The 282,948-nt window shown below is 50.7% G+C and overlaps 3 protein-coding genes and 4 long non-coding RNA genes across 13 annotated transcripts in view; 3 read left to right on the forward strand and 4 right to left on the reverse strand.

The window, feature by feature from the left end:
• The window catches only part of LOC135290991 (serine/threonine-protein kinase PAK 1-like), a 6,052-nt gene extending 313 nt beyond the window's left edge, over nt 1-5,739 (reverse strand). The window contains exons 1-4 of one of the 2 annotated variants that reach the window (XM_064404989.1): nt 4,968-5,739; nt 4,044-4,143; nt 2,775-2,971; nt 1-249 (exon numbers count right to left, since the gene is read on the reverse strand). The exon at nt 1-249 is cut by the window's left edge and continues 313 nt beyond it. In XM_064404989.1, the coding sequence (XP_064261059.1) occupies nt 154-249; nt 2,775-2,971; nt 4,044-4,143; nt 4,968-5,120 (546 nt within the window). In that variant the 5' untranslated portion in view covers nt 5,121-5,739 and the 3' untranslated portion in view covers nt 1-153. Of the gene's footprint in view, nt 250-2,322; nt 2,488-2,774; nt 2,972-4,043; nt 4,144-4,967 lie in introns of those variants that run through there. The other variant, XM_064404988.1, reaches the window with a different exon arrangement.
• Nucleotides 5,740-6,619: 880 nt separating this feature from the next.
• LOC135291082 (uncharacterized) lies at nt 6,620-9,823 on the reverse strand. The gene is made up of 4 exons (XR_010353948.1): nt 9,727-9,823; nt 8,634-9,284; nt 6,964-7,027; nt 6,620-6,675 (listed from the first exon to the last, which is right to left on the reverse strand). It is a non-coding gene; the product is annotated as an uncharacterized LOC135291082 (long non-coding RNA).
• A 48,427-nt stretch (nt 9,824-58,250) lies between these two features.
• LOC135290638 (serine/threonine-protein kinase PAK 1-like) lies at nt 58,251-230,803 on the reverse strand. Its single transcript, XM_064404565.1, has 8 exons — nt 230,692-230,803; nt 229,022-229,085; nt 228,683-228,731; nt 227,807-227,919; nt 227,024-227,141; nt 155,488-155,587; nt 61,201-61,397; nt 58,251-58,484 (listed from the first exon to the last, which is right to left on the reverse strand). Exons 2-8 carry the CDS (start codon nt 229,078-229,080, stop codon nt 58,266-58,268), a joined length of 855 nt encoding a protein of 284 aa, XP_064260635.1. The 5' UTR covers nt 229,081-229,085; nt 230,692-230,803; the 3' UTR covers nt 58,251-58,265.
• Nucleotides 87,590-90,705, forward strand: LOC135291280 (uncharacterized). Its single transcript, XR_010354081.1, has 3 exons — nt 87,590-87,781; nt 89,100-89,237; nt 90,591-90,705. It is a non-coding gene; the product is annotated as an uncharacterized LOC135291280 (long non-coding RNA).
• On the forward strand, nt 167,792-180,691 carry LOC135291027 (uncharacterized protein DDB_G0290301-like). Of its 6 annotated transcripts, XR_010353900.1 has the most exons (7): nt 167,792-171,220; nt 171,860-171,994; nt 172,272-172,607; nt 172,893-173,024; nt 178,313-178,376; nt 179,071-179,119; nt 179,508-180,691. XR_010353900.1 is itself a non-coding variant. In XM_064405010.1 (6 exons), exons 1-6 carry the CDS (start codon nt 176,174-176,176, stop codon nt 179,583-179,585), a joined length of 993 nt encoding a protein of 330 aa, XP_064261080.1. In that variant the 5' UTR covers nt 175,415-176,173; the 3' UTR covers nt 179,586-180,691. The 6 variants fall into 6 exon arrangements, 4 of the variants coding, with proteins under 4 accessions (XP_064261080.1, XP_064261082.1, XP_064261081.1 ...); XM_064405010.1 differs by lacking the exons at nt 167,792-171,220; nt 171,860-171,994; nt 172,272-172,607; nt 172,893-173,024 and adding exons at nt 175,415-176,347; nt 176,625-176,960; nt 177,372-177,663; XM_064405012.1 differs by lacking the exons at nt 167,792-171,220; nt 171,860-171,994; nt 172,272-172,607; nt 172,893-173,024 and adding exons at nt 175,415-176,347; nt 176,625-176,960; nt 177,372-177,444.
• LOC135290529 (uncharacterized) lies at nt 191,982-195,953 on the forward strand. Its single transcript, XR_010353295.1, has 3 exons — nt 191,982-192,282; nt 193,602-193,739; nt 195,089-195,953. It is a non-coding gene; the product is annotated as an uncharacterized LOC135290529 (long non-coding RNA).
• Nucleotides 230,804-231,119: 316 nt separating the features above from the next.
• LOC135291346 (uncharacterized) lies at nt 231,120-232,517 on the reverse strand. Its single transcript, XR_010354148.1, has 3 exons — nt 232,389-232,517; nt 231,774-231,917; nt 231,120-231,330 (listed from the first exon to the last, which is right to left on the reverse strand). It is a non-coding gene; the product is annotated as an uncharacterized LOC135291346 (long non-coding RNA).
• Nucleotides 232,518-282,948: the final 50,431 nt, after the last annotated feature.

The raw sequence follows: 282,948 nt of genomic DNA on the forward strand, positions 1-282,948 counted from the left end.
ACCAAGAGTGGAGGTGAGGAGGAAGGGGGCTCATCTGATGCCCTTGGACTTCCGTGGAGGAGGAGCCCATCCCTCGCACCCTGTTTCACCTGCAGCCCCTTTGCATTTTACCTGCAGGAGCTCCTTGGCAGACCAGCGCTGCTCCTTGTCTGTCTACAGGCAGCAGCTCAGGAAGTCACACAGCCAAGGTGAAAACAGGTTGGGCTGCAGCAGCTTTGGTATCCCTCGTCTGGCTATCACGAGTCGAGGCTGGGGAAAAGGAAACACGAGGCTCCACCTGCTGCTTTCACATCTGTAACTGCTCTCCCAGATCCCACTGTTTAACCCCTGTTCTTCAGTGGCAGTTTCTGCCCTGGCAGAGACCCAGAGATGCCTTTCCTTCACCAACCAAACACCGAAACCCTGATGCAGCCACAGCTTTTCCAACATTCAGCAGATCTTGCCTTGGCAGCTGATTTCATTGACTGACCTACTCAGTGGGAACTACATCAACAAAAGCATGTTTTGTTTCTCTGAGGGTTCACACACACCTGACAGGCAATTTGGAAGGGGAAGTTTGCTCTATCTATACTATTTCCAAGGATTATTACATGAAAATAATCTCTGCAGTGCTTGTTGGTCCCTTAAGCACAGCTGCCATAAAACAAAAATCATCAAGTTTTTTTTTTCTCCTCTTTTAAAAAATGCAGAAGCAGAATCCATCTAAAATAGACAGCAATAACAATGGAAAGAGGCCTTGGAGTCTCCATGAAAGTGCCTGCCACCATAGTAAGAGCTCTGTGCTGGTGGCACTGAAACAGATGGTGACCAAAGAGACTTTGTGACTTTCTTGTTCAACCCAGAGGAAAATTTCCTTCACTTTTCCCACACCAGCAGAGGTCACAAAGAGGGTTTTATCCTGTCCCTCTGCAGCTGAGCTCAGCCACTGGACACGGTGGGGAGCTGGAGTCCTCACTGCCATTAGAACTGTGCAGCCCAGGGATGGCCCTGCTCCTGTGCTGCAGAAACACAGCACCGGCGCCGACTGCCCACGGTGGATCCCAGCCCAGGCTCCTGGCTGCAAGCTCACCAACTTGTTAAAGCACCAAGAAACAGCCAAGGGTTGGCATACAATTCCAACTGCAGTCGGAGCAAAACACATCCTAAACTTCTCCAGGCCACCCACAATGTACAGACGATTTGAAAGCCTGAAAGTTTTGAAGACCTGCAGGATTTGGAAAAGATACTACAGAATGGAGGAAAATTGATGTGCTTTGGTTAATAAAGAGAAAAGCAAGCAGAACTGCTTGGGCATTGCTTTGGTGTTTTTTTCCTCATTTCTTTTTTTTTCTTTTTCTCTTTCTCTTTCTCTTTCTCTTTCTCTTTCTCTTTCTCTTTCTCTTTCTCTTTCTCTTTCTCTTTCTCTTTCTCTTTCTCTTTCTCTTTCTCTTTCTCTTTCATTTTCTTTTTCTTTTTCTTTTTCTCTATTTCTCTTTCTTTTTCTATTTCTTTTTCTTTTTCTCTTTCTCTTTCTCTTTTTCTTATTCTCTTTCTTTTTCTCTTTCTTTTTCTTTCTTTTTCTTTTTCTCTTTCTCTTTCATTTTCTCTTCCTCTTTTTCTTTCTCTTTTTCTCTTTCTCTTTCTTTTTCTTTCTCTTTCTCTTTCTTTTTCTCTTTTTCATTTTCTTTTTCTCTTTCTCTTTTTCTCTTTCTCTTTCTTTTTCTTTTTCTTTTTCTCTTTCTCTTTCTCTTTCTCTTTCTCTTTCTCTTTCTCTTTCTCTTTCTCTTTCTCTTTCTCTTTCTCTTTCTCTTTCTCTTTCTCTTTCTTCTTCTCTTTCTTTTGCTTTTTCTTTTCTCTTTCTTTTTGTATTTCTCTTTCTTTTTCTATTTCATTTTCTTTTTCTCTTTCTTTTTCTTTTTCATTTTCTTTTTCTCTTTCTCTTTCTTTTTCTTTTTCATTTTCTTTTTCTCTTTCTCTTTCTTTTTTTTTCTTTGTTTTCCTTTTTCATTTTCTTTTTCTTTTTCTCTTTCTCTTTCTTTTTCTTTCTTTTCCTTTTTCTTTTTCTTTTTCTTTTTTGTTTTCGTTTTCGTTTTCTCTTTCTTTCTCTTTCTTTTTCTCCTTCTCTTTATTTTTCCTTTTCTTTTTCTCTTTCTCTTTCTTTTTCTCTTTCTCTTTCTCTTTCTCTTTCTCTTTCTCTTTCTCTTTCTCTTTCTCTTTCTCTTTCTCTTTCTCTTTCTCTTTCTCTTTCTCTTTCTCTTTCTCTTTCTCTTTCTCTTTCTCTTTCTCTTTCTCTTTCTCTTTCTCTTTCTCTTTCTCTTTCATTTTCTTTTATTTTTTCTCTTCCTTTTCCTTTTTTTCTTATCCATTTTCTCTTCCTTTTCAATTTCCAGTTTTCTTTTGCTATACAATTGAAACTAGGATGATTGAACCTCCATTTTGAAGGATATTTATCACACATCCAATCATTCCACTGAAAAATTTTTGTCCTTCAGAGACAGAGCTCCAACACTGTTCAAAAAGCAAATGAGAAATGCCAGGCATGCCTGGAGGCCTAAATGGCAGGTTTCTGAACTGGTTAGGTGTCTGAGCTGCTTAGGTTTCTGAACTGCCACTTCCCTTCTGACGGAAAGGGAAATCCAAATCTACAGCAGATGCTGATGTGCTGCAGGGACATTTTTAGGAGGGGATCTTGGTGGAAGTGGTGCCAGCAGATGGCAACGGGATTTTGTCCAGTGGCACACAGAACACGGGACAGGTGAGAAAGACAGAGGGATCAGTCAGTATTTGCTCCTTACCATGCCAGAAGTTTCTTTCCAGTAAGGAGCTTCTCCTTCCACCATTTCAATGCCCACGATTCCAAAAGACCATATGTCCACTTTGGGGCCATATGGTTGACCTGTCACCACTTCAGGCGCCATCCACCCAGAAGTGCTGGCCACGGAGCTCTGTCTACTCTGCTCAGGAGTGAGCTGAGCAAAGAGGCCAAAGTCAGCTGTGGAGAAAACAAAAAACCATCAAAGCCAGCTCCATTTAGGAAACTAAGCAAAAAAATTCCCCACTCTCAGTCTAAGAATGCACTGTGTCATTTGCTGGAAATCTGTCCCTGCTCTATTTCCTCAGGGCTTTAGCCAAGTGTTAGAAATATGGTTAGTAATTTGTGGAAATAAAAGATGTATGAAATATATATGTGTAAAATAAACGGCCGGTACACATCTTCCCCAGGATGGCGAAACCACGGCAGATGGGCAGAGTGGCGTCACCACATTTACATGCGAAATACAACCTGGGCTGCACAGGAGATGGGCATTCACAGAAGCATGCACCCAGTGACGCCCAAGCGATGATGGCCCGGACGAGGTACCTATCTGAGATGACCAAAGCCATCAACACCTTCCATCTGAATGCCAGATTCCAGGAATCAAGGAAACATATTATTCTATTCCCAGATGAAGGTTTTGTGCAGCCCGAACCGAAGAATGAAACCAACTTGAATATGCAGAACTTAGAAGGAGACAAAGAGACTCTGCCGCGGGCAAAATAAATCGTATAAGAACTGCTACCTTGGAGCAGCCAGTGTGGACGAGGAGAATTTGGTGCTAGCGAGACCAATCTCACGTCCATCCGGCTCACCTCCCGGGGGTGGTACGCTGTCCGATTGATTGGTGGCTGTCGGGAATGTATTACGGTCGCGAAATAAATTTTATTTTTAATTTTTTTATCAAAATTGGCCATTTTTCATTTTTCATTTATAACACAAGGAAATAAGGAATTGTCCATTTCAAAAAAACCTCATCATTTTTTTACACTACCTCCAGCAGTGGATTTTTTATCTGAAGCTTTAGACTTGTAGCTCCCTCCCTCTTGAAAGGACACACACAAGCCAATGCCACTGTTGACTGCTTGTGGTTCCTTGTCATACCTCTGTGCACATTGCAACCATGTCACCAGCTCACAGAGGGGTCCCTGCACTGTCACCAGCACCATTTCTGGGGAGCTGGCAGTCACTCCAAGCAGCCCCACACCCACATCCCTGGAATGCTGCACCTGACCAAGAATACACTGACCCAGCTTGACAGAGCCGTTGGTTCCGAGAAGGATGTTGCAGCTCTTCAGACCTCGGTGGATCATGTGGTTGGAGTGAAGAAAATCCAGTCCTTGCAGGCACTGAGAGAGAAAACAGAAACAGGAGAGCAAAACTAAGTGATGTGATTTCATTACAAAAGAAAGGAAACCGCTCTAAAAGATTCCCTTTCCCCAGGGGAATGGGGAGTAATGGCAGAAGACAGTGCCACTGAGAGGAAGAGCTTGTTGCAACACTTGCAGAGCAGGACCTTTCTAAAGAAAGGCATGTCAGCCTTTGAAAGAGCAACAGCACCTGCTGTTGTAGACTGTCCCCTGCAAACCAGCCAGGATGACTGCTGCTGCAGGGGATGTGCTCTCTCCAGACAAGGGTTTGCCAAGAAATAAAAAGCCCCTGCAGTGTGAAGTGGATCACTTTTGGGTGGGAGGCTACATGACAAAGGTTTTATTGCTGGCCTCAGCACAGACTTGGAAGTATCACATCAGTCACCTTCCTGCAGCAAACACTAATTTGTGTGACTACTATACTTTTCAGTTGAGGACTGTGAGAAATTAGTCTCTTTTTCTTAGCCATTAGTTTCAAATCCTGCCCCCAGCACCTTTGCTTTTACAGGCAAGAAATGCAGTGCAGACAGGCTTGAGGTAAAGGTTTAGAGAGGCAAGGTGGGGAACAGCAAATACAAATATGAGACAGAGCCAGCATACAACAGCAGGAGATAAGAGTACAGGAACACAATACAGTGAGTGTAGGGGCCCTGGCAGGCATTTCACTTGAGATGCTTTTGCTTGCCCATTGCATAGCAGCAACACACAAACAAAGCATTATGCATGAAATCACTCCCGTTCCAAGCCCCTGTTTCCCAGACAATCCTGCCCAAGCCCTCGGCAGCACAGATGGGATTGCTGACCTCCCGACTGACGGCTGCAATCTCTCTTTCAGACATGTGAGTCTCACTGATGACATCGCTCAGGGCACCTCCATCCATGTACTCCATAACCAGCCAGAGTTCATCACCCAGAAGGTAGCTGAAAGAAGGAAACAAGGGCATGGAGATAAACATGCATGGCAGCGTTGCTGTTTGGAAACAACAATGGTTGTTTCCAGGTGCCTTTGTGATGTGGACAGAATAAAAGGAATAGACATTCCCTCTCAGCTCTGCATTGTTTGCAATCTGTTCAGTCTCAAGAAGAAAGGCACAGCTGTGAAAAAGGAGATGGCTTAGATGGCCAGCAAGCAAAAAGTGCAGTTTAGTAAAAGCTCAGATAAAAAACCTGTCACACATGCTATTTCTGGAAATAAACACCTAGTCTTCCTGGCATGCACAGCAATGGAAAAGGGACAACAATCCAAGGGAAATCCTCTATAGATGGTTTATCAGAACTTAAAAGGTGCTGAAAAAAATTTGAAAAAATTAAGCCTCAAAAGAATGTGGAGGCAGTGAACATACAGGGTATTGAATTGGTAAAGTAGGGCTGACCCATGTTTTGAAAAATTTTCAAACTGTGTTTGCCAGGGTAGATTAATGCAGACAAAATGCACTCTCTTTCCATCCACTGGAGATAAGTAGAGCAATAATAATTAAACAATATTTAACAGCTCTATTTTCTGCCAGTGACCAAAGTGGGTTTTTAACTGTAAACAAAAGTAGTCTGTAAACAAATGTTGCAGGGATAAAACAACAACCACTCACCTCTTTAAACAATTCACAATGTTTAGGTGCTTATTAATTTTCATGACCATGAGTTCCTCAAAGGTTACTTTCCTTCTGATCAGTTCTTGAAGATTTATTTTTTTTATGGCCACCTAAAATGATGTTGAAAATCAGTAACAGTAAAAATTGGTTTTATGAGAACAACTTCTCACATGGAGTAAGTGATTTTGGATGACTCAGCCAAACTGCACCAAACTGCCTTGTGATTAGACTTGTTAATGGGAACAGACATTCCAACAGCCCACGTCTCTGCTGCCTTGGGGGCCAGTTACAGGACATGTGGGGCCACTGATGTTTTGCCTTGACCATTTGGTAACAATTATGTCTCAACCATCACCCACAAAGCTCTGACCACACTCTCTGCTACTTTGGATGGGATTCAGAAGAAGTAATCCAGGCCTTGATACTCTGTGGATACATCCTGGGCTATGGGCAGAGCTTAGGTTTTTAGGGACGCCTTGCAGATCTCTCCCTACGTGCAGCTCCCAAGTGCAGCACTGCAGGTGGCTAAGGAACTACCAGGAACTTTCAGATGTATTTGCTGGCAGCCAGAAATGAGAATTCAGGACTCTGAAGCTGTAGCCCCAAAGGGCAGTGAGGTGCTCTAAGGCACCACCTTTGTTTTAGCCATGGAGGGCGAGTGAGCGCGTCCTTCTCTGAAAGGAACCGCTGGCCTCCGTGCCTTCCTTCTGGCAGCTGAGAAGGACAAAGCCCCAAATGTATTTTGCAGGCTGGCACCAGTCTGTGCTTCTTGTGCCTTTTCAGCACAGCTCTATCCAAAGCTCCAGCCCCAGCTCACAGCAGAGGGGAAAGCCCTCGAGTGCAGCAGAGTCTGCGGCAGCTGTTGACATTTACCTCTCCTCCTGTGGCAGTGTCGAGTGCTTTACAAACATCTCCAAAAGTCCTAGAAACAAAACAGCAGCAAAGAAAGGAGAAGTCATTTAGATCTTGCAGTGAAAGCCAACCCACACAGGAGATCTCAGCTGTAAATGCCTAAGGCCTGCAGGATGCTGGAAACATGGAGACGTCTTTGACAATGCCTTCTGACCACATTTACAAATTCTGATCAGCACTGACAATCTAAGCCTAGTGTCTGAACACGTTGGTAGCTTGTCTGAATTCACACGATAGCTATTCCACCAGCAAAAAACCTGGTGCATAGTTTTGTAAAATCAACATTGCTTGGACTCACCCCCTGCCAATATATTCCAGATTAGTGTATTTCATCATGGGATTTTCCATCTTCACCATTCTCCCTGGGGGAAACAAAATGCAAAATGCTCACTTGAAAGCAGAGATCCTGCTTTCTAGGGGATACAAAATGTAGTCCCACTGCCTGGGGCTCTGAGCCCTCCCTTTGTGGACAGATGGCTAACAAGAACAGGAACAGGAACAACAACAAGAAAGCAGATGTTCTGCAGCACAAGTGGCTGGCACAGACACTGATTTTCTAGCATCCTTTGAAGAGAGAGACCTCTTGACAGTGGACACACAGGGAAGCACAGGGAGACAGATTCAGAGGAGACAGAGACCAGAAGAAAACAGATACCAAGGCAAGAAAGTTTGTCATCTACAAACATTAAGGAGACTTTGAACTAATAGTGCCTTTGTTTGCTTGAGAAAAAGCACTGTGAGGTTCAACAAAAGATTTCCTACTTGCTAAGATTAAATGCACCTTGACATCTAGAATCAATTCCTCTGAATAGATGCCAATTTCACAACAGGAGGAATATTGCAAGTGTTCTCATCTTTTCCACCTTGCAGCAGTTTACCAGAAGAATGCCTCTGTGTTTGTAAACCAGAGCAGCTCATGCTATAACCAATCCCGATGGGACTTTCAACATCAGCACCCTCACCCTTTATGAGCAGGCTGAGCTCAAAATCACCCTGGCCTGTGCCCCTGTGAAGAACCACACTGCTTCTCTTCACCCTGACAGCGCGGATCAGTCGCTCCCATTGCACTCCCCCTCTGGGCACTGCACACATCCCCATCTTCCCAACTCGGCACGGCGGGCACGGGCAGAGAGGACAGCAGTGCTCCTGAGGCGCCAGCGTGACACAGACAGCTGCCAGAGGAGATGCTGACCCTCTCCTGAGGCCAGGCCGTGCGATGCAGAAGCCGGCCCAGACGAGGGGCTGCTGCCCCAGGCAGCTCCGTGCTGCAGTGCTGGGCAGCAGCAGGACTCTCCCAGCTAAGGAAGGCTCCAGCCTCTGCAGTCCCACCAGCCCTCAGGGACAGGGCAGCTACCACAACAAGGCTGGCAAAGCCCAAGCAGGAGCACTGACAAGCAGTGGGAAGAAGCCACAGGCAGCCTGAGCCCTGTACAAGCTGTTGCCCCCATTCAGGACACAACAGGATGGGCTTTGAGATCAGACACAGCGAGGTGCAGATCAATGGCCTTCTTGTCCCAACAGGTGATGGTAGACCCAGAATCCACTGGGCTCTGCTCTCAGCCCCACCAGGTCTTATCTGAGAGCACAGCACTGGCAGCTGTTATGGACAAGAAGCAGATTAAATGCCTTGTGCTGCAGAATCACAAAGGACTTGATGTGTTTTCTGAGAGACTGATGTGAGGTGGGCTTCTGCCCATGGCTAGTCACTCAAGCAGTCACAGCCTTCTGCTGATGCAGGAACAATCCCTGCTTCTGCCTTCAGCCCAGAGGGAAGCCCAGTCTAAGCTGCCCTCAGAGGCAGCAGGAACAGCCAGGCGCTCTCTCGCTGCCTCAAAGCACTGCCAGCACTTCCCGTGGGCAGTCCTAAATGTCCTTGTGACACCAAACTGAGGAGGACCCTTTGGTACAGCTATGCTGACACGTGCACACAATACACTGTCGCTCAGACAAGAAAGACAGCAGACGTACTCCATTGCTGCAGGGAGTCATCCTCGATCCGCTGTTGCTGAGCGGCAGCTGGGTCAGCACAGGAGGTGAACCAAGTGCCCCAGCTCCACTTCTCCAGCTGGAGAGCAAAGGCTCCTTGGGATGCTGCTGCTGCTGCTGCTGCTGAAGCAGCTGCTTCAGTGAGAAGGCCACTGCAGATCTGAGACAAGAAATGAGTTTGTGTCAGGAAAGTGGCCGGCAGAGATTGCCCTGAGATCCCATTTCAAATGCAAGCCCTTAGGAAAGCTGCTGTCAGCCACATGCAGAGCTCTTCAACTAGATTGGTTTGGCTGTCCGCTTGTGAAACCAAATGGTCAAAACCAAAGGTTGGTTTAACTCGAGTTCATGGCCAGTTTCATGTTCTGAAGGATGACTGCAGCAATGACCGCTCTACATCCTCCCAAGGACTCCTTTCCCCCTCTTAGGCTGCAGGCACATTGCAGCTCCTCGTTCTAATGTTTTTACCTCCCGGTCTTGATTTGTCTTTTCCTGCACCATCCTGGGGATGTGCTTATCCTGCAGCATCTCTGGTTGGTTTGGTTCCTGGGCCTCACTCCAGTCTTGGGTCTCTTGGTCTCCTGTCATTTGCTGGAACTCTTCAAAGGCTTCCAGGTAGGATGTCAACACATGCACCTCAAGTCAAAGAGAACAAAGCAGTCAGAGACTACAGCTTGTCCCTGTCAGCCAGGAGTCATCCACTGTGAGGAAAGGGAAAGAACAGGACAGGAGCAGATTCACAAGGGATACAGATAGCCTGTGGCTTGTATTCAAATCTATCTGAGTGATCATGTACACCTGCAAAAACCCCAAGAAACAAGGGGACCTGGAAGAAGTCACCAGGACTTTTTTTGGATGACTTCTGAGCAAGATGTAAAAAGGACTAATCCCACTGTCCAAGTCAAGAGCTGAGATTCAGCAGACCAGGAAGTGTCCTTCAGAGCAGCTGTGATAGAGGCCTCAGCAGGGTGGCATTTAAGAGGCATCACCCCACCCCTCCCCTGCTGGGCAGAGGAAAGGCAAGAATGGCAGAAAGCACCAGTTTGGTGACTGCAGAGGCTATTGCTATTTCACTCACTTTCGCATCTAGAGTCATTTTCTCCTGAAGGAGGAGTTTAAATTTCTTTATGATGATTTCAAGAATTTCTTCTGGCCTCTTCTTCCTTGCCTTGTTCCTAGCCTCAGTTTCCTGCAGCTCTGCCAGCATCTGTTTGTAAAGGTTCTGTAGAGAACAAGAGAGAGGATGCCTCATGAGTGGAGTGGCTGCCACTATTTCTGGTTTTGTTGATCGCTCCTGTGCTGATGGAGATGAATCGCCTCTTGAATTCTTCTCATCTCATCTTTGTTCCTCCTCTTCAATACCGTGATGGCACTCTGAGCTTTGGGCAGCTCTGCTTGTGGTCTGCCTTGATGTTCTGTACATACAAATGCACAGCAAGTGAGAATCCTGAGCCAGAGCCTGCTCCCTCTATTCCTGCGCTTGGCACGTGGCCAAGGTGAGGTTTTGTGGGATGCTGCTGTATCCATGGGAGAGGGCTCGGCCCCCTCCTGCCCTGGCGCCTGGCGGGCTCCAGCCTCCCCCTGGCATTGGCACAGGGACACGGGTCCTGTGCCCTGGGCTCTGGTGCCACCTGCGGCTCTCTGCTGCTCTCCAGGCCTCTGGCGAAGCCCTGCTTTGTGTGGCACGCTGACTGAGGAGGACGGACCTGGAGGAGCTGCGGATGAAGTTCGCCCAGAGCCTGGTAAGGACAGCCCAGCAGCGCCAGCCGCAGGCTGGAGAAGCCCCCTGGCCCCGGTACTCGGCGTGGGGGGCTGGCAGCTGTGTCCCTGCCCAGCGCCGCACCCGGGGCCGCCAGCCTGCGCCCCGCACACCACTCCCTGCCCTGGGCCGTGCGGGGCGGCTCGGCCCCTGCCGGGCTCGGGCAGCGCCCGGCCGAGGGGCAGAGCCCGCGCCAGGCCTTTCCTCCCAGCGCTCCCCGCAGCTGTTTCAGGAGCAGAGCCCAGCGGCCGAGCACCTGCGCTGCGCCCTGCCGCGCCTGCAGAGCCCGCAGAGGTCCCTGCCAGAGACGGCTGTCAGCATCATGGGTGAGCCACGAGCCCGGCGTCCCTCCCCGCCTCCCGGCCCGGCTGCTGCCCCGGCAGCCGGAGCCGAGCCCTCCCCGGGGCGGCAGCGTGCGGCAGGGGCCCGGCCTGAGCCCTGCCCGGGGAGGAGGGCGTGCGGCCCCGGGGCTGGCAGCGCCCGTGTCGGGCAGCTTTGCCGCCTGGGGCTGCCACCTGTGCCTCTGTGTTGCCAGGGGTGGCCGGAGCGCTCATGACGGGGCAGAAGGAGGAGCTCCAGGTCCTCACTGAGGGTGAGTGAGGGCAGCCGCGGGCCAGCGGGGACCGCCGGGGGCAGCTGCACATGCCGGCCCCGCAGCTACAGTCCGTGCCCGGGCTGCCCAGGGCTCTGCTCCCTGTGCGGACCAGGGGCAGCGGGGGCAGAGCCCGGAGAGCTTTCAGGGGCACGTGGGGGATCCGTGGCCAGCACCTTCCGGCCCAAGCCCGTGTCTGCCGCTCCCTCCTGGCCATGGCAACAGCCGGCTGGGATGGCCCTGGCAGGAGGCTTTCCTTGCATTCCCTCAATCTGGCCTCTGGCCGTGACTCTGCTCCTCTCTCTTTCAGCTCTTCACGCCCTCAGGGGAGAGCCCATCCTGCACCAGCATAGGGATCCAGCTGACATTCCAAAGCACATCTTCGCCACTTCCTTTGTCAGCTGGATCGGATGGAGCGGCCTCCTTCAGCCATTTTCAGTTCCCCTTGGAGATGGAACCAGCTGCACGGCAGAAGGAACCAGCTGGAGCTCCAGGCACAGCTCTAGCTGCTGACAGCTGAGCCTGTGGAAAGCTCCAGTAGCTCCTGCCATCCCTCTCCCTGGTGCCATCTCCCTCCCTGCAGCCCTCAGGCCCTGCCCATCCCTGTTTTTTACCTCCCAGCTCACCCCTTCCCTTGGCTTTTGCTTAATAAAGACTTTGGCTTTTCCACGTTACCCGCGTCTCCATGGAGCTGAAGCAGCCCAAAACCTGAGCCCGGGGACACGCGGAACCCTGCTGCCCTTCTCTTCCCTGCTGCCTTCTGTGCACGGACAGAGAGGAAGAAGGGCAGCTCAGGCTGCAAAGCTCCCTATCCTGCTGCTCCAGTTGCACAGCGCCGTGGAGTTCAAGGTGGTGCTGAGCACGCTGAGGGGGACAGTGACCCTGGGTTTTAGAAGAGCCGGCTTGGGGTGTGCTCTGAAGCCAGCCGTCAGGGATTCCATGGCAGGCATCCAGCGAGGGCAAAGGAGCTTGCAATGCTGGAAGTCTTCACAGAAAGCTTCCTGAAAGCACAGCAATGCTCCAGCCCTACACAGGGACAGGAAGAGGGCGGAACCAGAGACCAGCGTGGCCTAGCAGTGAGCTCTGGCTGTGCCAAAAAGCAAATGAAGCTGCACCAGCAGCAGCAGCAGCGGAGTGGCAGAGGCTCAGAGGCGCGAGCGTCCCAGTGGCCGCAGCGCTGTCAGGCAGTGCCTGCAGGCTGCGTGTGGTTGCGGCGCCTCTGCTCTCCCCACAAGCCAGGAAGCGCTGCCCCTGCCTCAGAGCCAGTCAGAAAGGCAAGCAAGTGAGCCCAGGGGCAGGGGATCCTTGCCATCTCTCTGGGGCATGGCTGCAAAACAGCTGCTGCTTTGTGTTTGGGGTGCGCCTGTGTTTGGGCTGTGCTGAGCCCAGAGCCGGCCAGCTTGTGCTCTGCTCTGCCAGGAGCGTTCTGGGCAGGCAGGAGAAGTGCTGCGTGCACAGTGGGGAAGGGGCTGACCAGAGCCTCCTGCGGGAACAGGGCTCCGCTCCCTGGCTGGCAACAGCCTGCTTTTGCTGCCCTGAGCGCAGGCAGGAGTTCAGGCACATGAGGAGGCAGCGGGCAGCTCCTGTTTATAGGGGGCCCGGGGCTGCGTGCCAGAAAGGACCCATGGAAACATACTCGGGGGAAGAAAGAGGAGCTGGAGCTGGAGTGCCACGGCTGCAAGGAGCAGAAGGAATTCAGCCTTGCCAGAGTTTCTGAAGTGTGTGTTGGTGCTCCCCGGGAAATGTGCGCATTTGTGGGGTAGGAGACCATAAGCACAAGCTCTTTTTAAAATACAAACCTTGGAGCTCCCATGCAATTTCTTCTCCCCCAAAGCTGCATTCTGCTCCCTCCAGACCTGTGCATTAAGTGGATGAGTACACCTCTTACTGGGAAGTGTGAATGGAATGAGGAGTGGATTGTGCTGATGGAGGCACAGGCGTACATTCCTGTATGCTGCACTGATAAACTGGAATTCCTTGGTGAGCTGGGGATTGGGAATGGATGAATACAATTGCCTAATTGAGACTTTGGTTTTTAAAATCACTTTGAAAATACTTGTGAGTCCTTCCTTTTGCCTCCTCTGAGCCTTGGTGCTTTTAAATGGTAACCAGTTTTGACTCGATACAATCTCACTGGAATCAGTGGAGAATTTTAATTAAAAACTGTAAGTGTTTAAAACAGGATCCAAATGCTTAGAATTGGGAAAAGAAATCAGGCAACTTTGTGTAGATTTCAAATGAGTTTTCATTCCAGAAATGCACAAAACCTCTGAAACTGCAGGTGTTCTGCTGATGGGTTTATAAATGGCACCAGATGACCTTGGTGACCAACCTCAGGCAATGAAGAGCTCATTTTGAACAGTGAACAATGAAGGCAATAGCTGATCCAATCAGTAGTTCCTGAGCTCCCTGTGACCTAAGGCAGATTTGACTAAACCACCTATTCAAGAAATTATCTATTTAAATAAAAACCTCCTGGGTTTCTTTATTAAAAATTTATAGTTAATGAAAAATGTGACTTTTCAAGGTATGCTGTTTGCTTCTGTAAATTTTCTCCTGTACAAGAAAGCAAAAATCAAAAAGCTTTTACTTTTTCATCAGCAACAGACTGTTAAAGCACTATTTCCTATATCCTGGTAGATACATGGATATAAATTCTACGAGAAAATTTTAGAAATGCAATAGCAAATTTTTAGATCTAGTGAGTAGAAACTAAATAAATAATGTGCAAAGAAATTGCAGCACATTTATCACGGGACTGTGAGGCAGGTTAATCTATAATAGGAGAGATGGGTCTGCTGCCCAGTTCCAGTAAGGCCAAACCAGCCGGCCTCGCTTACAGTAACTGGTAAAAAGCAGGATATAAATGGTTAGGATTCATCAGGGTGATGGACGGCGGAGCTGTGCAGCAGCTCCTGGGACTGCAGCCTTATCTCTGCTGCATACGTTCTGTGCCTCAAAAATTATGCTCAATGTTAATACAACTTCCACAGGGAATAGAAATAGAATGCTATAACTAAGTAATAGCAACAATATTTATGAACTCATTTTCTTTCCAATGTGTCGTGGTAATAATGACCGTTTTTCTTTCATTTAATATTTAAAACCCACAAGAAAGTATGAGTAGAACTTGCACCTATTAAAAATGTCTTTGAGCTGTATCCAAATATAGTTTACCAGTGTTACTACACTGGTTCTTTTTTCTATTGAAAAGCTACAAATCTGAAACCTAGCAAGGTAACTTTGGAAATGTTTTATAGTGATTATAAAGTCCTAAATGGAGACGTGGTGATGGAGAGAGGGGGCCATGTGCACATTTCATATCAGTATCACAAATTCCTATGGTTTATCTGGTGAATACAGTACTGGTCCTAATGTACAACCCAACCCTAAAATGAAAACTAAATGACCCCACATTGTGAAAACTTTATGTTACAGGAAATGCAAACATATTTTTACTTCAGAAAGAGTGCTTTTACAGCATTTTTTCCCACAAAAAGAGTGAACAAAAATCTTCCTCTTCGGTGAGTCATTGTTATCTAATCCTTCCAGTATGGTTTTATCACCTTGTAGCTAGAGAAACAAACCAGGAAACTTCACTTTGCAAGCACAGTGATCTCTCAAACTTTGTATTTTCCCTCTACGTAGGAACCTTTTTGATATTTGAGAGCAAGAAAAGAGCAGCCAGCAGCTCAGACTTATTGAGAGCTAATGGATTCTGTTACGCCATAATGATTCATTACCAAATTGCAAAAATGTCTTCTTCAATGCAATATTCAAACACAGGGACTGAAATTCTCTAAAAAAAGGAATGAGGACATGACAGGAAGACCTGGTATGAAAAATGAAGGGGGTATTTATAGACATTTGACACTATAGCAGAAAATATGGGACTTTTCAAATCATTTGAGCCATAGAAAGTCAGATTTAGATATGTCAATATTAGGAGAATGCACAAATTGTTAGCAGTACGCAGGAAATCACAGGATCCACAATTAAAAGCGTGGAAAAAAATCTTAATAGAAAAATGTGCAAGAATGTGTAATTTGAACGGATCCATGAAGGTTGTTATGTTAACAGCTGCTATTAAGTACAGCTATGCTCAGGGCTAATTTTTGTTGTTGTTAGTGCTGAATATTGACATTCATTGTGCATGTTTTTCTGAAGTGTTGAAGGGAACCAAACCCCTGTTTTCCAAGGTACTGAACCAGCATGCAGAGCATTCCCAACCTGGCACAGATGTCAATAATTATATATATTTGAACAAAGATCCTAACCCCAAAGCTGAGGTAACTGCGTATTTCTAATTACTTGCAAGTGTTTCAGAGCTAGATTTCACCTTCTGTAGTGCTGGGTTGCACCTCTGAGCAGAGAGTTTGTTCATTCACTGCTGTCATCAGCCCTGAGTGGTGAAAGGTCTTGTGGAGGTTGAAGAGCTGAGTGCTCATCAAGAGCCCACGTTGTACCTCTTTGCTGGAGCAGGAGACTGTGTCAGGAAAATACCTAAATGTGTCACTTCAGTGGCACTGCTTGCAAACTTAACTGATAGGTGGACCAAAATAAGGAAAACTGAGATTCCCATGGAGAAAATAACTGGGAATATACAGTGAGGACTACAGAAAGAACACTAATTTGCAAGAACACCCTCCACAAAAGGACAACAGAGAGCTTCCATGGGAGATTTCTCCATCCCACATTTGATCAATTACTGCAAGGAGCAGCGTCACGTTGGCTCCTACCAAAACACAGAAATTAGCTTCCCTCTTGCTTGAAGTACTGGATAGCTTCTTTCTGCTTGTGGCTTAGGAAATCTTAGAAAATTTAGAAGAGGTTGAAGCCAAAAGCAGTGATTGCAAACCTACGAGTAAATAATAATTCTGAAAGTGAGCTTCCTTTAGAAACTTGCATTTCATTGTATGACTTGTTCCATCAAATGCTGACCTCACTGCAACAGAACTTGACTTTTGCTCTGCTCTGTGGCAGGATACACTGAAATTTTTTTCTTATTGTCAGTAATTAGTGAGAGAGTAGATATGTTGAAATCCCAGTTATCAAGCAGTTCTACTTTAATTTAAACCAGAAAAATCAGTTCAGTTATTTATCTGAATCTAACAGAGACAGTTGACTTCATATGTTGGATCTCAAACAAAGTTACAACAACTGAGAGAACGCATTCATGCAAACCAAGGGAGCAGTTATTGTGGTTTAATTGTCTTCAAGAGCAGCAATTATCATCTGAAATTCAAATGTGGTGCTTGCTTATGTTTTGGCCTTTTGGGGAAAGGCACATTTTAGCAGTCCCAGAAATAATTGTCTGGTTTTGATGCTGTACAAAGACTAAAGATTTTTCACTGATAATGTATTCCTGATCTTTGAATGCTGGACTTCAGCCTATAATTGTTGACTGATAATTGTTTTCAATCCCAACAGGTCAAAATGCTTATGTATATTTCAAGAGTAGCTGCAGCCAAAAAAAAAAAAAAGGCAAAAAAAAAGAAATTGCTTTTATCTTTGAATGAGTTGGTGTATTTTGCAAAGGAAGAACATTACACAGTAACTACTCATTTAAGAAGTAATTAACCTTCTTAAGCTATTTGCATTATTAATGTACTAGTTATCATAATGTCCTAATGCATCTGCATTTCCATTAATGTTTTCTTCACTAAACAAATAAAAGTGGATTGAGTAAAGAGATGACATTTGTTTAATTGTTCATCAGAATTCTCTTCTTCCCCTAATCCAAAGCCCTGATAGTTTGCTAATTAAAAACCCTTAAATGGATACCATTTTATGATAGGTTTTGAAAGTAATTATATCAAATGTCATAGCGTTATTTATTTAAAAGGCTTTTCAGGATAACTGTACAAGGGGAAAGATCTGGTTTCTTCCTTTTAAAGTGCTTAAAATATTCTGTTAAGTCCTTCTAATTTGTTTAGCTCTTTAACAAATGTCCTCAATCAAGTTTAATTTTAGAATCCTATAAAACGTTTCCTGTAAATGTAGTTTTGTAAAACTGTTTACTGCTACTGCTTCTTGCCTTTATGAAAAGGTCTCCTAAACCAGGATCAGCATAATTCTATGCTTGCTCAGAAAACCTTGGCATGGCTTGCAAATATTGGTGAGAAGATATGTTGCCACAAAAAAACCCCAAACATCAAGAAAAAAAACCCCTAAGCACATGACCTTAAAGAAGTCCATGTAATTAAATAAGTTTCTCTTTAATTAAAAGACACCAGGTAAACACAAAATTTCAGCTCTGTGCAAAACGTGTTTATACTTTGGTGAGGGAAGAAACTCAGTGTCTTAGGATGTATAATTGCCTTAACCTGGGTCTTCTGCAGGGTTGTGGTGTACGGAGGGAGAAAGAGGAGCCCGAGGCCCATGGAGCACGCAGACACAGCTGGGCTGCTGCTTCAACCCGTCATAGTTGAGAGGGTCAAAGCAACACACTGCATTTTCAGAAGGCTTCAAACCTATTGTTATTATAGCATGTATGCTTTTTATACATTCTTGCAAAACTCATCAAGTTTACACTTTACTCATTGGTCAGGAAAGACAAGCAAAGTGCTCATTGGAGTAGACAGCTGCAGGTTTCTCTTATTTATCCTTCCTTCTTTTTCGGTTTTTGTGTCCATGACCTTGGTGGAAAATTTTTTCAAGGGTAAGCATGGATCCTCTTATCAAACTTCTCTCTGGCTCACAGAAGTTGCTGTAAAACCTCTTCCTTACCAACACACCCGTGTGACAGCAGCAAGCAGGAGCCCTCATTTACCTGCCTTATTTCACAACAGCTTAATTTCTTGAGCAAGAAATTAGATACTCAATTATTACTAAAGAATTACTTGAAAAAAAAAAAAAACAGGAGAAAAAGAAGTAATTCAGAATTTTAACATTTTTTATTGATAGCCAAGAAGTCTTTTGCTTTGATTAGTTAAAACTAATGATTAACAGCTGTTGAAAAATAAAATGTGAAGAGTATTTTCAACAACACAGAAATGATCTTACTACAAAGATGGGTTAGTGATACACCCACCCTCCATTGGAGACACTGCTGGAGACTTCACCCAGATCTTCTGCCATCGCCTACCATTTAACTTCTTATGAATCCCTAGAGCTTCCACAGGGCATAAGCAAAGAGAATTCAGGTGTCTTTAATAATTCTGTAATGTCCTGCTCTGAATTTCCCCCTGGAAAAACTCAATTAACTCTAAACCACAGAAGCATGGGTTTGGTTTGGGTTTTTTTTTTTTTTTTTATTATTTGCAGGATTTTTTCTCTTTTTTTAATGGGCTTATACCATTGACAGAAATGTTTTATGCATGATCAGCCTTCTTCTTGGGACAATATAACATTTAATGAACCCTGGTCAATAAGTCTCACTTAAACAAAAATGCCAACAATTTTGGAGGGTTCCATCTTTAGATCATTGGGTGACTATTACAGTTCACTCCAGACCATTTCTTATTATTGCTTTTTCCCCAGAGTCTTGTCTCTAATCAATGTTTCCCAGATGGTTCCTCCAAGATTATATACTGAAATTGGAGTAGCTTTGCTGATTTATACCTGTTAAGTCATCCTCTCAGAATGATACACGTTATACCACACCTAATGGTGAAAGGTGGATGAAATAATCTATTTTTAAAAATATTTTGACTCCTTGCTTGCTTTGAAATTGAAATATTTACTTCTCAAATCAGTGCCTGTGAGCAGCACATTTAACATCATTTTTTCAGCACTCTGAATTTGTTCATTTCATATGCAACTATGAAATGCAGACAACTATAGGAAAGCCAACACAGAACTGAATGTATGTTTGTGGTTTGGGTTTTTTTTTATTAAGTATTTTAACATTGATGATAAGAAACAAGTCAGATAGAATCTAAATGTATCTGTCAAATTGCTCCAAGTATTTTAACTGTAGTAGGTGTGTGCATTAGAATATTTACCTTTTCAAGTTATGAATCTTTTGAGTTCTAGTTGTGATATTGCATAAAAAATTAACTTTTTTTTGTCATTATTCTCTATTCCTGCAAGTTTGGAGCAAATGTCACTCCCTGAAAGATTTGACCTAGAGGCTGATGCTCTAGTTGTCACGTTTGAATGTTGCCCTGTGGAGAAAAAGACAACAGATTTCTTCAATAACCTTAGCTACTCTTTGCCTCTCAGCTTTAAACAGTTACATATAAAAGTGTTGAAACCTTCAGCAAGGGAAAGATGCTCTTTCCAACTCTGTCTCACGTGAATCTGCTTGTCAACTGATATTAGAAATACGCCAGTACTAAAACACCATTGAAAAGTATAAGTTGAGCATGATGGTAGCAGTTGTGGGTATCAGTTTTAAATCTCTGTGGCCACGAATGAACAAATCACTTGGGGGAGCATGTCATTTGAACTCCTGCTAATTACTGCTTAACAGGTTCTGCAAAGATTGGTGATTGCTTCCCAGTTTTCCTTCTGAAACTTCTCCAGGTGCCTTTTAGTTTCACACCTTCACCTTTTTTTGAATCACACCTGAATCAAGTCTGTTATGCCCTTAGGACATCTGTTCTTGTAGTAATTTTTACCTTGGCTATAACTTTGCAATTATCATCTAAAACTGCCACTAAACTATCCTGCCTAAGTTGCAAACATCAAAAAGGTATTTTAAATTATATTGCTAAATTTACAGGCAGGCTTTAGTGTCTAGGGTTAAAAATTTATCCTAGTAGCCTGAAAGGATATTAAGTTCCTTAACTGGCCTCCATTTGGCCAGTTACTGGTGCATCGTCTTTTGTAGGTTAGCATTGAGATAATGTAGAGAAATAAGAGCACTTTACAACTTCCCCAGCAATTTGTGGAAGAAATCCTATTGCAGAAGATAAAGCAATGGCTGGGGTATTCTGAAGCCTGCTGATATCAAGGGACTAACCAAAAATCTTGCTGGGGGGTAACTCCTGTTTGTTAGAGGGCACAGAAGAATTAGGTGTTCAGAGTAAGATGGAATTAAGGATCACTTCTGCCAGAGCTCTGGATCCAGCCCCAAGCTCCCCGTGATCATTTGTCCAATTCTTTGCATGGCTCTGTAGTTTAGGTATCCACAGATAAATACAGAGATAGGAACTAAATCAGTGTATCTGAAACCATATTTCTGACTGCATAACTCTCCCAAACTATTGGATCTCAGGCTTGTTAGACTTCCACTGGAGAGAGCCAAAAGACTCACAGACTTTTTTGCCTCCCATGGTTTTGCTCTTCTTCCTTCAAGTCATACTGGCAACCTGTGATGGTTTTGAATTTTCTAATTCTTTCTCCAGTCACAACTACACCAAGTGTTTGGCCCTAAATAATTGATTTTGATTTTGGTGGCAGTTGTCATAAGAATGAAAGGCTGGGATATTGCATTAAAAAAGAGAAGTGAAGAACTGAGAGTGGCCTGAACTTTAAATGCACATCAATGTTATACAGTTCCTATGAAAACTATTCAGACCCTTCCAACAACATTCATAAATCCTGACATCTCAGCTTAACTACACCATAAATGAAACTGCTACTTAATCACACAATTTCCTCCCCCTGAAATCCAATCATTTTCAGATTTATAACTGGCAAAGTATCTGTGTAACTTCTGAAATATCACAAGTATTTGCACATAACCATTCTCTCAGAACTTACTAGAACTGAGATACAAGTTCAAATGAATTTCACAATAGCTTTAGATCAACATTTTTAATTCAGACCCTCATCTTCAGATATTCTGCCTTTCAGAATCTCTTACAACAATAGTAGGAGGGATAATGTAACTGCTGACTACCACTGCAGAATACAACCAAACCATCTGTATTTGGTTATTTCTTCCATGATGTACAGTACAAAAATCTCTGGGACCTGAGGCACCTGTTGATGATGGAAAAACTGATGTAGATTATTTTTTGAAGTAATTAAGTAGGAGGACACCCAGTCAGAACACAACATCTTTTCATTTTATGTTACCAGGCATGAAAAGAGAACTGTTTCAGAGGACTGAAGCTTTGATACTGAAGCAGTATCTAAGCAGTATCTATACCAGAGAGGCCCTGAAAGTTACACTAGAAGGGGCCTGACTAAATGTTGATACCATCCTGATTCTTTAGGGATGAGTGCAGTTGTCAGTAAAGAACTGTCTTTTACTTTCTGCGCCCAAAAGTTTTTTTCCTTTTTATGTACCTAGAGGAGAAAGGGTTATTGGAGACTCCTAACATGTTATTTCCCACTTTTCTTCCTAATTTTGGTCTGTATTAATCCATGTCAGAGCCTTCCATTTGCAAATGCAATTTACAAATCCAAATAAATTTCATCAAAGGTTAGGGTTAGGGTTAAGGACAAAGAGGAAACAGAAATTCAGTTGAATCTCTAGCTTCATGTGTACATGAAGATTCAAATGAAAAAACATTGCTTTAGGACCATTGCAATGTTGTTTAGTCAAATTGAGATAAATGATATGTGTGGTATTATCTATCAATCTAATATCATTTAATCTAATCCAATTTAGGAATAGATACAATACCAAAGAATGAAAAGGACATCTGCATTGATCCTGACTCTCTAGGAAGCATTGATTCAGAAAAGTACATAATTTTCTGTCATCATACTTGGGGATAAAGGTCTGAACGGTTCTATGTAAATCACTGTAGGTATATTACTTTATGAGTTGCAGTTGTTTGCTTAAAAACACATGGTGCTCTGAGAATTCCAGAAGGTGTAATGTGAACCTAATAAATTTATTTTCTTTGTACAGGTGAAGTAGGCCAGTTTATCTGAAAGGCACTCTGTATTCTGGAATGCCAGCTTCATGAGCGAGAACATCACATATTTGCTGTGGGGTTTGTCCTGCTGTACTGTTCAGTGACAGAGTTTTTTGGGCTTTGCTTGATAATGAGGGTAGAAAACTATAAAATAACAGTTCCTTTTCTATTTTTTTTTCTCCAGCAGGCCCATCTTTTTCAAGATCCCTGCTTCATGCATAGGAAGATTGGTAGACCTAACGTGTTACTCTTCCAGGACTTTACTGTATCCTTGTCCATAGCAAAAACCTTTTAACCTTCTCTGCCAGGAGCCATACCAAAGGAGAGAGGATGTAGAAAGGAAAAAGTATTCTCCAGAGTTTGAATCACTTCAGATTAATTGTTGGTTTTGGTTTTTTTGGCCATCCTCAGAGGTTTTATGAAGTCCCCAAGGAAAAAACCTCAACCATCTCCTCCCCAAACAACCATTATTCTGGTCTATGAATAATGTAATGTAATTTTAAAAAAATACCCCAAAGACAAACCACAGCACCTATCTTCTTGATATCTTCTGGACATGAGTTGCATTTGGGAATGTACTTTGTACTGGAATTAAAGTTGTCATCTTTGAAATGTTTGCAGATCTTTCAGCATTGAAGGATTGCTATGTGTTTGCATATAATGCATACGAGATTACCAGATAATGCAAAGCATTTCCAGATCTGGGCTAATGTCCCCGCACCCATCCTTCACCTTTCTTGACTTTCCTTCTGTGGAGAGTAAAAATAGATAGAGTGTACATAAAAGTATATAAAAAATACCCTGCTCAGATTTCCAGATGATTATTTGAATGGAAGGGAATATTAACTTTAAAATCTCACTTTTAAAATTAGATTATGACATGCTAAAGCCACTTCATTTGGTAGGTCTCAGTACCAGTCATCCTTTGAAGACGGCAGGGTTTGTAGTAGTGATCATGCTTCTGTGTGAAAAAAGATGGCCAAAACTACCTTCTTTTTTCACAATCCAGGCAGAGTGTATTTTAATAAATACAGACAATCTAAGCCTACTGGTTTCCTATTTTCTTTTAGACACGAGTTTCTGATCTGTCAGTTGTTTGTGACATTCAGCAGCACCCCAGAGCCAAGAATAGCACCAATGTTTCTCAGCAATGTTTCTGTTGTTTTATTGCTGCACCATAATTTGCTTCCATATGACAAGAAATACTTTTAGGTCAGATTCAAAGCTGAGTCAGAGTGATCTTGTGCAAATTTGTACCTGATTTATAAATCAACGTCTTAGCAAGTCCTGTCTGGAAAACTGTTTTGATGGACAGCATTCCATGGCAAGACAGATGGAAGCACATGCATCAGAAGATGAAAAATAAAGAGCTGACTGCCCTAACATCTTTCTTCTAAATGATCTTTTGCTCTCCACATTAGACCTTCTGCACATAAGCTGCTTGCAATTATAGCAAGGTTATCTGGAAATTTTGGTTCTTATAAGATAGTGATTTGTTACCACATTATCAACTTACATACATGTTTCAAGTGTGTTACATGTGTTTCTGGCACGGTGTAACACAGCTGCCCTCAGAACCTTTCTTTTGAAGAGCGTATCAGAATCAGCAGTGCTGAAAATCGCTCATCCTTGGCAGAGGGTGAGCATTGTACTTGTGTAAACAGCACAGGACAGGCTTGAACCATTCTGAACAGAGGAATGGGCTGAATGTTGGAGTCTGGACCATATCAGGAGTGAGGCATTAAGAGAGGGTGGGCAAACAAACTTTCTGCTTGTGTTTGGTTTGCACCAGCTCTTGGTCACGCTGGTTTTTCAACTAGAAAATATTTTCTGCTGAATCGTGACTCCTGCCACAATGTGTTAACTATCCAAACCTAGTAAGCAAATTCCACACTGAGAGGGACTAGAAATACATGTATACTCCTTGTATTAGAGAAATTACTTTCATCTATATTACAACACTCACCCTTCAGCCAAACCAGGCTGCCACATAAAGGAAGGAGGTCAAGGGCTTCTCCTTTTTGGGCTACTTTTTTCCTATTCTTTTTGCTTTCTTTTGCCCTGTTGCCTCATCACAAATCAATATGGAATGAGACTGGTTTGCCAGACAGCAAGCTGGGACCTGATGAAAATAAATTGAATAAATGTGGAAAGCAGAAAATGGAGTGAAATTTCTTACATGCAGAAATAATTCAACTGTGTTAACAGTGCTATTAGAACTCTTAAAAAAAAAAAAAAAAACCCAGCAGATGAAGAAGTCACTATGGCTTTCAGAATCCATTATGATACAGAGTTGGATATATAGAAACAAATAATGTAAAGAAAAAAACCTTTTCTTTGATTTCATTAAACAAATGTTAGTGGTGGAACATCAGTTACTGCATTCACCTACTACATGAAGAGAGCTGTCACATGCATGTGATATAGAAAACACCCACCCACTCAGCCTGAAATACCCACAGGCCCACTTTTGAGCAACTAGTGACATGTGCTCTCTATGCACGACCACTCTGCAGTCAGGTTTCTTGTGTGCCATCAGGATGCCTATTAAAGATGGAGATCATAGAAGGATTAAGGAGTCTGTCACATGCATTGTTTTCTGCTCTATTTCCTAGCCTGAGGAATTAGTCGGTGTAAACAGCTCAGGATCTCCACATTTTCCAGATGAGCCCGTGAAAAGAAAACAGTCATGAGAGCATCCAATATTAAACTTGGAAAGAAACGTGATTGAAGGCTGTCCTGACTTGCAAAATGATTGGTGCTGGTTTGCACTGTTGGAAACTCCTTGCTCTATGGAACCTCTTGTTTTCCTGACAATGAAGTCTGCCATTCATATCTATGCAGCCATTTGTAAAGAAAAAAATAATTTATGTTCAATAAAAAAAATTCATTTATTCATTATTTATAAGTCATCCTAATTTTACAGAACAATGAAAGTAAAATCAGAACAATATGCTTTTATTTACAATGAAATCTTTATAAATCCTTTCCCTGCTAAATTATATTTGATGGGATTTTTTAGCTGTTTCATGTGTACTTTCAGAATGCAGTCTGCTCAGAATGGTGAGTGACTTTCACCTAATTCAAGAAGCTATTCAACCACAGAGCATTGACAACTGCCTTTGTGAAAGCCAGTATGAATTGACTTGTGAAAGTCAATTAGAATTCAGGATTTGGTTAGAGATTCTTACACAACAGCCAGATACCTCGCCAGTCAGACTGTCTCAACGTGGATGTGTGTATAATTATTCTACCCACAATTTGTTTCTTTACCTTATCACAGAATGAGATCCCTACCAACTTGGGGACAAACTAAATCCGTTGTCTTTCATGAAGAGGGCTAACTTATTCAGCCCTCTGCTGCCATTTTTTAACAGCTTGCTGAGTTCCTGCTTGTAAATAACTGTATTACAATGTGCCATAAACCCATAGCAGCAGAAGTAGTGTCAACTCATCTCAGTACTTCTGTTTCCTTTCTTCCTAAGGAATGAAGGATTGATTCCTCCACCCCTCCTTGCAATCCCTTGACACTGGCTACAGCTTCTCCCTGTAACATCTTATGGGCACATAACAAGCATGAGACAGCTGGCACAGGTACCAGCACTGCAACAAAAAGTGCATAGGAATTTTTGTTGCTTGGCAAGGAAGTTACACAGTCAGTCATAATGTCGATTACACAAGAAAAAACAAAAAAAAAAAAAAACAGAGGAGAGATTCTAGATTTCTATAGATCACAAAAACAGGACACCAAAACAAACAAATGAACAAAAAAAAAAATACACTGTACCTTTTAGTTATAAAAACATAGGATAAAAAAGAAAAAAAAAAAAAAAACAAAACAACAAAAAAAACCCCACGAGAACTCCTATGCAGGATTCCTGCCTACTAAGCTTTGAGACATTATATTTACAGAGTAATCCGCCCTTCTTTTATTCTCTCAACTGCCCTGAGAGCCACTGCAGTGTTTCCCAACTCTCCATTTCACTGCTCCAAATTTCAAAGCAATATGGCAGAAGAAATAGCAGCAGGGCATCAAATCATCCCAGTTATTATTCTTCTCACCTTTGCTTTTCTGCTTTGGAAACTCAGAATAAGTGCATACCATCACTGCAACAAACCCGACCTAGCTGGAGAACCCTGCATGGATTGCTCATGTGACGGAGACCGGCAGCCCCAGCCGCAGGCTGGAGAAGCCCCCTGGCCCCGGTACTCGGCGTGGGGGGCTGGCAGCTGTGCCCCTGCCCAGCGCCGCACCCGGGGCCGCCAGCCTGCGCCCCGCACACCGCTCCCTGCCCTGGGCCGTGCGGGCCGGCTCGGCCGGTGCCCGGCTCAGGCAGTGCCCGGCCGAGGGGCAGAGCCCGCGCCGGGCCTTCCCTCCCAGCGCTCCCCGCAGCTGTTTCAGGAGCAGAGCCCAGCGGCCGAGCACCTGCGCTGCGCCCTGCCGCGCCTGCAGAGCCCGCAGAGGTCCCTGCGAGAGACGGCCGTCAGCATCATGGGTGAGCCACAAGCCCGGCGTCCCTCCCCGCCTCCCGGCCCGGCTGCTGCCCCGGCAGCCTGAGCCGAGCCCTCCCCGGGGCGGCAGCGTGCGGCAGGGGCCCGGCCTGAGCTCTGCCCGGGGAGGAGGGCGTGCGGCCCCGGGGCTGGCAGCGCCCGTGTCGGGCAGCTTTGCCGCCTGGGGCCGCCACCTGTGCCTCTGTCTTGCCAGGGGTGGCCGCAGCGCTCATGACGGGGCAGAAGGAGGAGCTCCAGGTCCTCGCTGAGGGTGAGTGAGGGCAGCCGCGGGCCAGCGGGGACCGCCGGGGGCAGCTGCACATGCCGGCCCCGGAGCTACAGTCCGTGCCCGGGCTGCCCAGGGCTCTGCTCCCTGTGCGGACCAGGGGCGGCGGGGGCAGAGCCCGGAGAGCTTTCAGGGGCACGTGGGGGATCCGTGGCCAGCACCTTCCGGCCCAAGCCCGTGGCTGCCGCTCCCTCCTGGCCATGGCAACAGCCGGCTGGGATGGCCCTGGCAGGAGGCTTTCCTTGCATTCCCTCAATCTGGCCTCTGGCCGTGACTCTGCTCCTCTCTCTTTCAGCTCTTCACGCCCTCAGGGGAGAGCCCATCCTGCACCAGCATAGGGATCCAGCTGACATTCCAAAGCAGATCTTCGCCACTTCCTTTGTCAGCTGGATCGGATGGAGTGGCCTCCTTCAGCCATTTTCAGTTCCCCTTGGCGATGGAACCAGCTGCACGGCAGAAGGAACCAGCTGGAGCTCCAGGCACAGCTCTAGCTGCTCACAGCTGAGCCTGTGGAAAGCTCCAGTAGCTCCTGCCATCCCTCTCCCTGGTGCCATCTCCCTCCCTGCAGCCCTCAGGCCCTGCCCATCCCCGTTTTTTACCTCCCAGCTCACCCCTTCCCTTGGCTTTTGCTTAATAAAGAGTTTGCCTTTTCCACGTTACCCGCGTCTCCATGGAGCTGAAGCAGCCCAAAACCTGAGTCCGGGGACACGCGGAACCCTGCTGCCCTTCTCTTCCCTGCTGCCTTCTGTGCACGGACAGAGAGGAAGAAGGGCAGCTCAGGCTGCAAAGCTCCCTATCCTGCTGCTCCAGTTGCACAGCGCCGTGGAGTTCAAGGTGGTGCTGAGCATGCTGAGGGGGACAGTGACCCTGGGTTTTAGAAGAGCCGGCTTGGGGTGTGCTCTGAAGCCAGCCGTCAGGGATTCCATGGCAGGCATCCAGCGAGGGCAAAGGAGCTTGCAATGCTGGAAGTCTTCACAGAAAGCTTCCTGAAAGCACAGCAATGCTCCAGCCCTACACAGGGACAGGAAGAGGGCAGAACCAGAGACCAGCGTGGCCTAGCAGTGAGCTCTGGCTGTGCCAAAAAGCAAATGATGCTGCACCAGCAGCAGCAGCAGCAGCAGAGTGGCAGAGGCTCAGAGGCGCGAGCGTCCCAGTGGCCACAGCGCTGTCAGGCAGTGCCTGCAGGCTGCGTGTGGTTGCGGCGCCTCTGCTCTCCCCACAAGCCAGGAAGCGCTGCCCCTGCCTCAGAGCCAGTCAGAAAGGCAAGCAAGTGAGCCCAGGGGCAGGGGATCCTTGCCATCTCTCTGGGGCATGGCTGCAAAACAGCTGCTGCTTTGTGTTTGGGGTGCGCCTGTGTTTGGGCTGTGCTGAGCCCAGAGCCGGCCAGCTTGTGCTCTGCTCTGCCAGGAGCGTTCTGGGCAGGCAGGAGAAGTGCTGAGTGCACAGTGGGGAAGGGGCTGACCAGAGCCTCCTGCGGGAACAGGGCTCCGCTCCCTGGCTGGCAACAGCCTGCTTTTGCTGCCCTGAGCGCAGGCAGGAGTTCAGGCACATGAGGAGGCAGCGGGCAGCTCCTGTTTATAGGGGGCCCGGGGCTGCGTGCCGGAAAGGACCCATGGAAACAGACTCGGGGGAAGAAAGAGGAGCTCCAGCTGGAGTGCCATGGCTGCAAGGAGCAGAACGAATTCAGCCTTGCCAGAGTTTCTGAAGTGTGTGTTGGTGCTCCCTGGGAAATGTGCGCATTTGTAGAAATGCCTTTGGAAGAGAGGGGTGTTGAGAGCTTTGTAACAAGCTAGCTCCAAGCTAAAGCTCACAGTGAGGTTAATTTGACCAAGATAGAAAATGTGGGAGTTGCTATCCCAATTAAACTGTGTCCTTGGCCCACGGATGAAGTAATGCACAGACACAGGTGGTGGAGCAAATAGCCTGGGAAAGTGGAATAGTTATACTAAAAACAGCACGTAGTTAGCTGATAGCTAGTTAGCCAATGGTGAGCTGGGATTTTGCACTATGCATGAGCTAATTAAAAGGTGTATAATAATCGGTGATTCGGGAATAAAGACGAGAGTTGTCGATCATCATATGGTGAGCAAGTCTTCCTTCTCCATCAAATGGCTGACCCCGACGTCGACCGTAAGACGACTACGGACGGACACGGCTGCCACGGATGGGGAAGTAGGAGCGGGTCTCTCTGAAGCAAGGGGGGGGACGGCAAACGAACCACTGCGTTCGCGGCCCTAGGAGCCATATAGGTGGTCCTAGCCTACGTGCTGCCGAAGTCTGTAAGCCTTGCAACAGCGCTGATTAGAAATGGAAAGGCAAGCAGCATATGATTTATTTATTTGCTTTTTTAAAAAGCAGCAGATTAAGGACATAGACTTGCAGAAAGAGCTCCCGCAGTTGTTAGCTTACGGGTGTGCACAAGGAGTTTCTCAAGTTCCTTGTGCACTACATGAGCTAACAGAGTGGCGTAAGTTCGGGACCAGGAGGGCGGTTACGCGCGCCGCGGGAGAGGCCGGGGCAGACGAGGCGGCGAAAACGCGTATGGTGGCGGCGGTGCCAGCGGTGCGGCGGCGCAGCGGGCTGAGCGCTGCGGCGGCGGCATGCTCGGTGCCGGCGGCGCTCCCAGCAGCGCGGCAGCGGAGCGGACCGAGTGCTGCGGCGGCGGCATGCTCGGTGCCGGCGGCGGTTACGCGCACCGCGGGTCCAGTGACGCGCACGGTGACAAAAACTCGCACGGCAGCTGTCCGTAGGGAAAGCGCACAGATCGCGAGGGGGGTCCCGGCCAGGGCCAAGCCGGCCAAAGCGAGACGCGGCAGCGATAAGCGCAGTGCCAGTGCTAGCGGCGGCAGACGCGCACCAGTAACGCAAAACCCGAAAGCTGGAACTAGGAGGGCTTTTTCACTTTTTGCAAGCGCACAAAAGCACCAGCGGTGTGGGACATGCTCCCGCTGGCTGCGGGTGCTGGCGCAGAGCCAGGGGGAACCAGCCCGAGCGGAGACCCAGGCGGAGCGGAGCCCAAAGGAGACCGGGGCTGCGCGGGTTCGGGCGAGGGCGTTCCTTTCCGCACCCCCGGGGTAGCGCAGACTGAGGCTGTGCCGGAGCAGGCGGAGACGGGCGCGAGCTGACATTCATCAAAGCACCGCCCTGTCACAGCTGCCTGGCAACCACAGCAGACAGCCGATCGCAACAATTCAAACAAGTGTCTGAGAAAAAACAGGGCAGGAATTTCCTTCAAGATCAGGATAGAAAACTTCTGAAACTTCACATAGTGCATCATACAGCAGATGTTATACAAGGCATTTCACCCAACTGTTCCACAGACTTTACAATTAGTTTACCAGTTTTTTTTGTAAATGTGTTTGCTTTTAAAAGTGATTGAGTATTTAGGTTTGATGGCTTTAAGTTTGATGACTTCATTGCCTTTCCCTTACCTGAGGCAGGAACAACCTTTTAGGGGGGGCAGAGTCTAAGTAAACTTCCTAGTTTCTGTTTGGACTACATGTGAGAAGATTTAAACTGTAATATTTCTGTATACTATGGGCTTTATAGTCTTTGCTCTCTTCTATTCATTAAGAGATGGCATTAGACAAATTGATGTAAATGTGCTAATTGTTTTTGTACTGTCCTTATTTTAAGTGAAATTATTTGTGTTTAAAATTATCTGTCATCTTTCTCAGTTTTGTTTTAAAATATTTATCCAAGATTCAAGGTTTTAAGAATTGTTGATGTTGAGTTTATAATCTTTGTTATTTTTAGTTTTTGTAAGTAATGCTGATAGATAGTGATTGTTGTTAATACCAGATGAATACTCTGGGAAGGTTGTCTTAACCCCTTCAAGCACTTCTTGTTAGGGAGTTTTCAGATTTTTGTGATGAAAATTGTTGTTGGTATATTGTAACATTTGCAGCCGACTTTCATGTGCTTTCCTTTCATGTGTTTTTCTGGTTTTTTTGTGTGATCACCTGCAAGACACGTGTCTCTTCAGGATCCTGTCTTTTTATTTCCTAACTATTTAGATGTTTCTGAAGGTTTTTATCCAAATTGCCAGTTTTGTGGTTCTTTTAATTATTATTACAGGAATACTCCAGCAGAGAATTCAAGAAGTTTGCTGTGTTGGGAAAATCTTTGTCTTGACAGAAACTTCAGAAGGATTCAATTATTTGCTAGTTTAATTAGTTTGTAACCCTAAGGTTTCTTGTTTATAACAGTTGTTTTTAAAAGCCCTGTTTAAAAAATGTGTTAAGTGACACTCACCAATTAGAGTTCGGGCTCTGGCCAAGTTCTAACTCTATTTGGATGGAGTGACTGACAATCAACCCAGATGTTTTCTGCATCAAAAAGTGTTCAAGTCCTTTTGACTCGGCAATTTGACCATCTATGACAGCTGAGCCATTTTCAAAAGTGATTTGGAGAAACATGAATCCGGACATGATTTCTCCAATTCTCTGTCATTTTAAGGTTTATCAGCTGTCGCAGACTCTGGGATAAGAGTTCAGTGTTATAGTGTTTAGTAATTTTCTGATCTTGTATGTGTTGTTGATTGTGTGTATTATCTAAATTAATTCCTAATTACTCTTATCTTAACATTTCTTTATGTAACATTACAAAATGAAACCAGGACCCATTTTTCACCTCCAGGATTTTGAGAAGATTCTTTAGTCCTGCAGGGATGTGGGATTAGTTTGTGTTTTAACAGGTGCCCTGTCTCAGCTTGAAAAGAAAACAGGGGAGCTCAAGGTATTGGAGTTGCTCTCTCCACCACTACGGCAACAGAGAACTGTGAGACTGAAAATTGAAATGATTGCATCCCTCATAAAGAAAGGACGTCTTAGAGCAATCCAAGTTACAGGAGCAGAGCCTTCCACAATACGACTGCCCATCAAAAAGGACACGCTTGACTGGTATTTGGTGAACTCTGGGGAGCTCCAGGAAGCCCTTTTAGGAGCTGGAGCTGTCTTGGAGACTGGGAAACTGCCTCCTAGTCCCCTCCAGTGGATGACAGAATGGGACTGGATAACAAAGCCCATTCGGAGTCTGTCACCATTAAGGGGGGCTATCACGGCCTTTACGGACGCTGGTAAAAAGTCCAGGAGAGCAGCCGTGACATGGAAACAGCAAGGACAGTGGCGACAACATTTGTTAGATGCAGATGCCAGGGACAGTCTACAGACATTGGAACTTTTAGCTGTAGTATAGGCAATGATGAATTTAAAAGGTCCTTTGAATATTGTGACTGACTCCCTTTATGTAGCAGGAGTAGCTGCCAGGGTACTATACTGGGGGAGGGGATATCTTTGTGTTTCCTCTCCAACAGGACCCTTATGGATCCCCGCGAAGTGGACTCGAGCTGTACCAGATGTTCAGGACCGTCGCGGCCTTGCCACCGGAGGACAAAGAGAAGGTGCACAACAAACTGACGCTGATATTGCGGCCCTATTTGCAGCGCCTTAAGCCCTACTCTAACGACGCGCGACGTACCTGCGTTCATCTTCCTGACGATTGGATAGAGTGGTGTCAGGACCTTACGGTAGAAGTAAAAGCTCCTCAATCACAGCCATGCCTGGACTGTGGGGACAATAAATGCGCTGCATGGATTGCGCTAGACTGTGGAGGCTGTAATAAGGTGTTTTGGTTGGAGCAATCGACCGTTCGGCAATACTGGTGCCCAAGCTGCCGATTCTCCTGGAACTTGCAGAACTCGTGGCAGCGAGCACTAAGGGATTTTACAGGGCTTGATTTGAGAGGATCGTTAGGCTTATATGAAGCCCCGGAGCAAATTATTTTGGCATATGTTACTTGGCAACTTAAGACCTTGTGTGAGCAAGCTGAAACAGGTAGTTGTAGCCACACTTTTACCTGGAGGGGCAGCGAATAAGGCCATGAATTTGGCCAAGCAATTAGGCTGCTGGGCTAAAGACGAACTGAACACCACCTCCCAGGTATTGGACATGCTGTTTTAAGATGTACAAAGTGTAAATCACGCAGTATTGCAAAATAGAGCAGCAATCGATTTCTTATTATTAGCTCAAAGCCATAGTTGTGAAGAGTTTGAGAGTATGTGTTGTATAAATTTATCAGATCATTCTGTATCAATATGCTATAAGAGATATTGTGTGATAGTATTGCTAATGCTTGTATTACCATGCTTGCTTAATTGCATACAAAGAATGGTGAGTCAGATGATGGAAAGGGCTTGGAAAACAACACTTCTGGCCCAAAAAGAAAACGGGGGAAATGTTGAGAGCTTTGTAACAAGCTAGCTCCAAGCTAAAGCTCACAGTGAGGTTAATTTGACCAAGATAGAAAAGGAGGGAGTTGCTATCCCAATTAAACTGTGTCCTTGGCCCACGGATGAAGTAATGCACAGACACTGGTGGTGGAGCAAATAGCCTGGGAAAGTGGAATAGTTATACTAAAAACAGCACGTAGTTAGCTGACAGCTAGTTAGCCAATGGTGAGCTGGGATTTTGCACCATGCATGAGCTAATTAAAAGGTGTATAATAATCGGTGATTCGGGAATAAAGACGAGACTTGTCGATCATCATATGGTGAGCAAGTCTTCCTTCTCCATCAGAGGGGCTTGCTTCTCAAGCAAAGTGCTTCCCCAGGAGCCCCCAGTGATGTAGGTGCAGCTGTCTGCCTCTGCCTCCCTGCTCTCCTTTCTGTCCCTGAGGCCCCTTGCACTTGGCAGTGGGGCGTGGGAAGGGAGAAGGCTGTCAAGAGCAGCTTTGGCACCTGCCTGGGCCTGCGGAGACCAAGCCAAGCACCTGTGGTAGGGTGTGTTCCCCCCTTTGAGCACAGGACAGAGGCGGATCACCTCTGCCCAGCAAGAACCCCAAATGTCTCTCAGAGAGCTGTGAATCCCAAGGCCTTTATTAATGCCATCTTCCCTAGCTGGTGTGTTTTAGCTCTTGGCAAGATGCGTTTGCTTCTTGCTTGCTGGAAGCCGCTCTGCTGCAGGGCCACACCGAGTTGGGCTGTGCGGGCCGGGCACAGACGTGGAGAGGCCTTCCCTGAGCACTTGGCCGGCCTTGGTGTGTCCAGGGCTGTGTTAGACACTCGGGGCAACGGATTCCTTCCAAGCAGGGGCGCCTTGCCTGGGGAGGGGGTGGCCCCGGGGCACGTGGCAGCGTCACCAAGGGCCCCTTGTGACACGGTGCAGCAGGGTCACCGTGCGGCGCAGTGGAACAGGGTGTGGCAGCAGCCCTTTGTGACACGCGCTGACATAGGTGCTGGCAGCGTCACGGCCACGCCAGAGTGCTCGGTGCACGCGACGGGACAGGACGTGACAGAGTGGTGCTGTGTGGATCCCCCGCACAGCCAGCTCGTTCATTGCCCACCCGGAGCTTTTCCGAAGCGCTACTCCTGCGGCTGGCCTCACGGCCAGACCTCGGGACACGTTGACTCGGAGTCTATCCGAGGCATCTCCCATCCCTGCGGCCGGTGCCCCTGTGGCCAGGCCGTGGGAGTTGGTGAACGCCATCGTTCACGAGGAGTCTCCTGTCATTGTGGCAGGAGCCCTCGAGAACACAGGGCAGGACTTGCTGTCCTGTCATCCTCCTGAGGCCTCCCTGTCGCAGGTGCCTGCAAGGCACGACTGCGGCACCGCTGACTCCGACCTTTGCCGAGGCATCTGTCCCTCCAGGTCGGGAAGCGGGATGGCGAGCAAAGTGCTCAGCCTATTCCGGAGGCTTCGGGGGAAGAAAAAGAACGGCCCTGCAGCTGCCCCAGCCCAGCAGCCTGCAGAGCCGGAGCAGTTGCAGCCGCTGCAGGACGGTGAGTGGCGCAGCTGGGCCGCAGCACTGGTGCCTGCAGCCAGCCTAGGCCCCATCCCGCCCCATCCCATCCCATCCCATCCCATCCCATCCCATCCCATCCCATCCCATCCCATCCCATCCCTATGGACATGCCCACGGACAGGATGGGACAGGGGCAGGGACTGCCCCCGCGATGGCAGTCGTGCTCCATCCCTCGGGCACGCAGGGGGCTGTCCCTGCCTGGGGAGCGCAGGGCTGGCCTGTGTTCTCCGGCCTCTCCCACAGCCCCTCAGCTCCGGCTGCTCTCCCTCTTTGCCAGATGCAGCCAAGGACCGGTCTCAAGAGCAGGAGCCCACCCGCGGCCGCTTCCGTAGAGCGGCGCAGGTACCTGCGGCCATCCCCACCTGGGCCGGGCCTGCTGGCCCTGCTCGGCCCAGCCCCGTCCTTGCAGCAGACCATGGAACGTCCCTCTCTTCCCGCCCTTCCTTCTGCTGCAGGCACTGCGGAGGTTCCTGCGTCTCCGGCGCAGAAAGACCAGCGCCACCGTGACCGGGGGCACGGCCCAGCCCGACTCCGTGCCCAGCCAGCTGCGGGCAGAGCCTGCTGCCAGCACTGCGCCCGATGAGCTGGCTGCAAGCTGTGAGCGGGCAGCGGCCGAGGGCAGGGCGGAGGCTGACATGGCCCTGACTGAGGGGATGGCCACCACAAACACCCTCAATCAGGCCATAGATGAGACGGACGCAGTGACTGCCCTGACTGTGAGTCCTGCACCCAGTCTGGAGTTTTGCCAGAAGGGTGTTTCTTCACCGCAGCAGGCAAGCAGCCTGGGGCCGGGGCTGAAGGCCTCCCAGGGTCACGTGGCCCCTCAAGCCATGTCTGCTGGTCCAGCTCAGCCTTTGGGGCCATCACAGTGGGGTGGGAAGGCAAGCACTTCCTGGGGGAAGGAAGCTGGGCAAGTTGCTGCCTAGGACAGCACACCAAGTCTCCCCCATGCCGTTCCCTCCAGGTGCTAGCCACGGTCAGGGCCATCCTGCAGAGACTGGCGTCCTGCGACACCGTGGACGCCGGGCTGCAAATGGCCATCGTGAGCCTGACAGAAGATCATTCCGCTCACGTGGTCATGAGCCTCCTGCACTGTGCCCCATTATGTGACAGGTACGGGGCACAAGTGCCTCCAGAGCTCGGTGCTCACCGGCCCGTAGGGCCCCTCGGGCACCTCTGTTTCCCAAGCCTGCTGCCATGCTCCCTCCCGGCCCCTCAGGGCACCGGGGCTCTGTCACCCGGCCCCACGCAGCTGCACGGGGCAGGGTGCTGACACACAGCTCTGGTCCCACAGAGCTGCCACACTGATGTGGAGGGCCATGGCCACCTCAGAAGTCGCTGTGGAGGAGGTCCTTCCGGCGCTGCTCTCCGTGCTAGAGCAGCAGCCACCGCACGGCCCGATCTTCTGCAGCGGGAATGAGGCCGCCTTTGCCCTGGCTGTGAGTTTCTGGAGCTGGCCTTTGCTGGCCCTCCAGGTCACCCTCTCCAGCAGCTCTCCATGCTCTCCCCATGCTGCAGCTCCCGGCCTGGGCTGAAAGCTGGGCTCAGGGCAGGCTCAGGGGCAGCAGGCCGGGTGCCCGCCCTGCCTCTCCCCTCGGCCCTGCCTCATGGGCACCTGGGCACTGAGCGCTGCCTCGGGGTGCTTTGTCTCTTGCAGGCAACTCTGGTGCTGCGGAGGATTGTCCCCACGTCCGAGTGGCACTACGGGATGCACATTTATTCTCCCCAGCTGCTCGTGGATCTGCTCTTAGAAATTTTCTCTACCACAGAGCAGATGCCAGAGGACGTTGAGACCCGCAGCTTCTGGAGAGTGTGCCGGGAGGAACACGGCCTTCCCAGCGACCCCAACAGGTGCCAGTCGCCCTGTCCTTCCCATGCCCCCTGTGGCCAGGGCCAGTGCTCCCAGCGTGACCTGGCCCTTGCTCGGCACACAGGTTTGCAATGCACACCATGAAGGCTCTGCTCTCCCGACTGGGCTTCCACAAGAAGCTGGTGGCTCTGGAGCACACACAGGTCTGGGACGCCCTGCTCTGTGCCAACACCCAGCACGAGGCAGCGGGCCTGCTGGCCAGGTGAGACCCCCTTCTCCCCTCCGCCACTGCCAGCATTTGTGCCCCGTGCCCGGAGTGCCCCACACAGTCCCCGTGGCCGTAAGCCAGAGGGCCTTGCCACCCAGGCACGGCCGAGCAGACTGCACAAGCCTGGCAGAGGAGGATGCCCAGGAGCAGCCGCCTGCCAAGGGGCCTGTGTCCCCTTGCAGAGTGCTGGGGAAAGATCAGACCTCTGTCAGTCACTCCTGGGAGAGGTTTGCCCGCCGGCTCAGGGCCTTGCTGCCTTTTTCCCCTGCCAGGGAGATGCGCCGTGGCTTGAGCCCCCTGTGTCCTCACATAGCCTCGCACCTGCTCAGCCTGCTCATCCGCAAGCAGCCACGCCGGGATCTGCCTGCCCTGGCCTTCTTTGTGGAGGTGAGCCTGACGGCCAGCGCTGCCTGCCTGAGCTGCCTCCCAGCTCTCGGGCCTCTGCTAGCCGCAGCCGCCTGGGACGCTGCCCGCGCCCGCTGCCGCTGCTGCAGGGGCCCGGCCCTGTGCGGCTCCGGGCTCCTGCCGGCCGGCTGCCCCGTCACTGCCCTGTGCCTTTCAGCTCCTGGACTGTCTGGACTTGAGCCGACACGGTCCCAGTGCCCTCTGGCTCCTATCCAGGCACCTGCCCAGCCAGTGCAGGGACAGGCTGCGCCTGCAGCTCAGAGGCCTCGTGCTGCTCAGCAAGGAGCCCTCGCTGGTGAGAAGGGGGCAGTGGCTGAAGCCGCGCTGGCAGCGTGGGGCGGGGGAACACACACCTTTGGCCTTGGCTGGGCTCTGCCAGCAGAGGCAGCTGCTCCCAGCTCTCCTGCCTCCCGCTTCAGCTGCCCCAGTGCCACCAGCAGCTGCTGCTGCTGCAGCCGTTCACGGCTTCACAGCACAGCCTCGTCTTGCACACAGGGCGCAGGAATACATGGCCTCTATCAACACCTGCTGGAGCAGCTGCGTGATCCCAATGCAGAGATGCTCTGGACCAGCCTCTCCGTGCTCACGCGTCTGCTGCAGGACAAAGATTTCAAGATACCCAGCATCACCAGCCTGAAGCTGGCTGAGCCCCAGATGCCACCCTTTGACAACGTAAGGCTCTGTGCCCCCAGCCAAGAGCACTGGCCCCTGCCTGGAAACTCTGTGCTCTCTGCAGTTTTGGGCCTTTGCTCCAATGGGTCGGGAGCATTTGGTGCTTAGGACTTTTCCTTTCCTTGCAGGACAAGAGCCAGCTGCAGCTGCTCTCCATTCAGCTCTTCAGCCAGGTGATGGAGCTGGGAGTGGAAGAGGGGGAAGAGGCTCTCACGAGAATCCTGAGCCAGAGCCTGCTCCCTCTATTCCTGTGCTTGGCACGTGGCCAAGGTGAGGTTTTGTGGGATGCTGCTGTATCCATGGGAGAGGGCTCGGCCCCCTCCTGCCCTGCCGCCTGGCGGGCTCCAGCCTCCCCCTGTCAATCTGACCTTCGACGCAAAATCTGCCGAACTGCGCCTGCAGGGTGGGAAGAACCAGCGTCCTTTGGCCACCCCCAGTTCCCACTGAAGATGGGAGCACCTGCAGAGCAGAGGGGACCAGCTGCAGCTCCAGGCCCAGCTCTTGCTGCTCACAGCTGAGCCTGTGGCAAGCTCCAGGAGCTCCTGCCTTCTTGCTCCCTGTTTGCAGCTCCCTCCCTCCAGCTCCCTGGCCCTGCCAATCCCCTGTTTTCCCTCCCAGTTCACCCCTTCACTTTGCCTTCCCTTAATAAACATTTTGGCGTTTTCACTTAAGCCATGGCTCTGTCTGTGGAGCTGAAGCAGCACAAATCCTGAGCCCGGGGACACGCAGGGCCCTGCTGCCGTTCTCTTCCACGCTGTCATCTGTGCACGGGCAGAGAGGAACAAGGGCAGCTCAGGCTGCAGAGGTCCCTGTCCTGCTGCTCCAGTTGCACAGCACCGTGGAGTTGAAGGTCGTGCTGAGCACGCTGAAGGGAACAAGGACCCTGGGTTTTAGAAGAGCCAGCTTGAGTATGCTCTTCCATGTCAAGCATCCACCGAGGGCAGAGGAGCTTGCGGTGTTGGAAGTTCTCACCAAGAGCTTGCTGAAAGCACAGCAATGCTCCATGCATACACAGGAACAGGAGGAGGGCAGAACTAGAGACCATGGTGGCCTAACAGTGAGCTCTGGCTGTGCCAAAAAGTAAATAAAGCAGCAGCAGCAGCAGCAGTGCAGTGGCTGTGACTCAGAGGCGCGAGCGTCCCAGTGGCCGCAGCGCTGTCAGGCAGTGCCTGCAGGCTGGGCGCACTTCTGGCAGCTCTGCTCTCCCCACAAGTGAGGAATCGCAGCCCGTGCCTCAGGCCCAGTCAGAAAGGCAACCAAGTGAGACCAGAGGCAGGGGATCCTTCCCATCTCTCTTGGGCATGGCTGCAAAGCAGCCGCTGCGTCTTCCTGTGCCCGTGTTTGGGGTGTGCTGAGCCCAGAGCCGGCCAGCTTGTGCTCTGCTCTGCCAGGAGCGTTCTGGGCAGGCAGGAGAAGTGCTGCGTGCACAGCGGAGCATCCTGCAAGGGGCTGACCAGAGCCTCCTGTGGGAACAGGGCTCCGCTCCCTGGCTGGCAACAGCCTGGTTTTGCTGCCGTGAGCGCAGGCAGGAGTTCAGGCACGTGCAGAGGCAGCGGGCAGCTCGTGTTTGTAGGGGCTGGGGCTGCGCGCCCAAAGCGACACGTGGGTGTGGGGAAGGAAGCGACACAGAGCTGGAGGAAGGAAGATGAGCTCCAGTTGGAGTGCCTGTGCTGCAAGGAGCACAAGGAATTTGGCCTTGCCAGGGTTTCTGAAGTGTGTGTTGGTGTTTCCCGGGAAATGCAGACATTTGGGGAAGTGCCTTTGGAGGAGAGGAGCTTGATTCTCAAGGAAACTGCTTGCCCAGGAGCCCTCAGTGACATAGGTGCAGCTGTCTCCCTTTGGCTCCCTGTGCTTTCAGTCCTTGAGGCCCCTTGCACTTGGCAGAGGGGCGTGCAAAGCGACAAATCCATGTAGTGATAGACATTATGTTTTCTTGATGCAGAGTGTGATTTTATAGACTCTCTCTTCTGGTGGAGATGCTCTTTTAATTCTAGTGTGTTGATTATGCCTGTTAATACATATTTTAACTTGCTCTGGCATTCTTCACAAAGAGTAGCTGTCCTTTAGTCTTTGATTTACCTCAGCAAATGTTCAGACAGAACTTCAGATATCTGAATTTAGCCCATTTCTCCTCTCACTTTCATTTCAGAGAATGTCATAAATACAGATCTACACACTAAAGTATCCAAGATTTCTGTGCAATAGAAAGATGAGTAAACAGTAGTAGAGCCCAAGCTACATTACCTTTAGCGATTACCAAAGGCACTAGGTATTTAGAAAAGTTTTCCTTCTTTCAGCAATATTATCAATAGATTGTTATAGATACATATTATAATATTCTAATTTTGGCTTTTTGCAAATATTAAAATGGATTTTATATGTGTTAAAGTAACTTTCTTATAAAGATATAGTTTTTATTTCAGTTCTTAATTAGGCTTAGACATAGTAGTGAAATAGCTGATAGAAGTATGCTTGTGTTCAAATGCCTACTTAAATGGGATAACATCCAATGAACATAGAAAGAAGACACCTGCTACAGATGTGCCCACTGTCAGCACTCACTGTCTGAAGATGGTGCGGACCAAGGTCCAAAAATTGGAGGTGGTAAGAATGGACTAAAACCACAGCCAAGGAATATGCATGCTCTAAGACACAGGAGGAGCCATGCAAAACAATTCTTGGAACATGTAAACTAAAGTTTACTATGCATAAGGGTCTATGAATATGCAGCAATCTTTGTGCAACACACAGCGTGGGCTTGGCTGAGTGCCCAGATGCATCCAGCCATAATAACCTTTGCGCTATGGTCCTTGTCTCCTGTTGTCCTTTATTAAACTTTATCAGTTTTCACATGTGTTTTTCACATGCATGGACATATTTCTGGCCTGTGTGTTCTTGCTTTGGGGCAGCAATATTGTGTTTGGTGAATTAATGAGATTTTTTCACTTAGCTGCTTGGAAGTTGTGGGAAAAGCCCTTTTGTTGATCTCAGACCTAAGACAAACAAAAGAACTGCAAAAAAAAAACAGAGATGCCAGCCCGAGGCTACCTGAGAATCCCGCCTGGGCTGCCAGGTTTCCAGAAGACACAAGACATGCCCCAGCTGCCAAAGCTGCAGAAGCTGCCAGGAGCTGGGAAAGGCTCCCAGCTGCCCTCCAGCCCTGCCAGTGCCGGGGCAGGGACTGCCCCACTGCACAAGGACACCAAAGGGGCCTGTCCAAAGCAGGGAGCTAAGTCACCTCAGCTGTTACTCAGGGGGTTCTAATGATCATCACTGTTCACTGCTTAGACCCGCCTGGCTCCCAGGCTGGGAATGACCCTTTTCAATGGCTGTGGGTGGATGTCACCCGGATCTGATGAAAGGAGAGCAGGGCAGCTGCGGCTGGCTCTCCGGGACGGACGCTCTGCGGAGTCTGTGGGAGTTGGCTCTTCCAAGCTGCTAAGGGAAAACTTTGATAAGCATCGGCTTTTGTAGCTGTGGTGGGGTTTGCTTTGCTCCTGGAGAAGGTGGAGAAGCTGTGGAAGAGCACGGGGCTCCCCTTACCTGAGAGGAAACGCGCTCTGATCCTGGCTCAGGCACGGGCTGTACAACCTGCAGCCAGTCCCGTGCTGGTGCGGCTGGAACAGCTGCGCTGCGCTGTGAGCTCAGGAGAATGGAGCTGTAGCTGCTGCCACCCTTGGCTGTGTTTGGAAGCAGAAGGTAGGAACATCAGTCTTCTGTTGTGTTTGACTTTATTGTTATTTAAGATTATAGTAAATACTGAGCATGAGCTGGGGTGCAGATTGTAATTGCTCATCTTTCCAAAGATCTATATAGATTAACCTGTGCCCTGTTTATTTTTCCTAACTCACCAATTTACTGCAGTGGTTTTAGAGTGCATTTTTATTGTTGTAATGTCTGAATGTGGTGGGAGAATATATATGATGTTAGGGTATTTTTGCTTTTGTTTTTTCTCTAATAAAACCACTATTTTCAGTTTGGTGAAGATGAAATCTGCTTCTGTCCTTGTATAGAGCTATGGGTTTGTTTACATGGCTTCTCCTTCCCTTTTCTGCCTGGCTTTCCCACCTGCAGTTTTCAGTATAAAAGTGAAGCCATAGGTGGAATAAATAGACTCCACAACCTGATGTAGTTATGAAGTGGGTCTGTATTGTCAGCACCCAGCACAAGCGAGATAGCTCTCCTGAAAACTTGTGCCCTGAGCCCTGGTCTGAGCCCAATCTTTTATTCACAAAGGTGCTCCATATAGATGATATTGCTCAACCTTTTCATGCATATCCAACCCCTGGCCCCGCCTGTTCTTGCCTGGCATGATAATTACATCCATGATTTCTTAAGTAAAAGGAAAAAAATCAACACTTAATTCTACAAGCTAAAATTTAAATGCTTAATTCATATTGCTAACTCAAGTGGACTCCAAAAATCTCTAATTCAAAAGCAACAAATATTTGAAAGGTTATACCCCAACATATAACTGTGATCCTCAATTAATACTCCCTTCTTCCACTTGCTTAAAATCTCTTTGTCCTGGGCACTCACTATGGCCTTTTCCTGGAACCTCTCTGGCTGTCTTGAATGCTTATGGAGTAAAAGATAATCCCTGATCTATTTTCAATTGTGCCCAGACAGAGACTGCTGGAAGGGAGGTAGGACTGGTACTGGGGACCTGGCAGCTTCTCCAGGAAGCAAAATTATTGAAATAATGGTAATGTGGACAAGGCATGCAAGTCCAGGTGGTGAGCTCAAATATGCAAGTACTTCCAGTTCCCCCTCAGCACTTGACAGCTAAGGGGTATGGTCTCTTCTTATTTCTGTTCTTAATCCTCAATCCTTGCCACACTCCTTCAACATCTTTTGCATTGTCATCTTCCCTGTTTTCTCCTTCCCTTCTTCTGTCTGTGACTTTCTGTACACGACAGACAATCTGTCACACACTGTCAGCTTGCTCAGTCACCCGAGCAGTGATAATGACGGTGTAGAAATTGTAGGTGCACAGCAGGCAAAGGTGTCATGCTTCTGTGTGCCCTCTGCAGGCAAAGCTGCTTCCCAAAGCTTCAGTCACACTTGGAACAAAGGCTTGTCCCCACTGCTTTGTTGTGGTTTATGCATTGATGGAGCAACACTTCTGTCTCAGCCCGCTTAAGCCACTGCAAAGCTGGAATTGTTGCTTTAGCAGCAGATGTGCGGGCAGGGTTCTTACAGCTCCATAGTAAGAACTCTGCAGTTCTTCTAGAACAGGTTTGTGATCTTGGTGCAATGAAAATGATGCCTTCAACTGCTGCAGTGCAAGTCATGCAGTCATGTAGATGTGTTTTCAGACACAGCTATTTCTATATATGCCTAGTGAGTGGACTCCTGGGGAGCAGGGACAAACGAGGAAGGAAAGTGGGCTCATAAAACATAAAACTGGGCTTCAAAATGAAGCCATGACTTCCCTTGATACAGAAGGACATAAACTTTATCTTGATTGGCCTGAAGGGAATAAACAAGTCTCTCAATGTCCTGATCTTTCACTAGTCTGAAATGATTTAGAAAAATTTGATTTTTGTTTTGTTTTTTTTTTTTTTTTTTTTTTGTTTTGTTTTGTTTTGTTTTGTTTTTGTTTTGTTTTGTTTTGTTTTGTTTTTTTTTTTTTTTTTTGTGGTGGAGGATGGGGTCTGCATTTCAAGCCTGTTCTCCCAGCAGTCAGGGACCTGCACAGCTGCTGTGGGTGGGGCAGGTGATTACTAACAGCATGGTGAGAAGTTGGCTTGTGCCTGGTTGAGGGCTTGAGGACTGTGGTGAGAGAAGGGCCAGGGAGTGGAGTGGAAAATACAATTTACACAGGCAGGTATAGGTGGATGTCTGGCGTGTAGGTGGGATTTAACTGGTTTAGGTACTGCATTTATGAAGAATTGAACATTTAACTCTGAGATAGGACTATTTAGTTGCTACTTTAAATGCTGCATTTACTAACACATAATGTAATTTCTGCTGCTGTGGCAGAACCTGCTGTCCCCATGTGCTCGGAACAGGCGTGGAGGGTCCCCAAGACATCCTCAGAATGGGCTTTGCCCTCACCTTGGCTTGTGCTGCTGCAGATTTTGGAGACAATTGTGCATAAGAACGGGCACTAGAACCAGACTTGGGGCTGGCATGCTCTGCATTTCCAGGATGGCTCATGGACAGGGTAAGGTGCTGTTGGTGCCCTCTGCATCAAGCTGTGATTCTGTGGACACTTCAGCAAGAGAGGTTTTTTCAGGGTGATTAAACCTTCATCCTTGCTGTGCTTCCTGTGACATTTGCATCTCTATTTTGTAAAACTTCAGAAATCTGAGTCATCTTTGGCCCTGTGAAATGTTATAAACATCAGCAAAAGCCATCATAGTTTGCATGTGAAAATACATATTTTTTGACATTTGGGAGTTGGAAATTCTGATAATTTAAAACCAATTTCTATTGCTGATGATACAGAAAGGGGGCAGGTTGGTGCCTTGGGGCCTATGTTTGCTACTGTTGCCTGAAAAATAACTTTTGCAGTAGCACCCTATGGCCCTGGGTGGCCAGAACGGAGGTCCAGGAGGCTTGACAGGTGTTTACTACTGAGTCTTTGACCTTTTAAGCCAAATAAAAGTTATAAATTCTTAGAACTATCTATTTATAAAAGAAAGTATAAAGGAGAGATGTTGTACACTGTGTGTGTCCCATCTTAAACATATGACATTATAAAAACACACTCTCCAAACATCCATTCTTTTGTATGACCAGGTAAATGCCAGGTAAAACTGATTTCTTTGTTCAGAAGTATCTCACCTACTGACAACAATTAGAATTGCTTACAGGGCCTCAGTTGCAAATGCAAAACATTCAAAACTCAAACTAACTGGTTACATTAGAAAGCACACTTTGCTTTTCTCAAGGGGCTGGTTGTGAGCTATTTGATGAGCTATTCATGAACATATCCTGGGGCTGTTTGCATCAAACACTGGGATTTTGTTAGCAGTAAAAGAGGGAAAGTGCACTATGTGTGGGAAAGTAATTCCTTCCCAAAATATGTGCTTGGAGGCTACTTGGGTCAAAAGACTTTATTTTTAATTCCATGGGCTGAAGAACTGCCCACCATCTGCTTTTTCAGAAAAAGAGGGTTGAGTCTTTGGCCCCTTGCAGAGCCTTAAATGAGCAAAGCTGAAGGGATTTGCCCCAAAAAGCAAGGAGTGTGTGAGGCTCATGGCCATAGCTGTCTGCAGAAGTGAGCATGGGCCAAGGGAAGGTCCTGCTGCCCAGAGCCAGCCCGAGGTGTCCCTGAGGATGTGTCACATCCTCTGCCTCCTCTGCCAGTGCTGCCAGAGAGCACAGCAGGAGGGATTGCAGGGATTTGTCAGCACGGGGAGGACGAGCATGAGCTCCTGCTGATATTTCCATCCAGGGCTGGCACTTTCAGGCCAGCAGTGACAGATTCTGCAGCTCTGGCTGCACAGTTGCTGTTGGCAGTGCTGTGACAGCCTCTGCCACCAAGCCAGAGTGTCTGCAGGGGCAGGATGGTGTAGAGATGCCTCTCAGAGAATGGAGAGAACACCTTCAAACAGCATCTGGCAGAGTTAATGAAGGGGTGGTAAATCCCTTTAAAGGGGACAGGTTATAGAAACCTCTCTCTGTGAATATAAGAGACTGTAGGAGTGAAGAGGGAATGGGAAAAGGGAAGGGAAAGGTAGAAAAAAGAGGCAAGGGAAAGAGAGAGGGAGAGGATAGAGTCCTTGGACATTCTGATTTTATCTAAAGGACGTTTTCTGACTACATAGATGTTTGCTACAATAGTGCTTTTCGACATGCTATGGCTTTCTAACTCATGATATTAACTGATCACAGTGTGTTTTAAAAGACATAAGAAAAAAATCAGTAAAAAGTTTTCCTTCAAGACCAAATATCTGCCAGAGTCTGAGTGCCATGGTTAATGGCTTTTGAACATTCACAGGAATGGTCAAAGCATTAAAGTAATTAAATAGGTCTCTCAGAATCCAGCATAAGTTGTACTGATGAGGAGATTAAATAGAGATTCCCATTGCACTGTGTGTTTTATAGAGGCTTAGTGACAGTATTTCACGCACACATAATAACATAAAGAATGACAGCTCATGCCTATTTGTCGTGGTAAGTATTTGCTGCTGCAACCACCTTTCTTCAAAGTAAAGATGTGTTCAAAGGCTTTTTTCCCCGATTTCTGTTGAAAACTGTTTCATATCAAATAAAGGATAAGTCCCATATGTCGTCTTTTCTTCTGTCAGAACCCAGGACATCCCTCTGGATGCCCTGGACGGCTCAAAATCCTGTCAGGGGCTTGGAGACCCTGGCAGGAAGCCAAAGACACTTGGGAATTCAATCTCAACCCATGGGAGCAAATTACCAACTTTACATGAAAAATTACAAGTCACAAAAGTTTAAGTAGCATAAAAGTAGTTGTCACAGGGTGAAAGGTGGAATTTTGAAGAATTTGACTATGGGGGTCTAGGGGCACAAGATGGAGGAATTTGGGCATTGTCCTGTTCTTCTCCCTTCTTCTTCCTAGCCTCCATCTTCTTGGTGATGGTGGCACTTTGGGATTGGTTTAGAGCAGAAAGTCACTGTCTAACACAGGTGATAGGTATTGGGACATAACTGTAAATATTGAATACGTAGTTTATAGTATAAAAGACAACACCAGCCCTGGGGGAGGGCAGTGTGCCTCAGACTGACGTACAGAACAGACCTCTGCAAGCCAGACAGAGAATGTTTTAGATAAGAAATAATAAACAGACTTGAGAACAAAACGGAAGACTTCTGACTCATTTTTTGACAGCTGAGTTCGGGAAAAGAGACTTTTTAGAACACCTCAGGATCATCTTGAGATTGTAGAAAATAAATGTCCACATGCACCAGGAAAACACCAGTAGCTCAGATTCAGTTTGTCTTTAAAGGACCAGGCTCTGAGCCTCCAGTAATGTCCTCAGCTAAAGCAGAGCGGCTGTGAACCTGATCCTCTCACTTCCCACAGCTTTGGTATTTGCGCCAAAGAAGAATCCAAGTCACTCTTTTACCGAGCCCAGCAAATGGCTCTGCCTAGCAAGGCTTTGGCAGCAGGGGCTGTGGAGGATGGCGAGGGGGTGAGGCAGGGGGGAATGGCCAGGCTGCTTCTGGGAAGCGACCAAAGCTTGCCCTTGCCTGCTGGAGCCAGTGCAGGTGGGATCTGGAGCCTAAAAGTATCTGCCTTGCAGTGGGCCTTGTTCCAGATGTTTTCCCAGCAGGTGGCTGGTGTGGGTGTAACATGCAGGCTGGGAAGGAAGCAAGATTTGCTTTTGCTTAAACCTTAGGCAGGGAAGCAGTACAAGTGGCTGGGTTTTGCCATATCTGGCACCTAAGTATTCAAACAAAGGTGAAGGCCATTAGTGTGGAAAAGAAATTTTCTTGGAGTTCCTTCCTTAAAGGAATGCCAGAGTAGTAGAGATGAACATTCTCCCTTCTTCAAGGGAGCTGGAAGAGAGACCTAGAAATTCTGCATGACGTGTTGACTACAGCAATGCTGGTGCACTGCCCCAGTGTGTGTGTCCCCATCAGCTGCCCTGAGAAACATCCCGTTTCTCCAAGTTTCAGGGAAGGAGTGTTGAGGTGAGAGACCAGCTCAGCAGGCCAAAGGAGGGAAAACATCAAGTGACATTATTGGGCACCAGACAATTGAGAAAGGGGGCAGGATGAATGCCGCCACTTCGAGAGAAAGCTTTGCACTTGGTTCTGCACAGAACGATTTGGAAGCTCTAGCTCCTCTCAGAGCCAGAGGAGAGGCAGTGGCAGGAGTCCTTGTGGTTCTGCAGTGCAGGAAATGTGGAATAGGCCCTTGGACAGAGCCAGCCTCCCGTGCTGTCGGAGCCCAGGACATCTCTCTGGATGCCCTGGATGTCTCAAAGCCCTTGCAGGAGCTCAGAGACCCTGGCAGGAAGGCAAAGACCGCTGGAAATTCAATCTTAATTCATGGAGCAAATTGCCAACCTTATATGAAGAATTACAGGTCACAAAATTTAAGTAGCAATCACAGGGTGAAGGGAAAAACTTTGGAGCACTGTACAGGGGGGTTTTGAACCTTGTACAGGGGGGTTTGGAATTCTGTATGGGGGGGTCAGGGGTTCCAAGATGGAAGGATTTGGGCATGCCCTGTCCTTCTTCTTTCTTCTCCCTGGCATCCATGTTCAGGATGATATTTGCTACATCTAATCAGACCATGCTTGTGCAACAGAAAAACAGGCGACGTGTGGAGGATTTTGTGGACAGTTAGCTAGCTGACAAAGGTCACACTGACATAATAGCGTTAGTTAAGGAAGAAGGAGACAGGTACAGGAGCCAGCAGTCAGTGTCTAAATAAGGCAAGGGCACTGTGCCCTTGGTGCAACGTCAGGATGGGGGAGAGGATCGGTAGTTAGAAATATGAAGGAAAGATGAGAACAGCTGCAACATAGTAGCCACAAGAATGCTAAGGTAGGCGTAGTTAGCTGATAAGTAACTAACCAATAATGACCTCGCCTTTTGCAATATGTACTGGCCTCATTAACACCAATATAAATGTGTGTGCCTATCAATAAAGTTCTGAGATTTGCTGATCACTCATATTGAGTGCCGCATTTCTTCTTCTGATCTCAACAATTTAGGCTGAAAAAGACTTCAGAGATCAGGATATTTTGCAGCTTATAATGGAACAGCTCATGGGATCAGGTTGTGGAGCTGATGCATTTCTCAAAAATAATTTTAATTAAGCTGTTTGAATTTTGAATCAAAAAATCTATTTGGAAAACTGAAGGAAATGCAGTTTTGGCTTCCTGAGTTTGGTGGGGGAATGTGTGGGCAGCAGTGTCTCTTGTGTCAATCAGTGCTCATTTAGCGTGTGAGTACAGGTGGGTCAGAACTTGCTTCCTCTGGCACCCAACACACAGAAAGCTCACAACACCCTTCTCCCCCAACAGCTCACTGATTTGAAGTTTACAGCTCCTCTCTTTGTAAATTTAATTTCAAAATTTAAATATCTTTAAATGTATTGGCCAATGTAATATAATTTCAGCAGTAGCCATGCATGAGTGTAAGAAAGAACTCCCAAAAGAACTCAGGGAAACTTTAAAGTTAGCCACAAAACTGAAAAATAAAAATTTCAAGCAATGCTTTCTACAAATTCTCTTGTTTTGCTTCTAGTAATTTAGAGACTCATTTGCTGTTTTCTAAAATATATGAGAAACTACACAAGTAAGGGCTTTGCAAAATGGAAGTTCTGCCAAAGCATAAACAGTTGTGTATTTATATCCCTGTGTGTCTGCAAAACTGGGGAGTAAGGATTATCATGCCTGTTTCAAGCAGACATAAAACTTACCCTGAGTTCTTAGTCAATATCTGGACCTCTGTATGTGTTGACAGTGGATATAAGAAGTGCTGATGATCATGCAGAGGAATAAAGTTTTTCTAAATTGGGGTTAGAAATGACTCCTTCCCACCCCCTTTCAGTGTTTGATATCAAAAAAGAATCTGGTAGAAGATCTCTTTGCTCATTCTGCCCCAACAAACCACAAGAAGAGAAGCTGTTTTTAACTAGATGACATATTTAGTAGTTGCCTTGCCAAAAATTGTTTTTCCTTTCAAACTGGAAATAGTTTTTTGTTCTGAAATAATGATCTTTATTATCTGCATCATTCTTTTTTTCTCTGAAGCTGGTCCCTTCTTCGTGGAAGTTTATTTTTGTAAGGCTTTTCCAGATTTAGGAACTGCATTTGATGACTGATAGGATTTTTTTTTCCTTTGCTTTCTGCCAGGTAGCAGCAGTTGTATACTTGGTAATTAACTTACTATGCTTTTGCTTAACCACTGTGCTTTGACTGTATTCTGGCTGAGGAGGGAAAATGCTGCATTTTTCTCCTGTTTGTTTTTTGTGTTCAGTCTACAAAAGCCAGTTTTACCAAGCCCTTGAAACAGCCAGAATATTTAAATAGAGCATCAAAGTAAAAGGAGGGTTGTAGAACTGCTGTCAATAATTCTTTTTTTTCCCCCCAGCTCTGTGTTCACTTTCTCTGAACATGGTCATTCTGGACAGTATTGTAAGAGCACAGAGGCAACAAAAAGCAGATGGTTACTATCGTTTCACTGAATGGAGCCAGTTTTACTTGGCTGAAGGTATTTTCTAATTCCTGTCCTCTTGCCTAACATTCATGAAAGGCCTTTCTGAATGCATTGAAGTCCTGACTGTTTTCATATAACATTTGATTTCTTTTAAAAGCACCAGGACCATCTCTGATGTTTTTAAGTATATCCTTATGCCCAGGGTTTTATTGCCACTGTGGTTGACTTACATCTGCGGAGAAGCACAACCACTTTCCTTATGCTTTGTCCAGAGAAGCTGTGGCTACCCCTGGATCCCTGGCAGTGTCCAAGGCCAGTTTGGATAGGGCTTGGAGCAACCTGGGACAGTGGAAGGTGTCCCTGCCATGACAGGGGTGGCACGGGATGGGCTTTAAGGTCCCCCTAAACCAGTCCCTGGTTCTGTAATTCAGTGACAAACAACACCTGTAACCATGGGCAGAGTTGGATACACTTGAACTTCAGCAAACAAAGCAGCAGCCACAGCTTCCTCGTGCTTTGCTATGGCAAATTAATTGGGATTGAGGAGGAAGTGATCAGATGACGTTTGCAGGAAGCTGCAATATGTCTGTGGTAATCTAGTAGATGGTGGTGAGGATGAACCTGTGCTATGATTAAATAGACACTTGAAAATGTGCAAGTTTGCTGCTATTTCATTAAATGAGCATCTGTTGCAACCTTGTTATTTTAAAGCTCATTACAGTGTTTAAATTTGATTTTTTATTTTTTTTTTTTTTTTTGCAAATTGCATAAAACAAACCTTCCTCCTTGTCCATATTGGCTTCTTATGTTGTGAGATTGTAATGTCTTTTGTGTGAAACTTGCTGTGTCCTGCCCCAATACTTTGTCAGGTCTGTGACAGCCGATTTGGTAGCTGTGAACAGCTGTGAACCCAACTGAAATTCCTGTCACTTGAGGGGCTCAGGAGGAAGAATACTCAGCAAAAGCCTCCCCTCCACCAGGATGAAGCACCTGCACAAACGTCAGCCAAGGAGAAATTGCAGGAGATGGCCTTTGCAGTATCTGACACATTTGCTTTTGCTTAGTGTTTAATATTGAAGCCTGAAATGGGTAGAAGAGGGGGCTGACAGCAGCATCCCCAGGTGGGTCTGTGCATTTTGGCAGAGTCAAGCTCCAGCAGCAGGGGGCTCCCAGAGCAGACAGCAAAGGAAAGGTGGCTTTGCTGCACATTCTCCAGCTGGAAGCAGAGGGAAGAAGGGAAGGGAGTCCCTGAATTTGGGAAGGCTTGTGGCTGGAAGGGACCCTGCCCGTGGTTCCATCCAGGGTTAAGATGCCATGAGGGAGAGGTGCCTGTGCCCCAGTGAAGGCACAAATGAGACCATAGGAGAACAAAACCAGATTTTATTTGACATGGATTTTATTGAACAAGAAATGGGAGTTAGGGAGCTAGAAATAGGAAAGAGGTCTTGGAGAGTGAGAGCTGAGAAGATGATCAGTTGGAAGTAGATACTTTTTAAAGTCCTCTCCTGCCTTCTGGGATTCTAGAAGACGTGCGGATGTATATATTTATTTAATATTCTTATTACTATTCCTTCTTCTTCTTTACCTTCTTTCTTCTTTCCCTTCTTCTTAAACGCTACCACTCTTCTTTCTTCTTCTTCTTCTTTATAATATTCTTCTTATTCTCATTCTAATTAATCTTATTCACTTCTTATGCTTACTATAATTCTTATGTTTTGATATTCTTATATTGATTACTATTTTTTCATCTTCATCTTCTTATTCCTATTCTCATTCTTATTATTCTTATTAAACATATTATTTTTATCTTGTTCTTGTGTCTTCCTCTTATCTACTACTACTACTTCTTCTTCATCTTCTTATTCCTATTTTATTTTTTTTTTACTATTACTATTTCTTAAACTCTTGAATTATTTCTTAAGTGGGAATAATGGTATGAGTCCAAGTCCTGCAGTCACATCCATGGAGCAACACCTCTCATCTGTGCCATTCTTCAGGGATACAATCCCAAAAGACCAGCATGGAGTCCTTTCGGGGTGAGAGGAAATGGCCGCTGATTTCTGGGGGAGGTTCCGATTCAATAGCAGAAGCAATTTTTCTCTGACAGAGGGGCATTGGAAGAAGCTGCCCAGGGAGGTGGAGGAGTCACTGTCTCTGAGGCGTTGAAGAGTTGTGCAGATGTGGCCCTTGGGGACGTGGTTTTGCGGCGATGGTGGTGCTGCCAGGGTGCCAGTGGCCCTGGGTGACCGTCAGGGTCTCTTCCCACCTTGATGACTCTGTGGGATTCACTGCTGAGCGTCCTGGCTCCAGTCGTGTCCCACGCGTGCTGTGTGGGGCTGGCCACTGTGGTGACTGTGGGTGTTGGGGAGATGCCCCCGGGCCGCTCCAGGGCTGCCGGGACAGCTGAGGCTGCGGGGCCATGTCCAGGGCTCCCTGGGCCCCGGGCCGGCCGCCATCTGCAGGCCCGGGCTGGGCAGGCGCGGGCGCTACTCCTGCGGCTGCGGCGCCAGGCAGCGGCAGCGGAACAGCGCCCGCAGCGCCCGCCTGAGGCGGCCGGACCGCTTGCTGAGGGCAGCCGGCTGCTGCCTGGGGGCCTGCACTCCCGGCTGGGGAGCTGAGGCCTTGAGAGGGCTGAGCGGGGCAGGCTCCGGGCCTCGGAGCCCTGCTGGCCCTCGGAGCCCCGCTGGCCCTCAGAGGCTTCGCTGTGCAGGGAGGGAAGCGAGGCGCACGGTGACTCCGGTGCCCGGCTCTCAACCCAGGCCTCCAGAGGGAGGGGCACTGGCAGCTCGTCTGCCTCAGAAGCTGACAGCCTTTGGGCACTGCCTTCTGCTTCGTACAGCTTGAGGACGCTGACTTCGTCCCAGTCGTCCTTGTAGTCCTCCCTCAGGAAGGGAGTGGTCCTGAAGCTAAAGTTGCTCGTGCTTTCATGGCTGTCCTGGGTGAGGTCTGCGCCACTGCTGTTGTCTTCCTCCATGGAAACGTCTTGGAGGGCTTTGAGCTCTGGCTCGCTACAGTCTTCCCACTCGGAAGAGCTGCTGACCTCTCCTTGGGACAGCTCTGGCTCTGCCTCACCTTGATATTCTTGGGAATGCTCAGTCTGGGGGTAGTATTCCCAGTCTTCATCATCCCCAGCTGAGGTCCAGTCCTCACTCTCTCTCTGAGCCAGCTGGTACAGCTCTTGCTGTGCCCTGTCTCCCCAGGCCGCCCTCACAGCCCCCTCCCACTGGTGCAACTCTTGGGGACTCCCAGCTCTGTGTGGCGACGCTGCCTTCACTGCCATTACTTGTACCAACTGGTACAATTCACAGCCTGTCGCTCCTTCCCAAAGGCGATACTCTCGAGCCCCAGTGTCTCCCCACTTGTCATCTGTGTCAGGTTTGTTCTCGTCTTCCATGATGACAAAGGGCTTCTCCTCCTCCTCAGTGCCTGACTGTGGCCAGGCTGAGGCACCCACTGCCCCCACCAGGTGCCCGCTGAGGGCCTGGTCTTGCCCCCAGCTGGGCAGGGGGCTGGGTGACGGGAAGCAGTTGAGGTTTGTCTTGTTCTCTTCCATCTCTGCAGTCCTGTAACACGGACAGATCCCGGGAGCCGCTTCCTTCTGCAAGAGTGGCTCTCACGGGACTGGGCACCCCAGGGCTCTGCACCCCTTATATACCCCCAGCTATGGTGGGGCCCTCTGATGTCACAAAGGTCTGTGGGCACCATCATGTCCTGCATCATCAAGGGCTCTCTGATGTCACAATGGTCTATGGGCACCGTCATGTCCTGCATCATCAAGGGCTCTCTGATGTCACAATGGTCTGTGGGCACCGTCATGTCCCGCATCATCAAGGGCCCTCTGATGTCACAATGGTCTGTGGGCACCGTCATGTCCCGCATCATCAAGGGCCCTCTGATGTCACAATGGTCTGTGGGCACCGTCATGTCCTGCATCATCAAGGGCTCTCTGATGTCACAATGGTCTGTGGGCACCGTCATGTCCCGCATCATCAAGGGCCCTCTGATGTCACAATGGTCTGTGGGCACCGTCATGTCCCGCATCATCAAGGGCCCTCTGATGTCACAATGGTCTGTGGGCACCGTCATGTCCCGCATCATCAAGGGCCCTCTGATGTCACAATGGTCTGTGGGCACCGTCATGTCCCGCATCATCAAGGGCCCTCTGATGTCACAATGGTCTGTGGGCACCGTCATGTCCCGCATCATCAAGGGTCCTCTGATGTCACAATGGTCTATGGGCACCGTCATGTCCTGCATCATCAAGGGCTCTCTGATGTCACAATGGTCTATGGGCACCGTCATGTCCTGCATCATCAAGGGCCCTCTGATGTCACAATGGTCTGTGGGCACCGTCATGTCCCGCATCATCAAGGGTCCTCTGATGTCACAATGGTCTGTGGGCACCGTCATGTTCCGCATCATCAAGGGCCCTCTGATGTCACAATGGTCTGTGGGCACTGTCATGTCCCACATCATCAAGGGCCCTGTGATGTCACAATGGTCTGTGGGCACCGTCATGTCCAGCATCATCAAGGGCCCTGTGTCACAAAGGGCCACACCCAGCGCCCCATCCGCAGCGGAGCCCACTGGAAACTGCATGGAGGAGCCCCCGGACTTGGGCACTTGTAGTCCTTGGTGTGCCCAGGCCCCTCCCGCAGTCCCACAGTGTGCCCACTGTGCCATGGTCCCACTTGACAGCCTGACGTGCCCCCTGCAGAGCCCTGGCTTTGGAGAGTGGGCTACCCTGGGCACCAGCCATTGGCCAGATGGAGACAGCCAGGGACTTGTGGGCAGTGGCTCCATGTGCAGCTGCAGGCTGGGGATGGGGGGTGTCCCTCAGGGCTCTGCCTTGGCCCTGGGGCTCTTTTGTGCCTTCCCCAATGGCACAGGCAGTGGATCAATCTCCCCCTCAGCACGTTTGCAGGGGATGGGGGAGCTGAGATGGGCAGGGGCACCATGGCAGGATATGGCCATGCACAGGAACCTGGACAAGTTTGAGAAGTGGGAGACAACCTCATCTGACAGCTTCATGAGGTCCCACAAGGCCAAGTGCCAGGTGCTGCACCTGGCCCGGAGCAATTCCTGAGTCCCGGATTCATCCGGGGCAGAAGAGACCTTCAGATGTGTCCGTTTGGTGCCGCCTCCCTGGCTGCTCCCAGCACCTCCAGAACCAGCACTTGGCTGGGTTTGGGCCTTTCCCATGCCTACTTCCCGCAGGGCTGGCCAGAGGGGAGCACCCCCAGCCTGTGCCTCTGCCCCCCAGCCCCTGTGGGCTGCTGTGGGTGGGAATGCTCCAGAGGGGAATGTCCTTGCAGCAGAAGTGCCAGAGAGAGCCCAGAGCCAAAGAGTCTCTCTCCTGTAGGCACTGCTTCTTCATTGCATTGAAATATTTCCAGTGCTGGAGTGGGCTAATGGGTGTTCCTCGTCCCACCCAAAAAGAAGCTGATGGTTGGCTATTATTTGAGAATTTCTCTCAAGTTGAGCCTGGCAGGGGGTTATTTACAGGGAGAAGCTGCTACAATAAATACCCTGATGCCTCCCCCAGGGTCTGTGTGTTTCAATACTCTTGGCCTTTGCAGATGTAATCATCACAGAACTGAGGTCATTTGATATTACAGAAAGGTTAAAAAACTATGCATGGGAAGGTCATAACGAAAATTTCTAACTAACAAAAACTGGTTTGCCCTGCAGCCTTGAACTCATGTGCTTATACCCTTCCCAAAAGAAAACCTATTCACTGAAGATGCATCATCATCCCAAAAACATGTTAAAATTAGGCTCGTGATTCCCTCAGGGAGCTAGGAGGTCATATTTTGCTGCAGCCAAAAGGTTATTAGAAAAAAGTACGAAAGTTTTTGGTGCTAGGTGGTGTTAGTTCTGGTTTGCATTTGTTCCAGTTAATTTCTTGGGTGTTGCTGTGAGTTGGAAAAGGGGCAGGGGTGAACACCAGAACAAAAGAGAAGTAGGAGAAGAGGAGAGGGGACAGAAAAGTAGGCTGTCAGGAGAGAATAGAAGTTGCCTAGCACCCAGCCAAAGGGGAAGGGGACAGGGATCACCCAAGGCTGTGAAAAGCAATCAAAAACAGCATTGTGTTGGTGTGTGTGTATGTTCAGCTCTCAGGAGACAGAGATACACAGCCGGCTCAGTTGAATCCTTATTTAAGAAGAAGGTTCTCGTTTGCTTTAATGACTTTGTCTCCACTTAATGGTAACTAAGAGTTTGTTTATTTCTAACACCTCTCTCCCAGCAGCTCAGAGCAGCATTGCACAGCGCTTGCTGTGCTCCAGAGAGCACAAAGCAGGCTGGCCTGGTGGCCCTGAATATTTCTGCAGAACACTCTGCATTTCACACCTTTGCTGTGGCTCAGGGCAGAACTGCAGGCCTGCAGGCGCTTCCTGGCAGAGCTGTGGGAGGCACTGGCTCCTGCAGATGGGAGCTGCCAAGCTGTCAGTGCCTCAGGCTGGCCTGGCTTGCCCTGGCAGAAGTGCCGTGCCTGAAGGACGCTGCCCTGTGCTCCAGCCTGCTGAGCAGCCCGGCTCCCTGCGCCGCTGCCCAGAGTGCTGCACACACTGCTGCCCTTTGCCAGGAGTCACAGGGCAGCCGGCACAAGAGTAGGAATCCTCAGCCAGGCCAGCGGCCCTGGGCTGCCCCTGGCCTTTCTCTGCTCCTGGGCAGACTCCAGACGGCCAATGCCTCCAGTCTGGGCTGTGCCCAGCACGGCTACGCTTCCCCTCAGGAGCAGCCAGCTGCCAGCTGGGCTCTGAGAGCAGAGGATTCGCCCGCTGCCAGGAAGAGGCACCCAGGGCCCGGCTGCTGCCTCCTGCAGCTCCAAGGGCCTCCTTCCAGCCAGTGGGTTACATTCCAAAAGCAGCATGGTCTGGAGAGCATAAATGAGGATGAGCATTCCCCAATTTGACACCATACCAAAGACACTGTATGGGTGACTTCCACCTTTAAGAAACAAAAGAAAATTTACAAGGAAATCAAGAGCTTATTCAGAGAGTGAGAAGGAAGGAAATTTCAGGGAGAGTTTTGGTTTCAGAAACTTTATTAATTTCTAATCCTACTCAGCAGGCCTATTAGACAATCATAACTGAAACCTAAGCCTAGTCCTAAACCCTAACCTGAACCTTAATCCTAGTCCTAACCCTCGTCCTAACTCTAGTCCTAACCCTAACCCTGACCCTGACCCTAACCCTAATCCCAACCCTAACCCTAACCCCAACTCTAGCCCTAACCCTAACCCTTGTCCGAACCTACAATCCTGCCCTGTGCCGGTTGAGAAGTAAATGGTCCTGATGTGATTTTCAGTTTCATTGGTCCTTCCTCTTCTTCACTGAAACAATCAGTGGCACCAGGCTGGACACAGGCTCAGCAAATCTTACAAATGGATGCTGCCCAAAGGAAAAAAGAAAATCAACAAAAATCAATGAACCATGAATTTCCGAGCTCAGTGCTTCACAGGATTTCTCTGGCTCCTAGAAAGATCCAGAAATATGGACCATCTGCACCTCCATCTTTATGTGCAGGACCTTGCCATCACAGGCAAACCTGGCCCAGACTCCCACTCATCCATTTAACCAGGTGTCTTCATCTTGCTGGGATTTTTGCCCTGCCAGTGCTCTAGAAATGGTGCTTTCAGTCCTTGGAGTTTCTTCTTTTCAGGAAACTCCAAAGCCTCACATTGGTCCCTCTCTTTGAACAACAGGCACTGTGCTGATTCCCACAGGGAGACAGAGCAGTGTCTACCTTTCCATGCCCTGCCCTGCCCCACCTGTGCTGGATGGCACCTTCCTTCCCAGCAGGGACAGCCCAGTGGCACTGGCTGCTGCACTTCCCTCTCTGCCACACGACCTGGCAGTAACCCTGGGGCAGTTCCTGTCTGCTTGAGCGTGCCAGGCAGCAGATGGGGCTGGGACAAGTCCCTCTCAGCTTTCCCTGTTTGCGTGCCAGAAACCTCCAAGGGTGGGGTGGGGGCACAACCAGGGCCCCTCAGAGGCTCACAGTGAGCCCCCCACAGCCCCTCCTGCCGACCGCCAAATCTCTGACCACTCAGCCAGCCTGGCTTCCTTGGGCTTCTGCACCACCTTTGCATGTCTCTGTACCCTGCATTGCTCTACTTCAATTCTTTTGCCATTGGATAAAATGGAGCACACCACCAAATTGCAAAACAGGGCAACAGAAGCAGTCAGAGGACAGAGCATGTCTCTTCTGAGGACAAGCTGAGACACCTGGAGTTATTCAGCCTAGAGGAGAACAGGCCCCAGGGAGACTTCATTGCTATGTTCCAGTATTTCAAAGGGGATTCTCAGGAAGTAGGGGGCACCTTTTTTAACAGTTGCAATAGGACATGAGATAATATTTATAATATATAATGGGGATTGAGTCAGATTAGGTCTAAGGAAGATCTTGTTTACTTGGAACATGATGCAACCCTGACACAGGTTGCCCTTAGAGATGGCAGGTGCCCCATCCCTGGGCAGGGATGGGGCAAACATTCCATGGTAGATGGGAAGGGGCTCTGAGCAACCTGATCTCTTTAAAGATGTCCCTGCGCATTGCAGGACACTTGCACCTGATGACCTTTACAGGGCCCTGCCAGCCCAGCCCAGTCTAGGACTCCTCGCCATTTTCATTTGAAGAGCACCAAAAGTGGAGGTGAGCAGGAAGGGGGCTCATCTGATGCCCTTGGACTTCCGTGGAGGAGGAGCCCATCCCTCGCACCCTGTTTCACCTGCAGCCCCTTTGCATTTTACCTGCAGGAGCTCCTTGGCAGACCAGCACTGCTCCTTGTCTGTCTGCAGGCAGCAGCTCAGGAAGTCACGCAGCCAAGGTGAAAACAGGTTGGGCTGCAGCAGCTTTGGTATCCCTCGTCTGGCTATCACGAGTCGAGGCTGGGGAAAAGGAAACACAAGGCTCCACCTGCTGCTTTCACATCTGTAACTGCTCTCCCAGATCCCACTGTTTAACCCCTGTTCTTCAGTGGCAGTTTCTGCCCTGGCAGAGACCCAGAGATGCCTTTCCTTCACCAACCAAACACCCAAACCCCGATGCAGCCACAGCTTTTCCAACATTCAGCACATCTTGCCTTGGCAGCTGATTTCATTGACTGACCTACTCAGTGGGAACTACATCAACAAAAGCATGTTTTGTTTCTCTGAGGGTTCACACACACCTGACAGGCAATTTGGAAGGGGAAGTTTGCTCTATCTATACTATTTCCAAGGATTATTACATGAAAATAATCTCTGCAGTGCTTGTTGGTCCCTTAAGCACAGCTGCCATAAAACAAAAATCATCAAGGTTTTTTTTTCTCCTCTTTTAAAAAATGCAGAAGCAGAATCCATCTAAAATAGACAGCAATAACAATGGAAAGAGGCCTTGGAGTCTCCATGAAAGTGCCTGCCACCATAGTAAGAGCTCTGTGCTAGTGGCACTGAAACAGATGGTGACCAAAGAGACTTTGTGACTTTCTTGTTCAACCCAGAGGAAAATTTCCTTCACTTTTCCCACACCACCAGAGGTCACAAGGAGGGTTTTATCCTGTCCCTCTGCAGCTGAGCTCAGCCACTGGACACGGTGGGGAGCTGGAGTCCTCACTGCCATTAGAACTGTGCAGCCCAGGGATGGCCCTGCTCCTGTGCTGCAGAAACACAGCACCGGCGCCGACTGCCCATGGTGGATCCCAGCCCAGGCTCCTGGCTGCAAGCTCACCAACTTGTTAAAGCACCAAGAAACAGCCAAGGGTTGGCATACAATTCCAACTGCAGTCGGAGCAAAACACATCCTAAACTTCTCCAGGCCACCCACAATGTACAGACGATTTGAAAGCCTGAAAGTTTTGAAGACCTGCAGGATTTGGAAAAGATACTACAGAATGGAGGAAAATTGATGTGCTTTGGTTAATAAAGAGAAAAGCAAGCAGAACTGCTTGGGCATTGCTTTGGTGTTTTTTTCTTCATTTCTTTTTTCTTTTTCTCTTTCTCTTTCTCTTTCTCTTTCTCTTTCTCTTTCATTTTCATTTTCTTTTTCTTTTTATTTTCCTTTTTCTTTTTCTCTATTTCTCTTTTTCTTTTTCATTTTCTCTTCTCTTTTTCTTTTTCTCTTTCTCTTTCTTTCTTTTTCTTTTTCTCTTTCTCTTTCTCTTTCTTTTTCATTTTCTTTTTCTCTTTCTCTTTTTTCTCTTTCTCTTTCTCTTTCTCTTTCTCTTTCTCTTACTTTTTCATTTTCATTTTCTTTTTCTTTTTCTTTTTCTCTTTCTTTTTCTTTTTCATTTTCTTTATCTCTTTCTCTTTCTTTTTCATTTTCTTTCTTTTTCATTTTCTTTTTCTCTTTCTCTTTCTTTTTCTTTTGCTTTTTCTTTTTCTCTTTCTTTTTCTTTTTCTATTTCTCTTTCTTTTTTTTCATTTTCTTTTCTCTTTCTCTTTCTTTTTCTCTTTCTCTTTTTCTCTTTTTCTTTCTCATTATCTCTTTCTCTTTCTCATTATCTCTTTCTCTTTCTCATTATCTCTTTCTTTCTTTTTCTTTTTCTTCCTTTTTCTTTTTCATTTTCTTTTTCTCTTTCTCTTTTTTTCTTTCTTTTCCTTTTTCATTTTCTTTTTCTCTCTTTTTTTTCTTTTTCTTTTTCTTTTTCTTTTGCTTTTTCTTTTTCTTTTTCTTTTTCTTTTTCTTTTGCTTTTTCTTTTTCTCTTTCTTTTTCTATTTCTTTTTCTTTTCCTCTTTCTTTTTCTCTTTCTCTTTCTCTTTCTCTTTCTCTTTTTCTCTTTCTTTTTCTCTTTCTTTTTCTTTTTCTCTTTCTCTTTCATTTTCTCTTCCTCTTTCTTTTTCTTTCTCTTTTTCTCTTTCTCTTTCTTTTTCTTTCTCTTTCTCTTTCTTTTTCTCTTTTTCATTTTCTTTTTCTCTTTCTCTTTCTTTTTCTCTTTCTTTTTCTTTTTCCTTTTCATTTTCTTTTTCTCTTTCTTTTTCTCTTTCTTTTTCTTTTTCCTTTTCATTTTCTTTTTCTCTTTCTTTTTCTCTTTCTTTTTCTTTTTCCTTTTCATTTTATTTTTCTCTTTCTCTTTCTTTTTCATTTTCTCTTTCTCTTTCTTTTCTCTTTCTTTTTCTTTTTCTCTTTCCCTTTCTTTTTCTTTCTTTTTCTTTTTCTTTTTCTTTTTCTTTTTCTTTTATTTTTTTCTTATCCATTTTCTCTTCCTTTTCAATTTCCAGTTTTCTTTTGCTATACAATTGAAACTAGGATGATTGAACCTCCATTTTGAAGGATATTTATCACACATCCAACCATTCCACTGAAAAATTTTTGTCCTTCAGAGACAGAGCTCCAACACTGTTCAAAAAGTAAATGAGAAATGCCAGGCATGCCTGGAGGCCTAAATGGCAGGTTTCTGAACTGGTTAGGTGTCTGATCTGCTTAGGTTTCTGAACTGCCACTTCCCTTCTGACGGAAAGGGAAATCCAAATCTACAGCAGATGCTGATGTGCTGCAGGGACATTTTTAGGAGGGGATCTTGGTGGAAGTGGTGCCAGCAGATGGCAACGGGATTTTGTCCAGTGGCACACAGAACATGGGACAGGTGAGAAAGACAGAGGGATCAGTCAGTATTTGCTCCTTACCATGCCAGAAGTTTCTTTCCAGTAAGGAGCTTCTCGTTCCACCATTTCAATGCCCATGATTCCAAAAGACCATATGTCCACTTTGGGGCCATATGGTTGACCTGTCACCACTTCAGGCGCCATCCACCCAGAAGTGCTGGCCACGGAGCTCTGTCTACTCTGCTCAGGAGTGAGCTGAGCAAAGAGGCCAAAGTCAGCTGTGGAGAAAACAAAAAACCATCAAAGCCAGCTCCATTTAGGAAACTAAGCAAAAAAATTCCCCGCTCTCAGTCTAAGAATGCACAGTGTCATCTGCTGGAAATCTGTCCCTGCTCTATTTCCTCAGGGCTTTAGCCAAGTGTTAGAAATATGGTTAGTAATTTGTGGAAATAAAAGATGTATGAAATATATATACGACCGGTACACATCTTCCCCAGGATGGCGAAACCACGGCAGATGGGCAGAGTGGTGTCACCACATTTACATGCGAAATACAACCTGGGCTGCACAGGAGATGGGCATTCACAGAAGCATGCACCCAGTGACGCCCAAGCGATGATGGCCCGGACGAGAATACCTATCTGAGATGACCAAAGCCATCAACACCTTCCATCTGAATGCCAGATTCCGGGAATCGAGGAAACGTATTATTCTATTCCCAGATGAAGGTTTTGTGCAGCCCGAACCGAAGAATGAAAACAACTTGAATATGCAGAACTTAGAAGGAGACGAAGAGACTCTGCCGCGGGCAAAATAAATCGTGTAAGAACTGCTATCTCGAAGCAGCCAGTGTGGACGAGGAGAATTTGGTGCTAGCAAGACCAATCTCACGTCCACCCGGCTCACCTCCCGGGGGTGGTACGCTGTCCGATTGATTGGTGGCTGTCGGGAATGTATTACGGTCGCGAAATAAATTTTATTTTTAATTTTTTTATCAAAATTGGCTATTTTTCATTTTTCATTTATAACACAAGGAAATAAGGAATTGTCCATTTCAAAAAAACCTCATCAATTTTTTACACTACCTCCATCAGTGGCCTTTTTATCTGAAGCTTTAGACTTGTAGCTCCCTCCCTCTTGAAAGGACACACAAGCCAATGCCACTGTTGACTGCTTGTGGTTCCACGTCATACCTCTGTGCACATTGCAACCATGTCACCAGCTCACAGAGGGGTCCCTGCACTGTCACCAGCACCATTTCTGGGGAGCTGGCAGTCACTCCAAGCAGCCCCACACCCACATCCCTGGAATGCTGCACCTCACCACACCTCACGCACAGCACACTCATCGCCTTGCAGCTTATCAAAAGCCAACAGACAGCTGGGCCAAAAGAGGCTGTACAAATGAAGAACTGCTCAAGAAAACTGCAGAACACTTCCACAAGCCAAACACACCTTTCCATGAGGGAAAATCAAAGGAACAAAGCCCTGGGACTGCCAGCACCACCACCTGTGCCCTTGGCCAATGCACTGCAGAAGCCCAGACATAGAGCTGCACTCAGCCAGGCAGCCAAAAGCGCACCCAGAGCCCCCAGCTCTTCGGTGCCTCAACATGACAGGCCAAAGGCCAATTGCCAGCTGGCACTGCCTGCACAAAATGACTACGTCCTGCAGGACTCCAGCACTCTGCCTCCTCGGCCAGCAACAGCAAGTGCTGGCTGCTCAGCAGCTTGCACCTCTGCCTTGCCCTAAAGACAGCACCACCCACAACTGGCACTTACTCTCTTGCAAGGAGCAGCCTGGGCTGTCAAAACAGAGGGCTGCTTCTGCTTCTCTCGCTCCCTTTGCTTCTCTTTGCCTTCTCCTCCGGGAGCAGAGGGAGCCAGGGGAGAGATGGCTGTTGCTTTTGTCACCTGTGGCAAGAGAGAAGCATGAGAGACAGGCCGTTATCTACCATTTCTAACCTCATTTCTCCTGGCATTTACAACTACATCTTGCAAGGAGAACTCGTCAACTGTGTTAGCAGTGGGATTCTCAGTCACTCCAACCCCATTAAAATTGGCCAATTCAACAGAACACTATATAGCTACAAATTTGATTTTCCTTCTTGTCTGCTATCACCAAGCAACCTTGTCTCTGCAAAACGGAGCGTTTATTTCTTGCAAGGTGTCTGCAGTGGATGTCCATCTTTCACTCACTTGCTTTTGTAGAGCCCAAGGGAGGCGGTTAAGTTTCTCTCTGATGATTTTCATTTCTTCCTCCAGCCTCCTCACCCTTTCCTTGTTCCTATCCTCAGATTCCTGCAGCTCCGCCTGCACATCTTCCTTGATGGTCTGTAACCAAGAATAAACACGCTGTTTCATGGGTGGAGTGGCTGCCACTCTTTCACTTACATGTTTTTGTTGATCGCTCCTGTGCTGATGGAGATGAATCTCCTCTTGAATTCTTCTCATGTCTTCCTTCTTCCTCCTCTCCACTGCCATGATGGCACTCTGAGCTTTGGGCAGCTCTGCTTGGGACTCTGCCTTGATGTTCTATACACACAAATGCAGAGCAAGTGACTGGGAGCTGCCATCAGGCTCAGCTTTTTCCTCTTGCAGCTTCAAAAGCACATTTATTCAGTCACTTCTTTCTGCTTCCCTACCCACCTCTGCTTCCACTGCAAACCTCCTGTCCCTGTGCTGATCTCTGCAGATTCCAAGGCTCTGTGCTTTCAGTGCCTGGTGGGACTCCTGGCCTCCTCAGGCCCATGAGCTCTGTTTTACACCCCTCTTCCTGCCTTTCCCTCTGGCACCTGGCCAGTCAGGCTTACCTGGCCATTCTGCTGTGGCTCTTCCACCTGCTGCCTGAGCTGCTCTTCCTGCTTTTGGGCTGGGAACAGCTCTCCCTGAGCCTGGCATGGTATCTCTGATAAAGCAGTCTGCTCCTGCTCTTTCTCTACAAGGACCTGCAGAGAAAGCAAGAGAAGATGGGTTTCGACTTACCATACGATATTTGAGGGCCAAGACTCAAAGGCTGATGGGCTCACACATTCCCAAAGCTCTGTGCTGCTGCTCTCCTGGGTCATTCCCTGCCCAAGGGGAGGCACAGATTCCAAAGTGAGCCTGGCACTACAATCAGGGGCCATCTGGCACTGAAGCTCCAACAGCCTGTCAGGCAGCTGACAGGGAAGGTGTGGCATTCCTCAAGGCTCTGATGAGGGCCTCCCTCTGCTCCTGCCATGTCCTCTTTGTCTTTCAGTAGTGACTGACACCCAGCCCTGTCCCACAGCTCCATCCTGGCTCTGCAGGTGGCTTCCTGGCTGAGCTCAGCCCTTGGGAGAGACACTTCTGCAGTTCACGTTCTCCTCAGGCCTGCACCAGCATTCCTGCCTTTCTGACATCTACACTCTTGTTAGAAATCCTGGTCATTCGGGAGATAAGAATATGTGCAAAGATCCTCTGACATCAGAGAACATTTATGGTTCTCTGAACCTCAGTATATGGAAGAGAACCAAGGTGTTTCTTCTCCTGTCTTTTGTCAGCTGAGAATTGTGACCAGCAGTAACAGAGACTCTCAGAAGACCCCATTAATGAATGCATTTACACACCCCTGGGGATGCCAGTGAAGGAAACCACGTTGTTAAAAATCGAACAAGGCCAATTTTCAGAAAGTGGTTGAAAAAGGCTCTCATTTATTAAAACAAGCCAGAGAGGACAGAGGACCTGAGATAAGCTCAGAATCCACACACAACAGCTCAAAATCTAGAACAACATGTTAAGCACACGTTGTGTTCTTCCGCAAACAAACCCCACACAAACAGGAATAAACCCCAAAGCACCCCGAAGAACTCAAAGCCCCCCTTTTCATAACAGTCCCTGGTCCAGGATTGGTGGGTTTTGGATCCGCGCACCGATTGGTGGAATTTGGGCGCTTTGATTGGTCCTTACTGATGTTCATTTTGGACCAATCATTTCCCCAGGGCGTCGAGTGATTGGTCAGTGCCCTGGTCCAATCACTTTCCACCTCCAGCCCCCACCAAGTCCTGGACACTTCCCTTCCCCCACAACGAACAAACCCCCCATTCTTCCCCAACTTTATTAAAATGAAACTCATACCAATGTGTCATGTAATGCCTGTATGAGCAAAGTCACCAAACACCACCGAACCATGGAAGTGTTCCACTTTCCTAGGACAGGCAGAAATTTAAACTGCGGACTTCAGGACAGAAGAGGCTGGAGGAGAAAAACAGCTCTGAGGGGAAAAAAACCCATGTCTGAAGGGGGAAACATCTCTGCCTGCTCAGAATCAGTTGACAGAACATGTCACTAATCCTCTCCTGAAAGGGATGCTTTAGGTGAGCTTTTCACCTCCAACATCATTGGACCAGATCCAGGAAGATTCAATTATGTAAATGTTACAAAGACAGACAGACAGGCAGACTGACAGATAGATAGATAGATACATCTACTATAATCTGTCTTTACTGTTCTCTCTGTTGCTACACACATCAGCACTTGGTAGCCAGTGCCCCCAGTCAGCAGCAATCCTGAGATTGCTGTCTTGTTGCTTCAATAAACCAGACTCTTGGGGAATCTGGAGTGTGTAGGTCCTTACAGAAAGTGATCTGGCCCAGAGCATTGCACTGGAAACCTCACTCTTTGTGCATCTGTGCTGGAGCAAGTTCTTCTCTTGGACTCACCCCCACTGACACTGCTAAAGTGGTTGTGATCAGAAATGCTGCCTACCCCCTCCCAGCTCCTCTGATCTCTGACCATCATAACATCACCCTAGGACATTCCACCCCTTATCCCCATATCGTCAACTTACTACCAAACCTCATGCATTTTATTCAAGTAAAAATTTCCATCTGCTTCCCCCAAAACATTACAAGCAATTCCCATTGTGCCCCTGTCATGTAACCACACCAGAGCACTCAATCCAGGCCCCAGACTACAGAGCTGCAGGATTCCTCACTTCCATTTTGCTGACTCAAAACTCCATCTTTCACTTGCTCGGACCCTTGACAATTACACGTTTTTTTCTGTTTCACATCTGTATGGTTTAATGTACAGACAATGGCAGTAACATCCAGCAAACAGTGATATTTGCATATGATTTTCACCCCACAATCAGATCTCCCTGAGGTACACATTGTGTTGTTCCATCTCTCTGCATTATCCACCATGTGCAACCTGGTCCCTGATCAAAGACAATCCCGCAAATGGGTTTGTTTACTTGAGGCAGAATTGATCCACACCGTCTTCCCTAACAAATCTCTGACACGTACCACTGGGACTTCATCTGTTATATCCAGGGACTCAGACTGGGCAGGACCTGCTCAGTTGTTGGAACCTCGGATATTAACTAACCAGGTGACCTTTGCTAAATGCTGCTCCCAGTTTTTGAAAGATCCCCCACCCAAGGCTTTCCACTGGGTTTTTATAGTCCATTGTACCTCTCCACTTTGCCTGCAGCTGGTGCAAGGTAGAGGATATGGTACACCCACTCAGTGCCATGTTCCCTAGCCCAGGTGTTAATAAGACTGTTCTTGAAATGAGTTCCATTGTCTGACTCAATCCTCTCAGGGGTACCATGCCTCCACAGGACCTGCTTTTCAAGGCCCAGGATGGTGTTACGGGCAGTAGCGTGAGACACAGTGTATTCTTCCAACCATCCCGTGGTGGCTTCTACCATTGTGAGCACTTGCCTTGGTGTGCCTGGGGCAGTGTGATGTGGTCAATCTGCCAGGCCTCCCCATACTTATACTTGGACCACCGCCCACCACACCACAGGGGCTTCACTCGCTTGCCCTGTTTGATGGCAGCACACGTCACACAGTCGTGGATAACCTGAGACATAACTGTCCATGGTTAAATCCACCCCTCGGTCTCGTGCCCACTTACAGGTGACATCTCTACCCTGATGGCCTGAGGCATCATGGGCCCATCAAGCTAGGAATAACTCTCCCTTGTGTTCCCAATCTAGGTCTGTCTTGGACACCCCTATCTTTGCAGCCTGGTCTACCTGCTCATTGTTTTTGTGCTCCTCATTAGCTCTACTCTTGGGGACATGGGCTGTCGGAACCCAGAGCATCTCTCTGGATGCCCTGGATGTCTCAAAGCCCTGGCAGGGGCTCGGAGACCCTGGCAGGAAGCCAAAGACACCTGAATGTGAGGAAATGAGAGAATTTCGGGCCTGAATGGTGAGGGGATGATATTCACTTGATAAAACTTGAATTATAATGCACTGTACAGGGGGGTTTTATATGTTGTACAGGGGGTTTGGAATTCTGTACATGGGTCGGGAGTCCCAAGATGGAGGAATTTGGGCGTGCCCTGTCCTTCTTCTTTCTTCTCCTTGGCATCTATGTTCAGGATGATGTTGGCATGTGTGGATTGCTTAATAGGGAAAGTGCACTTGCCAACAAGGGCGAAAAGTATTGGAAATTAAAGGTAAATATCTTATACAAAGTTTTTACTATAAAAGAGACAACCGCCCTGTGGGCGGGAGAGAGTGCCCTTGGCTGTCTTGCTGATCAGACCTCAGCTGGACAGACAGAAAAACTTTGTAGATAAGGAACAATAAACTCAACTGAAGACCAAAAGCAAGAGTCCAGACTCCTTCTTCGAGAGCACGGCCTGCCCAGAACCACCTTTTCCCGTGCTGGGGCAGAGACAACTGACAAGTGACCCCAGCAATGGGCATCTACCTGATGAACTTTCACAGGTAGCCTCCCTACCCTGGTAGCAATGTCTTTCCACTCTTCAGCAGCCCAAACTGGTTTTCCTCTATGCTGCCAGTTAGCCTCCTTCCACCTCTCCAGCCATCCTCATGGAGCATTGGCTACCATCCATGAATCACTGTAGAAGATAGAGCTTTGGCCACTTCTCTGTTTCTGCAATGTCCAGGGCCAGTTGAACAGCTTTAAGTTCAGCAAGTTGGCTTGATCGACCTTCTCCTTTAGTGGCCTCTGCGGCCTGTGGTGTGGGGCTCCATACAGCTGCTTTCCACTTCTGATTCATTCCTACGACGCGACAGGAACCGTCAGTGAAAAGAGCATAGTGTGTTTCCTCTGCTGGCAGTTGGTTGTATGGTGCAGCTTCTTAAGGCCGTGTCACTGGTTCTTTTTCTTCATCTGTGACACCAAAATTTTCACCTTTGGGCCAATTTGTACTTACTTCCAGCATGATTCAGTTTACCAATTTGGGCGCACTGTGTGATAAGAACAATCCACTTGCTCCATGTAGCACCGGTGGCATGGTGGGTGGATATAACCTTGCCTTTGAACATCCACCCCAGCACCGGTAGTTGGGGTGCCAGGAGGAGTTGTGCTTCGGTACCAATCACCTCTGAGGTGGCCTGGACTCTTTCATAGGCAGCCAAGATTTCTTTCTCTATTGGGGTGTAGTTTGCTTCAAACCTTGCTTCAACTCCAAAATCCTAGTGGTCAAGCCCGAGTCTCCCCAAGCACCTTCTGCCAAAGGCTCCAGAACAAGCCACGGTTCCCAGCTGCAGAATAGAATATGTTCTTCTCATCCCGTCCTGTCCTGGGCCAAGACTGGGCCAAGACTGGGCCAAGGACTACCACATGAGCGTTCTCCTGCTTAATCTGGGCAAAAGCTTGTTGCTGCTCAGGGCCCCAGTGGAAGTCATTCTTCTTGCAGGTTACCAGGTAAAGAGGGCTCACGATCTGACTGTACTCAGGAATGTGCATTCTCCAAAAGCCCATGACACCTAGGAAAGCTTGTGTTTCCCTCTTCTTGGTTGGTGGAGACATAGCTGTGATCTTGTTGATGACATCCATAGGAATCTGACACCATCCGCCTTGCCATTTTACGCCTAGGAACTGAATCTCACAAGCTGGTCCCTTAAATTTGATCTTTTGGTGGTAAAACCAGCTTCCAGAAGCATTTGGATGATTTTCTCTCCTTTCTCAAACACTTCTGCGGCTGTGTTCCCTCACACAATGATGCCATCAGTATACTGTAGGTGTTCTGGAGCCTCACTCTTTTTTAGTGCAGTCTGGATCAGTCCATGGCAGATGGTAGGCCTGTGCTTCCACCCCTGGGGCAGTCGCTTCCAGGTGTACTGCACTCCCCTCCATGTGAAGGCAAACTGAGGCCTGCATTCTGCTGCCAGAGGAATGGAGAAAAATGCATTGGCAATATCGATAGTGGCATACCACTTCGCTGCCTTGGGCTCAAGCTCGTACTGCAGCTCTAACATGTCTGGCACGGCAGTGTTCAGTGGTGGAGTCACTTCATTCAATGCACAGTAGTCCACCGTCAGTCTCCATCCTCCTTCAGATTTACGCACAGGCCAGATGGGGCTGTTGAAGGGCGAGTGGGTTTTGCTGACCACCCCTTGGCTCTCCAGCTCTCGAATCATTTTATGGATGGGAACCACAGCACCTCGAGTGGTTCTGTACTGTCGGTGATACACTGTTGAAGTGGCGCTTGGTACCTGTTGCTCTTTTCCCTTCAGAAGTCCTATTGCAGATGGATTCTCAGACAGTCAAGGCAGGGGGTTCAATTGCTGGATGCCCTGTGTCACTACAGCCACTATCCTGAATGCCCCCGAGTCCATTTGGGTCTTTGAAATACCCACTTTGCAGGTAATCTATGCCCAACATACATGGGGCCTCTGGGCCAGTCACAATAGTCACATTCTACCAGTCATTTCCAGTCAGGCTCACATCAGCTTCCACCAAAGTAAAATCCTGTGATTCCCCTGTCACGCCAGAAATGGAGACAGATTCTATCCCCACATGTCTTGATGGGATTAACGTGCACTGCGCACTAGTGTCAACCAAAGCTTTATATTCTTGTGGTTCAGATGTGCCAGGCCAATGGAATCCATACAGTCCAAAAATCACGTTTTTCTCTAGCCCCTACCTGGCTAGAGGAGGGCCCCTTTAAGCCTGGTTATCCTTCTTTCCTTGGGCATATATCTTGGAGGTTCCTTCAAGGGGATTGGACATGTCATCATCATCATACCTGGCAGTTCAGCTATGGGCAACTGGAGCTGCTTTCCTTTTGGTGGAACTTCCTCTTGGAGTCTTGCCTTCCTTCAATTCACACACCTGTTGGGCCAGAGCAGCAGTAGATTTTGCATCCCATCTCCTCATGTTTTCTCCACAATCACGCAGGAAGAACCACAGCTCAGCTCATGGGGTGTACCTTCTCTCCCTCCCTCATCTAGGGAACATCTGTATACCAGAACCTCTGATCTGTACTGCCCAGATTTGGAGAAGGTCTTCCTTAATCTCCTCCCTGAGTTTCTTACTATTCTTCTCTATCTTGCCCTCTAATTTCTGCAGATGTGTTTCCACTGCTGCGATTCTGGCATGTGTTGGACCCTGTACAGCATCTGCATATGCTCAGAGCTTCTTTGCCATATCAAGCACAGTCTCATCCCTGTCATCCCACTTCATTACTGCTAAAGCAGAAACATATTTGTGTGGCCCAAGTCGTACAAGTTTTCGCCACATCACAGATGTACATGGTACCTACCAGGTCTGGATTCCTAGTTGATATGTCATCTGAGAAGACAATCTCTGCCACTGTCTTTCTCTCAGGTGTTGGATCCCTTGTTCTATGGTCTTCCACTGGGTTTGCTACTTACAGAGATCATCTGCACACAGGTATCTTTGTGCTACACTGTCCAAGAAATGTGCCCAGAGGCTGTGAGGGTTAGCCGCCCTCATCATTCCTTGGTTAATGACAGGATCCTGTGACAGGGATCCCAAATGCCTCGCTTCAGTGCCATCCAGAATTGTAGCCTCGCCTGCAGCATCTCAAAAATGGCCTAACCAGCTAATTATGGATTCATCAGATCGTTGGGTGTAATCCTTCCTTAGGCCACAAAGGTCCTTCAGGGAAAAGGACTCAATATTGGCTTCTGATCTTGCGCCTGATTTTATGTCAGGAAGTGTTGAGGGTCCTTCTCCTGCATCATCATCATCACCATCCTCATCATCATCATCCACTGGTCGATCAGCCTTGTCTGTGCACTTTCCAGTTCTAGTGCTAGTAGCAGCAGCCATTGGTTGAGGCTTATTGTGTGGTTTAACTGCTGGCTTCGAGCCTGGGGTGTTGGCTGCAGCCTGAGTGACTGGGATAGCTGCTGATTTATCTCCCTGCTCCCCTTCCTCTGTCTGCTGCCCTAGAGCATCTAGCAGTGTGCGATCAGCATATGCCGGGGCCCAGCTCACTGCAATGATCCTACTGGTACAGGAAGGATTCCTTGGAGAGAAGTGGAAAGAACCTGTTTATTTAACAGGCAAAACACCCCCAGCACACAAATTGAACAATATCGGATGACAGCATTCTTTCACCGATCTGAGAAGGATGACAAATTCAGAGTCTCTCCTGGGAGTGGTCGCTCTGTTATCCTCCCCCCTCCATTTTCTCCACAGAATGAAAGAACACCACAGATTTCCACCCTGTCATCATCTCTCACATAATCAACTTTCAGTCCATCATCACCCCTCAAATAATCAACCCTCAAATCCATCAGGGAGAGAGGAGTCCCCCCTTGCACCATAGGCTTCCCCCAGAAACACAATTGAAACCTCTTGTGTTTCCGTGTCACTTGTGGCACTGTTCAGAGAACATCTGCCCTCGTGGTTTCTCCCCCGCCATGTCCAGTGCTCTCACCACTGCACGTGGGCCAGGACTGCTTTTAGGGTTCCCCATTTAAGGATGCCCCACCCAGTTCCAAAAAAGCAGCAGTCTCTCAACTTCAGGACACCAATCCCCCCCCAAATTTCACCCCCCGGGCCGAGGAGCCTCGTGAACAGAGATCTTCCTCTCCACGGAGACAGAGGGCATCCCACACCCTTCTCGGCCGTCTCTGTTCACGCCACTGCTTCACTCTTGACTCCAAGGTATTGCCTCCCCCTAAATACAGTCTCTGGGTCACAGGAAAAAACATGGGTCTGTCTATGGTCATACAAGAAAGAGTCCAGCTCAAGGCCACTCCATTATCTCTTCCCACTTAGGATTCTTCTCACCTCTTCCAAATTTCCTCACACTTGCCCATTTCGTCAGTCCATCATCTCTCTCTCCTCATTCTGATTCAGGAGGATCAGTATTTGTAAGGTTTCCATTATTCTACCAAGGGGTTAAAATCTTCGCTTCTGTCTGCCCAGAACTCCCACAGCTCCCGGGCACCTTGTCTCGCCACATCCCCCACTTCTGGCCGTCTGTGCTGCCAGCACAGTCTCTATCACTCTCTTCTGAGGGGGCTGCCCAACATCCCAGATCTCCTCCACCCCTGCACCTTGCAGGGCTCCTCCACCCTCCCTCCCCACAGGCCACATGGCCTCCCCCTGCCCCACCCAGACGCAGCTGGGCAGGCGAGAGGTCAGACTCCACTCACCGCCAGATCCAAATAAGGAAGTTCTCTGGGAATCTTCTGCTTTGAACCCCTGTGTGTTCTCAGAGGCGTATCCAAATCCTCAGTGGCCACCACAGGTGCAAATTTCAAATCTGGCCACTGATTAGTTTGACCACAACTTTTCCAGAAACACACTTCCTGGCCAAACCATGACGCCACTGCAGAGCAGCAGGGAGTGGGGCCGTGCCTCTGAGTGCCATCCTGCTCTAGTGTGGATCACAGTCACTCTGAAGGACATTTCCTGCTGTGCTGAATCTCAGCTGCTGCCCTGGACAGTGGGACTTGTCCTTTGGCCTTTTGGCCAGCAGTCATCCAAATTGATTCCTGCTGGCCTGTTCCTGCTCTCCCTGTTTCTTTACAGTGGAACATGGTGACCCAGATGGAGGATTGAATCCCTATCTGTGTCCCTTGAAAATCAGTTCTTTCCCTTTCTTCACAGTCAATGACTCTTGGCTGACAGGGCCAAGCTGTAGTCTCTGACTGCTTTGTTCTCTTTGACTTGAGGTGCAAGTGTCGACATCTCACCTGGCAGCCTGCAAAGACTTCCAGCAAACAATGGGCAATGAAGGGCCCCAAGGTTGGTGTGAGGCACAGGAACTGTCCCCACCAGAAGTGCGACAGGTTCAGCACATCATGGGCTCTGGCATTAAACCTGCTGCTGCAGCAGCATTACCTGGAGGAAGATATACTGTTGAATCTTGGAAGTCAAGTTCCAACGGTTCGTTCATCACCAGTTCTGACAGCAGCATGGCTGCTCCAAAACCAGAGATTGAGAAGGGGTACCTGGAGATTGTGGGTATGTCTGGTGTATTTCTTGTCTGAGGGACAGTGCACTCTGTGCAGGTGTCAGCAGAGCTGTACCAAATGCTCCTCCTGACTTTGGTGTCCCACTGGGGACATTCAGGACTCCCCAGAGGAAGTGCTGTGCTCCGAGGCAGCGAGAGAGCGCTCTGGGTGTTCCTGCTGCCTCTGAGGGCAGCTTGGACTGACTTGGCTTTGCCTGAGCTTCCCTCTCTGCTGAAGGCTGAAGCAGCGATTGTTCTTGAACCAGATGAAGTCTGTGAGCTAGCAAATCATCTGGACAAGTCCTGTGTGCCAGTGGCCAAACAGAACAGAATCTTTAGCTTCCTAGATTCTCCGTAGACTCCTGACTTCCAACTAGCCATCAGAGCAAATAAACCTCACACAAATTCACTGGTTTTGAAGTTTTGTTTTTTGGTTGAGGATTTTTTTTTTTTTTGGCGGGGGGTGGGGGAAGGTTTGTTGTTGTTTTATTTTGCTTATTTTTAGTGATTTTTTCAGTTTGGTTTGGTTTGGTGTTTTTTGCTATTGTGGTCATTATTATTGTTACCCAGCTGACCACAAAGGACTCAGAGCCCCAGACAGTGGGGCTGCCTTCTGTATCTCCTGGAAGCTGGCATCTCTGCTTTAAAGTGAGCATCTTGCATTTTGTTTCCCTCAGGGAGAATGGTGAATGTGGAAAATCCCGTAATGAAATACACAGAACTGGAACACATTGGCAGCGGGTGAGTCCAACTGCAGTTACTTCTGCACAGCCATGGGCCAGGAGTTTTTCTGGTGGAATGTCTATCCAGCATGAAGTCAGGCCAGATGGAAATATGTTCACACCCTGGGGATAGATTGTCCCATCTCCCAGTGCTGCTCAGAATTTGGGAGTGTGCTCAGAAGGCTTTGTCAGAGAGATCTCCATGCTGCCGAGGTCTTGCCTGCAACAAGGAACAGAACCTGGAAGATCTCCTTGTCTCTCAAGTGTGGGACAGCTCTGTATTAATTTCTTTAGCATTTTTGTATGTCTGAAAATCATACCGACACACTAATTAAGAAAGAAGAATCTTGCTTGCCTGAAAGAGCAACCTACTCGCTATGAAAGCTGTCAGGTAACAGTTCTCAGGAACATTTCTTCCAGATGGTTTGCGGAAGGAAATACTCTGTGGTCAGGAGAGGAACCACACAGTTTAGAAACTGAAACCCAAGATGAAAGAACAACCTCCCTTTAGGAGCTGAGGCAGTGAACCCCAGTGCTTCAGGAACAGGCCCAGTGCCCGTGCACTTGAGAGGAAAATGCATCATCTGCCTTCTGGCAGAGCCCTCCTGCATCCTGCAGGTTTTGGGCATTTACAGGAGACATCTGCTGTGTGGGCTGGCTTTCACTCCAAGAGCTAAACAGCTTCTCCTTTCTCTGCCTCTGTTTTGTTTCTAGGTCTTTTGGAGATGTGGTTAGAGCACTCAGCGATACCACAGGAGGAGAGGTAAAAGTCAACAGTCCTGTGTTTTTTTGTCTGTAATTTCATTGTTTTTATGAAAACATGCATTCTCATCTCCATAATTTTGTGTTTCTAATTATTCATACACCAAAGTACTTCTTTTTTAACTCTTAATTTATTGCAGTTGGTAATTTTTATGTAGTGTATTTTAAAATGTCACAAAACAACACCCTTTGGGTAATTTTCTGCATTCTTAAAAAAAACCCACAAGCCATTTTAGCTTCTGTCTCTCAAAGGTTGTTTCACACCTGTCTGTTTTAAATCAGGGCTACAATACTTTAATAGGATTGAGACAGGTCTATGAAATGCACACCAGTGATTCCTCTTGTGGAATGTCATGGACCTGTCATAAACCTCTTTTCTTTTTTTTTCCCCCCTGTCATCAGCACAATGTTTATTGCAAACTGAAACAAGATGAGCAAAGTAAAAACAATGTCATGGGCCTTTGGGAGCATCCTTGTTGATCTTTCTGCTTTTTCTGTTGAGCAAGGCTCTGATCCAGGCAAAGAGATTGCACTTAGTGACACAGAACCATTTGGCTGGAACTCTGCTGATTTCTAGTAACAGCTGGAGGCCTGGATCTCCACAGGATGCTTTGGCTGTCCCAGGCTTTGTTGGCTTTTGGCTGCAAATACCATTGCCCTTGCTTTCTCATCCAGAAGTACCATGGCTGTGCAAAAACTGCCAGTGGGCCATATTTCAAAGGCAACTTGGGCTGGAGTTTGTGAAGGAAGGAGATGCTTACCCAATTCCACACCACATTAAAAAATAATAAACGAGAACTTCCCATCCTTAACAAATAACTGACAATTCAGAAGTGGATACAGAGCTTTTTTACAGAATGAAAAATAGGGAATTTTCCAGTGGTGTTGTGATTTCTGGAGTTTTTATTCTGACTCACAGCTAGCACTGGAGAAAGTCATGTCCCTGGAAGTGTCATTGTCTTCTGCCTGCAACCATCAGAGGCATCAGACTGGAGACAGGCTCAGCTGATGTTAGCAACAGGAGCTGCCCCAAGGAGAAAAAATTGAATGAACTTGTACCTCTCAAACCCATCTCCCCACAGGCTCCAGCAGGATTCCTTTGGTTCTTATAAATACACCGAAATAGGGCTGAGAAGACCATCTGAATCTATGTGTTCATGCCCAAGACCTCGCTGATGCTGTTTGGGTTTTGTAATTTTTCTTTTCTATGTTTTCTGTATTCTTTGCACATATATTTGTAGCTCTATAGCCTATTCTATTAGTGAGTAGTTTTCCCAGTACTTCTCCATGGCCTTTCCCTAAGCAGAAAGACAAACTTCCAGAGCTCCAAGCACCAGGGAGTAGAAGGCCCCAGTGCTATCTTGGTTCTTCCTGGGACAGACCCCTCCAGGCAGCTGGTGGAGTCACCATCCCTGCAAGTGTTTAAGACAAGACTGGATGTGGCACCAGGTGCCGTGGTTTAGTTGAGCTGTTAGGGCATGGGTTGGACTCCATGATCTTGCAAGTGTCTTCCAGCCCAGTGATTCTGTGATTCTGTGACTGAGGGAGCTTTCCCTGGAGACCAGGAAAGGGCTCCGGGGGCCTTGGCCAAGGACGGGGATCAGGGCTCAGGGAAAAGCAGCAAAGGGCTCAAGGCGCAGGCGAGAGGGCAGAGCTGCCACAGCGTGGCCCAGCAAGAGCCTCATCTGCTCCTCCTCAGGCTGCGCCATCCGCGCTGCCGTTTGCGGCGCCGGCGGCTCCTCTCGCTGCGGGGCTCCAGCGCGTCCCGGGGGCCGGGCCCGTCCTCTTCGGGAAGCGCCGGAGCCTCGGAGGCGAGCGGCTGCTGCTGCGGCCGGGCGGGGAGAGCTGCGGCCGCGGCCCCGGGCACGGCGAGCTGCCGCTATGGCCGGCTCCTGCCGCGGCTCCTGCCCGGCGGGCACAGACACGGCCGAGGGCTGCCCGGGAGCTCCCTGCCGGTCCGCAGCGGGCCCGGCCGGGCTGCTGCTCTCCGCGGCCTCTGCCTGCCGCTGCCGGCCCCACCGCGCTCCCGCTGCCTCTGCCGCAGCCGGGCCCACACGGGAGGCGGCACATTCCGACCGGATCGCAAAAGCCCTGCCCGCAAACCCCCCGCCACGGCCTCGGCTCAGGCACAGGCTGCCGGCGTCCTCGCAGCTGCGAGCCGGGCCTGGCCGCTGCCGGCCTTGGGCAGAGCTCCCACCTGTGTCTCCATGGCCGCGGCTGCTTGGTGTTATGAATAGAAAGTTGTATTTTTTTTAAGTTTCAGAGTTAAAAAAAAACCAAGTCAAACCAGGTCAGACTTCTTTGGGTGTGCTGGCAAAGAAAAAGTCTTTAATCACCCGTTAATGGCCGGTAATTAACTATTGTTTCCCTGATGCTGGCTGCTTGCCAAGAAGACACCAAGAGAAACCCTCCAGGGTAAAGAGAATGGCCAGTGACACCAAAGCCAACGTGCAAATGAGAAACGCATTGCACCCTGGCTTTTTTACAGTTTTACAGTTTTTACAAGAAGAACCCCTAAAATCACAAGCCAAAAAGTGACTTAAGTAACGTCTAAGAATGGGAGCATAGTCCCATACCTGCTTGAACCTTTTTGCTTCTCACCCTAACCTGAAAAGATACTGATTAAGAAGACATCCCGGAGTGTTAAACAAACAAGTAAGGACTCCACAACTCTCCCGTGAGGACAGAGTCCCCAGCTCTGTCTGCAGACCAGTGGACAAAGCTGCATCATCCTCCTTCTCCGTGCCACGCCTGGGAGCAACGGCAGTGTGGGCGCAACCCGTCGATTTCTCCCCACCTGAGCTGATTCTTCTTAATAAAGGCATTAAAAAAGGAGAAAGATCTCCTGCCCATTTATTTCACTTGGCACAGCGGGCTGAGCACAGCCAGCGCCAGGAGCAGCTCTTCACGGGCCCGGGCTCCGGGCACTCCGAGCTGCAGGCAGCACAGAAAAGGGCTCTTTGTTTCACCTCTTCTTTCAGTGCTGCTAAGAATGTAGCCTGCAGCAAGCTGAGAACACCAGAGCACGGAGCCCTTTGCAGGCAGGGCTGCGTCTGCTGGAGGGGCAGAGGGAGCCCAGCAGGGATCAGACACAAACCAGCAAGGCACTGAGGAGCCCCTGTGGTGGCAGTGAGCAGCTCTGGGCTCCAGGCACTGCTGCTGGAATTTTCTATTGAGCCATCTCCAAGTTCTTCTCTTGTGCTCTGTATTTCTAAGTGTCTTCCCTCTTGGTTTTGGTTGTCTGCTGCACCCTCGTTTCTCCAAATTTTCCTACCCTGTCAGCAGCAACCCCCATCCAGAAATGGCTAAAAAAAATGAGCAAAACAGCTGGGAACAGCAACGTGTGGAACCCTATGGCTCAGAAATTCTTATATCAGGACTCTCTCTGTGCCTTATGCTTGTCAGCACCTCCTTCTCAGTGCAAAAACTAGTAATGAGTGGAGGTTTTTTCCTTAATAGCTCCTGAGAAGCAAATGATGTGCTTGGATTCTCATGAGTGGATCCATTAAGTTCATTGCTGGGAAACAGAAAGTAAGGCCACAGTAGCACATCAGCTGGGAGCTAGTCACTCCCTGCAAAGGGCTCGTGTATGATGTGGGAACACCACGTTCCAGGATGGGCAAGAAGGGTCAATTTGCTCAAGGTGCAGCTGCTGAGGTTTGGGTTCACGTGGAGCACAGTCAGGGGTGGTGAGCACTGGAAGATCCAGCTGCAGTCCCCATCCATGTCCCTTTCACTGATGGCTTGAGGGTGTCTCAGCCTGGATCCAGAGCGCCCTGGGGGGCTCCTGGGGCTGGCTTTGCACTCAGGATGAGGATGGCCAGGAGCCACTGAGGCCGGCAGTGGGGACCAAGGCTGGGGCTCGTGGCCTGGCAGTGTGGCTCTGGGGGCTGGGACATGCCAGGGCTTGGGTCACAGTGGGAGCTGTGAGCAGGGGCACGGCCAGCTTGGCAGCTGAGTGACATGGTTCTGCTGGCTGTGACATCACAGAGGAGAGGTCACGCTGACCTCTGTGTCAGGAGCAGCTCTGGGCAGTTGGATTCTGGCAGCCAGTGAGTGCACATGCAGGGAAAATGCTGGGCTGGATGGGAGCTGGGAAAGATGCCCTGGGGATTTAAAGCCAGAGTGAGAGCTGGGACCCTCAGGGCAGGGCACTGTCCCCAGGGCAGAGGGAGGTGGATCTTGGGGCTCTCAATGTGGCAGGTGCCCAGAGAGGCTCTGGGGACATTGCAGGTGTCACCAGCCCCCTGGTCCCTCCCAGCCAGACATGCTGAGCCCCCTTTCTCCCACCAGGCCATGTCTCCAACACTGGCCTTCATCCTGGCCCTGTTATTCACCCCCAGTGGGTTGAAAGCGGACATGAAAATCGATAAGGACGCGGTCAGGCGGATGCGGGAGCGCGAGGAATTTCTTCATCAGGAGATGACTCGACTCCTGCAGGAGGTGGATGGCAACAATTCCATCATGGAAAATCTGCTCCTTTCTGTACGACAGCTGCTGTGGCTGCCTTGGCTGACCATAGCTGGGCAGAAGGGGAATCCAGCAATTGAAAAGAATGGAGCTCAAAGGATGCAAGAGCGCGAGGAGTATCTGCTGCAGGAAATGATTCGGCTCCTGCAGGAGATTGATGGCAACAATTCCATCATGGAAAGCTTTTTCCTTTGTCTATGGCAGCTGCTGTGGTTGCCTCTGCTCCCTCTGGCCTTCTGGCTGGTCATGAGATGGAAGTGTGGCTCTGCCAGACACAGCACCCAGGAGGAATCCATCAGCAAGACGAATATTGTGAGGTTGATGTTCAGAAGCAAGGAGAAGGTGAGTGAGCATGACAAGGACAAGGGGGCAGACAGCAGTGGCAGCATTTTGGCTGTGCCCAAGCCATCACCAATGGGCACATCTGGGATAAGGCTGGAGGGGGCTGTGAGCAACCCGATCTCATTGGAATGTCCCTGCTCATTGCTGTGGGATCACACTGGGTAGTCCCTAAAGGTCACTGCCAAGCCCAGCTGTTCTGTGATTCTGCAGCAGGGCCTACCCAGCACGAAGGTGCTGCAGGAGCTGGTGGACGAGCTCCTCGGTGTGTGCCGAGTGCTCTCCCGGAGGAGCTTCATGCCGGAGCTGCACCCAGCTGCCGGGACGGACACCAGCCCTGCAGCCTGCAGCGTCCAGGACAGCAGCAGCACCTACCGCACGCTGGTCATCCTGCGGCCGCCCCCCGGCCACTCCTTCAGCCCGAAGAGCAGCAAGTGGCCGCCAGCCAGGCGCATCAGTGTGGCGCTGGAGTGCCTGTGCTCCGGGGAGCAGCTGCTGGGGCACACGTGCTTCCTGCACGCCGCTGGTGGCCAGCTGCCCACGGATCAGGAGTGGTACCTGCTGGACACCCTCTGCACGGGCTCCTACTTGGACCTGCAGAAAGTCACCCGCTGGGTGCAGATGTTGGTGCTGGCGGCCTGGCCGCTTCTGCCGCAGTCGCGCCACTGCCAGCTCACGGCGCTGCCCTCCGGCAAGTCCTGCAGCTTCCGGCTGAGCGGCGCGGCTGGCCTGCACTGCAGCATCGAGATGGCTCTGGCCGTGCAGCTCGGCAGCTCAGGGGCCCGCCTGAGCCTTGAGTAGGCAGCAGCCGGCTCTGCCAGCAGCACCGTGTGGGCCAGAGAGCTGCCACCTCTCAGACTCACTGCCGCGATGGCACTGCTGCTGAGGTGACAGCATTGCAGGCAAAAAGGAGTTGGGGAAGGTGAAGGGAACCATTCCTCATGGGACATTTTTTGTTTTCTCTTAGGATTCTTTAGTTCCTTATTATGAAATCTGAAAAATGTAGGCAGATCATAATACTTCTAAAACCTCCCAAGGCAAAGCTGGGAAGGTTAACATGATTTCAAATACGTAGAAGTTTATGTTGAGAAAAATTAGACATCCATAGGAGTTTTCCTACACCACTTGTTTGGGGTTTTTTTTTGCATTAAAAAAATAAAATATAGTTCTTTAACTCATATTTGGTCTCTCAACATGTCACTTGTGATGAGAATGCAGACAAGGCAGCACCATTAGTAAATTGTCAATAGAAGCAACTATGGTGGCAATTCAAAATTTCATTGGCTCTCGCCCAGCTCCATCTCAACTCTAGGAGGATTTCTATAAAAAGGAAAGAGAAAATTTGGCCCACTACATACCCATTATGAAAAGGAAGGAAAGCCTCTTGTATCTAAGCCAAAGGTGACAGAGCCTAAGTGAAAAACGATCATCACATCTCAATTTAAAACTGCTGGCAGCTGTCCTGCTCCCAGACTGGTTCTGCTGATCTTCAGCAGGGAAGTAGAGGTGTTCCTAGAAACAGCAAACAAGACAAACTTCCTGGGCAAAACCAAGGTGTGAAACTGCATCAACTCCGGGATCTTTTGGGCTCGGTCCTAACTTGTATTTTGTTAAATGCTCGCTGCACTGCTCTTGTTGCTTCCCCCAACTTAATGACTACTATTACACTAATTGCAAGCATAACTTAGCACCACCTGAGAACCTCCTCTTTTTCTTCCTTCTGGGTTAGAACAAAACAAATTTGAAGAGGAATAGTCCCTGAAAATTTGTTCCTCTACAACTTCAAGTTGATCCATACCAGTTCTGACTAAGAGACAGCAAGAGACGATAAACTCTTCCAGAAGCTCTTCCGTGGTCATGGCTGAGGGAGCTTTTCCTGCAGCCCTGGAAAGGGCTCCAGGGGCCCTTGGCTGAGGATGGGGATCAACGCTCAGGGAAAAGAACCAAAGGGCTCAAGGCAAAGGCTGACAGGGCAGAGTTGCCACAGCGTGGCACAGAAAGAGCCTCATCTTTTTTTTTTTTTTTTTTTTTTTTTTTTTTTCTGTGAGGGAATGAAACCAAAGAAATTGGTCTCAGCATGCCTTCTGGGATGGCAGAGATCCCCACACATCAAACTCTAAGTGACTCTTTGCCTTTACTAATTAGACAAATCTTGCATGTATCCCTCACTTAGGAACTGTCTGAAAACTGAGGCAAAGGCTTAGGGATGCCAGATGAGAGTAATGGCCTCATTGTAGTGACTGCATCTCTGTGCACTTTGCAAACTTGCAGAATTATTCCAGACAACTTAAAGAATGAAACAGATTTTGTCTCTCCCATCTGCTCTCACAAAATCCCTGGTGCTTCAGTTTGTTCAGTGTCTTTTTTTTGTGGTAAGGACAAGAGCATGCCTAATCAACAGCACATTACTATGGCATTTTTCCAACCGGCAAAAATATTCCTGTCTTCTGCTCACAGATTCTAAAGAAGAAAGAAAATCCAAAAAAATAGAGGTTTTCAGAGGTCTTAGGAGGAAAAACAAATTTGTGAGAGTACAAATCTGTCTTATCACATGAGGGGTTTTGCCAGTCCATCTGCTTGGAGAAAGATTCACTTTGGGAGGTAGTTTTCAAAAGTATTCCTTGGAATTGAGGGGCACAATGTCACAATGCATCCCCCTGTGATGTCACAGCCCACTGCTCTCTGACACCAGCCTCCAACCCTTGTGACAGCACAAAAGGCATTGAAACTCCTTGGAACCCCAAGATAAGCAGGGAGAGAAGGTGAGGTCACAATCCAGCAATGCCTGATGTCACCATCCACAGCTTGGTGACATCAGAGTCCTCTACCCTGTTGTCAGCGATGAGGTAATATTTTGCTGAACCCAAAAGGTTATTAGGTAAAACAATGAAAGTTGTTGGTTCTGTGTGTTGTTACTTCTGGGTTGGATTTGCTCCCGTTAATTTGTTGGGTGTTGCTGTGAGCTGGGAAAGCAGCCAGGTTAAAGACCTGACCAAAAAGGAAGTAGGATCAGAGGAATGCGGACAGAAAAGTAGGTGGTGAGGAGAGAATAGAAATTCCCAAGTACCCAGGCAATGGGAAAGGGGACAGGGATTGCCCCTGGCCAAGAAAGGGGATAAAATGTAGTCCTTTTTTGGAGGGTGTGTGTGTTTGGCTCTTGAGGGAAAGAAGGCATACCTGCAACTCAGGTGAATTGTTACTAATAAACAGATTTCTTTTGCCTCCACTTCTTTGTCTCTCCATTTAAGTGTATGTAAAAGTTCATTTCTAACACTGTGATGACACAGCAGGCCTTCCATCCGTGCAGGCCCATGTTGTCAGAGAACAAAGGAAATCCTGTTTCCTAGTTTCAATTTCTACATTTCCATGATGCTCTTCCTCAGCCACCTGCATCACATCTCCCTGGCCTTGTCTCTAATGCCTGCTCCTGACACCTTGCCATGGCTTCCTGGGAACAGTCCTGGTCTCTACTCACAGGGCCTCTGGTCTCTCTCCCTGGGAGAGGCCATCACATCCAGGCCTTCCAGGTCAGGCCCTGTACAAGGTTTTGTCCCTTTTGGTTTAAAGCTCAGAGTTTGTCCTCTCTGCAGCCCTGCTGGATCGAGGGTGATGGGCACAAGGACACTTTGCAGCTGTGTTTAGGGCTGTGGGGCTGTTCAGCCTTGCTTGCTCAGTAGAATGGGTCCTGTCCAGGGGGCTCCAAACCCAGGAAGGAATTCTCTCTGCCTTTTGTTTTGGCAGCAGTTCTTCCATCTGCACAATGACAAGGCCAGGCCTCCATGCTGGCAGCTGTCACCCCTGAGGTGACAAGGACAGCATGTAGGCACCTGAAGAAAGGGAATTTGCAAATACACAAATGGTGCCCCAGGGGTGCAGCTCAACTTTTCTCCTCCTGCCTGTGCTGAGTTGTCTTCCCCACCTGAATCCTGAAGCCTGGGAAGGGCACTGTGCCAGCAAGGTACAGTCGCACACTTCACTGCTGACCAAACAAGGGCCCCTTCCCATTGTTCAAGCTGCCGAACTGTGGGAAGAAAGGAAAATGTGTCTGAATCAGGGCAGCCAGGCTGCCAGCAGGGTCTTGTGGGCCTCCCTGTGCTGTTGTGGGACACCTCATGGGAACTGACCAAGTGAGGGACAGCTGGAAGCTCGGCTGGAGGAAAAGGTTGGGATTTTTCAAAGATTTGGATGCCCCAATTCAAGGCTGCTGCTGATCTCAAACTGGGAGGGTCTGTTGACTCTCTTGAGGGACAAGATGTTGCGGTGTAGAGGCTATGTGTCCCCGGCCCAGCGACAGAGAAAACAGGGGTGTGACAGATCCCCCTGGCAGACGCTGCAGAATTCCAGCTGCCAGCAGAGGTTTGGCACAGATGAACAAAGCAGCACGAGTCCTGGAGTCGGAACAGGCGTAGTTTTATTTGATGGTAAACTCCCCAAGTCCAAGGTCCCAAGACCCTGACCCAAGGGCAGGCAATAACATAAACAGGGATGGTCTTGGGGGAGAATACAATTGTTAACCAATGGAGAGAACTGAGGGTGGAACACAAGGTGGGCAAATACAATCTGTAAACCAATAGAGGATCTGAAGGGAGGGGAAAGGCTTAAGTAAACCAATGGGGTTTCAAAAGATAGAGAACTGACAAGGAAGGTTCTGGAGAAAAAGGCAGGCTTAGGGAAGGATTGGCATCTGAGGAGGGAAGGAGCAGGGAAGGTGTTGGGGGAAAAAGAGTAGGGACAAGAGGGATTGAGGATTTGGCAGGGAGTGGCCTGCAACAAACAAGAAGACAGTTAACCAAGCTGAATAACAATGAGGGAGTGAGTCTAAATTTAGCAACATAAGATACAAAATGGGGAACCTGTGCTACTCCAAAGGCGGGGAGAAAAACACGGAATAAAAAAACCACAAATCAAGCAATAAAATATACCAAATAAAGAAAATGAAAACACATCACAACAACAAGATGTGATGCAGAGAGACTGGAGCCTTGGATTTCCTGTGGGAAAATGTGCTGCACCCATGGCCCTGGGCCTACGGCTGTGCCCCACAGGACATGGGTGCCACCCGTGGTGGGGCACAAGGGGAAGGCTGAGGAAGCAGAGCCCAGAGACTCTGTGGGGGAAACAACAACAATTTCTTTTCTCTAAAATAAGGGGCTGAAGGAGCCTTGCTGGTGCTACTGGCAGGGGGGCCTCTGGCAGGGGTGGGGAGACTCCTCAGGGTCTGGGGCCTTTCTCTTTAGGGCCCGCCGGGGCCGCCCAGGTGAGCAGCGCCCGCCGTGGGTGGGAGCAGAGGGTCTGGGGCTGGTGCCCTGGACAGAGGGACCTGCCTCCTCCTGGGGCTGGTCCTGCTCTGGGGACACCGGCACAGCTGGGGGTGGCTTTGGCCCCTGGTGGGAGTGATCTCAGGAAGGAGCTGGAGTTGCTGTCCCTGCAGAGTGGGGTATGAGGGCCAGAGGAACCCTGTCATGACTCTGGAGAGCCCAGGACCCATCACCACGTGGGCCATGCTGTGCCATCATCCCCTCTTGCCTCTGGCTGTTGTCATCCCTGAGAGTCATCAGCCCAAGCAGTTCTTTCTTCACTTGGAACTAATTTCTCCTGGTTTGAGGCTTGGCTGGTGTGAGGCAAGGATGCTGCGTGCAACCACCACGTGGGTCTGCCTCAGGGGGCAGAGATCTCTCTTCAAACCTGTGCACATGGAGGATGTCCACTGACATACTTTGGTGCTTTACAGTCCACATGGAAAAAGATGGATGTTTGTTCATCAGGAATTTTTCTTTTTATTGGGAGGGATGTTTCTCCTTGCTTGAGAAAGTGCCTCTTAAAAGAGACAGCTATATTCCATTTTATTTGGAATTGGACTTCTACCAGTCTAAATATACAGGCAGCAGCTGGAATTTCAGAGTACCAAGATATTCTCCTTTTCCTGGGGAAACTAAGGCCACAGATACCCCAGGAGATGCATTTCATGCTTGATGAGGACTCTTGGCCAAGGTGCTGATTTCATCTGGAGTTCCTTGCACATCAGTGCCCCAGAACTCCCCCCATTAACTCACTGCCATGGTCACATTTCATTCCTTTTCCTCTTCTATCCCATGTACCCTGAAATGATGATAGAAAGGGAGGGGATGGTGTTGTGAATTCTTTAGACATGTGAGAGGTCATGGTCTTATTCCATGAATGTGCATTTACACACAACAAACACGAGAGGTTAAAAACTCACTTTGGTCAGTGTCAGAAAGTAGAGCCGTTAATTATTACTTATTAATATTTCTCTACTCATGTGCAGTGGATGAGAAGAGATGGCATCATGTTTGCATGAGTCTTCCCAGACACACATAGTTTGAAAATTATTCAAAAATATTCAAAACCTGGATCAGCTGTATCTTTCTGAGTCAATGCCCTCAAATTCACTGCTTCCACAGTTTTTTTTTAAACTGCACTTTTCGCTTGCAGGCCATCTAAGCCATCTCCTTTTTCACAGCTGTGCCTTTCTCCTTGAGACTGCACAGACTGCAAACAATGCACAGCCTAGAGGGAAGTTCTGTTCCTTTGATTCTGTCCTCATCAGAAAGGCACTTGGAAACAAGAAACCTGGAAGGAAAATATCAACGAAGCCATACATGTTTATCTCCACGCCCTTGTTTCCTTCTTTCAGCTACCTTCTGGGTGAGGAACTCTGGCTGGTTATGGAGCACATGGACAGAGGCACCCTGAGCGATGTCATCAGCAAGAGCTACCTGTCTGAAGAGGAGATTGCAGCCATCAGTCGGGAGGTCAGCAATCCCATCTGTGCTGCCGAGGGCTTGGGCAGGATTGTCTGGGAAACAGGGGCTCAGAACAGGAGAGGTTTTATGTGCCAAGCTTTGTTTCTGTGTTGCTGCTATGCTGTGGGCAAGTAGAAGCATCTCAAGTGAAATGGCTGCCAGTGCCCCTGCACTCACTGAACTCAGTTCTTGTACTCTTATCTCCTGCTGTTGTGTTCTCACTCTGCCTCTTGTATTTGCTCTTCTCCATCTTGCTTTCTAAACTTTTGCCTGTCTTCACTGCATTCCTTGCCTGTAAAAGCAAAGGTGCTGGTGGCAGGATTTGAAAGGAACAGCAAAGGAAAAGAGAGAGACTTGTTTCTCTCAGTCCTCAGCTAAAAAGGATAGGAGTGCAGCCAAAGCACTGTTTGCTTCTGAGCACATCCCCTGCAGCAGCAGTCATCCTGGCTGGTTTGCAGGGGACAGTCTACAACAGCAGGTGCTGTTGCTCTTTCAAAAGCTGACATGCCTTTTCTTAGAAAGGTTCTGCTCTGCAAGTGTTGCAGCAGCAAGCTCTTCCTCTCAGTGTCACTATGTTCTCCATTCCTCCCCATTCCCTCGAAGAGGGAATCTTTTTGATTCTTTGTGCCCTTTCTTATGTGATGAAATCACATCACTTAGTTTTTGCCATGTTGTTTCTGTTTCCTCTCTCAGTGCCTGCAAGGACTGGATTTTCTTCACTCCAACCATGTGATCCACCGAGATGTGAAGAGCAGCAACATCCTTCTCAGAACCGACGGCTCTGTCAAGCTGGGTCAGTGTATTCTTGGTCAGGTGCAACATTCCAGGGATGTGGGTGTGGGGCTGCTTGGAGTGACTGCCAGCTCCCCAGAAATGGTGCTGGTGACAGTGCAGGGACACCCGCTGTGAGCTGGTGACATGGCTGCAATGTGTACAGAGGCATGACAAGGAACAAGCAGCCAAGAGTGGTGTTTCTCTGTGTGTCCCTTCCAGGGGGAGGGAGCTACAGGTCTAAAGCTTCCAAAGAACAAAAGCCACTGCTGGAGGCAGTGTAAAAAACTGTGGGAATTTTTTAAGTCACAATGCCATATTTCCTTGGCTAAAGTCCTGAGAACACAGAGCAGGGACAGTTGTCCAGCAGAGTCAACAGCACATTCTCAAACTTCTACTGGGGAATTCTTTTGCTTGGTTTCCAAATTGCACAGAATTAAAATAAAAACAGTTATTTTGCTTTCTCCTCAGCCGATTTTGGCCTCTCTACTCAGCTCACCCCTGAGAAGAATACACGGAGCGTGTTAGCAGGGACTGCTTGGTGGATGGCACCTGAAGTGGTGACAGGTCAACCATATGGCCCCAAAGTGGACATATGGTCTTTTGGAATTGTGGGAATTGAAATGGTGGAACAAGAACCTCCTTACTGGAACCAGAGTCCTGCCTCGGTAAGGAGCAAATCCTCACTGATCCCGCTGTCTTTCTCACCTGTCCCATGTTCTGTGTGCCATTGGACAAAATCCCATTGCCATCTGCTAGGACTACTTCCAGCACAGTGCCTTCCTGAAAATGTCCCTGCAACACACCAGCATCTGCTGTAGTTTTGGTTGCATCAGTGGGGGAACTCAAGCCTTACCACATGCAAACAAACTCCATTCTCAGGCAACACTTGCCTTTGGGTTATAAGTGGATCCAGTTGTCTTGTCTGTGTAGATGGCCCCAGTAACAGGAAACAAGCATCTTAGAACTACTCTTATCCTTCCAGAAATGAAGGAAGAAAACCCAAACCAAACAGAGTTTCTAAAACTGTGGTTTTCAGAGAGGGACTGCATCCCCTGTGCAGTTTCTTCTTGCTGGGAAGCTTGCCTGAAACCTGGGCAGGAGGGTGTAGAGACCACAGTGTCTCTTCTGCTTCTTGTGCAGTGCTGCTGAAACACTCAGTGACCATGTTTCTCTCACAGTTCAAGCCACATTCTCCATGTCACCAAGCCAGCACCTGGTGATGTGGAGAGCCTGCCAAAACCTCCCAGTGTATCCTGGCACTTTCTGGGATGGGCCTACCATTAATGCATTGACTTGAGTAGCCAAAGGAGCAGAGAGTGACCATAGGGATGGCACCTCTCCTTCTTCTGACCATGAAAACTTTTCTTTTGCTGCATAAGGGAAGCTGAAATTTTCAGACTGCTGAGAGACAGAGCTGCAGGTGTTTCCTGTGTGCCCAAGCAGGCATTTTCATCCCAACACATTTCTGCAGGCATCTTAATGTGTCTGTGTGGAATATGAGATTGTAGGTGTTAGTTGCCTTACCTGGGGATTAACTGATGAATTTCTTTTCTTTCCTTCCAATTACCATTGTTTCAAGAACAGGAGAAAAAGCTTGATGGGTTTTGTTCTATGGCAGCTGTGCTTAAGGGACCAACAAGCACTGCAGTGATGCCTTTCATATACTAATCCTTGGAATTAGTATAGTAAAGTCCCTCTTCCAAAAAGCCTGTCAAGCTGGTGTGAATCCTCAGAGAAGCAAACGTGCTTTTGTTGATGTCGTTCCCACTGAGTAGGTCAATGAAACCAGCAGCCATGGCAAGATCTGAGGGATGTTGGAAAAGCTGTGGCTGCATCGGGGTTTGGGTTTTTTGTAGGTGAAGGAAAGTCATCTCTGGGTCTCTGCCAGGGCAGAAACTACCACTGAAGAACAGGATTTAAACAGTGGGATGTGGGAGAGCAGTTACAGATGGGGAAAGCAGCAGGTGTTTCCTTTTTCTCCAGGCTAAATTCATGATAGCCTCAATAGGGACCCCACAGCTGCTGCATCCCAAGCTCCTCTCGGCTTGGCTGCGTGACTTCCTGAGCTGCTGCCTGCAGACAGACGAGGAGCGGCGCTGGTCTGCCAAGGAGCTCCTGCAGGTAAAATGCAGAGGGGCTGCAGGTAAAACAGGGTGTGAGGGATGGGCTCCTCCTCCATGGAAGTCCAAGGCATCAGATGAGCCCCCTTCCTCCTCACCTCCACTCTTGGTGCTCTTCAAATGAAAAGGGTGAGGAGTCCTAGACTGGGCTGGGCTGGCAGGGCCCTGTAAAGGTCATCAGGTGCAAGTGTCCTGCAATGAGCAGGGACGTCTTTAAAGAGATCAGATTGCTCAGAGCCATTTTCCACCTGACGTGGAATGGTTCCAGGGACAGGTCACCTACAAGCTCTTGGGGACCCATGCCAGGGTGGCACCATGCCATGAGGAAACAATTTCTTCCTTCCACCTACTCTGACTTGATCCCCTGTGTGTTTAAAATTTTTCACCCACATCCTATTGTAACTTGTCCCATTCAAAAAGGTGTCCCCCAATTTCTTCAAAGCCAATCTGAACTTTTGGAAAGTGGCAATAAGTGGCTCTCTGGGGTCTGTTTTTCACACAACTGAATAACTCCACCTGTCTCCACATTTCCTGAGAGGACAGGTACTCTGTCCTCTGACTGTTTCTGCTGCCCTGTTTTGCAATTTGGTGGTGTGCTCCATTTTATCCAATGGCAAAAGAATTGAAGTAGAGCAATGCAGGGTACAGAGACATGAAAAGGTGGTGCAGGAACCCAAGGAAGCCAGGCTGGCTGAGTGGTCAGAGATTTGGCTGTGGGCAGGAGGGGCTGTGGGGGGCTCACTGTCAGCCTCTGAGGGGCCCTGGTTTGTGCCCCCACCCCACCCTTGGAGGTTTCTGGCACGCAAACAGGGAGAGCTGAGAGGGACTTGTCCCAGCCCCATCTGCTGCCTGGCACACTCAAGCAGACAGGAACTGCCCCAGGGTTACTGCCAGGTTGTGTGGCAGAGAGGGAAGTGCAGCAGCCAGTACCACTGGGCTGTCCCTGCTGGGAAGGAAGGTGCATCCAGCACAGGAGGGGCAGGGCAGGGCATGGAAAGGTAGACACTACTCTGTCTCCCTGTGGGAATCAGCCCAGTGCCTGTTGTTCAAAGAGAGGGACCAATGTGAGGCTTTGGAGTTTCCTGAAAAGAAGAAACTCCAAGGACTGAAAGCAGCATTTCTAGAGCACTCTCAGTGCAAAAATCCCAGCAAGATGAAAACACCTTGATAAAAGGATGAGTGGGATTCTGGGCCAGGTTTGCCTGTGATGGCAAGGTCTTGCACATGATGATTGAGGTGCAGATGGTCCATCTTTCTGGATCTTTCTAGGAGCCCTGTGAATCCTGTGAAGCACTGAGTTTGGAAAGTCATGGTTCATTTGACTTCCCTTGATTTTCTTTTTTCCTTTGTGCAGCATCCATTTATAACATCTGCTGAGCCTGCATCCAGCCTGGTGCCACTGCTTGTTGCAGTGAGGAAGAGGAAGGAGACAGGACAGCACCACTTAGTTATCAACCACCTTAGAGCAGGAATGTAGGTTAGGATAAGGTTTAGGCTTAGGCTTAGGTTTAGGCTTAGGCTTAGGCTTAGATTTAGGCTTAGTTTAGGCTTAGGTTTAGGCTTAGGCTTAGGTTTAGGCTTAGATTTAGGCTTAGATTTAGGTGTAAGTTTAGGCTTAGGTTTAGGCTTAGGCTTAGGTTTAGGCTTAGGCTTAGGCTTAGGGTTAGGCTTAGGACTAGGTTTAGTACTGCGGTTACGGTTAGAGTTACTGTTATGACTAGGTTTAGTTTTAGGTTTAGTGTTAGGGTTACAATAGTCTTAAGGGGTTAGGGTTAGGGTATGATTTTGTAATAGGTGTGCAGAGTAGGATTTGAAATTAATAAAACATTTCAAACCAAAATTCTCCTTGTAATTTCCTTCCTTCCTTCTTACTCTGTGAATAAGCTCATGATTTCCTTGTAAATCGTCTGTTGTTTCTTAAAGGTGGAAGTCACCCCTACAGTGTCTTTGGTATGGTGTCAAATTGGGGGATGCTCATCTTCATTTATCCTCTCCAGACTATGCTGCTTTTGGAATATGACCCACTTGTCTGGTTTTGGTCCTCTGTGGTACCTCTATTTGAGGTAGAAAGGGCAATGGCATTTGCATTAAAAAACAGTGGAAGAATGGGGCAGCCCAAATACTCTATGAGGATACAGGCTCTCTGCTGTGACTCAGGAGCATTCGAGTTCCTGCCACTTGGATTTGTATCCCTAAGTGCAATCTCTTTGGCGGAAGGAGAGCCTTGCTCAAGTGAGAAAGCAGAAGGATCAGAGCGGGGGCTCTGAAAGGTCTCCTCTGGTGCAGAGCTGGCAGCGGCTGTGAGGTGAGAGCGGGCCCGGCCTTGGCCGGGGTGCAGCCCCAGCAGAGGCCTGGCAGAGCCCGGAGCAGCCTGAGCCCGGGCAGAGGCAGGCTGGAAGGAGGCCCTTGGAGCTGCAGGAGGCAGCAGCCGGGCCCTGGGTGCCTCTTCCTGGCAGCGGGCGAATCCTCCGCTCTCAGAGCCCAGGTGGCAGCTGGCTGCTCCCGAGGGGAAGCGTAGCCGTGCTGGGCACAGCCCAGACTGGAGGCATTGGCCGTCTGGAGTCTGCCCAGGAGCAGAGGAAGGCCAGGGCAGCCCAGGGCCGCTGGCCTGGCTGAGGATTCCTACTCTTCTGCCGGCTGCCCTGTGACTCCTGGCAAAGGGCAGCAGTGTGTGCAGCACTCTGGGCAGCGGCGCAGGGAGCCGGGCTGCTGGGCAGGCTGGAGCACAGGGCAGCGTCCTTCAGGCACGGCACTTCTGCCAGGGCAACCCAGGCCAGCCTGAGGCACTGACAGCTTGGCAGCTCCCATCTGCAGGAGCCAGTGCCTCCCACAGCTCTGCCAGGAAGCGCCTGCAGGCCTGCAGTTCTGCCCTGAGCCACAGCAAAGGTGTGAAATGCAGAGTGCTTTGCAGAAATATTCAGGGCCACCAGGCCAGCCTGCTTTGTGCTCTCTGGAGCACAGCAAGCACTGTGCAATGCAGCTCTGAGCTGCTGGGAGAGAGGTGTTAGAAATAAACAAACTCTTAGTTGCCATTAATTGGAGACAAAGTCATTAAAGCAAACAAGAACCTTCTTCTTAGTAAGGATTCAACTGAGCCGGCTGTGTATCTCTGTCTCCTGAGAGCTGAACATACACACACACCAACACAATGCTGCTTTTGATTGCTTTTCACAGCCTCGGTTGATCCCTGTCCCCTTCCCCTTTGGCTGGGTGCTAGGCAACTTCTATTCTCTCCTGACAGCCTACTTTTCTGTCCCCTCTCCTCTTCTCCTACTTCTCTTTTATTCTGGTGTTCAACCCTGCCCCTTTTCCAGCTCACAGCAACACCCAAGAAATTAACTGGAACAAATGCAAACCAGAACTAACACCACCTAGCACCAACAGCTTTCATTCTTTTTTCTAATAACCTTTTGGCTGCAGCAAAATATGACCTCCTATCTCCCTGAGGGAATCACGAGCCTAATTTCAACATGTTTTTGGGATGATGATGCATCTTCAGTGATTAGGTTTTCTTTTGAGAAGGGTATAAGGACATGAGTTCAAGGCTGCAGGACAAACCAGTTTTTGTTAGTTAAAAATTTTCATTGTGACCATCCCATGCCTAGTTTTTAACCTTTCTGTAATCTCAAATGACCTCAGTTCTGTGATTATTACATCTGCATACTATCTGCAAAAACCCAACATTAAAAGCCATGGTCATATTTTGGTTGAAAATTAAGAAAACATGCAAATTAATATTTCAGTGATAGCAGTGGCTGACCTTTTAGGTTTAATCCTATTCGTGCTATTTTCAGAAACCTGCTCTTGACTTCAACAGGAGCTGGCATGAGTGCTTAACCATGAATAAATATGGAAGGTAGTTGTTAGTGATTTTCAGCATGAAAATGATTTTATAGACACTGTAAACAGAAGTGACAGGTGGCAAATAGCCAGAAAACTCTGCAGCTGAAACCTGCTAATGAAGCACTTTTGTGTCTATAGACCTAGCCTTCAAACACCTCTCAAAGATCTGTGGAGTTCATGGGAACCTCTAGGACCTTTATTTATAGTACCTTTATTTATAAAGGTGTAAATTTTAATTTAAAGCTGTGAAGAGAAAGGGAATGTTTAACCACGTGCAATGTCTTTAGACACTGCAATCAAGGTTTTCTTTTGCTCTACCATACTCCAATGTATTTGGGAAAATAATCTTTATGCAAACCTGTGTGTCAGTGTAGTTAATCACAGTGGTATTGTGTGGATGGATGTACATACAAAGTCTTGAGACAGAAAATGTAAGTTCAGACCTTGTTAATTCTTACTAATAGATTAGGAGTGCTTTGATTGATCTGATCTGGTGGGGTTCCAGTATCTCTTATTTTAAGGCAGTCTGTAAGATAGAACTCTCTACCTCACACATAAAGTAGGTGTTCTGTCAAACAAACAAAACAAAACAAAACAGCTTCAGACAATTCTAAGTTTTTTGAGAATTATAGCCCATGCCTTGTTTGTGTATAGTGACTGTTTAGTGAATTAGCACTCCCAAAAGGCAGATTTGGATGCAGCAGTGGGGAACAAAGTGACACAGACCCCCTCATGCATCCAAAGGAGATCCCTTTATTGTAAACATGGCACCCTTTTTATGCCTTTAATCTCAACATGACATAACTGAAACCAAACCGAGACCTAACAGAACTGAAGAGAAAGAAGGCACCCATTGGCTGGTGCTTCCAAATGTCAGAGATGAGCTTGCTGCCAAGCCCCGGGATTGACTGCCAGGGGCTTCCCCCAGTCAGATCTCTTAGGAAGCTGCAAGCATTTCAGCGGCCAGATGCCGAGGGGGTGTGGAGTTCAGACCAATGAGAATATGCAGACCGGGTCTTTCAAATGCTCTGTATGAGGGGTAGGCTGGGAAATAAACCCTCTCTGTGCCACACAAACCTCGGGGCTGAGTGATCTCTGTCTCCTGCACCCACAACCCCCAGATGAGACCTAACACGTGGTGAACCCCAAAGTGATAAGAACTCAGAAGCACAGAGCAAAGGAGACACACGGCGTTAGAGCTGGAAATCAGTGTACAACCGGATTACAAGCAGCGTAAGAGCTGGGAAATGGTGTGGGAACCAGATTACAAGAGCAACAGGCCCAAATTGGTGTTTGGAACTGGAGAAATACAGCCTGGGAGCTGGGAATGGTGACAGAGCTGATATGCTGAAAACCTGGGACTTTGCTAAGTAGCATAAAGTGCTGCGAGGTTTCTAGCCCTGTTTTTGTGGACTGGAATCACTTAGGAGACCATGGGAGCTTGGATGTCAGGATGAGAAAATTCTGTAATGAAGGTACTGATTTTCTTCCTTCAAAGAAGAGAAATAAACCACGATGAGCGAGCTCTACAAGCTTTATTCACATGGTGCGAAAACCATGAGCTGCACGTATCAAAAGGGGATGCTTTAGATTTGCCCTTTTGGGAGAGGGCTGGACAAAATATATTTGAGGCAGTCTCATTTGGCAATGATGCAGCCACCAGTATTATAAAACCATGGACACTTGTTCTGGACTTATTAAAGAACTGGATTATGAAAGGCAAAGGGGGAAGGGCAGCAGCGCAGCCGCCTCTTCCTTCCACCCTGTGTGTGAGCTGGCATTGCCGCGGGAGCCGGCAGGGCCCGGCTGCTGTGAAAACGTGCTCTGCTACTGGAACTGTGGCTGACCAATGTGGAGTGTGTGTGGGAACCAGCACAGCCCCAGGGAGTGGGGGAATCCCGGAAAACGGAGACCATCCGGGAGCTGCCCGAGCCAAGGACACCGATGTCGTCCAGAGGGCCGGTGGCGCCGATTGCACAATCCAGACACGTGGAGAGACGGCGGCCGCCACAGCCCCGGCAGCCGACCTGGGCGGGCACACCACGCCGCCCTGCCCTGGGGGAGCAGACCATGTGGGGAACGCTTCTGCTCCCCGCCGGGGACACCATGCCATGCAGCCGCTCCAAGCCCTCCGGGGTTACAGGGGAATTCCACAGCCATTACACCGTGGCCGCTGAGATCGCCCCCCACCATTCGCACCGGGGCCGCCGCAATTCCCATCACCATGGAAACCGAGTGGGCTGGCTCCAAAGTCACACCTCCCTGGAGCCCAGAGTGTCTGCATCGGGAGTGGCCCTGCCTCGAGCCTGCCTCCAAGGTCGGATCTGAGAAGAGCTGCAGATACCAAAACCAGAAGCAGAGTGTGGGAAAAGCCCCTGCAGGGGCCCAACCAACAAAATACAGTGGAAAGAAGCGTGTGAGGGTGTGTGGCCGTGTCAGCAATAGCAAGCAAGCCGTCCTGAAAAGATGCTGCTGGCCACATGCCACGGCCATTTCACAGCAGCTGAGAGAGGGCCACTTTCTCACCAAGTCCAACAGAAAGCCAACATTGCCCTACAAAGCTTTTCAAATCAAGGCTGTCATGTTTCAAAAACTCTAATAAACACACTGAAGGGTTATCACACAAAAGTTAGAAAAATGTACAACTGTTTGTAAAATATGCCTTAGAGTTCATAGTACAATACTCATTATGACTGTTTGCGATTGTTAGGACCAAAATCAATAGGCCTATGATTGGGAAAATGTGCTATTTCTTCTTCAGGCAATAACTGCTGTGCATCAAGGAAGCCTTAGTGTGTCTATTAATATGTGTTTTCCTAGTATTCCTACTAATTATTATTGCCTTGTTTCAAGAAGGATGGTTAAGCTCCAAGGGATATCCACTAAAATACTCATTAAAAAAAAAAAATCAATTTGTCATAACCAAATTACTGTTGCAAAGTTCTTTCACTGAAGTTCTACCACTTGTCATCATTTTGTCCTAGATTGCAAGGTAATGTGTGTATTCTATTTGCCATCTGTTAGAGGTGTGGCTCTGTTATCTTCTCTTAATTGGGCAGTTTTCTTTATCTCTTCCATGACCAATCCTCCCTCTGGGAACACATCTGTGTTAATGGGCCATTGAGTGCCACAGCATGACTGATAAAACTACATCATCCCACATTGTGAGAAGCTCTGCCCAGAGGGAGGAGCCAAGCATTCCTAACTGGATATCATCTGAGATTTTGGACACCAGGACAGCCTTTTCCACTGGATTCCCAGAGGAAGACCAGACCCATGTACACCACCACTGGATCTTCAGAGGATGACTACACCTTTCTCCAGGATCGCTGCTTCAACAGAACCACACCTGACACTCCAGGAGGACGGCAGCCACCATTCCAATTAAACTGCTACCAACCCCCTGACCAACAGGTGTCTGTTGGAGTGTTGGAGGACACAAGGCAGAGGATGGACTTTGGACCGGGTTAACATAAGAGATTTGATAACAGGATGCCTTGGCAAAAGCAAATGGAACTTTGAAAGTTAGACTTAGATTGCAAGAAGATTAAATCAAAGAGGTTTACCAGAAAAAGAAAATCCCATTAAACTCTGCAAGCAGGAGATGTTGTTATATGCATAAGTTTGTCTCTGTGATTTTAACCTAATCATTGTGGTACACATTACTAGTCTCCCTGAAGTAGTACATTATATAAAAGTGTTTGTATCGCAAAATAAAATTGGATTCTGATCACCGAGTCAGTCTTCCCCGTCTCTCTCAATTGCTGACAGGTGTTAGGTTGTATTCTGACTCTGGCAGTGTTGTTTTGTATTACTGCATTGTTTATTTGACTTTTATTTTCTTCCCTAATAAAGAACTGTTATTCCTGCTCCCGCATCTTTGCCTGAGAGGCCCCCTTAATTTCAAAACTACAACAATTTGTAAGGAGGGGTTTTACATTTTCCATTTCAGGGGAGGTTTCTGCCTTCCTCAGCAGACACCTGTCTTTTCAAACCAAGACACATTTTAAAAATTAAAAGTCATCTACTAAATCACTAACAAATTGTATAACTTTTAACAAGGGGAGAAGGGTGGATTGCTTGCACTGTTATTCATGTCTGAAGTTTTTGTACACTAGATATTAGTAAAAGTTTGTTTTTAAAGTATAAATACAAAAAACCTCCCACTACCGAGCTCATGAGCCTGATCAAGCCATGAACTTGGCTGGTAAAGAAAAAGATATTATTAAACCTAGATTCTCTTTTTCCATTGAGAGAAATGAAAAAAGCCTCATTCAGAAGAGGTTTTTTTCAAGTTCTCATCATGAAAAAAAGACCCAGGCAGAGCTCAAAACCCATGTTTTGTCCTTATTTTTATTTATTATACAAAGAAAAAGGGAGGAAAGGGGGTTGTTGTGGAGGTACGTCTTTGACTCTTAAGTAAATAATATAACAGTATAATAACCCTATGATATTCAGCTGCCTAAAATACACTTCAGTGGACACTGGAAACCACAGACAAGCATCCTGAAGTCTACCTACCTCATGGACAGTTCATATAAGAACTTGATTTGTTTACAATCTATTCCTTAAAATATTCGACCACATCCTCTTGTAACTGGTCCTGTTAAAAAAGCTGTTTCCCACTTTCCTCAAAGCCACCCTGAAGTTTTGGGAAGTGGAGCTAAAGTCTTCCTGGGGCCTGTTCTTCACAAAGCTGAATAACTCCATGTCCCTCCACATTTCCTGAGAGGAGAGCATTGCTGGCCAGGGGTCTGTGTCAATCCATGAACGGGACAGGAATGCTGAGGAACACGCCTCGAGCTGTTTGTTTTCCAGCTGTTTGGTTTCCACTCTCATTACATGGTTATGACAATGGGAAGATGCCAGCAGCTCACATCCCCGGCAGCACACAAAGAGTTTAATGTTACCTTACCTTAAAAAGGTAATTTTTTTTGACCAATCCCACAAAGCAAAAGCATATTGACAGTAGCTCTATCCAACCCCTAGAAGCACAGGTACCTTTATTTTTAAAACAATGCTTGCTTATTTGGAATACAATACCTGTTTGCAAGCCTTAAGGTAGAATGGACTGAGCTCCATTATTAAGCTTCGAAGTTCCTAATATCTCACTAGATATACTTTTCTGTAGCTTAGGGAATTATTCTAGCCAAGCGTTAATACAAAGACCATTGTTCTATTTGTCCTTATTTTTTACGTCTTATGTAATTTTGCTGCTGACTTATCTCGTGGCTGCTGTTTAGCGCTAATCACAGTTCTGATGTCTTTGAGCCTTGCCTTTTGCAGCTTTCCCAAAACCTTCTGATTTTAATGATTCCCACAATTTTCCCCCTTGGTTTGACTAAAAAACCCCTTCATACCTGTGTTTTTTATTAACTACCTTGTGTATCATAGCTTTACTATAGTATATCTGCTTATTACTTGCTTAAAACATCCTTTTTGCTCACATTAAGCCTTGCTATTTTACAACACAGCAATTTTAATGTTGTGAAAGTCCAGTCAGTTCAAAGGACATAAGTCATGTCTGATAGCAATTACGAGTCATTGTGAGAAGTCACACCTGTTCCAAGGTCTTAATTCAAAACCTTCCTCCATGTCTATACCTTCTGCCACCATCTCTGTGAGATTTCAAGAACTCTCTGTGAATCCATTTCCTACCTATGTCTCTTATATGCTAAACACTTTGATAGTTTTATGTCATTTGTGGCACACACTCAAGTATGCAAGGTATTACCAGAGTATCACTACCAAAACACCCAACACATACAGACTTATTTAACAAAGTTCCCTTTGTCAAGGTGCAAAGATCCATCCTTGGAACAAATCATCTAACCAGGACTCACCATCTTCTTTAATTGGAGATGTCAAATATATCAGCTTTTGTATACTTTTTTGGATGGATTCAGAATGATCAGAGAGGTTCGTGCAACACAATCCACAAATTCCTCACAACCACGTCCATGTGCCAGGAAAAAAAAAATCAACAGCTGCTCTATTTCAAAGGGTAGCATGCCCAACACTGTTATCATCTGTTAGCATATCACTGATTGCACTGGATGTGGCATTAGTTTGTTAAATTGTTAAACAATTAAAAACAACCAACATCAGTGTATCATTCAATTTTGCTCCATTCTTTTTGTGAGCTAATTTTTGGCAAAAGATCCTCCCACATCCTCCTCAATTTAAAAACTTTGCATTTGACCTTCAATAAAAATTTCACCTTTGAAAACCCAATACAGGAGATCTATTACATCACAAAACAAAAACCACAATTTTGTCAAAAGAGCTCTACAAAACCAACAATTGACACATTTATAAACAGCATAAAATCAGAGTTTGCAGGTCCCAGCAATGAACAAGAAACGTCAGGTGTGACCCGTGATCCCTCTGTTCAGCTCACGTCTGCGTACTTGCTTCTACAGTCTTGGACTCATCAGCACCTTCTGGGGTGTGATATGGTTTGATGTTTTTCACTGGGACCCACTTAATTCCTGCACCTGTAGAGACAGAAGCATACCCTTTGCCCCAAGTGGTTAATCAGAAAGGACCTTCAATTTGTCCTGTCCCAGGGTTTCTAATTAAAACAGGGGGATTTTCTTTTCATTTTGCCTGTGTGTTATTTGAAAAATGCCTAAAAATTGGTGGATCAGGTTCTGCAACAGAGCAGTTCAAGAAATTTAAAACATATAAAGCTTTGTTCAACCTCATCTGTGGTATGACCTCTACTCCCCCCCTCTGTTGATCAAGAATATGTTTTAATGTCTGATGTGTCCTCTCAACAATTGCTTGACGTATGGGAGAATGGTGACAAACAGTCCAATCTTTAAAAAAAGTAGCCAATTTTTGAGATATATATGCGGGACCATTGCCATTTTTTACTTCTTGGGGCACACCAAATGAAGCAAAAGCTTGTAAAATTGTTGACAAGCATGGTTACCTGTTTCACCTGTGTGAAGAGAAGCAAAAACTGCACCAGAGAATGTGTCTACTGAAACATGAGTATTTTAAACTTTACTAAAAGAAAGGTATTTAGTGATATCCATTTGCCACAACTGCAGGCTCTGCAAATACCATGGGTTGACCACTCCTGTAGAAACAGGAGGCTGCACAAGCTGGCAGTCAGGGCAAGTACTGATGATAGCTTTAGCCTGACTTTTAGAAATTTGAAACATTTGCACAAGTGCTTGCACATTTCAGTGAAAAAAGACATGACTCAGTTTTGCTTGTTCAAAAATGTTTGCAAAGTGTTTGAAATAACCATTCCCAGTTTGTCTGCTCTCACATTTTCTTCCACTAAAAATCCAGGAAGTGAAGAATGACCCCCAATGTGAGAAACAAAATATGGATTAGTTCTATATTGCAACGATGTATAAAGACAGGAAAGCCAACAATATAAAGTGTCATTACTAACATCCATTAGAACTGATCCTTCTAATCATTTAACCACATTAGCAACAGAATCTCTGATTAAATTAAAAGGTTGTGGGAAGAGCTGAAAAGCCTGAATCACAGCAGCAAGCTCAGCAATCTGAAGAGATCCTTCTGTTATTTGAAAATCTGATTCCCAGGTTTTAGATGTTTGGTTCAACCAAATTACAACTGATTTATGACTTTTCCCAGATCCATCAGGGAAGAGAGTTACTGCATTTAAAGGTTCCTCACTTAACATAGGTTCCTCTCTACAACTCAATTTTGCTTGCAATAATTTGTGAGCCACGTAAGGAACAGAACAAATACCTGGAAAATTTAACAATGCATATTGTAAATCATCAGAATTTTGCATTGCCCAATCAAGAGAATCTTTTTTTCAGTGGTAAATAGATAACTGCAAATTTTGACTTGCTAAACTGAACAGTCTTGTTCTGGCCTTAATGACAATTTGTGCTATCATCCCTAACACTGTAAAACTAGTCTTTGGAAACCTGTAGGGAAGAAAAACCCATTCTATTCTCAACAAAGAATATCTCTCAGAAGGGTCCCATTGAAAAATGAGACCATAAAGTCACATTTTTAATGTGACATTTTTAAAGAAAGAAGTGCAGGCTGAAGAGGTCCCATGTCTTCAGTCATTCCATTCATCTTCCTCAGGTCATGAAGCAACCTCCAGGAGCCCGATGTCTTCTTGTGGATGAGGAATATTGGTGAATTCCCGGGACTATTCATGGGTGTGATGTGATCTTGGACCTGTAATTGCTCCCTTACCAGTCTCTTAAGGATATTCAATTTTTTCTCTGTTAAAGGCCATTGATCAATCCTTATAGGATTATTGTGTGGCAGGGGGCCCTCAAACAGGGGGAATAATGTGCATTGACTCCATGATTGCAGAAGGCTGAGCAATTGCTTTATTGAGCTATACTATATTATAGTATAGTACAGGCTGAAGAATTGCTTTATTAAGCTATGCTATATTATATTACACTACTACATTATACTACTAGGAAAAACCCATCTCCATTGCCAGGCAGTCCAACACACTGGATCCAATTGGGCAAGGAATCCAACACCAGCACCAGAGTCCAATTAGGAAATTACCTTTTGGTAAACAACCTCCAGAACACATTCCACATGTGCACAACAACAGGTGCAGAGATTAAGAGAAGAATTGTTTTTTCTGAGCTTTCTCACAGCTTCTCAGGAAAATCCTGGCAGAGAATGATGTCCTTTTCTGTCCAGAGAATATGTGAATACCACAAGAGGATGATCGGATTTCCAGTTCAGGTTTAAAGTGGTAGGTTTTGATGTGGTTTCCATCACAGGTCAATTTTCAGTTTTGCTCCCTTCCCTGACGGTGAGAAGCTTCTGATCAACAAAAGGACACACTGTGGCTGTCCCTTCTTCAGGAGCTCTGCTTTAGACTGTGTTTTATTATTTTCTCTCATCACTCCTGTGTCTGATACAGAAGAAAAGGTAGTGTTGGCACAGTAACCAGCTGCCCCAGGAGCCCTGCCAAGAAAGGCGCAGGAGCAGAGCTCCAAGTTCTTGGCAGTAGGGTTATAAATAAAGTTAGCTTTTGTAGGCGGGGACATGAATTGTTACTTAATGCAATCAATTGTTACACTTAATTTAGGTAATAAGTTATAGAGTAATAAGTTACGGAATTAAATGTGCTGAAATAGGAATGCATGCCCAGTAGAGGAAGGGTGGTGAGATCTGGGTGAGGGAATTTGCTAGAAAACTGCCTCAGGAGATGATGACATTAATATGAAACATGATTGCAAGAGCAGGCAGCCAATGAAGCCTCGGAACTCTGGAATGATTGGCCAGAGATGCACCATCTTATGGAGCAGCCAACAACCAAGACAAGGAGCAAGCAACAGGTGGATTGAGAGTGCATCACTCCTGTGGCTTTAAGAGACTTTAAAAGCCCCGGGTGCTGAGCACCTGGGTCCTTCTGTCCAGCCCGTGTCCAAGGAAACACCCAGTGCAGCACGCAGCATTGTTAGCTTGGAACTCGGACTTGCCGCCCAGGTCCCAGGCTCACCCTGGGCTCTCCTCTGCACTTGTCTTGACTTTCAATAAACAGGCCCGAGCCTTTGGAAAGATCTTGGCTTCATTTTGCCAATTTCACTCAGGAGTGAGGCTCTTCAGACAGGGTGGCCAAACAAACTTTCTGCTTGTGTTGGGTTTTCACCAGCTATCGGTCATGCGTGCTTTTCAACTAGAAAATATTTTCTGTTGAATCATGACTCCTGTCACAAAGTGTTAACTATACAAATCTAGCACACAAATTCCACACTGAGAGGGGCTAGAAATTAAATTTATACTTCTTGTACTAGAACAATTACTTTCATCTATACTACAACACTTATCTTTCAGCCAAACGAGGCTGCTACATAAAGGAAGGAGGTCAAGGGCTTATCTTTTCTTGGCCACTTTTTTCCTATTCTTTTTGCATTGTTTTGCCCTGTGGCCTCATCACAAACCAATATGGAATGAGATTGGTTTGCTGGACAGCAAGCTGGCACCTGATGAAAATAAACTGAATAAATGTGGAAAATGGAAAATGGAGTGAAATTTCTTACATGGAGAAATAATTCAACTGTGTTAACTATGCTATTAGACCTCTTAAAAAAAAAAAAACCAACAAAAACCCAGCAGATGAAAAAATCACTATGACTTTTAGAATCCATTATGATACAGAGTTGGATATATAGAAACAAATAATGTAAAGAAAAAACCCTTTTCTTTGATTGCATTAAACAAATGTTAGTGGTGGAACATCAGTTACTGCATTCAGCTACTACATGAAGAGAGCTGTCACATGCATGTGATATAGAAAACACCCACCCACTCAGCCTGAAATAGCCACAGGCCCACTTTTGAGCAACTGGTGACATGTGCTCTGTATGCATGACCACTCTGCAGTCAGGTTTCTTGTGTGCCATCAGGATGCCTATTAAAGATGGATATCATAAAAGGATTAAGGGGGTCTGTGATCTGCATTGTTGTGTGCTGTATTTCCTAGCCCAAGGGATTAGTTGCTATAAACTGCTCAGGATCTCCACATTTTCCAGATGAGTCAGTGAAAAGAAAACAGTCATGAGAGCATCCAATATGAAACTCAGAAACATGACTCAAGGCTGTGCTGACCTGCAAAAGGAATGGTGCTGGTTGGCACTGTCAGAAACTCCTTGCTCTGTAGAATCTTTTGTTTTTCCTGACAATGAAGTCTGTCATTCCTGAGTAACAACAGGCTGACACTTCCACAGCAAAAACGTACCATCATAGCACCTAGTTTCATTTCCAGTCAATCACAGTCAATTTGCTTCTCACTAAGCCATTCAGAAAGCTTCCTTAAACACACATTTTCCATCTTATTGCAAAATACTTATTATAGTATTTGTTTAAATAATTTAACTTTGAAGACAGGAAGATTTAGAAGCGACCCTCACAGGTGATGTTCTTTAAGTTGCTTGCAGCTGGCTACTGCATAAAGCAAGCTGCTGAGCTGGGTGTCAAGTCCCGATATCCCTAAAGATTAGTAGATGATCTGGGTCCCAAGTGCAAAATAAGCATTCAAATGTCATGTATTATTCAAAGCATCAGATATTTCAAGTATGAAAAGACATAGTTAGCTGCTTCTCTAACAAAAAGAGTTTCCAATCTTATGAGCTGGAGATGATTTAAACAATTTAGAAGTGATTTAGAAATCACTTGGGGTGATTTAAACAGAACTCTCCACAGCTCTCCCACAGCTTTCCCAAATACAGAAATAGTATTTTATCTATGCAGCCATTTGTAAAGAAAAAAATAATTTATGTTCAATAAAAAAAATTCATTTATTCATTATTTATAAGTCATCCTAATTTTACAGAACAATGAAAGTAAAATCAGAACAATATGCTTTTATTTACAATGAAATCTTTATAAATCCTTTCCCTGCTAAATTATATTTGATGGGATTTTTTAGCTGTTTCATGTGTACTTTCAGAATGCAGTCTGCTCAGAATGGTGAGTGACTTTCACCTAATTCAATAAGCTGTTCAACCACAGAGCATTGACAACTGCCTTTGTGAAACCCAGTATGAATTGACTTGTGAAAGTCAATTAGAATTCAGTATTTGGTTAGAGATTCTTACACAACAGCCAGATACCTCGCCAGTCAGACTGTCTCAACGTGGATGTGTGTATAATTATTCTACCCACAATTTGTTTCTTTACCTTATCACAGAATGAGATCCCTACCAACTTGGGGACAAACTAAATCCGTTGTCTTTCATGAAGAGGGCTAACTTATTCAGCCCTCTGCTGCCATTTTTTAACAGCCTGCTGAGTTCCTGCTTGTAAATAACTGTATTACAATGTGCCATAAACCCATAGCAGCAGAAGTAGTGTAAACTCATCTCAGTACTTCTGTTTCCTTTCTTCCTAAGGAATGAAGGATTGATTCCTCCACCCCTCCTTGCAATCCCTTGACACTGGCTACAGCTTCTCCCTGTAACATCTTATGGGCACATAACAAGCATGAGACAGCTGGCACAGGTACCAGCACTGCAACAAAAAGTGCATAGGAATTTTTGTTGCCTGGCAAGGAAGTTACACAGTCAGTCATAATGTCGATTACACAAGAAAAAACAAAACAAAAAAAAAGCAGAGGAGAGATTCTAGATTTCTATAGATCACAAAAACAGGACACCAAAACAAACAAATGAAAAAAAAAAAAAAATACACTGTACCTTTTAGTTATAAAAACATAGGGTAAAAAAGAAAAAAACAAAAACCAAAACAACAAAAAAAAAAAAACCCCAAAAAAACCCCACGAGAACTCCTATGCAGGATTCCTGCCTAATAAGCTTTGAGACATTATATTTACAGAGAAGTCCGCCCTTCTTTTATTCTCTCAACTGCCCTGAGAGCCACTGCAGTGTTTCCCAACTCTCCATTTCACTGCTCCAACTTTTCAAAGCAATATGGCAGAAGAAATAGCAGCAGGGCATCAAATCATCCCAGTTATTATTCTTCTCACCTTTGCTTTTCTGTTTTGGAAACTGAGGATAAGTGCATAGCATCACTGCAACAAACCCGACCCAGCTGGAGAACCCTGCATGGATTGCTCATGTGACGGAGACCGGCAGCGCCAGCCGCAGGCTGGAGAAGCCCCCTGGCCCCGGTACTTGGCGTGGGGGGCTGGCAGCTGTGCCCCTGCCCAGCGCCGCACCCGGGGCCGCCAGCCTGCGCCCCGCACGCCGCTCCCTGCCCTGGGCCGTGCGGGCCGGCTGGGCCGGTGCCCGGCTCGGGCAGCGCCCGGCCGAGGGGCAGAGCCCGCGCCGGGCCTTCCCTGCCAGCGCTCCCCGCAGCTGTTTCAGGAGCAGAGCCCAGCGGCCGAGCACCTGCGCTGCGCCCTGCCGCGCCTGCAGAGCCCGCAGAGGTCCCTGCCAGAGACGGCCGTCAGCATCATGGGTGAGCCACGAGCCCGGCGTCCCTCCCCGCCTCCCGGCCCGGCTGCTGCCCCGGCAGCCGGAGCCGAGACCTGGCCGCTGCCGCCGCCCTCCCGCAGCCGAGCCCTCCCCGGGGCGGCAGCGTGCGGCAGGGACCCGGCCTGAGCCCTGCCCGGGGAGGAGGGCGTGCGGCCCCGGGGCTGGCAGCGCCCGTGTCGGGCAGCTGTGCCGCCTGGGGCCGCCACCTGTGCCTCTGTCTTGCCAGGGGTGGCTGGAGCGCTGATGACGGGGCAGAAGGAGGAGCTCCAGGTCCTCGCTGAGGGTGAGTGAGGGCAGCCGCGGGCCAGCGGGGACCGCCGGGGGCAGCTGCACATGCCGGCCCCGCAGCTACAGTCCGTGCCCGGGCTGCCCAGGGCTCTGCTCCCTGTGCGGACCAGGGGCGGCAGGGGGCAGAGCCCGGAGGGCTTTCAGGGGCACGTGGGGGATCCGTGGCCAGCACCTTCCGGCCCAAGCCCGTGTCTGCCGCTCCCTCCTGGCCATGGCAACAGCCGGCTGGGATGGCCCTGGCAGGAGGCTTTCCTTGCATTCCCTCAATCTGGCCTCTGGCCGTGACTCTGCTCCTCTCTCTTTCAGCTCTTCACGCCCTCAGGGGAGAGCCCATCCTGCACCAGCATAGGGATCCAGCTGACATTCCAAAGCAGATCTTCGCCACTTCCTTTGTCAGCTGGATCGGATGGAGCGGCTTCCTTCAGCCATTTTCAGTTCCCCTTGGAGATGGAACCAGCTGCACGGCAGAAGGAACCAGCTGGAGCTCCAGGCACAGCTCTAGCTGCTCACAGCTGAGCCTGGGGAAAGCTCCAGTAGCTCCTGCCATCCCTCTCCCTGCTGGCATCTCCCTCCCTGCAGCCCTCAGGCCCTGCCCATCCCCGTTTTTTACCTCCCAGCTCACCCCTTCCCTTCGGTTTTGCTTAATAAAGACTTTGGCTTTTCCACGTTACCCGCGTCTCCATGGAGCTGAAGCAGCCCAAAACCTGAGCCCGGGGACACGCAGAACCCTGCTGCCCTTCTCTTCCCTGCTGCCTTCTGTGCACGGACAGAGAGGAAGAAGGGCAGCTCAGGCTGCAAAGCTCCCTATCCTGCTGCTCCAGTTGCACAGCGCCGTGGAGTTCAAGGTGGTGCTGAGCACGCTGAGGGGGACAGTGACCCTGGGTTTTAGAAGAGCTGGCTTGGGGTGTGCTCTGAACCCAGCCGTGAGGGATTCCATGGCAGGCATCCAGCGAGGGCAAAGGAGCTTGCAATGCTGGAAGTCTTCACAGAAAGCTTCCTGAAAGCACAGCAATGCTCCAGCCCTACACAGGGACAGGAAGAGGGCAGAACCAGAGACCACCGTGGCCTAGCAGTGAGCTCTGGCTGTGCCAAAAAGCAAATGAAGCTGCACCAGCAGCGGCAGCAGCAGCGGAGTGGCAGAGGCTCAGAGGCGCGAGCGTCCCAGTGGCCGCAGCGCTGTCAGGCAGTGCCTGCACGCTGCGTGTGGTTGCGGCGCCTCTGCTCTCCCCACAAGCCAGGAAGCGCTGCCCCTGCCTCAGAGGCAGTCAGAAAGGCAAGCAAGTGAGCCCAGGGGCAGGGGATCCTTGCCATCTCTCTGGGGCATGGCTGCAAAACAGCTGCTGCTTTGTGTTTGGGGTGCGCCTGTGTTTGGGCTGTGCTGAGCCCAGAGCCGGCCAGCTTGTGCTCTGCTCTGCCAGGAGCGTTCTGGGCAGGCAGGAGAAGTGCTGCGTGCACAGTGGGCAAGGGGCTGACCAGAGCCTCCTGCGGGAACAGGGCTCTGCTCCCTGGCTGGCAACAGCCTGCTTTTGCTGCCCTGAGCGCAGGCAGGAGTTCAGGCACATGAGGAGGCAGCGGGCAGCTCCTGTTTATAGGGGGCCCAGGGCTGCGTGCCAGAAAGGACCCATGGAAACATACTCGGGAGAAGAAAGAGGAGCTCGAGCTGGAGTGCCATGGCTGCAAGGAGCAGAAGGAATTCAGCCTTGCCAGAGTTTCTGAAGTGTGTGTTGGTGCTCCCCGGGAAATGTGCACATTTGTGGAAATGCCTTTGGAAGAGTGGGGCTTGCTTCTCAAGCAAAGTGATTCCCCAGGAGCCCCCCCAATGATGTAGGTGCAGCTGTCTGCCTCTGCCTCTATGCTCTCCTTTCTGTCCCTGAGGCCCCTTGCACTTGGCAGTGGGGCATGGGAAGGGAGAAGGCTGTCAAGAGCAGCTTTGGCACCTGCCTGGGCCTGCGGAGACCAAGCCAAGCACCTGTGGTATGGTGTGTTCCCCCCTTTGAGCACAGGACAGAGGCGGATCACCTCTGCCCAGCAAGAACCCCAAATGTCTCTCAGAGAGCTGTGAATTCCAAGGCCTTTATTAATGCCATCTTCCCTAGCTGGTGTGTTTTAGCTCTTGGCAAGATGCGTTTGCTTCTTGCTTGCTGGAAGCCGCTCTGCTGCAGGGCCACACCGAGTTGGGCTGTGCGGGCCGGGCACAGACGTGGAGTGGCCTTCCCTGAGCACTTGGCCAGCCTTGGTGTGTCCAGGGCTGTGTTAGACACTCGGGGCAACGGATTCCTTCCAAGCAGGGGCGCCTTACCTGGGGAGGGGGTGGCCCGGGGCACGTGGCAGCGTCACCAAGGGCCCCTTGTGACACGGTACAGCCGGGTCACCGTGCGGCGCAGTGGAACAGGGTGTGGCAGCAGCCCTTTGTGACACGCGCTGACATAGGTGCTGGCAGCGTCACGGCCACGCCAGAGTGCTCGGTGCACGCGACGGGACAGGACGTGACAGAGTGGTGCTGTGTGGATCCCCTGCACAGCCAGCTCCTTCATTGCCCACCCGAAGCTTTTCCGAAGCGCTACTCCTGCGGCTGGCCTCACGGCCAGACCTCGGGACACGTTGACTCGGAGTCTTTCCGAGGCATCTCCCATCCCTGTGGCCGGTGCCCCTGTGGCCAGGCCGTGGGAGTTGGTGACCTCCATCCTTCACGAGGAGTCTCCTGTCATTGTGGCAGGAGCCCTCGAGAACACAGGGCAGGACTTGCTGTCCTGTCATCCTCCTGAGGCCTCCCTGTCGCAGGTGCCTGCAAGGCACGACTGCGGCACCGCTGACTCGGACCTCTGCCGAGGCATCTGTCCCTCCAGGTCGAGCAGCGGGATGGCGAGCAAAGTGCTCAGCCTGTTCAGGAGCCTTCGGGGGAAGAAAAAGAACGGCCCTGCAGCTGCCCCAGTGCAGCAGCCTGCAGAGCCGGAGCAGTTGCAGCCGCTGCAGGACGGTGAGTGGTGCAGCTGGGCCACAGGCCTGGTGCCTGCAGCCAGCCTAGGCCCCATCCCGCCCCATCCCATCCCATCCCATCCCATCCCATCCCATCCCATCCCATCCCATCCCATCCCATCCCATCCCATCCCATCCCTATGGACATGCCCACGGACAGGATGGGACAGGGGCAGGGACTGCCCCCCCGATGGCTGTCGTGCTCCGTCCCTCGGGCACGCAGGGGGCTGTCCCTGCCTGGGGAGCGCAGGGCTGGCCTGTGTTCTCCGGCCTCTCCCACAGCCCCTCAGCTCTGGCTGCTCTCCCTCTTTGCCAGATGCAGCCAAGGACGCCACACAAGAGCAGGAGACCACCCGCGGCCGCTTCCGTAGAGCGGCGCAGGTACCTGCGGCCATCCCCACCTGGGCCGGGCCTGCTGGCCCTGCTCGGCCCAGCCCCGTCCTTGCAGCAGACCATGCAACGTCCCTCTCTTCCCGCCCTTCCTTCTGCTGCAGGCACTGCGGAGGTTCCTGCGCCTTCGGCGCAGAAAGAACAGGGCCACCGTGACCGGAGGCACGGCCCAGCCCGACTCCGTGCCCAGCGAGCTGCGGGCAGAGCCTGCTGCCAGCACTGCGCCCGCTGAGCTCGCTGCAAGCTGTGAGCGGGCAGCGGCCGAGGGCCGGGCGGAGGCTGACATGGCCCTGACGGACGGGATGGCCACCTCAAACACCCACAATCAGGCCATCCCGGAGGCGGACGCTGTGACTGCCCTGACTGTGAGTCCTGCACCCAGTCTGGGGTTTTGCCAGAAGGGTGTTTCTTCACCACAGCAGGCAATCAGCCTGAGGCCGGGGCTGAAGGCCTCCCAGGATCACGTGGCCCCTCAAGCCATGTCTGCTGGTCCAGCTCAGCCTTTGGGGCCATCACAGTGGGGTGGGAAGGCAAGCACTTCCTGGGCGAAGCTGGGCAAGTTGCTGCCTTGGATAGCACACCAAGTCTCCCTCATGCCGTTCCCTCCAGGTGCTAGCCACGGTCAGGGCCATCCTGGAGAGACTGGCGTCCTGCGACACCGTGGACGCCGGGCTGCAAATGGCCATCGTGAGCCTGACCGAAGAACATCCCGCTCACGTGGTCATGAGCCTCCTGCACTGCGCCCCACTATGTGACAGGTACGGGGCACCACTGCCTCAAGAGCTCGGTGCTCACCGGCCCGTAGGGCCCCTCGGGCCTCTCTGTTTCCCAAGCCTGCTGCCATGCTCCCTCCCGGCCCCTCAGGGCACCGGGGCTCTGTCACCCGGCCCCACGCAGCTGCACGGGGCAGGGTGCTGACACACAGCTCTGCTCCCACAGAGCTGCCACACTGATGTGGAGGGCCATGGCCACCTCAGAAGTCGCCATGGAGGAGGTCCTTCCGGCGCTGCTCTCCGTGCTAGAGCAGCAGCCACCGCACGGCAGGATCTTCTGCAGCGGGAATGAGGCCGCCTTTGCCCTGGCTGTGAGTTTCTGGAGCTGGCCTTTGCTCGCCCTCCAGGTCACCCTCTCCAGCAGCTCTCCATGCTCTCCCCACGCTGCAGCTCCCGGCCTGGGCTGAAAGCTGGGCTCAGGGCAGGCTCAGGGACAGCAGGCCGGGTGCCCGCCCTGCCTCTCCCCTCGGGCCCTGCCTCATGGGCACCTCGGCACTGAGCTCTGCCTCGGGGTGCTTTGTCTCTTGCAGGCAACTCTGGTGCTGCGGAGGATTGTCCCCACGTCTGAGTGGCACTACGGGATGCACATTTATTCTCCCCAGCTGCTCGTGGATCTGCTCTTGCAAATGTTTTCCACCACAGAGCAGATGCCAGAGGACGTTGAGACCAGGAGCTTCTGGAGAGTGTGCCGGGAGGAACACGGCCTTCCCAGCGACCCCAACAGGTGCCAGTCGCCCTGTCCTTCCCATGCCCCCTGTGGCCAGGGCCAGTGCTCCCAGCGTGACCCGGCCTTTGCTCGGCACACAGGTTTGCAGCGCACACCATGAAGGCTCTGCTCTCCCGACTGGGCTTCGACAAGAAGCTGGTGGCTCTGGAGCACACACAGGTCTGGGACACCCTGCTCTGTGCCAACACCCAGCACGAGGCAGCGGGCCTGCTGGCCAGGTGAGACCCCCTTCTCCCCTCCGCCACTGCCAGCATTTGTGCCCCGTGCCCGGAGTGCCCCACGCAGTCCCTGTGGCCGTAAGCCAGAGGGCCTTGCCACCGAGGCACGGCCGAGCAGACTGCACAAGCCTGGCAGAGGAGGATGCCCAGGAGCAGCCGCTTCCCAAGGGGCCCGTGTCCCCTTGCAGAGTGCTGGGGAATGATCAGACCTCTGTCAGTCACTCCTGGGAGAGGTTTGCCTGCCGGCTCAGGGCCTTGGTGCCTTTTTCCCCTGCCAGGGAGATGCGCCGTGGCTTGAGCCCCCTGTGTCCCCACATGGCCTCGCACCTGCTCAGCCTGCTCATCCGCAAGCAGCCACGCCGGGATCTGCCTGCTCTGGCCTTCTTTGTGGAGGTGAGCCTGACGGCCAGCGCTGCCTGCCTGAGCTGCCTCCCAGCTCTGGGGCCTCTGCTAGCCGCAGCCGCCTGGGACGCTGCCCGCGCCCGCTGCCGCTGCTGCAGGGGCCCAGCACTGTGCGGCTCCGGGCTCCTGCCGGCCGGCTCCCCCGTCACTGCCCTGTGCCTTTCAGCTCCTGGACTGTCTGGACTTGAGCCGATACGGTCCCAGTGCCCTCTGGCTCCTATCCAGGCACCTGCCCAGCCAGTGCAGGGACAGGCTGCGCCTGCAGCTCAGAGGCCTCGTGCTGCTCAGCAAGGAGCCCTCGCTGGTGAGAAGGGGGCAGTGGCTGAAGCCGCGCTGGCAGCGTGGGGCGGGGGAACACACACCTTTGGCCTTGGCTGGCCTCTGCCAGCAGAGGCAGCTGCTCCCAGCTCTCCTGCCTCCCGCTTCAGCTGCCCCAGTGCCCCGAGCAGCTGCTGGTGCTGCAGCCGTTCACGGCTTCACAGCACAGCCCTGTCTTGCACACAGGGCAGAGGAATACGCGGCCTCTATCAACACCTGCTGGAGCAGCTGCGTGATCCCAATGCGGAGATGCTCTGGACCAGCCTCTCCGTGCTCACGCACGTGCTGCAGGACAAACACCTCAAGATACCCAGCATCACCGCCCTGAAGCTAGCTGAGCCCCTGCTGCCACACTTTGACAACGTAAGGCTCTGTGCCCCCTGCCCAGGGCACTGGCCCCTGCCTGGAAACTCTGTGCTCTCTGCAGTTTTCGGCCGTTGCCCCAGTGGGCCTGGAGCATTTGGTGCTTAGGACTTTTCCTTTCCTTCCAGGACAAGAGCCAGCTGCAGCTGCTCTCCATTCAGCTCTTCAGCCAGGTGATGGAGCTGGGAGTGGAAGAGGGGGAAGAGGCTCTCACGAGAATCCTGAGCCAGTGCCTGCTGCCTCTATTCCTGTGCTTGGCACGTGGCCAAGGTGAGGTTCTGTGGGATGCTGCCCCATCCATGGCAGGGGGCTGGGCCCCCTCCTGCCCTGGCGCCTGGCGGGCTCCAGCCTCCCCCTGGCCTTGGCACAGGGACACGGGTCCTGTGCCCTGGGCTCTGGTGCCACCTGCGGCTCTCTGCTGCTCTCCAGGACTCTGGCGAAGCCCTGCTTTGTGCGGCACGCTGCCCGAGGAGGACGGACCTGGAGGAGCTGCGGATGAAGTTCGCCCAGAGCCTGGTAAGGACAGCCCGGCAGCCCCAGCCGCAGGCTGGAGAAGCCCCCTGGCCCCAGTGCTCAGCGTGGGGGGCTGGCAGCTGTGCCCCTGCCGAGCCGCACCCGGGGCCGCCAGCCTGCGCCCCGCACACCACTCCCTGCCCTGGGACGTGCGGGCCGGCTCGGCCGGTACCGGGCTCGGGCAGCGCCCGGCCGAGGGGCAGAGCCCGCGCCGGGCCTTCCCTGCCAGCGCTCCCCGCAGCTGTTGCAGGACCTGAGCCCAGCGGCCGAGCACCTGCGCTGCGCCCTGCCGCGCCTGCAGAGCCCGCAGAGGTCCGTGCGAGAGACGGCCGTCAGCATCATTGGTGAGCCACAAGCCCGGCGTCCCTCCCCGCCTCCCGGCCCGGCTGCTGCCCCGGCAGCCGGAGCCGAGCCCTCCCCGGGGCGGCAGCGTGCGGCAGGGGCCCGGCCCGAGCCCTGCCCGGGGAGGAGGGCGTGCGGCCCCGGGGCTGGCAGCGCCCGTGTCGGGCAGCTGTGCCGCCCGGGGCCGCCACCTGTGCCTCTGTCTTGCCAGGGGTGGCCGGAGCGCTCATGACGGGGCAGAAGGAGGAGCTCCAGGTCCTCGCTGAGGGTGAGTGAGGGCAGCCGCGGGCCAGCGGGGACCGCCGGGGGCAGCTGCACATGCCGGCCCTGCAGCTACAGTCCGTGCCCGGGCTGCCGAGGGCTCTGCTCCCTGTGCGGACCAGGGGCGGCGGGGGCAGAGCCCGGAGAGCTTTCAGGGACACGTGGGGGATCCGTGGCCAGCACCCTCCGGCCCAAGCCCGTGGCTGCCTCTCCCTCCTGGCCATGGCAACAGCCGGCTGGGATGGCCCTGGCAGGAGGCTTTCCTTGCATTCCCTCAATCCGGCCTCTGGCCGTGGCTCTGTTCCTCTCTCTTCCAGCTCTTCAAGCCATCGGGGAAGATCAGAGCCCATCCTGCAGGAGCACACTGATGCAGCTGGCATTCAAAACCAGATCTCTGCGACTTCGTTTGTCAGCTGAATCAGATGGATCGGAGTCTGGCAATTTCCAGCTCCCACTGGAGATGGGAGCACCTGCAGAACAGAAGAGACCAGCTGGAGCTCCAGGCACAGCTCTAGCTGCTCACAGCTGAGCCTGTGGGAAGCTCCAGGAGCTCCTGCCATCCCTCTCCCTGCTGGCATCTCCCTCCCTGCAGCCCTCAGGCCCTGCTCATCCCCTTTTTTACCTACCAGCTCACCCCTTCCCTTCGCTTTCCTTTAATAAACAGTTTAGCTTTTGCACGTTACCCGCGTCTCCGTGGAGCTGAAGCGGCGCAAACCCTGAGCCCGGGGACACGCGGAACCCTGCTGCCCTTCTCTTCTGTGCTGCATTCTCTGCACGGACAGAGAGGAACAAGGCCAGCTCAGGCTGCAAAGCTCCCTGTCCTGCAGCAGCGGAGTGGCAGAGGCTCAGAGGCGTCCCAGTGGCCGCAGCGCTGTCAGGCAGTGCCTGCACGCTGCGTGCGGTTCCGGCGCCTCTGCTCTCCCCACAAGCCAGGAAGCGCTGCCCCTGCCTCAGAGCCAGTCAGAAAGGCAAGCAAGTGAGACCAGGGCCAGGGGATCCTTCCCATCTCTCTGGGGCATGGATGCAAAACAGCTGCTGCGTCTCCCTGCGCCTGTGTTTGGGGTGTGCTGAGCCCAGAGCCGGCCAGCTTGTGCTCTGCTCTGCCAGGAGCGTTCTGGGCGGGCAGGAGAAGTGCTGCGTGCACAGTGGGAAGGGGCTGACCAGAGCCTCCTGCGGGAACAGGGCTCCGCTCCCTGGCTGGCAACAGCCTGCTTTTGCTGCCCTGAGCGCAGGCAGGAGTTCAGGCATGTGAAGAGGCAGCGGGCAGCTCCTGTTTATAGGGGGCCCAGGGCTGCGTGCCAGAAAGGACCCATGGAAACAGACTCGGGGGAAGGAAGAGGAGCTCCAGCTGGAGTGCCATGGCTGCAAGGAGCAGAAGGAATTCAGCCTTGCCAGAGTTTCTTAAGTGTGTGTTGGTGCTCCCTGGGAAATGTGCGCATTTGGGGAAATGCCTTTGGAAGAGAGGGGCTTGCTTCTCAAGCAAAGTGCTTCCCCAGGAGCCCCCAGTGAGGTAGGTGCAGCTGTCTCCCTTTGCTTCCCTGCGCTCCTTTCTGTCCCTGAGGCCCCTTGCACTTGGCAGTGGGGCGTGGGAAGGGAGAAGGCTGTCAAGAGCAGCTTTGGCACCTGCCTGGGCCTGCGGAGACCAAGCCAAGCACCTGTGGTAGGGTGTGTTCCCCGCTTTGAGCACAGGACAGAGCCGGATCATCTCTGTCCAGCTGAGAACCCCAAATGTCTCTCAGAGAGCTGTGAATTCCAAGGCCTTTATTAATGCCATCTTCCCTAGCTGGTGTGTTTTAGCTCTTGGCAAGATGCGTTTGCTTCTTGCTTGCTGGAAGCCGCTCTGCTCCAGGGCCAGCACCGAGCTGGGCTGTGCGGGCCGGGCACAGACCTGGAGAGCACTTGGCCGGCCTTGGTGTGTCCAGGGCTGTGTTAGACACTCGGGGCAACGGATTCCTTCCAAGCAGGGGCGCCTTGCCTGGGGAGGGGGTGGCCCCGGGGCACGTGGCAGCGTCACCAAGGGCCCCTTGTGACACGGTGCAGCAGGGTCACCGTGCGGCGCAGTGGAACAGGGTGTGGCAGCAGCCCTTTGTGACACGCGCTGACATAGGTGCTGGCAGCGTCACGGCCACGCCAGAGTGCTCGATGCACGCGACGGGACAGGACGTGACAGAGTGGTGCTGTGTGGATCCCCCGCACAGCCAGCTCGTTCATTGCCCACCCGAAGCTTTTCCGAAGCGCTACTCCTGCGGCTGGCCTCACGGCCAGACCTCGGGACACGTTGACTCGGAGTCTTTCCGAGGCATCTCCCATCCCTGCGGCCGGTGCCCCTGTGGCCAGGCCGTGGGAGTTGGTGACCTCCATCCTTCACGAGGAGTCTCCTGTCATTGTGGCAGGAGCCCTCGAGAACACAGGGCAGGACTTGCTGTCCTGTCATCCTCCTGAGGCCTCCCTGTCGCAGGTGCCTGCAAGGCACGACTGCGGCACCGCTGACTCGGACATCTGCCGAGGCATCTGTCCCTCCAGGTCGGGCAGCGGGATGGCGAGCAAAGTGCTCAGCCTGTTCAGGAGCCTTCGGGGGAAGAAAAAGAACGGCCCTGCAGCTGCCCCAGTGCAGCAGCCTGCAGAGCCGGAGCAGTTGCAGCCGCTGCAGGACGGTGAGTGGTGCAGCTGGGCCACAGGCCTGGTGCCTGCAGCCAGCCTAGGCCCCATCCCGCCCCATCCCATCCCATCCCATCCCATCCCATCCCATCCCATCCCATCCCATCCCATCCCATCCCATCCCATCCCATCCCATCCCATCCCATCCCATCCCTATGGACATGCCCACGGACAGGATGGGACAGGGGCAGGGACTGCCCCCCCGATGGCAGTCGTGCTCCATCCCTCGGGCACGCAGGGGGCTGTCCCTGCCTGGGGAGCGCAGGGCTGGCCTGTGTTCTCCGGCCTCTCCCACAGCCCCTCAGCTCTGGCTGCTCTCCCTCTTTGCCAGATGCAGCCAAGGACGCCACTCAAGAGCAGGAGACCACCGGCGGCTGCTTCCGTAGAGCGGCGCAGGTACCTGCGGCCATCCCCACCTGGGCCGGGCCTGCTGGCCCTGCTCGGCCCAGCCCCGTCCTTGCAGCAGACCATGCAACGTCCCTCTCTTCCCGCCCTTCCTTCTGCTGCAGGCACTGCGGAGGTTCCTGCGCCTTCGGCGCAGAAAGAACAGGGCCACCGTGACCGGAGGCACGGCCCAGCCCGACTCCGTGCCCAGCCAGCTGCGGGCAGAGCCTGCTGCCAGCACTGCGCCCGCTGAGCTGGCTGCAAGCTGTGAGCGGGCAGCGGCCGAGGGCCGGGCGGAGGCTGACATGGCCCTGACGGAGGGGATGGCCACCTCAAACACCCGCAATCAGGCCATCCCGGAGGCGGACGCTGTGACTGCCCTGACTGTGAGTCCTGCACCCAGTCTGGGGTTTTGCCAGAAGGGTGTTTCTTCACCACAGCAGGCAATCAGCCTGGGGCCGGGGCTGAAGGCCTCCCAGGATCACGTGGCCCCTCAAGCCATGTCTGCTGGTCCAGCTCAGCCTTTGGGGCCATCACAGTGGGGTGGGAAGGCAAGCACTTCCTGGGCGAAGCTGGGCAAGTTGCTGCCTTGGATAGCACACCAAGTCTCCCTCATGCCGTTCCCTCCAGGTGCTAGCCACGGTCAGGGCCATCCTGGAGAGACTGGCGTCCTGCGACACCGTGGACGCCGGGCTGCAAATGGCCATCGTGAGCCTGACCGAAGAACATCCCGCTCACGTGGTCATGAGCCTCCTGCACTGCGCCCCACTATGTGACAGGTACGGGGCACCACTGCCTCAAGAGCTCGGTGCTCACCGGCCCGTAGGGCCCCTCGGGCCTCTCTGTTTCCCAAGCCTGCTGCCATGCTCCCTCCCGGCCCCTCAGGGCACCGGGGCTCTGTCACCCGGCCCCACGCAGCTGCACGGGGCAGGGTGCTGACACACAGCTCTGGTCCCACAGAGCTGCCACACTGATGTGGAGGGCCATGGCCACCTCAGAAGTCGCCATGGAGGAGGTCCTTCCGGCGCTGCTCTCCGTGCTAGAGCAGCAGCCACCGCACGGCCCGATCTTCTGCAGCGGGAATGAGGCCGCCTTTGCCCTGGCTGTGAGTTTCTGGAGCTGGCCTTTGCTCGCCCTCCAGGTCACCCTCTCCAGCAGCTCTCCATGCTCTCCCCACGCTGCAGCTCCCGGCCTGGGCTGAAAGCTGGGCTCAGGGCAGGCTCAGGGACAGCAGGCCGGGTGCCCGCCCTGCCTCTCCCCTCGGGCCCTGCCTCATGGGCACCTCGGCACTGAGCTCTGCCTCGGGGTGCTTTGTCTCTTGCAGGCAACTCTGGTGCTGCGGAGGATTGTCCCCACGTCTGAGTGGCACTACGGGATGCACATTTATTCTCCCCAGCTGCTCGTGGATCTGCTCTTGCAAATGTTTTCCACCACAGAGCAGATGCCAGAGGACGTTGAGACCAGGAGCTTCTGGAGAGTGTGCCGGGAGGAACACGGCCTTCCCAGCGACCCCAACAGGTGCCAGTCGCCCTGTCCTTCCCATGCCCCCTGTGGCCAGGGCCAGTGCTCCCAGCGTGACCCGGCCTTTGCTCGGCACACAGGTTTGCAGCGCACACCATGAAGGCTCTGCTCTCCCGACTGGGCTTCGACAAGAAGCTGGTGGCTCTGGAGCACACACAGGTCTGGGACGCCCTGCTCTGTGCCAACACCCAGCACGAGGCAGCGGGCCTGCTGGCCAGGTGAGACCCCCTTCTCCCCTCCGCCACTGCCAGCATTTGTGCCCCGTGCCCGGAGTGCCCCACACAGTCCCCGCGGCCGTAAGCCAGAGGGCCTTGCCACCGAGGCACGGCCGAGCAGACTGCACAAGCCTGGCAGAGGAGGATGCCCAGGAGCAGCCGCTTCCCAAGGGGCCCGTGTCCCCTTGCAGAGTGCTGGGGAATGATCAGACCTCTGTCACTCACTCCTGGGAGAGGTTTGCCTGCCGGCTCAGGGCCTTGGTGCCTTTTTCCCCTGCCAGGGAGATGCGCCGTGGCTTGAGCCCCCTGTGTCCCCACATGGCCTCGCACCTGCTCAGCCTGCTCATCCGCAAGCAGCCACGCCGGGATCTGCCTGCCCTGGCGTTCTTTGTGGAGGTGAGCCTGACGGCCAGCGCTGCCTGCCTGAGCTGCCTCCCAGCTCTGGGGCCTCTGCTAGCCGCAGCCGCCTGGGACGCTGCCCGCGCCCGCTGCCGCTGCTGCAGGGGCCCGGCCCTGTGCGGATCCGGGCTCCTGCCGGCCGGCTCCCCCGTCACTGCCCTGTGCCTTTCAGCTCCTGGACTGTCTGGACTTGAGCCGATACGGTCCCAGTGCCCTCTGGCTCCTATCCAGGCACCTGCCCAGCCAGTGCAGGGACAGGCTGCGCCTGCAGCTCAGAGGCCTCGTGCTGCTCAGCAAGGAGCCCTCGCTGGTGAGAAGGGGGCAGTGGCTGAAGCCGCGCTGGCAGCGTGGGGCGGGGGAACACACACCTTTGGCCTTGGCTGGCCTCTGCCAGCAGAGGCAGCTGCTCCCAGCTCTCCTGCCTCCCGCTTCAGCTGCCCCAGTGCCCCGAGCAGCTGCTGGTGCTGCAGCCGTTCACGGCTTCACAGCACAGCCCCGTCTTGCACACAGGGCAGAGGAATACGCGGCCTCTATCAACACCTGCTGGAGCAGCTGCGTGATCCCAATGCGGAGATGCTCTGGACCAGCCTCTCCGTGCTCACGCACGTGCTGCAGGACAAACACCTCAAGATACCCAGCATCACCGCCCTGAAGCTAGCTGAGCCCCTGCTGCCACACTTTGACAACGTAAGGCTCTGTGCCCCCTGCCCAGGGCACTGGCCCCTGCCTGGAAACTCTGTGCTCTCTGCAGTTTTCGGCCGTTGCCCCAGTGGGCCTGGAGCATTTGGTGCTTAGGACTTTTCCTTTCCTTCCAGGACAAGAGCCAGCTGCAGCTGCTCTCCATTCAGCTCTTCAGCCAGGTGATGGAGCTGGGAGTGGAAGAGGGGGAAGAGGCTCTCACGAGAATCCTGAGCCAGTGCCTGCTGCCTCTATTCCTGTGCTTGGCACGTGGCCAAGGTGAGGTTCTGTGGGATGCTGCCCCATCCATGGCAGGGGGCTGGGCCCCCTCCTGCCCTGGCGCCTGGCGGGCTCCAGCCTCCCCCTGGCCTTGGCACAGGGACACGGGTCCTGTGCCCTGGGCTCCAGTGCCACCTGCGGCTCTCTGCTGCTCTCCAGGACTCTCGCGAAGCCCTGCTTTGTGCGGCACGCTGCCCGAGGAGGACGGACCTGGAGGAGCTGCGGATGAAGTTCGCCCAGAGCCTGGTAAGGACAGCCCGGCAGCCCCAGCCGCAGGCTGGAGAAGCCCCCTGGCCCCAGTGCTCAGCGTGGGGGGCTGGCAGCTGTGCCCCTGCCGAGCCGCACCCGGGGCCGCCAGCCTGCGCCCCGCACACCACTCCCTGCCCTGGGACGTGCGGGCCGGCTCGGCCGGTACCGGGCTCGGGCAGCGCCCGGCCGAGGGGCAGAGCCCGCGCCGGGCCTTCCCTGCCAGCGCTCCCCGCAGCTGTTGCAGGACCTGAGCCCAGCGGCCGAGCACCTGCGCTGCGCCCTGCCACGCCTGCAGAGCCCGCAGAGCCCCCTGCGAGAGACGGCCGTCAGCATCATTGGTGAGCCACAAGCCCGGCGTCCCTCCCCGCCTCCCGGCCCGGCTGCTGCCCCGGCAGCCGGAGCCCAGCCCTCCCCGGGGCGGCAGCGTGCGGCAGGGGCCCGGCCCGAGCCCTGCCCGGGGAGGAGGGCGTGCGGCCCCGGGGCTGGCAGCGCCCGTGTCGGGCAGCTGTGCCGCCTGGGGCCGCCACCTGTGCCTCTGTCTTGCCAGGGGTGGCCGGAGCGCTCATGACGGGGCAGAAGGAGGAGCTCCAGGTCCTCGCTGAGGGTGAGTGAGGGCAGCCGCGGGCCAGCGGGGACCGCCGGGGGCAGCTGCACATGCCGGCCCTGCAGCTACAGTCCGTGCCCGGGCTGCCGAGGGCTCTGCTCCCTATGCGGACCAGGGGCGGCGGGGGCAGAGCCCGGAGAGCTTTCAGGGACACGTGGGGGATCCGTGGCCAGCACCCTCCGGCCCAAGCCCGTGGCTGCCTCTCCCTCCTGGCCATGGCAACAGCCGGCTGGGATGGCCCTGGCAGGAGGCTTTCCTTGCATTCCCTCAATCCGGCCTCTGGCCGTGGCTCTGTTCCTCTCTCTTCCAGCTCTTCAAGCCATCGGGGAAGATCAGAGCCCATCCTGCAGGAGCACACTGATGCAGCTGGCATTCAAAACCAGATCTCTGCGACTTCGTTTGTCAGCTGAATCAGATGGACCGGAGTCTGGCAATTTCCAGCTCCCACTGGAGATGGGAGCACCTGCAGAACAGAAGAGACCAGCTGGAGCTCCAGGCACAGCTCTAGCTGCTCACAGCTGAGCCTGTGGGAAGCTCCAGGAGCTCCTGCCATCCCTCTCCCTGCTGGCATCTCCCTCCCTGCAGCCCTCAGGCCCTGCTCATCCCCTTTTTTACCTACCAGCTCACCCCTTCCCTTCGCTTTCCTTTAATAAACAGTTTAGCTTTTGCACGTTACCCGCGTCTCCGTGGAGCTGAAGCGGCGCAAACCCTGAGCCCGGGGACACGCGGAACCCTGCTGCCCTTCTCTTCTGTGCTGCATTCTCTGCACGGACAGAGAGGAACAAGGCCAGCTCAGGCTGCAAAGCTCCCTGTCCTGCAGCAGCGGAGTGGCAGAGGCTCAGAGGCGTCCCAGTGGCCGCAGCGCTGTCAGGCAGTGCCTGCACGCTGCGTGCGGTTCCGGCGCCTCTGCTCTCCCCACAAGCCAGGAAGCGCTGCCCCTGCCTCAGAGCCAGTCAGAAACCCAACCAAGTGAGACCAGGGCCAGGGGATCCTTCCCATCTCTCTGGGGCATGGATGCAAAACAGCTGCTGCGTCTCCCTGCGCCTGTGTTTGGGGTGTGCTGAGCCCAGAGCCGGCCAGCTTGTGCTCTGCTCTGCCAGGAGCGTTCTGGGCAGGCAGGAGAAGTGCTGCGTGCACAGTGGGAAGGGGCTCACCAGAGCCTCCTGCGGGAACAGGGCTCCGCTCCCTGGCTGGCAACAGCCTGCTTTTGCTGCCCTGAGCGCAGGCAGGAGTTCAGGCATGTGAAGAGGCAGCGGGCAGCTCCTGTTTATAGGGGGCCCGGGGCTGCGTGCCAGAAAGGACCCATGGAAACAGACTCGGGGGAAGGAAGAGGAGCTCCAGCTGGAGTGCCATGGCTGCAAGGAGCAGAAGGAATTCAGCCTTGCCAGAGTTTCTTACGTGTGTGTTGGTGCTCCCTGGGAAATGTGCGCATTTGGGGAAATGCCTTTGGAAGAGAGGGGCTTGCTTCTCAAGCAAAGTGCTTCCCCAGGAGCCCCCAGTGAGGTAGGTGCAGCTGTCTCCCTTTGCTTCCCTGCGCTCCTTTCTGTCCCTGAGGCCCCTTGCACTTGGCAGTGGGGCGTGGGAAGGGAGAAGGCTGTCAAGAGCAGCTTTGGCACCTGCCTGGGCCTGCGGAGACCAAGCCAAGCACCTGTGGTAGGGTGTGTTCCCCGCTTTGAGCACAGGACAGAGCCGGATCATCTCTGTCCAGCTGAGAACCCCAAATGTCTCTCAGAGAGCTGTGAATTCCAAGGCCTTTATTAATGCCATCTTCCCTAGCTGGTGTGTTTTAGCTCTTGGCAAGATGCGTTTGCTTCTTGCTTGCTGGAAGCCGCTCTGCTCCAGGGCCAGCACCGAGCTGGGCTGTGCGGGCCGGGCACAGACCTGGAGAGCACTTGGCCGGCCTTGGTGTGTCCAGGGCTGTGTTAGACACTCGGGGCAACGGATTCCTTCCAAGCAGGGGCGCCTTGCCTGGGGAGGGGGTGGCCCTGGGGCACGTGGCAGCGTCACCAAGGGCCCCTTGTGACACGGTGCAGCAGGGTCACCGTGCGGCGCGGTGGAACAGGGTGTGGCAGCAGCCCTTTGTGACACGCGCTGACATAGGTGCTGGCAGCGTCACGGCCACGCCAGAGTGCTCGGTGCACGCGACGGGACAGGACGTGACAGAGTGGTGCTGTGTGGATCCCCCGCACAGCCAGCTCGTTCATTGCCCACCCGAAGCTTTTCCGAAGCGCTACTCCTGCGGCTGGCCTCACGGCCAGACCTCGGGACACGTTGACTCGGAGTCTTTCCGAGGCATCTCCCATCCCTGCGGCCGGTGCCCCTGTGGCCAGGCCGTGGGAGTTGGTGACCTCCATCCTTCACGAGGAGTCTCCTGTCATTGTGGCAGGAGCCCTCGAGAACACAGGGCAGGACTTGCTGTCCTGTCATCCTCCTGAGGCCTCCCTGTCGCAGGTGCCTGCAAGGCACGACTGCGGCACCGCTGACTCGGACCTTTGCCGAGGCATCTGTCCCTCGAGGTCGGGCAGCGGGATGGCGAGCAAAGTGCTCAGCCTGTTCAGGAGCCTTCGGGGGAAGAAAAAGAACGGCCCTGCAGCTGCCCCAGTGCAGCAGCCTGCAGAGCCGGAGCAGTTGCAGCCGCTGCAGGACGGTGAGTGGTGCAGCTGGGCCACAGGCCTGGTGCCTGCAGCCAGCCTAGGCCCCATCCCGCCCCATCCCGCCCCATCCCGCCCCATCCCGCCCCATCCCATCCCATCCCATCCCATCCCATCCCATCCCATCCCATCCCATCCCATCCCATCCCTATGGACATGCCCACGGACAGGATGGGACAGGGGCAGGGACTGCCCCCCCGATGGCAGTCGTGCTCCATCCCTCGGGCACGCAGGGGGCTGTCCCTGCCTGGGGAGTGCAGGGCTGGCCTGTGTTCTCCGGCCTCTCCCACAGCCCCTCAGCTCTGGCTGCTCTCCCTCTTTGCCAGATGCAGCCAAGGACGCCACTCAAGAGCAGGAGACCACCGGCGGCTGCTTCCGTAGAGCGGCGCAGGTACCTGCGGCCATCCCCACCTGGGCCGGGCCTGCTGGCCCTGCTCGGCCCAGCCCCGTCCTTGCAGCAGACCATGCAACGTCCCTCTCTTCCCGCCCTTCCTTCTGCTGCAGGCACTGCGGAGGTTCCTGCGTCTTCGGCGCAGAAAGAACAGGGCCACCGTGACCGGAGGCACGGCCCAGCCCGACTCCGTGCCCAGCCAGCTGCGGGCAGAGCCTGCTGCCAGCACTGCGCCCGCTGAGCTGGCTGCAAGCTGTGAGCGGGCAGCGGCCGAGGGCCGGGCGGAGGCTGACATGGCCCTGACGGAGGGGATGGCCACCTCAAACACCCGCAATCAGGCCATCCCGGAGGCGGACGCTGTGACTGCCCTGACTGTGAGTCCTGCACCCAGTCTGGGGTTTTGCCAGAAGGGTGTTTCTTCACCACAGCAGGCAATCAGCCTGGGGCCGGGGCTGAAGGCCTCCCAGGATCACGTGGCCCCTCAAGCCATGTCTGCTGGTCCAGCTCAGCCTTTGGGGCCATCACAGTGGGGTGGGAAGGCAAGCACTTCCTGGGCGAAGCTGGGCAAGTTGCTGCCTTGGATAGCACACCAAGTCTCCCTCATGCCGTTCCCTCCAGGTGCTAGCCACGGTCAGGGCCATCCTGGAGAGACTGGCGTCCTGCGACACCGTGGACGCCGGGCTGCAAATGGCCATCGTGAGCCTGACCGAAGAACATCCCGCTCACGTGGTCATGAGCCTCCTGCACTGCGCCCCACTATGTGACAGGTACGGGACACCACTGCCTCAAGAGCTCGGTGCTCACCGGCCCGTAGGGCCCCTCGGGCCTCTCTGTTTCCCAAGCCTGCTGCCATGCTCCCTCCCGGCCCCTCAGGGCACCGGGGCTCTGTCACCCGGCCCCACGCAGCTGCACGGGGCAGGGTGCTGACACACAGCTCTGCTCCCACAGAGCTGCCACACTGATGTGGAGGGCCATGGCCACCTCAGAAGTCGCCGTGGAGGAGGTCCTTCCGGCGCTGCTCTCCGTGCTAGAGCAGCAGCCACCGCACAGCAGGATCTTCTGCAGCGGGAATGAGGCCGCCTTTGCCCTGGCTGTGAGTTTCTGGAGCTGGCCTTTGCTCGCCCTCCAGGTCACCCTCTCCAGCAGCTCTCCATGCTCTCCCCACGCTGCAGCTCCCGGCCTGGGCTGAAAGCTGGGCTCAGGGCAGGCTCAGGGACAGCAGGCCGGGTGCCCGCCCTGCCTCTCCCCTCGGGCCCTGCCTCATGGGCACCTCGGCACTGAGCTCTGCCTCGGGGTGCTTTGTCTCTTGCAGGCAACTCTGGTGCTGCGGAGGATTGTCCCCACGTCTGAGTGGCACTACGGGATGCACATTTATTCTCCCCAGCTGCTGGTGGATCTGCTCTTGCAAATGTTTTCCACCACAGAGCAGATGCCAGAGGACGTTGAGACCAGGAGCTTCTGGAGAGTGTGCCGGGAGGAACACGGCCTTCCCAGCGACCCCAACAGGTGCCAGTCGCCCTGTCCTTCCCATGCCCCCTGTGGCCAGGGCCAGTGCTCCCAGCGTGACCCGGCCTTTGCTCGGCACACAGGTTTGCAGCGCACACCATGAAGGCTCTGCTCTCCCGACTGGGCTTCGACAAGAAGCTGGTGGCTCTGGAGCACACACAGGTCTGGGACGCCCTGCTCTGTGCCAACACCCAGCACGAGGCAGCGGGCCTGCTGGCCAGGTGAGACCCCCTTCTCCCCTCCGCCACCGCCAGCATTTGTGCCCCGTGCCAGGAGTGCCCCACGCAGTCCCTGTGGCCGTCAGCGAGAGGGCCTTGCCACCGAGGCACGGCCGAGCAGACTGCACAAGCCTGGCACAGGAGGATGCCCAGGAGCAGCCGCCTGCCAAGGGGCCCGTGTCCCCTTGCAGAGTGCTGGGGAAAGATCAGACCTCTGTCACTCACTCCTGGGAGAGGTTTGCCCGCCGGCTCAGGGCCTTGGTGCCTTTTTCCCCTGCCAGGGAGATGCGCCGTGGCTTGAGCCCCCTGTGTCCCCACATGGCCTCGCACCTGCTCAGCCTGCTCATCCGCAAGCAGCCACGCCGGGATCTGCCTGCCCTGGCCTTCTTTGTGGAGGTGAGCCTGACGGCCAGCGCTGCCTTCCTGAGCTGCCTCCCAGCACTGGGGCCTCTGCTAGCCGCAGCCGCCTGGCACGCTGCCCGCGCCCGCTGCCGCTGCTGCAGGGGCCCGGCCCTGTGCGGCTCCGGGCTCCTGCCGGCCGGCTCCCCCGTCACTGCCCTGTGCCTTTCAGCTCCTGGACTGTCTGGACTTGAGCCGACACGGTCCCAGTGCCCTCTGGCTCCTATCCAGGCACCTGCCCAGCCAGTGCAGGGACAGGCTGCGCCTGCAGCTCAGAGGCCTGGTGCTGCTCAGCAAGGAGCCCTCGCTGGTGAGAAGGGGGCAGTGGCTGAAGCCGCGCTGGCAGCGTGGGGCGGGGGAACACACACCTTTGGCCTTGGCTGGCCTCTGCCAGCAGAGGCAGCTGCTCCCAGCTCTCCTGCCTCCTGCTTCAGCTGCCCCAGTGCCACCAGCAGCTGCTGCTGCTGCAGCCGTTCACGGCTTCACAGCACAGCCTCGTCTTGCACACAGGGCGGAGGAATACACGGCCTCTATCAACACCTGCTGCAGCAGCTGCGTGATCCCAATGCAGAGATGCTCTGGACCAGCCTCTCCGTGCTTACGCGTCTGCTGCAGGACAAAAATTTCAAGATACCCAGCATCACCAGCCTGAAGCTGGCTGAGCCCCAGATGCCACACTTTGACAACGTAAGGCTCTGTGCCCCCAGCCAAGAGCACTGGCCCCTGCCTGGAAACTCTGTGCTCTCTGCATTTTTGGGCCTTTGCTTCAATGGGTCGGGAGCATTTGGTGCTTAGGACTTTTCCTTTCCTTGCAGGACAAGAGCCAGCTGCAGCTGCTCTCCATTCAGCTCTTCAGCCAGGTGATGGAGCTGGGAGTGGAAGAGGGGGAAGAGGCTCTCACAAGAATCCTGAGCCAGAGCCTGCTCCCTCTATTCCTGTGCTTGGCACGTGGCCAAGGTGAGGTTTTGTGGGATGCTGCTGTATCCATGGGAGAGGGCTGGGCCCCCTCCTGCCCTGGCGCCTGGCGGGCTCCAGCCTCCCCCTGTCAATCTGACCTTCGACGCAAGATCTGCCGAACTGCGCCTGCAGGATGGGAAGAACCAGCGTCCTTTGGCCACCCCCAGTTCCCACTGAAGATGGGAGCACCTGCAGAGCAGAGGGGACCAGCTGCAGCTCCAGGCCCAGCTCTTGCTGCTCACAGCTGAGCCTGTGGCAAGCTCCAGGAGCTCCTGCCTTCTTGCTCCCTGTTTGCAGCTCCCTCCCTCCAGCTCCCTGGCCCTGCCAATCCCCTGTTTTCCCTCTCAGTTCACCCCTTCACTTTGCCTTCCCTTAATAAACATTTTGGCGTTTTCACTTAAGCCATGGCTCTGTCTGTGGAGCTGAAGCAGCACAAATCCTGAGCCCGGGGACACGCAGGGCCCTGCTGCCGTTCTCTTCCACGCTGTCGTCTGTGCACGGGCAGAGAGGAACAAGGGCAGCTCAGGCTGCAGAGGTCCCTGTCCTGCTGCTCCAGTTGCACAGCACCGTGGAGTTGAAGGTGGTGCTGAGCACGCTGAGGGGGACAGTGACCCTGGGTTTTAGAAGAGCCGGCTTGGGGTGTGCTCTGAAGCCAGCCGTCAGGGATTCCATGGCAGGCATCCAGCGAGGGCAAAGGAGCTTGCAATGCTGGAAGTCTTCACAGAAAGCTTCCTGAAAGCACAGCAATGCTCCAGCCCTACACAGGGACAGGAAGAGGGCAGAACCAGAGACCAGCGTGGCCTAGCAGTGAGCTCTGGCTGTGCCAAAAAGCAAATGAAGCTGCACCAGCAGCAGCAGCAGCAGCAGCGGAGTGGCAGAGGCTCAGAGGCGCGAGCATTCCAGTGGAGGCAGCGCTGTCAGGCAGTGCCTGCAGGCTGCGTGTGGTTGCGGCGCCTCTGCTCTCCCCACAAGCCAGGAAGCGCTGCCCCTGCCTCAGAGCCAGTCAGAAAGGCAAGCAAGTGAGCCCAGGGGCAGGGGATCCTTGCCATCTCTCTGGGGCATGGCTGCAAAACAGCTGCTGCTTTGTGTTTGGGGTGCGCCTGTGTTTGGGCTGTGCTGAGCCCAGAGCCGGCCAGCTTGTGCTCTGCTCTGCCAGGAGCGTTCTGGGCAGGCAGGAGAAGTGCTGTGTGCACAGTGGGCAAGGGGCTGACCAGAGCCTCCTGCGGGAACAGGGCTCCGCTCCCTGGCTGGCAACAGCCTGCTTTTGCTGCCCTGAGCGCAGGCAGGAGTTCAGGCACATGAGGAGGCAGCGGGCAGCTCCTGTTTATAGGGGGCCCGGGGCTGCGTGCCAGAAAGGACCCATGGAAACAGACTCGGGGGAAGAAAGAGGAGCTGGAGCTGGAGTGCCATGGCTGCAAGGAGCAGAAGGAATTCAGCCTTGCCAGAGTTTCTGAAGTGTGTGTTGGTGCTCCCCGGGAAATGTGCGCATTTGTGGAAATGCCTTTGGAAGAGAGGGGCTTGCTTCTCAAGCAAAGTGCTTCCCCAGGAGCCCCCCCAGTGATGTAGGTGCAGCTGTCTGCCTCTGCCTCCCTGCTCTCCTTTCTGTCCCTGAGGCCCCTTGCACTTGGCAGTGGGGCGTGGGAAGGGAGAAGGCTGTCAAGAGCAGCTTTGGCACCAGCCTGGGCTTGCAGAGACCAAGCCAAGCACCTGTGGTAGGGTGTGTTCCCCCCTTTGAGCACAGCACAGAGGCGGATCACCTCTGCCCAGCAAGAACCCCAAATGTCTCTCAGAGAGCTGTGAATTCCAAGGCCTTTATTAATGCCATCTTCCCTAGCTGGTGTGTTTTAGCTCTTGGCAAGATGCGTTTGCTTCTTGCTTGCTGGAAGCCGCTCTGCTGCAGGGCCACACCGAGTTGGGCTGTGCGGGCCGGGCACAGACGTGGAGAGGCCTTCCCTGAGCACTTGGCCGGCCTTGGTGTGTCCAGGGCTGTGTTAGACACTCGGGGCAACGGATTCCTTCCAAGCAGGGGCGCCTTGCCTGGGGAGGGGGTGGCCCCGGGGCACGTGGCAGCGTCACCAAGGGCCCCTTGTGACACGGTGCAGCAGGGTCACCGTGCGGCGCAGTGGAACAGGGTGTGGCAGCAGCCCTTTGTGACACGCGCTGACATAGGTGCTGGCAGCGTCACGGACACGCCAGAGTGCTCGGTGCACGCGACGGGACAGGACGTGACAGAGTGGTGCTGTGTGGATCCCCCGCACAGCCAGCTCGTTCATTGCCCACCCGGAGCTTTCCCGACGCGCTACTCCTGCGGCTGGCCTCACAGCCAGAGCAAAGGACTCGTTGACTCGGAGTCTTTCCGAGGAATCTCCCATCCCTGCGGCCGGTGCCCCTGTGGCCAGGCCGTGGGAGTTGGTGTACGCCATCGTTCACGAGGAGTCTCCTGTCATTGTGGCAGGAGCCCTCGAGAACACAGGGCAGGACTTGCTGTCCTGTCATCCTCCTGAGGCCTCCCTGTCGCAGGTGCCTGCAAGGCACGACTGCGGCACCGCTGACTCCGACCTTTGCCGAGGCATCTGTCCCTCCAGGTCGGGCAGCGGGATGGCGAGCAAAGTGCTCAGCCTATTCCGGAGGCTTCGGGGGAAGAAAAAGAACGGCCCTGCAGCTGCCCCAGTGCACCAGCCTGCAGAGCCGGAGCAGTTGCAGCCACTGCAGGACGGTGAGTGGCGCAGCTGGGCCGCAGCACTGGTGCCTGCAGCCAGCCTAGGCCCCATCCTGCCCCATCCCATCCCATCCCATCCCATCCCATCCCATCCCATCCCATCCCATCCCATCCCATCCCATCCCATCCCATTCCATCCCATCCCATCCCTATGGACATGCCCACGGACAGGATGGGACAGGGGCAGGGACTGCCCCCCCGATGGCAGCTATGCCCCATCTCCCAGACGGGCAGGGGCCTTTCCCTGCCTGGGGAGTGCAGGGCTGGCCTGTGTTCTCCGGCCTCTCCCACAGCCCCTCAGCTCCGGCTGCTCTCCCTCTTTGCCAGATGCAGCCAAGGACCGGTCTCAAGAGCAGGAGCCCACCCGCGGCCGCTTCCGTAGAGCGGCGCAGGTACCTGCGGCCATCCCCACCTGGGCCGGGCCTGCTGGCCCTGCTCGGCCCAGCCCCGTCCTTGCAGCAGACCATGGAACATCCCTCTCTTCCCGCCCTTCCTTCTGCTGCAGGCACTGCGGAGGTTCCTGCGTCTCCGGCGCAGAAAGACCAGCGCCACCGTGACCGGGGACACGGCCCAGCCCGACTCCATACCCAGCCAGCTGCGGGCAGAGCCTGCTGCCAGCACTGCGCCCGCTGAGCTCGCTGCAAGCTGTGAGCAGGCAGTGGCCGAGGGCAGGGCGGAGGCTGACATGGCCCTGACTGAGGGGATGGCCACCACAAACACCCTCAATCAGGCCATCCAAGAGACGGACGCCGTGACTGCCCTGACTGTGAGTCCTGCACCCAGTCTGGAGTTTTGCCAGAAGGGTGTTTCTTCTCTGCAGCAGGCAAGCAGCCTGGGGCCGGGGCTGAAGGCCTCCCAGGATCACGTGGCCCCTCAAGCCATGTCCGCTGGTCCCGCTCAGCCTTTGGGACCATCACAGTGGGGTGGGAAGGCAAGCACTTCCTGGGGGAAGGAAGCTGGGCAAGTTGCTGCCTTGGACAGCACACCAAGTCTCCCTCATGCCGTTCCCTCCAGGTGCTAGCCACGGTCAGGGCCATCCTGGAGAGACTGGCGTCCTGCGACACCGTGGACGCCGGGCTGCAAATGGCCATCGTGAGCCTGACCGAAGAACATCCCGCTCACGTGGTCATGAGCCTCCTGCACTGCGCCCCACTATGTGACAGGTACGGGGCACAAGTGCCTCGAGAGCTCGGTGCTCACCGGCCCGTAGGGCCCCTCGGGCACCTCTGTTTCCCAAGCCTGCTGCCATGCTCCCTCCTGGCCCCTCAGGGCACCGGGGCTCTGTCACCTGGCCCCACGCAGCTGCACGGGGCAGGGTGCTGACACACAGCTCTGGTCCCACAGAGCTGCCACACTGATGTGGAGGGCCATGGCCACCTCAGAAGTTGCCATGGAGGAGGTCCTTCCGGCGCTGCTCTCCGTGCTAGAGCAGCAGCCACCACACGGCCCGATCTTCTGCAGCGGGAATGAGGCCGCCTTTGCCCTGGCTGTGAGTTTCTGGAGCTGGCCTTTGCTCGCCCTCCAGGTCACCCTCTCCAGCAGCTCTCCATGCTCTCCCCACGCTGCAGCTCCCGGCCTGGGCTGAAAGCTGGGCTCAGGGCAGGCTCAGGGACAGCAGGCCGGGTGCCCGCCCTGCCTCTCCCCTCGGGCCCTGCCTCATGGGCACCTCGGCACTGAGCTCTGCCTCGGGGTGCTTTGTCTCTTGCAGGCAACTCTGGTGCTGCGGAGGATTGTCCCCACGTCTGAGTGGCACTACGGGATGCACATTTATTCTCCCCAGCTGCTGGTGGATCTGCTCTTGCAAATGTTTTCCACCACAGAGCAGATGCCAGAGGACGTTGAGACCAGGAGCTTCTGGAGAGTGTGCCGGGAGGAACACGGCCTTCCCAGCGACCCCAACAGGTCCCAGTCGCCCTGTCCTTCCCATGCCCCCTGTGGCCAGGGCCAGTGCTCCCAGCGTGACCCGGCCTTTGCTCGGCACACAGGTTTGCAGCGCACACCATGAAGGCTCTGCTCTCCCGACTGGGCTTCGACAAGAAGCTGGTGGCTCTGGAGCACACACAGGTCTGGGACGCCCTGCTCTGTGCCAACACCCAGCACGAGGCAGCGGGCCTGCTGGCCAGGTGAGACCCCCTTCTCCCCTCCGCCACTGCCAGCATTTGTGGCCCGTGCCCGGAGTGCCCCACACAGTCCCCGCGGCCGTAAGCGAGAGGGCCTTGCCACCGAGGCACGGCCGAGCAGACTGCACAAGCCTGGCAGAGGAGGATGCCCAGGAGCAGCCGCTTCCCAAGGGGCCCGTGTCCCCTTGCAGAGTGCTGGGGAATGATCAGACCTCTGTCACTCACTCCTGGGAGAGGTTTGCCTGCCGGCTCAGGGCCTTGGTGCCTTTTTCCCCTGCCAGGGAGATGCGCCGTGGCTTGAGCCCCCTGTGTCCCCACATGGCCTCGCACCTGCTCAGCCTGCTCATCCGCAAGCAGCCACGCCGGGATCTGCCTGCCCTGGCCTTCTTTGTGGAGGTGAGCCTGACGGCCAGCGCTGCCTGCCTGAGCTGCCTCCCAGCACTGGGGCCTCTGCTAGCCGCAGCCGCCTGGCACGCTGCCCGCGCCCGCTGCCGCTGCTGCAGGGGCCCGGCACTGTGCGGCTCCGGGCTCCTGCCGGCCGGCTCCCCCGTCACTGCCCTGTGCCTTTCAGCTCCTGGACTGTCTGGACTTGAGCCGACACGGTCCCAGTGCCCTCTGGCTCCTATCCAGGCACCTGCCCAGCCAGTGCAGGGACAGGCTGCGCCTGCAGCTCAGAGGCCTCGTGCTGCTCAGCAAGGAGCCCTCGCTGGTGAGAAGGGGGCAGTGGCTGAAGCCGCGCTGGCAGCGTGGGGCGGGGGAACACACACCTTTGGCCTTGGCTGGCCTCTGCCAGCAGAGGCAGCTGCTCCCAGCTCTCCTGCCTCCCGCTTCAGCTGCCCCAGTGCCACCAGCAGCTGCTGCTGCTGCAGCCGTTCACGGCTTCACAGCACAGCCTCGTCTTGCACACAGGGCGGAGGAATACACGGCCTCTATCAACACCTGCTGCAGCAGCTGCGTGATCCCAATGCAGAGATGCTCTGGACCAGCCTCTCCGTGCTCACGCGTCTGCTGCAGGACAAAGATTTCAAGATACCCAGCATCACCAGCCTGAAGCTAGCTGAGCCCCTGCTGCCACACTTTGACAACGTAAGGCTCTGTGCCCCCAGCCAAGAGCACTGGCCCCTGCCTGGAAACTCTGTGCTCTCTGCAGTTTTGGGCCTTTGCTCCAATGGCTCGGGAGCATTTGGTGCTTAGGACTTTTCCTTTCCTTGCAGGACAAGAGCCAGCTGCAGCTGCTCTCCATTCAGCTCTTCAGCCAGGTGATGGAGCTGGGAGTGGAAGAGGGGGAAGAGGCTCTCACGAGAATCCTGAGCCAGAGCCTGCTCCCTCTATTCCTGTGCTTGGCACGTGGCCAAGGTGAGGTTTTGTGGGATGCTGCTGTATCCATGGGAGAGGGCTGGGCCCCCTCCTGCCCTGGCGCCTGGCGGGCTCCAGCCTCCCCCTGTCAATCTGACCTTCAACGCAAGATCTGCCGAACTGCGCCTGCAGGATGGGAAGAACCAGCGTCCTTTGGCCACCCCCAGTTCCCACTGAAGATGGGAGCACCTGCAGAGCAGAGGGGACCAGCTGCAGCTCCAGGCCCAGCTCTTGCTGCTCACAGCTGAGCCTCTGGCAAGCTCCAGGAGCTCCTGCCTTCTTGCTCCCTGTTTGCAGCTCCCTCCCTCCAGCCCCCTGGCCCTGCCAATCCCCTGTTTTCCCTCCCAGTTCACCCCTTCACTTTGCCTTCCCTTAATAAACATTTTGGCGTTTTCACTTAAGCCATGGCTCTGTCTGTGGAGCTGAAGCAGCACAAATCCTGAGCCCGGGGACACGCAGGGCCCTGCTGCCGTTCTCTTCCACGCTGTCGTCTGTGCATGGGCAGAGAGGAACAAGGGCAGCTCAGGCTGCAGAGGTCCCTGTCCTGCTGCTCCAGTTGCACAGCACCGTGGAGTTGAAGGTCGTGCTGAGCACGCTGAAGGGAACAAGGACCCTGGGATTTAGAAGAGCCAGCTTGAGTATGCTCTTCCATGTCGAGCATCCACCGAGGGCAGAGGAGCTTGCGGTGCTGGAAGTTCTCACCAAGAACTTGCTGAAAGCACAGCAATGCTCCATGCATACACAGGGAGAGGAAGAGGGCAGAACCAGAGAGCATGGTGGCCTAACAGTGAGCTCTGGGTGTGCCAAAAAGCAAATGAAGCAGCAGCAGCAGCAGGGCAGTGGCAGAGGCTCAGAGGCGCGAGCGTCCCAGTGGCCGCAGCGCTGTCAGGCAGTGCCTGCATGCTGGGTGCGCTTCTGGCAGCTCTGCTCTCCCCACAAGCGAGGAATCGCAGCCCCTGCCTCAGAGCCAGTCAGAAACCCAACCAAGTGAGACCAGGGGCAGGGGATCCTTCCCATCTCTCTTGGGCATGGCTGCAAAGCAGCCGCTGTGTCTTCCTGTGCCTGTGTTTGGGGAGTGCTGAGCCCAGAGCCGGCCAGCTTGTGCTCTGCTCTGCCAGGAGCGTTCTGGGCGGGCAGGAGAAGTGCTGCGTGCACAGCGGAGCATCCTGCAAGGGGCTGACCAGAGCCTCCTGTGGGAACAGGGCTCCGCTCCCTGGCTGGGAACAGCCTGGTTTTGCTGCCGTGAGCGCAGGCAGGAGTTCAGGCACGTGCAGAGGCAGCGGGCAGCTCGTGTTTGTAGGGGCCCGGGGCTGCGCGCCCAAAGCGACACGTGGGCGTGGGGAAGGAAGTGACACAGACCTGGGGGAAGGAAGATGAGCTCCAGTTGGAGTGCCTGTGCTGCAAGGAGCACAAGGAATTTGGCCTTGCCAGGGTTTCTGAAGTGTGTATTGGTGCTTCCCGGGAAATGCAGACATTTGGGGAAGTGCCTTTGGAGGAGAGGAGCTTGATTCTCAAGGAAACTGCTTCCCCAGGAGCCTTCAGTGACATAGGTGCAGCTGTCTCCCTTTGGCTCCCTGTGCTTTCAGTCCTTGAGGCCCCTTGCACTTGGCAGAGGGGCGTGCAAAGCGACAAATCCATGTAGTGATAGACATGTTTTCTTGATGCAGAGTGTGATTTTATAGACTCTCTCTTCTGGTGGAGATGCTCTTTTAATTCTAGTGTGTTGATTATGCCTATTAATACATATTTTAACTTGCTCTGGCATTCTTCACAAAGAGTAGCTGTCCTTTAGTCTTTGATTTACCTCAGCAAATGTTCAGACAGAACTTCAGATATCTGAATTTAGCCCATTTCTCCTCTCACTTTCATTTCAGAGAATGTCATAAATACAGATCTACACACTAAAGTATCCAAGATTTCTGTGCAATAGAAAGATGAGTAAACAGTAGTAGAGCCCAAGCTACATTACCTTTAGCGATTACCAAAGGCACTAGGTATTTAGAAAAGTTTTCCTTCTTTCAGCAATATTATCAATAGATTGTTATAGATACATATTATAATATTCTAATATTGGCTTTTTGCAAATATTAAAATGGATTTTATATGTGTTAAAGTAACTTTCTTATAAAGATATAGTTTTTATTTCAGTTCTTAATTAGGCTTAGACATAGTAGTGAAATAGCTGATAGAAGTATGCTTGTGTTCAAATGCCTACTTAAATGGGATAACATCCAATGAACATAGAAAGAAGACACCTGCTACAGATGTGCCCACTGTCAGCACTCACTGTCTGAAGATGGTGCGGACCAAGGTCCAAAAATTGGAGGTGGTAAGAATGGACTAAAACCACAGCCAAGGAATATGCATGCTCTAAGACACAGGAGGAGCCATGCCAAACAATTCTTGGAACATGTAAACTAAAGTTTGCTATGAATAAGGGTCTATGCATATGCAGCAATCTTTGTGCAACACACAGCGTGGGCTTGGCTGAGTGCCCAGATGCATCCAGCCATAATAACCTTTGCGCTATGGTCCTTGTCTCCTGTTGTCCTTTATTAAACTTTATCAGTTTTCACATGTGTTTTTCACATGCATGGACATATTTCTGGCCTGTGTGTTCTTGCTTTGGGGCAGCAATATTGTGTTTGGTGAATTAACGAGATTTTTTCACTTAGCTGCTTGGAAGTTGTGGGAAAAGCCCTTTTGTTGATCTCAGACCTAAGACAAACAAAAGAACTGCAAAAAAAATCAGAGATGCCAGCCTGAGGCTACCTGAGAATCCCGCCTGGGCTGCCAGGTTTCCAGAAGACACAAGACATGCCCCAGCTGCCAAAGCTGCAGAAGCTGCCAGGCGCTGGGAAAGGCTCCCAGCTGCCCTCCAGCCCTGCCAGTGCCGGGGCAGGGACTGCCCCACTGCGCAAGGACACCAAAGGGGCCTGTCCAAAGCAGGGAGCTAAGTCACCTCAGCTGTTACTCAGGGGGTTCTAATGATCATCACTGTTCACTGCTTAGACCCGCCTGGCTCCCAGGCTGGGAATGACCCTTTTCAATGGCTGTGGGTGGATGCCACCTGGATCTGATGAAAGGAGAGCAGGGCAGCTGCAGCTGGCTCTCCGGGACGGATGCTCTGCGGAGTCTGCGGGAGTTGGCTCTTCCAAGCTGCTAAGGGAAAACTTTGATAAGCATCGGCTTTTGTAGCTGTGGTGGGGTTTGCTTTGCTCCTGGAGAAGGTGGAGAAGCTGTGGAAGAGCACGGGGCTCCCCTTACCTGAGAGGAAACGCGCTCTGATCCTGGCTCAGGCACGGGCTGTACAACCTGCGGCCAGTCCTGTGCTGGTGCGGCTGGAACAGCTGTGCTGCGCTGTGAGCTCAGGAGAATGGAGCTGTAGCTGCTGCCACCCTTGGCTGTGTTTGGAAGCAGAAGGTAGGAACATCAGTCTTCTGTTGTGTTTGACTTTATTGTTATTTAAGATTATAGTAAATACTGAGCATGAGCTGGGGTGCAGATTGTAATTGCTCATCTTTCCAAAGATCTATATAGATTAACCTGTGCCCTGTTTATTTTTCCTAACTCACCAATTTACTGCAGTGGTTTTAGAGTGCATTTTTATTGTTGTAATGTCTGAATGTGGTGGGAGAATATATATGATGTTAGGGTATTTTTGCTTTTGTTTTTTCTTCTAATAAAACCACTCTTTTCAGCTTGGTGAAGATGAAATCTGCTTCTGTCCTTGTATAGAGCTATGGGTTTGTTTACATGGCTTCTCCTTCCCTTTTCTGCCTGGGCTTTCTCACCTGCAGTTTTCAGTAGAAAAGTGAAGCCATAGGTGGAATAAATAGACTCCACAACCTGATGTAGTTATGAAGTGGGTCTGTATTGTCAGCACCCGGAACAAGCGAGATAGCTCTCCTGAAAACTTGTGCCCTGAGCCCTGGTCTGAGCCCAATCTTTTATTCACAAAGGTGCTCCATATAGATGACATTGCTCAACCTTTTCATGCATATCCAACCCCTGGCCCCGCCTGTTCTTGCCTGGCATGATAATTACATCCATGATTTCTTAAGTAAAAGGAAAAAAATCAACACTTAATTCTACAAGCTAAAATTTAAATGCTTAATTCATATTGCTAACTCAAGTGAACTCCAAAAATCTCTATTTCAAAAGCAACAAACATTTGAAAGGTTATACCCCACCATATAACTGTGATCCTCAATTAATACTCCCTTCTTCCACTTGCTTAAAATCTCTTTGTCCTGGGCACTCACTATGGCCTTTTCCTGGAACCTCTCTGGCTGTCTTGAATGCTTATGGAGTAAAAGATAATCCCTGATCTATTTTCAACTCTGCCCAGACAGAGACTGCTGGAAGGGAGGTAGGACTGGTACTGGGGACCTGGCAGCTTCTCCAGGAAGAAAAATTATTGAAATAATGGTAATGTGGACAAGGCATGCAAGTCCAGGTGGTGAGCTCAAATATGCAAGTACTTGCAGTTTCCCCTCAGCACTTGAGAGCTAAGGGGTATGGTCTCTTCTTATTTCTGTCTCTTAATCCTCAATCCTTGCCACACTCCTTCAACATCTTTTGCATTGTCATCTTCCCTGTTTTCTCCCTCCCTTCTTCTGTCTGTGACTTTCTGTACACGACAGACAATCTGTCATACACTGTCAGCTTGCTCAGTCACCCGAGCAGTGATAATGATGGTGTAGAAATTGTAGGTGCACAGGAGGCAAAGGTGTCATGCTTCTGTGTGCCCTCTGCAGGCAAAGCTGCTTCCCAAAGCTTCAGTCACACTTGGAACAAAGGCTTGTCCCCACTGCTTTGTTGTGGTTTATGCATTGATGGAGCAACACTTCTGTCTCAGCCCGCTTAAGCCACTGCAAAGCTGGAATTGTTGCTTTAGCAGCAAATGTGCTGGCAGGGTTCTTACAGCTCCATAGTAAGAACTCTGCAGTTCTTCTAGAACAGGTTTGTGATCTTGGTGCAATGAAAATGATGCCTTCAACTGCTGCAGTGCAAGTCATGCAGTCATGTAGATGTGTTTTCAGACACAGGTATTTCTATATATGCCTAGTGAGTGGCCTCCTGGGGAGCAGGGACAAACAAAGAAGGAAAGTGGGCTCATAAAACATAAAACTGGGCTTCAAAATGAAGCCATGACTTCCCTTGATACAGAAGGACATAAACTTTATCTTGATTGGCCTGAAGGGAATAAACAAGTCTCTCAATGTCCTGATCTTTCACTAGTCTGAAATTATTTAGAAAAATTTGATTTTTGGTGTTTTTTTTTTGTTTTGTTTTGTTTTGTTTTGTTTTTGTTTTTGTTTTGTTTTGTTTTGTTTTGTTTTGTTTTTTTTTTGTGGTGGAGGATGGGGTCTGCATTTCAAGCCTGTTCTCCCAGCAGTCAGGGACCTGCACAGCTGCTGTGGGTGGGGCAGGTGATTACTAACAGCATGGTGAGAAGTTGGCTTGTGCCTGGTTGAGGGCTTGAGGACTGTGGTGAGAGAAGGGCCAGGGAGTGGAGTGGAAAATACTATTTACACAGGCAGGTATAGGTGGATGTCTGGGGTGTAGGTGGGATTTAACTGGTTTAGGTACTGCATTTATGAAGAATTGAACATTTAACTCTGAGATAGGACTATTTAGTTGCTACTTTAAATGCTGCATTTACTAACACATAATGTAATTTCTGCTGCTGTGGCAGAACCTGCTGTCCCCATGTGCTCGGAACAGGCGTGGAGGGTCCCCAAGGCATCCTCAGAATGGGCTTTGCCCTCACCTTGGCTTGTGCTGCTGCAGATTTTGGAGACAATTGTGCATAAGAACGGGCACTAGAACCAGACTTGGGGCTGGCATGCTCTGCATTTCCAGGATGGCTCATGGACAGGGTAAGGTGCTGTTGGTGCCCTCTGCATCAAGCTGTGATTCTATGGACACTTCAGCAAGAGAGGTTTTCTCACGGTGATTAAACCTTCATCCTTGCTGTGCTTCCTGTGACATTTGCATCTCTATTTTGTAAAACTTCAGAAATCTGAGTCATCTTTGGCCCTGTGAAATGTTATAAACATCAGCAAAAGCCATCATAGTTTGCATGTGAAAATACATACTATTTGACATTTGGGAGTTGGAAATTCTGATAATTTGAAACCAATTTCTATTGCTGATGATACAGAAAGGGGGCAGGTTGGTGCCTTGGGGCCTATGTTTGCTACTGTTGCCTGAAAAAAAATCTTTTGCAGTAGCACCCTATGGCCCTGGATGGCCAGAACGGAGGTCCAGGAGGCTTGACAGGTGTTTACTACTGAGTCTTTGACCTTTTAAGCCAAATAAAAGTTATAAATTCTTAGAACTATGTATTTATAAAAGAAAAGTATAAAGGAGAGATGTTGTACACTGTGTGTGTCCCACCTTAAACATATGACATTATAAAAACACACTCTCCAAACATCCATTCTTTTGTATGACCAGGTAAATGCCAGGTAAAACTGATTACTTTGTTCAGAAGTATCTCACCTACTGACAACAATTAGAATTGCTTACAGGGCCTCAGTTGCAAATGCAAAACATTGAAAACTCAAACTAACTGGTTACATTAGAAAGCACACTTTGCTTTTCTCAAGGGGCTGGTTGTGAGCTATTTGATGAGCTATTCATGAACATATCCTGGGGCTGTTTGCATCAAACACTGGGATTTTGTTAGCAGTAAAAGAGGGAAAGTGCACTATGTGTGGGAAAGTAATTCCTTCCCAAAATATGTGCTTGGAGGCTACTTGGGTCAAAAGAATTTATTTTTAATTCTGTGGGCTGAAGAACTGCCCACCATCTGCTTTTTCAGAAAAAGAGGGTTGAGTCTTTGGCCCCTTGCAGAGCCTTAAATGAGCAAAGCTGAAGGGATTTGCCCCAAAAAGCAAGGAGTGTGTGAGGCTCATGGCCATAGCTGTCTGCAGAAGTGAGCATGGGCCAAGGGAAGGTCCTGCTGCCCAGAGCCAGCCCGAGGTGTCCCTGAGGATGTGTCACATCCTCTGCCTCCTCTGGCAGTGCTGCTACAGAGCACAGCAGGAGGGATTGCAGGGATTTGTCAGCACGGGGAGGCAGAGCATGAGCTCCTGCTGATATTTCCATCCAGGGCTGGCACTTTCAGGCCAGCAGTGACAGATTCTGCAGCTCTGGCTGCACAGTTGCTGTTGGCAGTGCTGTGACAGCCTCTGCCACCAAGGCAGAGTGTCTGCAGGGGCAGGATGGTGTAGAGATGCCTCTCAGAGAACGGAGAGAACACCTTCAAACAGCATCTGGCAGAGTTAATGAAGGGGTGGTAAATCCCTTTAAAGGGGACAGGTTATAGAAACCTCTCTCTGTGAATATAAGAGACTGTAGGAGTGAAGAGGGAATGGGAAAAGGGAAGGGAAAGGTAGAAAAAAGAGGCAAGGGAAAGAGAGAGGGAGAGGATAGAGTCCTTGGACATTCTGATTTTATCTAAAGGACGTTTTCTGACTACATAGATGTTTGCTACAATAGTGCTTTTCGACATGCTATGGCTTTCTAACTCATGATATTAACTGATCACAGTGTGTTTTAAAAAACATAAGAAAAAAATCAGTAAAAAGTTTTCCTTCAAGACCAAATATCTGCCAGAGTCTGAGTGCCATGGTTAATGGCTTTTGAACATTCACAGGAATGGTTGAAGCATTAAAGTAATTAAATAGGTCTCTCGAATCCAGCATAAGTTGTACTGATGAGGAGATTAAATAGAGATTCCCATTGCACTGTGTGTTTTATAGAGGCGTAGTGACAGTATTTCACGCACACATAATAACATAAAGAAAGACAGCTCATGCCTATTTGTCCTGGTAAGTATTTGCTGCAGCAGCCACCTTTCTTCAAAGTAAAGATGTGTTCAAAGGCTTTTTTCCCCGATTTCTGTTGAAAACTGTTTCATATCAAATAAAGGATAAGTGCCATATGTAGTCTTTTCTTCTGTCAGAACCCAGGACATCCCTCTGGATGCCCTGGACGGCTCAAAATCCTGTCAGGAGCTTGGAGACCCTGGCAGGAAGCCAAAGACACTTGGGAATTCAATCTCAACCCATGGGAGCAAATTACCAACTTTACATGAAGAATTACAAGTCACAAAAGTTTAAGTAGCATAAAAGTAGTTGTCACAGGGTGAAAGGTGGAATTTTGAAGAATTTGACTATGGGGGTCTAGGGGCACAAGATGGAGGAATTTGGGCATTGTCCTGTTCTTCTCCCTTCTTCTTCCTAGCCTCCATCTTCTTGGTGATGGTGGCACCTTGGGATTGGTTTAGAGTAGAAAGTCACTGTCTAACACAGGTGATAGGTATTGGGACATAAGTGTAAATATTGAATACGTAGTTTATAGTATAAAAGACAACACCAGCCCTGGGGGAGGGCAGTGTGCCTCAGACTGACGTACAGAACAGACCTCTGCAAGCCAGACAGAGAATGTTTTAGATAAGAAATAGTAAACAGACTTGAGAACAAAACGGAAGACTTCTGACTCCTTTTTCGACAGCTGAGTTGGGGAAAAGAGACTTTTTAGAACACCTCAGGATCATCTTGAGATTGTAGAAAATAAATGTCCACATGCACCAGGAAAACACCAGTAGCTCAGATTCAGTTTGTCTTTAAAGGACCAGGCTCTGAGCCTCCAGTAATGTCCTTAGCTAAAGCAGAGCGGCTGTGAACCTGATCCTCTCACTTCTCACAGCTTTGGTATTTGCGCCAAAGAAGAATCCAAGTCACTCTTTTACCGAGCCCAGCAAATGGCTCTGCCTAGCAAGGCTTTGGTAGCAGGGGCTGTAGAGGATGGCAAGGGGGTGAGGCAGGGGGGAATGGCCAGGCTGCTTCTGGGAAGCGACCAAAGCTTGCCCTTGCCTGATGGAGCCAGTGCAGGTGGGATCTGGAGCCTAAAAGTATCTGCCTTGCAGTGGGCCTTGTTCCAGATGCTTCCCAGCAGGTTGCAGGCATGTGTGTGGAAGATGTTGGCTGGGAAGGAAGCAAGATTTGCTTTTGCTATAACCTTAGGCAGGGAAGCAGTACAAGTGGCTGGGTTTTGCCATATCTGGCACCCAAGTACTCAAACAAAGGTGAAGGCCATTAGCGTGGAAAAGAAATTTTCTTGGAGTTCCTTCCTTAAAGAAATGCCAGAGTAGTAGAGATGAACATTCTCCCTTCTTCAAGGGAGCTGGAAGAGAGACCTAGAAATTCTGCATGACCTGTTGACTACAGCAATGCTGGTGCACTGCCCCAGTGTGTGTGTCCCCATCAGCTCTCCTGAGAAACATCCCGTTTCTCCAAGTTTCAGGGAAGGAGTGTTGAGGTGAGAGACCAGCTCAGCAGGCCAAAGGAGGGAAAACATCAAGTGACATTATTGGGCACCAGACAATTGAGAAAGGGGGCAGGATGAATGCCGCCACTTGGACAGAAAGCTTTTCACTTGGTTCTGCAGAGAACGATTTGCAAGCTCTAGCTCCTCTCAGAGCCAGAGGAGAGGCAGCGGCAGGAGTCCTTGTGGTTCTGCAGTGCAGGAAATGTGGAATGGGCCCTTGGACAGAGCCAGCCTCCCATGCTGTCGGAACCCAGGACATCTCTCTGGATGCCCTGGATGTCTCAAAGCCCTTGCAGGAGCTCAGAGACCCTGGCAGGAAGGCAAAGACTGCTGGAAATTCAATCTTAATTCATGGAGCAAATTGCCAACCTTATATGAAGAATTACAAGTCACAAAATTTAAGTAGCAATCACAGGGTGAAGGGAAAAATTTTGGAGCACTGTACAGGGGGGTTTTGAATCTTGTACTGGGGAGTTTGGAATTCTGTATGTGGGGGTCAGGAGTTCCAAGATGGAAGGATTTGGGCATGCCCTGTCCTTCTTCTTTCTTCTCCCTGGCATCCATGTTCAGGATGATATTTGCTACATCTAATCAGACCATGCTTGTGCAACAGAAAAACAGGGGAAGTGTGGAGGATTTTGTGGACAGTTAGCTAGCTGACAAAGGTCACACTGACATAATAGCGTTAGTTAAGCAAGAAGGAGACAGGTACAGGAGCCAGCAGTCAGTGTCTAAATCAGGCAAGGACACTGTGCCCTTGGTACAACGTCAGGATGGGGGAGAGGATCGTTAGTTAGAAATATGAAGGAAAGATGAGAACAGCTGCAACATAGCAGCCACAAGAATGCTAAGGTAGGTGTAGTTAGCTGATAAGTAACTAACCAATAATGAGCTCGCCTTTTGCAATATGTATTGGCCTCATTAACACCAATATAAATGTGTGTGCCTATCAATAAAGTTTTGAGATTTGCTGATCACTCATATTGAGTGCCGCATTTCTTCTTCTGATCTCAACAATTTAGGCTGAAAAAGACTTCTGAGATCAGGATATTTTGCAGCTTATAATGGAACAGCTCATGGGATCAGGTTGTGAAGCTGATGCATTTCTCAAAAATAATTTTAATTAATCTGTTTGAATTTTGAATCAAAAAATCTATTTGGAAAACTGAAGGAAATGCAGTTTTGGCTTCCTGGGTTTGGTGGGGGAATGTGTGGGCAGCAGTGTCTCTTGTGTCAATCAGTGCTCATTTAGCGTGTGAGTACAGGTGGGTCAGAACTTGCTTCCTCTGGCACCAACACACAGAAAGCTCACAACACCCTTCTCCCCCAACAGCTCACTGATTTGAAGTTTACAGCTCCTCTCTTTTGAAATTTAATTTTAAAATTTAAATATCTTGAAATGTATTGGCCAATATAATATAATTTCAGCAGTAGCCATGCATGAGTGCAAGAAAGAACTCCCAAAAGAACTCAGGGAAACTTTAAAGTCAGCCACAAAACTGAAAAATAAAAATTTCAAGCAATGCTTACTACAAATTCTCTTGTTTTGCTACTAGTAATTTAGAGACTCATTTACTGTTTTCTAAAATATATGAGAAACTACACAAGTAAGGGCTTTGCAAAATGAAAGTTCTGCCAAAGCATAAATAGTTGTGTATTTATATCCCTGTGTGTCTGCAAAACTGGGGAGTCAGGATTATCATGCCTGTTTCAAGCAGGACATAAAACTTACCCTGAGTTCTTAGTCAATATCTGGACCTCTGTATGTGTTGACAGTGGATATAAGAAGTGCTGATGATCATGCAGAGGAATAAAGTTGTTCTAAATTGGGGTTAGAAATTACTCCTTCCCACCCCCTTTCAGTGTTTGATATCAAAAAAGAATCTGGTAGAAGATCTCTTTGCTCATTCTGCCCCAACAAACCACAAGAAGAGAAGCTGTTTTTAACTAGATGACATATTTAGTAGTTGCCTTGCCAAAAAATTTTTTTCCTTTCAAACTGGAAATAGTTTTTTGTTCTGAAATAATGATCTTTATTATCTGCATCATTCTTTTTTCCTCTGAAGCTGGTCCCTTCTTCGTGGAAGTTTATTTTTGTAAGGCTTTTCCAGGTTTAGGAACTGCATTTGATGACTGATAGGATGTTTTTTCCTTTGCTTTCTGACAGGTAGGAGCAGCTGTATACTTGGTAATTAACTTACTATGCTTTTGCTTAACCACTGTGCTTTGACTGTATGCTGGCTGAGGAGGGAAAATGCTGCATTTTTCTCCTGTTTGTTTTTTGTGTTCAGTCTACAAAAGCCAATTTTACCAAGCCCTTGAAACAGCCAGAATATTTAAATAGAGCATCAAAGTAAAAGGAGGGCTGTAGAACTGCTGTCAATAATTCTTTTTTCCTTCCCCCGCTCTGTGTTCACTTTCTCTGAACATGGTCATTCTGGACAGTATTGTAAGAGCACAGAGGCAACAAAAAGCAGATGGTTACTATCGTTTCACTGAATGGAGCCAGTTTTACTTGGCTGAAGGTATTTTCTAATTCCTGTCCTCTTGCCTAACATTCATGAAAGGCCTTTCTGAACGCATTGAAGTCCTGACTGTTTTCATATAACATTTGATTTCTTTTACCTATAAAAGCACCAGGACCATCTCTGATGTTTTTAAGTACATCCTTATGCCCAGGGTTTTATTGCCACTGTGGTTGACTTACATCTGTGGAGAAGCACAACCACTTTCCTTATGCTTTGTCCAGAGAAGCTGTGGCTACCCCTGGATCCCTGGCAGTGTCCAAGGGCAGTTTGGATGGGGCTTGGAGCAACCTGGGACAGTGGAAGGTGTCCCTGCCATGACAGGAGTGGCACGGGATGGGCTTTAAGGTCCCCCTAACCCAGTCCCTGGTTCTGTAATTCAGTGACAAACAACACCTGTAACCATGGGCAGAGTTGGATACACTTGAACTTCAGCAAACAAAGCAGCAGCCACAGCTTCCTCGTGCTTTGCTATGGCAAATTAATTGGAATTGAGGAGGAAGTGATTAGATGACGTTTGGAGGAAGCTGCAATGTCTGTGGAAATCTAGTGGATGGTGGTGAGGATGAACCTGTGTTAAATAGACACAAATGATTAAATAGACACTTGAAAATGTGCAAGTTTGCTGCTATTTCATTAAATGAGCATCTGTTGCAACTTTGTTATTTTAAAGCTCATTACAGTGTTTAAATTTGATTTTGGTTTTTTTTTTTTGTCCATATGTGTCTTCTTATGTTGTGAGATTGTAATGTCTTTTGTGTGAAACTTGCTGTGTCCTGCCCCAATACTTTGTCAGGTCTGTGACAGCCGATTTGGTAGCTGTGAACAGCTGTGAACCCAACTGAAATTCCTGTCACTTGAGGGGCTCAGGAGGAAGAATACTCAGCAACAGCCTCCCCTCCACCAGGATGAAGCACCTGCACAAACGTCAGCCAAGGAGAAATAGCAAGAGATGGCCTTTGCAGTATCTGACACATTTGCTTTTGCTTAGTGTTTAATATTGAAGCCTGAAATGGGTAGAAGAGGTTCTGCAGAGCATAGGGGCTGACAGCAGCATCCCCAGGTGGGTCTGTGCATTTTGGCAGAGTCAAGCTCCAGCAGCAGGGGGGCTCCCCGAGCAGACAGCAAAGGAAAGGTGGCTTTGCTGCACATTCTCCAGCTGGAAGCAGAGGGAAGAAGGGAAGGGAGTCCCTGGATTCTGGAAGGCTTGTGGCTGGAAAGGACCCTGCCCGTGGTTCCATCCAGGGTTAAGATGCCATGAGGGAGAGGTGCCCGTGCCCCAGTGAAGGCACAAATGAGACCACAGGAGAACAAAACCAGATTTTATTTGACATGGATTTTATTGAACAAGAAATGGGAGTTAGGGAGCTAGAAATAGGAAAGAGGTCTTGGAGAGCGAGAGCTGAGAAGATGATCAGTTGGAAGTAGATACTTTTTAAAGTCCTCTCCTGCCTTCTGGGATTCTAGAAGACGTGCGGATGTATATATTTATTTAATATTCTTATTACTATTCCTTCTTCTTCTTTACCTTCTTTCTTCTTTCCCTTCTTCTTAAACGCTACCACTCTTCTTTCTTCTTGTTCTTTATAATATTCTTCTTATTCTCATTCTAATTAATCTTATTCACTTCATATGCTTACTATAGTTCTTATGTTTTATCATTCTTATATTAATTACTATTTTTTTCATCTTCATCTTCTTATTCCTATTCTCGTTCTTATTATTCTTATTAAACTTATTATTTTTATCTTGTTCCTGTGTCTTCCTCTTATCTACTACTACTACTTCTTCTTCATCTTCTTATCCCTATTTTTTTTTTTTTTACTACTAATATTTATTAAACTCTTAAACTATTTCTTAAATGGGAATAATGGTGTGAGTCCAAGTCCTGCAGTCACATCCATGGAGCAACACCTCTCGTCTGTGCCATTCTTCAGGGATACAATCCCAAAAGACCAGCATGGAGTCCTTTCAGGGTGAGAGGAAATGGCCATTGATTTCCAGGGGAGGTTCCGATTCAATATCTGAAGCAATTTTTCTCTGACAGAGGGGCATTGGAAGAAGCTGCCCAGGGAGGCGGAGGAGTCACTGTCTCTGAGGCGTTGAAGAGTTGTGCAGATGTGGCCCTTGGGGACGTGGTTTTGCGGCGATGGTGGTGCTGCCACACTGCCAGTGGCCCTGGGTGAGCGTCAGGGTCTCTTCCCACCTTGATCACTCTGTGGGATTCACTGCTGAGCGCCCTGGCTCCAGTCGTGTCCCACGCGTGCTGTGTGGGGCTGGCCACTGTGGTGACTGTGGGTGTTGGGGAGATGCCCCCGGGCCGCTCCAGGGCTGCCGGGGCAGCTGAGGCTGCGGGGCCATGTCCAGGGCTCCCTGGGCCCCGGGCCGGCCGCCATCTGCAGCCCCGGGCTGGGCAGGCGCGGGCGCTACTCCTGCGGCTGCGGCGCCAGGCAGCGGCAGCGGAACAGCGCCCGCAGCGCCCGCAGCGCCCGCCTGAGGCGGCTGGGCCGCTTGCTGAGGGCAGCCGGCTGCTGCCTGGGGGCCTGCGCTCCCGGCTGGGGAGCTGAGGCCTCGAGAGGGCTGAGCGGGGCAGGCTCCGGGCTCTGCGGCCCTGCCTCGGAGCCCTGCTGGCCCTCGGAGGCTTCGCTGTGCAGGGAGGGAAGCGAGGCGCACGGTGACTCCGGTGCCTGGCTCTCAACCCAGGCCTCCAGAGGGAGGGGCGCTGGCAGCTCGTCTGCCTCAGAAGCTGACAGCCTTTGGGCGCTGCCTTCTGCTTCGTACGGCTCGAGGACGCTGACTTCATCCCAGTCGTCCTTGTAGTCCTCCCTCAGGAAGGGAGTGGGCCTGAATCTAAAGTTGCTCGTGCTTTCATGGCTGTCCTGGGTGAGGTCTGCGCCACTGCTGTTGTCTTCCTCCGTGGAAACGTCTTGGAGGGCTTTGAGCTCTGGCTCGCTACAGTCTTCCCACTCGGAAGAGCTGCTGACCTCTCCTTGGGACAGCTCTGGCTCTGCCTCACCTAGATATTCTTGGGAAAGCTCAGTCTGGGGGTAGTATTCCCAGTCTTCATCATCCCCAGCTGAGGTCCAGTCCTCACTCTCTCTCTGAGCCAGCTGGTACAGCTCTTGCTGTGCCCTATCTCCCCAGGCCGCCCTCACAGCCCCCTCCCACTGGTGCAACTCTTGGGGACTCCCAGCTCTGCGTGGCGACGCCGCCTTCACTGCCATTACTTGTACCAGCTGGTACAATTCACAGCCTGTCGCCCCTTCCCAAAGGCGATACTCTCGAGCCCCAGTGTCTCCCCACTTGTCATCTGTGTCAGGTTTGTTCTCGTCTTCCATGATGACAAAGGGCTTCTCCTCCTCCTCAGTGCCTGACTGTGGCCAGGCTGAGGCACCCACTGCCCCCACCAGGTGCCCGCTGAGGGCCTGGTCTTGCCCCCAGCTGGGCAGGGGGCTGGGTGATGGGAAGCAGTTGAGGATTGTCTTGTTCGCTTCCATCTCTGCAGTCCTGTAGCACGGACAGATCCCGGGAACCGCTTCCTTCTGCAAGAGTGGCTCTCACGGGAGTGGGCACCCCAGGGCTCTGCACCCCTTATATACCCCCAGCTATGGTGGGGCCCTCTGATGTCACAAAGGTCTGTGGGCACCGTCATGTTCCGCATCATCAAGGGCCCTCTGATGTCACAATGGTCTGTGGCACCGTCATGTCCTGCATCATCAAGGGCCCTCTGATGTCACAATGGTCTGTGGGCACCGTCATGTCCAGCATCATCAAGGGCCCTGTGTCACAAAGGGCCACACCCAGCGCCCCATCCGCAGCGGAGCCCACTGGAAACTGCATGGAGGAGCCCCCAGACTTGGGCACTTGTAGTCCTTGGTGTGCCCAGGCCCCTCCCGCAGTCTTACAGTGTGCCCACTGTGCCATGGTCCCACTTGACAGCCTGACGTGCCCCCTGCAGAGCCCTGGCTTTGGAGAGTGGGCTACTCTGGGCACCAGCCATTGGCCAGATGGAGACAGCCAGGGACTTGTGGGCAGTGGCTCCATGTGCAGCTGCAGGCTGGGGATGGGGGGTGTCCCTCAGGGCTCTGCCTTGGCCCTGGGGCTCTTTTGTGGCTTCCCCAATGGCACAGGCAGTGGATCAATCTCCCCCTCAGCACGTTTGCAGGGGATGGGGGAGCTGAGACGGGCAGGGGCACCATGGCAGGATATGGCCATGCACAGGAACCTGGACAAGCTTGAGAAGTGGGAGACAACCTCATCTGACAGCTTCATGAGGTCCCACAAGGCCAAGTGCCAGGTGCTGCACCTGGCCCGGAGCAATTCCTGAGTCCCGGATTCACCCGGGGCAGAAGAGACCTTCAGATGTGTCTGTTTGGTGCCGGCTCCCTGGCTGCTCCCAGCACCTCCAGAACCAGCACTTGGCTGGGTTTGGGCCTTTCCCATGCCTACTTCCCGCAGGGCTGGCCAGAGGGGAGCACCCCCAGCCTGTGCCTCTGCCCCCCAGCCCCTGTGGGCTGCTGTGGGTGGGAATGCTCCAGAGGGGAATGTCCTTGCAGCAGAAGTGCCAGAGAGAGCCCAGAGCCAAAGAGTCTCTCTCCTGTAGGCACTGCTTCTTCATTGCATTGAAATATTTCCAGTGCTGGAGTGGGCTAATGGGTGTTCCTCATCCCACCCAAAAAGAAGCTGATGGTTGGCTATTATTTGAGAATTTCTCTCAAGTTGAGCCTGGCAGGGGGTTATTTACAGAGAGAAGCTGCTACAATAAATACCCTGATGCCTCCCCCAGGGTCTGCGTGTTTCAACACTCTTGGCCTTTGCAGATGTAATCATCACAGAACTGAGGTCATTTGATATTACAGAAAGGTTAAAAAACTATGCATGGGAAAGTCATAACGAAAATTTCTAACTAACAAAAACTGGTTTGCCCTGCAGCCTTGAACTCATGTGCTTATACCCTTCCCAAAAGAAAACCTATTCACTGAAGATGCATCATCATCCCAAAAACATGTTGAAATTAGGCTCGTGATTCCCTCAGGGAGCTAGGAGGTCATATTTTGCTGCAGCCAAAAGGTTATTAGAAAAAAGAATGAAAGCTGTTGGTGCTAGGTGGTGTTAGTTCTGGTTTGCATTTGTTCCAGTTAATTTCTTGGGTGTTGCTGTGAGCTGGAAAAGGGCCAGGGTTGAACACCAGAATAAAAGAGAGGTAGGAGAAGAGGAGAGGGGACAGAAAAGTAGGCTGTCAGGAGAGAACATAAGTTGCCTAGCACCCAGCCAAAGGGGAAGGGGACAGGGATCACCCAAGGCTGTGAAAAGCAATCAAAAACAGCATTGTGTTGGTGTGTGTGTATGTTCAGCTCTCAGGAGACAGAGATACACAGCCGGCTCAGTTGAATCCTTATTTAAGAAGAAGGTTCTCGTTTCCTTTAATGACTTTGTCTCCATTTAATGGTAACTAAGAGTTTGTTTATTTCTAACACCTCTTTCCCAGCAGCTCAGAGCTGCATTGCACAGCGCTTGCTGTGCTCCAGAGAGCACAAAGCAGGCTGGCCTGGTGGCCCTGAATATTTCTGCAGAACACTCTGCATTTCACACCTTTGCTGTGGCTCAGGGCAGAACTGCAGGCCTGCAGGCGCTTCCTGGCAGAGCTGTGGGAGGCACTGGCTCCTGCAGATGGGAGCTGCCAAGCTGTCAGTGCCTCAGGCTGGCCTGGCTTGCCCTGGCAGAAGTGCCGTGCCTGAAGGACGCTGCCCTGTGCTCCAGCCTGCCCAGCAGCCCGGCTCCCTGCGCCGCTGCCCAGAGTGCTGCACACACTGCTGCCCTTTGCCAGGAGTCACAGGGCAGCCGGCACAAGAGTAGGAATCCTCAGCCAGGCCACCGGCCCTGGGCTGCCCCTGGCCTTTCTCTGCTCCTGGGCAGACTCCAGACGGCCAATGCCTCCAGTCTGGGCTGTGCCCAGCACGGCTCCGCTTCCCCTCGGGAGCAGCCAGCTGCCAGCTGGGCTCTGAGAGCGGAGGATTCGCCCGCTGCCAGGAAGAGGCACCCAGGGCCCGGCTGCTGCCTCCTGCAGCTCCAAGGGCCTCCTTCCAGCCAGTGGGTTACATTCCAAAAGCAGCATGGTCTGGAGAGCATAAATGAGGATGAGCATTCCCCAATTTGACACCATACCAAAGACACTGTATGGGTGACTTCCACCTTTAAGAAACAAAAGAAAATTTACAAGGAAATCAAGAGCTTATTCAGAGAGTGAGAAGGAAGGAAATTTCAGGGAGAGTTTTGGTTTCAGAAACTTTATTAATTTCTAATCCTACTCAGCAGGCCTATTAGACAATCATAACCGAAACCTAAGCCTAGTCCTAAACCCTAATCTGAACCTTAATCCTAGTCCTAACCCTCATCCTAACTCTAGTCCTAACCCTAACCCTGACCCTGACCCTAACCCTAACCCCAACCCTAACCCTAACCCCAACTCTAACCCTAACCCTAACCCTTGTCCGAACCTACAATCCTGCCCTGTGCCGGTTGAGAAGTAAATGGTCCTGATGTGATTTTCAGTTTCTTTGGTGCTTCCTCTTCTTCACTGAAACAATCAGTGGCACCAGGCTGGACACAGGCTCAGCAAATCTTACAAATGGATGCTGCCCAAAGGAAAAAAGAAAATCAACAAAAATCAATGAACCATGACTTTCTCAGCTCAGTGCTTCACAGGATTCCTCTGGCTCCTAGAAAGATCCAGAAAGATGGACCATCTGCACCTCCATCTTTATGTGCAGGACCTTGCCATCACAGGCAAACCTGGCCCAGAATCCCACTCATCCATTTAACCAGGTGTCTTCATCTTGCTGGGATTTTTGCCCTGCCAGTGCTCTAGAAATGGTGCTTTCAGTCCTTGGAGTTTCTTCTTTTCAGGAAACTCCAAAGCCTCACATTGGTCCCTCTCTTTGAACAACAGGCACTGTGCTGATTCCCACAGGGAGACAGAGCAGTGTCTACCTCTCCATGCCCTGCCCCTCCTGTGCTGGATGGCACCTTCCTTCCCAGCAGGGACAGCCCAGTGGCACTGGCTGCTGCACTTCCCTCTCTGCCACACAACCTGGCAGTAACCCTGGGCCAGTTCCTGTCTGCTTGAGCGTGCCAGGCAGCAGATGGGGCTGGGACAAGTCCCTCTCAGCTCTTCCTGTTTGCGTGCCAGAAGCCTCGAAGGGTGGGGTGGGGGCACAACCAGGGCCCCTCAGAGGCTCACAGTGAGCCCCCCACAGCCCCTCCTGCCCACAGCCAAATCTCTGACCACTCAGCCAGCCTGGCTTCCTTGGGTTCCTGCACCACCTTTTCATCTCTCTGTACCCTGCATTGCTCTACTTCAATTCTTTTGCCATTGGATAAAATGGAGCACTCCACCAAATTGCAAAACAGGGCAACAGAAGCAGTCAGAGGACAGAGCACGTCTCTTCTGAGGACAAGCTGAGACACCTGGAGTTATTCAGCCTAGAGGAGAACAGGCCCCAGGGAGACTTCATTGCTATGTTCCAGTATTTCAAAGGGGATTCTCAGGAAGTAGGGGGCACCTTTTTTAACAGTTGCAATAGGACATGAGATAATATTTATAATATATAATGGGGATTGAGTCAGATTAGGTCTAAGGAAGATCTTGTTTACTTGGAACATGATGCAACCCTGACACAGGTTGCCCTTAGAGATGGCAGGTGCCCCATCCCTGGGCAGGGATGGGGTAAACATTCCATGGTAGGTGGGAAGGGGCTCTGAGCAACCTGATCTCTTTAAAGATGTCCCTGCTCATTACAGGACACTTGCACCTGATGACCTTTACAGGGCCCTGCCAGCCCAGCCCAGTCTAGGACTCCTCACCATTGTCATTTGAAGAGCACCAAGAGTGGAGGTGAGCAGGAAGGGGGCTCATCTGATGCCTTGGACTTCCATGGAGGAGGAGCCCATCCCTCGCACCCTGTTTCACCTGCAGACCCTTTGCATTTTACCTGCAGGAGCTCCTTGGAAGACCAGCGCCGCTCCTCATCTGCCTGCAGGCAGCAGCTCAGGAAGTCACGCAGCCAAGCTGAGAGGAGCTTGGGATGCAGCAGCTGTGGGGTCCCTATTGAGGCTATCATGAATTTAGCCTGGAGAAAAAGGAAACATGAGGCTCCACCTGCTGCTTTCACATCTCTAACTGCTCTCCCAGATCTCATTGTTTAACCTCTGTTTTTCAGTGGCAGTTGCTGCCCTGGCAGAGACCCAGAGATGCCTTTCCTTCACCAACAAAAAATCCAATCCCCGATGCTGCCACAGCTTTTCCAATATCCCTCAGATCTTGCCATGACAGCTGATTTCATTGACTGACCTACTCAGTGGGAACTACATCAACAAAAGCACCTTTGCTTCTCTGAGGATTCACACCAGCTTGACAGGCTTTTTGGAAAAGGGACTTTGCTATACTAATTTCAAGGATTAGTACATGAAAGGCATCACTGCAGTGCTTGTTGGCCGCTTTAGCACAGCTGGCATAGAACAAAACTCATCAAGCTTTTTCTCCTGTTCTTGAAAACAATGGTAATTGGAAGGAAAGAAAGGAAATTCATCAGTTAATCCCCAGGTAAGGAAACTAACAATTACAATCTCATATTCCACACAGACACATTAAGATGCCTGCAGAAATGTGTTGGGATGAAAATGCCTGCTTGGGCACACAGGAAACACCTGCAGCTCTGTGTCTCAGCAGTCGGAAAATTTCGTCTTCCCTTATGCAGCAAACGCAAAGCTTTTCATGGTCAGAAGAAGGAGAGGTGCATCCCTACGGTCACTCTCTGCTCATTTGGATACTCAAGTCAATGCATTAATGGTAGGCCCGTCCCAGAAAGTGCCAGGAAACACTGGGAGGTTTTGGCAGGCTCTCCACATCACCAGGTGTTGGCTTGGTGACATGGAGAACGTGGCTTCAGCTCTGAAAGAAACATCATCACTGAATGTTTCAGAAGCACTTCACAAGAAGCAGAAGAGACTCTGTGGCCTCTACACCCTCCTGCCCAGGTTGCAGGCAAGCTTCCCAGCGAGAAGAAACTGCACAGGGGATGCAGTCCCTCTCTGAAAACCACAGTTTTAGAAACTCTGTTTGGTTTGGGTTTCCTTCCTTCATTTCTGGAAGAATAAGAGTAGTTCTAACATCCTTGTTTCCTATTATTGGAGCCATCTACACAGACAAAAGAACTGGAACCACTTATAACTCAAAGGCAAGTATTGCCTGATGTCCTGGCTTGTAAAATAAGCATGTATTCTATTTTTGCCATCTGTTGGGGGTTAGGCAGTTTTTCTTATCTCTTTCAAGAACAATGACACTGCCAGGAAGATAATCTCCTGCTAATGGGCTATTGAAATACTCACTGTTGCTGGTAAGATTAGTTACATCATCCCATTGGGAGATGCTCCACCCAGAGGGAGGAGCCAAGCATCCCTGCCACCATAAAACAAGCATTTCTGAGACCACAGACAGCCTTCTTCGCTGGGTTTCCCAGAGGAATCAGGAACCAAGGCCCAGCTGCTCCTTCACTGCATTTTCAGAAGGGATTTACACCCTTTTGCAGATCGCCGCTCCAGGAGGAGCAGCCACCATCTGGCTGGACTACTATCAACACCCTGACTTCTCAGGGTGTCAGGTTTTTCTCACTCTGCCAGTGGGTTTTTTGCTTGTGCTAAATTACATTGTTATTTAGTTTTTTTTCTTCCTAGTAAAAAACTGTTATTCCCATTCCCATATCTTTGCCTGAGAGCCCTTTTAATTCTGAAATTGTGATAATTTGGAAGGAGGGGGTTTACCTTTTCCATTTCACAGGAGGCTTTTGCCTTCCTTCACAGACTCCTGTCTTTTCAAACCAAGACACCTGAGAATGGAGTTTGTTTGCATGTGGTAAGGCTTGAGTTCCCCCACTGATGCAACCAAAACTACAGCAGACGCTGATGTGTTGCAGGGACATTTTTAGGAGGGGACCTTGGTGCAAGTAGTCCCAGCAGATGACAATGGGATTTTGTCCAATGGCACACAGAATATGGGACAGGTGAGAAAGACAGCGGGATCAGTGAGGATTTGCTCCTTACTGAGGCAGGACTCTGGTTCCAGTAAGGAGGTTCTTCTTCCACCATTTCAACTCCCACAATTCCAAAAGACCATATGTCCACTTTGGGGCCATATGGTTGACCTGTCACCACTTCAGGTGCCATCCACCAAGCAGTCCCTGCTAACACGCTCCGTGTATTCTTCTCAGGTGTAAGTTGAGTAGAGAGGCCAAAATCGGCTGAGGAGAAAGCAAAACAACTGTTTTTATTTTATTCTGTGCAATTAGGAAACCAAGCAAAAGAATTCCCCAGTAGAAGTTTGAGAATGTGCTGTTCAATGTCCTGGACAACTGTCCCTGCTCTGTTTTCTCAGGTCTTTAGCCAAGGAAATATGGCATTGGCGACTTAAAAAATCCTCACATTTTTTTACACAGCCTCCAGCAGTGGCTTTTGTTCATTGGAAGCTTTAGACCTGTAGCTCCCTCCCTGTGGAAGAGACAAACACAGAGCAACACCACTCTTGGCTGCTTGTTCCTTGTCATACCTCTGTACACATTGCAGCCGTGTCACCAGCTCACAGCAGATGTCCCTGCACTGTCACCAGCACCATTTCTGGGGAGCTGGCAGTCACTCCAAGCAGCCTCACACCCACATCCCTGGAATGTTGCACCTGACCAAGAATACACTGACCCAGCTTGACAGAGCCGTCGGTTCTGAGAAGGATGTTGCTGCTCTTCACATCTCGGTGGATCACGTGGTTGGAGTGAAGAAAATCCAGTCCTTGCAGGCACTGAGAGAGGAAACAGAAACAGGAGGGCAAAACTAAGTGATGTGATTTCATCACATAAGAAAGGACACAAAGATTCAAAAAGACTCCCTCTCCAGGGGAATGGGGAGTAATGGAGAACATAGTGCCACTGAGAGGAAGGGCTTGCTGCTGCAACACTTGCAGAGCAGGACCTTTCTAAGGAAAGGCATGCCAGCCTTTGAAAGAGCAACAGCACCTGCTGTTGTAGACTGTCCCCTGCACACCAGCCAGGATGACTGCTGCTGCAGGGGATGTGCTCAGAAGCAAACAGTGCTTTGGCTGCACTCCTATCCTTTTTAGCTGAGGACTGAGAGAAACGAGTCTCTCTCTTTTCCTTTGCTGTTCCTTTCAAACACTGCCACCAGCACCTTTGCTTTTACAGGCAAGGAATGCAGTGAAGACAGGCAAAATTTAGAGAGGCAAGATGGAGAAGAGCAAACACAAGAGGCAGAGTGAGAACACAACAGCAGGAGATAAGAGTACAAGAACTGAGTTCAGTGAGTGCAGGGGCACTGGCAGGCATTTCAACTGAGATGTTTCTACTTGCCCACAGCATAGCAGCAACACACAAACAAAGCTTGGCACATGAAACCTCTCCTGTTCTGAGCCCCTGTTTCCCAGACAATCCTGCCCAAGCCCTCGGCAGCACAGATGGGATTGCTGACCTCCCGACTGATGGCTGCCATCTCCTCTTCAGACAGGTAGCTCTTGCTGATGACATCGCTCAGGCTGCCTCCATCCATGTACTCCATAACCAGCCAGAATTCCTCACCCAGAAGGTAGCTGAAAGAAGGAAACAAGGGCGTGGAGATAAACATGCATGGCTATGTTGATATTTTCCTTCCAGGTTTCTTGTTTCCAAGTGCCTTTCTGATGAGGACAGAATCAAAGGAACAGAACTTCTCTCTAGGCTGTGCATTGTTTGCAGTCTGTGCAGTCTCAAGGAGAAAGGCACAGCTGTGAAAAAGGAGATGGCTTAGATGGCCTGCAAGCGAAAAGTGCAGTTTAAAAAAAACCTGTGGAAGCAGTGAATTTGAGGGCATTGACTTAGAAAGATACAGCTGATCCAGGTTTTGAATATTTTTGAATAATTTTCAAACTATGTGTGTCTGGGAAGACTCATGCAAACATGATGCCTTCTCTTCTCATCCACTGCACATGAGTAGACAAATTTTAGTAAGTAATAATTAACGGCTCTACTTTCTGACACTGACCAAAGTGAGTTTTTAAACTCTCGTGTTTGTTGTGTGTAAATGCACATTCATGGAATAAGACCATGACCTCTCACATGTCTAAAGAATTCACAACACCATCCCCTCCCTTTCTATCATCATTTCAGGGTACATGGGATAGAAGAGGAAAAGGAATGAAATGTGACCATGGCAGTGAGTTAATGGGGGGTGTTCTGGGGCACTGATGTGCAAGGAACTCCAGATGAAATCAGCACCTTGGCCAAGAGTCCTCATCAAGCATGAAATGCATCTCCTGGGGTATCTGTAGCCTTAGTTTCCCCAGGAAAAGGAGAATATCTTGGTACTCTGAAATTCCAGCTGCTGCCTGTATATATTTAGACTGGTACAAGTCCAATTCCAAATAAAATGGAATATAGCTGTCTCTTTTAAGAGGCACTTTCTCAAGCAAGGAGAAACATCCCACCCAATAAAAAGAAAAATTCCTGATGAACAAACATCCATCTTTTTCCATGAGGACTGTAAAGCACCAAAGTATGTCAGTGGACATCCTCCATGTGCACAGGTTTGAAGAGAGATCTCTGCCCCCTGAGGCAGACTCACGTGGTGGTTGCACGCAGCATCCTTGCCTCACACCAGCCAAGCCTCAAACCAGGAGAAATTAGTTCCAAGTGAAGAAAGAAGTGCTTGGGCTGATGACTCTCAGGGATGACAACAGCCAGAGGCAAGAGGGGATGATGGCACAGCATGGCCCACGTGGTGGTGGGTCCTGGGCTCTCCAGAGTCATGACAGGGTTCCTCTGGCCCTCGTACCCCACTCTGCAGGGACAGCAACTCCAGCTCCTTCCTGAGATCACTGCCACCAGGGGCCAAAGCCACCCCCAGTTGTGCCGGTGTCCCCAGAGCAGGACCAGCCCCAGGAGGAGGCAGGTCCCTCTGTCCACGGCACCAGCCCCAGACCCTCTGCTCCCACCCACGGCGGGCGCTGCTCACCTGGGCGGCCCCGGCGGTCCCTAAAGAGAAAGGCCCCAGACCCTGAGGAGTCTCCCCACCCCTGCCAGAGGCCCCCCTGCCAGTAGCACCAGCAAGGCTCCTTCAGACCCTTATTTTAGAGCAAAGAAAGAAATTGTTGTTGTTTCCCCCACAGAGTCTCTGGGCTCTGCTTCCTCAGCCTTCCCCTTGTGCCCCACCACGGGTGGCACCCATGTCCTGTGGGGCACAGCCTTAGGCCCAGGGCCATGGGGGCAGCACCTTTTCCCACAGGGAATCCAAGGCTCCAATCTCTCTGGATCTCTCCGCATCACATCTTGTTGTTGTGGTGTGTTTTCATTTTCTTTATTTGCTATATTTTATTGCTTGATTTGTGGTTTTTTAATCCCTCTGTGTTTTTCTCCCCGCCTTTGGAGTAGCACAGGTTCCCCATTTTGCATCTTATGTTGCTAAATTTAGACTCGCTCCCTCATTGTTATTCAGCTTGGTTAACTGTCTTCTTGTTTGTTGCCTGGCCACTCCCTGCCAAATCCTCAATCCCTCTTGTCCCTACTCTTTTTTCCCCAACACCTTCCCTGCTCCTTCCCTCCTCAGATGTCAATCCTTCCCTAAGCCTGCCTTTTTCTCCAGAACCTTCCTTGTCAGTTCTCTATCCTTTGAAACCCCATTGGCTTACTTAAGCCTTTCCCCTCTCTTAAGATCCTCTATTGGTTTACAGATTGTATTTCCCCACCTTGTGTTCCACCCTCAGTCCTCTCGATTGGTTAACAATTGTATTCTCCCCCAAGACCATCCCTGTTTATAAGTTATTGCCTGTCCTTGGGTCAGGGTCTTGGGACCTTGGACTTGGGGAGTTTACCATCAAATAAAGATACCCCAATTCCAAGACCCGTGCTGCTTTTTTCATCTGCGCTGAACCTCTGCTGGCAGCTGGAATTCTGTGGGGTCTGCCAGGGGGATCTGTCACACCCCTGTTTTCTCTGTCGCTGAGCTGGGGACACATAGCCTCTACACCGCAACATCTTGTCCCTCAAGAGAGTCAACAGCCCCTCCCAGTTTGAGATCAGCAGCAGCCTTGAATTGGGACATTTAACTGCGGCAACCAAATCTTTGAAAAATCCCAACCTTCTCCTCCAGCCGAGCTTCCAGCTGTCCCTCACTTGGTCAGTTCCCATGAGGTGTCCCACAACAACACAGGGAGGCCCACAAGACCCTGCGGGCAGCCTGGCTGCCCTGATTCAGACACACTTTCCTTTCTTCCCACAGTTCGGCAGCTTGAACAATGGGAAGGGGCCCTTGTTTGGTCAGCAGTGAAGTGTCAGACTGCACCTTGCTGGCACAGTGCCCTTCTCAGGCTTCAGGATTCAGGTGAGGAGGACAACTCAGCACAGGCAGGAGGAGAAAAGTTGAGCTGCACCCCTGGGGCACCATTTGTGTATTTGCAAATTCCCTTTCTTCAGGGGCCTACATGCTGTCCTTGTCACCTCAGGGGTGACAGCTGCCAGCATGGAGGCCTGGCCTTGTCATTGTGCAGATGAAAGAACTGCTGCCAAAACAAAAGGCAGAGAGAATTCCTTCCTGGGTTTGGAGCCCCCTGGACAGGACCCATTCTACTGAGCAAGCAAGGCTGAACAGCCCCACAGCCCTAAACACAGCTGCAAAGTGTCCTTGTGCCCATCACCCTTGATCCAGCAGGGCTGCAGAGAGGACAAACTCTGACCTTTAAACCAAAAGGGACAAAACCTTGTACAGGGCCTGGCCTGGAAGGCCTGGATGTGATGGCCTCTCCCAGGGAGAGAGACCAGAGGCCCTGTCAGTAGAGACCAGGACTGTTCCCAGGAAGCCATGGCAAGGTGCCAGGAGCAGGCATTAGAGACAGGGCCAGGGAGATGTGATGCAGGTGGCTGAGGAAGAGCATCATGGAGATGTAGAAATTGAAACTAGGAAACAGGATTTCCTTTGTTCTCTGACAACATGGGCCTGCACGGAGGGAAGGCCTGCTGTGTCATCACAGTGTTAGAAATGAACTTTTAGATACCATTAAATGGAGAGACAAAGTAGTGGAGCCAAAAGAAATCTGTTTATTTGTAACAATTCACCTGAGCTGTAGGTGGATTGTTACAAATGCCCTCTTTCCCGCAAGAGCCAAACACACACACCCTCCAAAAAAGGACTACATTTTATCCCCTTTCCTGGCCAGGGGCAATCCCTGTCCCCTTTCCCATTGCCTGGGTACTTGGGAATTTCTATTCTCTCCTCACCACCTACTTTTCTGTCCCCACTCCTCTGATCCTCCTTCCTTTTTGGTCAGTTCTTTAACCTGGCTGCTTTCCCAGCTCACAGCAACACCCAACAAATTAACTGGAGCAAATCCAAACCAGAAATAACAACACACAGTACCAACAACTTTCATTTTTTTACCTAATAACCTTTTGGGTTCAGCAAAATATTACCTCATCTCTGACAACAGGGTAGAGGATTCTGATGTCACCAAGCTGTGGATGGTGACATCAGGCATTGCTGGATTGTGACCTCACCTTCTCTCCCTGCTTATCTTGGGGTTCCAAGGAGTTTCAATGCCTTTTGTGCTGTCACAGGGGTTGGAGGCTGGTGTCAGAGAGCAGTGGGCTGTGACATCACAGGGGGATGCATTGTGGCATTGTGCCCCTCAATTCCAAGGAATACTTTTGAAATCTACCTCCCAAAGTGAATCTTTCTCCAAGCAGGTGGACTGGCAAAACCCATGTACGATCAAGTGATAAGACAGAGTTTGTACTCTCACAAATTTGTTTTTCCTCCGGACAACTGTGAAAAGCTCTAATTTTTTCCTGATTTTCTTTTTTATTTAGAATCTGTAAGCAGAAGCCAGGAATATTTTTGCCTGTTGGAAAAATGCCATAGCAATGTGCTGTTGACTAGGCGCACTCTTGTCCTTACCATAAAGAAAATACACTGAACAAAATGAAACATCAGAGATTTCGTGGGAGGAAATAGGAGAGACAAAATATGTTTCATTCTTTAAGTTATCTGGAATAATTCTGCAAGTTTGCAAAGTGCACAGAGATGCAGTCACTACAATGAGGCCATTACTCTCATCTGGCATCTCTAAGCCTTTGCCTCAGTTTTCAGACAGTTCATAAGTGAGGGATACGTGCAAGATTTGTCTAATTAGTAAGGGTAAAGATTCACTTAGGGTTTGATGTGTGGGGATCTCTGAAGTCCCAGAAGACATGCGGAGACCAATTTCTTTTGTTTCATTCCCTTACAGAAAAGAAAAAAAAGAAAAAAAAAAAAGAAAAAAAAAGAAAAAAAAAAGGCTCTTTCTGTGCCACGCTGTGGCAGCTCTGCCCTCTCACCTTTGCCTTGAGCCCTTTGGTTCTTTTCCTTGAGCCCTCATTGCCGTCCTCAGCCAACAGCCCCTGGAGCCCTTTCCAGGGCTGCAGGAAAAGCTCCCTCAGCCATGACCACGGAAGAGCTTCTGGAAGAGTTTATCCTCTCTTGCTGTCTCTTAGACAGAACTGGTATGGATCAACTTGGAGCTGTTAAGGAACAAATTTTCAGGGACTATTCCTCTTCAAATTTGTTTTGTTCTAACCCAGAAGGAAGACAAAGAGGAGGTTCTCTGCTGGTGCTAAGTTATGCTTGCAATTAGTGTAATAGTAGTCATTAAGTTGGGGGGAGGAACAAGAGCAGTGCAGCGAGCACTTCTCGCAATACAAGCTAGGACCGAGCCCAAAAGATCCCAGAGTTGATGCAGTTTCACAGGTTGGTTTTTCCCAGGACGTTTGTCTCGTTTTCTTTTTGTAGGAACATCCCCACTTCCCTGCTGAAGATCAGCAGAACAAGTCTGGGAGCAGGGCAGCTGCCAGTAGTTTTAAATCGAGATGTCATGATCATTCTTCACTTAGCCTCTGTCACCTTTGGCTTAGATACAAGAGGCTTTCCTTCTTTTCCATAGTGGGTCAAATTTCCTTCTTCCTTTTTATAGAAACCTTCCCAGAGTTGAGATGGAGCTGGGGGAGAGCCAATGAAATTTTGAATTGCCACCACAGTTGCTTCTATTGACAATTTACTAATGTTTGTGACTTGTCTGAATTCTCATCACAAGTGACATGTTGAGAGACCAAATATGAGTCAAAGAACTATATTTTATTTTTTTAATGGAAAAAAAAAGAAGTGGTGTAGGAAAACTCCTATGGATGTCTAATTTTTCTCAACATAAACTTCTACGTATTTGAAATCATGTTAACCTTCCCAGCTCTGCCTTGGGAGGTTCTAGAATTATTATGATCTGCCTACATTTTTCAGATTTCATAATAAGGAACTAAAGAATCCTAAGAGAAAACAAAAAATGTCCCATGAGGAATGGTTCCCTTCACCTTCCCCAACTCCTTTTTGCCTGCAATGCTGTCACCGCAGCAGCAGTGCCATCGCGGCAGTGAGTCTGAGAGGTGGCAGCTCTCTGGCCCACACGGTGCTGCTGGCAGAGCCAGCTGCTGCCTACTCAAGGCTCAGGCGGGCCCCTGAGCTGCCGAGCTGCACGGCCAGAGCCATCTCGATGCTGCAGTGCAGGCCAGAGGCGCCGCTCAGCCGGAAGCTGCAGGACTTGCCGGAGGGCAGCGCCGTGAGCTGGCAGTGCCGCGACTGCGGCAGAAGCGGCCAAGCCGCCAGCACCAACATCTGCATCCAGCGGGTGACTTTCTGCAGGTCCAAGTAGGAGCCCGTGCAGAGGGTGTCCAGCAGGTACCACTCCTGATCAGTGGGCAGCTGGCCACCAGCGGCGTGCAGGAAGCACGTGTGCCCCAGCAGCTGCTCCCCGGAGCACAGGCACTCCAGCGCCACACGGATGCGCCTGGCTGGCGGCCACTTGCTGCTCTTCGGGCTGAAGGAGTGGCCGGGGGGTGGCCGCAGGATGACCAGCGTGCAGAAGGTGCTGCTGCTCTCCTGGATGCTGCAGGCTGCAGGGCTGGTGTCCGTCCCGGCAACTGGGTGCAGCTCCGGCATGAAGCTCCTCTTGGAGAGCACTCGGCACACACCGAGGAGCTCGTCCACCAGCTCCTGCAACCCCTTCGTGCTCGGCAGGCCCTGCTGCAGAATCACAGAACAGCTGGGCTTGGCAGTGACCATTAAGGACTGCCCAGTGTGATCCCACAGCAATGAGCAGGGACATTCCAATGAGATCAGGTTGCTCACAGCCCCCTCCAGCCTTATCCCAGATGTGCCCATTGGTGATGGCTTGGGCACAGCCAAAATGCTGCCACCCCTGTCTGCACCCTTGTCCTTCTCACGCTCACTCACCTTCTCCTTGCTGCTGAACATCAACCTCACAATACTCGTCTTGCTGATGGATTCCTCCTGTGTGCTGTGTCTGGCAGAGCCACACTTCCATCTCGTGACCAGCCAAAAGGCCAGAGGGAGCAGAGGCAGCCACAGCAGTTGCCATAGACAAAGGAAAAAGCTTTCCATGATGGAATTGTTGCCATCAATCTCCTGCAGGAGCCGAGTCATTTCCTGCAGAAGATACTCCTCACACTCTTGCATCCTTTGAGCTTCATTCTTTTCAATTTCTGGATTCCCCTTCTGCCCAGCTATGGTCAGCCAAGGCAGCCACAGCAGCTGTCGTACAGAAAGGAGCAGGCTTTCCATGATGGAATTGTTGTCATCCACCTCCTGCAGGAGCCGAGTCATCTCCCGATGCAGAAATTCCTCGCGCTCCCGCATCCGCCTGACCGTGTCCTTATCGATTTTCATGTCTGCTTTCAACCCACAAGGGGTGAATAACAGGGCCAGGATGAAGGCTAATGTTGGAGACATGGCCTGGTGGGAGAAAGGGGGCTCAGCATGTCTGGCTGGGAGGGACCAGGGGGCTGGTGACACCTGCAATGTCCCCAGAGCCTCTCTGGGCACCTGCCACATTGAGAGCCCCAAGCCCCACTTCCCTCAGCCCTGGGGACAGTGCCCTGCCCTGAGGGTCCCAGCTCTCACTCTGGCTTTAAATCCCCAGGGCATCTTTCCCAGCCCCCATCCAGCCCAGCATTTCCCCTGCATGTGCACTCACTGGCTGCCAGAATCCAACTGCCCAGAGCTGCTCCTGACACAGAGGTCAGTGTGACCTCTCCTCTCTGATGTCACAGCCAGCAGAACCATGTCACTCAGCTGAGTGACATGTGAGTGAGTGAGAGACGGCCGAGGAGGGTGTGGGATGCCCTCTGTCTCCGTGGAGAGGAAGATCTCTGTTCACGAGGCTCCTCGGCCTGGGGGGTGAAATCTGGGGGGGATTGGTGTCCTGAAGTTGAGAGACTGCTGCTTTTTTGGAACTGGGTGGGGCATCCTTAAATGGGGAACCCTAAAAGCAGTCCTGGCCCACATGCAGTGGTGAGAGCACTGGACATGGGGGGGGAGAAATCACGAGGGCAGATGTTCTCTGAACAGTGCCACGAGTGACACGGAAACACAAGAGGTTTCAATTGTGTTTCTGGGGGAAGCCTATGGTGCAAGGGGGGACTCCTCTCTCCCTGATGGATTTGAGGGTTGATTATTTGAGGGGTGATGATGGACTGAAAGTTGATGATGTGAGAGATGGTGACAGGGTGGAAATCTGTGGTGTTCTTTCATTCTGTGGAGAAAATGGAGGGGGGAGGATAACAGAGCGACCACTCCCAGGAGAGACTCTGAATTTGTCATCCTTTTCAGATCGGTGAAAGAATGCTGTCATCCGATATTGTTCAATTTGTGTGCTGGGGGTGTTTTGCCTGTTAAATAAACAGGTTCTTTCCACTTCTCTCCAAGGAATCCTTCCTGTACCAGTAGGATCATTGCAGTGAGCTGGGCCCCGGCATATGCTGATCGCACACTGCTAGATGCTCTAGGGCAGCAGACAGAGGAAGGGGAGCAGGGAGATAAATCAGCAGCTATCCCAGTCACTCAAGCTGCAGCCAACACCCCAGGCTCGAAGCCAGAAGTTAAACCACACAATAAGCCTCAACCAATGGCTGCTGCTACTAGCACTAGAACTGGAAAGTGCACAGACAAGGCTGATCGACCAGTGGATGATGATGATGAGGATGGTGATGATGATGATGCAGGAGAAGGACCCTCAACACTTCCTGACATAAAATCAGGCGCAAGATCAGACGCCAATATTGAGTCCTTTTCCCTGAAGGACCTTTGTGGCCTAAGGAAGGATTACACCCAACGATCTGATGAATCCATAATTAGCTGGTTAGTCCGTCTTTGAGATGCTGCAGGCGAGGCTACAATTCTGGATGGCACTGAAGCGAGGCATTTGGGATCCCTGTCACAGGATCCTGTCATTAACCAAGGAATGATGAGGGCGGCTAACCCTCACAGCCTCTGGGCACATTTCTTGGACAGTGTAGCACAAAGATACCTGTGTGCAGCTGATCTCTGTAAGTAGCAAACCCAGTGGAAGACCATAGAACAAGGCATCCAACACCTGAGAGAAAGGCAGTGGCAGAGATTGTCTTCTCAGATGACATATCAACTAGGAATCCAGACCTGGTAGGTACCATGTACATCTGTGATGTGGCGAAAACTTGTACGACTTGGGCCACACAAATATGTTTCTGCTTTAGCAGTAATGAAGTGGGATGACAGGGATGAGACTGTGCTTGATATGGCAAAGAAGCTCTGAGCATATGCAGATGCTGTACAGGGTCCAACACATGCCAGAATTGCAGCAGTGGAAACACATCTGCAGAAATTAGAGGGCAAGATAGAGAAGAATAGTAAGAAACTCAGGGAGGAGATTAAGGAAGACCTTCTCCAAATCTGGGCAGTACAGATCAGAGGTTCTGGTATACAGATGTTCCCTAGATGAGGGAGAGAAGGTACACCCCATGAGCTGAGCTGTGGTTCTTCCTGCGTGATTGTGGAGAAAACATGAGGAGATGGGATGCAAAATCTACTGCTGCTCTGGCCCAACAGGTGTGTGAATTGAAGGAAGGCAAGACTCCAAGAGGAAGTTCCACCAAAAGGAAAGCAGCTCCAGTTGCCCATAGCTGAACTGCCAGGTATGATGATGATGACATGTCCAATCCCCTTGAAGGAACCTCCAAGATATATGCCCAAGGAAAGAAGGATAACCAGGCTTAGAGGGGCCCTCCTCTAGCCAGGTAGGGGCTAGAGAAAAACGTGATTTTTGGACTGTATGGATTCCATTGGCCTGGCACATCTGAACCACAAGAATATAAAGCTTTGGTTGACACTAGTGCGCAGTGCACGTTAATCCCATCAAGACATGTGGGGATAGAATCTGTCTCCATTTCTGGCGTGACAGGGGAATCACAGGATTTTACTTTGGTGGAAGCTGATGTGAGCCTGACTGGAAATGAGTGGAAGAATGTGACTATTGTGACTGGCCTATTGTGACTGGCCCAGAGGCCCCATGTATGTTGGGCATAGATTACCTGCAAAGTGGGTATTTCAAAGACCCAAATGGACTCGGGGGCATTCAGGATAGTGGCAGTAGTGACACAGGGCATCCAGCAATTGAACCCCCTGCCTTGACTGTCTGAGAATCCATCTGCAATAGGACTTCTGAAGGGAGAAGAGCAACAGGTACCAAGCGCCACTTCAACAGTGTATCACCGACAGTATAGAACCACTCGAGGTGCTGTGGTTCCCATCCATAAAATGATTCGAGAGCTGGAGAGCCAAGGGGTGGTCAGCAAAACCCACTCGCCCTTCAACAGCCCCATCTGGCCTGTGCGTAAATCTGAAGGAGGATGGAGACTGATGGTGGACTACTGTGCATTGAATGAAGTGACTCCACCACTGAACACTGCCGTGCCAGACATGTTAGAGCTGCAGTACGAGCTTGAGCCCAAGGCAGCAAAGTGGTATGCCACTATCGATATTGCCAATGCATTTTTCTCCATTCCTCTGGCAGCAGAATGCAGGCCTCAGTTTGCCTTCACATGGAGGGGAGTGCAGTACACCTGGAAGCGACTGCCCCAGGGGTGGAAGCACAGTCCTACCATCTGCCATGGACTGATCCAGACTGCACTAAAAAAGAGTGAGGCTCCAGAACACCTACAGTATACTGATGGCATCATTGTGTGAGGGAACACAGCCGCAGAAGTGTTTGAGAAAGGAGAGAAAATCATCCAAATGCTTCTGGAAGCTGGTTTTACCACCAAAAGATCAAATTTAAGGGACCAGCTTGTGAGATTCAGTTCCTAGGTGTAAAATGGCAAGGTGGATGGTGTCAGATTCCTGTGGATGTCATCAACAAGATCACAGCTATGTCACCACCAACCAAGAAGAGGGAAACACAAGCTTTCCTAGGTGCCATGGGCTTTTGGAGAATGCACATTCCTGAGTACAGTCAGATCGTGAGCCCTCTTTACCTGGTAACCTGCAAGAAGAATGACTTCCACTGGGGCCCTGAGCAGCAACAAGCTTTTGCCCAGATTAAGCAGGAGAACGCTCATGTGGTAGCCCTTGGCCCAGTCTTGGCCCAGTCTTGGCCCAGGACAGGACGGGATGAGAAGAACATATTCTATTCTGCAGCTGGGAACCGTGGCTTGTTCTGGAGCCTTTGGCAGAAGGTGCTTGGGGAGACTCGGGCTTGACCACTAGGATTTTGGAGTTGAAGCAAGGTTTGAAGCAAACTACACCCCAATAGAGAAAGAAATCTTGGCTGCCTATGAAAGAGTCCAGGCCACCTCAGAGGTGATTGGTACCGAAGCACAACTCCTCCTGGCACCCCGACTACCGGTGCTGGGGTGGATGTTCAAAGGCAAGGTTATATCCACCCACCATGCCACCAGTGCTACATGGAGCAAGTGCATTGTTCTTATCACACAGTGCGCCCAAATTGGTAAACTGAATCATGCTGGAAGTAAGTACAAATTGGCCCAAAGGTGAAAATTTTGGTGTCACAGATGAAGAAAGAGAATCAGTGACATGGCCTTAAGAAGCTGCACCATACAACCAACTGCCAGCAGAGGAAACACACTATGCTCTTTTCACTGACGGTTCCTGTCGCGTCATAGGAATGAATCAGAAGTGGAAAGCAGCTGTATGGAGCCCCACACCACAGGTCGCAGAGGCCACTAAAGGAGAAGGTCGATCAAGCCAACTTGCTGAACTTAAAGCTGTTCAACTGGCCCTGGACATTGCAGAAACAGAGAAGTGGCCAAAGCTCTATCTCTACAGTGATTCATGGATGGTAGCCAATGCTCCATGAGGATGGCTGGAGAGGTGGAAGGAGGCTAACTGGCAGCATAGAGGAAAACCAGTTTGGGCTGCTGAAGAGTGGAAAGACATTGCTACCAGGGTAGGGAGGATACCTGTGAAAGTTCATCAGGTAGATGCCCATTGCTGGGGTCACCTGTCAGTTGTCTCTGCCCCAGCACGGGAAAAGGTGGTTCTGGGCAGGCCGTGCTCTCAAAGAAGGAGTCTGGACTCTTGCTTTTGGTCTTCAGTTGAGTTTATTGTTCCTTATCTACAAAGTTTTTCTGTCTGTCCAGCTGAGGTCTGATCAGCAAGACAGCCAAGGGCACTCTCTCCCGCCCACAGGGCGGTTGTCTCTTTTATAGTAAAAACTTCGTATAAGATATTTACCGTTAATTTCCAACACTTTTCGCCCTTGTTGGCAAGTGCACTTTCCCTATTAAGCAATCCACACATGCCAACATCATCCTGAACATAGATGCCAAGGAGAAGAAAGAAGAAGGACAGGGCACGCCCAAATTCCTCCATCTTGGGACTCCCGACCCATGTACAGAATTCCAAACCCCCTGTACAACATATAAAACCCCCTGGTACAGTGCATTATAATTCAAGTTTTATCAAGTGAATATCATCCCCTCACCATTCAGGCCTGAAATTCTCCCATTTCCTCACATTCAGGTGTCTTTGGCTTCCTGCCAGGGTCTCCGAGCCCCTGCCAGGGCTTTGAGACATCCAGGGCATCCAGAGAGATGCTCTGGGTTCCGACAGCCCATGTCCCCAAGAGTAGAGCTAATGAGGAGCACAAAAACAATGAGCAGGTAGACCAGGCTGCAAAGATAGAGGTGTCCAAGACAGACCTAGATTGGGAACACAAGGGAGAGTTATTCCTAGCTTGATGGGCCCATGATGCCTCAGGCCATCAGGGTAGAGATGTCACCTGTAAGTGGGCACGAGACCGAGGGGTGGATTTAACCATGGACAGTTATGTCTCAGGTTATCCACGACTGTGTGACGTGTGCTGCCATCAAACAGGGCAAGCGAGTGAAGCCCCTGTGGTATGGTGGGCAGTGGTCCAAGTATAAGTATGGGGAGGCCTGGCAGATTGACCACATCACACTGCCCCAGGCACACCAAGGCAAGTGCTCACAATGGTAGAAGCCACCACGGGATGGTTGGAAACCTACCCTGTGTCTCACGCTACTGCCCGTAACACCATCCTGGGCCTTGAAAAGCAGGTCCTGTGGAGGCATAGTACCCCTGAGAGGATTGAGTCAGACAATGGGACTCATTTCAAGAACAGTCTTATTAACACCTGGGCTAGGGAACATGGCACTGAGTGGGTGTACCATATCCTCTACCTTGCACCAGCTGCAGGCAAAGTGGAGAGGTACAGTGGACTATAAAAACCCAGTGGAAAGCCTTGGGTGGGGGATCTTTCAAAAACTGGGAGCAGCATTTAGCAAAGGTCACCTGGTTAGTTAATATCCGAGGTTCCAACAACTCAGCAGGTCCTGCCCAGTCTGAGTCCCTGGATATAACAGATGAAGTCCCAGTGGTAAATGTCAGAGATTTGTTAGGGAAGACGGTGTGGATCAATTCTGCCTCAAGTAGACAAACCCATTTGCGGGATTGTCTTTGATCAGGGACCAGGTTGCACATGGTGGATAATGCGGAGAGATGGAACAACACAATGTGTACCTCAGGGAGATCTGATTGTGGGGTGAAAATCATATGCAAATATCACTGTTTGCTGGATGTTACTGCCATTGTCTGTACATTAAACCATACAGATGTGAAACAGAAAAAAACGTGTCATTGTCAAGGGTCCGAGCAAGTGAAAGATGGAGTTTTGAGTCAGCAAAATGGAAGTGAGGAATCCTGCAGCTCTGTAGTCTGGGACCTGGATTGAGTGCTCCGGTGTGGTTACGTGACAGGGGCACGATGGGGATTGCTTGTAATGTTTTGGGGGAAGCAGATGGAAGTTTTTACTTGAATAAAATGCATGAGGTTTGGTAGTAAGTTGACGATATGGGGATAAGGGGTGGAATGTCCTAGGGTGATGTTATGATGGTCAGAGATCAGAGGAGCTGGGAGGGGGTAGGCAGCATTTCTGATCACAACCACTTTAGCAGTGTCAGTGGGGTTGAGTCCAAGAGAAGAACTTGCTCCAGCACAGATGCACAAAGAGGGAGGTTTCCAGTGCAATGCTCTGGGCCAGATCACTTTCCGTAAGGACCTACACACTCCAGATTCCCCAAGAGTCTGGTTTATTGAAGCAACAAGACAGCAATCTCAGGATTGCTGCTGACTGGGGGCACTGGCTACCAAGTGCTGATGTGTGTAGCAACAGAGAGAACAGTAAAGACAGATTATAGTAGATGTATCTATCTATCTATCTGTCAGTCTGCCTGTCTGTCTGTCTTTGTAACGTTTACATAATTGAATTTTCCTGGATCTGGTCCAATGATGTTGGAGGTGAAAAGCTCACCTAAAGCATCCCTTTCAGGAGAGGATTAGTGACATGTTCTGTCAACTGATTCTGAGCAGGCAGAGATGTTTCCCCCTTCAGACATGGGTTTTTTTCCCCTCAGAGCTGTTTTTCTCCTCCAGCCTCTTCTGTCCTGAAGTCCGCAGTTTAAATTTCTGCCTGTCCTAGGAAAGTGGAACACTTCCATGGTTCGGTGGTGTTTGGTGACTTTGCTCATACAGGCATTACATGACACATTGGTATGAGTTTCATTTTAATAAAGTTGGGGAAGAATGGGGGGTTTGTTCATTGTGGGGGAAGGGAAGTGTCCAGGACTTGGTGGGGGCTGGAGGTGGAAAGTGATTGGACCAGGGCACTGACCAATCACTCGATGCCCTGGGGAAATGATTGGTCCAAAATGAACATCAGTAAGGACCAATCAAAGCGCCCAAATTCCACCAATCGGTGCGCGGATCCAAAACCCACCAATCCTGGACCAGGGACTGTTATGAAAAGGGGGGCTTTGAGTTCTTCGGGGTGCTTTCGGGTTTATTCCTGTTCGTGTGCGGTTTGTTTGCGGAAGAACCCAACGTGTGCTTAAGATGTTGTTCTAGATTTTGAGCTGTTGTGTGTGGATTCTGAGCTTATCTCAGGTCCTCTGTCCTCTCTGGCTTGTTTTAATAAACGAGAGCCTTTTTCAACCACTTTCTGAAAATTGGCCTTGTTCTATTTTTAACAACATGGTTTCCTTCACTGGCATCCCCAGGGGTGTGTAAATGCATTCATTAATGGGGTCTTATGAGAGTCTCTGTTACTGCTGGTCACAATTCTCAGCTGACAAAAGACAGGAGAAGAAACACCTTGGTCCTCTTCCATATACTGAGGTCCAGAGAACCATAAATGTTCTCTGATGTCAGAGGATCTTTGCACGCATCCTTATCTCCTGAATGACCAGGATTTCTAACAAGAGTGTAGATGTCAGAAAGGCAGGAATGCTGGTGCAGGCCTGAGGAGAACGTGAACTGCAGAAGTGTCTCTCCCAAGGGCTGAGCTCAGCCAGGAAGCCACCTGCAGAGCCAGGATGGAGCTGTGGGACAGGGCTGGGTGTCAGTTACTACTGAAAGACAGAGAGGACATGGCAGGAGCAGAGGGAGGCCCTCACCAGAGCCTTGAGGAATGCCACACCTTCCCTGTCAGCTGCCTGACAGGCTGTTGGAGCTTCAGTGCCAGGTGGCCCCTGATTGTAGTGCCAGGGTCACTTTGGAATCTGTGCCTCCCCATGGGCAGAGAGTGACCCAGGAGATCAGCACAGAGCTTTGGGAATGTGTGAGCCCATCAGCCTTTGAGTCTTGGCCCTCAAATATCGTATGGCAAGTCAAAACCCATCTTCTGTTGCTTTCTCTGCAGGTCCTTGTAGAGAAAGAGCCAGAGAACATTGCTTTATCAGAGATGCCATGCCAGGCTCAGGGAGAGCTGTTCCCAGCCCGAGAGCAGGAAGAACAGCTCAGGCAGCAGGTGGAAGGGCCAGAGCAGAATGGCCAGGTAAGCCTGACTGGCCAGGTGCCAGAGGGAAAGGCAGGAAGAGGGGCGTAAAACAGAGCTCTTGGGCCTGAGGAGGCCAGGAGTCCCACAGGCACTGAAAGCACAGAGCCTTGGAATCTGCAGAGATCAGCACAGGGACAGGAGGGTTGCAGTGGAAGCAGAGGTGGGTAGGGAAGCAGAAAGAAGTGACTGAATAGATGTGCTTTTGAAGCTGCAAGAGGAAAAAGCTGAGCCTGATGGCAGCTCGCAGTCACTTGCTGTGCATTTGTGTGTATAGAACATCAAGGCAGAGCCAGAAGCAGAGCTGCCCGAAGCTCAGAGTGCCATCATGGCAGTGGAGAGGAGGAAGAAGGAAGACATGAGAAGAATTCAAGAGGAGATTCATCTCCACCAGCACAGGGGCGATCAACAAAAACATGTAAGTGAAAGAGTGGCAGCCACTCCACTCATTAAACAGCGTGTTTATTCTTGGTTACAGACCATCAAGGAAGATGTGCAGGCGGAGCTGCAGGAATCTGAGGATAGGAACAAGGAAAGGGTGAGGAGGCTGGAGGAAGAAATGAAAATCATCAGAGAGAAACTTAACCGCCTCCCTTGGGCTCTACAAAAGCAAGTGAGTGAAAGATGGACATCCACTGCAGACACCTTGCAAGAAATAAACGCTCCGTTTTGCAGAGACAAGGTTGCTTGCTGATAGCAGACAAGAAGGAAAATCAAATTTGTAGCTATATAGTGTTCTGTTGAATTGGCCAATTTTAATGGGGTTGGAGTGACTGAGAATCCCACTGCTAACACAGTTGACGAGTTCTCCTTACAAGATGTAGTTGTAAATGCCAGGAGAAATGAGGTTAGAAATGGTAGATAACGGCCTGTCCCTCATGCTTCTCTCTTGCCACAGGTGACAAAAGCAACAGCCATCTCTCCCCTGGCTCCCTCTGCTCCTGGAGAAGATGCCAAAAAGGAGCAAAATGAGCAGGATAACCACATGCGCCCAGCCGTGGTCACAGCCCAGCCTGATCATCCCAAGAGAGTAAGTGCCAGTTGTGGGTGGCGCTGTCTTTAGGGCAAGGCAGAGGTGCAAGCTGCTGAGCAGCCAGCACTTGCTGTTGCTGGCCGAGGAGGCGGAGTGCTGGAGTCCTGCAGGACGCAGCCATTTCCTGCAGGCAGTGCCAGCTGGCAATTGGCCTTTGGCCTGTCATGTTGAGGCACCGAAGAGCTGGGGGCTCTGGGTGAGCTTTTGGCTGCCTGGCTGAGTGCAGCTCTATGTCTGGGCTTCTGCAGTGCATTGGCCAAGGGCACAGGTGGCGGTGCTGGCAGTCCCAGGGCTTTGTTCCTTTGATTTTCCCTCGTGGAAAGGTGTGTTTGGCTTGTGGAAGTGTTCTGCAATTTTCTTGAGGAATTCTTTACTCGTGCAGACTCTTTTGGCCCAGCTCTCTTTTGGCTTTTGATAAGCTGCAAGGCGATGATTGTGCTGCCCATGGAGCAGTGGGGGGCCATTCTTGTCCTGTATGGCCAAAGGAAGGAAGCGCGTAGTTGTGAAGCCTTCTGCTGAGTCAAAAGGCAGAATGGGCGAATTTCTGTGGCTCCCTTTTGCGGTGAAGTCTTCAGATTTGGAAAGTGCACTGGAGCCTGGAGTGGGGGTGAAGCTGGAAGTCCTTGAGAGCTGTATTGTGTCGCTCCAAAGAGGAAGGACATCTAGAAATGGAGGATGCTGTATTTGAAGTCAAATGGGCAACTCTGTGGCTGGGGAGCTGCATGGGCCAAAAGGAGTCAGGGCTGCTGCTGGTCCAGAGCAGCTGAGCAAGAGCCAGGCTGTGGGCAGGTGGCCAAGAAGGCCAAGGGCATGGTGGGCTGTGTCAGCAGCAGAGGGGCAGCAGGAGCAGGGCAGTGAGCGTCGGGCTGTGCTGGGCAGCGCTGCAGCCGCAGCTGCAGTGAGTGCTGTGTGCAGTTGTGGGCCCTGTGAAGCAGCAAGTCCTTGAGGGGCTGGAGCGTGTGCACAGAAGAAGACGGGAGGTGGGCAAGGGTGTGGAGCATAAGGCCAGGGAGGAGGTGCTGAGGGAGCTTTAGCCTGGACAAGGGGAGTCTCATGAGGAACCTTCAGCTTTTCATCAATGCTTCCAAATGTTTTAGTCACTTTCAGGTGTGACTTTTTGCCTTTTTTATTTTTTTTAATTTCTGATTTTTGTTGTGCTTGGAGTGCAAGTCCAGTCACACTTTCTTTTCCTCCTTTCTGAGGCACATTTCCTCATTATTTCTTGCCCTTTTATGGTACTTGGACTGGATCTGCTAGAATTCTGATTCCCTAGGTGTCACTTTTGGACAATGGAACGTTTTTGCTTGTGAACTCATCCTTCGGTGCAGGCACCTTGGTGCAGAAGAAGCTGTTGTGGTTCCAGGATAGACAGTATGGCATTACAGACCAGTTTGAGGTTATCAGTGCCTGTGCCTTTTTGCAGCCCAGTGAATCAGTGTGTGTTGTGTTTGGGAATTTAGCAGGATATCAATACCTTTGTATTTTGCTGGTCCTGAGAGATCAGAGGAGCTGGAAGGGGCTGGGCTTTATGTCTTATTACAGCCACTTTAGAGTTGTCAGTGTGGTCGAGTCCAAGAGAAGAACTTGCTCCAGCACAGATGCGCAAAGAGTGCAGTTCCCAGTGCAATGCTCTGGATCAGATCACTTTCCATAAGGACGTACGCACTCCAGATTCCCCAAGAGTGTGGTTTATTGAAGCAATAGGACAGCAATCTCAGGATTGCTGCTGAGCAGGGCACTGGCTACCAAGTGTTGATGTGTGCAGCAGCAGAGAGGAGAGTAAAGAGAGATTGTATCAGTGAGATCTATATGTCTATGTTTCTGTGTTTCTATCTGTCTATCTATGTAACATTTACATAACTGAATTTTCCCAGCTCTGGCACAAAGGAGTTGGAGGTGCAAAGCTCACCTAAAGCATCCCTTTCAGGAGAGGATTAGTGACATGTTCTCTTGACCAATTCCGATCAGGCAGAGATGTTTCCCCCTCCGGATACGGTGGTTTTTTTCCCCTCAGAGCTGTTCACCTCCTCTGGCCTCTTCGGCCCAGAAGTCCCCAGTTAAATCTTCAAATTTCTGCCTGTCGTAGAGAGGTGGAACAATTCCATGGTTCAGGGGTGTTTGGTGACTCTGCTGGTGCAGGCCTGAGGAGAACGCGAACTGCAGAAGTGTCTCTCCCAAAGGGTGAGCTCAGCCAGGAAGCCACCTGCAGAGCCAGGATGGAGCTGTGGGACAGGGCTGGGTGTCAGTCACTACTGAAAGACAAAGAGGACATGGCAGGAGCAGAGGGAGGCCCTCACCAGAGCCTTGAGGAATGCCACACCTTCCCTGTCAGCTGCCTGACAGGCTGTTGGAGCTTCAGTGCCAGATGGCCCCTGATTGTAGTGCCAGGGTCACTTTGGAATCTGTGCCTCCCCATGGGCAGAGAGTGACCCAGGAGATAAGCACAGAGCTTTGGGAATGTGTGAGCCTGTAGTAGTGTGTTAATTTTTCTAAATTTTTATTGTAATTTTCTGTATGTATTTTCCCCATGGTTTTGCTCGGGTCTCCTCCCTCTCTCTCTCCTGCAGTGTTGATCTCCCCGCCAGTCACCCTCTTCCCCTCCCAGTTCTCCGTTGTATCATTGTTAGCCCCTCCCTGGTCCCCTGTCCGTCACCCGGTGGCCACCCCTTTTCTTCCAGAACTTTCAGTAAAGGCCATCGAGGGATTGGATCAGAGGCCAGGGCTCCACCCCAGTTCTCCCCCATTGGATTCCCGTTGTTGTCAATTGTGTTGCTCCTCCCCTGTTCTTACCTACGATTGGTCCTTGTCCCTAGTATATAATCTCCTGTCGGTCTCGGGTTATTCGAGATCCTCGGCGGTTGCCCTCCCTGAATAAACCTACCCCGTTTACACCACCGTCGAGGCTCCGTCTTTTCTTCCTGCTGTGGGTTGCAGCCATTCTACAACACCTTTGCTCTGCGGATTCTCTGTCCCCAAGGCAAAAGCCTTAGGCGCTCTCCTCAGGAAGAAGCTGTTCCTGTGGGAGAGTGCCCCCAGTGCTGCCGGCGGTGCTGGCCGAGCTAGCCGGGACTTTGATAATTTGAGGAAGTCAGCCGCCGCCGCTGCATGAGCCCATCAGCCTTTGAGTCTTGGCCCTCAAATATCACATGGCAAGTCAAAACCATCTTGTCTTGCTTTCTCTGCACGTTCCTGTAGAGAAAAAGCAGGAGCAGATGGCTTTATCAGAGATGCCATGCCAGGCTCAGGGAGAGCTGTTCCCAGCTCGAGACCAGGAAGAGCAGCTCAGGAAGCGGGTGGAAGAGCCACAGCAGAATGGCCAGGTAAGCCTGACTGGCCAGGTGACAGAGGGAAGGGCAGGAAGAGGGGCATAAAACAGAGCTCTTGGGCCTGAGGAGGCCAGGAGTCCCACAGGCACTGAAAGCACAGAGCCTTGGAATCTGCAGAGATCAGCACTGGGACAGGAGGTTTGCAGTGGAAGCAGAGGTGGGTAGGGAAGCAGAAAGAAGTGGCTGAATAGATGTGCTTTTGAAGCTGCAAGAGGAAAAAGCTGAGCCTGATGGCAGCTCGCAGTCACTTGCTGTGCATTTGTGGGTACAGAACATCAAGTCAGAGCCACAAGCAGAGCTGCCCGAAGCTCAGAGTGCCATCATGGCAGTGGAGAGGAGGAAGAAGGAAGACATGAGAAGAATTCAAGAGGAGATTCATCTCCACCAGCACAGGGGCGATCAACAAAAACAGGTAAGTGGAAGAGTGGCAGCCACGTCACTCAGGAAACTTCCCATGCATTGTTGTTTACAGACCATCAAGGAAGATGTGCAGGCGGAGCTGCAGGAATCTGAGGATAGGAACAAGGAAAGGGTGAGGAGGCTGGAGGAAGAAATGAAAATTGTCAGAGAGGAAGTTAATCCCCTCCTTCAGGGTCTACAAAATCAAGTGAGTGAGGGAGGACAGCCACTGCAGTCACCAAACTGGTGCTTTCTGCCCTTCTTGCCTTTCCACTGCAGAGCAGCAGGGAGTGGGGCCGTGCCTCTGAGTGCCATCCTGCTCTAGTGTGGATCACAGTCTCTCTGAAGGACATTTCTTGCTGTGCTGAATCTCAGCTGTTGCCCTGGACAGTGGGACTTGTCCTGTGGCCTTCTGGCCAGCAGTCATCCAAATTGATTCCTGCTGGCCTGTTTCTGCTCTCCCTGTTTCTTTACAGTGGAACATGGTGACCCAGATGGAGGACTGAATCCCTGTCTGTATCCCTTGTAAATCGGTTCTTTCCCTTTCCTCACAGTCAATGACTCTTGGCTGACAGGGACAAGCTGTAGTCTCTGACTGCTTTGTTCTCTTTGACTTGAGGTGCAAGTGTCGACATCTCACCTGGCAGCCTGCAAAGACTTCCAGCAAACAATGGGCAATGAAGGGCCCCAAGGTTGGTATGAGGCACAGGAACTGTCCCCACCAGAAGTGCGACAGGTTCAGCACACCATGGCCTCTGGTGTTAAACCTGCTGCTGCAGCAGCATTACCTGGGGGAATCTATTCTGTCAAACCTGGGAACTCAAGCTGGGGCTGTTTGTTCATCACCAGTTCTGACAGCGGCATGGCTGCTCCAAAACCGGAGACTGAGAAGGGGTACCTGGAGATGCTGGGTATGTCTAGTGTATTTCTTGTCTGAGGGACAGTTTACTCTGTGCAGGTGTCAGCAGAGCTGTACCAAATGCTCCTCCTGACTTTGGTGTCCCACTGGAGACATTCAGGACTCCCCAGAGGAAGTGCTCTGCTCCAAGGCATTAAGAGAGCGCTCTGGGTGTTCCTGCTGCCTCTGAGGGCAGCTTGGACTGACTTGGCTTTGCCTGAGCTTCCCTCTCTGCTAAAGGCTGACGCAGGAATTGTTCTTGAACCAGATGAAGGCTGTGGACTAGCAAATCATCTGGACAAGTCCTGTGTGCCAGTGGCCAAACTGAACAGAATCTTTAGCTTCCTATATTCTCCTTAGACTGCAGACTTCCAGCTAGTCATCAGAGCAAATAAACCTCACAGAAGTTTACTGGTTTTGGAGTTTTGGTTTTTTTGGTTGGGGATATTTTTTTTTGGGGGGGGGGGGGGGTTGTTTTGTTTTGCTTATTTTTAGTGGGTTGTTTTGGTTTTTTTTCATTTTTTTGCTATTGTGGTTGTTATTTTTGTTACCCAGCTGACCACAAAGGACTCAGAGCCCCAGACAGTGGGGCTGCCTTCTGTATCTCCTGGAAGCTGGCATCTCTGCTTTAAAGTGAGCATCTTGCACTTTGTTTCCCTCAGGGAGAATGGTGACCATGGAAAATCCCGCAATGAAATACATGGAACAGGAACACATTAGCAGCGGGTGAGTCCAACTGCAGTTACTTCTGCACAGCCATGGGCCAGGAGTTTTTCTGGTGGAACTTCTATCCAGCATGAAGTCAGGCCAGATGGAAATATGTTCACACCCTGGGGATAGATTGTCCCATCTCTCAGTGCTGCTCAGAATTTGGGAGTGTGCTCAGAAGGCTTTGTCAGAGACATCTCCATGCTGTCGAGGTCTTGCCTGCATCAAGGAACAGAACATGGAATATCTCCTCTCTCTGAAGTATAGGACAGCTCTGTGTTAATTTCTTTAGCGTTTTTGTATGTCTGAAAATCATATTGACACACTAATGAACAAAGAAGAATCTTGCTTGCCTGAAAGGTCAACCTACCCCCTATCAAAGCTGTCAGATAATAGTTCTTAGGAACATTTCTTTCCTGTGGTTTGTGGAAGGAAATACTCTGTGGTCAGGAGAGGAACCACACAGTTTAGAAACTGAAACCCAAGATGAAAGAACAACCTCCCTTTAGGAGCTGAGGCAGTGAACCCCAGTGCTTCAGGAACAGGCCCAGTGCCCGTGCACTTCAGAGGAAAATGCATCATCTGCCTTGTGGCAGAGCCCTCCTGCATCCTGCAGGTTTTGGGCATTTACAGGAGACATCTGCTGTGTGGGCTGGCTTTCACTCCAAGAGCTAAACAGCTTCTCCTTTCTCTGCCTCTGTTTTGTTTCTAGGTCTTTTGGAGATGTGGTTAGAGCACTCAACAATACCACAGGAGGAGAGGTAAATGTCAACAGTCCTGTAATTTCATTGTTTTTATGAAAACATGCATTCTCATCTCCATAATTTTGTGTTTCTAGTTATTCATATACCAAAGTACTTCTTTTTTAACTCTTAATTTATTGCAGTTGGTAATTTTTATGTAGTGTATTTTAAAATGTCACAAAACAACACCCTTTGGGTAATTTTCTGCATTCTTAAAAAAAAACCCACAACCCATTTTAGCTTCTGTCTCTCAAAGGTTGTTTCATACCTGTCTGTTTTAAATCAGGGCTACAATTCTTTAATAGGATTGAGACAGGTCTATGAAATGCACACCAGTGATTCCTCTTGTGGAATGTCATGGACCTGTCATAAACCTCTTTTCTTTTTTTTTCCCCCCTGTCATCAGCACAATGTTTATTGCAAACTGAAACAAGATGAGCAAAGTAAAAACAATGTCATGCGCCTTTGGGAGCATCCTTGTTGATCTTTCTGCTTTTTCTGTTGAGCAAGGCTCTGATCCAGGCAAAGAGATTGCACTTAGTGACACAGAACCATTTGGCTGGAACTCTGCTGATTTCTAGTAACAGCTGGAGGCCTGGATCTCCACAGGATGCTTTGGCTGTCCCAGGCTTTGTTGGCTTTTGGCTGCAAATACCATTGCCCTTGCTTTCTCATCCAGAAGTACCATGGCTGTGCAAAAACTGCCAGTGGGCCATATTTCAAAGGCAACTTGGGCTGGAGTTTGTGAAGGAAGGAGACGCTTACCCAATTCCACACCACATTAAAAAATAATAAACGAGAACTTCCCATCCTTAACAAACAACTGACAATTCAGAAGTGGATACAGAGCTTTTTTACAGAATGAAAAATAGGGAATTTTCCAGTGGTGTTGTGATTTCTGGAGTTTTTATTCTGACTCACAGCTAGCACTGGAGAAAGTCATGTCCCTGGAAGTGTCATTGTCTTCTGCCTGCAACCATCAGAGGCATCAGGCTGGAGACAGGCTCAGCTGACGTTAGCAACAGGAGCTGCCCCAAGGAGAAAAAATTGAATGAACTTGTGCCTCTCAAACCCATCTCCCCACAGGCTCCAGCAGGATTCCTTTGGTTCTTATAAATACACAGAAATAGGGCTGAGAAGACCATCTGAATCTATGTGTTCATGCCCAAGACCTCGCTGATGCTGTTTGGGTTTTGTAATTTTTCTTTTCTATGTTTTCTGTATTCTTTGCACATATATTTGTAGCTCTATAGCCTATTCTATTAGTGAGTAGTTTTCCCAGTACTTCTCCATGGCCTTTCCCTAAGCAGAAAGACAAACCTCCAGAGCTCCAAGCACCAGGGAGTAGAAGGCCCCAGTGCTATCTTGGTTCTTCCTGGGACAGACCCCTCCAGGCAGCTGGTGGAGTCACCATCCCTGCAAGTGTTTAAGACAAGACTGGATGTGGCACTAGGTGCCGTGGTTTAGTTGAGCTGTTAGGGCATGGGTTGGACTCCATGATCTTGCAAGTGTCTTCCAGCCCAGTGATTCTGTGATTCTGTGACTGAGGGAGCTTTCCCTGGAGACCAGGAAAGGCCTCCGGGGGCCTTGGCCAAGGACGGGGATCAGGGCTCAGGGAAAAGCAGCAAAGGGCTCAAGGCGCAGGCGAGAGAGCAGAGCTGCCACAGCGTGGCCCAGCAAGAGCCTCATCTGCTCCTCCTCAGGCCGCGCCATCCACGCTGCCGTTTGCGGCGCCGGCGGCTCCTCTCGCTGCGGGGCTCCAGCGCGTCCCGGGGGCCGGGCCCGTCCTCTTCGGGAAGCGCCGGAGCCTCGGAGGCGAGCGGCTGCTGCTGCGGCCGGGCGGGGAGAGCTGCGGCCGCGGCCCCGGGCACGGCGAGCTGCCGCTATGGCCGGCTCCTGCCGCGGCTCCTGCCCGGCAGGCACAGACACGGCCGAGGGCTGCCCGGGAGCTCCCTGCCGGTCCGCAGCGGGCCTGGCCGGGCTGCTGCTCTCCGCGGCCTCTGCCCGCCGCTGCCGGCCCCACCGCGCTCCCGCTGCCTCTGCCGCAGCCGGGCCCACACGGGAGGTGGCACATTCCGGCCGGCTCACAAAAGCCCTGTCCGCAAACCCCCCGCCACGGCCTCGGCTCAGGCACAGGCTGCCGGCGTCCTCGCAGCTGCGAGCTGGGCCTGGCCGCTGCCGGCCTCGGGCAGAGCTCCCGCATGTGTCTCCATGGCCGCGGCTGCTTGGTGTTATGAATAGAAAGTTGTATTTTTTTTAAGTTTCAGAGTTAAAAAAAAAAAACAAGTCAAACCAGGTCAGACTTCTTTGGGTGTGCTGGCAAAGAAAAAGTCTTTAATCACCCGTTAATGGCCGGTAATTAACTATTGTTTCCCTGATGCTGGCCGCTTGCCAAGAAGACACCAAGAGAAACCCTCCAGGGTAAAGAGAATGGCCAGTGACACCAGAGCCAACATGCAAATGAGAAATGCATTGCACCCTGGCTTTTTTACAGTTTTACAGTTTTTACAAGAAGAACCCCTAAAATCACAAGCCAAAAAGTGACTTAAGTAACGTCTAAGGATGGGAGCATAGTCCCGTACCTGCTTGAACCTTTTTGCTTCTCACCCTAACCTGAAAAGATACTGATTAAGAAGACATCCCGGAGTGTTAAACAAACAAGTAAGGACTCCACAACTCTCCCGTGAGGACAGAGTCCCCAGCTCTGTCTGCAGACCAGTGGACAAAGCTGCATCATCCTCCTTCTCCGTGCCACGCCTGGGAGCAACGGCGGTGTGGGCGCAACCCGTTGATTTCTCCCCACCTGAGCTGATTCTTCTTAATAAAGGCATTAAAAAAGGAGAAAGATCTCCTGCCCATTTATTTCACTTGGCACAGCAGGCTGAGCACAGCCAGCGCCAGGAGCAGCTCTTCACGGGCCCGGGCTCCGGGCACTCCGAGCTGCAGGCAGCACAGAAAAGGGCTCTTTGTTTCACCTCTTCTTTCAGTGCTGCTAAGAATGTAGCCTGCAGCAAGCTGAGAACACCAGAGCACGGAGCCCTTTGCAGGCAGGGCTGTGTCTGCTGGAGGGGCAGAGGGAGCCCAGCAGGGATCAGACACAAACCAGCAAGGCACTGAGGAGCCCCTGTGGTGGCAGTGAGCAGCTCTGGGCTCCAGGCACTGCTGCTGGCATTTTCTATTGAGCCATCTCCAAGTTCTTCTCTTGTGCTCTGTATTTCTAAGTGTCTTCCCTCTTGGTTTTGGTTGTCTGCTGCACCCTCGTTTCTCCAAATTTTCCTACCCTGTCAGCAGCAACCCCCATCCAGAAATGGCTAAAAAAATGAGCAAAACAGTTGGGAACAGCAACGTGTGGAACCCTATGGCTCAGAAATTCTTATATCAGGACTCTCTCTGTGCCTTATGCTTGTCAGCACCTCCTTCTCAGTGCAAAAACTAGTAATGAGTGGAGGTTTTTTCCTTAATAGCTCCTGAGAAGCAAATGATGTGCTTGGATTCTCATGAGTGGATCCATTAAGTTCATTGCTGGGAAACAGAAAGTAAGTCCAGAGTAGCACATCAGCTGGGAGCTGGTCACTCCCTGCAAAGGGCTCGTGTATGATGTGGGAACACCGCGTTCCAGGATGGGCAAGAAAGGTCAATGTGCTCAATGTGCAGCTGCTGAGGTTTGGGTTCACCTGGAGCACAGTCAGGGGTGGTGAGCACTGGAAGATCCAGCTGCAGTCCCCATCCATGTCCCTTTCAGTGATGGCTTGAGGGTGTCTCAGCCTGGATCCAGAGCGCCCTGGGGGGCTCCTGGGGCTGGCTTTGCACTCAGGGTGAGGATGGCCAGGAGCCGCTGAGGCCGGCAGTGGGGACCAAGGCTAGGGCTCTGGGGGCTGGGACATGCCAGGGCTTGGGTCACAGTGGGAGCTGCGAGCAGGGGCACGGCCAGCTTGGCAGCCGAGTGACATGGTTCTGCTGGCTGTGACATCACAGAGGAGAGGTCACGCTGACCTCTGTGTCAGGAGCAGCTCTGGGCAGTTGGATTCTGGCAGCCAGTGAGTGCACATGCAGGGAAAATGCTGGGCTGGATGGGAGCTGGGAAAGATGCCCTGGGGATTTAAAGCCAGAGTGAGAGCTGGGACCCTCAGGGCAGGGCACTGTCCCCAGGGCTGAGGGAAGTGGGGCTTGGGGCTCTCAATGTGGCAGGTGCCCAGAGAGGCTCTGGGGACAATGCAGGTGTCACCAGCCCCTGGTCCCTCCCAGCCAGACATGCTGAGCCCCCTTTCTCCCACCAGGCCATGTCTCCAACACTGGCCTTCATCCTGGCCCTGTTATTCACCCCCAGTGGGTTGAAAACGGACATGAAAATCGATAAGGACGCGGTCAGGCGGATCCGGGAGCGCGAGGAATTTCTTCATCAGGAGATGACTCGACTCCTGCAGGAGGTGGATGACAACAATTCCATCATGGAAAATCTGCTCCTTTCTGTACGACAGCTGCTGTGGCTGCCTTGGCTGACCATAGCTGGGCAGAAGGGGAATCCAGAAATTGAAAAGAATGAAGCTCAAAGGATGCAAGAGCGCGAGGAGTATCTGCTGCAGGAAATGACTCGGCTCCTGCAGGAGATTGATGGAAACAATTCCATCATGGAAAGCTTTTTTGTTGGTCTATGGCAGCTGCTGTGGTTGCCTCTGCTCCCTCTGGCCTTCTGGCTGGTCATGAGATGGAAGTGTGGCTCTGCCAGACACAGCACACAAGAGGAATCCAGCAGCAAGACGAATATTGTGAGGTTGATGTTCAGCAGCAAGGAGAAGGTGAGTGAGCGTGAGAAGGACAAGGGTGCAGACAGGGGTGGCAGCATTTTGGCTGTGCCCAAGCCATCACCAATGGGCACATCTGGGATAAGGCTGGAGGGGGCTGTGAGCAACCTGATCTCATTGGAATGTCCCTGCTCATTGCTGTGGGATCACACTGGGTAGTCCCTAAAGGTCACTGCCAAGCCCAGCTGTTCTGTGATTCTGCAGCAGGGCCTGCCCAGCACGAAGGTGCTGCAGGAGCTGGTGGACGAGCTCCTTGGTGTGTGCCGAGTGCTCTCCAAGAGGAGCTTCATGCCGGAGCTGCACCCAGCTGCCGGGACGGACACCAGCCCTGCAGCCTGCAGCGTCCAGGAGAGCAGCAGCACCTACCGCACGCTGGTCATCCTGCGGCCACCCCCCGGCCACTCCTTCAGCCTGGAGAGCAGCAAGTGGCCGCCAGCCAGGCGCATCCGTGTGGCGCTGGAGTGCCTGTGCTCCGGGGAGCAGCTGCTGGGGCACACGTGCTTCCTGCACGCAGCTGGTGGCCAGCTGCCCACTGATCAGGAGTGGTACCTGCTGGACACCCTCTGCACGGGCTCCTACTTGGACCTGCAGAAAGTCACCCGCTGGATGCAGATGTTGGTGCTGGCGGCCTGGCCGCTTCTGCCGCAGTCGCGCCACTGCCAGCTCACGGCGCTGCCCTCCGGCAAGTCCTGCAGCTTCCGGCTGAGCGGCGCCCCTGGCCTGCACTGCAGCATCGAGATGGCTCTGGCCGTGCAGCTCGGCAGCTCAGGGGCCTGCCTGAGCCTTGAGTAGGCAGCAGCCGGCTCTGCCAGCAGCACCGTGTGGGCCAGAGAGCTGCCACCTCTCAGACTCACTGCCATGATGGCACTGCTGCTGAGGTGACAGCATTGCAGGCAAAAATAAGTTGGGGAAGGTGAAGGGAACCATTCCTCATGGGACATTTTTTGTTTTCTCTTAGGATTCTTTAGTTCCTTATTATGAAATCTGAAAAATGTAGCCAGATCATAATACTTCTAAAACCTCCCAAGGCAAAGCTGGGAAGGTTAACATGATTTCAAATACGTAGAAGTTTATGTTGAGAAAAATTAGACATCCATAGGAGTTTTCCTACACCACTTGTTTGGTTTTTTTTTTTGCATTAAAAAAATAAAATATAGTTCTTTAACTCATATTTGGTCTCTCAACATGTCACTTGTGATGAGAATGCAGACAAGGCACCACCATTAGTAAATTGTCAATAGAAGCAACTATGGTGGCAATTCAAAATTTCATTGGCTCTCGCCCAGCTCCATCTCAACTCTAGGAGGGTTTCTATAAAAAGGAAAGAGAAAATTTGGCCCACTACATACCCATTATGAAAAGGAAGGAAAGCCTCTTGTATCTAAGCCAAAGGTGACAGAGCCTAAGTGAAAAACGATCATCACATCTCAATTTAAAACTGCTGGCAGCTGTCCTGCTCCCAGACTGGTTCTGCTGATCTTCAGCCGGGAAGTAGAGGTGTTCCTAGAAACAGCAAACAAGACAAACTTCCTGGGCAAAACCAACCTGTGAAACTGCATCACTTCCGGGATCTTTTGGGCTGGGTCCTAACTTGTATTTTGTTAAATGCTCGCTGAACGGCACTTGTTGCTTCCCCCAACTTAATGACTACTATTACACTAATCGCAAGCATAACTTAGCACCAGCAGAAAACCTCCTCTTTGTCTTCCTTCTGGGTTAGAACAAAACAAATTTGAAGAGGAATAGTCCCTGAAAACTTGTTCCTCTACAACTTCAAGTTGATCCATACCAGTTCTGACTAAGAGACAGCAAGAGAGGATAAACTCTTCCAGAAGCTCTTCCGTGGTCATGGCTGAGGGAGCTTTTCCTGCAGCCCTGGAAAGGGCTCCAGGGGCCCTTGGCTGAGGATGGGGATCAAGGCTCAGGGAAAAGAACCAAAGGGCTCAAGGCAAAGGCTGAGAGGGCAGAGCTGCCACAGCGTGGCACAGAAAGAGCCTCATCTTTTTTTTTTTTTTTTTTTCTGTGAGGGAATGAAACCAAAGAAATTGGTCTCAGCATGCCTTCTGGAATGGCAGATATCCCCACACATCAAACTCTAAGTGAATCTTTACCTTTACTAATTAGATAAATCTTGCATGTATCCCTCACTTAGGAACTGTCTGAAAACTGAGGCAAAGGCTTAGGGATGCCAGATGAGAGTAATGGCCTCATTGTAGTGACTGCATCTCTGTGCACTTTGCAAACTTGCAGAATTATTCCAGACAACTTAAAGAATGAAACAGATTTTGTCTCTCCCATCTGCTCTCACAAAATCCCTGGTGCTTCAGTTTGTTCAGTGTCTTTTTTTTGTGGTAAGGACAAGAGCATGCCTAATCAACAGCACATTACTATGGCATTTTTCCAACCGGCAAAAATATTCCTGTCTTCTGCTCACAGATTCTAAAGAAGAAAGAAAATCCGAAAAAATAGAGGTTTTCAGAGGTCTTAGGAGGAAAAACAAATTTGTGAGAGTACAAATCTGTCTTATCACATGAGGGGTTTTGCCAGTCCATCTGCTTGGAGAAAGATTCACTTTGGGAGGTAGTTTTCAAAAGTATTCCTTGGAATTGAGGGGCACAATGTCACAATGCATCCCCCTGTGATGTCACAGCCCACTGCTCTCTGACACCAGCCTCCAACCCCTGTGACAGCACAAAAGGCATTGAAACTCCTTGGAACCCCAAGATAAGCAGGGAGAGAAGGTGAGGTCACAATCCAGCAATGCCTGATGTCACCATCCACAGCTTGGTGACATCAGAGTCCTCTACCATGTTGTCAGCGATGAGGTAATATTTTGCTGAACCCAAAAGGTTATTAGGTAAAAAAATGAAAGTTGTTGGTTCTGTGTGTTGTTACTTCTGGGTTGGATTTGCTCCAGTTAATTTGTTGGGTGTTGCTGTGAGCTGGGAAAGCAGCCAGGTTAAAGACCTGACCAAAAAGGAAGTAGGATCAGAGGAATGCGGACAGAAAAGTAGGTGGTGAGGAGAGAATAGAAATTCCCAAGTACCCAGGCAATGGGAAAGGGGACAGGGATTGCCCCTGGCCAAGAAAGGGGATAAAATGTAGTCCTTTTTTGGAGAGTGTGTGTGTTTGGCTCTTGAGGGAAAGAAGGCATCCCTGCAACTCAGGTGAATTGTTACTAATAAACAGATTTCTTTTGCCTCCACTTCTTTGTCTCTCCATTTCAGTGTATCTAAAAGTTCATTTCTAACACTGTGATGACACACCAGGCCTTCCCTCCATGCAGGCCCATGTTGTCAGAGAACAAAGGAAATCCTGTTTCCTAGTTTCAATTTCTACATTTCCATGATGCTCTTCCTCAGCCACCTGCATCACATCTCCCTGGCCCTGTCTCTAATGCCTGCTCCTGGCACCTTGCCATGGCTTCCTGGGAACAGTCCTGGTCTCTACTGACAGGGCCTCTGGTCTCTCTCCCTGGGAGAGGCCATCACATCCAGGCCTTCCAGGTCAGGCCCTGTACAAGGTTTTGTCCCTTTTGGTTTAAAGGTCAGAGTTTGTCCTCTCTGCAGCCCTGCTGGATCGAGGGTGATGGGCACAAGGACACTTTGCACCTGTGTTTAGGGCTGTGGGGCTGTTCAGCCTTGCTTGCTCAGTAGAATGGGTCCTGTCCAGGGGGCTCCAAACCCAGGAAGGAATTCTCTCTGCCTTTTGTTTTGGCAGCAGTTCTTTCATCTGCACAATGACAAGGCCAGGCCTCCATGCTGGCAGCTGTCACCCCTGAGGTGACAAGGACAGCATGTAGGCCCCTGAAGAAAGGGAATTTGCAAATACACAAATGGTGCCCCAGGGGTGCAGCTCAACTTTTCTCCTCCTGCCTGTGCTGAGTTGTCCTCCCCACCTGAATTCTGAAGCCTGGGAAGGGCACTGTGCCAGCAAGGTACAGTCGCACACTTCACTGCTGACCAAACAAGGGCCCCTTCCCATTGTTCAAGCTGCCGAACTGTGGGAAGAAAGGAAAATGTGTCTGAATCAGGGCAGCCAGGCTGCCAGCAGGGTCTTGTGGGCCTCCCTGTGCTGTTGTGGGACACCTCATGGGAACTGACTGAGTGAGGGACAGCTGGAAGCTCGGCTGGAGGAGAAGGTTGGGATTTTTCAAAGATTTGGATGCCCCAATTCAAGGCTGCTGCTGATCTCAAACTGGGAGGGGCTGTTGACTCTCTTGAGGGACAAGATGTTGCGGTGTAGAGGCTATGTGTCCCCAGCCCAGCGACAGAGAAAACAGGGGTGTGACAGATCCCCCTGGCAGACCCCGCAGAATTCCAGCTGCCAGCAGAGGTTCGGCGCAGATGAAAAAAGAGGCAGCAGCACGAGTCCTGGAGTCGGAACAGGCGTAGCTTTATTTGATGGTAAACTCCCCAAGTCCAAGGTCCCAAGACCCTGACCCAAGGGCAGGCAATAACATAAACAGGGATGGTCTTGGGGGAGAATACAATTGTTAACCAATCGAGAGGACTGAGGGTGGAACACAAGGTGGGGAAATACAATCTGTAAACCAATAGAGGATCTTAAGAGAGGGGGAAGGCTTAAGTAAACCAATGGGGTTTCAAAGGATAGAGAACTGACAAGGAAGGTTCTGGAGAAAAAGGCAGGCTTAGGGGAAGGATTGACATCTGAGGAGGGAAGGAGCAGGGAAGGTGTTGGGGGAAAAAGAGTAGGGACAAGAGGGATTGAGGATTTGGCAGGGAGTGGCCAGGCAACAAACAAGAAGACAGTTAACCAAGCTGAATAACAATGAGGGAGCGAGTCTAAATTTAGCAACATAAGATACAAAATGGGGAACCTGTGCTACTCCAAAGGCAGGGAGAAAAACACAGAGGGATTAAAAAACCACAAATCAAGCAATAAAATATAGCAAATAAAGAAAATGAAAACACACCACAACAACAAGATGCGATGCAGAGAGATGCAGAGAGACTGGAGCCTTGGATTTCCTGTGGGAAAAGGTGCTGCCCCCATGGCCCTGGGCCTAAGGCTGTGCCCCACAGGACATGGGTGCCACCCGTGGTGGGGCACAAGGGGAAGGCTGAGGAAGCAGAGCCCAGAGACTCTGTGGGGGAAACAACAACAATTTCTTTCTTTTCTCTAAAATAAGGGGTTGAAGGAGCCTTGCTGGTGCTACTGGCAGGGGGGCCTCTGGCAGAGGTGGGGAGACTCCTCAGGGTCTGGGGCCTTTCTCTTTAGGGACCGCCGGGGCCGCCCAGGTGAGCAGCGCCCGCCGTGGGTGGGAGCAGAGGGTCTGGGGCTGGTGCCCTGGACAGAGGGACCTGCCTCCTCCTGGGGCTGGTCCTGCTCTGGGGACACCGGCACAGCTGGGGGTGGCTTTGGCCCCTGGTGGCAGTGATCTCAGGAAGGAGCTGGAGTTGCTGTCCCTGCAGAGTGGGGTACGAGGGCCAGAGGAATGCTGTCATGACTCTGGAGAGCCCAGGACCCATCACCACGTGGGCCATGCTGTGCCATCATCCCCTCTTGCCTCTGGCTGTTGTCATCCCTGAGAGTCATCAGCCCAAGCACTTCTTTCTTCACTTGGAACTAATTTCTCCTGGTTTGAGGCTTGGCTGGTGCGGGGCAAGGACGCTGCGTGCAACCACCACGTGGGTCTGCCTCAGGGGGCAGAGATCTCTCTTCAAACCTGTGCACATGGAGGATGTCCACTGACATGCTTTGGTGCTTTACAGTTCACATGGAAAAAGATGGATGTTTGTTCATCAGGAATTCTTTTTCTTTTTATTGGGAGGGATGTTTTTCCTTGCTTGAGGAAGTGCCTCTTAAACTGTGCAGTTATATTCAATTTTATTTGGAATTGGACTTGTACCAGTCTAAATATATACAGGCAGCAGCTGGAATTTCAGAGTACCAAGATATTGTCCTTTTCCTGGGGAAACTAAGGCCACAGATAGTCCAGGAGATGCATTTCATGCTTGAGGAGGACTCTTGGCCAAGGTGCTGATTTCATCTGGAGTTCCTTGCACATCAGTGCCCCAGAACTCCCCCCATTAACTCACTGCCATGGTCACGTTTCATTTCTTTTCCTCTTCTATCCCATGTACCCTGAAATGATGAAATGATAGAAAGGGTGAGGATGGTGTTGTGAATTCTTTAGACATGTGGGAGGTCATCGTCTTATCCCACGAATGTGCATTTACATAGAGCAAACATGAGAGGTTAAAAACTCACTTTGGTCAGTGTCAGAAAGTAGAGCTGTTAATTCTTATTTATGAATATTTCTCTACTCATCTCCAATGGATGAGAAGAGATGGCATCATGTTTGCATGAGTCTTCCTAGGCACACATAGTTTAAAAATTATTCAAAACCTGCATCAGCTGGATCGGCTGTATCTTACTAAGTCAATACCCTTGAAGTTCACTGCCTCCACAGTTTTTCAGGATTGATTTTTTAAAGTTTCTTCAATGCTGATCCATCCTAAAGTGGATTTCCCTTAGATCCTTTCCCCTCTTTGCCATTGCTATGTATGCCAGGAAGACTAGGTGCTTATTTCCGGAAGCACCATGCCTGACAGGTTTTTTATCTGGGCTGTTACTAAACTGCACTTTTTGCTTGCAGGCCATCTAAGCCATCTCCTTTTTCACAGCTGTGCCTTACTCCTTGAGACTGCAGAGACTGCAAACAATGCACAGCCTAGAGGGAATGTCTATTCCTTTGATTCTGTCCTCATCACAAAGGCACTTGGAAACAAGAAACCTGGAAAGAAAATATCAACGTAGCCATGCATGTTTATCTCCACGCCCTTGTTTCCTTCTTTCAGCTACCTTCTGGGTGAGGAACTCTGGCTGGTTATGGAGTACATGGACGGAGGCACCCTGAGCGATGTCATCAGCAAGAGCTACCTGTCTGAAGAGGAGATGGCAGCCATCAGTCGGGAGGTCAGCAATCCCATCTGTGCTGCCGAGGGCTTGGGCAGGATTGTCTGGGAAACAGGGGCTCAGAACAGGAGAGGTTTTATGTGCCAAGCTTTGTTTGTGTGTTGCTGCTATGCTGTGGGCAAGTAGAAGCATCTCAAGTGAAATGGCTGCCAGTGCCCCTGCACTCACTGAACTCAGTTCTTGTACTCTTATCTCCTGCTGTTGTGTTCTTGCTCTGCCTCATGTATTTGCTCTTCTCCATCTTGCTTTCTAAACTTTTGCCTGTCTTCACTGCATTCCTTGTCTGTAAAAGCAAAGGTGCTGGTGGCAGGATTTGAAAGGAACAGCAAAGGAAGAGAGAGAGACTCGTTTCTCTCAGTCCTCAGCTAAAAAGGATAGGAGTGCAGCCAAAGCGCTGTTTGCTTCTGAGCACATTCCCTGCAGCAGTAGTCACCCTGGCTGGTGTGCAGGGGACAGTCTACAACAGCAGGTGCTGTTGCTCTTTCAAAGGCTGACATGCCTTTCCTTAGAAAGGTCCTGCTCTGCAAGTGTTGCAGCAGCAAGCTCTTCCTCTCAAAGGAAGCTGTGTTCTGCCATTATCCCCCATTCCCCTGGGGAAAGGGAATCTTTTTGATTCTTTCTGTCCTTTCTTTTGTAATAAAATCACATCACTTAGTTTTTGCCATGTTGTTTCTGTTTCCTCTCTCAGTGCCTGCAAGGACTGGATTTTCTTCACTCCAACCATGTGATCCACCGAGATGTGAAGAGCAGCAACATCCTTCTCAGAACCGACGGCTCTGTCAAGCTGGGTCAGTGTATTCTTGGTCAGGTGCAGCATTCCAAGGGATGTGGGTGTGGGGCTGCTTGGAGTGACTGCCAGCTCCCCAGAAATGGTGCTGGTGGCAGTGCAGGGACACTCCCTGTGAGCTGGTGACATGGCTGCAATGTGTACAGAGGCATGACAAGGAACAAGCAGTCAAGAGTGGTGTTGCTCTGTGTGTGTCCCTTCCAGAGGGAGGGAGCTACAGGTCTAAAGCTTCCAACGAACAAAAGCCGCTGCTGGAGGTAGTGTAAAAAAATATGAGGATTTTTTAAGTCACCAATGCCATATTTCCTTGGCTAAAGACCTGAGAAAACAGAGTAGGGACAGTTGTCCAGGAGATTCAACAGCACATTCTCAAACTTCCACTGGGGAATTCTATTGCTTAGTTTCCTAATTGCACAGAATAAAATAACAACAGTTGTTTTGCTTTCTCCTCAGCCGATTTTGGCCTCCCTACTCAGCTCACCCCTTAGAAGAATACACGGAGCGTGTTAACAGGGACTGCTTGGTGGATGGCGCCTGAAGTGGTGACGTGTCAACCATATGGCCCCAAAGTGGACATATGGTCTTTTGGAATTGTGGGAATTGAAATGGTGGAAGAAGAACCTCCTTACTGGAACCAGAGTCCTGCCTTGGTAAGGAGCAAATCCTCACTGATCCCGCTGTCTTTCTCACCTGTGCCATGTTCTGTGTGCCATTGGACAAAATCCCATTGCCATCTGCTAGGACTACTTCCAGCACAGTGCCTTCCTGAAAATGTCCCTGCAACACACCAGCATCTGCTGTAGTTTTGGTTGCATCAGTGGGGGAACTCAAGCCTTACCACATGCAAACAAACTCCATTCTCAGGCAACACTTGCCTTTGGGTTATAAGTGGTTCCAGTTGTCTTGTCTGTGTAGATGGCCCCAGTAACAGGAAACAAGCATCTTAGAACTACTCTTATGCTTCCAGAAATGAAGGAAGGAAACCCAAACCAAACAGAGTTTCTAAAACTGTGGTTTTCAGAGAGGGACTGCATCCCCTGTGCAGTTTCTTCTTGCTTGGAAGGTTGCCTGAAATCTGGGCAGGAGGGTGTAGAGACCACAGAGTCTCTTCTGCTTCTTGTGCAGTGCTGCTGAAACATTCAGTGATGATGTTTCTCTCACAGTTGAAGCCACGTTCTCCACATCACCAAGCCAGAACCTGGTGATGTGGAGAGCCTGCCAAAACCTTCCAGTGTATCCTGGCACTTTCTGGGATGGGCCTACCATTAATGCATTGACTTGAGTAGCCAAAGGAGCAGAGAGTGACCATAGGGATGGCACCTCTCCTTCTTCTGACCATGAAAAGCTTTTCTTTTCCACATAAGAGAAGCTGAAATTTTCAGACAGTTGAGAGACAGAGCTGCAGGTGTTTCCTGTGTGCCCAAGCAGGCATTTTCATCCCAACACATTTCTGCAGGCATCTTAATGTGTCTGTGTGGAATATGAGATTGTAGGTGTTAGTTGCCTTACCTGGGGAATAACTGATGGATTTCCTTTCTTTCCTTCCAATTACCATTGTTTTCAAGAACAGGAGAAAAAGCTTGATGAGTTTTGTTCTATGCCAGCTGTGCTTAAGGGACCAACAAGCACTGCAGTGATGCCGTTCATGTACTAATCCATGGAATTAGTATAGTAAAGTCCCTCTTCCAAAAAGCCTGTCAAGCTGGTGTGAATCCTCAGAGAAGCAAACGTGCTTTTGTTGATGTCGTTCCCACTGAGTAGGTCAATGAAATCAGCAGCCATGGCAAGATCTGAGGGATGTTGGAAAAGCTGTGGCTGCATCGGGGTTTGGGTTTTTTGTAGGTGAAGGAAAGTCATCTCTGGGTCTCTGCCAGGGCAGAAACTGCCACTGAAGAACAGGATTTAAACAGTGGGATGTGGGAGAGCAGTTACAGATGGGGAAAGCAGCAGGTGTTTCCTTTTTCTCCAGGCTAAATTCATGATAGCCTCAATAGGGACCCCACAGCTGCTGCATCCCAAGCTCCTCTCGGCTTGGCTGCGTGACTTCCTGAGCTGCTGCCTGCAGACAGACGAGGAGCGGCGCTGGTCTGCCAAGGAGCTCCTGCAGGTAAAATGCAAAGGGGCTGCAGGTGAAACAGGGTGTGAGGGATGGGCTCCTCCTCCATGGAAGTCCAAGGCATCAGATGAGCCCCCTTCCTCCTCAACTCCACTCTTGGTGCTCTTCAAATGAAAAGGGTGAGGAGTCCTAGACTGGGCTGGGCTGGCAGGGCCCTGTAAAGGTCATCAGGTGCAAGTGTCCTGCAATGAGCAGGGACGTCTTTAAAGAGATCAGATTGCTCAGAGCCATTTTCCACCTGACCTGGAATGGTTCCAGGGACAGGTCACCTACAAGCTCTTGGGGACCCATGCCAGGGTGGCACCATGCCATGAGGAAACAATTTCTTCCTTCCACCTACTCTGACTTGATCCCCTGTGTGTTTAAAATTTTTCACCCACATCCTATTGTAACTTGTCCCGTTCAAAAAGGTGTCCCCCAATTTCTTCAAAGCCAATCTGAAGTTTTGGAAAGTGGCAATAAGTGGCTCTCTGGGGCCTGTTTTTCACACAACTGAATAACTCCACCTGTCTCCACATTTCCTGAGAGGACAGGTACTCTGTCCTCTGACTGCTTCTGTTGCCCTGTTTTGTAATTTGGTGGTGTGCTCCATTTTATCCAATGGCAAAAGAATTGAAGTAGAGCAATGCAGGGTACAGAGACATGAAAAGGTGGTGCAGGAACCCAAGGAAGCCAGGCTGGCTGAGTGGTCAGAGATTTGGCGGTGGGCAGGAGGGGCTGTGGGGGGCTCACTGTCAGCCTCTGAGGGGCCCTGGCTTGTGCCCCCAGCCCACCCTTCGAGGTTTCTGGGACGCAAACAGGAAGAGCTGAGAAGGACTTGTTCCAGCCCCATCTACTGCCTGGCACGCTCAAGCAGACAGGAACTGCCCCAGGGTTACTGCCAGGTTGTGTGGCAGAGAGGGAAGTGCAGCAGCCAGTGCCACTGGGCTGTCCCTGCTGGGAAGGAAGGTGCCATCCAGCACAGGAGGGGCAGGGCATGGAAAGGTAGACACTGCTCTGTCTCCCTGTGGGAATCAGCACAGTGCCTGTTGGTCAAAGACAAGGACCAATGTGAGGCTTTGGAGTTTCCTGAAAAGAAGAAACTCCAAGGACTGAAAGCAGCATTTCTAGAGCACTGTCAGTGCAAAAATCCCAGCAAGATGAAAACACCTTGATAAAAGGATGAGTGGGATTCTGGGCCAGGTTTGCCTGTGATGGCAAGGTCTTGCACATGATGATTGAGGTGCAGATGGTCCATCTTTCTGGATCTTTCTAGGAGCCCTGTGAATCCTGTGAAGCACTGAGTTTGGAAAGTCATGGTTCTTTTGACTTCTCTTGATTTTCTTTTTTCCATTGTGCAGCATCCATTTATAACATCTGCTGAGCCTGCATCCAGCCTGGTGCCACTGATTGTTGCAGTGAGGAAGAGGAAGGAGACAGGACAGCACCACTTAGTTATCAACCACCTTAGAGCAGGATTGTAGGTTAGGATAAGGGTAAGGTTTAGGGTTAGGGTTATGCTTAGGCTTAGATTTAGGCTTAGATTTAGGCGTAAGTTTAGGCTTAGGTTTAGGCTTAGGCTTAGGTTTAGGCTTAGGCTTAGGCTTAGGTTTAGGCTTAGGACTAGGTTTAGTGCTGCGGTTACGGTTAGAGTTACTGTTATGACTAGGTTTAGGTTTAGTGTTAGGGTTACAACTAGTCTTAAGGGGTTAGGGTTAGGGTATGATTTTGTAATAGGTGTGCAGAGTAGGATTTGAAATTAATAAAACCTTTCAAACCAAAACTCTCCTTGTAATTTCCTTCCTTCTTACTCTGTGAATAAGCTCATGATTTCCTTGTAAATTGTCTGTTGTTTCTTAAATGTGGAAGTCACCCCTACAGTGTCTTTGGCATGTTGTGAAATTGGGGAACGCTCATCTTCATTTATCCTCTCCAGACCATGCTGCTTTTGGAATATGACCCACTTGTCTGGTTTTGGTCACCTGTGGTACCTCTATTTGAGGTAGAAAGGGCAATGGCATTTGCATGAAAAAACAAAGGAGGAATGGGACAGCCCAAATACTCTATGTGGATACAGGCTCTCTGCTGTGACTCAGGAGCATTCGAGTTCCTGCCACTTGGATTTGTATCCCCAAGTGCAATCTCTTTGGCGGAAGGAGAGCCTTGCTCAAGTGAGAAAGCAGAAGGATCAGAGCGGGGGCTCTGAAAGGTCTCCTCTGGTGCAGAGCTGGCAGCGCCTGTGAGGTGAGAGCGGGCCCAGCCTTGGCCGGGGTGCAGCCCCAGCAGAGGCCTGGCAGAGCCCGGAGCAGCCTGAGCCTGGGCAGAGGCAGGCTGGAAGGAGGCCCTTGGAGCTGCAGGAGGCAGCAGCCGGGCCCTGGGTGCCTCTTCCTGGCAGCGGGCGAATTCTCCGCTCTCAGAGCCCAGGTGGCAGCTGGCTGCTCCCGAGGGGAAGCGTAGCCGTGCTGGGCACAGCCCAGACTGGAGGCATTGGCCGTCTGGAGTCTGCCCAGGAGCAGAGGAAGGCCAGGGCAGCCCAGGGCCGCTGGCCTGGCTGAGGATTCCTACTCTTGTGCCGGCTGCCCTGTGACTCCTGGCAAAGGGCAGCAGTGTGTGCAGCACTCTGGGCAGCGGCGCAGGGAGCCGGGCTGCTGGGCAGGCTGGAGCACAGGGCAGCGTCCTTCAGGCACGGCACTTCTGCCAGGGCAAGCCAGGCCAGCCTGAGGCACTGACAGCTTGGCAGCTCCCATCTGCAGGAGCCAGTGCCTCCCACAGCTCTGCCAGGAAGCGCCTGCAGGCCTGCAGTTCTGCCCTGAGCCACAGCAAAGGTGTGAAATGCAGAGTGCTTTGCAGAAACATTCAGGCCCACCAGGCCAGCCTGCTTTGTGCTCTCTGGAGCACAGCAAGCGCTGTGCAATGCTGCTCTGAGCTGCTGGGAGAGAGGTGTTAGAAATAAACAAACTCTTAGTTACCATTAAGTGGAGACAAAGTCATTAAAGCAAACGAGAACCTTCTTCTTAGTAAGGATTCAATTGAGCCTGCTGTGTATCTCTGTCTCCTAGGAGCTGAACATGCACACACACCAACACAATGCTGTTTTTGATTGCTTTTCACAGCCTTGGGTGATCCCTGTCCCCTTCCCCTTTGGCTGGGTGCTAGGCAACTTCTATTCTCTCCTGACAGCCTACTTTTCTGTCCCCTCTCCTCTTCTCCTACTTCTCTTTTGTTCTGGTGTTCACCCCTGCCCCTTTTCCAGCTTCAGCAACACCCAAGAAATTAACTGGAACAAATGCAAACCAGAACTAACACCACCTAGCACCAAAAACTTTTGTACTTTTTTCTAATAACCTTTTGGCTGCAGCAAAATATGACCTCCTATCTCCCTGAGGGAATCACGAGCCTAATTTCAACATGTTTTTGGGATGCATCTTCAATGAATAGGTTTTCTTTTGGGAAGGGTATAAGGACATGAGTTCAAGGTTGCAGGACAAACGATTTTTTGTCAGTTAGAATTTCTCGTGATGACCTTCCCATGCCTAGTTTTTAACCTTTCTGTAATGTCAAATGACCTCAGTTCTGTGATTATTACATCTGCATACTATCTGCAAAAACCCAACATTGAAAGCCATGGTTGTATTTTGGTTGAAAATTAAGAAAACATGCAAATTCATATTTCAATGATAGCAGTGGCAGACATTTTAGGTTTAATCCTATCCGTGCTATTTTCAGAAACCTGCTCTTGAATTCAACAGGAGCTGGCATGAGTGCTTAACCATGAATAAATATGGAAGGTAGTTGTTAGTGATTTTCAGCATGAAAATGATTTTATAGACACTGTAAACAGAAGTGACAGGTGGCAAATAGCCAGAAAACTCTGCAGCTGAAACCTGCTAATGAAGCACTTTTGTGTCTATAGACCTAGCCTTCAAACACCTCTCAAAGATCTGTGGAGTTCATGGGAACCTCTAGGACCTTTATTTATAGAACCTTTATTTATAAAGGTGTAAATTTTAATTTAAAGCTGTGAAGAGAAAGGGAATGTTTAACCACGTGCAATGTCTTTAGACACTGCAATCAAGGTTTTCTTTTGCTCTACCATACTCCAATGTATTTGGGAAAATAATCTTTATGCAAACCTGTGTGTCAGTGTAGTTAATCACAGTGGTATTGTGTGGATGGATGTACATACAAAGTCTTGAGACAGAAAATATAAGTTCAGACCTTGTTAATTCTTACTAATAGATTAGGAGTGCTTTGATTGATCTGATCTGGTGGGGTTCCAGTATCTCTTCTTTTAAGGCAGTCTGTAAGATAGAACTCTCTACCTCACACATAAAGTAGGTTTTCTGTCAAACAAACAAAACAAAACAAAACGGCTTGAGACAATTCTAAGTTTTTTGAGAATTGTAGCCCATGCCTTGTTTGTGTATAGTGACTGTTTAGTGAATTAGCACTCCCAAAAGGCAGATTTGGATGCAGCAGTGGGGAACAAAGTGACACAGACCCCCTCATGCATCCAAAGGAGATCTCTTTATTGTAAACATGGCACCCTTTTTATGCCTTTAGTCTCAACCTGACATAACTGAAACCAAACCGAGACCTAACAGAACTGAAGAGAAAGAAGGCACCCATTGGCTGGTGCTTCCAAATGTCAGAGATGAGCTTGCTGCCAAGCCCAGGGATTGACTGCCAGGGGCTTCCCCCAGTCAGATCTCTTAGGAAGCTGCAAGCATTTCAGCGGCCAGATGCCGAGGGGGTGTGGAGTTCAGACCCATGAGAATATGCAGACGGGGTCTTTCAAATGCTCTGTATGAGGGGTAGGCTGGGAAATAAACCCTCTCTGTGCCACACAAACCTCGAGGCTGAGTGATCTCTGTCTCCTGCACCCACAACCCCCAGACGTGACCTAACACGTGGTGAACCCCAAAGTGATCAGAACTCAGAAGCACAGAGCAAAGGAGACACATGGCGTTAGAGCTGGAAATCGGTGTACAACCGGATTACAAGCAGTGTAAGAGCTGGTAAATGGTGTGGGAACCAGATTACAAGAGCAACAGGCCCAAATTGGTGTTTGGAACTGGAGAAATACAGCCTGGGAGCTGGGAATGGTGACAGAACTGATATGGTGAAAACCTGGGAATTTGCTAAGTAGCATAAAGTACTGCGAGGTTTCTAGCCCTGTATTTGTGGACTGGAATCTCTTAGGAGACCATGGGAGCTTGGATGTCAGGACCAGAAAACTCTGTAACGAAGGTACTGATTTTCTTCCTTCAAAGAAGAGGGAAAAACCATGATGAGCGAGCTCTACAAGCTTTATTCACATGGTGCGAAAACCATGAGCTGCACGTATCAAAAGGGGATGCTTTAGATTTGCCCTTTTGGGAGAGGGCTGGACAAAATATATTTGAGGCAGTCTCATTTGGCAATGATGCAGCCATCGGTATTATAAAACCATGGACACTTGTTCTGGACTTATTAAAGAGCTGGATTATGAAAGGCAAAGGGGGAAGGGCAGTAGCGCAGCCGCCTCTTCGTTCCACCCTGTGTGTGAGCTGGCATTGCCGCGAGAGCCGGCAGGCCCCGGCTGCTGTGAAAACGTGCTCGGCTACTGGGACTGTGGCTGACCAATGTGGAGCATGTGTGGGAACCAGCACAGCCCCAGGGAGTGGGGGAATCCCGGAAAACGGAGACCATCCGGGGGCTGCCCGAGCCAAGGACACCGATGTCGTCCAGAGGGCCGGTGGTGCCGATTGCACAATCCAGACACGTGGAGAGACAGCGGCCGCCACAGCCCCGGCAGCCGACCCGGGCGGGCACACCACGCCGCCCTGCCCTGGGGGAGCAGATCATGTGGGGAACGCTTCTGCTCCCCCCCGGGGACACCATGCCATGCAGCCGCTCCAAGCCCTCCCGGGTTACAGGGGAATTCCGCAGCCATTACACCATGCCACATGGCCGCTGAGATCGCCCCCCACCATTCGCACCGGGGCCGCCGCAATTCCCATCACCATGGTAACCGAGTGGGCTGGCTCCAAAATCACCCCTCCCTGGAGCCCAGCGTGTCTGCATCGGGAGTGGCCCTGCCCCGAGCCTGCCTCCAAGGTCGGATCTGAGAAGAGCTGCAGATACCAAAACCAGAAGCAGAGTGTGGGAAAAGCTCCTGCGGGGGCCCAACCAACAAAATACAGGGGAAAGAAGCGTGCGAGGGTGTGGGGCCGTGTCAGCAATAGCAAGCAAGCCGTCCTGAAAAGATGCTGCTGGCCACATGCCACGGCCATTTCACAGCAGCTGAGAGAGGGTCACTTTCTCACCAAGTCCAACAGAAAGCCAACATTGCCCTACAATGCTTTTCAAATCAAGGCTGTCATGTTTCAAAAACTCTAATAAACACACTGAAGGGTTATCACACAAAAGTTAGAAAAATGTACAACTGTTTGTAAAATATGCCTTAGAGTTCATAGTACAATACTCATTATGACTGTTTGCGATTGTTAGGACCAAAATCAATAGGCCTATGATTGGGAAAATGTGCTATTTCTTCTTCAGGCAATAACTGCTGTGCATCAAGGAAGCCTTAGTGTGTCTATTAATATGTGTTTTCCTAGTATTCCTACTAATTATTATTGCCTTGTTTCAAGAAGGATGGTTAAGCTCCAAGGGATATCCACTAAAATAGTCATTAAAAAAAAAATCAATTTGTCCTAACCAAATTACTGTTGCAAAGTTCTTCCACTGAAGTTCTACCACTTGTCATCATTTTGTCCTAGATTGCAAGGTAATGTGTGTATTCTATTTGCCATCTGTTAGAGGTGTGGCTCTGTTATCTTCTCTTAATTGGGCAGTTTTCTTTATCTCTTCCATGACCAATCCTCCCTCTGGGGACACATCTGTGTTAATGGGCCATCAGCCACAGCATGACTGATAAAACTACATCATCCCACATTGTGAGAAGCTCTGCCCAGAGGGAGGAGCCAAGCATTCCTAACTGGATATAATCTGAGATTTTGGACACCAGGACAGCCTTTTCCACTGGATTCCCAGAGGAGCAGCTGCCTTTTCCACTGGATTCCCAGAGGAAGACCAGACCCATGTACACCACCACTGGATCTTCAGAGGATGACTACACCTTTCTCCAGGATCACTGCTTCAACAGAATCACACCTGACACTCCAGGAGGACGGCAGCCACCATTCCAATTAAACTGCTACCAACCCCCTGACCAACAGGTGTCTGTTGGAATGTTGGAGGACACAAGGCAGAGGATGGACTTTGGACCGGGTTAACATAAGAGATTTGATAACAGGATGCCTTGGCAAAAGCAAATGGAACTTTGAAAGTTAGACTTAAATTGCAAGAAGATTAAATCAAAGAGGTTTACCAGAAAAAGAAAATCCATTAAACTCTGCAAGTGGGAGATGTTGTTATGTGCATAAGTTTGTCTCTGTGATTTTAACCTAATCATTGTAGTACACATTACTATATAATATAGTATATTATATATATATATAATATATATATATATATATATATAAAATATATAAGTGTTTATATATATAATATATAAGTGTTTGTATCCCACAATAAAATTGGATTCTGATCACCGAGTCAGTCTTCCCCGTCTCTCTCCATCGCTGACAGGTGTCAGGTTGTATTCTGACTCTGGCAGTGTTGTTTTGTATTACTGCATTGTTTATTTGACTTTTATTTTCTTCCCTAATAAAGAACTGTTATTCCTGCTCCCGCATCTTTGCCTGAGAGGCCCCCTTAATTTCAAAACTACAACAATTTGTAAGGAGGGGTTTTACATTTTCCATTTCAGGGGAGGTTTCTGCCTCAGCAGACACCTGTCTTTTCAAACCAAGACACATTTTAAAAATTAAAAGTCATCTACTAAATCACTAACAAATTGTATAACTTTTAACAAGGGGAGAAGGGTGGATTGCTTGCACTGTTATTCATGTCTGAAGTTTTTGTACACTAGATATTAGTAAAAGTTTGTTTTTAAAGTATAAATACAAAAAACCTCCCACTACCGAGCTCATGAGCCTGATCAAGCCATGAACTTGGCTGGTAAAGAAAAATATATTATTAAACCTAGATTCTCTTTTTCCATTGAGAGAAATGAAAAAAGCCTCATTCAGAAGAGGTTTTTTTCAAGTTCTCATAATGAAAAAAAGACCCAGGCAGAGCTCAAAACCCTTGTTTTGTCCTTATTTTTATTTATTATACAAAGAAAAAGGGAGGAAAGGGGGTTGTTGTGGAGGTACGTCTTTGACTCTTAAGTAAATAATATAACAGTAGAATAACCCTATGATATTCAGCTGCCTAAAATACACTTCAGTGGACACTGGAAACCACAGACAAGCATCCTGAAGTCTACCTACCTCATGGACAGTTCATATAAGAACTTGATTTGTTTACAATCTATTCCTTAAAATATTCGACCACATCCTCTTGTAACTGGTCCTGTTAAAAAGGCTGTTTCCCACTTTCCTCAAAGCCACCCTGAAGTTTTGGGAAGTGGAGCTAAAGTCTTCCTGGGGCCTGTTCTTCACAAAGCTGAATAACTCCATGTCCCTCCACATTTCCTGAGAGCAGAGCATTGCTGGCCAGGGGTCTGTGTCAATCCATGAACGGGACGGGAATGCTGAGGAACACACCTCGAGCTGTTTGTTTTCCAGCTGTTTGGTTTCCACTCTCATTACATGGTTATGACAATGGGAAGATGCCAGCAGCTCACATCCCCGGCAGCACACAAAGAGTTTAATGTTACCTTACCTTAAAAAGGTAATTTTTTTTGACCAATCCCACAAAGCAAAAGCATATTGACAGTAGCTCTATCCAACCCCTAGAAGCACAGGTACCTTTATTTTTAAAACAATGCTTGCTTATTTGGAATACAATACCTGTTTGCAAGCCTTAAGGTAGAATGGACTGAGCTCCATTATTAAGCTTCGAAGTTCCTAATATCTCACTAGATATACTTTTCTGTAGCTTAGGGAATTATTCTAGCCAAGCGTTAATACAAAGACCATTGTTCTATTTGTCCTTACTTTTTTATGTCTTATGTAATTTTGCTGCTGACTTATCTCGTGGCTGCTGTTTAGCGCTAATCACAGTTCTGATGTCTTTGAGCCTTGCCTTTTGCAGCTTTCCCAAAACCTTCTCATTTTAATGATTCCCACAATTTTCCCCCTTGGTTTGACTAAAAAACCCCTTCATACCTGTGTTGTTTATTAACTACCTTGCGTTTCATAGCTTTACTATAGTATATCTGCTTATGACTTGCTTAAAACATCCTTTTTGCTCACATTAAGCCTTGCTATTTTACAACACAGCAATTTTAATGTTGTGAAAGTCCAGTCAGTTCAAAGGACATAAGTCATGTCTGATAGCAATTACGAGTCATTGTGAGAAGTCACACCTGTTCCAAGGTCTTAATTCAAAACCTTCCTCCATGTCTATACCTTCAGCCACCATCTCTGTGAGATTTCAAGAACTCTCTGTGAATCCATTTCCTACCTATGTCTCTTATATGCTAAACACTTTGATAGTTTTTTGTCATTTGTGGCACACACTGAAGTATGCAAGGTATTACCAGAGTATCACTACCAAAACACCCAACACATACAGACTTATTTAACAAAGTTCCCTTTGTCAAGGTGCAAAGATCCATCCTTGGAACAAATCATCTAACCAGGACTCACCATCTTCTTTAATTGGAGATGTCAAATATATCAGCTTTTGTATACTTTTGTGGATGGATTCAGAATGATCAGAGAGGTTCGTGCAACACAATCCACAAATTCCTCACAACCACGTCCATGTGCCAGGAAAAAAAAAATCAACAGCTGCTCTATTTCAAAGGGTAGCATGCCCAACACTGTTATCATCTGTTAGCATATCACTGATTGCACTGGATGTGGCATTAGTTTGTTAAATTGTTAAACAATTAAAAACAACCAACATCAGTGTATCATTCAATTTTGCTCCATTCTTTTTGTGAGCTAATTTTTGGCAAAAGATCCTCCCACATCCTCCTCAATTTAAAAACTTTGCATTTGACCTTCAATAAAAATTTCACCTTTGAAAACCCAATACAGGAGATCTATTACATCACAAAACAAAAACCACAATTTTGTCAAAAGTGCTCTACAAAACCAACAATTGACACATTTATAAACAGCATAAAATCAGAGTTTGCAGGTCCCAGCAATGAACAAGGAACGTCAGGTGTGACCCGTGATCCCTCTGTTCAGCTCACGTCTGCGTACTTGCTTCTACGGTCTTGGACTCATCAACACCTTCTGGGGTGTGATATGGTTTGATGTTTTTCACTGGGACCCACTTAATTCCTGCACCTGTAGAGACAGAAGCATACCCTTTGCCCCAAGTGGTTAATCAGAAAGGACCTTCAATTTGTCCTGTCCCAGGGTTTCTAATTAAAACAGGAAGATTTTCTTTTCATTTTGCCTGTGTGTTATTTGAAAAATGCCTAAAAATTGGTGGATCAGGTTCTGCAACAGAGCAGTTCAAGAAATTTAAAACATATAAAGCTTTGTTCAACCTCATCTGTGGTGTGATCTCTACTCCCCCCCTCTGTTGATCAAGAATATGTTTTAATGTCTGATGTGTCCTCTCAACAATTGCTTGACGTATGGGAGAATGGTGACAAACAGTCCAATCTTTAAAAAAAGTAGCCAATTTTTGAGATATATATGCGGGACCATTGCCATTTTTTACTTCTTGGGGCACACCAAATGAAGCAAAAGCTTGTAAAATTGTTGACAAGCATGGTTACCTGTTTCACCTGTGTGAAGAGAAGCAAAAACTGCACCAGAGAATGTGTCTACTGAAACATGAGTATTTTAAACTTTACTAAAAGAAAGGTATTTAGTGATATCCATTTGCCACAACTGCAGGCTCTGCAAATACCATGGGTTGACCACTCCTGTAGAAACAGGAGGCTGCACAAGCTGGCAGTCAGGGCAAGTACTGATGATAGCTTTAGCCTGACTTTTAGAAATTGGAAACATTCGCACAAGTGCTTGCACATTTCAGTGAAAAAAGACATGACTCAGTTTTGCTTGTTCAAAAATGTTTGCAAAGTGTTTGAAATAACCATTCCCAGTTTGTCTGCTCTCACATTTTCTTCCACTAAAAATCCAGGAAGTGAAGAATGAGCCCCAATGTGAGAAACAAAATATGGATTAGTTCTATATTGCAACGATGTATAAAGACAGGAAAGCCAACAATATAAAGTGTCATTACTAACATCCATTAGAACTGATCCTTCTAATCGTTTAACCACATTAGCAACAGAATCTCTGATTAAATTAAAAGGTTGTGGGAAGAGCTGAAAAGCCTGAATCACAGCAGCAAGCTCAGCAATCTGAAGAGATCCTTCTGTTATTTGAAAATCTGATTCCCAGGTTTTAGATGTTTGGTTCAACCAAATTACAACTGATTTATGACTTTTCCCAGATCCATCAGGGAAGAGAGTTACTGCATTTAAAGGTTCCTCACTTAACATAGGTTCCTCTCTAAAACTCAATTTTGCTTGCAATAATTTGTGAGCCACGTAAGGAACAGAACAAATACCTGGAAAATTTAACAATGCGTATTGTAAATCATCAGAATTTTGCATTGCCCAATCAAGAGAATCTTTTTTTCAGTGGTAAATAGATAACTGCAAATTTTGACTTGCTAAACTGAACAGTCTTGTTCTGGCCTTAATGACAATTTGTGCTATCATCCCTAACACTGTAAAACTAGTCTTTGGAAACCTGTAGGGAAGAAAAACCCATTCTATTCTCAACAAAGGATATCTCTCAAAAAGGTGCCATTGAAAAATGAGACCATAAAGTCACATTTTTAATGTGACATTTTTAAAGAAAGAAGTCCAGGCTGAAGAGGTCCCATGTCTTCAGTCATTCCATTCATCTTCCTCAGGTCATGAAGCAACCTCCAGGAGCCCGATGTCTTCTTGTGGATGAGGAATATTGGTGAATTCCAGGGACTATTCATGGGTGTGATGTGATCTTGGACCTGTAATTGCTCCCTTACCAGTCTCTTAAGGATATTTAATTTTTTCTCTGTTAAAGGCCATTGATCAATCCTTATAGGATTATTGTGTGGCAGGGGGCCCTCGAACGGGTGAAATAATGTGCATTGACTCCATGATTGCAGAAGGCTGAGCAATTGCTTTATCGAGCTATACTATATTATAGTATAGTACAGACTGAACAATTGCTTTATTGAGCTATGCTATATTATATTACACTACTACACTATACTACTAGGAAAAACCCATCTCCATTGCCAGGCAGTCCAACACACTGGATCCAATTGGGCAAGGAATCCAACACCAGCACCAGAGTCCAATTAGGAAACTACCTTTAGGTAAACAACCTCCAGAACACATTCCACATGTGCACAACAACAGGTGCAGAGATTAAGAGAAGAATTGTTTTCTCTGAGCTTTCTCACAGCTTCTCAGGAAAATCCTGGCAGAGAATGAAGTCTCTTTCTGTCCAGAGAATATGTGAATACCACAAGAGGACCATTGGGTTTCCAGTTCAGGTTTAAAGTGGTAGGTTTTGATGTGGTTTGCTCCCTTCCCTGACGGTGAGAAGCTTCTGAACAACAAAAGGACACACTGTGGCTGTCCCTTCTTCAGGAGCTCTGCTTTACACTGTGTTTTCTTTTTTTCTCTCATCACTGCTGTATCTGATACAAAAGAACAGGCAGTGTTGGCACAGTAACCAGCTGCCCCAGGAGCCCTGCCAAGAAAGGCACAGGAGCAGAGCTCCAAGTTCTTGGCAGTAGGGTTATAAATAAGTTAGCTTTTGTAGGCGGGGACATGAATTGTTACTTAATGCAATCAATTGTTACACTTAATTTAGGTAATAAGTTATAGAGTAATAAGTTACGGAATTAAATGTGCTGAAATAGGAATGCATGCCCAGTAGAGGGAGGGTGGTGAGATCTGGGTGAGGGAATTTGCTAGAAAACTGCCTCAGGAGATGATGACATTAATATGAAACATGATTGCAAGAGCAGGCAGCCAATGAAGCCTCAGAACTCTGGAATGATTGGCCAGAGATGCACCATCTTATGGAGCAACCAACAACCAAGACAAGGAGCAAGCAACAGGTGGATGGAGAGTGCATGACTCCTGTGGCTTTAAGAGACTTTAAAAGCCCCGGGTGCTGAGCACCTGGGTCCTTCTGTCCAGCCCGTGTCCAAGGAAACACCCTGTGCAGCACGCAGCATTGTTAGCTTGGAACTCGGACTTGCAGCCCAGGTCCCAGGCTCACCCTGGGCTCTCCTCTGCGCTTGTCTTGACTTTCAATAAACAGACCCGAGCCTTTGGAAAGATCTTGGCTTCATTTTGCCAATTTCACTCAGGAGTGAGGCTCTTCAGACAGGGTGGCCAAACAAACTTTCTGCTTGTGTTGGGTTTTCACCAGCTATCGGTCATGCGCGTTTTTCAACTAGAAAATATTCTCTGCTTAATCATGACTCCTGTCACAAAGTGTTAACTATACAAATCTAGCACACAAATTCCACACTGAGAGGGGCTAGAAATTAAATTTGTACTTCTTGTACTAGAACAATTACTTTCATCTATACTACAACACTTATCTTTCAGCCAAACGAGGCTGCCACATAAAGGAAGGAGGTCAAGGGCTTCTCTTTTCTTGGCCACTTTTTTCCTATTCTTTTTGCATTGTTTTGCCCTGTGGCCTCATCACAAACCAATATGGAATGAGATTGGTTTGCTGGACAGCAAGCTGGCACCTGATGAAAATAAACTGAATAAATGTGGAAAATGGAAAATGGAGTGAAATTTCTTACATGGAGAAATAATTCAACTGTGTTAACTGTGCTATTAGACCTCTTAAAAAAAAAAAATAACCCAACAAAAACCCAGCAGATGAAAAAGTCACTATGACTTTTAGAATCCATTATGATACAGAGTTGGATATATAGAAACCAATAGAGTAAAGAAAAACCCCTTTTCTTTGACTACATTAAACAAATGTTAGTGGTGGAACATCAGTTACTGCATTCAGCTACTACATGAAGAGAGCTGTCACATGCATGTGATATAGAAAACACCCACCCACTCAGCCTGAAATACCCACAGGCCCACTTTTGAGCAACTAGTGACATGTGCTCTGTATGCATGACCACTCTGCAGTCAGGTTTCTTGTGTGCCATCATGATGCACATTAAAGATGGATGTCATAAAAGGATTAAGGGGGTCTGTGATCTGCATTGTTTTGTGCTGTATTTCCTAGCCCAAGGGATTAGTTGCTATAAACTGCTCAGGATCTCCATATTTTCCAGATGAGTCAGTGAAAAGAAAACAGTCATGAGAGCATCCAATATGAAACTCAGAAACATGACTGAAGGCTGTGCTGACCTGCAAAACGAATGGTGCTGGTTGGCACTGTCAGAAACTCCTTGCTCTGTAGAATCTTTTGTTTTTCCTGACAATGAAGTCTGTCATTCCTGAGTAACAACAGGCTCACACTTCCACAGCAAAAACGTACCATCAGAGCACCTAGTTTCATTTCCAGTCAATCACAGTCAATTTGCTTCTCACTAAGCCATTCAGAAAGCTTCCTTAAACACACATTTTCCATCTTATTGCAAACCTATAGTATTTGTTTAAATAATTTAACTTTGAAGACAGGAAGATTTAGAAGCGACCCTCACAGGTGATGTTCTTTAAGTTGCTTGGAGCTGGCTACTGCATAAAGCAAGCTGCTGAGCTGGGTGTCAAGTCCCGATATCCCTAAAGATTAGTAGATGATCTGGGTCCCAAGTGCAAAATAAGCATTCCAATGTCATGTATTATTCAAAGCATCAGATATTTCAAGTATGAAAAGACATAGTTAGCTGCTTCTCTAACAAAAAGAGTTTCCTATCTTATGAGCTGGAGATGATTTAAACAATTTAGAAGTGATTTATAAATCACTTGGAGTGATTTAAACAGAACTCTCCACAGCTCTCCCACAGCTTTCCGAAATATAGAAATAGTATTTTATCTATGCAGCCATTTGTAAAGAAAAAAATAATTTATGTTCAATAAAAAAAATTCATTTATTCATTATTTATAAGTCATCCTAATTTTACAGAACAATGAAAGTAAAATCAGAACAATATGCTTTTATTTACAATGAAATCTTTATAAATCCTTTCCCTGCTAAATTATATTTGATGGGATTTTTTAGCTGTTTCATGTGTACTTTCAGAATGCAGTCTGCTCAGAATGGTGAGTGACTTTCACCTAATTCAATAAGCTGTTCAACCACAGAGCATTGACAACTGCCTTTGTGAAAGCCAGTATGAATTGACTTGTGACAGTCAATTAGAATTCAGGATTTGGTTAGAGATTCTTACACAACAGCCAGATACCTCGCCAGTCAGACTGTCTCAACGTGGATGTGTGTATAATTATTCTACCCACAATTTGTTTCTTTACCTTATCACAGAATGAGATCCCTACCAACTTGGGGACAAACTAAATCCGTTGTCTTTCATGAAGAGGGCTAACTTATTCAGCCCTCTGCTGCCATTTTTTAACAGCCTGCTGAGTTCCTGCTTGTAAATAACTGTATTACAATGTGCCATAAACCCATAGCAGCAGAAGTAGTGTCAACTCATCTCAGTACTTCTGTTTCCTTTCTTCCTAAGGAATGAAGGATTGATTCCTCCACCCCTCCTTGCAATCCCTTGACACTGGCTACAGCTTCTCCCTGTAACATCTTATGGGCACATAACAAGCATGAGACAGCTGGCACAGGTACCAGCACTGCAACAAAAAGTGCATAGGAATTTTTGTTGCCTGGCAAGGAAGTTACACAGTCAGTCATAATGTCGATTACACAAGAAAAAACAAAAAAAATAAAAACAGAGGAGAGATTCTAGATTTCTATAGATCACAAAAACAGGACACCAAAACAAACAAATGAACAAAAAAAAATACACTGTACCTTTTAGTTATAAAAACATAGGGTAAAAAAGAAAAAAACAAAAACCAAAACAACAAAAAAAAACCTACAAAAAAACAAAACAAAAGGAAAAAAAAAAAAAAAGACCACGCACCAATCCTATGCAGGATTCCTGCCTAATAAGCTTTGAGACATTATAGTTACAGAGTAGTCCGCCCTTCTTTTATTCTCTCAACTGCCCTGAGAGCCACTGCAGTGTTTCCCAACTCTCCATTTCACTGCTCCAAATTTCAAAGCAATATGGCAGAAGAAATAGCAGCAGGGCATCAAATCATCCCAGTTATTATTCTTCTCACCTTTGCTTTTCTGTTTTGGAAACTGAGGATAAGTGCATACCATCACTGCAACAAACCCGACCTAGCTGGAGAACCCTGCATGGATTGCTCATGTGACGGAGACCGGCAGCCCCAGCCGCAGGCTGGAGAAGCCCCCTGGCCCCAGTGCTCAGCGTGGGGGGCTGGCAGCTGTGGCCCTGCCCAGCGCCGCACCCGGGGCCGCCAGCCTGCGCCCCGCACGCCGCTCCCTGCCCTGGGCCGTGCGGGCCGGCTCGGCCGGTGCCCGGCTTGGGCAGCGCCCGGCCGAGGGGCAGAGCCCGCGCCGGGCCTTCCCTCCCAGCGCTCCCCGCAGCTGTTGCAGGACCTGAGCCCAGCGGCCGAGCACCTGCGCTGCGCCCTGCCGCGCCTGCAGAGCCCGCAGAGCCCCCTGCCAGAGACGGCCGTCAGCATCATGGGTGAGCCACGAGCCCGGCGTCCCTCCCCGCCTCCCGGCCCGGCTGCTGCCCCGGCAGCCGGAGCCGAGCCCTCCCCGGGGCGGCAGCGTGCGGCAGGGGCCCGGCCTGAGCCCTGCCCGGGGAGGAGGGCGTGCGGCCCCGGGGCTGGCAGCGCCCGTGTCGGGCAGCTGTGCCGCCTGGGGCCGCCACCTGTGCCTCTGTCTTGCCAGGGGTGGCCGGAGCGCTCATGACGGGGCAGAAGGAGGAGCTCCAGGTCCTTGCTGAGGGTGAGTGAGGGCAGCCGCGGGCCAGCGGGGACCGCCGGGGGCAGCTGCACATGCCGGCCCCGCAGCTACACTCCGTGCCCGGGCTGCCGAGGGCTCTGCTCCCTGTGCGGACCAGGGGCGGCGGGGGCAGAGCCCGGAGGGCTTTCAGGGGCACGTGGGGGATCCGTGGCCAGCACCTTCCGGCCCAAGCCCGTGTCTGCCGCTCCCTCCTGGCCATGGCAACAGCCGGCTGGGATGGCCCTGGCAGGAGGCTTTCCTTGCATTCCCTCAATCTGGCCTCTGGCCGTGACTCTGCTCCTCTCTCTTTCAGCTCTTCACGCCCTCAGGGGAGAGCCCATCCTGCACCAGCATAGGGATCCAGCTGACATTCCAAAGCACATCTTCGCCACTTCCTTTGTCAGCTGGATCGGATGGAGCGGCCTCCTTCAGCCATTTTCAGTTCCCCTTGGAGATGGAACCAGCTGCACGGCAGAAGGAACCAGCTGCAGCTCCAGGCACAGCTCTAGCTGCTGACAGCTGAGCCTGTGGAAAGCTCCAGTAGCTCCTGCCATCCCTCTCCCTGGTGGCATCTCCCTCCCTGCAGCCCACAGGCCCTGCCCATCCCCGTTTTTTACCTCCCAGATCACCCCTTCCCTTGGCTTTTGCTTAATAAAGACTTTGGCTTTTCCACGTTACCCGCGTCTCCATGGAGCTGAAGCAGCCCAAAACCTGAGCCCGGGGACACGCGGAACCCTGCTGCCCTTCTCTTCCCTGCTGCCTTCTGTGCACGGGCAGAGAGGAAGAAGGGCAGCTCAGGCTGCAAAGCTCCCTATCCTGCTGCTCCAGTTGCACAGCGCCGTGGAGTTCAAGGTGGTGCTGAGCACGCTGAGGGGGACAGTGACCCTGGGTTTTAGAAGAGCCGGCTTGGGGTGTGCTCTGAAGCCAGCCGTCAGGGATTCCATGGCAGGCATCCAGCGAGGGCAAAGGAGCTTGCAATGCTGGAAGTCTTCACAGAAAGCTTCCTGAAAGCACAGCAATGCTCCAGCCCTACACAGGGACAGGAAGAGGCCAGAACCAGAGACCAGCGTGGCCTAGCAGTGAGCTCTGGCTGTGCCAAAAAGCAAATGAAGCTGCACCAGCAGCAGCAGCAGCAGCAGCGGAGTGGCAGAGGCTCAGAGGCGCGAGCGTCCCAGTGGCCGCAGCGCTGTCAGGCAGTGCCTGCAGGCTGCGTGTGGTTCCGGCGCCTCTGCTCTCCCCACAAGCCAGGAAGCGCTGCCCCTGCCTCAGAGGCAGTCAGAAAGGCAAGCAAGTGAGCCCAGGGGCAGGGGATCCTTGCCATCTCTCTGGGGCATGGCTGCAAAACAGCTGCTGCTTTGTGTTTGGGGTGCGCCTGTGTTTGGGCTGTGCTGAGCCCAGAGCCGGCCAGCTTGTGCTCTGCTCTGCCAGGAGCGTTCTGGGCAGGCAGGAGAAGTGCTGAGTGCACAGTGGGGAAGGGGCTGACCAGAGCCTCCTGCGGGAACAGGGCTCCGCTCCCTGGCTGGCAACAGCCTGCTTTTGCTGCCCTGAGCGCAGGCAGGAGTTCAGGCACATGAGGAGGCAGCGGGCAGCTCCTGTTTATAGGGGGCCCGGGGCTGCGTGCCAGAAAGGACCCATGGAAACATACTCGGGGGAAGAAAGAGGAGCTCCAGCTGGAGTGCCATGGCTGCAAGGAGCAGAAGGAATTCAGCCTTGCCAGAGTTTCTGAAGTGTGTGTTGGTGCTCCCCGGGAAATGTGTGCATTTGTGGAAATGCCTTTGGAAGAGAGGGGTGTTGAGAGCTTTGTAACAAGCTAGCTCCAAGCTAAAGCTCACAGTGTGGTTAATTTGACCGAGATAGAAAATGTGGGAGTTGCTATCCCAATTAAACTGTGTCCTTGGCCCACGGATGAAGTAATGCACAGACACAGGTGGTGGAGCAAATAGCCTGGGAAAGTGGAATAATTATACTAAAAACAGCACGTAGTTAGCTGATAGCTAGTTAGCCAATGGTGAGCTGGGATTTTGCACTATGCATGAGCTAATTAAAAGGTGTATAATAATCGGTGATTCGGGAATAAAGACGAGAGTTGTCGATCATCATATGGTGAGCAAGTCTTCCTTCTCCATCAAATGGCTGACCCCGACGTCGACCGTAAGACGACTACGGACGGACATGGCTGCCACGGATGGGGAAGTAGGAGCGGGTCTCTCTGAAGCAAGGGGGGGGACGGCAAACGAACCACTGCGTTCGCGGCCCTAGGAGCCATATAGGTGGTCCTAGCCTACGTGCTGCCGAAGTCTGTAAGCCTTGCAACAGCGCTGATTAGAAATGGAAAGGCAAGCAGCATATGATTTATTTATTTGCTTTTTTAAAAAGCAGCAGATTAAGTACATAGACTTGCAGAAAGAGCTCCCGCAGTTGTTAGCTTACGGGTGTGCACAAGGAGTTTCTCAAGATCCTTGTGCACTACATGAGCTAACAGAGTGGCGTAAGTTCGGGACCAGGAGGGCGGTTACGTGCGCCGCGGGAGAGGCCGGGGCAGACGCAGTGGCGAAAACGCGTATGGTGGTGGCGGTGCCAGCGGTGCGGCGGCGCAGCGGGCCGAGCGCTGCGGCGGCGGCATGCTCGGTGCCGGCGGCGCTCCCAGCAACGCGGCAGCGGAGCGGACCGAGCGCTGCGGCGGCGGCATGCTCGGTGCCGGCGGCGGTTACGCGCACCGCGGGTCCAGTGACGCGCACGGTGACAAAAACTCGCACGGCAGCTGTCCGTAGGGAAAGCGCACAGATCGCGAGGGGGGTGCCGGCCAGGGCCAAGCCGGCCAAAGCGAGACGCGGCAGCGATAAGCGCAGTGCCGGTGCTAGCGGCGGCGGACGCGCACCAGTAACGCAAAACCCGAAAGCTGGAACTAGGAGGGCTTTTTCACTTTTTGCAAGCGCACAAAAGCACCAGCGGTGTGGGACATGCTCCCGCTGGCTGCGGGTGCTGGCGCAGAGCCAGGGGGAACCAGCCCGAGCGGAGACCCAGGTGGAGCGGAGCCCAAAGGAGACCGGGGCTGCGCGGGTTCGGGCGAGGGCGTTCCTTTCCGCACCCCCGGGATAGCGCAGACTGAGGCTGTGCCGGAGCAGGCGGAGACGGGCGCGAGCTGACATTCATCAAAGCACCGCCGTGTCACAGCTGCCTGGAAACCACAGCAGACAGCCGATCGCAACAATTCAAACAAGTGTCTGAGAAAAAACAGGGCAGGAATTTCCTTCAAGATCAGGATAGAAAACTTCTGAAACTTCACATAGTGCATCATACAGCAGATGTTATACAAGGCATTTCACCCAACTGTTCCACAGACTTTACAATTAGTTTACCAGTTTTTTTTGTAAATGTGTTTGCTTTTAAAAGTGATTGAGTATTTAGGTTTGATGGCTTTAAGTTTGATGACTTCATTGCCTTTCCCTTACCTGAGGCAGGAACAATCTTTTAGGGGGGGCAGAGTCTAAGTAAACTTCCTAGTTTCTGTTTGGACTACATGTGAGAAGATTTAAACTGTAATATTTCTGTATACTATGGGCTTTATAGTCTTTGCTCTCTTCTATTCATTAAGAGATGGCATTAGACAAATTGATGTAAATGTGCTAATTGTTTTTGTACTGTCCTTATTTTAAGTGAAATTATTTGTGTTTAAAATTATCTGTCATCTTTCTCAGTTTTGTTTTAAAATATTTATCCAAGATTCAAGGTTTTAAGAATTGTTGATGTTGAGTTTATAATCTTTGTTATTTTTAGTTTTTGTAAGTAATGCTGATAGATAGTGATTGTTGTTAATACTAGATGAATACTCTGGGAAGGTTGTCTTAACCCCTTCAAGCACTTCTTGTTAGGGAGTTTTCAGATTTTTGTGATGAAAATTGTTGTTGGTATATTGTAACATTTGCAGCCGACTTTCATGTGCTTTCCTTTCATGTGTTTTTCTGGTTTTTTTGTGTGATCACCTGCAAGACACGTGTCTCTTCAGGATCCTGTCTTTTTATTTCCTAACTATTTAGATGTTTCTGAAGGTTTTTATCCAAATTGCCAGTTTTGTGGTTCTTTTAATTATTATTACAGGAATACTCCAGCAGAGAATTCAAGAAGTTTGCTGTGTTGGGAAAATCTTTGTCTTGACAGAAACTTCAGAAGGATTCAATTATTTGCTAGTTTAATTAGTTTGTAACCCTAAGGTTTCTTGTTTATAACAGTTGTTTTTAAAAGCCCTGTTTAAAAAATGTGTTAAGTGACACTCACCAATTAGAGTTCGGGCTCTGGCCAAGTTCTAACTCTATTTGGATGGAGTGACTGACAATCAACCCAGATGTTTTCTGCATCAAAAAGTATTCAAGTCCTTTTGACTCGGCAATTTGACCATCTATGACAGCTGAGCCATTTTCAAAAGTGATTTGGAGAAACATGAATCCGGACATGATTTCTCCAATTCTCTGTCATTTTAAGGTTTATCAGCTGTCGCAGACTCTGGGATAAGAGTTCAGTGTTATAGTGTTTAGTAATTTTCTGATCTTGTATGTGTTGTTGATTGTGTGTATTATCTAAATTAATTCCTAATTACTCTTATCTTAACATTTCTTTATGTAACATTACAAAATGAAACCAGGACCCATTTTTCACCTCCAGGATTTTGAGAAGATTCTTTAGTCCTGCAGGGATGTGGGATTTGTTTGTGTTTTAACAGGTGCCCTGTCTCAGCTTGAAAAGAAAACGGGGGAGCTCAGGGTATTGGAGTTGCTCTCTCCACCACTACGGCAACAGAGAACTGTGAGACTGAAAATTGAAATGATTGCATCCCTCATAAAGAAAGGACGTCTTAGAGCAATCCAAGTTACAGGAGCAGAGCCTTCCACAATACGATTGCCCATCAAAAAGGACACGCTTGACTGGTATTTGGTGAACTCTGGAGAGCTCCAGGAAGCCCTTTTAGGAGCTGGAGCTGTCGTGGAGACTGGGAAACTGCATCCTAGTCCCCTCCAGTGGATGACAGAATGGGACTGGATAACAAAGCCCATTCGGAGTCTGTCACCATTAAGGGGGGCTATCACGGCCTTTACGGACGCTGGTAAAAAGTCCAGGAGAGCAGCCGTGACATGGAAACAGCAAGGACAGTGGCGACAACATTTGTTAGATGCAGATGCCAGGGACAGTCTACAGACATTGGAACTTTTAGCTGTAGTATAGGCAATGATGAATTTAAAAGGTCCTTTGAATATTGTGACTGACTCCCTTTATGTAGCAGGAGTAGCTGCCAGGGTACTATACTGGGGGAGGGGATATCTTTGTGTTTCCTCTCCAACAGGACCCTTGTGGATCCCCGCGAAGTGGACTCGAGCTGTACCAGATGTTCAGGACCGTCGCGGCCTTGCCACCGGAGGACAAAGAGAAGGTGCACAACAAACTGACGCTGATATTGCGGACCTATTTGCAGCGCCTTAAGCCCTACTCTAACGACGCGCGACATACCTGCGTTCATCTTCCTGACGATTGGATAGAGTGGTGTCAGGACCTTACGGTAGAAGTAAAAGCTCCTCAATCACAGCCATGCCTGGACTGTGGGGACAATAAATGCGCTGCATGGATTGCGCTAGACTGTGGAGGCTGTAATAAGGTGTTTTGGTTGGAGCAATCGACCGTTCGGCAATACTGGTGCCCATGCTGCCGATTCTCCTGGAACTTGCAGAACTCGTGGCAGCGAGCACTAAAGGATTTTACAGGGCTTGATTTGAGAGGATCGTTAGGCTTATATGAAGCCCCGGAGCAAATTATTTTGGCATATGTTACTTGGCAACTTAAGACCTTGTGTGAGCAAGCTGAAACAGGTAGTTGTAGCCACACTTTTACCTGGAGGGGCAGCGAATAAGGCCATGAATTTGGCCAAGCAATTAGGCTGCTGGGCTAAAGACAAACTGAACACCACCTCCCAGGTATTGGACATGCTGTTTTAAGATGTACAAAGTGTAAATCACCCAGTATTGCAAAATAGAGCAGCAATCGATTTCTTATTATTAGCTCAAAGCCATAGTTGTGAAGAGTTTGAGAGTATGTGTTGTATAAATTTATCAGATCATTCTGTATCAATATGCTATAAGAGATATTGTGTGATAGTATTGCTAATGCTTGTATTACCATGCTTGCTTAATTGCATACAAAGAATGGTGAGTCAGATGATGGAAAGGGCTTGGAAAACAAGACTTCTGGCCCAAAAAGAAAACGGGGGAAATGTTGAGAGCTTTGTAACAAGCTAGCTCAAAGCTAAAGCTCACAGTGAGGTTAATTTGACCAAGATAGAAAATGAGGGAGTTGCTATCCCAATTAAACTGTGTCCTTGGCCCACGGATGAAGTAATGCACAGACACAGGTGGTGGAGCAAATAGCCTGGGAAAGTGGAATAGTTATACTAAAAACAGCATGTAGTTAGCTGATAGCTAGTTAGCCAATGGTGAGCTGGGATTTTGCACCATGCATGAGCTAATTAAAAGGTGTATAATAATCGGTGATTCGGGAATAAAGACGAGAGTTGTCGATCATCATATGGTGAGCAAGTCTTCCTTCTCCATCAGAGGGGCTTGCTTCTCAAGCAAAGTGCTTCCCCAGGAGCCCCCAGTGATGTAGGTGCAGCTGTCTGCCTCTGCCTCCCTGCTCTCCTTTCTGTTCCTGAGGCCCCTTGCACTTGGCAGTGGGGCGTGGGAAGGGAGAAGGCTGTCAAGAGCAGCTTTGGCACCTGCCTGGGCCTGCGGAGACCAAACCAAGCACCTGTGGTAGGGCGTGTTCCCCCCTTTGACCACAGCACAGAGGCGGATCACCTCTGCCCAGCAAGAACCCCAAATGTCTCTCAGAGAGCTGTGAATCCCAAGGCCTTTATTAATGCCATCTTCCCTAGCTGGTGTGTTTTAGCTCTTGGCAAGATGCGTTTGCTTCTTGCTTGCTGGAAGCCGCTCTGCTGCAGGGCCACACTGAGTTGGGCTGTGCGGGCCGGGCACAGACGTGGAGAGGCCTTCCCTGAGCACTTGGCCGGCCTTGGTGTGTCCAGGGCTGTGTTAGACACTCGGGGCAACGGATTCCTTCCAAGCAGGGGCGCCTTGCCTGGGGAGGGGGTGGCCCTGGGGCACGTGGCAGCATCACCAAGGGCCCCTTGTGACACGGTGCAGCAGGGTCACCGTGCGGTGCAGTGGAACAGGGTGTGGCAGCAGCCCTTTGTGACACGCGCTGACATAGGTGCTGGCAGCGTCACGGCCACGCCAGAGTGCTCGGTGCACGCGACGGGACAGGACGTGACAGAGTGGTGCTGTGTGGATCCCCCGCACAGCCAGCTCCTTCATTGCCCACCCGAAGCTGTTCCGAAGCGCTACTCCTGCGGCTGGCCTCACGGCCAGACCTCGGAACACGTTGACTCGGAGTCTTTCTGAGGCATCTCCCATCCCTGCGGCCGGTGCCCCTGTGGCCAGGCCGTGGGAGTTGGTGACCTCCATCCTTCACGAGGAGTCTCCTGTCATTGTGGCAGGAGCCCTCGAGAACACAGGGCAGGACTTGCTGTCCTGTCATCCTCCTGAGGCCTCCCTGTCGCAGGTGCCTGCAAGGCACGACTGCGGCACCGCTGACTCCGACCTTTGCCGAGGCATCTGTCCCTCGAGGTCGGGCAGCGGGATGGCGAGCAAAGTGCTCAGCCTATTCCGGAGGCTTCGGGGGAAGAAAAAGAACGGCCCTGCAGCTGCCCCAGCCCAGCAGCCTGCAGAGCCGGAGCAGTTGCAGCCGCTGCAGGACGGTGAGTGGTGCAGCTGGGCCACAGGCCTGGTGCCTGCAGCCAGCCTAGGCCCCATCCCGCCCCATCCCATCCCATCCCATCCCATCCCATCCCATCCCATCCCATCCCATCCCATCCCATCCCATCCCATCCCTATGGACATGCCCACGGACAGGATGGGACAGGGGCCGGGACTGCCCCCCCGATGGCAGTCGTGCTCCGTTCCCCGGGCACGCAGGGGGCTGTCCCTGCCTGGGGAGCGCAGGGCTGGCCTGTGTTCTCCGGCCTCTCCCGCAGCCCCTCAGCTCCGGCTGCTCTCCCTCTTTGCCAGATGCAGCCAAGGTCCGGTCTCAAGAGCAGGAGCCCACCCGCGGCCACTTCCGTAGAGCGGCGCAGGTACCTGCGGCCATCCCCAGCTGGGCCGGGCCTGCTGGCCCTGCTCAGCCCAGCCCCGCGCTTGGGGCAGACCATGGAACGTCCCTCTCTTCCCGCCCTTCCTTCTGCTGCAGGCACTGCGGAGGTTCCTGCGTCTCCGGCGCAGAAAGACCAGCGCCACCGTGACCGGGGGCACGGCCCAGCCCGACTCCATGCCCAGCCAGCTGCGGGCAGAGCCTGCTGCCAGCACTGCGCCCGCTGAGCTCCCTGCAAGCTGTGAGCGGGCAGCGGCCGAGGGCAGGGCGGAGGCTGACATGGCCCTGACTGAGGGGATGGCCACCTCAAACACCCGCAATCAGGCCATAGAAGAGACGGACGCCGTGACTGCCCTGACTGTGAGTCCTGCACCCAGTCTGGGGTTTTGCCAGAAGGGTGTTTCTTCACCGCAGCAGGCAACCAGCCTGGGGCCGGGGCTGAAGGCCTCCCAGGATCACGTGGCCCCTCAAGCCATGTCCGCTGGTCCTGCTCAGCCTTTGGGGCCATCACAGTGGGGTGGGAAGGCAAGCACTTCCTGGGGGAAGGAAGCTGGGCAAGTTGCTGCCTAGGACAGCACACCAAGTCTCCCCCATGCCGTTCCCTCCAGGTGCTAGCCACGGTCAGGGCCATCCTGCAGAGACTGGCGTCCTGCGACAGCGTGGACGCTGGGCTGCAAATGGCCATCGTGAGCCTGACAGAAGATCATCCCGCTCACGTGGTCATGAGCCTCCTGCACTGTGCCCCATTATGTGACAGGTACGGGGCACAAGTGCCTGGAGAGCTTGGTGCTCACTGGCCCGTAGGGCCCCTCGGGCACCTCTGTTTCCCAAGCCTGCTGCCATGCTCCCTCCCGGCCCCTCAGGGCACCGGGGCTCTGTCACCCGGCCCAAGGCAGCTGCACGGGGCAGGGTGCTGACACACAGCTCTGGTCCCACAGAGCTGCCACACTGATGTGGAGGGCCATGGCCACCTCAGAAGTCGCCATGGAGGAGGTCCTTCCGGCGCTGCTCTCCGTGCTAGAGCAGCAGCCACCGCACGGCCCGATCTTCTGCAGCGGGAATGAGGCCGCCTTTGCCCTTGCTGTGAGTTTCTGGAGCTGGCCTTTGCTGGCCCTCCAGGTCACCTCTCCAGCAGCTCTCCATGCTCTCCCCATGCTGCAGCTCCCGGCCTGGGCTGAAAGCTGGGCTCAGGGCAGGCTCAGGTGCAGCAGGGCGGGTGCCCGCCCTGCGTCTCTCCTCGGGCCCTGCCTCATGGGCACCTCGGCACTGAGTGCTGCCTCGCTTTGTCTCTCGCAGGCAACTCTGGTGCTGCGGAGGATTGTCCCCACGTCCGAGTGGCACTACGGGATGCTCATTTATTCTCCCCAGCTGCTGGTGGATCTGCTCTTGGAAATTTTCTCTGCCACAGAGCAGATGCCAAAGGACGTTGAGACCAGGAGCTTCTGGAGAGTGTGCCGGGAGGAACACGGCCTTCCCAGCGACCCCAACAGGTGCCAGTCGCCCTGTCCTTCCCATGCCCCCTGTGGCCAGGGCCAGTGCTCCCAGCGTGACCTGGCCCTTGCTGGGCACACAGGTTTGCAGCGCAGACCATGAAGGCTCTGCTCTCCCGACTGGGCTTCCACAAGAAGCTGGTGGCTCTGGAGCACACACAGGTCTGGGACGCCCTGCTCTGTGCCAACACCCAGCACGAGGCAGCAGGCCTGCTGGCCAGGTGAGACCCCCTTCTCCCCTCCGCCACCGCCAGCATTTGTGCCCCGTGCCCGGAGTGCCCCACGCAGTCCCTGCGGCCGTAAGCCAGAGGGCCTTGCCACCGAGGCACGGCCGAGCAGACTGCACAAGCCTGGCAGAGGAGGATGCCCAGGAGCAGCCGCCTGCCAAGGGGCCCGTGTCCCCTTGCAGAGTGCTGGGGAAAGATCAGACCTCTGTCAGTCACTCCTGGGAGAGGTTTGCCCGCCGCCTCAGGGCCTTGGTGCCTTTTTCCCCTGCCAGGGAGATGCGCCGTGGCTTGAGCCCCCTGTGTCCCCACATGGCCTCGCACCTGCTCAGCCTGCTCATCCGCAAGCAGCCACGCCGGGATCTGCCTGCCCTGGCGTTCTTTGTGGAGGTGAGCCTGACGGCCAGCGCTGCCTGCCTGAGCTGCCTCCCAGCTCTCGGGCCTCTGCTAGCCGCAGCCGCCTGGCACGCTGCCCGCGCCCGCTGCCGCTGCTGCAGGGGCCCGGCCCTGTGCGGCTCCGGGCTCCTGCCGGCCGGCTCCCCCGTCACTGCCCTGTGCCTTTCAGCTCCTGGACTGTCTGGACTTGAGCCGATACGGTCCCAGTGCCCTCTGGCTCCTATCCAGGCACCTGCCCAGCCAGTGCAGGGACAGGCTGCGCCTGCAGCTCAGAGGCCTGGTGCTGCTCAGCAAGGAGCCCTCGCTGGTGAGAAGGGGGCAGTGGCTGAAGCCGCGCTGGCAGCGTGGGGCGGGGGAACACACACCTTTGGCCTTGGCTGGCCTCTGCCAGCAGAGGCAGCTGCTCCCAGCTCTCCTGCCTCCCGCTTCAGCTGCCCCAGTGCCACCAGCAGCTGCTGCTGCTGCAGCCGTTCACGGCTTCACAGCACAGCCCCGTCTTGCACACAGGGCAGAGGAATACGCGGCCTCTATCAACACCTGCTGGAGCAGCTGCGTGATCCCAATGCGGAGATGCTCTGGACGAGCCTCTCCGTGCTCACGCACGTGCTGCAGGACAAACACCTCAAGATACCCAGCATCACCGCCCTGAAGCTAGCTGAGCCCCTGCTGCCACACTTTGACAACGTAAGGCTCTGTGCCCCCTGCCCAGGGCACTGGCCCCTGCCTGGAAACTCTGTGCTCTCTGCAGTTTTCGGCCGTTGCCCCAGTGGGCCTGGAGCATTTGGTGCTTAGGACTTTTCCTTTCCTTCCAGGACAACAGCCAGCTGCAGCTGCTCTCCATTCAGCTCTTCAGCCAGGTGATGGAGCTGGGAGTGGAAGAGGGGGAAGAGCCTCTCACGAGAATCCTGAGCCAGTGCCTGCTGCCTCTATTCCTGTGCTTGGCACGTGGCCAAGGTGAGGTTCTGTGGGATGCTGCCCCATCCATGGCAGGGGGCTCGGCCCCCACCTGCCCTGGCGCCTGGCGGGCTCCAGCCTCCCCCTGGCCTTGGCACAGGGACACGGGTCCTGTGCCCTGGGCTCCGGTGCCACCTGCGGCTCTCTGCTGCTCTCCAGGACTCTCGCGAAGCCCTGCTTTGTGCGGCACGCTGCCCGAGGAGGACGGACCTGGAGGAGCTGTGGATGAAGTTCGCCCAGAGCCTGGTAAGGACAGCCCGGCAGCCCCAGCCGCAGGCTGGAGAAGCCCCCTGGCCCCAGTGCTCAGCGTGGGGGGCTGGCAGCTGTGCCCCTGCCCAGCGCCGCACCCGGGGCCGCCAGCCTGCGCCCCGCACGCCGCTCCCTGCCCTGGGACGTGCGGGCCGGCTCGGCCGGTACCGGGCTCGGGCAGCGCCCGGCCGAGGGGCAGGGCCCGCGCCGGGCCTTCCCTGCCAGCGCTCCCCGCAGCTGTTGCAGGACCTGAGCCCAGCGGCCGAGCACCTGCGCTGCGCCCTGCCGCGCCTGCAGAGCCCGCAGAGCCCCCTGCGAGAGACGGCCGTCAGCATCATCGGTGAGCCACAAGCCCGGCGTCCCTCCCCGCCTCCCGGCCCGGCTGCTGCCCCGGCAGCCACAGCCGAGCCCTCCCCGGGGCGGCAGCGTGCGGCAGGGGCCCGGCCCGAGCCCTGCCCGGGGAGGAGGGCATGCGGACCCGGGGCTGGCAGCGCCCGTGTCGGGCGGCTGTGCCGCCCGGGGCCGCTACCTGTGCCTCTGTCTTGCCAGGGGCGGCCGGAGCGCTCATGACGGGGCAGAAGGAGGAGCTCCAGGTCCTCGCTGAGGGTGAGTGAGGGCAGCCGCGGGCCAGTGGGGACCGCCGGGGGCAGCTGCACATGCCAGCCCCGCAGCTACATTCCGTGCCCGGGCTGCCCAGGGCTCTGCTCCCTGTGCGGACCAGGGGCGGCGGGGGCAGAGCCCGGAGAGCTTTCAGGGACACGTGGGGGATCCGTGGCCAGCACCCTCCGGCCCAAGCCCGTGGCTGCCTCTCCCTCCTGGCCATGGCAACAGCCGGCTGGGATGGCCCTGGCAGGAGGCTTTCCTTGCATTCCCTCAATCCGGCCTCTGGCCGTGGCTCTGTTCCTCTCTCTTCCAGCTCTTCAAGCCATCGGGGAAGGTCAGAGCCCATCCTGCAGGAGCACACTGATGCAGCTGGCATTCAAAACCAGATCTCTGCGACTTCGTTTGTCAGCTGAATCAGATGGACCGGAGTCTGGCAATTTCCAGCTCCCACTGGAGATGGGAGCACCTGCAGAACAGAAGAGACCAGCTGGAGCTCCAGGCACAGCTCTAGCTGCTCACAGCTGAGCCTGTGGCAAGCTCCAGGAGCTCCTGCCATCCCTCTCCCTGGTGGCATCTCCCTCCCTGCAGCCCTCAGGCCCTGCTCATCCCCTTTTTTACCTACCAGCTCACCCCTTCCCTTCGCTTTCCTTTAATAAACAGTTTAGCTTTTGCACGTTACCCGCGTCTCCGTGGAGCTGAAGCGGCGCAAACCCTGAGCCCGGGAACACGCGGAACCCTGCTGCCCTTCTCTTCTGCGCTGCATTCTCTGCACGGACAGAGAGGAACAAGGCCAGCTCAGGCTGCAAAGCTCCCTGTCCTGCAGCAGCGGAGTGGCAGAGGCTCAGAGGCGTCCCAGTGGCCGCAGCGCTGTCAGGCAGTGCCTGCACGCTGCGTGCGGTTCCGGCGCCTCTGCTCTCCCCACAAGCCAGGAAGCGCTGCCCCTGCCTCAGAGCCAGTCAGAAACCCAACCAAGTGAGACCAGGGCCAGGGGATCCTTCCCATCTCTCTGGGGCATGGATGCAAAACAGCTGCTGCGTCTCCCTGCGCCTGTGTTTGGGGTGTGCTGAGCCCAGAGCCGGCCAGCTTGTGCTCTGCTCTGCCAGGAGCGTTCTGGGCGGGCAGGAGAAGTGCTGCGTGCACAGTGGGAAGGGGCTCTCCAGAGCCTCCTGCGGGAACAGGGCTCCGCTCCCTGGCTGGCAACAGCCTGCTTTTGCTGCCCTCAGTGCAGGCAGGAGTTCAGGCATGTGAAGAGGCAGCGGGCAGCTCCTGTTTATAGGGGGCCCGGGGCTGCGTGCCAGAAAGGACCCATGGAAACAGACTCTGGGGAAGAAAGAGGAGCTCGAGCTGGAGTGCCATGGCTGCAAGGAGCAGAAGGAATTCAGCCTTGCCAGAGTTTCTGAAGTGTGTGTTGGTGCTCCCCGGGAAATGTGCGCATTTGTGGAAATGCCTTTGGAAGAGAGGGGCTTGCTTCTCAAGCAAAGTGCTTCCCCAGGAGCCCCCCCAGTGATGTAGGTGCAGCTGTCTGCCTCTGCCTCCCTGCTCTCCTTTCTGTCCCTGAGGCCCCTGGCACTTGGCAGTGGGGCGTGGGAAGGGAGAAGGCTGTCAAGAGCAGCTTTGGCACCTGCCTGGGCCTGCGGAGACCAAGCCAAGCACCTGTGGCAGGGTGTCTTCCCCCGCTTTGAGCACAGGACAGAGGCGGATCATCTCTGCCCAGCAAGAACCCCAAATGTCTCTCAGAGAGCTGTGAATTCCAAGGCCTTTATTAATGCCATCTTCCCTAGCTGGTGTGTTTTAGCTCTTGGCAAGATGCGTTTGCTTCTTGCTTGCTGGAAGCCGCTCTGCTGCAGGGCCACACCGAGTTGGGCTGTGCGGGCCTGGCACAGACGTGGAGAGGCCTTCCCTGAGCACTTGGCCGGCCTTGGTGTGTCCAGGGCTGTGTTAGACACTCGGGGCAATGGATTCCTTCCAAGCAGGGGCGCCTTGCCTGGGGAGGGGGTGGCCTGGGGCACGTGGCAGCGTCACCAAGGGCCCCTTGTGACACGGTGCAGCAGGGTCACCGTGCGGCGCGGTGGAACAGGGTGTGGCAGCAGCCCTTTGTGACACGCGCTGACATAGGTGCTGGCAGCGTCACGGCCACGCCAGAGTGCTCGGTGCACGCGACGGGACAGGACGTGACAGAGTGGTGCTGTGTGGATCCCCCGCACAGCCAGCTTGTTCATTGCCCACCCGGAGCTTTCCCGACGTGCTACTCCTGCGGCTGGCCTCACGGCCAGACCTCGGGACACGTTGACTCGGAGTCTTTCCGAGGCATCTCCCATCCCTGCGGCCGGTGCCCCTGTGGCCAGGCCGTGGGAGTTGGTGAACTCCATCCTTCACGAGGAGTCTCCTGTCATTGTGGCAGGTGCCCTCGAGAACACAGGGCAGGACTTGCTGTCCTGTCATCCTCCTGAGGCCTCCCTGTCGCAGGTGCCTGCAAGGCACGACTGCGGCACCGCTGACTCCGACCTTTGCCGAGGCATCTGTCCCTGAGGTCGGGCAGCTGGATGGCGAGCAAAGTGCTCAGCCTGTTCAGGAGCCTTCGGGGGAAGAAAAAGAACGGCCCTGCAGCTGCCCCAGCGCAGCAGCCTGCAGAGCCAGAGCAGTTGCAGCCGCTGCAGGACGGTGAGTGGCGCAGCTGGGCCACAGCACTGGTGCCTGCAGCCAGCCTAGGCCCCATCCCGCCCCATCCCATCCCACCCCATCCCATCCCATCCCATCCCATCCCATCCCATCCCATCCCATCCCATCCCATCCCATCCCATCCCATCCCATCCCATCCCATCCCATCCCATCCCATCCCATCCCTATGGACATGCCCACGGACAGGATGGGACAGGAGCAGGGACTGCCCCCCCGATGGCAGTCGTGCTCCGTCCCTCGGGCACGCAGGGGGCGGTCCCTGCCTGGGGAGCGCAGGGCTGGGCTGTGTTCTCCGGCCTCTCCCACAGCCCCTCAGCTCTGGCTGCTCTCCCTCTTTGCCAGATGCAGCCAAGGACCGGTCTTAAGAGCAGGAGCCCACCTGCTCCACACAGAGCAACACCACTCGACTGCTTGTGGTCCCTTGTCATACCTCTGTGCACATTGCACCCATGTCACCAGCTCACAGAGGGGTCCCTGCACTGTCACCAGCACCATTTCTGGGGAGCTGGCAGTCACTCCAAGCAGCCTCACACCCACATCCCTGGAATGCTGCACCTGACCAAGAATATACTGACCCAGTTTGACAGAGCCGTTGGTTCCGAGAAGGATGTTGCAGCTCTTCAGACCTCGGTGGATCATGTGGTTTGAGTGAAGAAAATCCAGTCCTCGCAGGCACTGAGAGAGAAAACAGAAACAGGAGAGCAAAACCAAGTGATGTGATTTCATCACAAAAGAAAGGAAACAGCTCTAAAATATTCCCTTTCTCCAGGGGAATGGGGAGTAATGGCAGAAGACAGTGCCACTGAGAGGAAGAGCTTGTTGCAACACTTGCAGAGCAGGACCTTTCTAAAGAAAGGCATGTCAGCTTTTGAAAGAGCAACAGCACCTGCTGTTGTAGACTGTCCCCTGCAAACCAGCCAGGATGACTGCTGCTGCAGGGGATGTGCTCTCTCCAGACAAGGGTTTGCCAAGAAATAAAAAACCCCTGGGGTGTGAAGTGGATCACTTTTGGGTGGGAGGCTGCATGACAAAGGTTTTATTGCTGGCCTCAGCACAGACTTGGAAGTATCACATCAGTCACCTTCCTGCAGCAAACACTAATTTGTGTGACTACTATACTTCTCAGTTGAGGACTGTGAGAAATTAGTCTCTTTTTCTTAGCCATTAGTTTCAAATCCTGCCCCCAGCACCTTTGCTTTTACAGACAAGAAATGCAGTGCAGACAGGCTCGAGGTAAAGGTTTAGAGAGGCAAGGTGGGGAACAGCAAATACAAATATGAGACAGAGCCAGCATACAACAGCAGGAGATAAGAGTACAGGAACACAGTACAGTGAGTGCAGGAGCACTGGCAGGCATTTCACTTGAGATGCTTTTGCTTGCCCATCGCATAGCAGCAACACACAAACAAAGCATTATGCATGAAATCACTCCTGTTCTGAGCCCCTGTTTCCCAGACAATCCTGCCCAAGCCCTCGGCAGCACAGATGGAATTGCTGACCTCCCGACTGACGGCTGCAATCTCTCTTTCAGACATGTGAGTCTCATTGATGACATCGCTCAGGGCACCTCCATCCATGTACTCCATAACCAGCCAGAGTTCATCACCCAGAAGGTAGCTGAAAGAAGGAAACAAGGGCATGGAGATAAACATGCATGGCTACGTTGCTGTTTGGAAACAACAATGGTTGTTTTCAGGTGCCTTTGTGATGCGGACAGAATAAAAGGAATAGACATTCCCTCTCAGCTCTGCATTGTTTGCAATCTGTTCAGTCTCAAGAAGAAAGGCACAGCTGTGAAAAAGGAGATGGCTTAGATGGCCAGCAAGCAAAAAGTGCAGTTTAGTAAAAGCCCAGATAAAAAACCTGTCACACATGCTATTTCTGGAAATAAACACCTAGTCTTCCTGGCATGCACAGCAATGGAAAAGGGACAACAATCCAAGGGAAATCCTCTATAGATGGTTTATCAGAACTTAAAAGGTGCTGAGAAAAATTTGAAAAAATTAAGCCTCAAAAGAATGTGGAGGCAGTGAACGTACAGGGTATTGAATTGGTAAAGTAGGGCTGACCCATGTTTTGAAAAATTTTCAAACTGTGTTTGCCAGGGTAGATTAATGCAGACAAAATGCACTCTCTTTCCATCCACTGAAGATAAGTAGAGCAATAATAATTAAACAATAATTAACAGCTCTATTTTCTGCCAGTGACCAAAGTGGGTTTTTAACTGTAAACAAATGTAATCTGTAAACAAACGTTGCAGGGATAAAACAGCAACCACTCACCTCTTTAAATAATTCACAATGTTTAGGTGCTTATTAATTTTCATGACCATGAGTTCCTTAAAGGTTACTTCCCTTCTGATCAGTTCTTGAAGAGTTATTTTCTTTATGGCCACCTAAAATGATGTTGAAAATCAGTAACAGTAAAAATTGGTTTCATGAGAACAACTTCTCACATGGAGTAAGTGATTTTGGATGACTCAGCCAAACTGCACCAAACTGCCTTGTGATTAGACATGTTAATGGGAACAGACATTCCAACAGCCCACGTCTCTGCTGCCTTGGGGGCCAGTTACAGGACATGTGGGGCCACTGATGTTTTGCCTTGACCGTTTGGTAACAATTATGTCTCAACCATCACCCACAAAGCTCTGACCACACTCTCTGCTACTTTGGATGGGATTCAGAAGAAGTAATCCAGGCCCTAATATTCTGTGGATACATCCTGGGCTATGGGCAGGGCTTAGGTTTTTAGGGACGCCTTGCAGATCTCTCCCTACGTGCAGCTCCCAAGTGCAGCACTGCAGGTGGCTAAGGAACTACCAGGAACTTTCAGATCTATTTGCTGGCAGCCAGAAATGAGAATTCAGGACTCTGAAGCTGTAGCCCCAAAGGGCAGTGAGGTGCTCTAAGGCACCACCTTTGTTTTAGCCATGGAGGGCGAGTGAGCGCGTCCTTCTCTGAAAGGAACCGCTGCCCTCTGTGCCTTCCTTCTGGCAGCTGAGAAGGACAAAGCCCCAAATGTATTTTGCAGGCTGGCACCAGTCTGTGCTTCTTGTGCCTTTTCAGCACAGCTCTACCCAAAGCTCCAGCCCCAGCTCACAGCAGAGGGGAAAGCCCTCGAGTGCAGCAGAGTCTGCGGCAGCTGTTGACATTTACCTCTCCTCCTGTGGCAGTGTCCAGTGCTTTACAAACATCTCCAAAAGTCCTAGAAACAAAATAGCCGCAAAGAAAGGATAAGTCATTTAGCTCTTGCAGTGAATGCCAACCCACACAGGAGATCTCATCTGTAAATGCCTAAGACCTGCAGGATGCTGGAAACATGGAGACGTCTTTGACAATGCCTTCTGACCACATTCACAAATTCTGATCAGCACTGACAATCTATGACCAGTGTCTGAACACGTTGGTAGCTTGTCTGAATTCACACATGATAGCTATTCCACCAGCAAAAAAACTGGTGCATAGTTTTGTAAAATCAACATTGCTTGGACTCACCCCCTGCCAATATATTCCAGATTAGTGTATTTCATCATGGGATTTTCCATCTTCACCATTCTCCCTGGGGGAAACAAAATGCAAAATGCTCACTTGAAAGCAGAGATCCTGCTTTCTAGGGGATACAAAATGTAGTCCCACTGCCTGGGGCTCTGAGCCCTCCCTTTGTGGACAGATGGCTAACAAGAACAGGAACAGGAACAACAACAAGAAAGCAAATGTTCTGCAGCACAAGTGGCTGGCACAGAGACTGATTTTCTAGCATCCTTTGAAGAGAGAGACCTCTTGACAGTGGACACACAGGGAAGCACAGGGAGTCAGATTCAGAGGAGACAGAGACCAGAAGAAAACAGATACCAAGGCAAGAAAGTTTGTCATCTACAAACATTAAGGAGACTTTGAACTAATAGTGCCTTTGTTTGCTTGAGAAAAAGCACTGTGAGGTTCAACAAAAGATTTCCTACTTGCTAAGATTAAATGCACCTTGACATCTAGAATCAATTCGTCTGAATAGATGCCAATTTCAGAACAGGAGGAATATTGCAAGTGTTCTCATCTTTTCCACCTTGCAGCAGTTTACCAGAAGAATGCCTCTGTGTTTGTAAACCAGAGCAGCTCATGCTATAACCAATCCCGATGGGACTTTCAACATCAGCACCCTCACCCTTTATGAGCAGGCTGAGCTCAAAATCACCCTGGCCTGTGCCCCTGTGAAGAACCACACTGCTTCTCTTCACCCTGACAGCGCGGATCAGTCGCTCCCATTGCACTCCCCCTCTCGGCACTGCACACATCCCCATCTTCCCAGCTCGGCACGGCGGGCACGGGCACAGAGGACAGCAGTGCTCCTGAGGCGCCAGCGTGACACAGACAGCTGCCAGAGGAGATGCTGACCCTCTCCTGAGGCCAGGCCGTGCGATGCAGAAGCCGGCCCAGACGAGGGGCTGCTGCCCCAGGCAGCTCCGTGCTGCAGTGCTGGGCAGCAGCAGGACTCTCCCAGCTAAGGAAGGCTCCAGCCTCTGCAGTCCCACCAGCCCTCAGGGACAGGGCAGCTACCACAAGAAGGCTGGCAAAGCCCAAGCAGGAGCACTGACAAGCAGTGGGAAGAAGCCACAGGCAGCCTGAGCCCTGTAAAAGCTGTTGCCCCCATTCAGGACACAACAGGATGGGCTTTGAGATCAGACACAGCGAGGTGCAGATCAATGGCCTTTTTGTCCCAACAGGTGATGGTAGACCCTGAATCCACTGGGCTCTGCTCTCAGCCCCACCAGGTCTTATCTGAGAGCACAGCAGTGGCAGCTGTTATGGACAAGAAGCAGATTAAATGCCTTGTGCTGCAGAATCACAAAGGACTTGATGTGTTTTCCGAGAGACTGATCTGAGCAGGGCTTGGGCCAATGGCTAGTCACTCAAGCAGTCACAGCCTTCTGCTGATCCAGGAACAATCCCTGCTTCTGCCTTCAGTCCAGAGGGAAGCCCAGTCTAAGCTGCCCTCAGAGGCAGCAGGAACAGCCAGGCGCTCTCTCGCTGCCTCAGAGCACTGCCAGCACTTCCCGTGGGCAGTCCTAAATGTCCTTGTGACACCAAACTGAGGAGGACCCTTTGGTACAGCTATGCTGACACGTGCACACAATACACTGTCGCTCAGACAAGAAAGACAGCAGACGTACTCCATTGCTGCAGGGAGTCATCCTCGATCCGCTGTTGCTGAGCGGCAGCTGGGTCAGCACAGGAGGTGAACCAAGTGCCCCAGCTCCACTTCTCCAGCTGGAGAGCAAAGGCTCCTTGGGATGCTGCTGCTGCAGCAGCTGCTTCAGTGAGAAGGCCACTGCAGATCTGAGACAAGAAATGAGTTTGTGTCAGGAAAGTGGCTGGCAGAGATTTCCCTGAGATCCCATTTCAAATGCAAGCCCTTAGGAAAGCTGCTGTCAGCCACATGCAGAGCTCTTCAACTGGATTGGTTTGGCTGTCCGCTTGTGAAACCAAATGGTCAAAACCAAAGGTTGGTTTAACTCGAGTTCATGGCCAGTTTCATGTTCGGAAGGATGACTGAAACAATGACTGCTCTACATCCTCCCAAGGACCCCTTTCCCCCTCTTAGGCTGCAGGCACATTGCAGCTCCTCGTTCTAATGTTTTTACCTCCCGGTCTTGATTTGTCTTTTCCTGCACCATCCTGGGGATGTGCTTATCCTGCAGCATCTCTGGTTGGTTTGGTTCCTGGGCCTCACTCCAGTCTTGGGTCTCTTGGTCTCCTGTCATTTGCTGGAACTCTTCAAAGGCTTCCAGGTAGGATGTCAACACATGCACCTCAAGTCAAACAGAACAAAGCAGTCAGAGACTACAGCTTCTCCCTGTCAGCCAGGAGTCATCCACTGTGAGGAAAGGGAAAGAACAGGACAGGAGCAGATTCACAAGGGATACAGATAGCCTGTGGCTTGTATTCCAAATCTATCTGAGTGATCATGTACACCTGCAAAAACCCCAAGAAACAAGGGGACCTGGAAGAAGTCACCAGGACTTTTTTTGGATGACTTCTGAGCAAGATGTAAAAAGGACTAATCCCACTGTCCAAGTCAACAGCTGAGATTCAGCAGACCAGGAAGTGTCCTTCAGAGCAGCTGTGATAGAGGCCTCAGCAGGGTGGCATTTAAGAGGCATCACACCACCCCTCCCCTGCTGGGCAGAGGAAAGGCAAGAATGGCAGAAAGCACCAGTTTGGTGACTGCAGAGGCTATTGCTATTTCACTCACTTTCGCATCTAGAGCCATTTTCTCCTGAAGGAGGAGTTTAAATTTCTTTATGAGGATTTCAAGAATTTCTTCTGGCCTCTTCTTCCTTGCCTTGTTCCTAGCCTCAGTTTCCTGCAGCTCTGCCGGCATCTGTTTGTAAATGTTCTGTAGAGAACAAGAGAGAGGATGCCTCATGAGTGGAGTGGCTGCCACTATTTCTGGTTTTGTTGATCGCTCCTGTGCTGATGGAGATGAATCTCCTCTTGAATTCTTCTCATGTCTTCCTCCTTCCTCCTCTCCACTGCCATGATGGCACTCTGAGCTTTGGGCAGCTCTGCTTGTGGCTCTGCCTTGATGTTCTGTACATACAAATGCACAGCAAGTGACTGGGAGCTGCCATCAGGCTCAGCTTTTTCCTCTTGCTGCCTCAAAAGCACATGTATTCAGTCACTTCTTTCTGCTTCCCTACCCACCTCTGCTTCCAATGTAACCCTCCTGTCCCTGTGCTGATCTCTGCAGATTCCAAGGCTCTGTGCTTTCAGTGCCTGTGGGACTCCTGGCCTCCTCAGGCCCAAGAGCTCTGTTTTATGCCCCTCTTCCTGCCCTTCCCTCTGTCACCTGGCCAGTCAGGCTTACCTGGCCATTCTGCTGTGCCTCTTCCACCTGCTGCCTGAGCTGCTCTTCCTGCTTTGGGGCTGGGAACAGCTCTCCCTGAGCCTGGCATGGCATCTCTGATAAAGCAGTCTGCTCCTGCTCTTTCTCTACAAGGACCTGCAGAGAAAGCAAGAGAAGATGGGTTTTGACTTCCCATGTGATATTTGTGAGCCAAGACTCAAAGGCTGATGGGCTCACACATTCCCAAAGCTCTGTGCTGATCTCCTGGGTCACTCTCTGCCCGAGGGGAGGCACAGATTCCACAGTGAGCCTGGCACTACAATCAGGGGCCATCTGGCACTGAAGCTCCAACAGCCTGTCAGGCAGCTGACAGGGAAGGTGTGGCATTCCTCAAGGCTCTGGTGAGGGCCTCCCTCTGCTCCTGCCATGTCCTCTTTGTCTTTCAGTAGTGACTGACACCCAGCCCTGTCCCACAGCTCCATCCTGGCTCTGCAGGTGGCTTCCTGGCTGAGCTCAGCCCTTGGGAGAGACACTTCTGCAGTTCACCTTCTCCTCAGGCCTGCACCAGCATTCCTGCCTTTCTGACATCTACACTCTTGTTAGAAATCCTGGTCATTCAGGAGATAAGGATGCATGCAAAGATCCTCTGATGGACATCAGAGAGCTTCTACGGTTCGCTGCACCTCAGTATATGGAAGAGGACCAAGGTGTTTCTTCTCCCTCTTTTGTCAGCTGAGAATTCTGACCAGCAGTAACAGAGACTCTCATAAGGCCCCAATAACGAATGCACTTACACACCCCTGGGGATGCCAGTGAAGGAAACCGTGTGTCATGTAATGCATGTATGAGCAGAGTCACCAAACACCACTGAACCATGGAATTGTTCCACCTCTCTCGGACAAGCAGAAATTTAAAGAATTAACTGGGGACTTCAGGGCAGAAGAGGCCAGAGGAGGAAAACAGCTCTGAGGGGAAAAAAACCACCGTATCCGGAGGGGGAAACATCTCTGCCTGCTCGGAATTGGTCAAGAGAACATGTCTCTAATCCTCTCCCAAAAGGGATGCTTTAGGTGAGCTTTGCACCTCCAAATCCTTTGTGCCAGAGCTGGGAAAATTCAGTTATGTAAATGTTACAAAGATAGACAGATAGAAACACAGAAACATAGACATATAGATCTCACTGATACAATCTCTCTTTACTGTCCTCTCTGCTGCTGCACACATCAACACTTGGTAGCCAGTGCCCTGCTCAGCAGCAATCCTGAGATTGCTGTTGTGTTGCTTCAATAAACCACACTCTTGGGGAATCTGGAGTGTGTAAGTCCTTAGGGAAAGTGATCTGATCCAGAGCATTGCACTGGGAACCGTACTCTTTGTGCATCTGTGCTGGAGCAAGTTCTTCTCTTGGACACGACCACACTGACAATTCTAATGTGGCTGTAATAAGACATAAAGCCCAGCCACTCCCAGCTCCTCTGATTTCTGAAGACCGGCTGGAATGCAAAGGCATTGATGTCATGCTAAATTCCCAAAAACAACACACACTGATTCACTAGGCTAAAAAAAGGAACAGGCACTGATAACCTCAAACTGGTCTGTCTACCCTGGAAGAACAACAGCTTCTTCTGCGCCAAGGTGCCTGCACCGAAGGATGATGTCACAAGCAAAACCATTATATTCTCCAAAAGTGACACCGAGGAAATCAGAATTCTAACAGACACAGTCCCAGTACAATAAAAGACCAAGAAATAATGAGGAAAAGTGCCTTAGATGGGAGAAAAAGAAAATGGGACAAGACTCGTACTACAAGCAATAAAAAAAAAAAAGAAATTAAAACAAAAAAAAGGGCAAAAAGTCACACCTGAAAGTGACTAAAACATTTGGAAGCATTGATGAAAAGCTGAAGGTTCCTCATGAGACTCCCCTTTTCCAGGCTAAAGCTCCCTCAGCACCTCCTCCCTGGCCTTATGCTCCACACCCTTGCCCACCTCCCGTCTCCTTCTGTGCACACGCTCCAGCCCCTCAAGGACTTGCTGCTTCACAGGGCCCACAACTGCACACAGCACTCACTGCAGCTGCGGCCGCAGCGCTGCCCAGCACAGCCCGACGCTCACTGCCCTGCTCCTGCTGCCCCTCTGCTGCTGACACAGCCCACCATGCCCTTGGCCTTCTTGGCCACCTGGCCACAGGCTGGCTCTTGCTCAGCTGCTCTGCACCACCAGCAGCCCTGCCTCCTTTTGGCCCACGCAGCTCCCCAGCCACAGAGTTGCCCATTTGACTTCAAATACAGCATCCTCCATTTCTAGATGTCCTTCCTCTTTGGAGCGACGCAATACAGCTCTCAAGGACTTGCAGTTTCCCCCCACTCCAGGCTCCAGTGCACTTTCCAAATCTGCAGACTTCACCGCTAAAGGGAGCCACAGAAATTTGCCCATTCTGCCTTTTGACTCAGCAGAAGGCTTCACAACTACGCGCTTCCTTCCTTTGGCCATACGGGACAAGAATGGCCCCCCCACAGCTCCATGGGCAGCACAATCATCTCCTTGCAGCTTATCAAAAGCCAAAAGATAGCTGGGCCAAAAGAGTCTGCACGAGTAAAGAATTCCTCAAGAAAACTGCAGAACACTTCCACAAGCCAAACACACCTTTCCACGAGGGAAAATCAAAGGAACAAAGCCCTGGGACTGCCAGCACCACCACCTGTGCCCTTGGCCAATGCACTGCAGAAGCCCAGACATAGAGCTGCACTCAGCCAGGCAGCCAAAAGCTCACCCAGAGCCCCCAGCTCTTCGGTGCCTCAACATGACAGGCCAAAGGCCAATTGCCAGCTGGCACTGCCTGCAGGAAATGGCTGCGTCCTGCAGGACTCCAGCACTCCGCCTCCTCGGCCAGCAACAGCAAGTGCTGGCTGCTCAGCAGCTTGCACCTCTGCCTTGCCCTAAAGACAGCGCCACCCACAACTGGCACTTACTCTCTTGGGATGATCAGGCTGGGCTGTGACCACGGCTGGGCGCATGTGGTTATCCTGCTCATTTTGCTCCTTTTTGGCGTCTTCTCCAGGAGCAGAGGGAGCCAGGGGAGAGATGGCTGTTGCTTTTGTCACCTGTGGCAAGAGAGAAGCATGAGAGACAGGCCGTTATCTACCATTTCTAACCTCATTTCTCCTGGCATTTACAACTACATCTTGTAAGGAGAACTCGTCAGCTGTGTTAGCAGTGGGATTCTCAGTCACTCCAACCCCATTAAAATTGGCCTATTCAACAGAACACTATATAGCTACAAATTTGATTTTCCTTCCTGTCTGCTATCAGCAAGCAACCTTGTCTCTGCAAAACGGAGCGTTTATTTCTTGCAAGGTGTCTGCAGTGGATGTCCATCTTTCACTCACTTGCTTTTGTACAGCCCAAGGGAGCCGGTTAAGTTTCTCTCTGATGATTTTCATTTCTTCCTCCAGCCTCCTCACCCTTTCCTTGTCCCTATCCTCAGATTCCTGCAGCTCCGCCTGCACATCTTCCTTGATGGTCTGTAACCAAGAATAAACACGCTGTTTCATGGGTGGAGTGGCTGCCACTCTTTCACTTACCTGTTTTTGTTGATCGCCCCTGTGCTGGTGGAGATGAATCTCCTCTTGAATTCTTCTTATGTCTTCCTTCTTCCTCCTCTCCACTGCCATGATGGCACTCTGAGCTTCGGGCAGCTCTGCTTGGGGCTCTGACTTGATGTTCTATACACACAAATGCAGAGCAAGTGACTGGGAGCTGCCATCAGGCTCAGCTTTTTCCTCTTGCAGCCTCAAAAGCACATCTATTCAGTCACTTCTTTCTGCTTCCCTACCCACCTCTACTTCCATTGCAACCCTCCTGTCCCTGTGCTGATCTCTGCAGATTCCAAGGCTCTGTGCTTTCAGTGCCTGGTGGGACTCCTGGCCTCCTCAGGCCCAAGAGCTCTGTTTTACACCCCTCTTCCTGCCTTTCTCTCTGTCACCTGGCCAGTCAGGCTTACCTGGCCATTCTGCTGTGGTCCTTCCACCTGCTGCCTGAGCTGCTCTTCCTGCTCTCGGGCTGGGAACAGCTCTCCCTGAGCCTGGCATGGCATCTCTGATAAAGCAGTCTGCTCCTGCTTTTTCTCTACAAGAACCGGCAGAGAAAGCAAAAGAAGATGGGTTTCGACTTGCCATACGATATTTGAGGGCCAAGACTCAAAGGCTGATGGGCTCACACATTCCCAAAGCTCTGTGCTGCTGCTCTCCTGGGTCACTCTCTGCCCATGGGGAGGCACAGATTCCAAAGTGAGCCTGGCACTACAATCAGGGGCCATCTGGCACTGAAGCTCCAACAGCCTGTCAGGCAGCTGACAGGGAAGGTGTGGCATTCCTCAAGGCTCTGGTGAGGGCCTCCCTCTGCTCCTGCCATGTCCTCTTTGTCTTTCAGTAGTGACTGACACCCAGCCCTGTCCCACAGCTCCATCCTGGCTCTGCAGGTGGCTTCCTGGCTGAGCTCAGCCCTTGGGAGAGACACTTCTGCAGTTCACGTTCTCCTCAGGCCTGCACCAGCATTCCTGCCTTTCTGACATCTACACTCTTGTTAGAAATCCTGGTCATTCGGGAGATAAGAATATGTGCAAAGATCCTCTGACATCAGAGAACATTTATGGTTCTCTGAACCTCAGTAAATGGAAGAGGACCAAGGTGTTTCTTCTCCTGTCTTTTGTCAGCTGACAATTGTGACCAGCAGTAACAGAGACTCTCATAAGACCCCATTAATGAATGCATTTACACACCCCTGGGGATGCCAGTGAAGGAAACCATGTTGTTAAAAATCAAACAAGGCCAATTTTCAGAAAGTGGTTGAAAAAGGCTCTCGTTTATTAAAACAAGCCAGAGAGGACAGAGGACCTGAGATAAGCTCAGAATCCACACACAACAGCTCAAAATCTAGAACAACATCTTAAGCACACGTTGTGTTCTTCCGCAAACAAACCGCACACCAACAGGAATAAACCCCAAAGCACCCCGAAGAACTCAAAGCCCCCCTCTTCATAACAGTCCCTGGTCCAGGATTGGTGGGTTTTGGATCCGCGCACCGATTGGTGGAATTTGGGCGCTTTGATTGGTCCTTACTGATGTTCATTTTGGACCAATCATTTCCCCAGGGCGTCGAGTGATTGGTCAGTGCCCTGGTCCATTCACTTTCCACCTCCAGCCCCCACCAAGTCCTGGACACTTCCCTTCCCCCACAACGAACAAACCCCCCATTCTTCCCCAACTTTATTAAAATGAAACTCATACCAATGTGTCATGTAATGCCTGTATGAGCAAAGTCACCAAACACCACTGAACCATGGAAGTGTTCCACTTTCCTAGGACAGGCAGAAATTTAAACTGCGGACTTCAGGACAGAAGAGGCTGGAGGAGAAAAACAGCTCTGACGGGAAAAAACCCCATGTCTGAAGGGGGAAACATCTCTGCCTGCTCAGAATCAGTTGACAGAACATGTCACTAATCCTCTCCTGAAAGGGATGCTTTAGGTGAGCTTTTCACCTCCAACATCATTGGACGAGATCCAGGAAGATTCAATTATGTAAATGTTACAAAGACAGACAGACAGGCAGACTGACAGATAGATAGATAGATACATCTACTATAATCTGTCTTTACTGTTCTCTCTGTTGCTACACACATCAGCACTTGGTAGCCAGTGCCCCCAGTCAGCAGCAATCCTGAGATTGCTGTCTTGTTGCTTCAATAAACCAGACTCTTGGGGAATCTGGAGTGTGTAGGTCCTTACGGAAAGTGATCTGGCCCAGAGCATTGCACTGGAAACCTCACTCTTTGTGCATCTGTGCTGGAGCAAGTTCTTCTCTTGGACTCAACCCCACTGACACTGCTAAAGTGGTTGTGATCAGAAATGCTGCCTACCCCCTCCCAGCTCCTCTGATCTCTGACCATCATAACATCACCCTAGGACATTCCACCCCTTATCCCCATATCATCAACTTACTACCAAACCTCATGCATTTTATTCAAGTAAAAACTTCCATCTGCTTCCCCCAAAACATTACAAGCAATCCCCATCATGCCCCTGTCATGTAACCACACCGGAGCACTCAATCCAGGCCCCAGACTACAGAGCTGCAGGATTCCTCACTTCCATTTTGCTGATTCAAAACTCCATCTTTCACTTCCTCAGACCCTTGACAATTACACGTTTTTTTCTGTTTCACATCTGTATGGTTTAATGTACAGACAATGGCAGTAACATCCAGCAAACAGTGATATTTGCATATGATTTTCACCCCACAATCAGATCGCTCTGAGGTACACATTGTGTTGTTCCATCTCTGCATTACCCACCATGTGCAACCTGGTCCCTGATCAAAGACAATCCTGCAAATGGGTTTGTCTACTTGAGGCAGAATTGATCCACACCGTCTTCCCTAACAAATCTCTGACATTTACCACTGGGACTTCATCTGTTATATTCAGGGACTCAGACTGGGCAGGACCTGCTCAGTTGTTGGAACCTCGGATATTAACTAACCAGGTGACCTTTGCTAAATGCTGCTCCCAATTTTTGAAAGATCCCCCACCCAAGGATTTCCACTGGGTTTTTATAGTCCACTGTACCTCTCCACTTTGCCTGCAGCTGGTGCATGCTAGGGGATATGGTACACCCACTCAGTGCCATGTTCCCTAGCCCAGGTGTTAATAAGACTGTTCTTGAAATGAGTCCCATTGTCTGATTCAGTCCTCTCAGGGGTACCATGCCTTCACAGGATCTGCTTTTCAAGGCCCAGGATGGTGTTACGGGCAGTAGCGTGAGACACAGGGTAGGTTTCCAACCATCCCGTGGTGGCTTCTACCATTGTGAGCACGTAGCACTTGCCTTGGTGTGCCTGGGGCAGTGTGATGTGGTCAATCTGCCAGGCCTCCCCATACTTATACTTGGACCACCGCCCACCATACCACAGGGGCTTCACTCGCTTGCCCTGTTTGATGGCAGCACACATCACACAGTCGTGGATAACCTGAGACATAACTGTCCATGCTTAAATCCACCCCTCGGTCTCGTGCCCACTTACAGGTGACATCTCTACCCTGATGGCCTGAGGCATCATGGGCCCATCAAGCTAGGAATAACTCTCCCTTGTGTTCCCAATCTAGGTCTATCTTGGACACCCCGATCTTTGCAGCCTGGTCTACCTGCTCATTGTTTTTGTGCTCCTCATTAGCTCTACTCTTGGGGACATGGGCATCTACCTGATGAACTTTCACAGGTAGCCTCCCTACCCTGGTAGCAATGTCTTTCCACTCTTCAGCAGCCCAAACTGGTTTTCCTCTATGCTGCCAGTTAGCCTCCTTCCATCTCTCCAGCCATCCTCAAGGAGCATTGGCTACCGTCCATGAATCAGTGTAGAGATAGAGCTTTGGCCACTTCTCTGTTTCTGCAATGTCCAGGGCCAGTTGAACAGCTTTAAGTTCAGCAAGTTGGCTTGATCGACCTTCTCCTTTAGTGGTCTCTGCGACCTGTGGTGTGGGGCTCCATACAGCTGCTTTCCACTTCCGATTCATTCCTACGACGCGACAGGAACCGTCAGTGAAAAGATCATAGCGTGTTTCCTCTGCTGGCAGTTGGTTGTATGGTGCAGCTTCTTAAGGCCGAGTCACTGGTTCTTTTTCTTCATCTGTGACACCAAAATTTTCACCTTTGGGCCAATTTGTAATTACTTCCAGCATGATTCAGTTTACCAATTTGGGCGCACTGTGTGATAAGAACAATCCACTTGCTCCATGTAGCACCTGTGGCATGGTGGGTGGATATAACCTTACCTTTGAACATCCACCCCAGCACCAGTAGTCAGGGTGCCAGGAGGAGTTGTGCTTCTGTACCAATCACCTCTGAGGTGGCTTGGACTCTTTCATAGGCAGCCAAGATTTCTTTCTCTATTGGGGTGTAGTTTGCTTCAGACCTAGCTTCAACTCCAAAATCCTAGTGGTCAAGCCCGAGTCTCCCCAAGTACCTTCTGCCAAAGGCTCCAGAACAAGCCATGGTTCCCAGCTGCAGAATAGAGTATGTTCTTCTCATCCCGTCCTGTCCTGGGCCAAGACTGTGCCAAGGGCTACCACATGAGTGATCTCCTGCTTAATCTGGGCAAAACCTTGTTGCTGCTCAGGGCCCCAGTGGAAATCATTCTTGTTGCAGGTTACCAGGTAAAGAGGGCTCACGATCTGACTGTACTCAGGAATGTGCATTCTCCAAAAGCCCATGGCACCTAGGAAAGCTTGTGTTTCCCTCTTCTTGGTTGGTGGAGACATAGCTGTGATCTTGTTGATGACATCCACAGGAATCTGACACCATCCGCCTTGCCACTTTACTCCTAGGAACTGAATCTCACAAGCTGGTCCCTTAAATTTGATCTTTTGGTGGTAAAACCAGCTTCCAGAAGCATTTGGATGATTTTTTTCTCCTTTCTCAAACACTTCTGCGGCTGTGTTCCCTCACACAATGATGTCATCAGTATACTGTAGGTGTTCTGGAGCCTCACTCTTTTTTAGTGCAGTCTGGATCAGTCCATGGCAGATGGTAGGACTGTGCTTCCACCCCTGGGGCAGTCGCTTCCAGGTGTACTGCACTCCCCTCCATGTGAAGGCAAACTGAGGCCTGCATTCTGCTGCCAGAGGAATGGAGAAAAATGCATTGGCAATATCGATAGTGGCGTACCACTTCGCTGCCTTGGGCTCAAGCTCGTACTGCAGCTCTAACATGTCTGGCACGGCAGTGTTCAGTGGTGGAGTCACTTCATTCAATGCACAGTAGTCCACCGTCAGTCTCCATCCTCCTTCAAATTTACGCACAGGCCAGATGGGGCTGTTGAAGGGCGAGTGGGTTTTGCTGACCGCCCCTTGGCTCTCCAGCTCTCAAATCATTTTATGGATGGGAACCACAGCACCTCGAGTGGTTCTGTACTGTCGGTGATACACTGTTGAAGTGGCGCTTGGTACCTGTTGCTCTTTTCCCTTCAGAAGTCCTATTGCAGATGGATTCTCAGACAGTCAAGGCAGGGGGTTCAATTGCTGGATGCCCTGTGTCACTACAGCCACTATCCTGAATGCCCCCGAGTCCATTTGGGTCTTTGAAATACCCACTTTGCAGGTAATCTATGCCCAACATACATGGGGCCTCTGGGCCAGTCATAATAGTCACATTCTTCCACTCATTTCCAGTCAGGCTCACATCAGCTTCCACCAAAGTAAAATCCTGTGATTCCCCTGTCACGCCAGAAATGGAGACAGATTCTATCCCCACATGTCTTGATGGGATTAACGTGCACTGCGCACTAGTGTCAACCAAAGCTTTATATTCTTGTGGTTCAGATGTGCCAGGCCAATGGAATCCATACAGTCCAAAAATCACGTTTTTCTCTAGCCCCTACCTGGCTAGAGGAGGGCCCCTTTAAGCCTGGTTATCCTTCTTTCCTTGGGCATATATCTTGGAGGTTCCTTCAAGGGGATTGGACATGTCATCATCATCATACCTGGCAGTTCAGCTATGGGCAACTGGAGCTGCTTTCCTTTTGGTAGAACTTCCTCTTGGAGTCTTGCCTTCCTTCAATTCACACATCTGTTGGGCCAGAGCAGCAGTAGATTTTGCATCCCATCTCCTCATGTTTTCTCCACAATCACGCAGGAAGAACCACAGCTCAGCTCATGGGGTGTACCTTCTCTCCCTCATCTAGGGAACATCTGTATACCAGAACCTCTGATCTGTACTGCCCAGATTTGGAGAAGGTCTTCCTTAATCTCCTCCCTGAGTTTCTTACTATTCTTCTCTATCTTGCCCTCTAATTTCTGCAGATGTGTTTCCACTGCTGCGATTCTGGCATGTGTTGGACCCTGTACAGCATCTGCATATGCTCAGAGCTTCTTTGCCATATCAAGCACAGTCTCATCCCTGTCATCCCACTTCATTACTGCTAAAGCAGAAACATATTTGTGTGGCCCAAGTCGTACAAGTTTTCGCCACATCACAGATGCACATGGTACCTACCAGGTCTGGATTCCTAGTTGATATGTCATCTGAGAAGACAATCTCTGCCACTGCCTTTCTCTCAGGTGTTGGATCCCTTGTTCTATGGTCTTCCACTGGGTTTGCTACTTACAGAGATCATCTGCACACAGGTATCTTTGTGCTACACTGTCCAAGAAATGTGCCCAGAGGCTGTGAGGGTTCATCATCATTCCTTGGTTAATGACAGGATCCTGTGACAGGGATCCCAAATGCCTCGCTTCAGTGCCATCCAGAATTGTAGCCTCGCCTGCAGCATCTCAAAGACGGACTAACCAGCTAATTATGGATTCATCAGATCGTTGGGTGTAATCCTTCCTTAGGCCACAAAGGTCCTTCAGGGAAAAGGACTCAATATTGGCTTCTGATCTTGCGCCTGACTTTATGTCAGGAAGTGTTGAGGGTCCTTCTCCTGCATCATCATCATCACCATCCTCATCATCATCATCCACTGGTCGATCAGCCTTGTCTGTGCACTTTCCAGTTCTAGTGCTAGTAGCAGCAGCCATTGGTTGAGGCTTATTGTGTGGTTTAACTGCTGGCTTCGAGCCTGGGGTGTTGGCTGCAGCCTGAGTGACTGGGATAGCTGCTGATTTATCTCCCTGCTCCCCTTCCTCTGTCTGCTGCCCTAGAGCATCTAGCAGTGTGCGATCAGCATATGCCGGGGCCCAGCTCACTGCAATGATCCTACTGGTACAGGAAGGATTCCTTGGAGAGAAGTGGAAAGAACCTGTTTATTTAACAGGCAAAACACCCCCAGCACACAAATTGAACAATATCGGATGACAGCATTCTTTCACCGATCTGAAAAGGATGACAAATTCAGAGTCTCTCCTGGGAGTGGTCGCTCTGTTATCCTCCCCCCTCCATTTTCTCCACAGAATGAAAGAACACCACAGATTTCCACCCTGTCACCATCTCTCACATCATCAACTTTCAGTCCATCATCACCCCTCAAATAATCAACCCTCAAATCCATCAGGGAGAGAGGAGTCCCCCCTTGCACCATAGGCTTCCCCCAGAAACACAATTGAAACCTCTTGTGTTTCCGTGTCACTCGTGGCACTGTTCAGAGAACATCTGCCCTCGTGATTTCTCCCCCCCCATGTCCAGTGCTCTCACCACTGCACGTGGGCCAGGACTGCTTTTAGGGTTCCCCATTTAAGGATGCCCCACCCAATTCCAAAAAAGCAGCAGTCTCTCAACTTCAGGACACCAATCCCCCCCAAATTTCACCCCCCGGGCCGAGGAGCCTTGTGAACAGAGATCTTCCTCTCCACGGAGACAGAGGGCATCCCACACCCTCCTCGGCCGTCTCTGTTCACGCCACTGCTTCACTCTTGACTCCAAGGTATTGCCTCCCCCTAAATACAGTCTCTGGGTCACAGGAAAAAACATGGGTCTGTCCATGGTCATACAAGAAAGAGTCCAGCTCAAGGCCACTCCATTATCTCTTCCCACTTAGGATTCTTCTCACCTCTTCCAAATTTCCTCACACTTGCCCATTTCGTCAGTCCATCATCTCTCTCTCCTCATTCTGATTCAGGAGGATCAGTATTTGTAAGGTTTCCATTATTCTACCAAGGGGTTAAAATCTTCGCTTCTGTCTGCCCAGAACTCCCACAGCTCCCGGGCACCTTGTCTCGCCACATCCCCCACTTCTGGCCGGCTGTGCTGCCAGCACAGTCTCTATCACTCTCTTCTGAGGGGGCTGCCCAACATCCCAGATCTCCTCCACCCCTGCACCTTGCAGGGCTCCTCCACCCTCCCTCCCCACAGGCCACATGGCCTCCCCCTCCCCCACCCAGACGCAGCTGGGCAGGCGAGAGGTCAGACTCCACTCACCGCCAGATCCAAATAAGGAAGTTCTCTGGGAATCTTCTGCTTTGAACCCCTGTGTGTTCTCAGAGGCGTATCCAAATCCTCAGTGGCCACCACAGGTGCAAATTTCAAATCTGGCCACTGATTAGTTTGACCACAACTTTTCCAGAGACACACTTCCTGGCCAAACCATGACACCACTGCAGAGCAGCAGGGAGTGGGGCCGTGCCTCTGAGTGCCATCCTGCTCTAGTGTGGATCACAGTCACTCTGAAGGACATTTCCTGCTGTGCTGAATCTCAGCTGCTGCCCTGGACAGTGGGACTTGTCCTTTGGCCTTTTGGCCAGCAGTCATCCAAATTGATTCCTGCTGGCCTGTTCCTGCTCTCCCTGTTTCTTTACAGTGGAACATGGTGACCCAGATGGAGGACTGAAACAAGCTGTCTGTACCGCTTGTAAATCGGTTCTTTCCCTTTCCTCACAGTCAATGACTCTTGGCTGACAGGGACAAGCTGTAGTCTCTGACTGCTTTGTTCTCTTTGACTTGAGGTGCAAGTGTCGACATCTCACCTGGCAGCCTGCAAAGACTTCCAGCAAACAATGGGCAATGAAGGGCCCCAAGGTTGGTGTGAGGCACAGGAACTGTCCCCACCAGAAGTGCGACAGGTTCAGCACATCATGGGCTCTGGCATTAAACCTGCTGCTGCAGCAGCATTACCTGGAGGAAGATATACTGTTGAATCTTGGAAGTCAAGTTCCAACGGTTCGTTCATCACCAGTTCTGACAGCAGCATGGCTGCTCCAAAACCAGAGATTGAGAAGGGGTACCTGGAGATTGTGGGTATGTCTGGTGTATTTCTTGCCTGAGGGACAGTGCACCCTGTGCAGGTGTCAGCAGAGCTGTACCAAATGCTCCTCCTGACTTTGGTGTCCCACTGGGGACATTCAGGACTCCCCAGAGGAAGTGCTGTGCTCCGAGGCATTAAGAGAGCACTCTGGGTGTTCCTGCTGCCTCTGAGGGCAGCTTGGACTGACTTGGCTTTGCCTGAGCTTCCCTCTCTGCTGAAGGCTGAAGCAGCGATTGTTCTTGAACCAGATGAAGTCTGTGAGCTAGCAAATCATCTGGACAAGTCCTGTGTGCCAGTGGCCAAACAGAACAGAATCTTTAGCTTCCTAGATTCTCTGTAGACTCCTGACTTCCAACTAGCCATCAGAGCAAATAAACCTCACACAAATTCACTGGTTTTGAAGTTTTGTTTTTTTGGTTGAGGATTTTTTTTTTTTGGCGGGGGGTGGGGGAAGGTTTGTTGTTGTTTTATTTTGCTTATTTTTAGTGATTTTTTTAGTTTGGTTTGGTTTGGTGTTTTTTGCTATTGTGGTCATTATTATTGTTACCCAGCTGACCACAAAGGACTCAGAGCCCCAGACAGTGGGGCTGCCTTCTGTATCTCCTGGAAGCTGGCATCTCTGCTTTAAAGTGAGCATCTTGCATTTTGTTTCCCTCAGGGAGAACGGTGAATGTGGAAAATCCCGTAATGAAATACACAGAACTGGAACACATTGGCAGCGGGTGAGTCCAACTGCAGTTACTTCTGCACAGCCATGGGCCAGGAGTTTTTCTGGTGGAACTTCTATCCAGCATGAAGTCAGGCCAGATGGAAATATGTTCACACCCTGGGGATAGATTGTCCCATCTCTCAGTGCTGCTCAGAATTTGGGAGTGTGCTCAGAAGGCTTTGTCAGAGAGATCTCCATGCTGCCGAGGTCTTGCCTGCATCAAGGAACAGAACCTGGAAGATCTCCTTGTCTCTCAAGTGGGGGACAGCTCTGTATTAATTTCTTTAGCATTTTTGTATGTCTGAAAATCATACCGACACACTAATTAAGAAAGAATAATCTTGCTTGCCTGAAAGAGCAACCTACTCGCTATGAAATCTGTCAGGTAACAGTTCTCAGGAACATTTCTTCCCCATGGTTTGCAGAAGGAAATACTCTGTGGTCAGGAGAGGAACCACACAGTTTAGAAACTGAAACCCAAGATGAAAGAACAACCTCCCTTTAGGAGCTGAGGCAGTGAACCCCAGTGCTTCAGGAACAGGCCCAGTGCCCGTGCACTTGAGAGGAAAATGCATCACCTGCCTTCTGGCAGAGCCCTCCTGCATCCTGCAGGTTTTGGGCATTTACAGGAGACATCTGCTGTGTGGGCTGGCTTTCACTCCAAGAGCTAAACAGCTTCTCCTTTCTCTGCCTCTGTTTTGTTTCTAGGTCTTTTGGAGATGTGGTTAGAGCACTCAACAATACCACAGGAGGAGAGGTAAAAGTCAACAGCCCTGTGTTTTTTGTCTGTAATTTCACTGTTTTTATGAAAACATGCATTCTCATCTCCATATTTTTGTGTTTCTAATTATTCATATACCAAAGTACTTCTTTTTTAACTCTTAAATTATTGCAGTTGGTAATTTTTATGTAGTGTATTTTAAGATGTCACAAAACAACACCCTTTGGGTAATATTCCGCATTCTTAAAAAAAACCCACAAGCCATTTTAGCTTCTGTCTCTCAAAGGTTGTTTCACACCTGTCTGTTTTAAATCAGGGCTACAATTCTTTAATAGGATTGAGACAGGTCTATGAAATGCACACCAGTGATTCCTCTTGTGGAATGTCATGGACCTGTCATAAACCTCATTTCTTTTTTTTTCCCCCCTGTCATCAGCACAATGTTTATTGCAAACTTAAACAAGATGAGCAAAGTAAAAACAATGTCATGGGCCTTTGGGAGCATCGTTGTTGATCTTTCTGCTTTTTCTGTTGAGCAGGGCTCTGATCCAGGCAAAGAGATTGCACTTAGTGACACAGAACCATTTGGCTGGAACTCTGCTGATTTCTAGTAACAGCTGGAGGCCTGGATCTCCACAGGATGCTTTGGCTGTCCCAGGCTTTGCTGGCTTTTGGCTGCAAATACCATTGCCCTTGCTTTCTCATCCAGAAGTACCATGGCTGTGCAAAAACTGCCAGTGGGCCATATTCCAAAGGCAACTTGGGCTGGAGTTTGTGAAGGAAGGAGACGCTTACCCAATTCCACACCACATTAAAAAATAATAAACGAGAACTTCCCATCCTTAACAAACAACTGACAATTCAGAAGTGGATACAGAGCTTTTTTACAGAATGAAAAATAGGGAATTTTCCAGTGGTGTTGTGATTTCTGGAGTTTTTATTCTGACTCACAGCTAGCACTGGAGAAAGTCATGTCCCTGGAAGTGTCATTGTCTTCTGCCTGCAACCATCAGAGGCATCAGACTGGAGACAGGCTCAGCTGACGTTAGCAACAGGAGCTGCCCCAAGGAGAAAAAATGGAATGAACTTGTACCTCCCAAACCCATCTCCCCACAGGCTCCAGCAGGATTCCTTTGGTTCTCATAAATACACAGAAATAGGGCTGAGAAGACCATCTGAATCTATGTGTTCATGCCCAAGACCTCGCTGATGCTGTTTGGGTTTTGTAATTTTTCTTTTCTATGTTTTCTGTATTCTTTGCACATATATTTGTAGCTCTATAGCCTATTCTATTAGTGAGTAGTTTTCCCAGTACTTCTCCATGGCCTTTCCCTAAGCAGAAAGACAAACTTCCAGAGCTCCAAGCACCAGGGAGTAGAAGGCCCCAGTGCTATCTTGGTTCTTCCTGGGACAGACCCCTCCAGGCAGCTGGTGGAGTCACCATCCCTGCAAGTGTTTAAGACAAGACTGGATGTGGCACTAGGTGCCGTGGTTTAGTTGAGCTGTTAGGGCATGGGTTGGACTCCATGGTCTTGCAAGTGTCTTCCAGCCCAGTGATTCTGTGATTCTGTGACTGAGGGAGCTTTCCCTGGAGACCAGGAAAGGGCTCCGGGGGCCTTGGCCAAGGACGGGGATCAGGGCTCAGGGAAAAGCAGCAAAGGGCTCAAGGCGCAGGCGAGAGATCAGAGCTGCCACAGCGTGGCCCAGCAAGAGCCTCACCTGCTCCTCCTCAGGCTGCGCCATCCGCGCTGCCGTTTGCGGCGCCGGCGGCTCCTCTCGCTGCGGGGCTCCAGCGCGTCCGGGGGGCCGGGCCCGTCCTCTTCGGGAAGCGCCGGAGCCTCGGAGGCGAGCGGCTGCTGCTGCGGCCGGGCGGGGAGAGCTGCGGCCGCGGCCCCGGGCACGGCGAGCTGCCGCTATGGCCGGCTCCTGCCGCGGCTCCTGCCCGGCGGGCACAGACACGGCCGAGGGCTGCCCGGGAGCTGCCTGCTGCTCCGCAGCGGGCCTGGCCGGGCTGCTGCTCTCCGCGGCCTCTGCCCGCCGCTGCCGGCCCCGCCGCGCTCCCGCTGCCTCTGCCGCAGCCGGGCCCACACGGGAGGCGGCACATTCCGGCCGGCTCGCAAAAGCCCTGCCCGCAAACCCCCCGCCACAGCCTCGGCTCAGGCACAGGCTGCCGGCGTCCTCGCAGCTGCGAGTTGGGCCTGGCCGCTGCCGGCCTCGGGCAGAGCTCCCGCCTGTGTCTCCATGACTGCGGCTGCTTGGTGTTATGAATAGAAAGTTGTATTTTTTTTAAGTTTCAGAGTTAAAAAAAAAAAACAAGTCAAACCAGGTCAGACTTCTTTGGGTGTGCTGGCAAAGAAAAAGTCTTTAATCACCTGTTAATGGCCGGTAATTAACTATTGTTTCCCTGATGCTGGCCGCTTGCCAAGAAGACACCAAGAGAAACCCTCCAGGGTAAAGAGAATGGCCAGTGGCACCAGAGCCAACATGCAAATGAGAAACGCATTGCACCCTGGCTTTTTTACAGTTTTACAGTTTTTACAAGAAGAACCCCTAAAATCACAAGCCAAAAAGTGACTTAAGTAACGTCTAAGGATGGGAGCATAGTCCCGTACCTGCTTGAACCTTTTTGCTTCTCACCCTAACCTGAAAAGATACTGATTAAGAAGACATCCCGGAGTGTTAAACAAACAAGTAAGGACTCCACAACTCTCCCGTGAGGACAGAGTCCCCAGCTCTGTCTGCAGACCAGTGGACAAAGCTGCATCATCCTCCTTCTCCGTGCCACGCCTGGGAGCAACGGCGGTGTGGGCGCAACCCGTCGATTTCTCCCCACCTGAGCTGATTCTTCTTAATAAAGGCATTAAAAAGGAGAAAGATCTCCTGCCCATTTATTTCACTTGGCACAGCGGGCTGAGCACAGCCAGCGCCAGGAGCAGCTCTTCACGGGCCCGGGCTCCGGGCACTCCAAGCTGCAGGCAGCACAGAAAAGGGCTCTTTGTTTCACCTCTTCTTTCAGTGCTGCTAAGAATGTAGCCTGCAGCAAGCTGAGAACACCAGAGCCCGGAGCCCTTTGCAGGCAGGGCTGCGTCTGCTGGAGGGGCAGAGGGAGCCCAGCAGGGATCAGACACAAACCAGCAAGGCACTGAGGAGCCCCTGTGGTGGCAGTGAGCAGCTCTGGGCTCCAGGCACTGCTGCTGGCATTTTCTATTGAGCCATCTCCAAGTTCTTCTCTTGTGCTCTCTATTTCTAAGTGTCTTCCCTCTTGGTTTTGGTTGTCTGCTGCACCCTCGTTTCTCCAAATTTTCCTACCCTGTCAGCAGCAACCCCCATCCAGAAATGGCTAAAAAAAATGAGCAAAACAGCTGGGAACAGCAATGTGTGGAACCCTATGGCTCAGAAATTCTTATATCAGGACTCTCTCTGTGCCTTATGCTTGTCAGCACCTCCTTCTCAGTGCAAAAACTAGTAATGAGTGGAGGTTTTTTCCTTAATAGCTCCTGAGAAGCAAATGATGTGCTGGCATTCTCATGAATGGATCCATTAAGTTCATTGCTGGGAAACAGAAAGTAAGGCCAGAGTAGCACATCAGCTGGGAGCTGGTCACTCCCTGCAAAGGGCTCATGTATGATGTGGGAACACCGCGTTCCAGGATGGGCAAGAAAGGTCAATGTGCTCAATGTGCAGCTGCTGAGGTTTGGGTTCACCTGGAGCACAGTCAGGGGTGGTGAGCACTGGAAGATCCAGCTGCAGTCCCCATCCATGTCCCTTTCAGTGATGGCTTGAGGGTGTCTCAGCCTGGATCCAGAGCGCCCTGGGGGGCTCCTGGGGCTGGCTTTGCACTCAGGGTGAGGATGGCCAGGAGCTGCTGAGGCCGGCAGTGGGGACCAAGGCTGGAGTTCGTGGCCTGGCAGGTGTGGCTCTGGGGGCTGGGACATGCCAGGGCTTGGGTCACAGTGGGAGCTGTGAGCAGGGGCATGGCCAGCTTGGCAGCTGAGTGACATGGTTCTGCTGGCTGTGACATCAGAGAGGAGAGGTCACACTGACCTCTGTGTCAGGAGCAGCTCTGGGCAGTTGGATTCTGGCAGCCAGTGAGTGCACATGCAGGGGAAATGCTGGGCTGGATGGGGGCTGGGAAAGATGCCCTGGGGATTTAAAGCCAGAGTGAGAGCTGGGACCCTCAGGGCAGGGCACTGTCCCCAGGGCTGAGGGAGGTGGATCTTGGGGCTCTCAATGTGGCAGGTGCCCAGAGAGGCTCTGGGGACATTGCAGGTGTCACCAGCCCCCTGGTCCCTCCCAGCCAGACATGCTGAGCCCCCTTTCTCCCACCAGGCCATGTCTCCAACACTGGCCTTCATCCTGGCCCTGTTATTCACCCCTTGTGGGTTGAAAGCAGACATGAAAATCGATAAGGACACGGTCAGGTGGATGCGGGAGCGCGAGGAATTTCTGCATCGGGAGATGACTCGGCTCCTGCAGGAGGTGGATGACAACAATTCCATCATGGAAAGCCTGCTCCTTTCTGTACGACAGCTGCTGTGGCTGCCTTGGCTGACCATAGCTGGGCAGAAGGGGAATCCAGAAATTGAAAAGAATGAAGCTCAAAGGATGCAAGAGTGTGAGGAGTATCTGCTGCAGGAAATGACTCGGCTCCTGCAGGATATTGATGGCAACAATTCCATCATGGAAAGCTTTTTCCTTTCTCTATGGCAACTGCTGTGGCTGCCTCTGCTCTCTCTGGCCTTTTGGCTGGTCACGAGATGGAAGTGTGGCTCTGCCAGACACAGCACGCAGGAGGAGTCCAGCAGCAAGACGAATATTGTGAGGTTGATGTTCAGCAGCAAGGAGAAGGTGAGTGAGCATGAGAAGGACAAGGATGCAAACAGGGGTGGCAGCATTTTGGCTGTGCCCAAGCCATCACCAATGGGCACATCTGGGATAAGGCTGGAGGGGGCTGTGAGCAACCTGATCTCATTGGGAATGTTCCTCCTCATTTCTGTGGGATCACACTGGGCAGTCCCTAAAGGTCACTGCCAAGCCCAGCTGTTCTGTGATTCTGCAGCAGGGCCTGCCCAGCACAAAGGTGCTGCAGGAGCTGGTGGACGAGCTCCTCGGTGTGTGCCGAGTGCTCTCCAAGAGGAGCTTCATGCCGGAGCTGCACCCAGCTGCCGGGACGGACACCAGCCCTGCAGCCTGCAGCGTCCAGGAGAGCAGCAGCACCTACCGCACGCTGGTCATCCTGCGGCCACCCCCCGGCCACTCCTTCAGCCCAAAGAGCAGCAAGTGGCCGCCAGCCAGGCGCATCCGTGTGGCGCTGGAGTGCCTGTGCTCCGGGGAGCAGCTGCTGGGGCACACGTGCTTCCTGCACGCCGCTGGTGGCCAGCTGCCCACTGATCAGGAGTGGTACCTGCTGGACACCCTCTGCACGGGCTCCTACTTGGACCTGCAGAAAGTCACCCGCTGGGTGCAGATGTTGGTGCTGGCGGCCTGGCCGCTTCTGCCGCAGTCGCGGCACTGCCAGCTCACGGCGCTGCCCTCCGGCAAGTCCTGCAGCTTCCGGCTGAGCGGCGCCTCTGGCCTGCACTGCAGCATCGAGATGGCTCTGGCCGTGCAGCTCGGCAGCTCAGGGGCCCGCCTGAGCCTTGAGTAGGCAGCAGCCGGCTCTGCCAGCAGCACCGTGTGGGCCAGAGAGCTGCCACCTCTCAGACTCACTGCCGCGATGGCACTGCTGCTGCGGTGACAGCATTGCAGGCAAAAAGGAGTTGGGGAAGGTGAAGGGAACCATTCCTCATGGGACATTTTTTGTTTTCTCTTAGGATTCTTTAGTTCCTTATTATGAAATCTGAAAAATGTAGGCAGATCATAATAATTCTAGAACCTCCCAAGGCAGAGCTGGGAAGGTTAACATCATTTCAAATACGTAGAAGTTTATGTTGAGAAAAATTAGATATCTATAGGAGTTTTCCTACACCACTTCTTTTTTTTTTCCATTAAAAAAATAAAATATAGTTCTTTGACTCATATTTGGTCTCTCAACATGTCACTTGTGATGAGAATTCAGACAAGTCACAAACATTAGTAAATTGTCAATAGAAGCAACTGTGGTGGCAATTCAAAATTTCATTGGCTCTCCCCCAGCTCCATCTCAACTCTAGGAAGGTTTCTATAAAAAGGAAGAAGGAAATTTGACCCACTATGGAAAAGAAGGAAAGCCTCTTGTATCTAAGCCAAAGGTGACAGAGGCTAAGTGAAGAATGATCATGACATCTCGATTTAAAACTACTGGCAGCTGCCCTGCTCCCAGACTTGTTCTGCTGATCTTCAGCAGGGAAGTGGGGATGTTCCTACAAAAAGAAAACGAGACAAACTTCCTGGGAAACACCAACCTGTGAAACTGCATCAACTCTGGGATCTTTTGGGCTCGGTCCTAGCTTGTATTGCGGGAAGTGCTCGCTGCACTGCTCTTGTTCCTCCCCCCAACTTAATGAATACTATTACACTAATTGCAAGCATAACTTAGCACCAGCAGAGAACCTCCTCTTTGTCTTCCTTCTGGGTTAGAACAAAACAAATTTGAAGAGGAATAGTCCCTGAAAATTTGTTCCTTAACAGCTCCAAGTTGATCCATACCAGTTCTATCTAAGAGACAGCAAGAGAGGATAAACTCTTCCAGAAGCTCTTCCGTGGTCATGGCTGAGGGGGCTTTTCCTGCAGCCCTGGAAAGGGCTCCAGGGGCTGTTGGCTGAGGACGGAAATGAGCGCTCAAGGAAAAGAACCAAAGAGAAAACAGGGGTGTGACAGATCCCCCTGGCAGACCCCGCAGAATTCCAGCTGCCAGCAGAAGTTCAGCGCAGATGAAAAAAGCAGCACGGGTCTTGGAATTGGGGTAGCTTTATTTGATGGTAAACTCCCCAAGTCCAAGGTCCCAAGACCCTGACCCAAGGACAGGCAATAACTGATAAACAGGGACGGTCTTGGGGGAGAATACAATTGTTAACCAATCGAGAGGACTGAGGGTGGAACACAAGGTGGGGAAATACATTCTGTAAACCAATAGAGGATCTTAAGAGAGGGGAAAGGCTTAAGTAAGCCAATGGGGTTTCAAAGGATAGAGAACTGACAAGGAAGGTTCTGGAGAAAAAGGCAGGCTTAGGGAAGGATTGACATCTGAGGAGGGAAGGAGCAGGGAAGGTGTTGGGGGAAAAAGAGTAGGGACAAGAGGGATTGACAATTTGGCAGGGAGTGGCCAGGCAACAAACAAGAAGACAGTTAACCAAGCTGAATAACAATGAGGGAGCGAGTCTAAATTTAGCAACATAAGATGCAAAATGGGGAACCTGTGCTACTCCAAAGGCGGGGAGAAAAACACAGAGGGATTAAAAAACCACAAATCAAGCAATAAAATATAGCAAATAAAGAAAATGAAAACACACCACAACAACAAGATGCGATGCAGAGAGATGCAGAGAGACTGGAGCCTTGGATTTCCTGTGGGAAAAGGTGCTGCCCCCATGGCCCTGGGCCTAAGGCTGTGCCCCACAGGACATGGGTGCCACCCGTGGTGGGGCACAAGGGGAAGGCTGAGGAAGCAGAGCCCAGAGACTCTGTGGGGGAAATAACAACAATTTCTTTCTTTGCTCTAAAATAAGGGGCTGAAGGAGCCTTGCTGGTGCTACTGGCAGGGGGGCCTCTGGCAGGGGTGGGGAGACTCCTCAGGGTCTGAGGCCTTTCTCTTTAGGGACCGCCGGGGCCGCCCAGGTGAGCAGCGCCCGCCGTGGGTGGGAGCAGAGGGTCTGGGGCTGGTGCCCTGGACAGAGCGACCTGCCTCCTCCTGGGGCTGGTCCTGCTCTGGGGACACCGGCACAGCTGGGGGTGGCTTTGGCCCCTGGTGGCAGTGATCTCAGGAAGGAGCTGGAGTTGCTGTCCCTGCAGAGCAGGGTATGAGGGCCAGAGGAACTCTGTCATGACTCTGGAGAGCCCAGGACCCATCACCACGTGGGCCATGCTGTGCCATCATCCCCTCTTGCCTCTGGCTGTTGTCATCCCTGAGAGTCATCAGCCCAAGCAGTTCTTTCTTCACTTGGAACTAATTTCTCCTGGTTTGAGGCTTGGCTGGTGTGAGGCAAGGATGCTGCGTGCAACCACCACGTGGCTCTGCCTCAGGGGGCAGAGATCTCTCTTCAAACCTGTGCACATAGAGGATGTCCACTGGCATACTTTGGTGTTTACAGTCCACATGGAAAAAGATGGATGTTTGTTCATCAGGAATTTTTCTTTTTATTGGGTGGGATGTTTCTCCTTGCTTGAGAAAGTGCCTCTTAAAAGAGACAGCTATATTCCATTTTATTTGGAATTGGACTTGTACCAGTCTAAATATATACAGGCAGCAGCTGGAATTTCAGAGTACCAAGATATTCTCCTTTTCCTGGGGAAACTAAGGCCACAGATACCCCAGGAGATGCATTTCATGCTTGATGAGGACTCTTGGCCAAGGTGCTGATTTCATCTGGAGTTCCTTGCACATCAGTGCCCCAGAACACCCCCCATTAACTCACTGCCATGGTCACATTTCATTCCTTTTCCTCTTCTATCCCATGTACCCTGAAATGATGATAGAAAGGGAGGGGATGGTGTTGTGAATTATTTAGACATGTGAGAGGTCATGGTCTTATTCCATGAATGTGCATTTACACACAACAAACACAAGAGTTTAAAAACTCACTTTGGTCAGTGTCAGAAAGTAGAGCCGTTAATTATTACTGACTAAAATTTGTCTACTCATGTGCAGTGGATGAGAAGAGATGGCATCATGTTTGCATGAGTCTTCCCAGACACACATAGTTTGAAAATTATTCAAAAATATTCAAAACCTGGATCAGCTGTATCTTTCTAAGTCAATGCCCTCAAATTCACTGCTTCCACAGTTTTTTTTTAAACTGCACTTTTCGCTTGCAGGCCATCTAAGCCATCTCCTTTTTCACAGCTGTGCCTTTCTCCTTGAGACTGCACAGACTGCAAACAATGCACAGCCTAGAGAGAAGTTCTGTTCCTTTGATTCTGTCCTCATCAGAAAGGCACTTGGAAACAAGAAACCTGGAAGGAAAATATCAACGTAGCCATGCATGTTTATCCCCATGTCCTTGTCTCCTTCTTTCAGCTACCTTCTGGGTGAGCACCTCTGGCTGGTTATGGAGTACATGGATGGAGGCACCCTGAGCGATGTCATCAGCAAGAGCTACCTGTCTGAAGAGGAGATGGCAGCCATCAGTCGGGAGGTCAGCAATCCCATCTGTGCTGCTGAGGGCTTGGGCAGGATTGTCTGGGAAACAGGGGCTCAGAACAGGAGAGGTTTCATGTGCCAAGCTTTGTTTGTGTGTTGCTGCTATGCTGTGGGCAAGTAGAAACATCTCAGGTGAAATGGCTGCCAGTGCCCCTGCACTCACTGAACTCAGTTCTTGTACTCTTATCTCCTGCTGTTGTGTTCTCACTCTGCCTCTTGTGTTTGCTCTTCTCCATCTTGCCTCTCTAAATTTTGCCTGTCTTCACTGCATTCCTTGCCTGTAAAAGCAAAGGTGCTGGTGGCAGTGTTTGAAAGGAGCAGCAAAGGAAAAGAGAGAGACTTGTTTCTCTCAGTCCTCAGCTAAAAAGGATAGGAGTGCAGCCAAAGCACAGTTTGCTTCTGAGCACATCCCCTGCAGCAGCAGTCACCCTGGCTGGTGTGCAGGGGACAGTCTACAACAGCAGGTGCTGTTGTTCTTTCAAAGGCTGGCATGCCTTTCCTTAGAAAGGTCCTGCTCTGCAAGTGTTGCAGCAGCAAGCCCTTCCTCTCAGTGGCACTATGTTCTCCATTACTCCCCATTCCCCTGGAGAGGGAGTCTTTTTGAATCTTTGTGTCCTTTCTTATGTGATGAAATCACATCACTTAGTTTTGCCCTCCTGTTTCTGTTTCCTCTCTCAGTGCCTGCAAGGACTGGATTTTCTTCACTCCAACCACGTGATCCACCAAGATCTGAAGAGCTGCAACATCCTTCTCAGAACCGACGGCTCTGTCAAGCTGGGTCAGTGTATTCTTGGTCAGGTGCAGCCTTCCAGGGATGTGGGTGTGGGGCTGCTTGGAGTGACTGCCAGCTCCCCAGAAATGGTGCTGGTGACAGTGCAGGGACATCTGCTGTGAGCTGGTGACACGGCTGCAATGTGCTCAGAGGTATGACAAGGAACAAGCAGCCAAGAGTGGTGTTGCTCTGTGTTTGTCTCTTCCACAGGGAGGGAGCTACAGGTCTAAAGCTTCCAATGAACAAAAGCCACTGCTGGAGGCTGTGTAAAAAAATGTGAGGATTTTTTAAGTCGCCAATGCCATATTTCCTTGGCTAAAGACCTGAGAAAACAGAGCAGGGACAGTTGTCCAGGAGATTCAACAGCACATTCTCAAACTTCTACTGGGGAATTCTTTTGCTTGGTTTCCTAATTGCACAGAATAAAATAAAAACATTTGTTTTGCTTTCTCCTCAGCCGATTTTGGCCTCTCTACTCAACTTACACCTGAGAAGAATACACGGAGCGTGTTAGCAGGGACTGCTTGGTGGATGGTGCCTGAAGTGGTGACGTGTCAACCATATGGCCCCAAAGTGGACATATGGTCTTTTGGAATTGTGGGAATTGAAATGGTGGAAGAAGAACCTCCTTACTGGAACCAGAGTCCTGCCTCAGTAAGGAGCAAATCCTCACTGATCCCGCTGTCTTTCTCACCTGTCCCATATTCTGTGTGCCATTGGACAAAATCCCATTGCCATCTGCTGGGACTACTTGCACCAAGGTCCCCTCCTAAAAATGTCCCTGCAACACATCAGCGTCTGCTGTAGTTTTGGTTGCATCAGTGGGGGAACTCAAGCCTTACCACATGCAAACAAACTCCATTCTCAGGTGTCTTGGTTTGAAAAGACAGGAGTCTGTGAAGGAAGGCAAAAGCCTCCTGTGAAATGGAAAAGGTAAACCCCCTCCTTCCAAATTATCACAATTTCAGAATTAAAAGGGCTCTCAGGCAAAGATATGGGAATGGGAATAACAGTTTTTTACTAGGAAGAAAAAAAACTAAATAACAATGTAATTTAGCACAAGCAAAAAACCCACTGGCAGAGTGAGAAAAACCTGACACCCTGAGAAGTCAGGGTGTTGATAGTAGTCCAGCCAGATGGTGGCTGCTCCTCCTGGAGCGGCGATCTGCAAAAGGGTGTAAATCCTTTCTGAAAATGCAGCGAAGGAGCAGCTGGGCCTTGGTTCCTGATTCCTCTGGGAAACCCAGCGAAGAAGGCTGTCTGTGGTCTCAGAAATGCTTGTTTTATGGTGGCAGGGATGCTTGGCTCCTCCCTCTGGGTGGAGCATCTCCCAATGGGATGATGTAACTAATCTTACCAGCAACAGTGAGGAATTCAATAGCCCATTAGCAGGAGATTATCTTCCTGGCAGTGTCATTGTTCTTGAAAGAGATAAGAAAAACTGCCTAACCCCCAACAGATGGCAAAAATAGAATACATGCTTATTTTACAAGCCAGGACATCAGGCAATACTTGCCTTTGAGTTATAAGTGGTTCCAGTTCTTTTGTCTGTGTAGATGGCTCCAATAATAGGAAACAAGGATGTTAGAACTACTCTTATTCTTCCAGAAATGAAGGAAGGAAACCCAAACCAAACAGAGTTTCTAAAACTGTGGTTTTCAGAGAGGGACTGCATCCCCTGTCCAGTTTCTTCTCACTGGGAAGCTTGCCTGCAACCTGGGCAGGAGGGTGTAGAGACCACAGAGTCTCTTCTGCTTCTTGTGAAGTGCTTCTGAAACATTCAGTGATGATGTTTCTTTCAGAGCTGAAGCCACGTTCTCCATGTCACCAAGCCAGCACCTGGTGATGTGGAGAGCCTGCCAAAACCTCCCAGCGTTTCCTGGCACTTTCTGGGACGGGCCTACCATTAATGCATTGACTTGAGTATCCAAATGAGCAGAGAGTGACCGTAGGGATGGCACCTTTCCTTCTTCTGACCATGAAAAGCTTTGCGTTTGCTGCATAAGGGAAGACGAAATTTTCAGACTGCTGAGACACAGAGCTGCAGGTGTTTCCTGTGTGCCCAAGCAGGCATTTTCATCCCAACACATTTGTGCAGGCATCTTAATGTGTCTGTGTGGAATATGAGATTGTAGGTGTTAGTTGCCTTACCTGGGGATTAACTGATGAATTTCCTTTCTTTCCTTCCAATTACCATTGTTTTCAAGAACAGGAGAAAAAGCTTGATGAGTTTTGTTCTATGGCAGCTGTGCTAAAGCGGCCAACAAGCACTGCAGTGATGCCTTTCATGTACTAATCCTTGAAATTAGTATAGCAAAGTCCCTTTTCCAAAAAGCCTGTCAAGCTGGTGTGAATCCTCAGAGAAGCAAAGGTGCTTTTGTTGATGTAGTTCCCACTGAGTCGGTCAGTCAATGAAATCAGCTGTCATGGCAAGATCTGAGGGATATTGGAAAAGCTGTGGCAGCATCGGGGATTGGATTTTTTGTTGGTGAAGGAAAGGCATCTCTGGGTCTCTGCCAGGGCAGCAACTGCCACTGAAAAACAGAGGTTAAACAATGGGATCTGGGAGAGCAGTTACAGATGTGAAAGCAGCAGGTGGAGACTCGTGTTTCCTTTTTCTCCAGGCTAAATTCATGATAGCCTCAATAGGGACCCCACAACTGCTGCATCCCAAGCTCCTCTCGGCTTGGCTGCGTGACTTCCTGAGCTGCTGCCTGCAGGCAGATGAGGAGCGGCGCTGGTCTGCCAAGGAGCTCCTGCAGGTAAAATGCAAAGGGGCCGCAGGTGAAACAGGGTGTGAGGGATGGGCTCCTCCTCCATGCAAGTCCAAGGCATCAGATGAGCCCCCTTCCTGCTCACCTCCACTCTTGGTGCTCTTCAAATGACAATGGTGAGGAGTCCTAGACTGGGCTGGGCTGGCAGGGCCCTGTAAAGGTCATCAGGTGCAAGTGTCCTGCAATGCGCAGGGACATCTTTAAAGAGATCAGGTTGCTCAGAGCCCCTTCCCACCTACCCTGGAATGTTTGTCCCATCCCTGCCCAGGGATGGGGCACCTGCCATCTCTAAGGGCAACCTGTGTCAGGGTTGCATCATGTTCCAAGTAAACAAGATCTTCCTTAGACCTAATCTGACTCAATCCCCATTATATATTATAAATATTATCTCATGTCCTATTGCAACTGTTAAAAAAGGTGCCCCCTACTTCCTGAGAATCCCCTTTGAAATACTGGAACATAGCAATGAAGTCTCCCTGGGGCCTGTTCTCCTCTAGGCTGAATAACTCCAGGTGTCTCAGCTTGTCCTCAGAAGAGACGTGCTCTGTCCTCTGACTGCTTCTGTTGCCCTGTTTTGTAATTTGGTGGTGTGCTCCATTTTATCCAATGGCAAAAGAATTGAAGTAGAGCAATGCAGGGTACAGAGACATGCAAAGGTGGTGCAGGAACCCAAGGAAGCCAGGCTGGCTGAGTGGTCGGAGATTTAGCGGTGGGCAGGAGGGGCTGTGGGGGGCTCACTGTCAGCCTCTGAGGGGCCCTGGTTTGTGCCCCCAGCCCACCCTTCGTGGTTTCTGGCACGCAAACAGGGAGAGCTGAGAGGGACTTGTCCCAGCCCCATCTGCTGCCTGGCACGCTCAAGCAGACAGGAACTGCCCCGGGGTTACTGCCAGGTTGTGTGGCAGAGAGGGAAGTGCAGCAGCCAGTGCCACTGGGCTGTCCCTGCTGGGAAGGAAGGTGCCATCCAGCACAGGAGGGGCAGGGCATGGAAAGGTAGACACTGCTCTGTCTCCCTGTGGGAATCAGCACAGTGCCTGTTGTTCAAAGAGAGGGACCAATGTGAGGCTTTGGAGTTTCCTGAAAAGAAGAAACTCCAAGGACTGAAAGCACCATTTCTAGAGCACTGGCAGGGCAAAAATCCCAGGAAGATGAAGACACCTGGTTAAATGGATGAGTGGGAGTCTGGGCCAGGTTTGCCTGTGATGGCAAGGTCCTGCACATAAAGATGGAGGTGCAGATGGTCCATCTTTCTGGATCTTTCTAGGAGCCAGAGGAATCCTGTGAAGCACTGAGCTCGGAAAGTCATGGTTCATTGATTTTTGTTGATTTTCTTTTTTCCTTTGGGCAGCATCCATTTGTAAGATTTGCTGAGCCTGTGTCCAGCCTGGTGCCACTGATTGTTTCAGTGAAGAAGAGGAAGGACCAAAGAAACTGAAAATCACATCAGGACCATTTACTTCTCAACCGGCACAGGGCAGGATTGTAGGTTCGGACAAGGGTTAGGGTTAGGGATAGAGTTGGGGTTAGGGTTAGGGTTGGGATTAGGGTTAGGACGAGGGTTAGGACTAGGATTAAGGTTCAGGTTAGGGTTTAGGACTAGGCTTAGGTTTCGGTTCTGATTGTCTAATAGGCCTGCTGTGTAGGATTAGAAATTAATAAAGTTTCTGAAACCAAAACTCTCCCTGAAATTTCCTTCCTTCTCACTCTCTGAATAAGCTCTTGATTTCCTTGTAAATTTTCTTTTGTTTCTTAAAGGTGGAAGTCACCCATACAGTGTCTTTGGTATGGTGTCAAATTGGGGAATGCTCATCCTCATTTATGCTCTCCAGACCATGCTGCTTTTGGAATGTAACCCACTGGCTGGAAGGAGGCCCTTGGAGCTGCAGGAGGCAGCAGCCGGGCCCTGGGTGCCTCTTCCTGGCAGCGGGCGCATCCTCCGCTCTCAGAGCCCAGGTGGCAGCTGGCTGCTCCCGAGGGGAAGCGTAGCCGTGCTGGGCACAGCCCAGACTGGAGGCATTGGCCGTCTGGAGTCTGCCCAGGAGCAGAGAAAGGCCAGGGGCAGGCGAGGGCCGCTGGCCTGGCTGAGGATTCCTACTCTTGTGCCGGCTGCCCTGTGACTCCTGGCAAAGGGCAGCAGTGTGTGCAGCACTCTGGGCAGCGGCGCAGGGAGCCGGGCTGCTGGGCAGGCTGGAGCACAGGGCAGCGTCCTTCAGGCACGGCACTTCTGCCAGGGCAAGCCAGGCCAGCCTGAGGCACTGACAGCTTGGCAGCTCCCATCTGCAGGAGCCAGTGCCTCCCACAGCTCTGCCAGGAAGCGCCTGCAGGCCTGCAGTTCTGCCCTGAGCCACAGCAAAGGTGTGAAATGCAGAGTGTTTTGCAGAAATATTCAGGGCCACCAGGCCAGCCTGCTTTGTGCTCTCTGGAGCACAGCAAGCACTGTGCAATGCAGCTCTGAGCTGCTGGGAGAGAGGTGTTAGAAATAAACAAACTCTTAGTTACCATTAAGTGGAGACAAAGTCATTAAAGCAAACGAGAACCTTCTTCTTAATAAGGATTCAACTGAGCCGGCTGTGTATCTCTGTCTCCTGAGAGCTGAACATACACACACACCAACACAATGCTGCTTTTGATTGGTTTTCACAGCCTTGGGTGATCCCTGTCCCCTTCCCCTTTGGCTGGGTGCTAGGCAACTTATGTTCTCTCCTGACAGCCTACTTTTCTGTCCCCTCTCCTCTTCTCCTACCTCTCTTTTATTCTGGTGTTCAACCCTGGCCCTTTTCCAGCTCACAGCAACACTCAAGAAATTAACTGGAACAAATGCAAACCAGAACTAACACCACCTAGCACCAACAGCTTTCATTCTTTTTTCTAATAACCTTTTGGCTGCAGCAAAACATTACCTCCTAGCTCCCTGAGGGAATCACGAGCCTAATTTCAACATGTTTTTGGGATGATGATGCATCTTCAGTGAATAAGTTTTCTTTTGGGAAGGGTATAAGCACATAAGTTCAAGGCTGCAGGGCAAACCAGTTTTTGTTAGTTAGAAATTTTCGTTATAACCTTCCCATGCATAGTTTTTTAACCTTTCTGTAATCTCAAATGACCTCAGTTCTGTGATGATTACATCTGCAAAGGCCAAGAGTGTTGAAACACACAGACCCTGGGGGAGGCATCAGGGTATTTATTGTAGCAGCTTTTCCCTGTAAATAACCCCCTGCCAGGCTCAACTTGAGAGAAATTCTCAAATAATAGCCAACCATCAGCTTCTTTTTGGGTGGGACGAGGAACACCCATTAGCCCACTCCAGCACTGGAAATATTTCAATGCAATGAAGAAGCAGTGCCTACAGGAGAGAGACTCTTTGGCTCTGGGCTCTCTCTGGCACTTCTGCTGCAAGGACATTCCCCTCTGGAGCATTCCCACCCACAGCAGCCCACAGGGGCTGGGGGGCAGAGGCACAGGCTGGGGGTGCTCCCCTCTGGCCAGCCCTGCGGGAAGTAGGCATGGGAAAGGCCCAAACCCAGCCAAGTGCTGGTTCTGGAGGTGCTGGGAGCAGCCAGGGAGGCGGCACCAAACGGACACATCTGAAGGTCTCTTCTGCCCCGGATGAATCCGGGACTCAGCAATTGCTCCGGGCCAGGTGCAGCACCTGGCACTTGGCCTTGTGGGACCTCATGAAGCTGTCAGATGAGGTTGTCTCCCACTTCTCAAGCTTGTCCAGGTTCCTGTGCATGGCCATATCCTGCCATGGTGCCCCTGCCCGTCTCAGCTCCCCCATCCCCTGCAAACGTGCTGAGGGGGAGATTGATCCACTGCCTGTGCCATTGGGGAAGCCACAACAGAGCCCCAGGGCCAAGGCAGAGCCCTGAGGGACACCCCCCATCCCCAGCCTGCAGCTGCACATGGAGCCACTGCCCACAAGTCCCTGGCTGTGTCCATCTGGCCAATGGCTGGTGCCCAGAGTAGCCCACTCTCCAAAGCCAGGGCTCTGCAGGGGGCACGTCAGGCTGTCAAGTGGGACGATGGCACAGTGGGCACACTGTGGGACTGCGGGAGGGGCCTGGGCACACCAAGGACTACAAGTGCCCAAGTCCAGGGGCTCCTCCATTCAGTTTCCAGTGGGCTCCGCTGTGGATGGGGTGCTGGGTGTGGCCCTTTGTGACACAGGGCCCTTGATGATGCTGGACATGACGGTGCCCACAGACCATTGTGACATCAGAGGGCCCTTGATGATGTGGGACATGACAGTGCCCACAGACCATTGTGACATCAGAGGGCCCTTGATGATGCAGGACATGACGGTGCCCACAGACCTTTGTGACATCAGAGGGCCCTTGATGATGCAGGACATGACGGTGCCCACAGACCATTGTGACATCAGAGAGCCCTTGATGATGCTGGACATGACGGTGCCACAGACCATTGTGACATCAGAGGGCCCTTGATGATGTGGGACATGACAGTGCCCACAGACCATTGTGACATCAGAGGGCCCTTGATGATGCAGGACATGACGGTGCCCACAGACCATTGTGACATCAGAGAGCCCTTGATGATGCAGGACATGACAGTGCCCACAGACCATTGTGACATCAGAGGGCCCTTGATGATGCGGAACATGACGGTGCCCACAGACCATTGTGACATCAGAGGGCCCCACCATAGCTGGGGGTATATAAGGAGTGCAGAGCCCTGGGGTGCCCAGTCCCGTGAGAGCCACTCTTGCAGAAGGAAGCGGCTCCCGGGATCTGTCCATGCTACAGGACTGCAGAGATGGAAGCGAACAAGACAAACCTCAACTGCTTCCCGTCACCCAGCCCCCTGCCCAGCTGGGGGCAAGACCAGGCCCTCAGCGGGCACCTGGTGGGGGCAGTGGGTGCCTCAGCCTGGCCACAGTCAGGCACTGAGGAGGAGGAGAAGCCCTTTGTCATCATGGAAGATGAGAACAAACCTGACACAGATGACAAGTGGGGAGACACTGGGGCTCGAGAGTATCGCCTTTGGGAAGGAGCGACAGGCTGTGAATTGTACCAGTTGGTACAAGTAATGGCAGTGAAGGCAGCGTCGCCACACAGAGCTGGGAGTCCCCAAGAGTTGCACCAGTGGGAGGGGGCTGTGAGGGCGGCCTGAGGAGATAGGGAACAGCAAGAGCTGTACCAGCTGGCTCAGAGAGAGAGTGAGGACTGGACCTCAGCTGGGGATGATGAAGACTGGGAATACTACCCCCAGACTGAGCTTTCCCAAGAATATCTAGGTGAGGCAGAGCCAGAGCTGTCCCAAGGAGAGGTCAGCAGCTCTTCCGAGTGGGAAGACTGTAGCGAGCCAGAGCTCAAAGCCCTCCAAGATGTTTCCACAGAGGAAGACAACAGCAGCGGCGCAGACCTCACCCAGGACAGCCATGAAAGCACGAGCAACTTTAGCTTCAGGCCCACTCCCTTCCTGAGGGAGGACTACAAGGACGACTGGGATGAAGTCAGCGTCCTCGAGCCGTACGAAGCAGAAGGCAGTGCCCAAAGGCTGTCAGCTTCTGAGGCAGACGAGCTGCCAGTGCTCTTCCCTCTGGAGGCCTGGGTTGAGAGCCAGGCACCGGAGTCACTGTGCGCCTCGCTTCCCTCCCTGCACAGCGAAGCCTCCGAGGGCCAGCAGGGCTCCGAGGCAGGGCCGCAGAGCCCGGAGCCTGCCCCGCTCAGCCCTCTCAAGGCCTCAGCTCCCCAGCCGGGAGCGCAGGCCCCCAGGCAGCAGCCGGCTGCCCTCAGCAAGCGGCCCGGCCGCCTCAGGCGGGCGCTGCGGGCGCTGCGGGCGCTGTTCCGCTGCCGCTGCCTGGCGCCGCAGCCGCAGGAGTAGCGCCCGCGCCTGCCCAGCCCAGGGCTGCAGATGGCGGCCGGCCTGGGGCCCAGGGAGCCCTGGACATGGCCCCGCAGCCTCAGCTGTCCCGGCAGCCCTGGAGCGGCCCGGGGGCATCTCCCCAACACCCACAGTCACCACAGTGGCCAGCCCCACACAGCACGCGTGGGACACGACTGGAGCCAGGGCGCTCAGCAGTGAATCCCACAGAGTGATCAAGGTGGGAAGAGACCCTGACGGTCACCCAGGGCCACTGGCACCCTGGCAGCACCACCATCGCCGCAAAACCACATCCCCAAGGGCCACATCTGCAGAGCTCTTCAACGCCTCAGAGACAGTGACTCCACCAGCTCCCTGGGCAGCTTCTTCCAATGCCCCTCTGTCAGAGAAAAATTGCTTCAGATATTGAATCGGAACCTCCCCTGGAAATCAACGGCCATTTCCTCTCACCCTGAAAGGACTCCATGTTGCTCTTTTGGGATTGTATCCCTGAAGAATGGCACAGATGAGAGGTGTTGCTCCATGGATGTGACTGCAGGACTTGGACTGATACCATTATTCCCATTTAAGAAATAGTTTAAGAGTTTAATAAATAATAGTAGTAAAAAAAAAAATAGGGATAAGAAGATGAAGAAGAAGTAGTAGTAGTAGATAAGAGGAAGACAAAGGAACAGGATAAAAATAATAAGTTTAATAAGAATGAGAATAGGAATAAGAAGATGAAGATGAAAAAATAGTAATTAATATAAGAATATTAAAACATAAGAATTATAGTAAGCATAAGAAGTGAATAAGATTAATTAGAATGAGAATAAGAAGAATATTATAAAGAAGATGAAGAAGAAGAAAAAAGAGTAGTAGCATTTAAGAAGAAGGGGAAGAAGAAAGAAGGGAAAGAAGAAGAAGAAATAGTAATAAGAATATTAAATAAAAATATACATCCGCACATCTTCTAGAATCTCAGAAGGCAGGAGAGGACTTCAAAAAGTATCTACTTCCAACTGATCATCTTCTCAGCTCTCGCTCTCCAAGACCTCTTTCCTATTTCTAGCTCCCTAACTCCCATTTCTTGTTCAATAAAATCCATGTCAAATAAAATCTGGTTTTGTTCTCCTGTGGTCTCATTTGTGCCTTCACTGGGGGACAGACACCTCTCCCTCATGGCATCTTAACCCTGGATGGAACGATGGGCAGGGTCCCTTCCAGCCACAAGCCTTCCAGAATTCAGGGACTCCCTTCCCTTCTTCCCTCTGCTTCCAGCTGGAGAATGTGCAGCAAAGCCACCTTTCCTTTGCTGTCTGCTTGGGGAGCCCCCCTTCTGCTGGAGCTTGACTCTGCCAAAATGCACAGACCCACCTGGGGATGCTGCTGTCAGCCCCTGTGCTCTGCAGAACCTCTTCTACCCATTTCAGGCTTCAATATTAAACACTAAGCAAAAGCAAATGTGTCAGATACTGCAAAGGCCATCTCCTGCAATTTCTCCTTGGCTGACGTTTGTGCAGGTGCTTCATCCTGGTGGAGGGGAGGCTGTTGCTGAGTATTCTTCCTCCTGAGCCCCTCAAGTGACAGGAATTTCAGTTGGGTTCACAGCTGTTCACAGCTACCAAATCGGCTGTCACAGACCTGACAAAGTATTGGGGCAGGACACAGCAAGTTTCACACAAAAGACATTATGATCTCACAACATAAGAAGCCACATATGGACAAGGAGGAAGGTTTGTTTTATGCAATTTGCAAAAAAAAAAAATCAAATTTAAACACTGTAGTGAGCTTTAAAATAACAAGGTTGCAACAGATGCTCATTTAATGAAATAGCAGCAAACTTGCACATTTTCAAGTGTCTATTTAATCATAACACAGGTTCATCCTCACCACCATCCACTAGATTACCACAGACATTGCAGCTTCCTGCAAACGTCATCTGATCACTTCCTCCTCAATTCCAATTAATTTGCCATAGCAAAGCACGAGGAAGCTGTGGCTGCTGCTTTGTTTGCTGAAGTTCAAGTGTATCCAACTCTGCCCATGGTTGCAGGTGTTGTTCGTCACTGAATTACAGAACCAGGGACTGGGTTAGGGGGACCTTAAAGCCCATCCCGTGCCACCCCTGTCATGGCAGGGACACCTTCCACTGTCCCAGGTTGCTCCAAGCCCCATCCAAACTGGCCTTGGACACTGCCAGGGATCCAGGGGTAGCCACAGCTTCTCTGGACAAAGCATAAGGAAAGTGGTTGTGCTTCTCCACAGATGTAAGTCAACCACAGTGGCAATAAAACCCTGGGCATAAGGATGTACTTAAAAACATCACAGATGGTCCTTTTGCTTTTAGAGGTAAAAGAAATCAAATGTTATATGAAAACAGTCAGGACTTCAATGCGTTCAGAAAGGCCTTTCATGAATGTTCGGCAAGAGGACAGGAATTAGAAAGTACCTTCAGCCAAGTAAAACTGGCTCCATTCAGTGAAACGATAGTAACCAGCTGCTTTTTGTTGCCTCTGTGCTCTTACAATACTGTCCAGAATGACCATGTTCAGAGAAAGTGAACACAGAGCCGGGGGGAAAAAAAAGAATTATTGACAGCAGTTCTACAGCCCTCCTTTTACTTTGATGCTCTATTTAAATAATCTGGCTGTTTCAAGGGCTTGGTAAAACTGGCTTTTGTAGACTGAACACAAAAAACAAACAGGAGAAAAATGCAGCATTTTCCCTCCTCAGCCAGAATACAGTCAAAGCACAGTGGTTAAGCAAAAGCATAGTAAGTTAATTACCAAGCAAACAGCTGCTGCTACCTGGCAGAAAGCAAAGGAAAAAAAAATCCTATCAGTCATCAAATGCAGTTCCTAAATCTGGAAAAGCCTTACAAAAATAAACTTCCACGAAGAAGGGACCAGCTTCAGAGAAAAAAAGAATGATGCAGATAATAAAGATCATTATTTCAGAACAAAAAACTATTTCCAGTCTGAAAGGAAAAACAATTTTTGGCAAGACAACTACTAAATATGTCATCTAGTTAAAAACAACTTCTCTTCTTGTGGTTTGTTGGGGCAGAATGAGCAAAGAGATCTTCTACCAGATTCTTTTTTGATATCAAACACTGAAAGGGGGTGGGAAGGAGTCATTTCTAACCCCAATTTAGAACAACTTTATTCCTCTGCATGATCATCAGCACTTCTTATATCCACTGTCAACACATACAGAGGTCCAGATATTGACTAAGAACTCAGGGTAAGTTTTATGTCTGCTTGAAACAGGCATGATAATCCTGACTCTCCAGTTTTGCAGACACACAGGGATACAAATACACAACTGTTGATGCTTTGGCAGAACTTCCATTTTGCAAAGCCCTTACTTGTGTAGTTTCTCATATATTTTAGAAAACAGCAAATGAGTCTCTAAATTACTAGTAGCAAAACAAGAGAATTTCTAGTAAGCATTGCTTGAAATTTTTATTTTTCAGTTTTGTGGCTAACTTTAAAGTTTCCCTGAGTTCTTTTGGGAGTTCTTTCTTACACTCATGCATGGCTACTGCTGAAATTATATTACATTGGCCAATATATTTCAAGATATTTAAATTTTGAAATTAAATTTAAAAAGAGAGGAGCTGAAAACTTCAAATCAGGTGTGAGCTGTTGGGGGAGAAGGGTGTTGTGAGCTTTCTGTGTGTTGGGTGCCAGAGGAAGCAAGTTCTGACCCACCTGTACTCACACGCTAAATGAGCACTGATTGACACAAGAGACACTGCTGCCCACACATTCCCCCACCAAACTCAGGAAGCCAAAACTGCATTTCCTTCAGTTTTCCAAATAGATTTTTTGATTCAAAATTCAAACAGCTCAATTAAAATTATTTTTGAGAAATGCATCAGCTTCACAACCTGATCCCATGAGCTGTTCCATTATAAGCTGCAAAATATCCTGATCTCAGAAGTCTTTTTCAGCCTAAATTGTTGAGATCAGAAGAAGAAATGCGGCACTCAATATGAGTAATCAGCAAATCTCAAAACTTTATTGATAGGCACATACATTTATATTGGTGTTAATGAGGCCAATACATATTGCAAAAGGCGAGCTCATTATTGGTTAGTTACTTATCAGCTAACTACGCCTACCTTAGCATTCTTGTGGCTACTATGTTGCAGCTGTTCTCATCTTTCCTTCATATTTCTAACTAACGATCCTCTCCCCCATCCTGACGTTGCACCAAGGGCACAGTGCCCTTGCCTGATTTAGACACTGACTGCTGGCTGCTATACCTGTCTCCTTCTTGCTTAACTAACGCTATTATAGCAGTGTGACCTTTGTCAGCTAGCTAACTGTCCACAAAATCCTCCACACTTCCCCTGTTTTTCTGTTGCACAAGCATGGTCTGATTAGATGTAGCAAATATCATCCTGAACATGGATGCCAGGGAGAAGAAAGAAGAAGGACAGGGCATGCCCAAATCCTTTCATCTTGGAACTCCTGACCCCCACATACAGAATTCCAAACCCCCCAGTACAAGATTCAAAACCCCCCTGTACAGTGCTCCAAAATTTTTCCCTTCACCCTGTGATTGCTACTTAAATTTTGTGACTTGTAATTCTTCATATAAGGTTGGCAATTTGCTCCATGAATTAAGATTGAATTTCCAGGGGTCTTTGCCTTCCTGCCAGGGTCTCTGAGCTCCTGCAAGGGCTTTGAGACATCCAGGGCATCCAGAGAGATGTCCTGGGTTCTGACAGCATGGGAGGCTGGCTCTGTCCAAGCGCCCATTCCACATTTCCTGCACTGCAGAACCAGGAGGACTGGCTCTCCTCTGGCTCTGAGAGGAGCTAGAGCTTGCAAATCGTTCCGTGCAGAAACAAGTGCAGAGCTTTCTCTCCAAGTGGCGGCATTCATCCTGCCCCCTTTCTCAATTGTCTGGTGCCCAATAATGTCACTTGATGTTTTCCCTCCTTTGGCCTGCTGAGCTGGTCTCTCACCTCAACACTCCTTCCCTGAAACTTGGAGAAACGGGATGTTTCTCAGGGCAGCTGATGGGGACACACACACTGGGGCAGTGCACCAGCATTGCTCTAGTCAACACGTCATGCAGAATTTCTAGGTCTCTCTTCCAGCTCCCTTGAAGAAGGGACAATGTTCATCTCTACTACTCTGGCATTCCTTTAAGGAAGGAACTCCAAGAAAATTTCTTTTCCACGCTAATGGCCTTCACCTTTGTTTGAATACTTAGGTGCCAGATATGACAAAACCCAGCCACTTGTACTGCTTCCCTGCCTAAGGTTATAGCAAAAGCAAATCTTGCTTCCTTCCCAGCCTGCATGTTACACCCACACCAGCCACCTGCTGGGAAAACATCTGGAACAAGGCCCACTGCAAGGCAGATACTTTGTAGGCTCCAGATCGCACCTGCACTGGCTCCATCAGGCAAGGGCAAGCTTTGGTCGCTTCCCAGAAGCAGCCTGGCCATTCCCCCCTGCCTTGCCCCCTCGCCATCCTCCACAGCCCCTGCTGCCAAAGCCTTGCTAGGCAGAGCCATTTGCTGGGCTCGGTAAAAGAGTGACTTGGATTCTTCTTTGGCGCAAATACCAAAGCTGTGAGAAGTGACAGGATCAGGTTCACAGCCGCTCTGCTTTAGCTGAGGACATTACTGGAGGCTCAGAGCCTGGTCCTTTAAAGACAAACTGAATCTGAGCTACTGGTGTTTTCCTGGTGCATGTGGACATTTATTTTCTACAATCTCAAGATGATCCTGAGGTGTTCTAAAAAGTCTCTTTTCCCCAACTCAGCTGTCAAAAAAGGAGTCAGAAGTCTTCCGTTTTGTTCTCAAGTCTGTTTATTATTTCTTATCTAAAACATTCTCTGTCTGGCTTGCAGAGGTCTGTTCTGTACGTCAGTCTGAGGCACACTGCCCTCCCCCAGGGCTGGTGTTGTCTTTTATACTATAAACTACGTATTCAATATTTACAGTTGTGTCCCAATACCTATCACCTGTGTTAGACAGTGACTTTCTACTCTAAACCAATCCCAAAGTGCCACCATCACCAAGAAGATGGAGGCTAGGAAGAAGAAGGGAGAAGAACAGGACAATGCCCAAATTCCTCCATCTTGTGCTCCTAGACCCCCATAGTCAAATTCTTCAAAATTCCACCTTTCACCCTGTGACAACTACTTTTATGCTACTTAAACTTTTGTGACTTGTAATTCTTCATGTAAAGTTGGTAATTTGCTCCCATGGGTTGAGATTGAATTCCCAAATGTCTTTGGCTTCCTGCCAGGGTCTCCAAGCCCCTGACATGATTTTGAGCCGTCCAGGGCATCCAGAGGGATGTCCTGGGTTCTGACAGAAGAAAAGACTACATATGGCACTTATCCTTTATTTGATATGAAACAATATTCAACAGAAATCGGGGAAAAAAGCCTTTGAACACATCTTTACTTTGAAGAAAGGTGGCTGCTGCAGCAAATACTTACCAGGACAAATAGGCATGAGCTGTCATTCTTTATGTTATTATGTGTGCGTGAAATACTGTCACTAAGCCTCTATAAAACACACAGTGCAATGGGAATCTCTATTTAATCTCCTCATCAGTACAACTTATGCTGGATTCTGAGAGACCTATTTAATTACTTTAATGCTTCGACCATTCCTGTGAATGTTCAAAAGCCATTAACCATGGCACTCAGACTCTGGCAGATATTTGGTCTTGAAGGAAAACTTTTTTACTGATTTTTTTCTTATGTTTTTTAAAACACACTGTGATCAGTTAATATCATGAGTTAGAAAGCCATAGCATGTCGAAAAGCACTATTGTAGCAAACATCTATGTAGTCAGAAAACGTCCTTTAGATAAAATCAGAATGTCCAAGGACTCTATCCTCTCCCTCTCTCTTTCCCTTGCCTCTTTTTTCTACCTTTCCCTTCCCTTTTCCCATTCCCTCTTCACTCCTACAGTCTCTTATATTCCCAGAGAGAGGTTTCTATAACCTGTCCCCTTTAAAGGAATTTACCACCCCTTCATTAACTCTGCCAGATGCTGTTTGAAGGTGTTCTCTCCGTTCTCTGAGAGGCATCTCTACACCATCCTGCCCCTGCAGACACTCTGGCTTGGTGGCAGAGGCTGTCACAGCACTGCCAACAGCAACTGTGCAGCCAGAGCTGCAGAATCTGTCACTGCTGGCCTGAAAGTGCCAGCCCTGGATGGAAATATCAGCAGGAGCTCATGCTCGTCCTCCCCATGCTGACAAATCCCTGGAATCCCTCCTGTTGTGCTCTGTGGCAGCACTGCCAGAGGAGGAAGAGGATGTGACACATCCTCAGGGACACCTCGGGCTGGCTCTGGGCAGCAGGACCTTCCCTTGGCCCATGCTCACTTCTGCAGACAGCTATGGCCATGAGCCTCACACACTCCTTGCTTTTTGGGGCAAATCCCTTCAGCTTTGCTCATTTAAGGCTCTGCAAGGGGCCAAAGACTCAACCCTCTTTTTCTGAAAAAGCAGATGGTGGGCAGTTCTTCAGCCCACGCAATTAAAAATAAATTCTTTTGACCCAAGTAGCCTCCAAGCACATATTTTGGGAAGGAATTACTTTCCCACACATAGTGCACTTTCCCTCTTTTCCTGCTAACAAAATCCCAGTGTTTGATGCAAACAGCCCCAGGATATGTTCATGAATAGCTCATCAAATAGCTCACAACCAGCCCCTTGAGAAAAGCAAAGTGTGCTTTCTAATGTAACCAGTTAGTCTGAGTTTTGAATGTTTTGCATTTGCAACTGAGGCCCTGTAAGCAATTCTAATTGTTGTCAGTAGGTGAGATACTTCTGAACAAAGAAATCAGTTTTACCTGGCATTTACCTGGTCATACAAAAGAATGGATGTTTGGAGAGTGTGTTTTTATAATGTCATATGTTTAAGGTGGGACACACACAGTGTACAACATCTCTCCTTTATACTTTTCTTTTATAAATACATAGTTCTAAGAATTTATAACTTTTATTTGGCTTAAAAGGTCAAGGACTCAGTAGTAAACAGCTGTCAAGCCTCCTGGACCTCCGTTCTGGCCACCCAGGGCCATAGGGTGCTACTGCAAAAGTTATTTTTCAGGCAACAGTAGCAAACATAGGCCCCAAGGCACCAACCTGCCCCCTTTCTGTATCATCAGCAATAGAAATTGGTTTTAAATTATCAGAATTTCCAACTCCCAAATGTCAAAAAGTATGTATTTTCGCATGCAAACTATGATGGCTTTTGCTGATGTTCATAACATTTCACAGGGCCAAAGATGACTCAGATTTCTGAAGTTTTACAAAATAGAGATGCAAATGTCACAGGAAGCACAGCAAGGATGAAGGTTTAATCACCATGAGAAAATCTCTCTTGCTGAAGTGTCCATAGAATCACAGCTTGATGAAGAGGGCACCAACAGCACCTTACCCTGTCCATGAGCCATCCTGGAAATGCAGAGCATGCCAGCCCCAAGTCTGGTTCTAGTGCCCATTCTTATGCACAATTGTCTCCAAAATCTGCAGCAGCACAAGCCAAGGTGAGGGCAAAGCCCATTCTGAGGATGTCTTGGGGACCCTCCACGCCTGTTCCGAGCGCATGGGGACAGCAGGTTCTGCCACAGCAGCAGAAATTACATTACGTGTTAGTAAATGCAGCATTTAGAGTAGCAACTAAATAGTCCTATCTCAGAGTTAAATGTTCAATTCTTCATAAATGCAGTACCTAAACCAGTTAAATCCCACCTACACCCCAGACATCCACCTATACCTGCCTGTGTAAATTGTATTTTCCACTCCACTCCCTGGCCCTTCTCTCACCACAGTCCTCAAGCCCTCAACCAGGCACAAGCCAACTTCTCACCATGCTGTTAGTAATCACCTGCCCCACCCACAGCAGCTGTGCAGGTCCCTGACTGCTGGGAGAACCGACTTGAAATGCAGACCCCAACCTCCAGAAAAAAAAAAAAGAAAAAAAAAAAATCAAATTTTTCTAAGTCATTTCAGACTAGTGAAAGATCAGGACATTGAGAGACTTGTTTATTCCCTTCAGGCCAATCAAGATAAAGTTTATGTCCTTCTGTGTCAAGGGAAGTCATGGCTTCATTTTGAAGCCCAGTTTTATGTTTTATGAGCCCACTTTCCTTCCTCGTTTGTCCCTGCTCCCCAGGAGGCCACTCACTAGGCATATATAGAAATAGCTGTGTCTGAAAACACATCTACATGAGTGCATGACTTGCACTGCAGCAGTTGAAGGCATCATTTTCATTGCACAAAGATCACAAACCTCTTCTAGAAGAACTGTAGAGTTCTTACTATGGAGCTGTAAGAACCCTGCCCGCACATCTGCTGCTAAAGCAACAATTCCAGCTTTGCAGTGGCTTAAGCGGGCTGAGACAGAAGTGTTGCTCCATCAATGCATAAACCACAACAAAGCAGTGGGGACAAGCCTTTGTTCCAAGTGTGACTGAAGCTTTGGGAAGCAGGTTTGCCTGCAGAGGGCACACAGAAGCATGACACCTTTGCCTGCTGTGCACCTACAATTTCTACACCGTCATTATCACTGCTCGGGTGACTGAGCAAGCTGACAGTGTGTGACAGATTGTCTGTCGTGTACAGAAAGTCACAGACAGAAGAAGGGAGGGAGAAAACAGGGAAGATGACAATGCAAAAGATGTTGAAGGAGTGTGGCAAGGATTGAGGATTAAGAACAGAAATAAGAAGAGACCATACCCCTTAGCTGTCAAGTGCTGAGGGGAAACTGCAAGTACTTGCATATTTGAGCTCACCACCTGGACTTGCATGCCTTGTCCACATTACCATTATTTCAATAATTTTTCTTCCTGGAGAAGCTGCCAGGTCCCCAGTACCAGTCCTACCTCCCTTCCAGCAGTCTCTGTCTGGGCAGAGTTGAAAATAGATCAGGGATTATCTTTTAGTCCATAAGCATTCAAGACAGCCAGAGAGGTTCCAGGAAAAGGCCATAGTGAGTGCCCAGGACAAAGAGATTTTAAGCAAGTGGAAGAAGGGAGTATTAATTGAGGATCACAGTTATATGTTGGGGTATAACCTTTCAAATATTTGTTGCTTTTGAAATAGAGATTTTTGGAGTTCACTTGAGTTAGCAATATGAATTAAGCATTTAAATTTTAGCTTGTAGAATTAAGTGTTGATTTTTTTCCTTTTACTTAAGAAATCATGGATGTAATTATCATGCCAGGCAAGAACAGGCGGGGCCAGGGGTTGGATATGCATGAAAAGGTTGAGCAATGTCATCTATATGGAGCACCTTTGTGAATAAAAGATTGGGCTCAGACCAGGGCTCAGGGCACAAGTTTTCAGGAGAGCAATCTCGCTTGTGCCGGGTGCTGACAATACAGACCCACTTCACAACTACATCAGGTTGTGGAGTCTATTTATTCCACCTATGGCTTCACTTTTCTACTGAAAACTGCAGGTGAGAAAGCCCAGGCAGAAAAGGGAAGGAGAAGCCATGTAAACAAACCCATAGCTCTATACAAGGACAGAAGCAGATTCCATCTTCACCAAACTGAAAAGAGTGGTTTTATTAGAAAAAAAAACAAAAGCAAAAATACCCTAACATCATATATATTCTCCCACCACATTCAGACATTACAACAATAAAAATGCACTATAAAACCACTGCAGTAAATTGGTGAGTTAGGAAAAATAAACAGGGCACAGGTTAATCTATATAGATCTTTGGAAAGATGAGCAATTACAATCTGCACCCCAGCTCATGCTCAGTATTTACTATAATCTTAAATAACAATAAAGTCAAACACAATAGAAGACTGATGTTCCTACCTTCTGCTTCCAAACACAGCCAAGGGTGGCAGCAGCTACAGCTCCATTCTCCTGAGCTCACAGCGCAGCGCAGCTGTTCCAGCCGCACCAGCACGGGACTGGCCGCAGGTTGTACAGCCCGTGCCTGAGCCAGAATCAGAGCGCGTTTCCTCTCAGGTAAGGGGAGCCCCGTGCTCTTCCACAGCTTCTCCACCTTCTCCAGGAGCAAAGCAAACCCCACCACAGCTACAAAAGCCGATGCTTATCAAAGTTTTCCCTTAGCAGCTTGGAAGAGCCAACTCCCGCAGACTCCGCAGAGCGTCCGTCCCGGAGAGCCAGCCGCAGCTGCCCTGCTCTCCTTTCATCAGATCCGGGTGACATCCACCCACAGCCATTGAAAAGGGTCATTCCCAGCCTGGGAGCCAGGCGGGTCTAAGCAGTGGACAGTGATGATCATTAGAACCCCCTGAGTAACAGCTGAGGTGACTTAGCTCCCTGCTTTGGACAGGCCCCTTTGGTGTCCTTGTGCAGTGGGGCAGTCCCTGCCCCGGCACTGGCAGGGCTGGAGGGCAGCTGGGAGCCTTTCCCAGCGCCTGGCAGCTTCTGCAGCTTTGGCAGCTGGGGCATGTCTTGTGTCTTCTGGAAACCTGGCAGCCCAGGCGGGATTCTCAGGTAGCCTCAGGCTGGCATCTCTGTTTTTTTTTTTGCAGTTCTTTTGTTTGTCTTAGGTCTGAGATCAACAAAAGGGCTTTTCCCACAACTTCCAAGCAGCTAAGTGAAAAAATCTCGTTAATTCACCAAACACAATATTGCTGCCCCAAAGCAAGAACACACAGGCCAGAAATATGTCCATGCATGTGAAAAACACATGTGAAAACTGATAAAGTTTAATAAAGGACAACAGGAGACAAGGACCATAGCGCAAAGGTTATTATGGCTGGATGCATCTGGGCACTCAGCCAAGCCCACGCTGTGTGTTGCATGAAGATTGCTGCATATGCATAGACCCTTATGCATAGCAAACTTTAGTTTACATGTTCCAAGAATTGTTTTGCATGGCTCCTCCTGTGTCTTAGAGCATGCATATTCCTTGGTTGTGGTTTTAGTCCATTCTTACCACCTCCAATTTTTGGACCTTGGTCCGCACCATCTTCAGACAGTGAGTGCTGACAGTGGGCACATCTGTAGCAGGTGTCTTCTTTCTATGTTCATTGGATGTTATCCCATTTAAGTAGGCATTTGAACACAAGCATACTTCTATCAGCTATTTCACTACTATGTCTAAGCCTAATTAAGAACTGAAATAAAAACTATATCTTTATAAGAAAGTTACTTTAACATCACACATATAAAATCCATTTTAATATTTGCAAAAAGCCAATATTGGAATATTATAATATGTATCTATAACAATCTATTGATAATATTGCTGAAAGAAGGAAAACTTTTCTAAATACCTAGTGCCTTTGGTAATCGCTAAAGGTAATGTAGCTTGGACTCTACTACTGTTTACTCATCTCTCTGTTGCACAGAAATCTTGGATACTTTAGTGTGTAGATCTGTATTTATGACATTCTCTGAAATGAAAGTGAGAGGAGAAATGGGCTAAATTCAGATATCTGAAGTTCTGTCTGAACATTTGCTGAGGTAAATCAAAGACTAAAGGACAGCTACTCTTTGTGAAGAATGCCAGAGCAAGTTAAAATATGTATTAACAGGCATAATCAACACACTAGAATTAAAAGAGCATCTCCACCAGAAGAGAGAGTCTATAAAATCACACTCTGCATCAAGAAAACATAATGTCTATCACTACATGGATTTGTCGCTTTGCACGCCCCTCTGCCAAGTGCAAGGGGCCTCAAGGACTGAAAGCACAGGGAGCCAAAGGGAGACAGCTGCACCTACGTCACTGGGGGCTCCCGGGGAAGCAGTTTCCTTGAGAATCAAGCTCCTCTCCTCCAAAGGCACTTCCCCAAATGTCTGCATTTCCCGGGGAACACCAACACACACTTCAGAAACCCTGGCAAGGCCAAATTCCTTGTGCTCCTTGCAGCACAGGCACTCCAACTGGAGCTCATCTTCCTTCCTCCAGCTCTGTGTCGCTTCCTTCCCCACACCCACGTGTCGCGTTGGGCGCGCAGCCCCGGGCCCCTACAAACACGAGCTGCTTGCTGCTTCTGCACGTGCCTGATCTCCTGCCTGCGCTCACGGCAGCAAAAGCAGGCTGTTGCCAGCCAGGGAGCGGAGCCCTGTTCCCGCAGGAGGCTCTGGTCAGCCCCTTGCAGGACGCTCCGCTGTGCACGCAGCACTTCTCCTGCCTGCCCAGAACGCTCCTGGCAGAGCAGAGCACAAGCTGGCCGGCTCTGTGCTCAGCACACCCCAAACACGGGCACAGGAAGACGCAGTGGCTGGTTTGCAGCCATGCCCAAGACAGCTGGGAAGAGTCCCCTGCCTCTGGTCTCACTTGGTTGGCTTTCTGAGTGGGCCTGAGGCAGGGGCTGCGATTCCTCACTTGTGGGGAGAGCAGAGCTGCCAGAAGCGCACCCAGCCTGCAGGCACTGCCTGACAGCGCTGCGGCCACTGGGACGCTCGCACCTCTGAGTCACAGCCACTGCCCTGCTGCTGCTGCTGCTACTGCTTCATTTGCTTTGAGGCACACCCAGAGTTCACTGTTAGGCCACCATGCTCTCTGGTTCTGCCCTCTTCCTGTCCCTGTGTAGGGCTGGAGCATTGCTGTGCTTTCAGCAAGCTCTTGGTGAGAACTTCCTGCACCGCAAGCTCCTCTGCCCTCGGTGGATGCTCGACATGGAAGAGCATACTCAAGCTGGCTCTTCTAAATCCCAGGGTCCTTGTTCCCTTCAGCGTGCTCAGCACGACCTTCAACTCCACGGTGCTGTGCAACTGGAGCAGCAGGACAGGGACCTCTGCAGCCTGAGCTGCCCTTGTTCCTCTCTGCCCGTGCACAGACGACAGCGTGGAAGAGAACGGCAGCAGGGCCCTGCGTGTCCCCGGGCTCAGGATTTGTGCTGCTTCAGCTCCACAGACAGAGCCATGGCTTAAGTGAAAACGCCAAAATGTTTATTAAGGGAAGGCAAAGTGAAGGGGTGAACTGGGAGGGAAAACAGGGGATTGGCAGGGCCAGGGGGCTGGAGGGAGGGAGCTGCAAACAGGGAGCAAGAAGGCAGGAGCTCCTGGAGCTTGCCACAGGCTCAGCTGTGAGCAGCAAGAGCTGGGCCTGGAGCTGCAGCTGGTCCCCTCTGCTCTGCAGGTGCTCCCATCTTCAGTGGGAACTGGGGGTGGCCAAAGGACGCTGGTTCTTCCCATCCTGCAGGCGCAGTTCGGCAGATCTTGCGTCGAAGGTCAGATTGACAGGGGGAGGCTGGAGCCCGCCAGGCGCCAGGGCAGGAGGGGGCCGAGCCCTCTCCCATGGATACAGCAGCATCCCACAAAACCTCACCTTGGCCACGTGCCAAGCACAGGAATAGAGGGAGCAGGCTCTGGCTCAGGATTCTCGTGAGAGCCTCTTCCACCTCTTCCACTCCCAGCTCCATCACCTGGTTGAAGAGCTGAATGGAGAGCAGCTGCAGCTGGCTGTTTTCCTGGAAGGAAAGGAAAAGTCCTAAGCACCAAATGCTCCCGAGCCATTGGAGCAAAGGCCCAAAACTGCAGAGAGCACAGAGTTTGCAGGCAGGGGCCAGGGCTCTTGGCTGGGGGCACAGAGCCTTACGTTGTCAAAGTGTGGCATCTGGGACTCAGCCAGCTTCAGGCTGGTGATGCTGGGTATCTTGAAATCTTTGTCCTGCAGCACACGCGTGAGCACGGAGAGGCTGGTCCAGAGCATCTCTGCATTGGGATCACGCAGCTGCTGCAGCAGGTGTTGATAGAGGCCGTGTATTCCTGCGCCCTGTGTGCAAGACGAGGCTGTGCTGTGAAGCCGTGAACGGCTGCAGCAGCAGCAGCTGCTGGTGGCACTGGTGCAGCTGAAGCGGGAGGCAGGAGAGCTGGGAGCAGCTGCCTCTGCTGGCAGAGGCCAGCCAAGGCCAAAGGTGTGTGTTCCCCTGCCCCACGCTGCCAGCGCGGCTTCAGCCACTGCCCCCTTCTCACCAGCGAGGGCTCCTTGCTGAGCAGCACGAGGCCTCTGAGCTGCAGGCGCAACCTGTCCCTGCACTGGCTCGGCAGGTGCCTGGATAGGAGCCAGAGGGCACTGGTACCGTGTCGGCTCAAGTCCAGAGAGTCCAGGAGCTGAAAGGCACAGGGCAGTGACGGGGGAGCCGGCCGGCAGGAGCCCGGAGCCGCACAGGGCCGGGCCCCTGCAGCAGCGGCAGCGGGCGCGGGCAGCGTCCCAGGCGGCTGCGGCTAGCAGAGGCCCCAGAGCTGGGAGGCAGCTCAGGCAGGCAGCGCTGGCCGTCAGGCTCACCTCCACAAAGAAGGCCAGGGCAGGCAGATCCCGGCGTGGCTGCTTGCGGATGAGCAGGCTGAGCAGGTGCGAGGCCATGTGGGGACACAGGGGGCTCAAGCCACGGCGCATCTCCCTGGCAGGGGAAAAAGGCACCAAGGCCCTGAGGCGGCGGGCAAACCTCTCCCAGGAGTGACTGACAGAGGTCTGATCTTTCCCCAGCACTCTGCAAGGGGACACGGGCCCCTTGGCAGGCGGCTGCTCCTGGGCATCCTCCTGTGCCAGGCTTGTGCAGTCTGCTCGTCCGTGCCTCGGTGGCAAGGCCCTCTGGCTTACGGCCGCGGGGACTGTGTGGGGCACTCCGGGCACGGGGCACAAATGCTGGCGGTGGCGGAGGGGAGAAGGGGGTCTCACCTGGCCAGCAGGCCCGCTGCCTCGTGCTGGGTGTCGGCACAGAGCAGGGCGTCCCAGACCTGTGTGTGCTCCAGAGCCACCAGCTTCTTGTCGAAGCCCAGTCGGGAGAGCAGAGCCTTCATGGTCTGCGCTGCAAACCTGTGTGCCCAGCAAGGGCCAGGTCACGCTGGGAGCACTGGCCCTGGCCACAGGGGGCATGGGAAGGACAGGGCGACTGGCACCTGTTGGGGTCGCTGGGAAGGCCGTGTTCCTCCCGGCACACTCTCCAGAAGCTCCTGGTCTCAACGTCCTCTGGCATCTGCTCTGTGGTAGAAAACATTTGCAAGAGCAGATCCACCAGCAGCTGGGGAGAGTAAATGTGCATCCCGTAGTGCCACTCAGACGTGGGGACAATCCTCCGCAGCACCAGAGTTGCCTGCAAGAGACAAAGCACCCCGAGGCAGAGCTCAGTGCCGAGGTGCCCATGAGGCAGGGCCCGAGGGGAGAGGCAGGGCGGGCACCCGGCCTGCTGTCCCTGAGCCTGCCCTGAGCCCAGATTTCAGCCCAGGCCGGGAGCTGCAGCGTGGGGAGAGCATGGAGAGCTGCTGGAGAGGTGACCTGGAGGGCGAGCAAAGGCCAGCTCCAGAAACTCACAGCAAGGGCAAAGGCGGCCTCATTCCTGCTGCAGAAGATCCTGCCGTGCGGTGGCTGCTTCTCTACTACGGAGAGCAGCGCCGGAAGGACCTCCTCCACGGCGACTTCTGAGGTGCCCATGGCCCTCCACATCAGTGTGGCAGCTCTGTGGGACCAGAGCTGTGTGTCAGCACCCTGCCCCGTGCAGCTGCGTGGGGCCAGGTGACAGAGCCCCGGTGCCCTGAGGGGCCGGGAGGGAGCATGGCAGCAGGCTTGGGAAACAGAGGTGCCCGAGGGGCCCTACGGGCGGTGAGCACCGAGCTCTGGAGGCACTTGTGCCCCGTACCTGTCACATAATGTGGCACAGTGCAGGAGGCTCATGACCACGTGAGCGGGATGATCTTCTGTCAGGCTCACGATGGCCATTTGCAGCCCAGTGTCCACGGTGTCGCAGGACGCCAGTCTCTGCAGGATGGCCCTGACCGTGGCTAGCACCTGGAGGGAACGGCATGGGGGAGACTTGGTGTGCTGTCCTAGGCAGCAACTTGCCCAGCTTCCTTCCCCCAGGAAGTGCTTGCCTTCCCAGCCCACTGTGATGGCCCCAAAGTCTGAGCTGGACCAGCGGACATGGCTTGATGGGCCACGTGATCCTGGGAGGCCTCCAGCCCCGGCCCCAGGCTGCTTGCCTGCTGTGGAGAAGAAACACCCTTCTGGCAAAACTCCAGACTGGGTGCAGGACTCACAGTCAGGGCAGTCACGGCGTCCGTCTCTTGGATGGCCTGATTGCGGGTGTTTGTGGTGGCCATCCCCTCAGTCAGGGCCATGTCAGCCTCCGCCCTGCCCTGGGCCGCTGCCCGCTCACAGCTTGCAGCCAGCTCAGCGGGCGCAGTGCTGGCAGCAGGCTCTGCCCGCAGCTGGCTGGGCATGGAGTCGGGCTGGGCCGTGCCCCCGGTCATGGTGGCGCTGGTCTTTCTGCGCCGGAGACGCAGGAACCTCCGCAGTGCCTGCAGCAGAAGGAAGGGCGGGAAGAGAGGGACGTTCCATGGTCTGCTGCAAGGACGGGGCTGGGCCGAGCAGGGCCAGCAGGCCCGGCCCAGGTGGGGATGGCTGCAGGTACCTGCGCCGCTCTACGGAAGCGGCCGCGGGTGGGCTCCTGCTCTTGAGACCGGTCCTTGGCTGCATCTGGCAAAGAGGGAGAGCAGCCGGAGCTGAGGGGCTGTGGGAGAGGCCGGAGAACACAGGCCAGCCCTGCACTCCCCAGGCAGGGAAAGACCCCTGCCCGTCTGGGAGATGGGGCATAGCTGCCATTGGGGGGGCAGTCCCTGCCCCTGTCCCATCCTGTCCGTGGGCATGTCCATAGGGATGGGATGGGATGGGATGGGATGGGATGGGATGGGATGGGATGGGATGGGATGGGATGGGATGGGATGGGATGGGATGGGGCAGGATGGGATGGGATGGGATGGGATGGGATGGGATGGGATGGGATGGGATGGGATGGGATGGGATGGGATGGGATGGGATGGGATGGGGCAGGATGGGG

Source organism: Passer domesticus, chromosome Z (assembly GCF_036417665.1).
Source record: "Passer domesticus isolate bPasDom1 chromosome Z, bPasDom1.hap1, whole genome shotgun sequence".
NCBI classification, from domain to species: domain Eukaryota; kingdom Metazoa; phylum Chordata; class Aves; order Passeriformes; family Passeridae; genus Passer; species Passer domesticus.

What these genes read in the sequence shown, in the direction of transcription:
- LOC135291027 (XM_064405010.1), top strand. Translation starts at nt 176,174, where the DNA reads ATGGCAAGTCAAAACCATCTTGTCTTGCTTTCTCTGCACGTTCCTGTA. An exon ending in AGCCACAGCAGAATGGCCAG is followed by an intron (nt 176,348 to 176,624) that starts GTAAGCCTGACT and finishes TTGTGGGTACAG; the next exon opens with AACATCAAGTCAGAGCCACA. An exon ending in GGGGTACCTGGAGATGCTGG is followed by an intron (nt 177,664 to 178,312) that starts GTATGTCTAGTG and finishes TGTTTCCCTCAG; the next exon opens with GGAGAATGGTGACCATGGAA.
- LOC135290638 (XM_064404565.1), bottom strand. Translation starts at nt 229,080, where the DNA reads ATGGTGAAGATGGAAAATCCCATGATGAAATACACTAATCTGGAATAT. An exon ending in CTGGAATATATTGGCAGGGG is followed by an intron (nt 228,732 to 229,021) that starts GTGAGTCCAAGC and finishes TTTTGTTTCTAG; the next exon opens with GACTTTTGGAGATGTTTGTA. An exon ending in ATTGTGAATTATTTAAAGAG is followed by an intron (nt 227,142 to 227,806) that starts GTGAGTGGTTGC and finishes TCCTTCTTTCAG; the next exon opens with CTACCTTCTGGGTGATGAAC.